This window comes from Salvia splendens, chromosome 11, assembly GCF_004379255.2.
Source record: "Salvia splendens isolate huo1 chromosome 11, SspV2, whole genome shotgun sequence".
Classification (NCBI taxonomy): Eukaryota; Viridiplantae; Streptophyta; class Magnoliopsida; order Lamiales; family Lamiaceae; genus Salvia; species Salvia splendens.
Genome location: NC_056042.1, coordinates 30,727,846 through 30,975,382, shown reverse-complemented (window position 1 = coordinate 30,975,382; position 247,537 = coordinate 30,727,846). Strand labels below are relative to the sequence as shown.

Genomic DNA, 247,537 nt, shown 5'->3' with positions numbered 1-247,537 from the left:
CATTTACTAACATCAACAATTCGCGGACTCATCAGTTAGTTAGATAGTTGAGTAGTTTAATTTATTTTGTTTATTATTTCTTTCCTATGTTTGGGCCGAGCAAATCTATAAGCTCATTTTCATGTTTTCATTGTTTATTCTTTCTTGAATCGTAGGTCGAATCAACCCTAAGGTCCTTAGATATAAAAAAAAGGAGATATCGTTATTTTATTCCCTATCAATGAAATAACATATTCTCTCTACTTGTCGTACTTTTATTTTACAGCAAAAACCTAGTTCAAGGTGTGATCGACGGGGCAAGCCTGCGACTGCCATCTCTGTCTTGCCGGCGAATTCGTGGTTGCCCTCGAGTGTGCGTTAAAGAAAGAAATCCTTTAACACATATGCACCTTTACGAATTACGACCAATAATATTTAAAACTGTATTGAAATGAAGAACAACTATTGAGCTAGAAGTAGAAAGGCTATGGTATTGACTATAACTATTGAGCTAGAAGTAGAAAGTCTATGGTATTGAATATTGATAGTAGGTATGAGTTATTACCTTAGCGAAATTAAAATATCCAAATTAAACCTTATAATCAACTTTAAATATTTATTTAGTATCTTTGATCTATTATCTATAACTTTTTCCTTACTATATGTCTTTTACAAGTCAACAATACAACTCTGTTAATGATAATGTCCTTAGTACTACTATGTTTTACTCCGTATAGTAAATGCTCGTTTCCTTCGCAACATATATAATCATGTGAATCCTTGATACATCTTTAACTAAAATTTCTTGTATAATTTTAAAGTTTTAAGCAAAAGATGTCTCAAGGTCCTTGTATTAGTATATTTTATTTCATTAGTTAATTAGTGCTTGTATCAATATATTTTATTTCATTAGATCCAATTACATTTTTTATATTTCATATAGTCCATATACTAATACATTTTGATTTAAGAGTTTTTTATACTTATTTTTTAATTTAAATAATTTTTTTTATTAATGAATATAAAATTTAATTAACTTTGTCCTGTTAAATAAATTTATTTTCATTATTGCTTCTATTTATTTTGAAATTAATTGAGCTACAATATCGACTTAAGAATCATCAGAAAAATAAAAAACTTATTGATATTTCTCACTATCAACTTAGTTTTTTTTTTTTCATTTTATCAATGATTTTGAGCGGCTATTGCAACTTAATTAAATAAATAATTAAAAATAAAAAATACTAAAAAATTTAATTAACATAAAGAAAATTTATTAAATTCTGATCATCGTTAGGTTAAGATCTTTCCAAAAAACCTTAAACCAAGTAAGGATCTAATGAAACAAAAAATTATTAAATAACATAATGAACAAAAATTTATAAAAACCCCAATGAAATAAAATATACTATTACAAAGAGTTTTAGATATGTTTTGCCAAAATTTTATGTTAATTTATACTCCATCCGTCCCATAAAAACAGTGACATTTTATCATCTTGGTACGTCCCATAAAATTAATCTACTTCTCCATTTACATATTCGAATAATTTTTTTTCTGTATCATATTTTACCAATTTATACATTAAAATTCATGTAGTTTTAAATGTGTCGATTTTTACGGGAGATAGTGAATAAAATTTTGAACTATGTGAAAACAGTCATTACACGTTATCACAATTCAGACAAATAATCTTGTCAACATCTCATGGTATAGGAGAGATAGCTAGCTAGCTACATATGTAGAATGGGCATTAGTCAGCAACTCATAATTTAGTTAGGCAGATAATTTAATCACCATTACTAATCCACAATTGATCCATAAATACGACTATTCAACTGAAAAGTATACCTAAGAAATGGATGAAACTAAGCTGCATCCCTTCATACTCACCATTCTCATATCATTACCTCTTCTATGGCTCGTTTCAAAACGCCTCTCTAAATCTTCTGTAACCCTAAACCTCCCACCATCGCCGCGAAAGCTCCCAATACTCGGAAACCTACATCAGGTGGGCTTACTTCCCCACCGGAATCTCCACTCACTAGCTACTAAACACGGCCCCCTCATGCTTCTTCACTTCGGCTCTATTCCCGTCTTGATAGTCTCCACCGCAGAGACAGCCCATGCTGTCCTCAAAACTCATGATCTTACTTTCTCAAGCAGGCCTCATCACTTTAGGGCTGTGAAGAAATTCATTCGCGATGGAAGGAACGTAGGGTTCGCCCCTTATGGCGAGTACTGGAGGCGGATGAGGGACATTTCTGTCCACCACCTGCTGAGCAGCAAAAGGGTTCAATCTACAGCTTTCCGATTTATAAGGGAAGAAGAAACTGCTTTTTTTTATGAAGAGGGTTAGAGAGTCTTCTTCGGGGGTTGTTGATTTGAGTAAGATGTTTGCTGAGTTCACAAACGATGTGATTTGTAGGTCATGTTTTGGAAGGAAATATAGTGACACGGAGAATGGGCAGAAGTTTGTGGTGTTGCTGAGAAAAGCTATGGAGGTGTTGGGAACTGTTTGTGTTGGAGATTTTGTTCCGTGGCTTGGTTGGGTTAGTGGAGTTAATGGTTTTTGTTGGACGGAGAAGATCTTGGAGAATCAAGATGTTGGACGGAGAAGATCTTGGAGGATCGAGAGGCTAATTTTCCTACAATCACAATTAATAGGAAGATTATGTTTTTATATTTTCCATGTATATGAATTAGGTTTAGGGCAAGAGGACTTACCTTATGTGTTGTACTCTTGAGAGCCTATAAGAGGGCATGTATATTTGCATCATAGTGAATAAGAACGACCAAAATCATTCCCCGAAACATAGCTTTAATCCTATTTTAACATGGCTTCAGAGCAGTGTTAGAACTAGGGCTGAGATTGTGATATCATCACCGCCCATACCAATCCCGGCCAATCAACAAAAACCAGTGAGCAAACAATTCAAATCATACCAAAAACATGTCAGACGACGACAAAAAACCAGCAACAGAGTCAGAATCATCAAGCAACAAGATACGAGCGAGTAAGAACGTAACAGTAGCGTTCAAACTCAACGGGGGAAATTACCCACTATGGTCGCGGCTGATGAAAGTCGCAATTGGGACTAGAGGAGGCTACTCCCATATAACCGGAAAACCAGCTCCGCCGTTACCAGGGAGCAAGGAATATGACGATTGGGAGGAAACCGATTTAATCGTTTTCTCCTGGATCGTGGATAATATCGAAAACGATATTATTGCCGACTTCGCGCATCATCAATCGGCCAAGGCAATTTGGGATAGCCTAGCCACCACATACGAGAGTGAGGCCGATCTCTACCTCGTATAAGACCTGGAAGACAAGGCGAATACAATCAAACAGGGGAATATGGATCTGGAGACATATTACCACAAAATCCACAGAATGTGGATCAATATTGATCGGTGCCAAAAGCAACCGGTCGATTGCTGTAAGAAAGGAGTGAATCAGTTCAAGGTCTACACCAACACCAAGAGATTACTCCGATTTCTGGCGGGACTGAACGACAAACACGAGGGAGTCCGGCGAGACATCCTCAAAGAAGTATCGCCCCCCCGCTGGAGACCGCCTATGGGTGGGTTAAAAAGGAGGCGGCCCGAAGTCGACTAGGGCCACTTGATCCCCCAAACTCTGTCACCCACGACCATGGAGGAGGGGACGAACATGGAATTGGGCATGGGCTGGCGGCACAAGGACAACGACAGGGTCAACGAAGCGGAACCCCGCGTCAATCCACCGCCGCGCATCGCCCGGGGATCAAATCGGTGGACAAGTCGAGATTGTGGTGTCCCCACTGCGGGGTGCAAAAACACACCCGCGAGACGTGCTTTCAACTGCACGGCTATCCCGAATGGTGGGAAGAGAGGCAGATGGCGAAGGCCAAGATGACGGTTGGAGTGACCGCCGGAGATGAAGCATTTAAAATGACGGCTGGGAATCGAGATACTATAACCGGACGGGGAAAGTAAAGGGAGGAACCAGAAACTTCCGACGGAGGCTGGAACGGCGGTGGAGTGATTGGCGCCAGCAATTTCACCGGGAAGACGAGGAACAGACAAGGGGAAAACGGCGCCAGCATAGGAGGTAACGGGTTAGGGGGAGTGAACCCTAACCCTAATTTTCGCCATATACCCTCATTATTTGTTAAATCACAGAAGGCCCCCCTAAATTTCCTGAAATTACATAATATATCCCGTGTTTTGCATACAAGTCCCCGAATTCATGATATGTTACACCATGAACCCCAGACTATTGATTATTGTGAAAACCCCCCAGATTGTTTGAGAAATATACAATTTAACCCCATCCCACTTAAAAACTGATTTGAGCCCTTGGACCATATTTCCGCTACATTTACGGTAAAACGTGATAGTTTGGATGAAAAAAAAGGATGGATATTTGATTGTGGGGCAACCGACACCATGACTCCCAATAAAAATGATTTCATTAATTTTAGTAGTATTACTAAAACTTACATCCAGACAGCCAGTGGGGAATTGATTACTGTGGCTGGGGCGGGTATCATTGAAATATCTCCAACTTTGAGATTATCAAACTGTCTCTATGTTTCTACTTTATCCCAGAGATTGATGTCCATAAGCCACGTAACAAAGGAATTGAATTGTACATTACTGATGCACCCCGATTTCTGTATTCTGTAGGATATTCGGACGAGGAAGATACTTGGGCGCACTACTAGAAAATTGGCTTGTAATGACACTTAAAATTGTCACTAGAAAATTACTGTGCTGACACTTCATCTATAATGGCACTTATGCAAGTGCAGCACCGGGTACCTGTAGTAAGAGGTAGTGTGTAGATAGTACATCTATGATGGCACTTTTTATGTTGAAGTGCAGTAACAATATATTATAAAGTGCAGTGAAAAGCTAGTGTGTAGATAGTACATCTATGCTGGCACTTTTTATAAAGTGTGATAAAAAAAGTGTAGTGAGAAGCAATTTTTCTAGTAGTGGCGTGGCATTGAGAGCCAAGGACTCTACTACGTGGATGAGATAGCTCAACACGGTGGTGCGATGCTGGCTCACGGGTCCACAAAAAGGGAGATTTGGCTTTGGCACCAACAACTGGGACACCCTTCCCCTGGTTACTTTAGTTTGCTTTTTCCTAAACTCTCTATTCCGAAAGATTTTGCTTGTGAGACTTGTGTTTTGGCCAATAGCCATAGACAATCTTTTAAACCTACAAATACTCGTATGAATTCTGTTTTTTCCCTTGTTCATGCTGATGTTTGGGGACCTGCACCTGTTGTTGGGGGTAATAATTTGAGATATTTTGTGATTTTCGTAGATGATTGCACTAGGATGACATGGATATATTTTTTGAAACACAAATCTGAGGTGATTGATAAATTTATCCTTTTCTTCAATCTAGTCCAAACCACAATAAAAACCCTTCGATCTGACAATGGGAAGGAATTTGTGAACCAAAAAAATGACAGATTTCTTTACCGAAAAAGGCCTGATCCACCAAACCTCTTGTCCTTACACACCAGAACAAAATGGGGTAGCCGAACGAAAAAACAGAACTATTCTCGAAATAACCCGAGCCTTGATGTTTGAGTCCAAAGTTCCTACCCACTTCTGGCCCGAGGCAGTTGCCACTTCCATCTATCTCATAAACCGACTTCCCACTAAAATCTTAAACAAAAAGACACCCCTTGACACCCTCTCCAAAATGAACAAAATTCCCAAACACCTTAACCTTCAACCAAGAGTCTTTGGATGCACTGTTTATGTCCATATTCTGAAACATGAGAGAACAAAATTATCACCTTGTGCTACCAAATGTGTTTTTGTAGGCTACAGGATTAACCAAAAGGGGTATCGATGCTATGACCCCACCACAAAACGGGTAGTAACCACCATGAATTGCAATTACCTTGAAACAGAGTTCTATTACCACACCCACCTTAGTAGTCAGGGGGAGAGTGAGTCATATAACACAGTAGACTACCTAAGTTGGTTTGTGCCCGAGTCAAATTACTCCAACAACGACTCAACAGAACCAATTAGCACTATCGTCGAGCGAATCTCGAACATTCCGGGGTATTCTCAACCACGGCCTAAGATCTCGCCTCAACCGATATCCGAAATACCTGAGGTAATTCCTAATCCACCTCAAGAAGATAGTACTACTGCTGATCATATTAATACAGAAACTGTTGATGAAAGCACAACCCTTGATGAGAGTACAGGTCGATACATCCTCCCACCGAGAAGTACTCGCGGAATCCCACCAAAGAGGTTCTTCCCAGAAAAAACCGACAGGAAAAGCCAGTATGATGTGGCTAACTTTGTAAAAGGAAACTTGGCCAAAATAGCTAGGGCATTTGAGGCTGCACTGTACGAGGAAGAAGAAATCTCCTATACAGCCGAAGAAGCATGGAAAATCAAACATTGGAGGGATGCTATGTTTGTAGAGATGGATGCATTGCTGAAGAACAAGACTTGGGAAGTCGGTCCACTGCCCGAAGGGGCTACTACAATGGGATGTAGATGGGTATTTACGATAAAAAGAATGCCTGACGGATCCATCGACCGATATAAGGTGAGACTAGTAGCAAGGGGTACACCCGGACTTATGGAGTCGATTATGCAGAAACCTTCTCGCCAGTTGCCAAGATCAATACAGTAAGAGTATTATTTTCGATAGCCGCTAACAGGGACTGGCCCCTACACCAGTTTGATGTGACAAATGCCTTTCTACATGGAGAATTGACCAAACCTGTTTATATGATTCCCTCACTCGGATTCACGGGAGACTTCAAAGATGGGGACGTGTGCAAGCTCAAGAAGACATTATATGGCCTCAAGCAATCTCCTAGGGCATGGTTTGGGAGATTCACTGAAGTAATGAAGAAGTATGAATATTGCCAAAGCAATTCAGATCACACCTTGTTCATCAAGAAGAAAAACGGTAAGATTACATGTCTTATTATTTACGTTGATGATATGATTATTACTGGTGATGATGAGGAGGAAATAGAGCAACTTAGAAAGAACTTGTCCAAGGAGTTTGAGATGAAAGACCTTGGCCACTTGAAGTATTTTCTGGGGATAGAGGTGCTGAGATCAAAGCATGGGATCTTCATCAACCAAAGGGAATATGTACTCGATATCTTGGCAGAGACCGGAATGATGGATTGCAAACCAGTGGACACTCCAATGGTCCAGAATCATGGACTGCAGATTCGAGAAGGAGCTAAACTCGCTGACCGAGGGAAGTATCAACGGTTGGTTGGGAAACTCATCTATTTATCCCACACCAGACCAGATCTTGCGTATGCTTTTGGAGTAGTAAGTCAGTTTATGCATGCTCCACAAGAAGAACATTGGGAGGCGGTAATAAGAATAGTAAGATACTTGAAGGGTACCCCGGGTCATGGAGTATTGTTCAAAAACCATGGGCATTTGGAAATACACGGCTATACTGATGCAGATTGGGCAGGAAATCCTAACGACAGGAAGTCAACGGCGGGATACTTCACCTTTGTAGGGGGAAACTTGGTGACGTGGAGAAGCAAGAAACAAAAGGTAGTAGCATTGTCGAGTGCAGAGGCAGAATTCCGAGGGATTAAGAGTGGATTGACAGAAGTACTATGGCTCAGGAAATTGATGACCGAACTCGAACTCAAGTCTACACAACCATGTCGATTGTTGTGCGATAACAAGGCTGCCATTAGTATTTCAGAAAATCCAGTCCAACATGATCGGACTAAGCATGTGGAAGTAGACCGACACTTCATAAAAGATACAATTGATGCAAAGATAGTGGAATTACCCTATGTCAAGTCCGAGGATCAACTGGCGGACATTCTAACGAAGGCAGTAAACTCGAACTCTTTTCGAGGTGTATTGAACAAGTTAAGCATTGGGGATCCCATCACTTAACTTGAGGGGGAGTGTTGGACGGAGAAGATCTTGGAGAATCAAGATGTTGGACGGAGAAGATCTTGGAGGATCGAGAGGCTGATTTTCCTACAATCACAATTAATAGGAAGATTATGTTTTTATATTTTCCATGTATATGAATTAGGTTTAGGGCAAGAGGACTTACCTTATGTGTTGTACTCTTGAGAGCCTATAAGAGGGCATGTATATTTGCATCATAGTGAATAAGAACGACCAAAATCATTCCCCGAAACATAGCTTTAATCCTATTTTAACAGTTTTGACAAGAAGGTTGATAGGGTTTCGAAAGAGATGGATGAGTTTTTGGAGGGTGTGATTGTGGAACACATGGAGACTTCAAAGAGAGAGGGTGGAATTGGAGAAAGCTTTGTTGGTATATTGCTTGATCTTCATAATGAAAAAGATGGTGATATCTTCATTGACAGAGAGAGCTTCGAAGCATTACTTGTGGTAACTACTTAACTCATGTTATTCATTATGAATCTACTATGACAATATTTAACTTGATTTGGACAACCTATAATTCTAGTTTGACTTGTTATGCAGGATCTACTTGGAGCTGGGACCGATACCTTAACCACACTATTAATATGGACAATGGCTGAGCTTCTACAACACCCTATAGTGATGCATGACAAACACGGATTTTGCATGTTTTTAAGGACTAGATTTGACTTGTTTTAAATGTCAATCATGCAAATTATGTTCTTAAATTGCATATGTTATACATTTGCTATTTTTGACGTGTTTGTTGATAAATGATAGAAAAAGATAGAAAAAGGTGAAAAAAGGCCAAAGTGCAGCAGCCCCTGTTCGAGCCCATTCTGCCAGCGATTTTGAAGTCCAGTCAGTTCTTACTACATGCCATTCTCTTCGTCTTCGAAAGAGCTTCGCGTGGATATCTTGCATGTCTCAATCGGAGTTCTGTGGAGAAAGTTATGATAATTCTACGAACATTGCGCAGTGCAGTCAAGGCTGGCGGAAATTAGGCGAAAATTCAAAGAATGAAGAAATTATTGCCCAAATCCCTCCTTTTAATTGCAGATTCGAAAATATTATATTTTCAATTAATTGGAGGATACTTTTTACCATTCTAAATCTTTTTCTAGCTTATAAATACCCATAACCTAAATTGTAATCTTCATCCCAGAGCCTCCAATCCTCCCCCTCTACACATTCTTCCATTCCATCTTCCACACATAATTCATCCATCTTCCATTGGAGCAGAGCTCTGCAGATCCAGGCAAGAAAAGACTGAAGATTGAAGATTCAACCTTGGGTTTTATCAATTTCTTTCATGTCTTATACTTTTATTTTTATTTTTACTACTTGTCTATGAGTAGTTAAACATCATTTGTAGTTTTTTGGTGAAAACTATTATGAATATGTTTTGATTTATTGAATTGAACCATTTTTCTAGTTCTTGTGATTGTTTTGCTTGTTCTTGTGCTTTTATTGTTCTTTTGTCTGGCTAACTTTAGAACTATGTCCGTCTAACTAGATTAATCGAGAGATAGCTAGTTTCACGTGGTAAAAGGAACGAGTACAACACATAGGTTTATCTGCACTCGAGAGAGGGGACCCTTTGTGAGGGCTTGAGTCTTAGGAACTTAAGGAGTTAGAATCTAATCTATTGGAAGGAGACTTTGATAGTTAGAGTCTAATCTACTAGATAAGTGCACTCGAGAGAGGGCTTATCTGAAAATCACGACTTTCCTAATAATCCTGGAGATACATAAAGGTAAAGGTTCTATGAGATTAATCGTAGTAGTTGGATCCTAAAACTCTAATTTCTTTAGCCTGCTTTGTATTATTTTGTTTTTATATTTGTTTATATTTATGTCTAGTTTATAAAATCAAAACCCAAAACTCCGTGTCTCTAGATAGTATATGACGCTTAGTATATGATAGCCAGTTGCAATCTTATTCCCTGAGTTCGATATCCCGGTACTGACTTTTAGCTATACTAGTTCTACCCTGTAAAGTTGCAGATATTTTTAGTGATAATAAATAGTGCATCAATGCAAAAGCTACAATTGGAAGTAAGAGAAGTTGTTAAACACAAACAAGACATATCAGATAATGACTTAGTAAAAATGCATTATCTGAAAGCTGTGATAAAATAAGCATTGCGGCGCCACCCTCCTGTCCCATTACTAATACCTAGAGTAGCAAGCAGCGATGTGAAGATAAAAGGATATGACGTTCCGGCAGGAACAGTGCTGATGACTAATGCTTGGGCTATGACCCCACGTCTTGGGATGAACCAGACAAGTTTGAACCGGCCAAATTCTTGAACTCTTCGGTAGACTATAAGGGCCTCGATTTTGAGTTTATCCCGTTTGGAGAAGGGAGAAGGGGATGCCCGGGAATCGGGTTTTCTGCTGCTACTGTTGAGTTTGTGTTAGCAAATCTTGTGTGGAAGTTTGATTGGGAGCTGCCTAATGGAGGGAAGAGTGTGGACATGGCTGAAACTCCTGCTGCTACACTCCATAAAGCTGTTCCTCTTCTTGCAGTTGCTAATAAATACTCATGATTATTTGGTGCACAATTTGTGAAGAAATTGTATATTAGTACAAGTTACGACTATATGGGTTTCGCCTTAAATGAAAATAAGTGTTGCAATGCTACTTGTAAAACTTTTTTTCCTTCATGCAAGTTTAACATACAGGGCGTATTTTAAATAAAAAATCAAACCTTTAATTTGGACCAGTCCAATTAATGATAGCTAGTACTAATTTCAAACTCAACCAATACAACGCCTTCTTTAAATATTGGTGAAAATTAAGCATGTTCAAAATTTTCGAGGATCATATTTTGATGTGATGGCTTGCTTTAAACTTAACTCATGTATTGAAGCTCTAACGAGATGATGCATGATATACTAACTTATGATGTTTTCGAGATGATGCTCTTAAAGTCAGTTTCAATTATTTAATGTCTACATAAGATGATTCTCACATGTATGATCTTACATATGATATCATAAGTAAATTCTGATGTTTCTCAAACTCCAGTCTCCAGATAAGATGATCGATACCGATGTTGAGATGTCAGTTGTGATCTTTCAAACTTCATATGAAGATATTCAGAAGTAAAATGCGAAATTTCAGAATCCAAACAAGATTATATACGCTCATAAATTCAAAGTACAAAAGATATGATTTTTTTCTTCTTTGCGTGATGAAGAAATAAAAATGATTATATCAATTACAACAGACCATAATAAAAAACTCTTGTTTAGTTTGCCTGACATGATATGACAAGTTAAGATATTGTATACTAGTAGTATATTTTATGTAGATTGACTATAAATGATCAATAATGTGAGGTTGGTGGCAGGGGCGGATCAAAAAAAAAATTAAAATTGCTCCACTAGGGCTTGAGGTGCAGTCGAGCAGAGGAGCGTTGCCGCGTTGGTGTCGCCGTGTCTCCGTGCAGCAGGCAGCAACGCTGGTGTCGCCGTGTAGAACAGAGAAGCGGCGTTCCGGGCTTTCGGATGGCGCAGGCGGCGGCTGTCCGCAGCGTCGTGCCTCGCCTCGATAGAGCGATGCGGCACCGCCGGCGAAGAGACGTTTCAGAGATATTTTGGAATTGGGGATTTTTAGTTTTGCTGCTTTTCTCGTTTTTTTATTTACTTTTTGTTACTGAGTTATTTTTAATTAGTTATTTTGAGTAGTATTTTTTATTTTGGGCTGAAATCAAATTTTATTTTGGACCTTTTTATGGGCTGAAGTTTATTTATACTCACTTGTCTAACACTTCTTGGGCTGAATTTTATTTATTTCCTGTGATGGGCTTAATTTTCTGTAACTATATATGTATTATTTAACTTTAAAGTCATCTTCTTCCTCACAATAATCATCCACCATTGTTAATGCTCTGCAAATTTTTACTTCATTCATTAATCTCAACCCTTTCTATTAATTATTTCAAGATAATTTGTTCTACATTAGCATCACCTTAATAAGGGCTTAACATGATTTTTTAAAATTTTTAAAAATTTATAAATACAAAATAAAAAAATAAAAAAAGGGTAAGGGCTTAAGCCCTACCCTCTTATAGTGTAGATCCGCCCCTGGTTGGTGGAACGCCGTGAACATATACGGTGGGGGCCGTACAAATATCGACTTATTCAACTGTTGACAACTTAATCGTTTTCCAAAATGAACTCAAATAATGGATATACTTTATTACAAAATCATGAAGATTGAAGTAAGGGAATACAATCACAATGAAAACATACTACTCCCTCCGTCTCCAAAATTTTGTCACAGTTTGACAAGACACGAGTTTTAAGAAATGTAATGAAAATTGAGTTGAAAAAGTTGGTAGGTTGTGGGTCCTACTTTTAAATTATTAATTTTATAATAAAATGTGAGTGGAAATAAGTAATTGGAATGCGGGGTCCACTAAAAATGGTAAAAAGTGAAATGTGACAAATTTTGTGGGACGGACGAAAATGGTAAAAATAAAATGTGACAAAATTTTAGGGACGGAGTATATTATTTATTACATAATCATGAAGACTGAAGTAAGGGAATAAATCACAATGAAAACATACTGTATTATTTATTCAGAAGTATTATTTATTCAGAAAGTATGAACTTCCAATATAGTAATATCATCGGCAAATAACAAGAGCAGAATGGTGCTAAATCCCATACATGAACCCAACATAATGAAATCTCTCTTTCGTAAGTGCGTCAATACGTTGGATAGACTCATCACTAAGATAGTTTTTATAATCTCCAATTTTTCCTTTTCTAAAGAATGAATTGTATGGTGATGATGGAAACCATGTTGGAGATTTCTCAGACTTGTTGACATCATGGCTACTTAGTACCTCGATGCTACAATTTTTAACAATCTCATCCACTTCACCTTCTTCTTCGAATGGACATCCTAAGAAATCACCCAATTTTTGGACATAGCCATTAGGATCTTCTAGTAACTCCTCGTAAGTCACAAACATCACGTTCTCCGGCTTTTTAAGACTCAACTCTCTATACCCAAGCACATGATCATAGTAAGGCCCGTATGGGCTAACCCCACGACAAAACATGCACGTTGCCTCATCGAGAGACAATGATTGATCGAGCTTCTCCATGTTCCACTTATTCACAAAATGCCACAAAGAGACGGGGGTGTTCTTGGGGTTATGCGTCAAGTAAACAACCTTACAAACACTAGAATCTAGGGTTTTGGTTAGGAGATGATAAGGTATGTGTGTGGCAAATAATCGTGGCTCATTTGATGGGGCAACTAGAACTAACGACTCATCAGCCTCTGCAAACACTTGCAACTCCAAGAAGGGAACGAGTTCGTGGGGGTGTTCGACAACCAACTTATGTTTGGATGACCGATTGAGGATGGAGTAGAGGAGAGATTTGAGCCATGTGGTGCCTGTTTTAGGGACAGTAACCAAGATCACATCACTAGGAAGAAGATTGTAATGATTGATCACTCTTTTGATTGGCTTCACGGTTTGTGGAAAAGACCAAAAGCCTCCAAGTTGGATGAGACAATCATCTCCCAACCATTTTTCTCTATTTGGGAGGGATGATAAATCCATGTTGGAATCCATGAAAGAAGGAATAAATGTTTAAAAATAGAGAATTAGAGAGGGTGGATGATGACGATCCGTGTCTGATCCAGGATTTTTGATTCGGGGGTACGAAAAAATAGTGAAATGGATTTTTAAAATTTCCACCAATCTTGTATATTCTCTTTAAAACATTTTCATAATCATAATATATAGTAGGAGTATCATTTTAGAATTAAGAAATTTTATTATAGAAATAAATGAGTTGGTTTTAGTATTATTATTTGGATAGCTTTCACTAACTAAAACGAATCGTCTGAAATTTATGTATGATAAATAGGATATAATTTTTTAATGAATTAGGAACTGAAAATATAAAACTTTATATTAAATTAAAATAATGTACAAAGAAGTGAAAGAAAAGAACATTGAGAAATAGAAACGTAATCAATAAAATTTAAAATCAATGCTTAAAACTAAAAGAGTTACAAAAACAAATCCATTAAATGATAAATAAATGCTAATAATAGCTAAAAAGCATAATCCGTTACAGATTAAACAAATGCTCAAAATCCAAGATCAAAATTAAAAGACAAAATTGCTTCCGCTAGCAATCGAACCCCGTGTTCTCCACATTGAATAAATGTAATTTCACCACTGCGCTACTAATCAGATTGAAATTTGGGGGTACAATTGCACCATTTGTATTGAGTCATTGTATGCACTACTTATATTGGTGAATGAGCAGTGAGCTATGGTCAGGAAACCGCTCCGTTCTCCAAAAGTAAGTCAATTAAAATAACATATTATAAATGATCAGTTTATGACATTATACCATTAATAAAATTTGCTCTTTTTAAGAACATAAAAATAGATATCCAATTATTTGCATTGAAAATTTTGAAAAAGTAACCACATTTTAGGACATAATAGCGCCGTATCCAATAAGAAATAAGGGTACAACTATACCCAAAATTCTATAACTAGTATATTGAAATCAAAATGGTGTAGCGGTTGGAATCTCCAATGTTATGGCTGAAAGCATGGGTTCAATTCCCATCACCATATTTTTGCATGTTAGCTGTGTTATTAGTCCTCTTTCTTACTCTCTTACATGACTATGTTTTAATTATTAATATCATTAGATTTAAATCAACTTTCTTTCAATTTTCATATTTTAATCACTTGATTTTTATTTTCTGCACACTTCTTTTATAATACACTTTTCTTTCTTACACTCATTTGTAGCTCTCTTATGGCTTTGTTTTCTTCAACTTTTACTTTTTGTTGAAGAATATATATTTTAAAATCAAACTTTTCCTCGATGCTCGTTTATGATCATACATAAAATATGAAAAATATATTTGACGTAAAACATGAGAAATAAATTATATAGAAAATGGTAAGGATGCATTATGTCGTTTTTTAAGTAATTGAAGTTTTTGCCTAAAATAAGAGTCAAAAGATGATTTCTAATTAAAAAATACATTCTGCAAAATTTAAAATAAATTTTTCATTAATCCATTTTTTATATGTGATGAACTTTCTTAAGCAAAAAATTAAAAACAAAGATTTTGTTCAAAATCAAAATAAAGAGAAGAAAATTGATCTTTCGGATTTTGAAGTTCTATATTGTGGTGATAATTTTTCGCACCCCCAAACCAAAAATCCTGGATTCGCCACTGGGACACAAGTGAAAACGTCACTAAGTTGATGACATATTATCTTAATCTTTTGTTTTTTAGGATGCTTCAATTTACACTCTCTAATTTTAATTAAGACATTAAGAATGATGGCATTTTTTGGAGCGTCTGTTGCATAGTTAAAATTACAAATTAGCGTGTTTAATTGTATTTAAAATGTTTTTTTTCGTCCTTTTATATGCATGTAACGAGAAGTACAGCTAGCATGACATGAGTATTTTAAAGAGAATGGAATTTAAACCACCATTATTTACAACGAAATCAAATATATCAAGGTGTTTTCCAGACAAATTTGAGAAAGTATGTTTATAATTTGTGATTATTGTAATTTATAATGATACACAATTCTACTATATATAGCATGCGTTAATTTCGAAGTATGAGAGGTTGCCTAGCAAGAGGCATTATTATTTAAAAGCTCTATATATGGCAATTGGCATGGTAGAGAATTGGGTAATAGGATCATTCTATTCAATATGTTTCATGTGTAGAGATTGTACAACTTATATATGCTACAAAATACACAAATAAGGTAAATCTAATTACATTGATTGCATTCTATCTTTGGTAAATATTCTTGCATATCAATACCGTATATCCTCTTGATTTCTTCCTGATTTCTTGCTAATACTCCCCCTCAAGTTAAATAACGGGATTCCCAATACTCAACTTGCATAATACGTCTCAGAACGACTTTGAGTTCACTGCCTTCGTCAGAATGTCTGCCAACTGATCTTCAGATTTGACAAAGGGCATTTCCACCACCTTAGCTTCAATGTTCTCCTTGATGAAGTGTCTATCAACTTCCACATGTTTGGTTCGATCATGTTGGACCGAGTTTTCGGATATACTGATTGCCGCCTTGTTATCACAAAATAGCCTACACGGCTGTATCGGGAGCATGTCCAATTCTGTCATAAGTCTTCTCAGCCACAATATCTCTGTCAACCCACTTTTGATTCCTCGGAACTTTGCCTCTGCACTGGACAGTGCCACTACCTTCTGCTTCTTACTTCTCCATGTCACAAGATTTCCTCCTACAAATGTAAAATAGCCTGCAGTCGATTTTCTGTCGTTTGGATTCCCTGCCCAATCAGCATCAGTGAAACCATGGACCTCCATGTGACCATGTTTCTCGAACATAATCCCGTGCTCCGCTGTCCCCTTCAAGTATTGAACTATTCGGAGCACTGCCTCCCAATGCTCTTCTTGGGGCGCATGCATGAATTGACTTACCACTCCTACTGCATAGGCTATATCTGGCCTTGTGTGTGAAAGATAGATCAGTTTTCCGACTAACCTCTGATATCTCCCCCTGTCCGTCTGTCTCGCTCCTTCCTTTAACTCTAGCCCGTGATTCTGAATTATGGGGGTATCTGCTGGCTTGCAATCTATCATCCCAATTTCCGCCAATAGGTCTAATATGTACTTCCTTTGGTTGATGAAGATTCCCTTCTTCGATCGTAGCACCTCTATTCCCAAGAAGTACTTGAGCAATCCCAAATCTTTCATCTCAAACTCTTTGAACAAGTTCTTCCTCAGCTCACCAATTTCTTCTTCATCATTTCCTGTAATGATCATGTCATCTATATATATAATCAGACATGTGATCTTACCTTCTTTCTTCATGAGAAATAAAGTGTGGTCCGAATTGCTCTGCTTGTACCCATATTTCTTCATTACTTCTGTGAATCTTCCAAACCAAGCCTGTGGAGACTGTTTCAATCCGTAGAGTATTTTCTTCAACCGACAAACTTCACCATTCTGGAATTCTTGAGCAAATCCTAGAGGAGGTTCCATGAATACAGGCTTCGGCAATTCTCCATGGAGGAATGCATTAGTTACATCGAACTGATGGAGTGGCCAGTCCTTGTTAGCGGCAATGAAAAACAGGACTCTCACGGTGTTGATTTTGGCTACGGGAGAGAACGTTTCAGCATAATCTACACCATACGTCTGAGTATACCCCTTTGCCACGAGTCGAGCTTTGTACCTCTCTATCGTGCCGTCCGGCCTTCGCTTGATTGTGAACACCCATCTGCACGTGTTATTCTTCATCAAAGCCTTCATTTCGGTTAACATTGCTTCTCTCCAATGTTTATGTTCCATTGCTTCTTCGGCCGTTCTAGGGATCTCTTCCTCTTCATATAATGCAGCGGAAAAAGCCCTTGCCATTTTAGACAGATTTCCCTATATGAAATTCACCATTCCGTATCGGCTTTTCTTCCCTATCTTCTCGGGGGAATATCTTTTCGGCGGTATCCCCCTTGTACTCCGTTGGGGAAGTATATATCGTCCAGTGTCCCCGTCGATTACATTCTCCTCCACTTGGGTTTCTGTGTCAACTTGGTCAGTGGAAATAGGTATAGAAGACTGATCTGAGTCGGGTGTTACCTCGGATATCGTCGGAGGAGGATCTTGAGTTAGTGGTTGAGATGACTCTTGCGATGAAACCTACTCGGCGGTAGTGTCAACTGGTTTTGTTGGATCCTCAATCGAAGAGCTTGACAATGGCACAACCCAACGTAGGTAGTCACTGCCACCTGGATCACTCTCCCCCTGGCTACTAAGGTGGGTTTGGTAAAAGAATTCGGTCTCCGAGAAGTTACAATTCATAGAAGTGATGACCTTTTTGGTGTGGGGATCAAAACATCGGTACCCCTTTTGGTTTATCCCATATCCCACGAAGACACATTTAGTTGCACACGGGGACAATTTAGTTCTTTCATGTTTTGGAATATGCACGTAAACGCTACAACCGAAGACTTTGGGTGTGAGGTTTAGGTGTTCTGGGATATTGGCAACTTTGGACAAGGTATCAAGAGGTGTTTTCATTCGGAGGATTTTTGTAGGGAGTCGGTTCATGAGGTAAACAGAAGTGGAGACTGCTTTGGGCCAGAAAGAGGTCGGGACTTTGGATTCTATCATCAGGGCTCGGGTCATTTCAAGGATTGTTCTGTTTTTTCTTTCGGCTACTCCATTTTGTTCGGGTGTATAGGGACAGGAGGTTTGGTGGATAATGCCTTTTTCTGTGCAGAATTGGGTCATAGCACTATTTACGAATTCCCTCCCATTGTCAGATCTAAGAGTTTTAATAGTAGTGTGGAACTGTGTTTGGAAAAGTTTAAAAATGGATGTGAACCTATCGAATACTTCAGACTTATGTTTCAGAAAATAAACCCACGTCATTCTAGTGCAATCATCGACAAATATCACAAAATCCTTAAAACCATTTCCACCAATAATTGGTGCTGGACCCCACACATCAGAATTCACTAAGGAAAATATGGAATTCATTCGAGTATTCGTAGGTTTAAAAGACTGTTTCTGGCTCTTAGCCAAAACACAAGTTGCACAAGAAAAATCAACAGGAATAGAGAGTTTCGGAAAAAGTAGTTTAAAATAACTCGGGGAGGTGATAAACTCGTGGTTTGGCAAGTATTTTGGATGTTTAACGTGAACATTTCAGTGTTTATGTAGCATACTACTTGAGTTTACATCCATTATCCACTACATAAGTGTTTTGACGAGTTTGTCGAGTGTTTGGAGCTAAAACAGGTGAAAATGACTTGAAAACAAGCTTGAAGGAAGAATCGCCTGACCGGGCGCGCTTCAATGCGCGACCTTCGTATAATAGCCATAACTCTCTCATCCGGACTCCGATGGGGGCGTGCAAGATACTCACGCGAAGCCCTTTCGAAGACGAAGACAATGCTTTTGGAGGATTCCAGAGAAAACGCCCTACCGGGCGATTTTTAAGGGGAAAACGCCCGACCGGGCGTTTTGGTCGCGACTCCAGAAAGTTCACCCGACCGGGCGTTTTGGCGACTTAAAATCGCCCGACCGGGCGATGTGTTCTGCGAGATTGAATATTTCCGCCCCGGGTATAAAAGGAGACCTAGGTTTTCGACCTCGGGAGACTAGACACGCCCCATAGCAGCTTTTGAAGGTTTGGAGAGTGGAATTGAGAGGAAAGGCGTCCCAATCCTCAACAAGATTGAAGACGAAGACGAATTTCCGTTCAATCCACCCTTGGGAGTATTTTCATTGGTTTTTATGTTTTATTCAATGACTATGGTTTATTCTTATGTTTTTGAGTTGAATATGAGTAGCTAAATCGTTTGTAGAGTTTTGGTGAAGACTACAATGAATACTTGTGATTGATTCAATAGCTTTTGATTACCTATGCTCTTGTGATTATTTTGTTTCATTCTTGTGCCTTTCAATTCAATTGCCTAGCTACCAATTTGATATATTGACCTAGTTTTGAGTAATCGAGAGATACCTAATTAGGATTGATAAAAGAATGAACAACGCCTAGATAATTTGCATTCGAGAGAAGGAATTCTAGAGTGAGGACTTGAATCTTTTGAGTATAGGAGTTAATTGTGAAGTATAGAAGGAGACTTCAATATTAATAGTTAATCAACGGGTTGAGTGCACTCGAGAGGGGGCTTAGCCTAGAATAGCGATTGTCCTTCTAATCCTAGAGACTTCAACGGGTAATCAAAGTTGTTGAGTTGTTTACATTGTGGGTATTGTAGTCGGATCCAAAGCTCTACCTCGTTCTCTTATTTGAAACCTATCCTTTGTTGCGTGCTTTTAACTTGTTTATGTTTAATTGTTTTTCCAAGAATCAACCAAACCTTTGAATCGTCTAGATAGTAGTTAAAATCGGTCCGTGGTACTTGAGTTTATACATTTTGTCTCTGTGGGATACGATACTCTTGCTTGCTTTGTGCTACACTAGCCCCGTACACTTGCGGGATTTTCTTGTGTTAAAATAAGTTGAGTCAAGTTTTTGGCGCCATTGCCGGGGACAATTTGTGTTAATTTAGCCTAATATCGTGGTAAAGATAGAGATTACTAGTTTAGACTTTATTGCTTTAATTTTTATTTTATTTTTGAGCTCTCACATTGAGTTTTCTTGTTTCAGGTTGTATGCACACACGCTCTAGGGGTCTACCTTTAGAGCCTATCGATCTTGAGATCGAAGCATCCAACAGAAGGAGAAACGCTTTGAGAAGGCTAAATCAAAGGATCCGAGTCTCTTCTCCGGTCCATAGACGATCACCTTCATCGGTTCAAGAATCACAGTCACCTACTCCGTCACCAGTTCACTCCCCTATTCAGTTTGAGCCACATTCTCCTATTCTTATGGAGAACGGAGACGAGAATAATGTTCCACCATCGCCTCCTCCAACGAATGCTCAACTTCAACAACAGCTCGAAGACTTGCAGAGGCAGTTAAATCAAAGGCAGAATGTGGTACCTGTTCAAAACATGTATGCCTATCATGGGGTGGCAAACCCAACTGTTGGCAACAATGTCAATGCCAACACATTTGAACTCAGAAGAGGACTACTTCAGATGGCTGAGAACAATGCTTTCAGAGGCCGACCCACCGAGGATCCTGACAAGCATCTCACTAAATTCATCCAGATCTGCAACACAACGAAGATAAATGGAGTCACAGATGAGCAGATCAGATTAAGGGTGTTCCCTTTTTCTCTGGAGGATGATGCCAAGGATTGGCTGGACAGTATGGAGCCCAACTCCATTCGCACGTGGGAGGCCATGGTTGAGAAGTTCTTAGAAAAATACTACCCACCGAGTGAGGCATTGAAGAGGCAGTCAGAAATCATTTCGTTTGAGATGACTCCCCAAGAGAGTATCCGAGGAGCTTGGGAAAGATTCAAGGGGCTGATGAAGAGGTGCCCCAATCATGGGCCGAATCCGACGCATCAAGTCCTAGCATTCTATAGGGGGTGTCTGCCTGAAGCAAAGCGCGAACTGAACTTGAGCGCAGGGGGGTCATTGCTAAAGAAGGGAGAATCAGAGGCCATGGAGGTGATTGAGAGAGTGACCTCTAATGATGAAGGCTGGAACAACGAGAGGAGCAACATACACAGGGTAGCCTCTGCCGCAGAGAGCAGCCATATGGACAACATGTATAAACAGATGAAGCTCCTCCACAAGAAGATAGATCTCATGGGGATGGGACCAGCTGTGCAGGAGCGACAAGAGGGTGTAGATGATGTTAACTACATACACCAAGGGGGCAACAACTATTATAACAACTCCCGCCCCACTCTAGTGGATGGGGGTTACAATCATTTTGGGGACAAGGCGCATCCTAATCTGTCGTATGGGAACCCCAACAATTCCCTCCAGCCACCATCGGGGTTCACAGTTTCCCAAGGGATGATCACTGAGCCGCAAAAGAAAAGTACAGAAGATATACTGAGTGCATTCATGTTACAGTCACACAAGAACATGGAGCATACCAATCAAAGGCTGGAGAAGGTTGAGAATGATGTCCACAGCATGACAGTACATATGAAGGGCATAGAGACGCAGATGAGTCAGATTGCTCAAGCTGTGAGCAGTCAGCATAAGCTAGGGCAGTTTCCAGGACAGCCAAATGTGAACCCCAAGGATTGCAAGGCAATCTACTTAAGGAGTGGGACAAGCTATGAGAATCCTCTTATGCCCGAAATGGAAGCTAAGGAAGTACCCGGCGAGAAAGAAGAAGAGGAGATTGAGGTGGAATCGCCTCTTATACAATCTGAGGTTCAACCCGAGGCAATTGTTTCCCACACGCCAAAAGAGGTTAAAATTCCTTTTCCTCAAGTGGTGCAAAAGAAGAAGTTGGATGAGAAGCTTGTTAAGTTCATTGAGATCTTCAAGAGATTGCACCTCAATATTCCTCTTATTGAGGCTCTCCAACAAATGCCCGGCTACCTCAAGTTTTTGAAAGAGATTGTGTCCAAGAAGAAGAGGTTGGTTGATTATGAAACCGTAAACTTGACCGAGAATTGTAGTGCAATCATCCAAGAAAAGATGCCGGCAAAGATGAAAGATCCGGGGAGCTTTAACATTTCTTGTGTGTTCGGGAATGATAGGCAAACTAAGGCCTTGTGTGACTTAGGGGCAAGCATAAATCTCATGACTTTAAGCTTCTTCCGAAAGTTGAAATTTGGTGTCTTGAAGCCAACTACATTTACCCTTCAAATGGCGGATAAATCCGTCAAATACCCAAATGGACTCCTTGAGAATGTATTAGTAAGGGTAAATGATTTTATCTTCCCCGTGGATTTTGTTGTTTTGGACATGAAGGAGGATCCAAATGTCCCTCTCATCCTTGGAAGACCATTCCTAGCAACTGGAAAAGCTCTAATTGACGTCACTAAGGGAGAACTCACCCTTAGGCATGGAAACAAGACGGTCATTCTCTCCTTGTTGGACAAGATGAAACGTCATGAAGTGGAAGAGTCCAAGAGAGTGAAAGAGGTGCCCTTAAAAGTTGAAGAGTGCAAGATGATACAAGCGGCACATGTGAGGGCTAGGGATGATGAGGTTGAGAATCCTTTGGAGGAAATATTTATGCCTGAATGGATGTTTAAAGATGAACATGGATTGGGGGGTAAAAAGATGAAGTTTGCCAAAGTAGAAATTGGAATACCTAAAGAAGGTGTTGTTGGGGCCGATGTGAAGCCCACTTGGTGGAAGAAGCGTCTACACAAGCTCTACTTGGCCGCTAAAGTGAAGAAGGGTCCCGATGACATTATCCGAGTGAGATTGGATCATTAAGTGAAAGCTTGAAATCCGTCGGGCAAACGACGTTAAACAGTTGCGCTATGGGGGAGGCAACCCCTAGTAGGTAAATTTTTGATTTTTGTGTGTTTTGGTGTGTTTTTGTGTTTTCTTTGTGTTTTGAGTGGAACAGGGAAATAGGCTTTGATGGGTGAAAAACGACATCAATGCTCGTGGCCAGTGGCGCCTCTTCCTCGGCAGTGAAGGTACATGAGAGATCCACTATCTTTCAAACTTATCCCAGCTTTGCTTGGAATAAGTTTGGGGGGTGTCTAGTGGATTCCTTCTTTTACCTCTCTCTCTCTCTTTATTTGATGGTACCGTAATTGATTTGTTAATTAGTGAAGTTTTCCTTGTGTGCGCTTTGTTAGTTTGTGTTGTTAGTTTTTGTATACTCCCTTGGGTGAAATTGAATGGGAAGTTGGAGACATTTGGAGATGAATTAAGTAGGTTTGTTGGATGAATTGCCTATGATGAGAACTTGCGTAAAATGTTTGTGAAAACTTGTTGATTTAGCTAAGTAACTCGTATTTCCTTCTTGTGATTTGCCTAGAGTGAATTGCTCGTTGCTTTGTCATTTGCCGAAAAATACCATGTGAGAATTGAGCCAATATCTTTTTCCAAAAATGTGTGATTTTTCATCAACTATGTTATATGTTTCTAGAACTTGCTCGCGGTCTTCTTGAGTCTACATAGTGATTATAGGAATAGGAGAGGACGTTAGGCCATCCTTCTTAGCTACTTTTGATATCCAAATTGAGCCAATATCTTTATGACCTTATTCATAATATTTTTCCCTAGCTAGCCACTTTGAGCCTTTAAAGCCTTTTTCTTTGGAAGCTAAATAAAAGGGAATATCCATACACTCTTGGTGAATTTTAGTTTATATTTTGTGAAAAGAGTTGGAGAGATAAGGTAGAAAGAAAAGTAGCACGTTTACTTGTGAAAAGTGCATAGACATCTTTGTTTGAATGAAAGAATTGGTTGGGCATAAGAAAAAAAGGAAATGATGCACAAAAAAAAAGATCTTGAAAAGAAAAAAAATTAAAGGAATTGGGAAGTGAGAAGAAATCTTGACAAAGTCTAGAATTTACTGAGATTCGAATGGTTGGTGGGGTACTAAGTTTGATGTAGTGAAATTGATCACTTTGCTATAATTGGGTTTAGTCACTTTTTAGCCAAATATTTCCTCACCTTACCAAAGAGCCTTACATTACAACCTCTAGTAAAGACCTTTCGGATCCTAAATCTGTAGTCACAACACAGTAGAGGAGAGTCTAGACTTCGAGCAAGCTTATGGTAAGCTATACATTTTTGATTGATTTGAGAGGTCCGTTTTATACACATACACTTTGAGAGTGAGAGAAAGAAGAAAAAATTTTATCACACTATATACTTCCGGTGAGGGCAAATTGACAAAGTGGAATACGTGCTAGTAGCATGAAGCAATGTTCATTTTGGTGTACTAGTATGCGAAGTTATTGATGCATGATAATTCTGTTTTCTTTTACTGAGGCAGTGATGACAATCCAACATACTTACACGAGTTCGCATTCTATGTTTTCTACTTCTTATTTGAGGACAAATAAGTGTTTAAGTTTGGGGGAGTTGATAAACTCGTGGTTTGGCAAGTATTTTGGATGTTTAACGTGAACATTTCAGTGTTTATGTAGCATACTACTTGAGTTTACATCCATTATCCACTACATAAGTGTTTTGACGAGTTTGTCGAGTGTTTGGAGCTAAAACAGGTGAAAATGACTTGAAAACAAGCTTGAAGGAAGAATCGCCTGACCGGGCGCGCTTCAATGCGCGACCTTCGTATAATAGCCATAACTCTCTCATCCGGACTCCGATGGGGGCGTGCAAGATACTCACGCGAAGCCCTTTCGAAGACGAAGACAATGCTTTTGGAGGATTCCAGAGAAAACGCCCGACCGGGCGTTTTGGTCCCGACTCCAGAAAGTTCGCCCGACCGGGCGTTTTGGCGACTTAAAATCGCCCGACCGGGCGATGTGTTCTGCGAGATTGAATATTTCCGCCCCGGGTATAAAAGGAGACCTAGGTTTTCGACCTCGGGAGACTAGACACGCCCCATAGCAGCTTTTGAAGGTTTGGAGAGTGGAATTGAGAGGAAAGGCGTCCCAATCCTCAACAAGATTGAAGACGAAGACGAATTTCCGTTCAATCCACCCCTGGGAGTATTTTCATTGGTTTTCATGTTTTATTCAATGACTATGGTTTATTCTTATGTTTTTGAGTTGAATATGAGTAGCTAAATCGTTTGTAGAGTTTTGGTGAAGACTACAATGAATACTTGTGATTGATTCAATAGCTTTTGATTACCTATGCTCTTGTGATTATTTTGTTTCATTCTTGTGCCTTTCAATTCAATTGCCTAGCTACCAATTGGATATATTGACCTAGTTTTGAGTAATCGAGAGATACCTAATTAGGATTGATAAAAGAATGAACAACGCCTAGATAATTTGCATTCGAGAGAAGGAATTCTAGAGTGAGGACTTGAATCTTTTGAGTATAGGAGTTAATTGTGAAGTATAGAAGGAGACTTCAATATTAATAGTTAATCAACGGGTTGAGTGCACTCGAGAGGGGGCTTAGCCTAGAATAGCGATTGTCCTTCTAATCCTAGAGACTTCAACGGGTAATCAAAGTTGTTGAGTTGTTTACATTGTGGGTATTGTAGTCGGATCCAAAGCTCTACCTCATTCTCTTATTTGAAACCTATCCTTTGTTGCGTGCTTTTAACTTGTTTATGTTTAATTGTTTTTCCAAGAATCAACCAAACCTTTGAATCGTCTAGATAGTAGTTAAAATCGGTCCGTGGTACTTGAGTTTATACATTTTGTCTCTGTGGGATACGATACTCTTGCTTGCTTTGTGCTACACTAGCCCCGTACACTTGCGGGATTTTCTTGTGTTAAAATAAGTTGAGTCAGGAGGGGTGTCCTAGTCTTCGGTGCCAAAGCCAAGTTTCTTGTTTCGTGGACCCGTGAGCCAGCATTGCACTACCATGTTGAGCTATCTCATTCACGTAGTAGAGTCCTTGCTTCTCAGTGCCACGCCCAAGAATCCTCCTCGTCTGAATATCCCGCAAGATACAAAAATCGGGGAACATCAGGAGAGTGCAATTCAATTCCTTAGTAACATGACTAATTGACATCAGCCTCTGAGACAGTGTAGGAACATATAAGCAGTTCTTTAGACGAAGAGTAGGGGAAATCTCAATAGTTCCAGATCCCACTACAGTAATCAATTCCCCATTAGCCGTTCCGATATAAGATTTACCCACTTCACAACTTAGATCAACAAAATCATTTTTCTCGAGGGTCATTGTATTAGTTGCCCCACAATAAAAAATCCACCCTTTCGCATGTGTATCAATCATATTATCAACATGAAATGCAGCGGGAATTTTTTCAAGTGGTGAGAACGGGTTTTCAGAAATATAGTCACACAAAACAGGGGTTGACTTGCAATTTCCGAGACTGGAGCGGCCCATATAATATTTAGAACTACAGCTGGGGTCAAATTCGGATTTATACGGATCAGGGGGGTCAATGTAAATTTCTCGGGGTCTATTTTGCAAAATCAGTGACTTATGTGGGTGAAAACGAAAATTTGGTAAATAACTAGGGTTTGGCTTGACGCCAAACCCTTTACCTCCATTCGCGATTCCGCCTCCCTTTCCGTCTGATCCACCCATTGATTCTGTTCGTCCGGCGAAATTACCGCTCCCCCGCACGTTGCCGCCGCCGGGTTGAGCCCCTGAGCTCACGGTCTGTCCTTGTCCACCGTTTTCTCCATGGTTGTTGGGACCGCTTTGCTTCGGTATTCTTTCCTCGTTCACTCCGACGGCCAATTTGGCCTGAAATTGAGGGGTTCTTGCCTTCTGTCGTTCTTCCCACCACTCTGGGTATCCCAATCTTTTGAAGCACGTCTCATACGTGTGCTTCTGCTTGCCACAATGTGAGCACCACAGTTTCGACGTGTCTTGTCGGTGGCTCCCTGGTGGGCTGGTAGCTGCGGGTCTCGGTGGTGGTCCTTGTCGCAGACGTTGATTTTGGGCAGCGAACCCACTTCCAATTCCCCTAGATGATGTATCCCCGACGTAATTGCCGATGGCTTCGGGAGAAGAAGGCGATGCCGGTGGCATGAGGTTTCGTCGAGCCGCCTCCGTCTTCACCCACCCGTAAGCAGCTTCGACTGATGGGTAAGGGTCCTCTTTGAGGATTTCCCGTTTGATTGAGTCGTATTCCAGGTTCAGTCCAGTCAGAAATTTGATCAGCCTCTTCTCGTTCGAATGGACTCTGTATTGGTTTACGCCCTTATCGCAGCAAGTGATGGGTTGTTTCTGGCATCGGTCAATGTTGATCCATAGCCCGTTGATTCTCCGGTAATATGTTTCTAAACCAAGGTCTCCCTGTCTGATGGTTATTGCTTTTTCCTCCAAATCATATATTAGATACTTATCTGCTTTATTCTCGAACGTGATTGCGAGGCTGTCCCATAATGCTTTGGCTGTCAAGTGGTGTGCGAAGTCGGCAATTATCCCGTCTTCAATGTTGTCGACGATCCACGAAAACACCACCAAGTCGTCTTCCTCCCAATCGTCATAACCCTTGCTCCCGGGTTCTGGGGGTTCGTTTCGGATATGTGAGTAGGCCCCTCGGCCTCCGTTCTTGACTTTCATAAGTCGAGACCACAACGGGTAGTTCTTTCCATTGAGCTTGAATGCCACGGTGACATTCTTGCAGTTCTTCAATTTTCCCGGCTGATCTGGTTCAGGATTGTTTTTCACTTCCTCTGTTTCTGACATGATTTGTTTGTAGATTTCTGGTTCGGTTTCTTCTGGTTCGGGTAAGTTCGGTCTATGCCGGGGTCGAGTTTGGTATATTGGCTATGATGAGAGTATTTCTGAGCTGCTTAAGAACTTTCTTCATGCTCTGGTACCATGTAGAGAATTGGGTAATAGGATCATTCTATTCAATATGTTTCATGTGCAGAGATTGTACAACTTATATAGGCTACAAAATACATAAATAAGGTAAACCTAATTACATTGATTGCATTCTATCTTTGATAAATATTCTTGCATATCAATACCGTATATCCTCTTGATTTCTTCCTGATTTCTTGCCAACAGGCATTATCATTAATTGTATAGGAACGTAGAAATGTGTTCAATCTCTTTGAATTTATTTTGCTCTTTAACTCTGCCAAAAGCAACCTGTTTAATATGATCGAAACAAATTTCTTGACCAATGTGTTAGGTGTGTTTCAAGACAAATTTTTCAGAATATGTTTATTTTATTTATCATTATAATTGATAACAACACACTATATATTTGTAATATATACGATATGTAATTTCATATTCTCCGCATTCTAAGTTACTTTGACACATAATCTATTTCGAGCTGTACCACGATAGTTATTTGTCTTTATGATACTTAATAATAAATCTCTCATTCATACTTTACTTTCTCTTCTCTCTTCGACATTATTTATTCTTTATTATATTAATTTATTTAACCATTAAACATTATATACTTTCCTATATCCCCTGTGAAGGGGTTGGCAGCGGAAACGTGCATTCAGTTGATCACATAATATCTTGATCTATTTAGCACATTATTTAGACAAAATCTATTCGCGTAATTCTCACATGTATCATGCTCATAACTTGAATTAATTATGCTTTAGCGTAATTGAAACCTAAAACATGCTTACTACGGAATTAGCCAATTTACCTCGTTGATTCTCCAAAGAATCGAAGTTGGCTAGCGCCTTATCCACGTGAAGATCTTGAGTACTAAACCACGAATCTTCTGACTGGTTCCCGGACTGTAAACTGATATCAGTGTGGGCTGATCTCACCAGAATACCAGGACTTGAATAAAGAAGACGGAAACTGCTCACAGAGGGAGCTGAAAATCGTGCCTCTTCCAGAGAGAGAGGGGGACAAAAATTATGATTGTAATTAAGTCTATTTTCTGTCTCCTTTATTCTCCTATTTATATTAAGTCACATATTGGGCATAGTCAAGGATCTATGGAAGAATTTGGATATGACCTCCCCCAATTAGCTTCTTACTAATTAAATTGAACCCACAATTTAATATAAGCTTATATTGGAATATTACGAGCAGCCACTACAGAAGTAATATTGCACTGCCCATCCAAATCCGAAATTACAAGTATTCCGGGTTTCCATTTGTTTGTCGTTCATTTCTCGTGCTTAAGATAGAAACGTCCATTAATTAATTAATGTCTACTATGAACTTAATTAATTAACATATTATTAACTCCAAGAGTGGACTTAGCAAGAAACACTTATTTATTATTTATGGAGTAATCAAACTCCAACTAGCTAGGTTCCGAATAATAAAACCAGGTTTCGAGCTCCTCTTGTGGACGTTATCAAACGAGACTCACTTCGCGCACGATTCAATATAATAGTAATCCTAGCACCGCTAGATATTAATCACCACTACCCAATATACCAGGATTCTTGGGTTGCGAAAACCCCGCACCATTTGGTAAGTCAAAGTAGTGCATAATCAATACCGTATGCTCAATGCTAACGTACATTGATTAAGAAATTAATTATCAAGACCTCATCTTTCAGTAGATAGCATAAAGACTCGTCTTGCTGTTAGATCCAATTCAGTGCTATACCACACCAATGTCATCTTATTTCAGTAAGGCTTAGAAATATTCGGACTGACATTGCAACCTTTCACGATAGGTAGTTTAGGCCTATCAAGGTTGTGAAATTCTTATTTTTCTTTGTTCAGAACTGACCGTGTTACCTTAAAGTGGACGGCGCCCACAACCGGTCTACTAAAATAAAGACTTAGACTTTGTTACGTTGCTTATACATTTAAATATGTAATAAACATTCATTAAATGTAAAACATAACAACATTATGATAAAAATAATCAGTTGCATCCATTGGAAAATAAAATATAGAGTTTTACAGTATTCAATCACTCGAAAGGTGATTTCTAGTATAAAAACTCTAACAATCTCCCACTTATACTCAAAACAACTTTCGAGTATACAAAATTAATGTGCATTACGTCTAATTCTCCCACTTATACTGAAAGCGAGTTGAGGTCTTGAATGAGTCGAACTCCTATCCCTTCAACATGGCGTTCGAACGGTTTCACCGCCAATGCCTTTGTAAAAGGATCTGTCAGGTTGTTCTCTGACGCAATCTTAACTACTTGCATGTCTCATCTGTGCACTATATCTCTAATGATATGATACTTCCTCTCTGTGTTTGCTCGCTTTGTGAGCCTGTGGTTCTTTTGAGTTTGCCACAGCACCAGAATTGTCACAATAAATGGTGATGCTCTTGGGCAGATTCGTAACCACACCTAAGTCCATAAGGAAGTTCTTGAACCATACAACCTCCTTTGCAGCCTCCGAAGCGGCCACATACTCGGCTTCCATGGTAGAGTCCGCGATGCATTTCTGCTTCACACTCTTCCAAATTACGGCTCCACCTCCTAAGGTGAACACATATACAGAAGTAGATTTTCTTGAGTCCTAATCAGCTTGAAAATCTGAGTCAATATATCCCAAAGGACAGAGCTCGGCTGCATTGTAAACTAGAGCATAGTCCTTAGTCCGTTTAAGGTACTTGAGTATATTCTTTACGGCAGTTCAATGTCCTTGGCCCGGATTCGACTGATATCTTGTCACCATGCCAACAACAAAGCAAATATCAGGCCTTGTACAAAGCATAACATACATGAGACTTCCAACTGCCGAAGCATATGATATCCTTCTCATCTCTTCTATCTCAGATGGCGTTTTGGGGCACATCTCTTAAGATAGATGGATGCCATGTCTAAAAGGTAAGAAACCTTTCTTGACATCTTGCATGCTAAAGCGACTAAGTACAGTGTCGATGTAAGGTTCTTGAGATAAGCACAACGTCCTCTTCTCACGATTCCGAAGAACCTTGATTCCGAGGAAGTGTCCCGCGTCTCCCATATCCTTCATCTCGAACTGGTTCGACAACCAAGTTCGTACTGATGACAACATCTTTTTATTGTTTTCAATTAGAAGAATGTCATCTACATATAAAACTAAGAACACAACATTCCCCTTTTCAACCTTCTTGTAAACGCAACTTTCATTTGGTCACTTTTCGAATCCAAACTTATTAACAGTCTGATCGAAACACTGGTTCCATGATTTAGATGCTTGCTTGAGGCCATAAATGGCCTTCTTAAGCTTCCAAACCATGTGTTCCTTGCCCTACTTTAACCACCATTTTCCTCCTTTCTCTTATGTTACCATATCATTCTCATCCTCTCTCTTATTTTACCAATTTTGTCTTAATTCTCGTGCCATACACACTGCCCATATTTTTATGGGACAGAGGGAGTAAAAAATAAATACTCCCTCCGTTCCCTAGTAGTGGAGTCATTTTGTCATTTTGGTACGTTACATAGTTGAGTCATTTCACTTTTTGGTAAAAATCAACATATTTCTTCTCAGTTACTTAATTTACTCTCTTTCTTATTTTATTCTCTCTTCATCTTTCTACCTTTTTCACTTCCTACGTTATTCTTCTTTTACTTAACTCACTTAACATAATTTTTCTTAAATTGCGTGCTGGAAAAAAACGCCTCCATCACCATGGAACGGAGGGAGTAATAGTTATCATTTTGATCATGTGTTAAATGTTTATTGTAAATTAGGAACATGTTAACTCGAGATAGAGAGTGATGGCCTATCCATGCTTATTTATTGATTGGGCTATTTATAGTATTGGGCAACTATTGACTGAGTTAAGCTATAACCTACTAAGCCCAAACTTAGTGTGATTTAAGCTATAACTATTAAACCCTACTATAGAGTGACTTATGCTATAGCTATTAAGCCAAACTATAGAGTGATTTAATCTAGGCTAGACAATTTTTTGCTGTACACGAAAATCTACACACGCACGCATAATGTTAATGGGTTTGGGTCAAACCCATTAATAATGAGTTAACTTGTTTATGTGAATAATGCGTAAAATTAGGCCTGTCAAAATGGATATTGGATAGATATCCGATATCCAAACCCGAAAAAGTCGGATAATTGGATACTCAAAACCTGATTTTTCGGATATCAGATCGGGATCGGGTAGTGAGAATTTTGGATTATCGGGTATCGGGTTACCCGATATCCAATCGGGTATACCTAAAATTATCTGATTTGTTTTCTAAAATTAATAAATTATGATTTTTTATTATAATTAAATGTAATTTAATTTCTTAACAATATTTTAATTAATACTTAATAGTTAGCGTATAAGATATTTAATTACATTCTAATTTCATTGACTTGTGATCTTTTGAATTTTGAATCTTTGATGATGTTATTATTAAATCTTGATTCTTATGAATTATTGAATTGTGATGTTTATAAGGGATGGATGTTTGAACTTAATGAATTTGATGGTTATTGACTTATTCTGGATGGATGAAAGAAGATAATATGTATAATTTATAAAATTTGTATTTTTAAAAGTTTAGGTTATTTTCTTTTCAATTCGAACTACTACAAGAATTTTGTATTCCTAAAAGTTTCTAGTTATTTTCTCTTAAATTCGAATTAATACAAGAATTTTGTATTCCTAAAAGTTTCTAGTTATTTCCTCTTAAATTCGAACCACTACAAGAATTTTGTATTTCTAAAAGTTTGTAGTTATTTTCTCTTGAATACTGCTCCCTACATCCCTCATTAGTAGAGGCATTTCTTTTCAGCACGAGATTTAAGAAAAATTATTTTAAACGAGTTAGGTAAAAGGAGAATAAAGTAGAAAGGAAAAATGTAGAAAGATGAATGGAGAGTAAAGTATGAGATATTAAAGTACATTTTGCCAAAAGAATAAATGACTCAACTACAGTGGGACAACCCAAAAAGAAATACGAATCCAAGCCCCTTAGCTCAAGTGGTTGAGAAGGGGGGCAGGGATACCGCGCCATCCTAGAGGTCACGTGTTCGACCCCTGGGAGGCGCATCTTGGGGATTTATTTCCCCTGGGGGTGATGAGTTCACTGGCCTAAACCCAGGAGCAGGGGGAGATAGATTAACTGGTCATGCCCATAATTGGGAAGATAGGTTAACTGGTCTGGACCCGTTACTGGAGGGAAGGTAGGTGGACCCGTTGGTCCCCTCCAAGACAACGAAGCGCAGCTCGGTGGTAAGACGCTTCACCTCCGACCGTTAGGCCGGGGGTCCGAGTCACTTCGGGGGTAGATGGAGAACCATCGTTGATCCTCCTTTAAAAAAAAAACCCAAAAAGAAATACGACTCAGCTACAGAGGGACGGATGAAGTACTTCAACTTTGTATTTAATTTGAATTAAATAATATTAAATAAATTCTAAAAGTTTGTAGTTAATTTCCAAAAAAAAAATCAAAATCACAATAGGGATTGGGTACTCGATTTTTCGAGACTGGATACCCGAAATCAAATTCGGGTTGGGTATCGGGGTATTAGATTTTGGGATTTTCGGGATTGGGTACCTGAAAATTTCGGATCGGATATCCGTGGGTACCCAATTTGACAGGCCTACGTAAAATAATTCTTAAATAGATGAGACAACATCAAATGCTTGCAACTTAATCAAATTAATAATTTTGTCGAAATGTATAACGATGATAAGTTGTTTGCAAAATGATCTCAAAGAATGAATGGACCAATTACATAATCAAGCGAAGTATGTTATATAGAATGGAATAACAATGACAACAAATTACATATTCAGAAACATGAACTTTCATAGGAATACAATAAAAGCAAGAGGTAGCTAAATCCCATACATGAACCCTAATGAATGAAATCTCTCTTTTGTAAGTGTGTCGATACGCTGAACAGACTCATTACTAAGATAGTTTTTATAATCTCCAATTTTCCCTTTTCTAAAGAATGAATTGTATGGCGATGGAAACCATGTTGTAGATTCTTTAGACTTATTGACATCATAACTGCTTAGCACCTCAATGCTGCAATTCTTCACAATATCATCAACTTCTTCCTCCTCCTCAAATGGACATCCTAAGAAATCACCCAATTTTTTGACATAGCCATGGGGATCTTCTAACATCTCCTCGAAAGTCACGAACATCACGTTCTTCGGCCTTTTCAAACTCAACTCTTTATAACCAAGCACATGATCATAGTAAGGCCCACACAGGCTAACCCCATCACAAAACTTGTCAGTTGCCTCATCGAGAGACCATGACCTATCTGGGTTCTCCATGTTCCACTTATTCACGAAATGCCACAAAGAGACGAGGACATCCTTGGGGTTCCGTGTCAAGTAAATAACCTTACATTCACTGGAATCAAGTGTTTTGGTTAGGAGTTGATAAGGTAAGTGTGTGGCAAATAATCGAGGGCGGTCATCCGATGGGGCTGCTAGAGCTAGCGGCTCATCAGCCTCTGCAAACACTTGTGCCTCCAAGAAGGGAACGAGGTCGTGGGGATGTTCGACTGCCAACTTATGTCTGGATGATCGGTTTAGGATGGAGTAGAGGATGGATTTGAGCCATGTGGTGCCTGATTTAGGAAAAGTAACCAAGATCACATCATTAGGAAGTGGCTTATAATTATTAATCACTCTTTTGTTTTTCTTCACGAATTGAGGTAAAAACCAAAAGCCTCCAAGTTGGACAAGATAATCATCTCCCAACCATTTTTCTCTTGGGAGAGATGATAAATCCATGTTTGAATCCATGAAAAGAGAATAGGCGATTAGAAAGAGAGAATTAGAGAGGGTGTTTGATGATGATCTATTTTTGCAACCATTGTATGCACTACTTATATTGGAGGGTGAACATGGAGATAGTATAATCAAATACGCTTTCTTGTGAAACTAAGTCAAAATAATTTATGAACCACCACTTCATGACATTATCTATTACTAGAAGTAAAGCTACTACCATCATAATACTACTAGCTATATTCAATGACATTAGTGTTATATAGAGAACGCAATTCTAATCCGCCATTATTTATAACGAAATCAAATATTTTGATCACGAAATTGTGTTTATTTTGTAATTATTGTAATTTTTAATGGCACACAATATTTCTACTATAGTCAATGCGATAATTTCGAAGTATATAAGAACAAGTAGGTTCTAATTTGGAGCCGTAATTATTTATAAGCTCTATGACAATTGACATTATCGTTGATTGTAGAAACGTTGAAATGTGTTCAATCTATTTGCATTTATTTGCTATGTCATCCCTAACAATTTACACCAACTCGAACTCATTTATTTTGAGTATATGGCACACCAAAGTAATTTTATGCCAACCATTCCATTTTTATCAAATTCAAAATTTACACCATTTTTAATATATTAATATATGTCATTTTTTTGCATTAGACCCATATGTGATGTTGTAATGTGTTTTTGCAGTATGGATGGAAAAGTTTTATAGCAAGATTATATAGTGGTATCCAACGAATTACACACACAACACTACTATGGTAATGGATTACCTTTGAATATAATGTTGTTGAAAGATCCATTTTCTTGTGGAATAGTAATAGTATTCTGATCACATTTCATACATTGATCAATAAATTATGAGCCAATTCTGCTTGCAACCTAATTAAGCTAACCTTTTTCACAAAATGAATAGTGATGATAAGTTATTTGCAAAATGAACTTAAAAAATTATATAACCAAGAAGACAGAAGTATATAATATAGAATACAATAAGCCAATAACAGTGAGAAGTGAGAACAAATTACAGTAGTATTTAGAAACTTTGGAATTCCATAGGTAAAAAACAAGTGCATGAGGGTGCTAAATCCCATACATGAAGCCCAATGAATGAAATCTTTCCTTCGTAAGTGTGTCAATACGCTGAACAGACTCATCACTGAGATAATTTTTATAATCTCCCGTTTTTCCTTTTCTAAAGAATGAATTATATGGCAATGGAAACCATGTTGGAGATTCTTCAGACTTATTAATATCATGGCTACTTAGCACCTCGATGCTGCAATTCTTCACAATCTCATCCACTTCATCTTCTTCTTCAAATGGACATCCTAAGAAATCACCCAATTTTTTGACATAATCATGAGGATCTTTTAGCATATCTTCGAACGTCACGAACATCACATTCTCTGGCCTTTTCAGACTCAGCTCTTTATAACCAATCACATGGTCATAGTAAGGCCCGTATAGACTAACCCCACGACAAAACCTGTCCGTTGCCTCATCGAGAGACCATGACTGATCTGGATTCTCCTTGTTCCACTTATTCACAAAATGCCACAAAGAGACCAGGGTGTCCTTGGGGTTCCGCGTCAAGTAAACAACTTTACATGGACTAGAATCTAGGGTTTTTGCCAGGAGCTGATAAGGTATGTGTGTGGCGAATAATCGAGGCGCATCTGATGGGGCCGCGAGAACTGGCGGCTCATCAGCCTCTGCAAACACTTGTATCTCCAAGAAGGGAACGAGTTCGTGGGGGTGTTCGACAACCAACTTATTTTTGGATGGTCGATTGAGGATGGAGTAGAGGAGAGATTTGAGCCACGTGGTGCCTGTTTTAGGAAAAGTAACCAAGATCACGTCGCTAGGAAGTGGATCGTAATGGTTGATTACTCTTTTGATTGAGTTAACGAATTGAGGTAATAACCAAAAGCCTCCAAGTTGGACGAGATAATCATCTCCCAACCATTTTTCTCTTGGGAGAGATGATAAATCCATATTTGAATCCATGGAAAGAGAATATAAGTTAGGAAAGAGAGAATTAGAGAGGGTGGATGATGATCAAATGCAGCCATTGTATGTACTAATTATATTGGAGGATGGCATTGCCACCAACATATGTTTCATGTACAAAACTTAGCTATTAGACATCCCATTATCTACAAGTTTGCACATAATCGAATCCCAACCACTAAAATGTGCATCACGATTTCAATCATTTATCATTTTGTGTGTAATGTTAAACGAAATCATAATATATAAAATAAAATTATTGCACTAATTACTGTTCTTTTAGCACTATTTAAAAAAAATATTTTAGTTAAACCACTTATACACTAAATGATCTCCTCGTTAATTACAAGTTTGCACATAATCGAATCCCAACCACTAAAATTATTTAGAAGACACTTGCAAGTTACTACAAAGTAGTACTCCATTATAGAATTGTGCAGTGCTAGCTAGTTAATAATCTATAATTAAGTTTTAAAGTTTAAATTACCGAGTACCTATAATAAGCTCGTTATACTTTATTGAACATTATTTCATTAATACTACTAACGAATGAGTGAGCTCAATAAATTCTTTGCCCAAAAGTTAAATGGTAACTTACCAACGTTGTGCTGGGGAAATTTAAAATTTTAAAATACAGTTCGTTATTAAGCACTTTAATTTGTGCTCTGTAAAATTATTAACATTAATTAAAATAATAGCAAGTTGTGCTTGGTAAAGTTATTTACTTTAATTAAAATTATTTAATTTGATTAAAATAAAACTTACCTTGCAAATACATTTTGTTTTGAATTTATTTTACAAAATTTATGGTATATACGTCCACAATTATTTCTCTGAAATACATTAATTTATTCTTTCTCAAATCTCGCGCGCAAAATCGAGTCATGCCGGAAAACCTCTATCCGATGAGAAGCCCGCCGACGTCGTCGTCCAAGATGCCGGCGACGGCGACCGTCTCCTTTGTTGTCATTCAGACATCACATCCCTTCTATTTATCCTCCCTCGTTCGATTCAATTTGGGAGTGGAAATTTTAAGCTTGTAAGCTTAATAAATTCGAATCTTTTCGAAATGAAGGTATGTATTCGATTGCTTCTTCTTAGCTGGAATTTAGAGACTGGATTGAATAAATCTCAACGCAAACTACAGGAATTAAAATCACTGAAAATTCCTTCCCTCTTAAATTTAATGGGTTTTGCCTGATTGCTTAAATCGAATCGTTTTGTTTGATTTGTTTAGTTGCTTGAGAATGTGAAAGCTATAGGTTGAGACCTTGGTTTAATTACTTGAATTAAAGCTTTAGTCTTGTTTTATTCGATTAACTTGAGAATTATGTTTTGTTGGCTTTGATTATTATTAATTTAGAACTTTAAATTATGTTAGAAACTTAACTAAGGTCCAAAAATGCCAAGAACCGAAAGTTTTTGGAAAATGGGGAAAATGGAATATAATTCTTGTATATTCATGCTATAATAGTAATTGATTTGCATTGAATATTTATATGCAATGCTATAAGGTGATTAAGCCCCAAGTAGTAGCAGAGGAAAGGATTAAGTGCAGTACTGAAAAGACCATTGTAGTGAGGTTTTTGGACATAAATATTTTCAACTAAAATCATGGCATCATGTAGATCACTGCATAATATCTATTGCTTGTAATCGTTTCAAAAGAAAAGAGAACTATATTTTTATTGGATGCTTGATGCATCAACTGGTACTAGTAAGTAGTACTAACCGATAAAATTATTGTGCATCTCTATAGATCAATTCTATATAAATGTATTTTCCTAAATATGCAGCCATCAGGGTGATTCCTTTCTTGCTTGCCTTTGGATCAAGACAAGGTTCATCTTAAGTTGATGATCTTCCTCGTCTTCTGATCTTTTTTTTGAGTTGCAAACGGCCTTCATGATATTGGAAATCTGGTAAAAATGCATAACCGAGTGCAAGTCCAGCAACTATTCCACTTGCATAACCTGATCCAGCAAATCTCCAATCAAATAAGCTCTCATTTCTTGAGTCGTCACCCTGTGATGGAGGTTGTAGCGCGGATCCAGTAGGCTGCGAGCAACTTCTTGACAGTGGCTCTCCACACAATCCAGCGTTCCCGAGATAGGAGTCATTTGTGTAGGTATTGAACTGGTATCCTTTTGGTATAAGCCCTGTCAAATTGTTGTTCGACACATTAAAAAAGGAAAGGAAAGTCAGGCTGGTAAGCTGCTGAGGAATTACTCCGGAGAGTTTATTGGTCGAGAGGTCTAAGGATTCAAGCTCGACCAAGTCCCCAAGCGATGGAGGGATTCTTCCATCAAAACCATTTCTTGACAAGTTGAGGACAACCAGTGATTTCAGGTTCCCAATCTCACTGGGGATCTTGCCATGGAACCTGTTGTTGGACAAATCAAGAGATACGAAAATGGTCAGTATCCTCACAAGCACCATCTCATATCCTTTACTCATGATTGTCACTGAATCTTGATAGTACTCATACTGCCCAATAGTTTTCAGGTTTGCAGACTTGATTTCGTTGTTCATCAGCATCTCATCCAGGCTGCTGAGGAATTCTCCTGGCAAATCTCCAGTGAACTGGTTGGAAGATAAGTCGATTATTCCCAGTTTCGGGAGCGAGAAGTTTCTCCTTGGAAGTTGTATTTGACCGTGTAGATTGTTGTTCCTCAAGACCAGAACTCTCAAGTTGGGAAGTTTCTCTAGCCAGAAGGGAAACACATCTGTGATCATGTTTTTCCCAAGATCCAACACCTCGAGCATTTTGCAGTTTTCTAATGACCGCGGCAGTTTCCCTTCCAAGAGATTGTTGTTGATATTCAGAGACTTCAGGCTGCTGGCTAATGCAAACTCCGTTGGGATTTGCCGGTATTTGTTCCCCTGCAGGTTTAAGACAGTTAGATTGGACATCAAGCCTAGACATTCGGGGATCAATCCACTTAGGTTATTCTGAGAAGCATCGAGAATGGAGAGGCTGCTCATATTGCAGATCCCAGTCGGAAGTGATCCCTGAAGCAGATTGCTTCGAAGATCAAGGGTTGTCAACGAAGTCAAGGAGACATTGGGGAGGAACTCTTCCATAGATTCAAGATTGTTGTGTGAAAGGATGACGTATTGAAGTGTGCTCTTCCAAATCCAGTTGGGTACTTGTCCCTTTATTTTGTTTCCGGAGAGGTCAAGGTACCATAGGCCGTCTAGCAGCTGCAGAAACTTCGGAAACTTGAAAACAGAGCAGGATCGCATCGCCAGTATACCTAATGATAGAGAAAATGTGGTGTTTACTTGACTAGATTCCTTCGGAAAGTCAACCTCGTTGTCTGAAAGATCCAGCTCATTTAGATAGCTAGTCCACAACCAGTCAGGAACATGCCCTTGGATTTCATTGTTTGAAAGATTCAAAGTCCTCAGCTGTTCTTGGTTCTTGAGGAAAGTCGGGAACTCTGTCAAGTTGCATCTGCTCAACTTTAGTTCATCCAGGCTTGGAAACATCAAATTTGGATCATCGTTTTTGATGTTTAAGCTATTGAATGAAAGGTCGAGGCTCGTCAAGTTGCTGAGATGCTTGAAAGCCTCCAGCTTCATGTAGCCAGTGAATCTGTTACTGGCAAGTGAAAGATAAGTGAGACTTGTTATCTCACTCATCGACGTTGGTATTCCACCACTCAGATTGTTCCCATTTAGATACACCTTCTCCAGTACTGAAGAGGAGGATGAAAATTCCCCGAGTTCTCCGCTCAAACGGTTATCGTTCAAGTACAGAACTTTCAGGGATGGAAGTGTGAAAATATGGGGATCTATGGAGCCTGTGAGGCGATTGAAAGATAAACGGAGGTCTTGAAGTTTTGGGAGACTGCTAGACCTGAAACTTGGGATTGAGCCCTCGATGCTATTATAGCTCATGTCTACTTCAGTTGCACTGGTTAGGTTTGCAAATGATGGTGGGATCAGACCGGAAAAGTTGCAGGTGTAGAGAAGCAAATTTGTCACAGACTCCAAATTCCCAATCGAATCTGGCAATTTTCCACGGAAGCTTGTCTCGTACAGAGAAACCAATTTCAATGAACTCTTCAAAGGAAACTCAGGTAGTTTGCCTGAAAGGGAAGGATTTCTGCTCACATCAATGGCTTCTAATCTTGGCAGCAGGAAAACGTTTGGAGAAAAGTTCCCATAAAGTTGGTTTGAAGCGAGATTCAACACTCGCAAATCCCGAAAATTGACTAGAAAATGGGGCACCTCTGAGGAGAGATTGTTGCTATTAAGCTTGAGAGTGTTTAAAGACTTGAGATTTTGAAAAGAAGTGTGGATGGGACCCGAGAGCTTGCAGTTTGACAAACTCAAGAATTTAAGGTTAGGAAGCACAGACAGCGCTCGAGACCAGCTCGAGCCTTGAGCTGAAAGATCAACATAATCAAGGTTGAGCTCTGTTAGTGCACTCAAGTTTCTAACAAAGGACTCAAGATTTGGTTTCTCGAGCCTCAGCCTATGTTTCTCCTCAATAGCAAATATGCGGTTGTAGTCCGGATCATTGAAAGTCGGGGGCAGCTCACAGAAGAAGACGGTGGAGAGATCAAGGGATTCAAGCCTCACTAAACTGGAAATCCCGGCTGGAACTTGATCAGAGAAGCAGGAAAAGGAGAGATTCAGGTGAGTTAAGTTCGAGAGCCTCTCGAAACCTGAAGGAATTGGAGTGAGCTGGAAGTTGTTGCCAGCCAGATTCAGATGCTGGAGGTGGTGAAGGTTGAATATGGCATCGATGTCGCCTGCGAGGCTGCTGTAGCTGAGGTTGAGGCCAACGACGTAGCCAGAGTGGTCGCATGTGACCCCATCCCACGAGCAGCAGTCGGTTTCGTTGTCCCATTTTGCCACCTTCATCGATGAGTTATCATCAAACGTGACAGTGGAGGAGTTGCGGCTGAGGACATCCTTCTGCAGCTGCAGCAGTGATGCTGCCTGATCGTTGAGGCACTGGTGCGAGCTGCTGCTGCGTCCGTGTGAATATTTTGAGGCAAAGGCTAGAAAGATGAGGAAGAGCAAAGAATTATACTTGCATGTGAGACCCATTGTTTCTGGTTATTTTGGGTATGGTTTATGGTTGGCACCTTGGTAGATTTATAGAGAATGCATATCAAGTCAATTTGTTTAAGATAAAGGTAGATATTTCTTTTCTCTTCTCTTGTTTAAAATGCGTGTTGTCTTGGTCCACAAACGGTTAGGGCAAGCTTAGTCCATCAAAATATGACCTATTGTGACTCTAAATCAGGATGGAGCATGTTTGAAAAGTCATATGTTAATATTTACATGGGAGTCCTTCACATTTGCTAATATCGGAACAAGATCACACATGCCTCGTCACTCCTTACCGTACATTTGGTTCAACACCGGCCAACTCCGTGTTGATATCTGAACATGATCACACATGCTTCATCGCGCACATCTAGCTCAAACATTGGTATGCTTTGATACAATTTTTTATTTTTACGGGAGCGAAGTGTGAACTCATTTATTGAAGCATAGTTGATACGTGAAGTGGAGATCAACCAAATCTTAGTAAGTTGATTTCATCCCAACTTGTAAGTTTGATGTGGTAGGTACCGTTCACATTCTAAATATCAGTGTTTATTTACATTTTTATAATAATTCAGAAAATGTTAGTAGAATTCCAACTCTTAATTTTGGAAGACAGAAATCAATCAACCAACAAGCCTTCCATGACAGCTTGATAGTATTTTTTGTCATGTACTTGTAGACTCCACTAAAGATTGAATTATGATTTATGAGTGTTGTTCACTCCTTTTGGAGAAATAACTTTCATGCTTCAACGAGAGTATTTAGTGGAGGGGATTTGGATGGGAATCGCACTTTGAAATTTCTTTGATATGAAACAATGTGTATTTTCATCTATCCATTGTTAGTCGATTGAGTAAGATGTAAAGTAGCTTTATGAGTGGGCTATTCATTTGCAAACCAATTTCTCATATTTTCTACTCAAATCTTGGCATCTTGCAAATTGCGATAAACAGTAACGTCCAAATTTGAATAATTTTCTCATCTTAGTCAAGCTGAAGTCTTCCTCTATCACATCTCTAAGGAAATTGACGTTAACTCTTCACGCAAGTGAAACCCGTGTGGGTCCAATTCAATCAATAATAGTTCAAATGTTGCAAATACTATTAAATTTATATATTATCTTCCTCCATAAAAATAGTTTTGATTGTGGACAATACGAGTTTTAATGCAAAATTTGTAAAGTAAAGATGCACGAAGAAACATATTTGAAGTATTGTTAGTAAAAAATAAAATTCATCTCATTGGCGAGAGGAAAAATTGAAATAGTAGGAGACTAGGAGGTAATTTTGATGGACGACCGAAAGTGGAATATAAAACTACTTTTTGAAGATTATAAGATTGTCTATTGTAATAGAAGAATCATTAACTTACAAAAATATTAATGTAATAAAATACTATTTTCAATTAACACAAAAGGCACGATTATTATGGAATATAGTAGTACTATATGGTAACTAAATTATATTATTATAAGTAAAGGGATATAGGATGTCAACAGAAGACATACCAACGTCAACTACATTTAGTAACATATAAATATTTCGTGTTGATATCTATAATGTAGCTTGTTGATATAGTTATTAATTATCAATTTAAAAAAGTTATCAACTTAACGGGACTTATAGGTATATATACTTATACATATACGACGTGTAGTATCCCCATGGAAATAGTAATCCTACCGAAATTTAATACTATTAGCTAAGTATGATTTGATGGTCAATGAAAAGGAAAGATTCGGAAGAGTTAAATGTTTTCATTGAAGAATATGGAAAATATATCTTTGAATGTTAATGAATGTGGAAAAAGAAAACAATGTGAAAAAGAATAGTCCTCTAATCTCGCATATGAATTTCCAAAGCAATTAGTTTTGTGGAAATCAGAGATCTTTGAGATTTGAAGAACTCCAGAGAACTATATATGAAAATCAGTATTATCAAAATGTAATATTAAATCATTTTATTTAATTTTTGTTTTTCCATAGTATGGATCATCAATTATATAGCTCAATTAGTCGTCCAACTAACAAAACGGAAGTGGATTTATAGTATAATGCTTATAAAAATAAAAGTTCATGTACGATTTTTAAAAAAATTCTGAAAAAGTAAAGGCCATCTAAAGTCTCAACTTTCACATTTTACAAAATAAAAAGTACTTCAATGCTTGCTTGGGCTTCTGTTTTTAGAGCCCACACCAACCTTGGGGTTGACCCAATGGACCCAAGGCAATATCTAGATTTCAAATATCAACCCAGTTCCATTGTGGTATTCACTCTCTATTTTTTTGTACCAATCCTAGTCCTAAATCGACTTGATTTGATCATGTAATTTCTATTTTTTTTCATACACTTATTAAATTGATAAAATCATAAAACCTTTTATTGTGTTAATTTTCCATGACATGTTTTTTAACCATGAATCAATACGCCATTCTGTGAGCACTAGCCGGGGCGTAATTTGTCTTGCGGAAAGAGGGCTTTCCTCGACTCGACTTATAAATTTGGTTTGCTTTATTTTAGTTGTAATTCTCATTCCTCTTTTGTTGCAAGTTTCCTTTCGATTGTAATAGTTAGAGTACCGCCTATACACGGCTTGAGAAGTTTTATCTCACTATTTCTAACAAGATATGATAAGATAAGAATGCAATAATCATTTGATCTTTTGTTTCTTGAAACGATCAGTCGTTGACGAGCCAGTTCTAGAGCAAGAAGAGTCAGGGGAGGGGGGACTGGACGACCTAACACGCTTGGCCTTTTTTGGGTTGATGGGTTGTGTTACTGATTGCGAAGAGGTCAGCGAGGCGTCGGGCGAAGAGTTGTCGAAGCTCGTGGGCATGGTGAATTCGGTGAATTCATTGCTTGCGGAGGGTTGGTTTACTGATGGTGAAGAGTCCGCCGAATAAAAGAGTGATGCTGGCACGGTTATTGTCCGCTCGCTCTGGGACGTGTTACCTACAATGTCAATGGGCACGAAGGTAGACTCGGTGTCCGTGGTAGAGTCACTGCCCGTGGAGCTAGAGTCAGCGGTGTTGTCTGACATGTTGGAGTGTTACTGGTGGGATAGCATAGTGACAAAGAAGCCGAGTAAGAGAAAAAATTTAGTGGTCAAACATATTGACACGTGTTGTGTCGAATCAATTATTATTATATTTGAAAAAAAAACATACACTTAAATTTCACATTTCTTATTAACTGGGTATACAACTCCACTTTTTCATTCATTATTCAACGCTCACAAAAGAAGGCCAATCTTCCTTAGTATCAATTCATAATTCTTACTACCATCATTTAGTATATTTTTATATACATAGCATATAATTTTAGTTACTTATATATCTTAAATTCATACGTGAATATTCATAAGTGGATAACATGCCTTAATTTTACGCTCCGTTTCACATCCTTTCTCACATACTACTCTTTTTTGGCAATACAAGCTCTTTTGGACGTAGGTGTAAGAACAACAAATTGTGCGAGTTGAGTTGTTATCACGTCAACCTGATATCAGTCCAACTAATAAGTTCAAACCTGAACCTGACTCGTCAAGCACAGTCTCAATTTGAAAACAAACACCAACCCCATACAAACTAATTCATTAGCGACATGGTTCTGTTCGGGTTGACATGACATGATAACAACATGATATCGTCACGAACTTGACATGACACAACAATAACAAAATAACAACACGAAAACGCTTGAAACACGATTTCCATGATTAAAATTTAAACTTACAACCGAAGCAGTGGGAATGGGAGGTTGCTTGACTAGAGATGGCGTTGGTTAAGGAAGACTCCGACGGTATAGACTATGGTTTCCGACTTTTCCTTTCAGGATCATATATGGTGTACGAGTCCATTCAGTACACATTTATATAATATCATTATCACTTTTACATAATATACACAATATCCTTCGTAATATCGTTTTCTCTTACATAAATATCACTTTCTTTTTTTTAAACCATCATTATCTTTCTTAACATCGCAGAAAATAATATTTTGATGTTAAGAAAATATTATTGTGATGTAATGAAGAATATTGTGAATGATATTTTGATTGACCAATTAATGACTAGAATTTGTCATCTAAGATGGTGTTTTTAATCAAATAATAACTAGAATTTAGATAATAAAATTACCAATAGAATAAATGAAGATTTTGTGCGTTTAATCAAATAATAACTAGAATTTGTCATCTCCAATATCCAAATTATTCTCATTTTATAACTACATTATCAATTTTGTGCGTTTTTCTTTTGTTAATTTGAGAGTGAAGGAATGATGAAGATTGAATTCTACCTCTAGCGTCTCCAAAAAGGCCATTGTTTTCCTATTTCAAAATTTTATCTTCTCATTTTGATGTACTATAGTTTTTCCACATCGACTAAATTACTTTCTTCATGTGCCAAACTAAAATTTTTTACTTCTGTTTGCTGATATACTTCCGAAATTGTAGAACTCTTATGGAAGGAAAAATTTTGGAGTATGACATATAAAAAAATTGTCTGACCTCTTTGGGCTTACTCAAACCGGCCCAACTCATAAAGAATAAAAAAAATATGCAAATACTCCCTCCGTCCCGGATAATTTGTCCCATTTTTTCATTTCGGTCCACCCCACATAATTTGTTCCGATCAAAGTGAGACGAATTATCCGGGACGGAGGGAGTATCAAAGTCCATTTTTATAGTTCAATCAATAAATGGACTAAGTTGACTTTGTTAGGATCGTCGACTGCAACATTAGTTTGATATTGTCCGCTTTGGGTCAAGCCCGCACGGATTTGTTTTTGGGTCACTCCCAAAAGGCGCCCTGAAGGACTCGAGGTAGAGTCGGGCAAGTAGACCTAGGGGCCAGGGCTGGAACGACCCATGTTCGTGTTGATTGCATTCCCGATGTGGTCTCGGTTTGAGGGGAGGTTTGTTGGGTTACAAACCCATCCTACATCGGATGAGGGAGGGAAGTTGGAAGGTGTATATAATCCTGTCCAACCCCAATTAGTTTGAGGCCTTTTGAGAGTGACCCAAAAACAAATCCTTGCGGGCTTGACCCAAAGCGGAGAATATCAAACTAATGTTGCAGTCAACGGTCCTAACAGACTTTCCCGATATTATTAAACAAGATTATTTAGTGCTAATTCTTTATTACATGTATGCGTCACATATTACAGACATAGTGTAAGCAAACAAATCAAAACACACTATCATATAGTCTACTAATTTATTTACTGAGAGAAGCAACTGCAATAAGAGGAATATCTCTATGGACAGTAATCCCCGGTCTCTGACTCATGTCCAGAATTTCCCCTTCACCTCCATCGCCCAATTTCCAGTCAAATTTTTGCACTAGAGATGCTAGCACAAACTCAATTGTAGCAACAGCAAATGCAGCTCCAGGGCAGGCCCTTCTACCTGCCCCAAACGGGACGAGCTCGAAATTCAACCCCTTGAAGTCTATTGAAGAGTTCAAGAATCTCTCAGGCTTAAACTCCTCTGGTTCGTTCCACGAGACACCGTCTCTCCCTATAGCCCACGCGTTGATCATCACCACAGTTCCGGCTTCCACGTCGTATCCTTTGATCTTCACATCTTTGCTTGCTACTCTTGGTACTAGCAACGGGACTGGCGGGTGATACCGAAGTGTTTCTTTGATCACGGCTTTCAGATAATGCATTCTTTCTGAGTCATACTCTGTTATGTTTGAGCTGTCTTTGGCTATCTCTCTTACTTCATTTTGAAGGTTTTGCATAACGGTAGGGTTTCGCAAGAGTTCTGTCATGGCCCATTCTAGAAACACCGAGGTAGTATCTGTTCCGGCTGCAAATACATCCTGTAAAATCAACACAATTTTTTAAAAAGACTATTACAGTTAAAATGAGTATTTGCTTGTATATTTTGAAAATTTTAGTTTTTCATAGCAACTTTAAATGCCGCGTATAATTTAGCGAACTGTTGATTTGACGTGATTTTGTAAGATTTCGTCGTATTTTCGTGTAAATTCTTAAAATTTTGCTAGATTTTAGTCTTGTAGTGTAAATTATTGAATTATTCAAAAATTTGATCTGATTTAAACCACTGAATTAATTTTGATTTTGCAACCAATCTAGATTCCAAAGCTAGTTTACATAAGTAGGTTTTATCATTGGTTCACAAAGGAGAAACGAAAAAGACTGAGTAAGAAAAAACTCACCAAAAGTATTGCTTTGATGCTCTCTCTGTCATCAACCGAGACTTCACCACTGCTATCACTGTAAATTCCAAGCAAAATATCAAGAAAATTATCTCCTTTCTTCCCCTCCAAAAGCCCCTCTCTATCATCCAACCGCTCACGCATCACTCCCTCCAGAAACTCATCCATCTCCCGAGCAATCCTATCAACCTTCTCATCAAAACCACCAACACGATCCATCCAACTCAGCCAAGGCACGAATTGCCCGGCTCGAACCGCCCCGATCACCTCCGACACCTCCCCCACAAGCTCAAGAAACTTCCTCCCACTCTCCGAGTCACTGTATTTCCTCCCAAAGGCCGACCTACAAATACCATCGTTAGTGAACTCCGAAAACATCTCACTCAAATTCACTGGCCCCGAACATTCTAGAATCCTCTTCACCAAAATGGCCGTTTCTTCTTCTCTGATCAAGCGGTAAGACTGGACCCTTTTGCCGCTCAGCAGCTGCAGCATGAGCACGCTCTTCGCTCTCCGCCAGTACTCACCGTATGGCGCGAAAACGACGTCTCTTCCGTTGTAGGAGAGTTTCTTGCTTACCTTGTTGAGGGGGCGGCTGGAGAAGATGAGGTCGTGGGTTTTTGTGATCTCTCGGGCTGCGTCGGCTGAGGAGGCGACGAGGACGGGGACGGGGCCGAAGTGGAGGAGCATGATCGGGCCGTGTTTTCGGGCTAAGGATTCGAGGTTTTTGTGGGGTAAGGAGCCGAGTTGGTGGAGGTTTCCGATGATTGGAAGTTTAGGGGGTGATGGCGGTGGATTCTTGTTTGTGTGTGGCTTTGGGGATAGATTCTTGATGGTTATCCATAGCAAGAATAGGAAGATGAGAGATGGGAGTATGAGTTGGATTTGAGTTTCATCCATTTTGTAGTTGCATGAGAAGTTGATGAGCATAATTTTGGATTTTCAATGTAGTGAGGTTATATATAGTAGTAGCTTGGAATTCTAATTTAGGGCTATTGATCATTGAGGAGGTGAACAAACAGTATAGATGGCGCAATATCCTTATAGCTTTTACAATAATTATCAGAAGAATTTTAAATTTAATAACGAAATTGTATGAAATTCTATAAAAAGAAATTCGTTAGATGGAATAACTTTTATCTCTATTTATAATAATGGAAAGAGCCTTCTTTTATAACATTTGGTCTCTATTATGTCATTATTTTAAAAAATAAGGTAAGAGTCCTATTATTTTGTGCTTCTTGTTTTATTGAAAATTGGTCCTCATCCTACATAATTCTAAAGAGTCCTATTATTTTGTGCTTCTTGTTTTATTGAAAATTGGTCCTCATCCTACATAATTCTAGAAATAGATATTTATTTTTTTACCATATGTATAAATCTAGAATTATGTACTAGATTAGAGATAAGGATGAATTATAGATAAGGTATGTACTAGATTAGAGATAAGGATAAAGATGAATTATATATAAGCATGGTATTAGTGATGATGAGATAAGGATTACCTTGTCCATTATCAACTATATATATGTATGTAACATGTAGTTTCAATGTGTGAAATAAGAGAAGCCATATATTCCTATCAAACAAGAAAGTCTCCATTCTCTCGTATACTTCTACAAATCAACAGTGGCATCAGAGCTCGGTTGGATCATTAAACTGGGCGTAGCTGGTTTTACTCTACACCTTCCAAGCTTCAGAACTTGTAGATGTTGAAGGTAAAGGAACTATAGCAGTCAACATCTACAAGTTCTCCATTCCCAAGCTTAACTTGAGATTTGATTGTTCTGTGGATGTCTCTGAATTGCTTCTCATCTCCGGTCATATGATTGCTGCATCCGCTATCTATAAACCAAGCTTCATTCTTCACTTCTGATGCAACGTGGCAGGCGTAAAATATATTCTCTTCGCACTCATTTTCTTCTGAAAAACTAGCTTGATATTTTTTGTGAAGGCGACAATCTTTTACTTCATGGCCGAACTTCTCGCAGTTTTTGCATTGTGGTTTGTTTTTAAACCAACAATCTTTTTCTAGATGGCTCGTCTTTTTGCAGATCCCGCAGGGTGAATATTTTTTCTTTCCACCATCACATGATTCATTTTTCTTTTTCTTTTCTTCAAAAATTTTCCTCCGAATATGAGAATTTTGAGACCGTACGTTTAGCTTAGACTGAAATGCATTTTCAGCAGGTTCATCTTGGCGCATACTCAATCTTTTCTCATAAGCTTCAAGTGAGCCTATTAATTCAGTTACCGACAACTTACTTAGGTCTTTAGTTTCTTCTGTTGTCGTAACAATTGGATCAAATTTGCCTGGGAGAGTGATTAGAATTTTTTCAACAACTCTTGTGTCAGTAATAGGTTCTCCATAGGCTTTTAATTGATTTACTATCTCTCTTAGCCGAGTATAGTAATCCTTTAAGGTCTCAGATTCTTTCATTGTCATATTCTCTAAATCTCTTCTAAGAGTTTGTAATTTGAGATGACGTACCTTCTCACTCCCATGATATTCTTCCTTAAGAATATCCCAAGCCTCCTTTGATGTTTGAGCTCCACTGATTCTTGGAAATATGGACTCTGCCATAGCCATCTGTAGTGAGTAGAGGGCCAAGTTATCCTTCTCCATCTCTTTGTTGAACTTTGCTCTGTCAGTTGTAGACAAAGCCGATAGGTCTTCGGGAATAGTATATCCCTTGTCGACAATATCCCATAGGCTTTGGGACATAAAATACGTCCTCATTTTAATAGCCCAATAGTTATAGTTTTCTCCTGAAAAGGTAGGGATTGGTGTTTGATGGTTACTTGAAGGTGTGGCCATAGTGGGAAATTAGATACGGGATTGGAAGGTGTAGAGTAAAACTAGCTACGCCCAGTTTAATGATCCAACCGAGCTCGATGCCACTGTTGATTTGTTGATTTGTAGACGTATATGAGAGAAGGGAGACTTTCTTGTTTGATATGAATATATGGCTTCTCTTATTTCACACACTGAAACTACATGTTACATACATATATATAGTTGATAATGGATAAGGTAATCTATTAAGTGTGGGTCAAATGATGTAGAAAGGATATTCACTGATCTTTAAAGAGAATTCATGCACAATATATGATAACAAAAATAAAGATCTAGTAGCAGAGGTAAAGATGCAGAAACAGAGGAACTTTCCACTCTGCTGGCAATACATAGAAGCCGCACTAAAAGCTCAGGAAGATCCACCATGGCTATGGCACCAAAGGTTCGGGCATTTCAATCTACACGGGTTGAATATACTTCACCAGAAAAATATGATGAGAGATCTTCCACCCATCCAAACAAATGATGCAGTTTGTGGAAAGTGCATGGAAGGCAAACAACACAGGAAGCCATTTCCTTCAGGCAAAACATGGAGAGCTAAGAAGGTTCTGGAACTGATACACACTGACGTGTGTGGTCCGATGAGGACTCCGACATTTGAAAATAACAGGTATTTCATCCTCTTCATTGATGACTTTACAAGAATGACTTGGGTCTATTTTATGAAAGAAAAATCAGAAGTCTTGACTATCTTTAAGAGATTCAAGAGTCTAGTGGAGAATCAAAGCGGACGGAAAATTAAAGTTCTACGAAGTGATAGAGGAACAGAATATACCTCCAATAAGTTTAACAAGTTTTGTGAGAATGAAGGAATTCATCATCAACTCACTGTCGGATATGCACCTGAGCAAAATGGCGTCTCGACAATTATGGAGATTGCAAGGACAATGCTAGCAGAAAAATATATGCCGAAAGAATTCTAGGCGGAAGTTGTTTATATTGCAGTTTATCTGCTCAACAGATGCCCAACAAAAGCTGTGCTAAATAAAACTCCAATTGAAGTATAGAGCGGACGAAAGCCATCGGCACAACATCTAAGAGTTTTCGGGAGTATCTGCTATGCTCACATCCCAAAAGAGAAAAGACACAAACTGGAGGAAAGAACACAGAAATGTATATTTCTCGGCTATAGCACTCAATCAAAAGGATACAAGATCTATCACCTTGAAACAGGAAACAATGAAGAAATGACCAAAGAGTTCAAAGAGGCTATGATGAAAAGTTTCGAAATGACCGACCTTGGGCAAATGCACTACTTCCTCGGCATTGAGGTAAATCAAGATGAGAAGGGAATATTTATCACACAGGAGAAATATACAAAAAATTTGCTTAGACGCTTCAAGATGGAGGGTTGTAAACCCGTGGCTACTCCCCTTGTCACAAATGAGAAATTCAGCAAAGAAGATGGCACTCCGAAAGCCAATGCAGCTATCTATAGAAGTATCATTGGGAGTCTACTATATCTAACAGCTTCAAGACCAGATATTATGTATTCGACAAGTCTACTATCAAGATTTATGCAAGATCCAAGCCAAGTTCACTATGGAGCTGCAAAAAGAATATTGAGATATTTACAGGGCACACGAGATTATGGAATCTGGTACACACCAGAGTCTTTTTCAAAACTGATCGGCTACACAGATAGTGATTGGGGAGGATCAACAGATGATATGAAAAGTACATCTGGTTATACATTCTCACTTGGATCGGACATATTCTCATGGTCATCAAAAAAGCAAGATTGTGTAGCACAATCCTCGGCAGAAGCTGAATATGTCGCAGCAGCATTAACAACAAGCCAAGCTATTTGGCTAAGACGTATTCTAGGATACATGGGTGAACATCAAGAAAATCCTACTGATATATTGCGACAATAAGTCTGCAATAGCTATGGCAAAGAATCCCGTGCATCATAACAGAACTAAACACATTGCCATCAAATATCACTTTCTAAGGGAGGCAACTACTAACAAGCAAATAGAGCTGAAATATATTGGAACCGGAGACCAATTGACATATATCTTTACAAAGCCACTTCCAAGATCAAGGTTCGAGATACTACGCGAAAAGCTCGGAGTTATTCGAATGAGCACCAAAGGGGAGTATTGAAAATTGGTCCTCATCCTACATAATTCTAGAAATAGATATTTATTTTTTTGCCATATGTATAAATCTAGAATTATGTTGACTAGATTAGAGATAAGGATGAATTATAGATAAGGATAAGAATAGAATTATAGATAAGCATGGTATTAGTGATGATGAGATAAGGATTACCTTGTCCATTATCAACTATATATATGTATGTAACATGTAGTGTCAGTGTGTGAAATAAGAGAAGCCATATATTCCTATCAAACAAGAAAGTTTCCCTTCTCTCATATACTTCTACAAATCAACATGTTTATATTCTTCATGTCTAGAATTATACAGTAGTGTCATAATTTTGTTGCAATCACAATTGCTTTCAAGAAATCATCATACTCCCTCCGTCCCTCTATAGTAGAGGCGTTTCTTTTCAGCCCGGGATTTAAGAAAAGTTGTATTAAGTGAGTTAAGTAAATGAATAATAAAGTAGAGAAGGAAAACTGTAGGGAGAATAAAGTAAGAGAGAGTAAAGTAAGAGAGAAGAAAAGTTGTTACTTTTTGCTAAAAAAAGAAACGACTCAGCTACAGTGGAACAAAAGACTCAGCTACAGAGGGACGGAGGGAGTATCATTTTCTTCTAGGGTCTTGATTCTATAAAATTCCATTTGCTATCATGGAATTGAGCTATGGAATCACAATTGAAGCCTTTAACACCAAATCCAATATTTGGCACCATAAAATATTTAGATTTGGAATTAAATTACAATTCTAGTTCCTATCAATTCCACGATTTGAATTCCAAATTAAATATAGATAATTGAAATTCCAATTAGTTATATAATTAGTCACTTTCATACACTACACCTCTACCACACAAACGCACAAAACATACAATATTGCACACACACAATTGGTGGTTCACTATGATAATCAGTTCATTTTTCACTTGAAAAAAATTGCATGCTATTAGCATTATGGATAGCACGAGAATGCCCTTTCTTTCCAAAATATTTGCCTTCCCATTAACTATTCACGTGTGAGCTTAACTATTAATTAGTCTCCAAAAAAGCATCAAAGAGGAGCCAAGACAAAAAAAACAAAGGTTGTAGAGCGCTGAGTGTATCAACAGCAGAGCTAGTTTTTGCATAACTTAACTAAGAATGGATGGAAGTGCAGTTTTCCTAGACATGATGAAGGATTTCCCACACATGAATGGTCGAAGAGCCTCTGGTATCTCAACCTCGTCCTCCTTCTGGTTGTTCTCAAGGATGGCGCACATGGTCCGCTGAATTGCTGTCGAGGTCGAGTTTAACATGTGGACGTACTCTTCAGACTTGCCCTGTAACATGTGGACGTACACAAATGACAGTGATCTTATGTAATTGAATAAATCTGAAGTTAAGACTTAGATAAAAAAAAAGTACCAAGCTACTACACATACTTTTCAGAATTATACTTCGTTTCTAGACAATATTAACTATATGATTCACCTTCTTTAAATATCTTCTACTGATTTTTACAATAATTTGAAAAGTAACCATCACTATTGCATGGTGTGCCTGAATGAATTTAGTTAACCAGTATTACAGACTTATTATGGTAATGTGGTATCTTCTCTCTAAAGTTAAAGACTGCATTAAGGTACAAACTCTGAACAATCATTTTAAGCTATTCGAAAATTAGAAAATGTTACCTTGTAAAGCTGATCATCAAATTCGGCCAACTGGGCAGACTTTTCCATAATACCTTTCCGCATGAAGAAAGGAGGCTCCAACAAAGGGTATCCCCTATTCTCCAAAAAATAAAGACCAAAGTTGAAGTTTAAGCCATACAAATGGCCCGCAACATTTGCACCTACAAATGTTGAAACCCACTTTATATCAACAAACTAGTTAATGCTATGAGTATAATAATTGGAACTAAGCCAAAGCTAGTAAAATTGAACTCCACATTTGACAAATTTAGGCCTGGACACCAAAGCTATTGACAAACATACGAACAAAGTTTATGGCTTGTCCTGCTATGCCAAGCACAAAGCAGCTGCCAATTTACTTGCACAATTTCTTAAATATTAATAGTACTTTTTAATGTAAAGTGAGCACCTTTCTCCAAATCTGCAATTCCAAGAAGTTTAACAAGCTCGACATGATTCTTCAGCTTTGGCTCCATCCTCTTCTCTCCTATAACAACATTATTGACCTGAAAAATGTCCCGATTCGTTGAAAAGATTATCCAGCACATGGACATCCAAGAAGGCAAGAAGACCTCGAACTCACCTCATTATTGTCAACCAGAACAGAATCATGCACTATGTTCCCAATGCTTCCTAATTTAAGCCGTAATGCTGCTTCGGCCTCCTTCACCTCGGCCACCTTCTGTGCTGTCAGTTCTTTGTTTTCATCTAGACTGCCTTTAAATTCATTTGCATCTCCCCCGGACTTGCAATAAAACAAAAAACGAAACTGACGCCAATCTTTGTGGGAGTATAAAATTAGTTAGGTAATATAAAATTAAAATGAGATAAACAAAGACTAGAAACTGACGCTTTTGTCAAGCTCAATAACCTCATCAACAATTCCAACGTCGGCGCTGAGACTCCCTTATTTTCTCAGGATCCCCGCCCTTCTCATCGCGAAATAGATTAATGTCCAACATCTTATAGTCTTCCCTGATCTGCAATTTCCACGCCGAAGCGTGAAGAGGTGGTATACCAAATTCTATGGAATAATTTTAATACTACTGAGCGACGGCGGGCGGCGAGCTCTAGAAGCGGCGGGAGGTGAAGAGAGGAGAGAGAGGCGTGACTCGTGATCGTGGTCGTGATATTTTGAATTTGAGGTCAATTGTTTTTATTATATAAGTATATAAATAAAGGAATAAATTTGTGAAATTCACGCTATAATCTTAATCAAATCACGTAAATCTTTTTATTATGTTCATATCTCCCAACTAGTCACAGATTAGAGATTACTTATATGGAGTATGTGAAAATGCCTCAGAATGCGTAGTATCCATATGTAGAATAAAAAAAACTGCAGGCTCATTTATGGAATTGATTTTCTATATCAACCTATTTTCAAAACATTGCCCTCAAGTCAAAATTCCAAAAATAGAAATATCAAACGTATTGATCGGTCAAATATTCGTTTATATGTCACGTGCGTCAAATACATATCAAGTATTGGATTCAATAATGATTTTATTTAAAAAATATACCATATTAATCACATTATACCTGAAATTATTGGTTTTAGTCAATAAGGTTTGAGGGTAAACAGAGCCATCGTTGGGGATGTAGCTCAGATGGTAGAGCGCTCGCTTAGCATGCGAGAGGTACGGGGATCGATACCCCGCATCTCCATATTATATTGTTAATACTGCGTATATTTTTTCTAAGTTCAATTTTGCATGAATACAAATTTTTCTAAGTTCAATTTTGCATGAATACAAATTAAGGGTACATGTAACGTAGATATCTTACAGAGAAACTCAAACGTTGAATTTATTGTATAAAAAATCAAGATACACAATATAAAAGTTTCGGTTTGATAGATGAATATTTCCAGGAGGCTAGCTTTGTATGAGTTTCCCTCAGCCAAAATTCCATTCCTATTTTAAAGCGGGATTTCACCATGCACCATCATAATCCTCTTGCGCCACGAACATTGCATGATCCGAATATTTCCCACTATATAACTCCCCCCACCATCAAATTATAAAGTAAAAAAGCCTAATTCATCATGGAAGAATTATACAAAGCAGCATTAGCCATTGCCTATCTGCTGCTCCACAGTTCCTACATCGCCGGAGCAGCGTTACTCGCCGCCTCGCCCTCGCCCTCACCCTCCCCCACCGCCTTGTCCTCAGCCTCCGTGGCCAGCCCGCCTGGCCAATGGAAGCTTCTTCGAAACAACACCGGAGTGGTGGCCATGCACATGGCCCTCACCCACCTCAACACCGTCCTCATGTTCGACCAGACCAGCTCCGGCCCCTCCAACTACCACCTCCGCCACCGCTACGACGGCCGCCGCTGCCAGAGGGACCGACAGGATTTACTCGACCCCTCGTGCTACGCTCACTCGGTCGAGTATAGCATTTCCACCAATACCATCAGGCCCCTCTTCATCCAGCCCGACCCCTGGGCCTCCTCCGGCTCGTTCTTGAGCAACGGCACGTTGCTCGAGACCGGCGGATTCGGGCTTGGCGCGAAGCGGGTGCGCTACTTCAGGCCGTGTAAAAACGGCAACTGCGATTGGACCCAGGGCAGGAAGCATCTCTCTGCACAGAGATGGTATGCTTCCAGCCTCAGGCTACCAGACCACGACGACCGGGTGGTCCTCGTGGGCGGGTACAACCTCACCTCCTATGAATTCGTGCCCAAGAGATTCCCAAATGAGGAATGTTTCAACCTACCATTCTTGAAAAAGACTTATGATAGTAGTGAAAGAGGCAACAACATGTACCCAATTCTACACCTGTCTCCAGATGGCCATTTGTTCATCTTCGCCAACACCGACTCGATTCTCTTCAACTACAAACGCAACCAAGTAGTGAAATCATTCCCTCGAATCCCGGGGAAAGGCTCCCGAACTTACCCGAGCTCGGGTTCGTCAGTGCTCCTCCCGATCGACCTCAACGACCACTTTTTAAAAGCAGAGGTCATGATATGCGGGGGAGCAGCCGCAGGGGCGGTCAACGCGGCCGCAAGAGGCCAGTTTCTGAGAGGTCTGGACTCGTGCGGCCGGATGACCATCACCGGCAACAACCACAGGTGGAAGATGGAAACAATGCCCACCGCCAGGCTGATGCACAACATGATCATCCTCCCAAACGGCAACGTTTTGATCATCAACGGCGTCGAGAGCGGCAGCGCAGGCACGAACTGCGCCGCGCGCCCGGCGCTCCAGCCGTACCTGTACAAGCCGAAGAAGCAGCTCGGCCTCCGTTTCTCTCTCCTAAAGCCGACGAAGATCTCGAGGATGTATCACTCCTCGGCGGTTCTCTTACCCAACGGGAAGGTTCTCGTGGGCGGCAGCAACCCGAACAGCCGCTACGCCTTCCGGAACGTGGCGCACCCGACGGAGCTCCGGCTGCAGGCGTTCACGCCGCCGAACATGATGGCGCCGTTCGACGACAGGAGGCCGAGAAATGTGACGGTGGAACAGGAAGGCGGAGTGGTGTACGGCGGGACGTTTACGGTGAGGTTTGTGATGAGGAAGAAGGCGTGGCACTCGGCGCACGACGTCGTTTTCACGGCCTATGCATCGCCGTTCAACACGCATTCTCTCTCCATGGATCAGAGGCTGCTGGTGTTGAGGGCGGAGAAGGTTACGGTGGAGACGGCTAAGGGAGCGGTGGGGAAGCGGTTGTTGAGTGCGGTGGTGGAAGCTCCGCCTTCGGCGATGGTGGCGCCGGCTGGTTATTATATGATCAGTGTTATTTATAATGGGATTCCGAGCGAATCTCAGTGGGTTAGGTTCATGCACAAGTGAGAGAAGAAGAGCAACAACACGAACTAAAATCCTCATAATCGATGTTTTTTCCTTTTTTTCTCTTCTTTTTGTTGCGATTATCACATGTCCAACTTTGCTCAGTTAGTTGGACCTTATCTATGTAGTATTGTTTTTCTATTAATACTAAAGTGGATCAAAATTGACAAATTGTAATGCTTTAATATTTTGCATCGGGGGTTTTGTTGAGTTATTAAACTCAATTATTTCGCTATTAAGAAATATATTGGTGGAAGTGATGAAGTAGGTGCATCACCTAGTTATTATACGTGGATGAAATTTTGTTTCCTCATGGCTACATGAAAGCCACGTACCATATTGATCATTAGGAGGTGGATTTAGTGGCTAACATTTGTTATCTTCTATATTAATGATGCACTATTTATTAGCACTAAAAATACCTGCAAGCATACAAGGTAGATCTAGTATAGCTAAAGGTCAGTACCGGATATCGAACACAGGGAATAAGATTGCAACTGACTACCATATACTAAGCGTCATATACTATCTAGAGACACGTGATTTTTGGGGTTGATTAATTAAACTAGACTGAAAGAAATAAACAAAAAAATGGAAAACATAAAAAGAAATAATACAAAGCAGGCTTAAGAATGTAGAATTTTAGGATCCAAAAACACAATCGACTTCCTTGAATTACGGTCTCCAGAGCTATTAAGTCGATCACAATTATAGATTAAACCCCCTCCCGAGGTGAGAAACCTGTAGATTAGGTGATAGGATTGAAGTCCCCTTCTAACCCTTAAACCCCTAACTCCTAAAAGCATATAAGATCAAAGACCTCACTCAAAACCTCAACTCTCCCGAGTTCTATTGAATTAAGGTGTGAATTATCCCTTTTTCCAAGTCAATTATTTCGTCACCCGAGTACTCTAATCAACTCTAACATGTATTCAAGAGTTAGCTAATCAATTGAACATAGAAAGCACCAGATAAATCAAATAACTGCAAGAGCTAACAAGGAAAATCAATCGAATATCTATACCAAAAATTCTACAAAAGATGTTCTACTCATAGACAAGTAAAAACTCCAATTAAAGTACGAGACATGAAAGAAATTGATAAAAACCCAAGGTTGAATCTTCAATCTTCAGTCTTCTCTTGCCTGGATCTGCAGAGCTCCGCTCCAATGGAATATGGATGAATTTAAGGGTGGAATATGGAATGGAAGAAGTGTAGAGAGGGAGAAGGATTGGAGGCTATGAGATCAAGATTATGAATTAGGTTCAAAGGTATTTATAGGCTAGAAAAAGGTTTATTTTTGATAAATTTTGTTCCCTACAAGAAATACGAGAGATTTGGCTTCACAATATAATAATTTCTTTTCTTCCGTTAATTTCCGCCTAATTTCCGCCAGATTTTGACTGTACTGCGCGATGTTTTAAAATGGCCATAACTTTCTCCACAGAACTCCGATTTAGATATTTAAGGTATCCACGCGAAGGTCTTTCGAAGACGAAGAGACTGGTATCTAGTAGGCACTGATTGGACTTCAAAATCGCTTCCAGAATGGGCTCGAACAGAGGCTGCAGCACTTTGGCCTTTTTTTCACCTTTTTCTATCTTTTTCTATCGTTTATCAACAAACACGTCAAAAATACCAAATATATAACATATGCAATTTAAGAACATAATTTGCATGATTGATATTTAAATTAAGTCAAATCTAGTCCTTCAAAACATGCAAAATCTGTGTTTGTCAATTAAGTAAATAGGTGACGTAGTGTATATGTATATCATAGGTAGTAGATATTTCCCTATAAATAGCCTAGTTGTGTTCATTGTAAAATAATCAATCAAGAAAGAAAAAGAAATGAGTGAGTTGGAGAGGAAAAGAGCCGTAGCTCAAATGAGGAAAATTGAGAGAGTTGTGTTGTGTTGTGCTGTGCTGAAGCACTTTTGTGTATTTTGTAATCCCTTTGTGAGAAGCTTATTAATACTTATCTTCCATATTTCCTCCTTGTTGAGTGTTCTTATATTTTGTGTGTCAAACATCTAAGAGGTTTTACTCGAAGTGTCTCAAGTCATATTATAGCTAGTTTTTTTTTTCTAATTTCCAATTTGCATTGACGGATATCTAAAAAATAAATCACGGGACCGGATACAATGAAGGTCATTGTCGCCGGTCGAAGAAGCCTTTTTTTCCACCTTTTCAGTTACATTAAGTCTGATTCGAAATTTTTATCAGTCCCAGATGGCCCGAAGGACCTCCGAAAAATAAAAGAGGTAATGCCAAATATGGTGCTGCAGGCGACCTCTACGTCCTGATGGTCGGAGAAGAGGAATATGGATATGACTGATGTCAGCCATGCACTGTAAAAATACAAATCATATTTTCAAGTGATTGAATACTGTAAAACTCAAATTATTATTTTCCAATGAATGCAACAGATTATTTTTGTCATGATGTTGTTATGATTTACATATAATGGATGTTTATTGCATATTTAAATGTATTAGCGAACATAACAAAGTCGAAGTCTTTGTTTTGTAAACCGGTTGTGGGCTGCGCTCAATTTAAGGTACGCGGTCAGTCCTGAACAAAGAAAAATAACAATTTCACAACCTAGATAGGCCTAGACTACCTATCGAGAAAGGTTGCAATGTCAGTCCGATTATTTCTAAGCTTTATTGAAATAAGATGACGTTGGTGTGGTATAGCACTGAATGGATCTAACAGCAAGACGAGTCTTTATGCTATCTACTGAAAGACGAGGTCTTGATAATTAATTTCTTAATCAATGTACATTAGCATTGAGCATACGATATTGAGTATCTATTACTTTGACTTATCAAAGGTGCGGGTTTTTCGTCACCCAACGATCCAGGTATATTGGGTAGTGGTGATCATTATCTGGCGGTGCTAGGATTGCTATTATGTTGAATCGTGCGCGAGGAAAGTCTCCTTTGATAACATCCACAAGAGGAGCTCGAAACAAGGTTTTATTATTCGGAACCTAGCTAGTTGGAGTTTGATTACTCTATGAATAATAAATAAGTGGTTCTTGCTAAGTCCACTCTTGGAGATTAAAATATGTTAATTAATTAAGTCCATAGCAGGCATTGATTAATTAATGGATGTTTCTATCTTAAGCAAGGGAAATTAATTACACACACAAAAGGAAACCCGGAATACTTGTAATTTCGGATTTGGAAAGGCAGTGCAATATTACTTCTGTAGTGGTTGCTTGTAATATTCCAATATAAACTTGTATTAAATTGTTGGTTCAATTTAATTAGTAAAAAACTAATTGGGTGAGGTCATGTCCAAATTCTTCCTTACATCCCTAACTGGGCCCAATGTGTGACTTAATATAAATAGGAGCATAAAGGAGACAGGAAACACACTTTTTTCTAATCATAATTTTCGTCCCTCTCCATCTAGAGAGAGAATAAAAAATTGCTCTCCTTCCGTGCGCAGTTTTCTGTCTTCGTTATTTAAGTCCTAGTACACTGGTGAGATTTGCCCACACAAATATCCGTCTACAGTCAAGGACACCAGTCAGAAGATCTGAGGTCGAGTTCTCAAGATCTTCACGTGGAGAAGGCGCAAGCCATCTTCGATTCTTAAGTGAATCAACAAAGGTAAATTGGCTAACTCCGCAGTAAGCATGTTTTAGGAATTGTTTGTGCTAAAGCATGTTTAAAATTCAAGTTATGAGCATGATACATGTGATAATTACGCGAATAGAATTTATCTAAATAATCTGCTAAATAGATCAGTATTATGTGATCCGTTAGAAACGCACACTTCCGCTGCCAACACCTTCAATTGGTATCAGAGCCAGTCTTTGGCTTTGATTATTTGGATTTAAATTTCGTGAAATTCATGTATGCATGTGTTATTTGATTATGAAGCATGTTCTTGTTGGTTTTTGTTTAATTTTATGCATGTTCAACTCAAGAACAATCGAATCAAAGAACTTGAATTTTTCGATCGGACGAGACGTGCGATCCGTCGGTGCTCGCGCCGAGATGGATCGCACCACGCACGATCGGGATAGGGTTGTAGATTGAGTGGGAGTCGAGGGATCGCGATCACGGGGTGACGCGCAGACGAGCGTGGGCTCGTGCGTGCCGCCGGCCGAGACCGCACGCCCAAGCGGAACCCGCGATGTGTTCGATGCGACGGTGGCTGACGCGGAGTGGTGGTTCGTCCGAGCACCACCGAGACACCACGAGCCACTAGGTCAGGAACCCTAGGCGGAAGAACCAGCGCCCCGACGAGACGCCAGGCCGAGAGCGTCGCACCAATATGCGTGTCGCTGGCTTGGGCAGTGGGAGCCGCTGGGGCGAGACGGCCAAGATACGTGGTCGGGCTGGCCGAGAGCGGGGGCGCCACCGAGCGCACCGCTGGCCGAGAGCTCGCACCACCCAACGGGTCACGGTGCCGCGACGGGTAGCGAGACGCTGGCCGAGAGCCAGCACCATCCGTCGAGACGGCTGGCCGAGACGCGTCGACACCCGACGGTCGAGATGGCCGAGACAGGTGGTCGCCGCTGGCTGAGAAGCACGCCGAGTGCAGGGGCCACCCGAAGGCGCGCTGCTGGCCGAGACGCCGTGTGCGTCATTATCCGGCGATGAACTCGTCGGATTTTTGTCGTTCATCGTTCGTGCAAACCTCGTGCGATGAGATAACGATGAAAGATTATTTTAAAGATTATTTAATTTTTTAATTAAAAGATATCATTAAAATATCATTATTTAATGGAAATAAAATCTTTTTGAAAGATTTCCCTATATTCTAGGAATATTTTTTTATTATCTATATCTATGGAAATAAATAATATTATTTTATTCTTAGATGATATAGACAAGAATAATTTAATAGTTTCCTAATATTTATATGTCTAGAATCCTAATTATGATAGATATATATGAATACATTAAATAATTAAACTTCTCTTCCTAATCTTGAACATGAAAATAATTTGAATTTAATTTTTCATGTCTTATTAAGAATTAAATAACTTAATTATTTTAGATATATCTTATAGTAGACATGAATAAGAATTAGACTCTAGAACATTATTTTCCTAAAGGAAGATACCAATAATGAATAAAAGATTTAATTATCCAGCATATTAAATACCAACATAATCTAATTAAGCCTTAATCTGCCTCAAGGCTAAGGATAATTAAAGAAAAACCATAACCAAAATATCTAAGCTATAATTACGAACTCAACATTTGTATATGGTCTTCATCAATTGGTCTGCAATTTATGAAGCTTTTTCTAATATTATCGCCACCTGCTATGTGGGGACAATAATCCTAAGAAATAGCGAGTTCATGAGGGCGGACTTCTAAAAAATAAACAGTATGAACTAGAATGTGGTTTCCAATATTATCGCCACCTGCTCTGTGGGGACAATAATCCTAAGAAACTGCGAGATTCAGAAGTTCACACAGGGTTTATGGGATAGCTTGATCTTGTTAGCAGCACATGAGCATTGATATGGGAGTGTGTTGTAGGAATGAGACTATGTAATGCTAAATTCGGTGGTCTTGCTTAGGCAACATTAGGCGGCCATGCCACTCTGTGGTCTCTGGACTATTCGTCGGTGTTGTGACCAGTAAAATTGTAAGATTTTAATGCATATTGACTTCCTCTGGAGGGTACAAAATTTTAATTTCACAGTTGTAAGATTTTGAAAAGTTTTATGGTTAATCTGATCAAACATCTTACATAAGTTTATGATAAATAGTAAATACTCTGTTTTGCAGTGCAAATCAAATCGTCAAAGATGTCGTTCAATCCTCTTTCTGCAATTCTTAAAGAAAACAAACTCGATGGCCAAAATTACATAAAATGGAAATAAAACTTGGACATCGTTCTTACAGCAGAAGAGTACAACTTTGTACTCACAACCCCGCGACCTCCAGTGCCGCCGGCCAACGCAGCGGTAGGAGTCAGAGATGCACACAGACGGTGGCATAAGGCGAATGAGATGGCTAAGTGCTATATGTTGGCATCTATGCCATCAGTGCTCAAGCATCAGCATTCAGCCATGGAAACAGCCGCCGAGATCATGCAGAATCTCAAGAATCTCTTTGGTACTCAGAATCAAACCGCAAAGTCTCAAGCCTTTCGGAGTATCATGTCGAAGACAATGAAGGACGGCTCGTCTGTGAGGGACCATGTCCTCGAGATGATGGGCCACCTCAACCAGATTGAGGTCTTGGGAGGGACGATCGACCCCGAGTCCCAAGTGACTATTATCCTTCAAAGTCTTCCCCTTAGCTTCCAACAGTTCAAGCTCAATTTCGAGATGAACAAAAGGAACTACTACTTGGCAGAGCTGTTGACTGAACTTTAGTCGGCAGAGGACCTTATGGTCGAAGCTAAGGCGGCCATGATGACTCCGGTGCCTCGTTTCTCTGGCTTCAAGCCTAGCAAAGGAAAAAGGCAGACACTGAACTCAGAATCGGGCAAAGTGGCTAAGGGAAAGAAGAAAAAAGAGGGCAAACAAGAAGCCCACATGGAAGTGTTTCAAGTGTGGAGAAAAGGGGCATTGGAAGCCAGACTGTCCTAAAAAGGGCAAGGCTACAAGTATGCACCAAGCTTTAGTCATCGAGTCACGTTTGGCTTCGACATCTACTTGCACTTGGGTAATTGACACGGGAGCCACTGATCATATTTGTTTTGATCCTGACTTAATGCAGGTGACAAGACGGCTACATGATCGTGAGATCGAAGTCCAGCGGGGCGACGCTACAAAAATGGCGGCCGTTGTAGTGGGAGACGTTTATTTGCATTTTAGTAGTGATAGATTTTTTATTTTGAAGAATGTTTTGTTGATACCTTCTTTTAGAAGAAATTTAATTTCAGTTTCTAAATTAGTTTTTTATGGATATTCGATTTCTTTTAATGACAACTGCGTTATTAAGAAAGATTGTTATTATATCTGTCGTGGTATCATGGAAAACGATCTGTACACAATCACATCTACACAGTTTAATAATCGCAAATCAGAACTCAATACAACATCGAAAATTTCAAAGAAACGAAAGGAACCTTCAAGTTCAATGAACGAAACGTACTTATGGCACCTTAGACTTGGTCATGCTAATGAAAGGAGGATCCATTCTCTTGTTCAACAAGATCTTATTAAAGGTCATGCTTAGAAGGCAAGATGACCAAGAGGCCTTTTCAGGCTTAGGGCAATAGGGCTAAGGAAGTACTTGAGCAAGTTCATTCCAATGTATGTGGACCAATGTCTACTGAAGCAAGAGGTGGTTTTCGATACTTCATCACATTCATTGATGACTTCTCGAAAATTGGATATCTCTATTTGATGACCCACGAGTCAGAGTCTTTTGACAAGTTCAAGAACTTTAAGGCTCAAGTGGAAAAGTATCATGGTAAGAATATCAAATGCTTGCAATCTGATCGTGGAGGCGAATACCTCAGTGCCGAGTTTTTGAACTACTTATCGGAGTCGAGAATTGAATCCCAACTGACTGCGCCGGGCACGCCCCAGTAGAACGGCGTGGCTGAAAGAAGGAACATGACCTTGTTAAACATGGTCCGATCGATGATGAGTTATGCACGGTTACCTATTTCGTTTTGGGGACATACCTTGCTTTCTGCAAGCCATATATTAGACAATTTACCGTCAAAATCCGTACCTACTACTCCTTATGAGTTGTGGACTGGGCGCAAGCCCAATCTAGCACATCTCAAGATTTGGGGTTGCCCTGCTCATGTATTGGAAAAGGATCCAACTAAGCTAGGATCAAGGACGGAGGTATGTTTGTTTATAGGGTACCCTAGAGGGACAAAAGGTTATGAATTCTTTAGTCTCCGTGATAAGAAAGTCATTGTGAGCACTCACGCCACATTCTTAGAGGAAGACTATGTAATGAATCATAAACCCAGCAGTGAAGTGGCTCTTGAAGAGCCAACTTCTGTCATAAGTTCCATTAACCAAGAACAAGTACCAAGTGTACAAACAATTCCCGAAATTTCAACTTCTACTCCAAGTATTGTAGTGCCGCGCCGCAGTGGGAGGGTCTCTCATGAGCCCGATAGATACATTGGTTTGGGGAAATCTATGGATCGCTCCCCGGACAGCAATGTATTAGATCCCTGGAACTTTGCGCAGGCGCTGGCAGATGTTGATCATTGCTAATAGGTGAAAGCAAGGGATTCGGAACTACAATCTATGATAGACAAAGACGTCTACGATTTGTCCGTCCTACCCGAAGGCTGTACTGCCATTGGGAGTAAGTGAATATATAAACGTAAACGTGGACCCGATGGACGAGTTAAAGTCTTCAAGGCAAGACTAGTGGCCAAGGGTATACCCAAAAGGAAGGTGTCGATTACGACGAGACCTTCTCCCCGGTGGCCATGCTCAAATCGATCTGGATACTATTGTCTATTGCAGCTTATATGGATTAGGATGTATGGCAGATGGACGTTAAGACTGTGTTTCTAAACGGCGGTCTTGAGGAGACCATCTACATGGAACAACCCGAAGGATATGCCATAAAGGGCAAAGAACACATGGTTTTGAAGCTTAAAAAGGCTATTTATGGTCTTAAGCATGCATCTAGATCATGGAACCAGTGTTTCGATCAAACTGTTCGAAAGTTTGGATTCGAAAAGTGTCCAAATGAAAGCTGCGTGTATAAGAAGGTTGAAAAAGGGGAATGTAGTGTTCTTAGTTTTATATGTAGATGACATTCTTCTAATTGGAAACAGTAAAAAGATGTTGTCATCAGTACGAACATGGTTGTCAAACCAGTTCGAGATGAAAGATATGGGAGACGCGGGACACATCCTCGGAATCAAGGTTCTTCGGAATCGAGATAAGAAGATGTTGTGCTTATCTCAAGAACCTTACATCAACACAATACTTAGTCATTTTAGCATGCAGGACGCCAAGAAAGGTTTCTTACCTTTTAGACATGTCATCCATCTATCTCAAGAGATGTGCCCCAAAACGCCATCTGAGATACAAGCAATGAGAAGGATTCCATATGCTTCGACAGTTGGAAGTCTCATGTATGCTATGCTTTGTACGAGACCTAATATTTGTTTTGCTGTTGGCATGGTGGCAAGATATCAGTCTAATCCGGGCCAAGGACATTGGACTGCCATAAAGAACATACTCAAGTACCTTAAACGGACTAAGGACTATGCTCTTGTTTACAATGCAGTCGAGCTCTGTCCTTTGGGATATACTGACTCAGACTTTCAAGCTGATCAGGACTCGAGAAAATCTACTTCAGGATATATGTTCACCTTAGGAGGTGGAGCCGTAATTTGGAAGAGTGTGAAGCAGAAATGCATCGCGGACTCGACCATGGAAGCCGAGTATGTGGACGCTTCGGAGGCTGCAAAAGAGGCAGTATGGTTCAAGAACTTCCTTATGGATTTAGGTGTGGTTACGAATCTGCCCAAGAGCATCACCGTTTATTGTGACAATTCTGGTGCTGTGGCGAATTCGAAGGAACCAAGAGCTCACAAAGCGAGCAAACACATAGAGCGGAAGTATCATATCATCAGGGATATAGTGCAGAGAAGAGACATACAAGTGGTCAAGATTACGTCAAAGAACAACCTGGCAGATCCTTTTACAAAGGCATTGGCGGTGAAACCGTTCGAGGGCGACGTTGAAGGGATAGGAGTTCGACTCATTCAAGACCTCAACTCGCTTTCAGAATAAGTGGGAGAAATTTAGACGTGTGCACTACTGTCTTGTATACTCGAAAGCTGTTTTGAGTATAAGTGGGAGATTGTTAGGGTTTGTATACTAGAAATCACCTTTTCGCGTGATTGAATACTGTAAAACTCTAATTATTATTTTCCAATGAATGCAATAGATTATTTTCCAATGAATGCAACAGATTATTTAATGGATATTTATTGCATATTTAAATGTATTAGCGAACATAACAAAGTCTAAGTCTTTGTTTAGTAAACCGGTTGTGGGTTGCGCTCAATTTAAGGTACGCGGTCAGTCCTGAACAAAGAAAAATAAAATTTTCACAACCTAGATAGGCCTAGACTACCTATCATGAAAGGTTGCAATGTCAGTACGATTATTTCTAAGCCTTATTGAAATAAGATGACGTTGGTGTGGTATAGCACTGAATGGATCTAACAGCAAGACGAGTCTTTATGCTATCTACTGAAAGACGAGATCTTGATTATTAATTTCTTAATCAATGTACCTTAGCATTGAGCATACGATATTGAGTATCTACTACATTGACTTACCAAAGGTGCGGGTTTTTCGTCACCCAACGATCCAGGTATATTGAGTAGTGGTAATCATTATCTGGCGGTGCTAGGATTGCTATTATGTTGAATCGTGCGCGATGAGAGTCTCGTTTGATAACATCCACAAGAGGAGCTTGAAACAAGGTTTTATTATTCAGAACCTAGCTAGTTGGAGTTTGATTACTCTATGAATAATAAATAAGAGGTTCTTGCTAAGTCCACTCTTGGAGATTAAAATATGTTAATTAATTAAGTCCATAGCAGACATTGATTAATTAATGGATATTTCTATCTTAAGCACGGAAAATGAATTACACACACAAAAGGAAACCCGGAATACTTGTAATTTCGGATTTGGAAAGGCAGTGCAATATTACTTCTGTAGTGGCTGCTTGTAATATTCTAATATAAGCTTGTATTAAATTGTGGGTTCAATTTAATTAGTAAAAAGCTAATTGGGTGAGGTCATGTCCAAATTCTTCCTTACATCCCTGACTGGGCTCAATATGTCACTTAATATAAATAGGAGAATAAAGGAGACATAAAATACACTTTTTTCTAATCATAATTTTCGACCCTCTCCATCTAGAGAGAGAATCAAAAATTGCTCTTCTTCCGTGAGCAGTTTTCTGTCTTCGTTATTTAAGTCCTAGTACACTAGTGAGATTTGCCCACACAAATATCAGTCTACAGTCCGGGACACCAGTCAAAAGATCTGAGGTCGAGTTCTCAAGATCTTCACGTGGAGAAGGCGCAAGCCATCTTCGATTCTTAAGTGAATCAACAAAGGTAAATTGGCTAACTCCGCAGTAAGCATGTTTTAGGAATTGTTTGTGCTAAAGCATGTTTAAAATTTAAGTTATGAGCATGATACATGTGATAATTACGCGAATAGAATTTATCTAAATAATCTGCTAAATAGATCAGTATTATGTGATCCGTTCGAAACGCACTCTTCCGTTGCCAACCCCTTCACATAATCCCCTGGTCTTCCACACATGCACTCCCATACTCCCTCCTCATGCACGAGTTCGGACGAGACACATGGATCCTTATTCCCATCCGCTATGATCCTTATTTAATTAGCTACTCATACGCCTTGTTGCATGTCATGCATGAGTGTACATGCAACAATACTCCCCTCTTAAGGTTCCTTGTCCTCAAGGAACCAAGGAAACCATGCCTTAATCTCATCAGCATACTCCCAAGAAGCGTCTCCAGGTGACCGACCCTCCCAATGAATCAACCATTGCGTGACCGCTTTATTATGCCTTTTAACCATCCTACGTTCAAGTATGGCTCGGGGCACGACATCACTGATATGAGTGACTGAGGGTACTTCAGTTATCGGCCCAACCGGTGGAGTAAATGGCCAAAGGAGTGAGACGTGGAACACGTTGTGAATAGTTGCTGTTACAGGCAGATTTAGTCGATAGGCCACATTCCCAATATTTTCCAAAACCTAATAAGGTCCATAGAACTTTGGCTCGAACTTGTGATGAGCTCCTCGAATTGATTTCTGGCGATAAGTTTGCAACTTAAGCCACACCCAATCTCCAATCTCAAAGTTCCGGTCTGTACGATGTTTATTGGCTTGCTTTTACATCCTATCAGCAGCCCTTTGCAAGTTCTTTTTCAGCAAATTGATCATTTCTTCTCTGTTTCTCAGGGTAATGTCGACAGCTTCCGCTCTTGAATCCCCCGGAAGATAAGGCATGTGAATAGGTGGGGCATACCCAAACAAGGCCTCAAATGGTTCATCTTAATACTTGAATGGTAGGTCGTATTATACCAATATTCAGCCAACCCAGCCATTGATGCCAAGAATGTGGTTTCTCCCCACTGTGCACCTTAGATAACATTTCAAACATCGATTGACTACCTCTGATTGACCGTCGGTCTCGGGGTGATAGGCTGTGGAATGCAATAGCTCTACTCCCAACAAGGCTAAGAAATCCACCCAGAAATCACTCATGAATGTAGCTCCCCGATCACTAACTACCTTAGCAGGCATTCCATGGAGTTTAAACACAGAATTCATAAAGCCCTCAGCCACTTGTTTAGCCGTGAAAGGATGAGTAAGGACCATAAAATGAACGTATTTGCTCAGTCTATCCACCACCACAAATATTACATTCTTCCCTTGAGACATAGGTAGAGCTTCCACAAAGTCCACAGTGAGATCACTAAACAGAAAAGCTGGTAGGGGTAGAGGCTGAAGAAGGCCGGCTGGTGGGGAATTCTCTGCTTTAAACTGCTGGCAAGACACACACAACCTCACAAACTCCCGCACCACCCTCATCATACCGGGCCAATACAACAAAGACGATATTCTTTTGTAGGTGTCCATAGCACCCGAATGCCCAGCCAAGGATGACTCATGGAACAAGGATAATATTTGAGCCTTCAACTGCAAATCATTTCCTACTACAAGCTTCCCACACCGCCTTAGCTCCCCATTCTGCCAGATAAATCGAGGATGTGAAGTTGGCTCTTGTTGCTTCTCTTGAATAACTTTTTGAACTTGTTGATCTTTCTCCCACGAAGACCTGATCTTAGCAATGAGCTCCAGTGTAATAATGTATGATGTGAGGGCGTGGATCATCATCTCAGAAGCCCTCGAAAGTGCATCAGCTGCAAAATTTTCAGAACCTCTTCTATACTTGATCTCATAATCGAAGTGCATCAGCTTAGACATCCAAGCCTGTTGCGTAGGTGTTGTTAACTTCTGATCCATAAGATACTTCAAGCTTTGATGGTTAGTAATAATAACAAACTTCTTGCATTGTAAATAATGATATCATTTCTTGACAGCTAGCAAGATAGCCAGTAGTTCCTTTTCATACACCGAGAGAGATTGGTATTTTGGTGATAGAGTCTTACTGATATAAGCAATGGGGTGGTCTTCCTGCATCAGTACCGCTCTTATGCCGACGCCTGAAGCATCAGTTTCCACCACAAATTCCTTAGTGAAGTCAGGTAAGGCAAGAACCGGGGTTGAGCTCATAGCTGATTTCAATTTTTCAAATGCTGCCTGAGTTGCTTCTGTCCATTCAAAGGTAGATTTCTTAATAATTTCTATAAGAGGCTTTGATATTGCTCCATATCCTTGCACAAATCTCCTGTAATAGTCGGTTAGCCCCAAGAAACTCCTCACATGCTTGATGTTTTAGGTTGTGGCCAATTCTTAACTGCCTCAATCTTGCCACTGTCTGTAGTTACCCCATTTTCATATATAACATGTCCCAAATACTCCACTTCTCTTCCCCCAAAAAGACATTTGGACCTCTTGGCCAGTAAGGAATTCTTCCTCATCAGTTCTAACACCACCATCAAATGATCCAGGTGTTCCTCTTGGCTCTTGCTATAAACTAATATGTCATTAAAGAAGACCAAGATGAATTTTCTCAAATAATCTCTGAATATAGTGTTCATCAAATTCTGAAATGTAGCGGGTGCATTGGTTAAGCCGAAGGGCATGACTAAAAACTCATAGTGTCCCTCATGACTCTTAAAAGCAGTTTTATGCACATCTCCGGGTGTCATTCTCACTTGCCAGTAGCCTGATCTCAAGTCGATCTTGGTGAACCAATTGGTTGTTCCCAACTCATCCAATAACTCCTCTATAACCGGTATGGGGTACTTGTCCTTCACAGTGATAGCGTTGAGAGCCTGGTAATCTACACACATCCTCCATGTGTTGTCTTTTTTCTTCACTAACACTATTGGACTTGTATAAGGGCTTTTGCTATTTCTGATAACTCCACTTTCTAGCATCTCCTTGATCATTTCCTCAATAGCATTCTTCTGATGAGCTGCGTATTTATAGGGTCGAATATTGACAGGTTCTATCTTGTGGTTATGATTAATTTACAATTAATTTAATATTTTATTTAATAAAATCTTTTATATATATTTTTTTTATTTTATTTTTTTATATGTTTTTATATTTTTTTATATTTTTATATTTTTTTAAAAAAATTTAATTTTTTTTATATATTCAATAAAAACTTGCTGGAGTAAATAATGAACTATATTCACTATTTAATGAACTAAATAAACGTATGTTATGAAGTAATTTTTCGCATTAATTACATACTGAATTTACTTCAACTGAAAGATAATTATGTCATAACACATTATGAAGTAATAAAATAATGGAATGAAGTAATAAACAAATGGAACGATGTAATAGCATGACTGAATGAAGTAATAAACTAACGAAATGAAGGAATAAACTAATGGAATGAAGTAATAGCATGACTGAATGAAGTAATAAGTTCATTACTACTGCTTGACATTTAACACAGTTAACATTGTATTTCAATAAAATGTCATATTTATTTCATTACTAACGTTCATTTGGTTCATTATTTATTGAATATAGTTCATTACTACCGCTTAACGTTTAACACTAAAATTTGTTGTATCATTAACGTATTTCAATGACATGTCAAACTTACTTCATAACATACTTCATTTAGTTCATTATTTAGTGAATATAGTTCATTATTTACTCCGACAAGTTTATATTGAATTAAAAAAAATTTTTAAAAATTTTAAAAAAATAAAAAAATTTAAAAATTAAAATTAAAAATATATATATTTATTGAATAAAATATTAAATTAATTGTAAATTAATCCTAACCACAATATTAAAAAAATGGATGGCCCAAATTTAGTCTCTAGTTCAGTCTTAAGAAGGGTTCGACATTGATCATAACTCTGTAGTTGACATTATATGTGTGTAGTTTACATAAATTGTATATGTAGATGACAAAATAAAATTAAAAAAATAAAAATTAAAATTAAAATAAATAAAAAATTATTGAATAAAATGTACCATGAAAACCATTCTGCCCTTTCATAATTAATTAATCTAAAAATATTTTCCATGTGGCAATTTCTGGACCACTCATTTAATAAAAATGCGTGGCTGATAATGCATCTCAATTCTCAATTAGGCTAAAAAATCTCAATTGGTCACAACCTATATAAAAATATGTATATGGTGTCTGTGTGATCAAATACTAACTAATTTCCAGTAATAATTAATAATTAATATTAATTTTGTAGGTTAAAAATATCAACACAAAGACATAAATTTATCAATCTTCTTGTGTTGATAAACTTATGTCTTTGTGTTGATATTTAAATTTACATTTTGTATTGATATAATTATGTCTTTGTATTGATAATTTTAATACATAGAATTGAAAGTTATTAGCTATTACTGTAAATTAGTATTACCCTAACGCGACCAGCATCTAATCTCTAGTTAATTGGATAAAAGATAAAAATGTCAGAAATCTAGATAATTGGTTTAAAGATAATCTCTAGTTAATTGGATAAAAGATAATAATGTCAGAAATCTAGATAATTGGTTTAAAGATAATGTACTCCGTATAATGTCTAAAATTTAGATAATGTCAGAAATCAAGACAATTGGATAAAAATATGTGTCTGAAATCTATAGAATTGGAACAAATATAATAGTATATGCCTGAATGTAGTAAATGCAAAATAGAAGCGAGTATTATTCATTGTACCTAACGCTAAACCAAAAGGCAAGGCTACAAAATCTCAATTTCAGTGACACGCCTCCATAATTGATCCTGTTCTCATTCATATCTAATAATACCATTGGAATGTTCACCACAGTATTTTGGATCTGGTTGTCCAAAACATCTTCATGAATATATAGATGCGCTACACTTATTATTGAAATCATACATATATTTCCAACTTTACATACATTAAGGAGGTAGCTTTGGAGTAAAAAAGCTCCAATGTCTAGGTATGAAATTTAATCTTCGCATACAAAATTGTAGAAGCACTATTTTTTATTGTGGACAAACTTTTCTATATAGAGAAAATTCCATTCCATCCACCAATATATCTGTTACAGACCAAACAGGAGAATTCATCCCAAACAGGAGAACTCATCCCAAAAGAGTAGCCTGTTAGAAGAGAGCCCATTTAGTCTATATACCCTACATCAGTTGTTCTCACAACCGATGTGGGAATTGAGTCCGTAACATCTCACAACCGATGTGGGAATTGAGTCTGTAACATTCGACCCTCTTTTAAGGGCCAACGTCCTCGTTGGTCACGGCCACGTTCTTTGCCAGACCACCACTCCTTGGGCCACCACTCTGAGTTCTCGTTGGTCACGGCCACGTTGGTCACGGTGGATTCTTTGCCCGGCCACCACTCCGTGGGTCACCACTCCGAGCGGCCCCAAATGCACTCGTTGGTCACGGCGAGTTCGTTGCCCGGCCACCACTCCGAGCCGTTTGGGCTCTCAATGGAAGCACCAATTGTTACAGACCAAACAGGAGAACTCATCCCAAAAGACTAGCCTGTTAGGAGAGAGAGTCCATTTAGTCTATATACCCTACATCAGTTGTTCTCACAACCGATGTGGGAATTGAGTCCGTAACAATCTCTCCTTCCAAATTTGTACTAGCAATTTTCACTACAATGGATCCACACATTGATATTGATATTGATATTGATATTGATATTGATATTGATATTGATATATGCTCTCTCCCAAAAGAAAACTGGCAGAGAGATGTGCATGCCGTCCAACTTGGAGGCTTTTGGTTTATGCCTGAATCCATCAAGCCAATTCTAAGAGTCATTAACAATTTCAAGCCACTCCCTACCGATGTAATCGTAGCTACTTTTCCGAAAACCGGCACTACATGGCTCAAATCTCTCCTCTACTCCATCCTCAACCGATCCTCCAAACATAACTTGGCCGTCCAACACCCACACAACCTTGTCCCCTTCTTGGAGGTGCAAGTGTTCGCAGAGTCTGATGAGCCACTGCTTCTAGCAGCCCCCTCGGATGAGCCTCGAATATTCTCCACACACATCCCTTGTCAGCTCCTAGCCAAAACCCTAGATTCTTCGGAATGTAAGGTTGTTTACTTGACACGAAACCCTAAGGACACCCTTATCTCCATGTGGCATTTTGTGAATAAGTATAAGCCGGATCAGTCATGGTCTCTCGATGAGGCAACAGACTCATTTTGTCGCGGGGTTGGCCTATATGCGCCTTACTATGATCATGTGATTGGGTATAGAGAGCAGAGCCTCAAAAGGCCGGAGAACGTTATGTTTGTGACTTTCGAGGAGATGATGGAAGATCCACGTGGTTATGTCAAGAAATTGGACGATTTCCTAGGATGTCCATTTGAGGATGAAGATGAAGTGGAAGAGATTGTGAAGAATTGTAGTATTGAGGTACTAAGTAACCATGATGTCAAAAAGTCCAAGGAATCACCATCGCGGATTCCATTGCCGTATAATGCTTTCTTTAGAAAAGGGAAAATTGGAGATCATAATAATTATCTTAGTGATGAGTCTATTGAACGTATTGACACGCTTACTCGAGAGAGATTTCATTCCTTAGGGTTTATGTATGGGATTTAGCTCAGCCTTGCTTTTGTTGTTTTCAAATTATGTATGCTATTTTGTACTTCACCTTTGGGTCATGTCGCTGTTAATGCATCCTATCTACCCCATGTTTCTTATATGTTTGAGTGTTGTGTCTTTCATATATGGTTTTATTTCTTAGTGAATTACCAAGCCAATATAAATTTCTTTATTTTATGTACTATAGTATTTTATAGATAGTTCGTCAATCATGATTAATAAATTGATTGTATTCCTTTCTGAGACCTTCTAAGTTATATGAGCCATTTTTTAGTAATAGTTTTTCTTCTCCTTTATTTTCTTATATTTTATAATTTTTTACTTATTTATTTTATTCTTTCTGATAATTTACTTTATATATTTAAAGTATTAAACATCATTATAAACTTGGAAATAAGGGAGTGTGTGTTTATAAATTAAATGGACCAATAAGAGTTGGATTCCAAGTTTCCAACAAGCGTGTTACAATCCCATATTTCCATTTAAGACTAAAACGAAATCAAGAAATATTCTTCATAATTAAACTGAAACGAATTCTATTCGAAACGTATTTTAAATTATTGATTGCATACAACTATTGTAAAATTAAATTTCAGGACCTTTATCTTGGCAATCAAAGTCTACATTGTTTAATAAACTATGATAAACCAATATATTTATTCAAAATTCCAAACCTAGTTCAGCTATAAAACATCGGCGAAGTAAAAACTATAATTAATTAATTTAATTGGATATAATTGTCAGTTGACAACCGTTTTTTCCGAGAAAACATGTCATCATAAGTTCGGCCATTACCAAGCCAATATAATACTGTACTAACTAATTACTCATTATCCATAAAATATATGATTAACAAACACTATATTACATCAATGATTTTCTACCTTTGTTTGTATGATTTTGAATTTACATGAGTGTCCAAAAAGTAAAAGTTTGCGAATTGTATGTCATTCCAGCGACAGTAGTGCTATTTATGGTGTCATTGTGAATTTGTGATAACTTCTCCAAGTAAATAAGGAAACATATCAATTATAAAAAAATATTTCATTGAAATATATTTGCATATGAGAAATAAGTAGGTAGGAAAGACCAACACTACCAAGTAGATTAGGTGAGGCATATAAAATGAGACACTAAACTATTACTTCCATTAACTAACATAATATCTACGCAGAAAAAACAGTTATAATATCACTTTCTAATCCAAAGTTTATTTATTTTTCAGAAATAGACCATATTTGTATACCAATAAACACGTTTATTGGTCTGAGAAGTTATATTTAACTCTTACACATATTACATATTGTTTTAACTTTCAGCAAATTAATAAAATGAAGTAGCTAGTATTAAAATAATTCCACCAAATTAACTATACTCCATTATTTGGTATTTCAAAGCTCATCCAATAATTTTAAAATACATTGATTTTATCAAAGTTCATCACAGAGACATCATTGCCCACGAGCGATGCATTAATGACTGGACTTTAAGTCAGAACTAACAATTAACGCAATAAGGGTGTCCACTATAAGGTGGACACGCCCAATAGCCCCGCCCCAGTTTTTTGTCCATAGCCCCGGATTTTTGTCCATAGCCCCAAAATTCTATTTCCGCCACTATAGTGGACACCTCCAATAGCCCCCAAATTTTATAATCAATTTTCATTTTATTAATGTTTCAAGTAATTACGAACAAATTTATCGGGATATACGTACGTAGAAGAAGTCGACTATACGAATTAAAAATAAAAATAAAATTTCACTTTAAATTAAAATACAAATTAAAATAAAAATTTGTATTTAAACACACTAATTTCAAAATTAAAATTAAAATTACACACTACATTGAATCTAATACAAATCACTACCAAGTTTACACAACGCCACCACCTCCCCTACGTGCCCACACTTCTTCAATCAAATCCGCCTGCAGTGTGTTATGTGATGTGGTCCTGCGCATATCCGCGAAGCGTTGGATCAAATATTCATTGCTCCGTGGTACGCCCATCTGGATGGGCGCGGAGGCGACACCGTGACTTGTACTTGCGCCCTCTTCCGGTGCCCATCGCTCTGCCGCAAATCCTTCATCTTCTATTATCATATTATGCAATATGATACAAGCTAACATAATATTGGCGACATCATCTTCGTGCCAAACTCGTGCCGGACACCGTATAATAGCCCACCGCGATTGGAGGACACCAAAAGCCCGCTCAACGTCCTTCCTAGCACTCTCTTGTTTGTGCGCGAAATATTGTTTCTTCGGTCCTACTGGCTGGCGGACAGTCTTCACGAATACGGGCCACCGAGGATATATTCCATCTGCCAAATAGTAGCCCCTACTGTACTGCGTATCGTTGGCTACGAAGCTGATATCTGGTCCCTCACCCCGGCACTCCTCGTTGAAGAGCGGCGACGACTGAAGAACATTGATGTCGTTGTTCGAACCCGCCACGCCGAAATACGCATGCCAGATCTTCATACGGTAGTCCGCAATGGCTTCCAGTATCATCGTTGGATGTTTGCTTTTGAATCCAGTAGTGAACTGGCCTTTCCATGCCACGGGGCAGTTCCTCCACTCCCAATGCATGCAATCGATACTTCCTAACATTCCTGGGAAGCCGTGCACCGCCCCGTGCATATCCAGTAGGCGCTGACACTCATCCGGTTTGGGCTTCCGTAGAAACTCCCCACCGAAAATTTCCCGGATCCCCTTACAGAACTGCCTAAGCACTGTGAGGCTAGTCGTCTCACCCATCTGTAGGTATTCATCGAACATGTCCGCTGGTCCGGCGTAGGCAAGCTGTCGGATTGCAGCGGTGCACTTCTGTTGTGTGGACAGCCCGATCCGGCCAGCCGCATCACGCCGGAGAGTGAAGCATCGGTAATGCTCAGCCAAATTCGTCGCTATATAGTTGAACAGCCGCTGTGACATCCTGAATCTCCGGCGGAATATCTCGGGTGGATAACGGGGGTTATCCACAAAGTAATCATCCATTAAACGTTGGTGAGCACCGACGTGGTCTCGTGGGATTGTCCGCCGCTGAGTAATGGTGCGAGGGATCGGATCCTCCGCAGCCTCCGCCTCGTCTGAAAAATCGGCCGCTACCTGCTGGGCGGCCTGGTGTTGCATCTGTTGAAGCAGAGCATTCCAGTTGTCTCTCCACATATTGTTCATTTCCGTCCCAAATTTGTAGTGAGAGAAATTTGTATAGATGTTGTATTGGAATGGTGTGAAAATAATGAATGGAGTGGGGTGTATTTATAGGTGAATTGAAGTGTAAAAAAAAAAAAATTAAAAAATCGGAAAATCGCCAGCCGCGGCGGTTGTCCTTCGCTATAGGAGGCGCGCCTATAGGCGCGGCTATAGGGACGCCCGCCGCGTCCTCGCCCCGCACGCGGCTATCCCGCATCCGCCGCCTCCCTCCCCCCTCGCCGCGTCCACCTCCGAGGCGGACACCCCCTTCACTATGATAGCCGCGCCTTCCTTCTCCCTCCGCCCTCCTTCACGCCGACCGCCCCGCCTTACCCATAGTGGACACCCTAACAATAATAATTAGAGTTAAGCATGTGATTAATGACCACATCTACCAAATCCTAATTTGGTGGCTAGTCAACTTTATAATTTTCCGATTATGACCCCACGGAACCAGTAGTATATTTGTCATTGAGTGATGCTAAATGGCCATAATGTGGCCGGCCATAAAGAGTTAATTTAGTCCATTTACATGTATAAAAAAATTAGAATTACCGATATAAACTTATATGTGTGTGAATGGACTTGTGAGTTGATACTTATCTTTGAATTCCATTACGTAAAACACATTAATATCACGAATTACTGTATACGTTGAGCAACAATCAAGAAATGACAGTAGTAATAAGTTGAGCAAAAACTTCGAAAGAGCAACACTAACATGTTGAGTAGTAACATATAATGAAGATGATATAAAAGTAAAATCAAGTAGTATTAAACAAAAAATTTAAAAAAATTTAATTTTTTTGTTATTTAATTAATTTATGGCTGGCCATAATGTGGCCGCATAGCTTTATTCTTTATCATTATACTAACATTAAAAGACATGTTTTTTGTATTTTTTAATAATAAACACCTATATATGTCACCAATAAAAATGACGTTAATGTGACTTTTTATTCGTTATAGCATTCAAATTCACATCAGTTTTTTTTGTTTGCAAGGAAGAAAGTTCATGATACGCGATTCTATCGGAACCAAAAAATATTGGTTTAAATATATCTATAATCAAAATTTAGGTGAAAGTTGGTGATTTTTAAACAATTTTAACCCAAAATTAAATATATACAGTAAAATTATTAATCACAAATGGGGTCTAGATTTGCTCTTAGATAGAACCAGCTATTAGATGAACTCATGGGGTGAAAATTCCATGCATGTTTTGCTAGTAGATTTGTTCAAGTTCAAATTGCATAAACATTGTATGTTGAATTAGATTATTATCGTAAAATTTTCAAATCTAGAAATTATTTTTTGGTCGTATATATGATCATAACAAAAATATAATACTAGAAAAAGAAAATACTATATTACCATAAAATTTTGACATAAAGTCTCAATATCTAACCATAATTTATAATGATACGACGACTTCACAAAAATTTAGTCAAAGGAAATATAAAAATGTAGCTTTCAGAATCCCAAAACCATAACAGGCCAGTAGGTAATTAAATACCTTGTGATTAAATGTTTCCACAAAGAATAACATGGGACATATATATAACCATTTTGAGTGTTTCAAACTGCTTTTATAGCATATCTATTTTTTTTTATTTTTTTTTTTCTGATATGGTAAGATGCCATGTTTCAAAGAATCTTGTAAAATCAACTTATTCGGAGAGCTCGTATTTACTTTTACTCTTATCTTTCTTTTTTGTTGATGGGGCTGTTTCAAAATGAGAGTAGGGAAGTATGGAGTCAATTGTGTGCACTTGGGGTTTGGCTCCATAAACTGTGGAAAGGTTGAATGTGGCTTATAAAATATGCTCTATTAATATGAAATACAGATATTACAAATGCTGACTCATCTCCATGTCAGTCATGCTTGGACTGGCCCCAGGTATCATCAACAAAAATCTTTTTCATCTCTACACTTCCACATTAAAATAATTTCTATTGGTCGTCGATGCCTATGGTATTATTCTTAAAGTATGTTTTGGATGCTTATGCCTAGATTTTGCTATAAATTTGGGTCTTTCTCTCTCACTCCTCTTACATCTTGTGTGTTTGTTACAAAAGTTAGGTAACATTTTGACATCCCATTGACTTATTTTCGTGCATTGTGTATACATTTCATGGCGTTTTTCTTGTTTTCTTGCAGTTAGAAGAGAAAAACAACGCAGAATCTTCTGTGAAAAATGACGATCACAGCAGTTCCAGTCGTTAAGAATGGCTGCCTCATGGTGAGAGGCAAGGTTGTCCTAACTGGAGTGCCAGACAATGTTGTCGTCTCACCAGCAAGCTCGGGTGCAGCCTACGTTGGGGCCAAGGCCCCCACCTCAAGCTCTTGCCATGTCATCAATCTTGGGATTCTTGAGTGAGTTCTTGATCTCAGAGGTTCAAGATATGGTCAACATTTCTAGGATATGATTGGGATTAAATTCTTGTTCTTTTGTTGTTTTTTATGAATAGGGATTACAAGTTTATGTGCTTGTTATAGCCAAGATTTGGTGGATGATACTGCGAGTTGGGAGATCAGCGAGTGAGATTCCAATGGAGACTCAGATGCTTATGTTGGAGGGTAGGGGAGGATTCAGTGCTACACGTGGCAGAAGAAGAAGCTCCTGCAACGGGGCAGAGATTCTACGTGCTCATGCTGGCTGTGCTGGACGGACCCTTCAGGACTACATTGCAGGGGACTGCATTGAATGAGCTTCAATTCTGCTACCAAAGTGGTTGGTTTCATCTCAAGATAGAGCATTATTTATACTGCTCCATTCGAGTAGTGGCTGATGTTATGTTCTGATTTTCTTTTTCCGATTTTGAAGGTGATGCTGGTGTTGAGACTGCACAAGCAATGGAGGGAGTGTTTGTTAACTCAGGGGATAATCCTTTTGAATTGATCAAGGATTCAATCAGGTATGTTTTGCTTCTTTTTCAAGATTTTAGTTTTAGATGTCTGGCATCAATTTCCTTGACTCTGTGAAACCATTCATCTCTTTTTAGGATTCTGTCCAAACACAAGGGTACATTCACTCATCTACAAAACAAGAAGGTATGTTATATATTATCCCTTCGTCTAGACAAACACACACAGTATGATTTGAGATTGAACTGGATTTCGAATTTAGGCTCCCGCACATTTAGATTGGTTTGGCTGGTGCACTTGGGATGCATTCTATACAGAAGTCAGCCCAAAAGGGATCAAAGATGGCCTTGAGAGGTTCGATCACTTAATCACGATGCCTTATTTCACACTTGGTGTATGACTGGGATCCCTTTTTACTGAATAAACTGTATGAAACTTTTGTGTTTTTACATAGTTTCAAAGAAGGGGGGATTTCTCCGAAGTTCTTGATCATAGACGATGGGTGGCAGGAAACAGTCAACGAGTTCCACAAAGAAGGAGAACCTCGGATTGAAGGAACACAGTAAGTCCCATGACCAGAACTTAGTCCACTTTGATGAGATTATAGCTCAGTAGTGGTGTTTTTGTTTGTGTAGGTTTGCAACAAGATTGATAGATATAAAAGAGAACAACAAATTCTGTTCAGAATCTCCAGGTTCGAGCAAGAACTTGAAAGAACTGATTCAATACATCAAAGAGAACTATGGACTAAAGTAAGCTCCAAGATCATCAAATTCTTGTCTGAAACAAGCCAAAAGTACAACCTCAAAATCCTCAAATTGTTTTTTTTCTTGATTTAGGTATGTGTACATGTGGCACGCCTTAGCCGGTTACTGGGGTGGAGTTCTTGAATCATCTGAGGCTATGAAAAAGTACAAAAATAAGCTCGAATACCCAATTCTGTCTCAAGGTAACATCGGTAACATAAGGGACATAGCCCTTGACAGCTTGGAGAAGTATGGTGTGGGAGTGATCGATCCTCACAAGGTTTTCGACTTCTACAACGATATGCACAGCTACCTTGCCAGCAGTGGTGTGGATGGTGTCAAGGTTGATGTTCAGAATCTGTTGGAGACATTAGGATCCGGATATGGTGGTCGGGTCTCAATCACTAAACGATATCATGAAGCTCTCGATGAGTCCATAGACAGAAACTTTACAGAGAATAATCTGATCTGTTGTATGTGCCACAATTCAGACTCCATTTTCAGGTATATTTCTTGATTGCACCCTATTTGGCCCTGCATTGTCTTTTGTTCTGTTTAGAAGTAATGAACACCATGTGCTTGGATCGATGTTTTAGCTCGAAGAGGAGTGCCACAGCTAGAGCATCTGAAGATTACATGCCTAATGAGCCAACTTTTCAGACATTGCACATCGCATCAGTCTCTTTCAACAGCCTTCTACTTGGAGAGATTGTGGTTCCTGATTGGGATATGTTTCATGTGAGCATTTCTTGCATCATTTTAGGCTAACATATTTCAAGAAAACAATCTTGTTTAGATGTTAAGTTTTTCTAAATATGTTGGATGCAGAGCAACCATAGCACAGCTGAGTTCCACGGTGGAGCAAGGGCAATAGGGGGTTGTCCAGTCTATGTTAGGTAAGAACCTCATCTCATGTGATCAATAAACTCATGAAAAATCCATTACAAACTCGATATTTTGGAGGTCACTGATTTGATCGAATGATGCAGTGACCAGCCGGGAAAGCACAATTTCAAGATCCTGAGGAAGCTCGTTCTGCCTGATGGATCAGTGCTTCGGGCTAGATATGCAGGCAGGCCTACCCGGGACAGCCTGTTTATTGACCCGGTCATGGATGGGAAGAGGTAATAAAACAATCTTGGTGTTTTTTTTTAACTTAGATGGATAATATGAAAATCTAATGATATTCCTAAAACTCATCACAGCCTTCTCAAGATATGGAACTTGAACAAGGTGACTGGAGTAGTTGGCGCTTTCAACTGCCAAGGAGCTGGATCTTGGCCTATGAAAGAGTCTGAACCGGTCAAAAAATCTTCCCCCACGGACACTTCTATCTCCGGCCGTGTGAGTCCAAACGATGTAGAGTTTCTTGAAGAAATTGCAGGGGAAAACTGGTTAGGAGACTCGGCTGTGTATGCATTCAACTCGGGAACAATTTCTAGAGTGGCAAAGGGTGAAATTATTGATGTGTCATTAGGCCTATTACAATGTGAAATCTTCACCATCTCACCAATAAAGGTAAGTAATAAAATAAGCTTGTTTAGGCTCACCAAAGTTTAATATTTCACATTCAAAAGCACTAACACAGACTTTACATTGTATACAGACACTCAAAGGTAGCATTGAGTTTGCTCCCATTGGCTTGATTATCATGTACAACTCCGGTGGAGCAGTTGAAGAATGTGCGGTCATCGGTGCCAGCGACAGAATCATGATCAAAGCAAGAGGGTGTGGAGTATTTGGAGGGTATTGCAGTATCAAACCAAGTTCTTGCAAGGTTGACAAGAGAAATGAGGAGTTCACATACAACTCTGAGAATGAACTATTCACAGTCTATCTTCAGAGTGATGGTAGTTTCAAGGAGATTGAAATTGTATTTTGACACAATCATATGTGATCCAATTTTTCACTAATTTACATTTTTATACAAGTATCAGCAAGGCTCTTTTTTTTCTTTTTTAAATAACAAATTAAAAACAAAGTTTCGAAGAGCCAACGAGTTACTACCAAGTAATTGAGTTAACCTAGAAAGTCTCAAAATTTTGTGCATATAACGGTACCCAATAAGAATATTGGTCCAATAAAGTATGACCGAAACTTATTGATTTCGTGCATATTCGTTTATTTAGTCGATGTAAACATCTCGTTTGATACTACTTTCATTTTAGTAACTCTGAAATTTTTTATTGGGCAATTAAATTTACAAATTCATTAAAATTCAAAATAAATAAGGCACAAAACTATGGGTTATTATTTCTAGAAAAGAATATTTTGGGAGACTATTGACTTCGTTTACTGCTATGATAACACAAGTGAATCCATATTCTAACTAATTAAACATTGCCTCAAATAGATACTTTTACTAAAAATAAAATCAAATTGTAATAATCTACTCCAGAAAATTAGTTAAAACTGTTATTTTCATCTGTTTGATTGTAATAAAAGAAAGAAGCAAGAAGATAATTAAATATCTGGATTAAACAAAGAGGAATAATGGCACCTTATCCTCGACTTGAAAGCCATACGAGCGCCAACATTTTCACCACAACCCCTTCTAAACCCCTTTCCTTCTCTTCACCACTCTATCCCTTGAAATTCTGCAAATACAATGGCTTTTGCAGCTACTACAGCGTTGATATCAAGCCCTACGCCCTTCACTCCATCCAAAATCTCTTCTTCTCGCCCCTGTCTCTCAGTTCCGTACAAACCAGCGAATTCCCAGCTTTGCTCCAAGCCCTTATCCTCGCTTTCACTCACTTCTTTATTCTGTCTCACAAGGAAGGAGAAAAGCTTTTTGTCAGCTCTAGGTGAGGATGCTCCGGCAGTTCTTGAAGAAATTGATGGGAAATTGGACTGGGATGAGGCTGCCGATGATGAAAGTGGGGCCGAAGGAGAAGAGGGCGAGGGGGTTATCTTCGTCGAGCCGCCGGAGGGGGCCAAAGTGTATGTAGGGAATTTGCCTTTTGATGTTGATGGTGACAGATTGGGTGAGCTCTTTCAGCAGGCTGGAGTTGTTGAGGTTTCTGAGGTATAATTGGTTTTCTTTTTTTTCTGTGATTTTGATGGAATGGGCTGTAAATTAATGAATAAAGGTTGAATCTTGATGGGTTGAGTTTGTTGTTTTATGATTTTTGTGGTTGTTTATTTTGGATATGAAGATTTTTTTTAATTCCATAATTTTGTTGGGTGTGGATTGTGATGCAGAATGGATGAATTTGACACATAGAATGTGTTTTTGATGTGAAATAGGATGAGTTTACTCTGATATGCTTGGAAGATTTTCTTTAGTCATGTTTGATGAGTTTTCTATGTATAACGATGAGGTGAGTGAGTTTATTGTGTTTCTGTTGTGTTGATTATGTAGTTGCTTTGTGCAGGTTATCTACGATAGGATGTCTGGTAACAGCCGCGGATTTGGTTTCGTGACAATGAGCACTGTGGAAGAGGCCGAAAAGGCCGTGGAGTTGTTCAGCCGTTATGTAAGTTTCATAGACTGCATTACATTATGCCGTTGGCATAGATTTTGCGAATCAGTATCTCTGTTTCTTTGTGCCGGTTTCTTGATTTATTGGTCGTTTCGAAGTTTCTAGACAGCAATTAGCGATCAATATCATTCACGCATCTACTACTTGTATCTTTAAATATGCAACGCGTGTAAATACCATCTATGATTAGTTTATACCTTGATGGTTTTCCGTTAGGATTTACCTTTCGTTCCTTCCCCTTCTTGAACAGGATTTGGACGGCCGGTTCTTGACTGTCAACATTGCTGCACCCAAAGGATCACGGCCAGAGCGTGCTCCTAGAGAAGTCGGTCATAGAATATACATTGGCAACCTTCCATGGAGTGTGGATAGCGGCCGCCTTGAGGAGATTTTCAGTGAGCACGGTGCGGTTGTTAGTGCCCGGGTAGTCTCTGACAGGGAAACTGGAAGGTCGCGTGGTTTTGGCTTTGTAGAGATGTCGACCGAGTCTGAGATGAACGATGTCATTTCCAGCCTTGATGGAGAGGTAAATCCTTTTGCTCCCTCTCAATTAATGTAGTCTGTGTATCCAAATGGGAAATAATGTATTTGTTGGTGCAGACTTTGGATGGGAGACCGATCAGAGTGAATGCTGCCTTGGAAAGACAAACCCGCGGCCGATTTTGATTGCTAAGCAACTAGTTATTGTTGTATTATTACATGTCTTGTTTTGTGGTGGAATTTTGAGTTCATTAATAGGTTCCAATCTTGTTGGATGTTACTTTGGATTTGAACATTAACAATAGAGTCCTATATCTATGGTAATATTGTTATGCATTTTTCAACACATTTAATGGCCTGAATTTCAATGACACAATTTACATATACCAAATCAAATGTGCGATGAAATAAACACTACTACTCCATCTATCCCAGTTAAGATGACCCTTTCCTTTTTTTCGCAATTGTATTGAAAAAATGACAATAAATAATTAAGGTGGAGAGAGAATAATATAGAATCTCCTCTATATTATTTTCTTTATTACTTTACTTTCTCTTCATTTTAACTAATTATTATATTTTTCCAAAAATACTTGCAAAAAAAATGGGTAATCTTTACTGGGACGGAGGGAGTATTAAAATATTGAAAGCTAGTCTCTTAGTTCATAGACCCTAAACCCTAAACATAACGATGGATTACTTACAGCGCAACATAACTCTATACCTAATATTGTGGACCCTGGATCTGAGCTTCTCGGCTTGTCAATGGAACGTAACGCACAGAGGCTTCGCTCCGGACACTTAGGCTGCCATCCTCATTCTTGTCAACGACTTGCAGATCCTGGAAGACATTCCCCACGGGGATCACCAATCTGCCACCTGGCTTCAGTTGCTCGATGAGTGCTGGAGGAATTTCTACTGCAGCAGCTCCAACGTGAATAGCATCATAGGGCGCGTGCTCCAGCCAGCCCTGCCTGCCGTCTGTTATTACGTAGTGGCACGAGTGATTATTGTAGATGTATGTCATGATGATTTGAAAATGTACAAAGAAATGAAGAAATACCTGCAGCATGAATTGAGAGGGACCCTTCTTTAAGTAGGGGAGCTGCAGCACTCTTTTTGATACTTTCGATAGAAGACTCGACTAGTTCTGGAATATGTTCGACTCCAACTGCATGCCCTTCTGGTCCAACCATGACAGCAAGGCAAGCGGTCAAATACCCAGTCCCTACAATATGAGGCTCGACGAATTACTAAATTTCGAAAAATAAGCAAAATCTCACATTAAAGATACAAGCTTCTCACCAACATTGAGTTACCATAACTAACAAAGTGGCCAAAATGACCTCCACTGTAGTATAAGAAACCTTTAAGCGAATGCAACAATATAAATTTACCCGAACCAACATCCAGTGCGCACATGCCGGGCTTCAAATGGTTCTCCAACAATTCAAGGCACATTGCATGCATATGAGGAGCAGAAATCGTAGCATTGTGGCCTATTGGCATAGGACTATCAAGATAGGGCTGTGCACCCGGCGGCACAAACAAAGCCCTGTCGATTGTTTCCATTACTTCTGCTACTTTCTTCGATCTTATCACGCCTGAGCTCTGCAAATGAGACACCATATCTTGGTTCCTACCAATACCACTTCCAGCCCAGAACTGCTGTTGGGAAACATAAAACAATATTGAGGTCAGACTTAACACACAGATCTGTCTCAAAACCTGTCACAAAATCATCATGAAAAGAGAAAGAACAAAAAGAGCAATATCATTTATCAAATAAAGTAAAATTTGATTTTCTAGTAAATCCACATTGTTCTGCAGCTACTTTCTTATCGGGAAGGTTTACGCATAAACATCTGAAACGTCTCGGCTTATTGCAGAACAGGCATCTTTACCTACCAAGTACCAACAGCAACACGAAGCACTTCTTTTAAATGCATTTATATCATCTAAATCTTTGCAGATTGAACAGATTATCTCTTAGTCTGGTTAAACTAGCAGCACAATCTAAATCAACACAGTGATAACCATAAATTCATAGCCTTGAATATATGCCTTATTTCATTCTTTAACTAAACATGCTCTAAATCGAACGATATACTCTAAAGAGCTTCAAATTGTATTTTATCCAAAACAATCACATGTTTTTATCATCATATCGTATTCATACAGAACTTAGACATCTTCACAACCAAAGAAACCTCAACACAATCATTTCATGAACAGTAATCACTTACAAGTCAACACAATTCTGCCACTTAGTTACATAACTCGTTAAAAGAAAAACATAATTCTCAAATTTCATCCATCAGAATCCGCTCTCTCTAATAAGTATATCAAATAGGAATACACAGAGAGAAAGAAGAGAGTTTGCGTACCTCCATGCGGGAAAAGAGAGCGTTCCCCGTGAGGAGATAGGGGTAGGCGCGGCAGCGGCGGTAGGAGAAGGCGGCCAGCTTCGGCGGGGGGCGGGGAGTGAGATGTAAATAGGATGAGTGAAGAGGAATACGATGTCCCCAGCGGGTCACAATTGCTGAAAGTGAAGAATGATTGGAGGAGGAATGCATTTTTTTAATATAATCCTCGAAATTTCTGCATTGTTCTGTTCCTCTGCTTCGTGTCCCTCTCCTGTCTTCCCCCTTGTCGACACCTCCACAACCTTCCTCCCTATCCAACCCAATTTGGGCTGGGCTTTTTATGCCTATTTTAGATCCGGCCCATATATATGCTATAGTATACTAATTAGCTTGGGCCTAGTTTCAATTACACTACGATTTCAAAGGGGTGCACCGGTTGTGGCCTTCGCTATTGTATATTAATAAACTAAAGTGGAGATAATCAAAATTGCGAGTAGAGTTGTCAATTGGGTCGACATGGGTTGAAATAGGTTCTAATTGTCCATTTCAAACTTAGACCTATCCACTTTTATGGTGGGCCTGAGCTAGTTTGAGCCCCAAGTTGCATGGCATGTGGTAAGTTTAACGTGAAGTTAAATGTAATAATAGTCTCGGTTTAACTTCGTACAAATGTAAAAAAAAAATGTGAAAGTAGATGATAAAAGTTTATAAAATAAAAGACCTACATCCATATACTTCTTCTGGTCCGGGCAAGACTTCTATTTTAACAAATGAATTTGGAAAATACTCCCTCCGTCTTATAAACATAAGGATACTTTCTTTTTTCATCCATCACATAAAAATATCTCATTCCATTTATAGAAAATTCTTACAAACTCATTACCCATATATACATCAATTTATTTTATAAATATATTTATTACTAATATTATTTTATAGTATATAATTGTGTTATCATTATAATAATTATATTATTTACAAAATAAAGAAGATTAAGTAGTTCAATTGTGAAGTAGTGGTACTGAATTCTAAATTTTAATTAAACAAAAATTGGAACTAAGCATTGTTGAATTTTTTTTTTTTTTACCCAATTAGCCCGACGGATTAGCTAGAAACCCGAAATATTAGGGTTAGGGTCGAAAAATTATAACCCGAAATAAACCACAAGTCAAATAGTGTACACTAATAACCCGATAACCTGAGCGGGTCTGATTGACATTCCTAATTAGTATGTTTTGATGTTATAATTGATTGTAAATTTTGAAATTTATGCGTGGTACAACAACTGATATTTGAAATTTATGCATCGACAATTCCTCCTCGTCGTCCAATTTGGATTCGGGTTTTAGGGCAAGGATTTTGGAGATATCGCGCCAGAGATCGAGGAAGTAATTAAATCTTTCTTCGACATTTCGCTCTGCAATGTCGCTTCAGACATTATTATCGCTCAGAATTGGGGAAACAAGATCCCATTGAATTACCAAATTTGTGAGTTACACTCACATAACACTAAACAGTTTTCTATCACTACTTCTCCAGAATGAATATTGTCTTCCTACTTATTTTATTCAATAAATTGTATAAAATCTCCTCTCCCTGGTCCCCTCATTCCTCACCTCCCAAACAAGCATGCATACCACTCTATTCAACTTACTTATATTTTATTTATGGTCTCCAATGATCCGCACACGAACACCACCTCAGAAAAGCTAAAACATGTACTTGGAGGAAAAACAGCCTATAAATAGATATTCCATGTTTCCCAACTCACTTCATCATAACCAAATAGGAATTACTACAAAGATCAATCCATCTCAAAATGTCTAGCGTTTCAATGCAAATGGCGAGTCTCAGTGAATCATCTCCACAGCTCTAACAAGACTTCAAACTTCTTTAGTAGCAGAATCAGTACTAATGCTGCTTCTGCTGCTCGCCTCCTCCTTCGTTGCTCCTCTCAACTCAGTGCCGATCACCTCCAAATACAACGAAGATCCGGAAACTACAGCCCTTCCCGTTGGGATGCCGACTTCATTCAATCGCTCCAGAGTGATTATAAGGTATGATCACATCATAACATCGACCGACTATATATACATGTATTCTAAATTTCTAATAAGTACTGATTTATATATGTAGGAAGAAAGGCACATGAGAAGGGCTGGTGAGCTAATTATGCAAGTGAAGATGATGCTGAAGAAAGAAACGGATCCGATTCGACAGCTTGAGTTGATTGATGAGTTGCAGAGGTTGGGTCTCTCAGATCATTTCCAAAAGGAATTTAAAGAAATCTTGAACTCTGTATATCTCGATAATAAGATTCACGAGAGGAAGGAGGAAAATGATCTTTACTCGACCGCCCTTGCATTCAGACTCCTTCGCGAGCATGGCTTTCATGTTGCCCAAGGTACGTTTTATTAAAAATGGTCACTCACCCTCTTAAAACGCCTTATAGAGGAGTCAGTATCACCATTTTATGTTTTACTTTGCCTTTTTTGGTTTGAGTCTTTTTTGATATATAAAAAATAAACCATTTCGTTTTGCAGAGGTGTTGGAGTGTTTCAAGAATGAGAAGGGTGAGTTCAAGGCGAACCTTGTGGACGACACCAGAGGACTGCTGCAGCTCTACGAAGCCTTGTGACCGAAGGCGAAAACACACTAGAGTCAGCTAGAGAATTTTCCGATATTTGCAGGAAAAACTCGATGGTGAAATTGATGACAACCTTTCAACATGGATACGATATTCTTTGGACATCCCAATTCACTGGAGGATCCAAAGGGCGAACGCAAGCATGTGGATCTACGCGTATAAGAAGAGACCCGACATGAATCCAATAGTGTTGGAGCTTGCCATGTTGGACCTAAATGTTGTCCAAGCACAATTCCAAGATGAACTCAAACAAGACTTAAGGTAAACTACAGTGATTTTGCAATCCAATATTTATCTCCAAGTAATACTTATCTTGAGCTAATTTCAGTTTTGATACAAATATATGTGGTGGAGAAATACAAGCATGGTTGAAAAGCTTCCATTCGCGAGGGACAGGCTCGTGGAATGCTACTTTTGGACGACTGGGATCGTGCAGCCGCGTCAACATGCGGATGTGTTAGAAAATATAATGCAGAAAATAAAATATTATTGCAGAAAGTAAAAGATGGGAAGAACTTTAAAGACTACATTGTGAATGACTTGAATTGATTATCTCAATGGTTACACAACCTTTTACAGGCTCTAATTCTAGCTATACATGGAAAATATATTCTAATTATACTAATATCCTTTTTATTTGATTTTTCATAATCTTTAATTGATTTCCTTCTTTATTTTTGTCATAACTTCATCTATTTCCTTCTTGTTCCCCAATTAATTGATTTCATCATTCCAACAGGATGCAAGGGTCACAGTCGGTAAAGTTAATGCTCTTATAACAACTATAGATGATGTTTATGATGTCTATGGCACCTTAGAAGAACTTGAGCAATTCACAGAGGCCATTCGAAGGTTCGTATATTGTGTAAATATTTTTACTTTTTCGTTCTGTCTCTCACACAGTCAATGACACGATATACGCTGTAAAATCACAGATGGGATATTAGTGCAATCGACCATCTTCCTAGCTATATGCAACTGTGCTTTCTTGCACTCGACAACTTCGTCGATGACACTGCCTACGACGTTCTCAAGGAGCAAGGCTTCAACGCCATCCCCTATCTACGCAAATCGGTAATTTTACCCTCAATTTGCTTTAGGGTTTGAGGTTGTCAGTGGAGACCTGCTCTGATACCATGATAGAAGTCATAGGGTCTCATCCTAAATTGTGGCACATGAGACTTTATGTATTATTAGTTGCAGTTTTCTCTTTATTACTGATGTGTGATATTATTAATTTATTATAGTTATTTTTGTTTCATTTACCAACGACTTTAACACACAATTTTTCAGCAGTGGAGGGATTTGGTGGAGGCATACCTGATAGAGGCAAAATGGTACCACAGTGGACACATTCACACAAACCAAATCTAGAAGAATATCTCAACACCTCATGGATCTCCATCGGAGCCGCGGTCATCCTAACCCACGCATTCTTCCGAGTAACGCCTACTCTCACAAAAGAGGCTTGCGACAGTTTGTACGGATACCACGACATAGTCCGTTGGTCGTCCATCATTCTGCGGCTCGCTGACGACCTAGGAACCTCGGTGGACGAGGTGAACAGAGGGGACGTGCCGAAGTCAATCCAGTGCTACATGAACGACAACAATGCCTCGGAAGAGGAGGCGCGGGAGCACGTGAAGTGGATGATCGGGGAGACGTGGAAGAAGATGAATGGGGATAGAGTGGCGAAGGACTCTCTGTTTTGCAAGGATTTTGTGGGATGTGCGGCGGATTTGGGGAGAATGGCGCAGTATATGTATCACTATGGGAATGGGCATGGCATACAACATCCCATCATACATCAGCAGATGACAGATTGTTTGTTCCACCATTTTCTCTGATGTCTCCATAGAAACCTTAAGTAATTTTCAGGTTTGAACCAATTAAGAAAGCTATACTCCTCAGTTGTAAAATATTTTACTCCATTTTGTGGTTAGATTTACATTATAATTAGTGTACAATGTGCATTTTAAGGTACACTTTGCATATTTCGTTTTCACTACAAAAAATGTATTGCAAGACGGCATATCTATATTAACAATATCAAGTGGTTTTCGTTTCTTTTTTTTTTCTTGAAAAAGATGCTGTGGTGGAGTTTGTATCCTAAATATTTCTATTTTCTAACTATAGTTTGATTTTTGAACCGTTTAATTATATCACTTGGTAACAAAAAGAAAATAGACCTTTCAAGAAAATATAGTACTCCTACTCCCCGGGTTAGGTGACACTTGATATCAGATTATTATTGAAACTTTTAATTCTAGTAATAGCTACGAAGAGTTCTAATTTAAATAATTTTAGGGATATAAAATAAGGCAAATTGCCAAATAGATCGCAAAAGATGCCAAATTATGGTCATTCTAATACTTTTTGAAATCTGAGAAATGAATAAAAGATGATTTTTTCTCAAATATCTAGCTCACCCTTCCGTTTTTCAGGCAAATTAATTAAGCATTGATATGACAGTCAGTTTAAAACATAGGTGGACAAAACATTGTTTCGAACTTAATTAGATGTTGTCATTTTGTCCATGTATTTTAAAATGGTTGGCACATCAATGCATAATTCACCAAAAAATGGAAGGATGTGATAATTGAAAACAAAAAAACTTTCGCGATATATTTTTCAAATTTTAAAAAGTATAGGACAAGCTAAAATTTGACCATCTTTCATAATTTATTTGGCAATTTTCTCATAAAATAGTCCATTTAATATATATTAAGAAAAACTTAGCTCGTGCAAGGCGGGCCAATCCTTTATACCCCCCCACAGAACAATTTTCTCTCATCGTCGTCTTAATCCATAGTAAAGCTTTGCATTTGCTCTTCTTTTTTTCTCTCAAGAGGAGCTACGATTTTTCCAAATTCCAATGGATGGACGAAATTATATGGAGTAGGGGTATTAGTTTTATACTAAAATGTGAATAAGTGAGCATGTGTTATGGAATGTAAGGGTTCATTACTAAAAATATTTAAAAATAAGTGTGGCGAATATTAGCCGACAGAATAAAAAAAACTAGTAATAAGTAATGGCGGAACGTAGGGAGTAGCAATAATAAAATTTTCAGCAACCGTCTAGACATGTCCAGACTTGAATTAGGCATTGTACTATATATACCCATCAGTATAACGTGGCTATCACTGCTATTAGAGGATATTTAAAAAGCCAATGAAATTTGATTATTTGTTCAGATATTGTAATATATTTTTTAAGGTGTAATTTGTTCTTTTTTATGTTTAAAAAAAATTATGGATCATATACATGGACTTTTAAAAATATATATAATTATGTCGAATTTATTTGGCAAAAAACTTATTTGAACGAGTTTGTTCTTAATTAAGTTTGATTACCTTTTAGAGTAGTAGTAGTAGTAGTTTAAAAGTGAGTCAAGCTGGACAACTGTTAACTATACAGTTATTAATTCAATTTATTGTAAGTTTGTCACTCATCCACCCAATCACTAATCTCATATTCTTAATCAAGAAATTGACTGACTTTGTTGTCATTAAATGTTGACTTGGACAAATCACAAATTTAAAAGGGAAGACTTATGTGGGCCAACATATTAATTGAAATAGTAATAAGTGGGAAAATAATGGTAAATTCTGAACAAAAAAATAGTCAAGTGTAATCAAAATTATTAACGTAAAATACTCGGAATTAATCTTAATTTCTAGTCATAAAATACACTAATAAACAGTCGGCCACTACTTAAAAATTAAAGTGCAGTTCGGTTGCCATGAGAGCACCTCCAAGGGAGAGGGTAAATTGAGAGGTAAAGAGAAATAACTACCATATTTACCTCTTCTTCATAAAATTTCACTTCAAAGGAAAGGGGATTTGAGGAAGTATTATACATTCTTTCATTTTGAGAAGTTATTTTTACCTCTTCTTGATAGAAAAGGTAAAAAGTTAGTTATTTTGTTTACCTTTTTAATTTACCTTCTTTATTTGGAGTTCATTACTTTTCAATGAGGTATAATAACATTTTTGAGAAGGTAAATGAGAAATATACCTTCTCAATATATCTTTCCCCCTTGGAGATGCTCTGATTAGTTATGATTAAAGATCATAACTAATTTCGTTTTTTGTTCGATTGTAATTTTTGAAAAGCTCGACCCGTGACAATGTATCTTGATCCGCCTTCATAATGTCAAGATTATATTGTATCTCATGATTCAATCCTATTACTAATTTAATCTTAAGGTGTCGTTTGATTACTATGACTCATTATTATACTCCATCCATCCCTCAAGAATATGCACTATTTCCTTTTTAGTATGTCCCATAAGAATATGCATTTTCTAATTTTAGAAAATATTTTCTTTCTAATGAGGTGAGACTCATTCTCCACTAACAATGCTTTATTTACCTATTCTCTCTACTTCTCTTTTACTTCTCCAATTTTATATTAAAGCTCATGCCGACCCCAAAGTGCATATTCTTTGGGGACGGAGGGAGTATAATTATTCATCTAAGATTAAGATGTGAGATTATTTTAGTTGGAGAGAGTAACTATGACTTATTATCATATAATTAACCATGTAGGGGTGTGTGTGATCAATTGCTAACTTTCTTAAGTTGCTAACTCATCAACACAGTGTATTAAAAATATCAACACAATGACATTAAAATGTCAACACATAATTTTGTTGAACTTCAATATAATGTGTTGACATTTTAATGTAATCGTGTTAACATTTTTAATACGCTACATTGATGAGTTAGCATAGTTAGCAATTTAAATAGTTAGCAATATAATGCATCCATATCCATGTAAAATTAAGTTGTAAGATTCAAATGACCATATAATCTTTGAATCCGAACGGACTCTAATTAGAAAATTATGTCTTATTCTATTAAAGGTATATAATAAATCAAGTAAAGATGGTTATATAAACAATTTTGAAGAAAACAAGAGAAAAAATTAAATACTAGTAAATGCCAGTCAAGGATATAACTAGGCATGCACAAACCGACCCGGCCCGGCGGTTAACCGCCGGTTCGGGCCCGCCGGTTCATGAACCGGAACCGGGCCCGGAACCGGCGGGTTGAACCGGCAGAAGGGTTGAAGGGTCGGAAGGGCCGGTTCAGGTTCGGCAATATATTGAACCTGAATCGGCGGTTCAAAACCGGCGGTTCGGCGGTTCGAACCGCCGGTTCAAAGGGTTAAATAGTGTTTCGTAGGTTAGGGGTTCGTAGGGTTCGCGTAGGGGTTTAGTATAGCCGTTGGAACCGGCGGTTCGCGGGGTAAACCGCCGGTTCGGGAGCCGGTTTCTGACGGTTCCGGCAACTTTTCAGAGGCTAGGCCGTAGGGTCAGTGTGTAGGCCTGCAAAACCGGTCAGGAACCGCCGGTTTTCGGTCAGAAACCGGCGGTTTTCTGACGGAAACCGTGGACAACCCGCCAGTTTAGGGTTGAACCGCCATATGTTTTTGTATATGCAAAAACAATTACATAATTGTATTTGTATATACTCTAGTCGATGAAGTATATTTCTCTATACGGCTAAATGAGGGAAACTTTTGACAATTCTACTATATTTGTTGATTGTTAGACGAAACTCAACATTTAAAGTTGAATTGCTAAAGGTGTCCTTAATTTAGTTATGTAGAAAGATCTTCTTCGCCGGTTAAGAGTATATATATAATACACTTATACATTTAAGAACTTCAACATCGTTTCTTGTCATTTGTAATTAGTTCTTCACTAGTAGTCTCATTTGTATTTAAATTTTGTTTAAGACTTAAAGACCGCCATATGTTTTCAATTTGTAATTGTTGTAACTTGTAACGTGTAATTTGTAAACATGCAATTTCAATAAAATTGCAACTTTATCCGTATTTTTTTCAATTTTATTTACTCACATTTCATACAAAAAACAAACTTGAAAAGTGTAATGTAAGTTGATTAAAATTGAAAAGTTGAAAAATGCAAAAAAAAAAAAAAACAATTCGTCAAACCGTCGAACCGGCCCGGAACCGGCGGTTCAAGCCGAAAACTGGCGGTTTTGAACCGCCCCGTAACCCGCCGGTTTTTTTAACCGGAACCGGAACCGCCGGGAGCTAGGCGGGCCGGTTCAGGTTCATACATTCCCCGACCCTTGAACCGGCGGTTTTCGACCCTTGTGCATGCCTAGATATAACTAATAAACCACATAGTCAGTTAAACAACTTTATTCCTTGACTCGTGAATGTCAGAGTCAATATGTCTTTCGTTTTTCAATTAGATTCTTTTCGTTTTTCAATTAGATTCTTTTCGTTTTTGTTCTTTTGTTTGTTTTGATCTTTGGCTCGTCATATGATCAAGTATACAGTAAACAAGTCGAAAGCTTTTTTCTTTCCTCTTCAAATTTGGTTAGTTCATTTTCGAGTCGCAGCTTCATCTAGCCATGACAAACTTACTAACTTCACCTGCCAATATATTTTTTAAGTTGATTTGCTTAGGTTTTAACAAATGTAAAGGAAAATTAATGAAAAATAATTAATAAAATGTGAGTCTTATTTTAATAATTGTAAAAAATTTCATTTCATTACACTAATAATGATATGTATCTTACATTGTTTTTCTTTCTTATAATTTGCTAGTTTCAGTATTAAAATTCATGTCATTAATTCTAAAATTTATTTTTAAGAGTTGGAAAAATATCAAAGTAAGGATAATAACTCAAATAGAAGCACGCCAACACATGAGGTCGCAAAGTTTCATACATTTTGATAATATTACAACAATATCTTAGGATTTTAGAATGTCTCTAGTCTACAATAAGTTGAGGCTATTTTAGGTAATTTCCAAGTCAACTAATGACAAAGAAATGATGGCCAAAGATTGGCCCATCTTCACAAAATTTTCCACACGGCAAAAATGAAGCTTCATATAAAGTCAACATAAGTAGGGGCGAGCAAAAAAAACCGGAAACCGAATATCCGAACCGAACCAAATCGAAATTTTAAAATTCGGTTCGGTTTTTTCAGTTTTTCGGTTCGGTTCGGTTCGGTTCGGGCGAAGAAAAAACCGAAAAACCGAATTATATATATATTCTATTAATTTAATATATTATATTATATATAATATATATATATATATATATTCTTTTAATATATTCTACTATATAATACTCCCTCCGTCCCCCAATTTGAGTCACTCTTTTCCATTTCGGGTCGTCCCCGAATAAGAGTCACTCTTCCAACTTACCATTTTTGGACATCAAAATTATCCCTGATGTTTAGCAATATTTACAAAAACTGCCATTACTGTAAATTTAAAAAAATGGAAATTGAAATCCATTAGGGTTTGGTCAACCCGTCTCTCACTCTCGATTCACTCTATCTACTTCACTCTCTCATTCACTCTCCGCCGTCACTCACTCTCCCCCTCTGCCTCCCTCCGAATATGGACAGTATCCTCCCTGAAACACCGATGGACTGGGTAGAGAACGACGAAATCGGTAGTCGTTCCGTCATTCACGGTGTTCCACCGTTCGTAGGCGACGACGGGGCTGAAGGCCCGACACCCCCCGACTGGTTCTTTTATGGCTCTGAAACCGAAGATTCGTCCGACCCTCTCGATGGTGAAACCGAAGATCCGTCCGACGCTCTCAACGGATCTGAAACTGAAGCTCCGGCTAAGGATTTCGACGGATCTGAAACTCAGGCTTCGTCCGAGGGCGTCTATGGTTCTGAAATTCTACCTCCGTCCCCATTAATGGACGGATCTGAAACTCAGGCTCCGTCACAGCCGTTTGATTGGTCGGAGCCGAAGCCGCCTTCATGTCCTGTTCTTTGGGGGGAAAGCGAAACACCTTCAATTGGTTTGGATGAAATTGAGAAACGCATGGCCGCGGTTGAGCCAAAGAGAGAGTACTCCGACAATGAAAAAGCAATGCTACTGATCATGTTTCCTTGCCTCAAGGATGTCCTCTAATTTGTGAGTATCTTTCTGATTGAAAGCCACCCCCTTTGTTAGGGTTTGAAGGCTTCTGATTTCTGATGCCACCAACTGTATTTCTGATGTACTCGATGTTTATGTGTTATTGCTCCATATTTATGTGATATTGTTGGCAGTGGTAATTGATGATGAATGTTTATGTGAAATGATGGCAGTGGGAATTGATTATGAATGTTTATGTGAAATTGTATCAGTGGGAATTGATTATGAATGTTTATGTGAAATTGTATCAGTGGGAATTGATGATGAATGTTTATCTGATACTGAGGCATTACTATAGCTGTTGTAAGTGTCCTCTGACTTCCCTGTGATGAAGCTTTTCTGAGGGAAAGCTCAGCCACCCATGTGTATGGTGTGGAGGCCGTTGTAAGTGTAATGTGTTGTCCTTATGTCCCTGTGATGAAGCTTTTCTGAGTACTCTTAATGAAGCCACCCCCTTGTAGGGTTTGGAGGCTGATTTCAAGTGATAATACAACCTATAATCACTGATTACTGAATTACATTTACAGTGATGATGTTTACACAAAATGCAACCTATCTAGCTTAGTAAGCCACCCCCTATGAAGGGTTTGGAGGCTGATGCCATTTGATGAAATTTTTCTGATGGCAATAACAAAAAATGCAACATATGCACAAAAAAAGAGTTTACATCTTAAACACAAACATATGTTTGTGCTTATAATGTAAACTCCATCCCCTACTATTATGTCTAGTACCCTAAAACATGGTTAAGATGCCCTATGTCGTAGGTGTCTCCAGTGTTGTTTTCAGACAGCTTTAGGTACTCCAAACTCTCTCTTACCATACCCTCTTCAACTTGAAGTTGTAAGGGCAGCCCTCCTGTTCTTTGCAATTTGTCCTTGTTTAAGTGAGGGATGTTGTAGTCATTCTTCCCATGCACTTGTAGTATTGCTGTCAGACAGCTTTGTAGTGTGATAAATACTCTATTGAGTGTTTGTGGTGAGAGTTCTTCAAATGAGGTAAACACATTCCTCAGCAAGTCATCTACATTGGTGGCAATTTTGTCATCTTGAAGTGATTGTATTGCCCTAAAATACCCTAGATCTAACACATTTGTGTCTGGGGAGTTGGGTGGTTGGCTAATTAGATGGAATTCAAAACCATCAGTACTAGCAAGTGATTCAAACTGTTGATCAGCAGGTCTTAGGTGAGGTTTGGCATTATCTTGCTGGATGAAAATCTTCTTGCTTGTATTAGCTGGCCATTTGGCCTTGATTGTTGGTATAATCTGTGAGGGATATGTGTATGAGACTAAATGATGACATTAATCATGTTTGATAGCTTTAATAACAACAAAAAATTGGCCTACCTGGTTTAGAAGACAGGCTGTCATGACTTCCTTGTTGATGGATTGAATAGGCTTGGTCTCAATTGTCCCCTTTGGCATGTTCTTAGAACTTCTTTGGGCTGGTACTTCCTCTGTGAACGGGAATAAGCCTATTTTACCATCAAATATGGTTTTCCCCATCACTACCAAACAGTGGCCTACTGACAGCAGCCATGAACATCACTTTAGTGATGAATCTCTTGGACTTACAGGACCTATACGGCACATCCTCATCCGGCAAAAGGTAATATCGGTCTGATGTCTTTGTCATGTAGAACCATTTCTCATCAATATGAACTATGTTGTGCATTGAATGGTAAAGAAGTTTACCTTCTTCTAATGTTAGCTGAATATGAGAAAGACACCATTTCATCCTTGCAAGTTTGTTGGCTTCAGTCAATGTAGGCTTGATAGCACTTGTATGCGGTTTTAACTGTCTACTCTTAATGAATCTACCAATTGTTGACTTGCTTACTTCCATCTTAGAAGCAACCTTCCTTATGGTTGATCTCTCAAGCATAGACAGGTTTCTAAACTTTTCTTCATCTAGCATAAGTTTATCTTTATGTTGATAACCTGATGCTCTGCTCCTCATTATAACAGGTTCCCCTCTGTCCATTTGCTGCTTGCTGACCTTCCAAATTCTTAATGATGTCCTTTTATGGATGCCAAATCTCTTGGCTGCCTCAGTAAATGAACCTCTTGGCAGCACTCCAGCCTTACTTCGCTGTAGAAGAAACTGCGCAATGAGGTTTTTTTCTTGGGCGGTCAAGGTTAATGAAACCCGCTGCCATCCACTCTGCCCTTGCTCTTGCTGCTCCTGATCATGGTCCAACTCTCTGGCCTGCTGACATTCCATTGCCCAGTGATGAAGATTTTCTGAGGGTTTTCAACAGTAAATAACTTTATGTTTTTTGTTTTGGTTGTTGAAAGTAGGAGGAGTAGAAATGAATGTATTTATAGGAGTTGGTGGACTTTGTACAAATTCCCTCCATGCAATGAAATTTGGTGCTTGAAATTCCCTCCTATAATTTTTGCCTCCAACTTGTGAATTTGAGGTTCTGTGCAATCTGCTTCAGTTAGCTGTTGTAAATGGATGTTTAATTTTTTGCAGTAACAACAAGTTTAATTAATCAAGAGTATTAAATGGAATTTATTTAATCACTATACTAACATTAATTAATCAAGTTTAATTATGTAATCCTCCAACATTTATTTGGCCATTTAATACTTCAAACAAATTTATTACACAAAAAGTCAAAGGGGCCTCACATTACACTACCTACCTCCATTTATTACACTACACATTCAAACTCTTTCTTAAAACCCGTGCTGAGTCAAAGAGTGACTGGAATTGGGGGACGGAGGGAGTATATATTATATGTATTATTAATTTTATATTATATATAAATATTCTATTAGTATATATAAAATAAAATACACATATATAAATATATATTTATATTATATTTATTTTTTTCAGGTTTTTCGGTTTTTTAAGTTCGGTTTTCGGTTTTTCGGTTTCGGTTTTTCGGGTTCGGTTTGGATTTTGAACTAAATTCGGTTTTTTGGTTTTGGTTCGGTTTTGGCAAAAAACCGAACCGAAACCCGAATGCACACCCCTAAACATAAGCATGCTAGACTATACCAAAACGGCAACACCAGCCACCATTCACACTACCCACCTCCTCCTCCTCCGCCGCCACCACCACCACCTCCTCCTTCCGGCCTGCCGCGGCCGCCATATGGCGCCACCCCGGCATGAATCCTCTCTGTTTCTCCTCTGTTTCTTCACATTAACCATCATTGCTCAATCAAAACTCAGTCTTCTCCCCTATGACCATGATGCCCTCTTGCACATCCACAATGACTTAGGCATCAAGCCTACTCCGGCTGTCGATCTCTGCGACTCTGGCAGAGTTCTCTGCGAACGACGAATCATGAACGATTCCTACGTTCTTAGAGTTGTTGGGATTGTCATCGAATCCCAACAGCTCCAAGGAAAAATATCTACAGCCATTGACCAGCTCTCTGAGCTAAAAGAACTTTCATTACCAAACAACCAGATTTCTAACCAAATCCCACCTCAAATCATCCACTGCCAGAAACTCCAGGTGCTGAACCTCGGTAACAATCTGTTATCCGGAAACGTCCCGGCCGGATTCTCTTCGTTGATTCGACTCCGAATCCTGGATCTATCCTCGAACAAGTTTGCAGGGGACTTGAAATTCTTGAAGCACTTCCCCAATCTGGAAAAGCTCAACCTTGCAAACAACAAGTTTGCAGGGAAAGTATCGGTTTCGATGAGAGGGTTTCGGTACCTGAGGTTCATAAACGTCTCTGGAAACAGCTTGCTCGAGGACCCAATTCAATCGACGAATATTGAGCTTGATCAGTACTTGTCCGTTGATTTGGCTGAGGAGGAGAGAATCCCGAAGCGGTATATGTTTGCGGAGAGCTCGGAGAGAAACCAATCCAATCTGGCCATGGCGCCTTCTTCTTCGAGCGTGGCTAATGCTCAAGCCCCATCACCATCAGCACAACTGCAAATAATAAGCGAAAGAACAAGAAGAAGAAGAAAGTGACAGACTGGGTTATTGGTTTCATGGCTGGGATTCTTGCAGGCTGCGTGTCTGGATTGGTATTCTCCACGGTTTTCAAGCTGTTGATGCGCTTAATCCGAGCAAATAGAAAAGACACAAGCTTGAAGATATACAGCTCAATGATCAAGAAGCCCGAGGAGTTGGCATTTCTGGAAAAAGAAGATGGACTGCAATCACTAGAAGTTATAGGGAGAGGTGGCTGTGGGGAAGTTTATAGAGCTGCTTTACCAGGAAGCGACGGGAAAGAAATCGCGGTCAAGAAGATAATTCAACTGCCTACAGATGCAGAAGGGGGCGTGAATGAAGAAGACAGCAAGCTGTTAACCAAAAAGATCCGACAGATTAGGTCTGAGATTCAAACCATGGGCCAAATCAGGCACCGCAATTTGCTCTCCCTGCTAGCTTATCTGCCACGGCCCAATTGGCATTACCCGGTGTATGAATATATGAAGAATGGCAGCCTGCAAGATTACATGAAATTAGTATCAGAAGGAAAAAGAGAATTAGATTGGGCAGCACGATATAGGATCGCAGTAGGGGTGGCAGCAGGGCTGGAGTACCTTCATCTGCATCAAAACCCTCGTATAATCCACAGAGACTTGAAACCTGCTAACGTGCTGCTGGACGATGAGATGGAAGCCCGAATTGCAGATTTCGGTCTGGCAAAAGCTGTCCCTGAAGCTCACACTCATGTCTCAACCTCAAATGTAGCAGGAACAGTGGGGTATATAGCTCCTGAGTATTACCAAACTTTCAAGTTCACGGAGAAGTGTGACATTTACAGCTTCGGCGTGCTGCTTGGTGGCCTGGTCATTGGAAAGATGCCATCTGATGAGTTCTTCCAGCACACGGACGAGACGGGACTGGTGCAATGGATGAGGAACGTGATGGCCTCTCAAGACCCCAAGACGGCCATTGATCCAAACCTCCTAGGAAATGGCTTTGAGGAGCAGATGCTCTTAGTTCTCAAGGTTGCCTGCTTCTGCACTCTGGATGATCCTAAGGAGAGGCCAGACAGTAAGAATGCTCGATGCATGTTATCACAGATTAAGAGTGCTTGATGTGAGACAAACCAAATTATTTGCCTCAATATATACAGATGCATACTAAGAAGATTTCAATTTTTGTCCAGTGTAAGAGGTGTGAAAGTCTTTTCTAGGTTCAGTTGAAGCCTGCAGCGGAAGCAGGGCTAAGCCTGCTGGGGCGAAACACACGTGAAACATATAAAGTTAAACCATATTTGGCTCACAATTTGTACATCCCTTTGCGGCTTTGCAAATAAGTATTGTTGCTTTCATTAAAAAGAAAATTCTTCTTTAACAACCTAAATTTTGAAAATAAATTTAAATATATATAAAAGAAAGTGAACGTGGTCCAGGAATATTCACCGATCCTATAACATCACATGTCCATCTGTTATTTATGCCTCACATAGAATCGAAAATCTTGATAGGTTGCCATCAAGATTTATCTTCCTTCTTTATTGTTACATTGTCTTGTTTTTTTAGTTATCGACAGTCATTGATCAATTCGTTCGACCCACAAAGTGTTAGTTGAATTATTACATAACCATTCACAATACACATTGAACAATTACTTCTTCATTCCTCAAATTTGAGTAATATTTAATTAGGGTTTAGAAAAAAAGGTTAATATTCATAATTTTTTACTAGGAAAAATGAAAATGAAATCAAGCTACCAAGAATGAATATACTACTACAAAATGACATCCCATCCCAAGTGAAGATTCAATATTACAAAGCTAGGGAACTTTGGGATTGGGCATATTGGAAATGGGCAACGAAAACAGCTCATTCATAGTGTTTCCAACTCAAATCAACAAGATACGAAGCTTCCAATTCTACTATAATTCCCATCTTAAAACAAATCAACAATTAAAATTTGTTAACTTGTAGTATTAAAATAAAGAGGAAATCCAGCAGGAGACATGTGGGGTATTTTTCTTCATATGAGGGGAGTGTCTTCAATTTGAGAAGCACATTCTCCCACTTTTGGTACTCTTAAAATACAAAAGTTGGTTCGTGGAAACATAAATTTATACACATGTGAAGTTGGCATCCCCACAAAGGGGTGATGGTTTTATTCATAATTTATTTTTGTTGGTGTATATTTGTGGGTTTGCTTATTTAATTTAACAAGTTTTAAGAAGGATTAGTAGTTAACAAACCAGGTGGAATAAATATATTCGTCTTTCGGCGTCGACATTTATTGTTGAGTTTGAATTACTGTACCTAAATTCCATTAATTCTTGATTACCTAAACAAAGTCATAATAATCAAAATGTATCCAAATTTTATTTTATTAACTAAAAATAAAGTTATTTGCTTTAATAGTTCAGCCAAACTATCCGTTGGTGTTATCCTATATCAAATTACTTTTAAATTTAAAAAACAGGCCATAAATCTTTATGAACACAATCGATAGTACTCGTATAACTTTTTTCATATAGTATTAATTAACTTTCTAAGTCAAAACTAGACAATTATGAATTACTCCACTATCTAAGAATCTATACAAATACTTAGTTTGTAAAAATTATTATACTTATTCAAGATATAGTTTGGAGCATTATCCAAATATTTTCACCATTGTGCATGAGACCTAATTCAAAGGTATTAGAGAAAACATAAATGCCAGCAAAAGAATGGTTATGTATAATAAATTAGGGTGGGGTGGCCAATGTAAAATCATTAGGGTCACTTTGTGGGGTCCAAATATTATGTGCATGGTTTTATTAATCTTGAATACACATTCATTGAGAGTTGAGCTTTTAGTAGATGTGTGTAATATTCATCTTATTTTGATAAAAACAAGAACAAACATGTGAAGCCCGCAAATCCCACAACTGGAAACCAGCTCATTAATCTTGAATTATATAGTGATTTTGACCATTTTAAGGAGTTAAAATCTTAATAATTACCCTATCTTTCTGGTGTAAAGTGTCATAATTTAATCATTCTTTGGGAATATGATCATGGATTAGTAAATCCCTATTTAACAACGCCAGGGCATGTTTAGGACCGAAACAAAACTAAGACGCATAGTAATTATTATATTTGAGATATCAACTATATATAGGCACTTTTATTTTTTCTTTACTAAGTTGTGAATTTTATTTATTACTAAACTCATTGAAATTTCAAATATATTTGAAAAATTATTACTGCACATTGCGAAAAGATAAGCAATATAAGTATATAGCTAATATTTAAGAAACTTGAATATTGGAGCTTAACTAGTTTTGCTTTATTTCTGAGACAAAGTATAGTACTGTATTTTTTAAAACTATAGAAACCCCTAATAATTAAATGTGAGCGTGATCTATTTGAATATACCCATTCCCACATCTATATGAAAATTTTACTTTATATACTCATTCCCACATCTATATCAAATTTTAGTAATGTTGTTCTTATAATTAAGTTTATTCGTTTAAAGGAATTAAATTTTAGTAATGTTGTTCTTATAAGTTTCTTTGTTTAAAGGAATTAAAGTTAACATTAGGTTAATTTACCATTAAAAGCCAAAGATGAATATCATACAAGTAACCAACTTCATGAATACCGGTCATTTAAGGTAAATGTCATCTACCAAGTAGTATCCTATTTGGTACTCTCGTCTATTGGGCAGTGAGTTTGATGTATGAGGCCCCACTAGCACAAACGACGTTTAAGATAGGGAGTTCGTTGAGGATGTTGATGTCATTGCTTGACTCGCCCACAGCGAAGAATGCATGTCAGAGTCGTTGGTCAACAGCAACTTCGAGGATGATGATCAGGTGATGGTCCTTGTACCCGCTTGTGTACGCACATCTCCACACAATCGGACAATTTTTTCAAACCCAGTGCATACAGTTGATGCTTCTAAAACAGTCTGGACGCTCCTGGAAATAATAATTGTGTCATGCCAACGTGTGTGCAATCCGTTGGAAAAATACAACGTTCCACCGTGACTTGTCGATAAAATAATCTAAGGCTAATCGTTAAATGGCAAAATGTGCTCCCAGTACACACATGTGCCTGAGAGATGAAAGCAACTACACGACAGCAGTGAGATTCGAACCCAGGCTCATTGCAGCAAGATCTGCCCCTCCGTTGCCAACTGCGCTACGCCCCTGTGGGCCTGATATATTGTTCCATGAATTTATCCTCCGCTTTTGAAGTCGAAATAGGAAAAAGTTGGTCTCGTGGTATCTCATTTGGAAGAGAAAGTAAGAGACAAAATAAGAGAAAATGGAATGAGAAATGATAAAATGAGGTGAAGAATGAAGGTGTATACATATCTATAATGATGTTTTCAATTTAAGAATATTTACTCCCCCGTCCCATAAAAATATAGGCATATAGCATGGGAGTTAAGACAAAATTGGCAAGAGAGATGAAAAAAATAGTAGTTAAAGTAGTGTTAATGGATAGTGTGACCTAAATTGTTATTAGTATTTCATGATTTATAATATTGGGTCATAGTGGTATAAGTTGTAAATAAATTAATGTATATGGATAAAGAGTTAGAACAACTTTTCATAAATGAAAATGTCTGTATTTTTATAGGACGGATGAAAATAAAAAGTGCGCATATTTTTATAAGACTAAGGGAGATATATTAAAAAAATAAATAAAAAAATTGAAAAAGATGCAACTGCCTAAGCAAACGGCAATAAGGTTAAAAAATCAGCTACTCCACATAACCCACTGCCTAAGTCACGACCTTTTTCAACTGCCACGATTTGCGACCTTATCTCACTCAATGCATAGTACTATGTGACTTGTAGAAATGTACCCCTGCTCTGCCTTTCCAACATAATCGAGTGATCTTTCTTTTGGATGTTCCAATTTATTGAGTCATTTAATTTCCCTTTATGCTAATAAATAAAATATTTAATTACTTTTACTTTAATTATTTTTATCCCTCTTATTTTATTATATTTCTTATCTCTCATATTCTATTCTTTCTTCTATTTTATTTTATCTTCATTTATTTTATTTTTCATTTCTTAAATCTTTGTAGTAATATTCAATAAATGCTGCAACTAAGTTAAATCTGAGAGAGTACTACTCCCTCCGTCCATGAAAAATAAAGTACATTTGTCATTTTTTATTGTCCACGGAAAATAGAGCACATTTAAAAAATAAAAGTTTTCAATAACTTCTCTCTCATTTTTTGCCTTTTCTCTTACTAATAATATGGACCCCACATTTCACTAACACTACTTCTCTCTTACTACTTCCGTCCCCCAAATATTGTTCCACTTTGACTCGACACGGGTTTTAAGAAATGTAATGGAAAGTGAGTTGAAAAAGTTAGTAGATTATGAGTCATACTTTTGTATATTAGTTTTATAATAAAATGTGAGTAGTAATGAGTTAGTGGAATACGAGGTCCACTACAAAAAATGGTAAAAAGTGAAATGAGACAAATTTTGGGGGACGGATGGAAATGGAAAATTGGGACAAACTTTCAGGGACGGAGGTAGTACTTTTTTTTCCCTTTTCTCTTACTAATTATATGGACCATACATTCCACTAACACTATTTCTCTCTTAATTTTTTTCTTTTTCTCTTACTTTACCAATTCACATTAAAACTGTGTGATTTACAATGTGTCGTATTTTTCGTGAACGGAGGGTGTATAATTTTATCTCATTTCACTAATAAAATTACGCAGTACTGCTCTCTCAAAGTAGTGTAGCCGTAGCCATGTAATTTACTCAGAGAATCTCGTTTACACTTTTATAAATCAAGAAAAAGCCAAAAATTAGGTCAATAGGAAATTCAAAATACATTAAAAAAATAAGAAAAAGTTCCTCCAAAAAATAGGAAAAAGCAAAAAAAAAATTATATATGTGGCCATGCTTTGATGAATAGTAAACATCACAGCTGATCACAGTATCATAATCACTCTCTTCAATCCCAACTCCAAATTAGGGCACCGGCGACGCTGTGCCGCCCCCGTTCCTATGCCGTTCCGGCGGAACGGTTCCGCGGCGGCACGCGTTGCAGCGTGCGTTCCGTCGCCATTCCGTGCCGCCCCCGTTCCTATGCCGTGCCGCGTTCCGTTCCGAAGGAACGCGGAACGAAACGTTCCGCCACGCGCCTAGGCGACGTGGCGGCCTCCCATTCGACGCGTGAAGCCCACTCGCTGCCCCGCGAGTGGGCTTCGTCCCGGTGACGCAATAATTCAATTTTTTTTAAATACGAATTTAATAAATAATTATTTTTTTTTTTGCAACGGTAATGTGACCGTTTTTTTATATCCGTTTTATATATTTTTTTATTTTTTATTTATTTATTTACTCTATAAATACTCCTATTTCATACTCATTTCAATCACAAACACACATCTATTCCTCTCTATTTCAACCCCAATTTTCATCTCAAATCAACTTTCGTTTCCTTCTCCCAAATTTAATCAAACTAATGGATACTTTTGAACAAATGCGTCAAATATTGCAACAATCACTTGAAGAAGATCGACGTCGGGAGGCCGAAGAAGCCGCACCGCCCCAACGACGCTCCCGTACGTACATCCATCGTAACCGGGAGGAAGCCGCTGCAAGGTTAGTACGCGACTACTTCTGCGATAACCCGATTTGGGGAGATACGTACTTCCGTCGCCGTTTCCGCATGGGGAAACCTTTATTTCTCCACATCGCGAATACTTTGGCAGCCCGGGAAGAGTTCTTCCAGGAAGGGTACGACGCGGTCGGCCGTCCCAGCCACACGGAGGGTTGTAATTTTTTTTAATGTTGTGTGTTTTTTAATAAAATGTGTTTGTTTTTTAATAAAGTGTGTTTTTTTAATTGAATTTAGTTGTAAATAAAAAAAATGAAATTGAATGAATAGTAATTTAAGGAACGGTTAAGGAACGGAAGGCTGCAAGTTCCGTTCCTTAGTTAAGGAATGGAGTAAAAAAGTACAGTGTGATGGAGTACGTACTAAACAAGGTACTAAACAAGCCCAACAGCAGTAAAGCCCATCAGCCTAAAGCCCAAGAAAGAGTATCAGTTCGGCATGACTAAAGAGTATCAGAGTTCAGTTCGGCACAACCAAAGAGTTCGGCCCCAGCCTACAGCTCGGTAAAAGCCAACCGATCAAACTCTGCTCTCAGGTCGGCATCAAGCTCTACTCTCAGATCGGCAACAGCTGCTCGGCAATAATTCAGCAGTTCGGTCTCAGTATTCGACCGAACTGGGAGATAGTGGACTCATGCAGAACCTCCACGACCTCCACTACACCCATGATCTATTTAGTGGTGTCAAGCAGTCATTAACTCATGCAGGATAGTGGACCCATGCAAGATCGCCACGATCTCCACGACATCCACTACCTAGTAAATAGCTGCATGCCACGATCTTGGTCCTTGGTATAAATAAGAACCTAGATCAAATAGATAGGGTTAGCTTCTAGACATTCTCTCGATCTCTAGAGATAAAATACAAAATAGCAAGTCTGTATTGTAAGCTGTAGAAAACAGATCAAGCAATACAATTCTGCTCTCTTTTCTTCCCGTGGACGTAGATTTACCTCAGTAAATCGAACCACGTAAATTCTCTGTGTCGTGATCTGCGTTTTTCCTGCATTCACTAACATCAAATTTTCGCTGACTCATCACTGGCGCCGTCTGTGGGAAACAGAGAACCAAATTTGTGATAAAGCGAATTTTTGACCCTTTTTCCACCCTAAAAAAAAAATGCATACCAGATCACATAACACCCGTAATACCGTTCGTGACCACCGTGAGGAAGCTAGTCCAGCTCGCAGGTCTGAAAAACGGCCTCGGGAGACATCTACCTCCGGTTCTCACGAAGGAGGAACAAGCCACTCCAGGAGTCATCGCACCGAGTCTTCCCAGCAGCCCGATTTAAATGAAGCTGTCAAGCTGTTCTTGGCCGAGAAGCAGGAGGAGTTCTTGACCTTCCTGCAGAAGAGCCAACAGCCGGAGAAGACAACGGCGGATTCTCCCTCCTCATCCAGACATGAAAGTCACTACCGCAGTAGTGACGTGTCTTCCAGGAGAAAGAATCCTCAACCCCGACATGTTCCTGTTCCTCCTCGGTACCGGAACCACAGGAGAACTTCATCTCCTCCGTACCGAAGAGATGTCGGGTTCGCCATGTACGGAGCATTAAAGACTCCGTTCTCAGACGACATCATCCGAACTCCTTTGCCGCGGAACTACCGGACACCGTCAATGACTTATGACGGGCTAGAGGATCCTCATGACTTCTTGGGACGCTATCAATATAATATGGCGAACCAGGGTCTCAATGAGGTCCATATGTGCAAGCTGTTCCCCGAGCTGCTCATTGGGAACGCCAGAAGGTGGTTCGACAGCCTTCCTCAAGGCAGCATTAGATCCTACCGAGATCTAATGGATGCTTTCCACCGGAGGTTCTTTCAGAAAGCGGAAGCCCGGATCACTTCGGCTCAGCTGCTTTCCATTCGTCAAGGTCGCGATGAAAAAATCAGCGACTTTATGACAAGATTCCACAAGGAATGCCTGCAAGTAGACGATCTCAACGATCTGCTTATCATCTCGGCATTCCAAAATGGAATCCTGCCCGGAGCTCTCTACAGGAAGCTCGTTGAGTGCGGTCCGCAGACAGCTCAGGAAATGTGGGACATTGCGGACCAGTACTCCCGGGCCGATGAGGCAGACCGTCGCAAACGGTCGTTAGACAGCTCATCGTCCCGAGAAGACAGAAGGAAGCCCGATCATAGCGATCGGGGGCATCCTCGCCGGACTCCATTTGAAAGAATTCAAAAGGCTCCGGTGCAAGACAGATTGGGACCCCGTCTCAATCCCGAGAAGCCGCCCGCTCAGTTCGTACCGCTGAACAAGTCAAGAGCGGAAATTTTCGAACTACATTCCGATATGTTCGAAAAACCAAGGCGGATGACGAAATCGGCCGCGCGGCGACCTCAGGATCAATATTGCTCCTTCCATCAAGCCCACGGACACGATACCGAGGAGTGCCGAGATTTGGCTGCAGGTATTGATGTTCTTGTGAAAACAGGAACGTTAAAAAAATACCAAAGCAAGCAGCCGAAAAAGAACAAAAGGCAGAGAGGTGCGAACTGCAATCCTCAGGATCCGAAAAGGCATGAGGATCCCGAAGACGACGACGAGCCGCAATACGATGGAGTAATCCTGACTATTGATGCTCTCCCTGCCGGGAAGACTAAGTCGTCCCTAAAAGCAGAACGCAGAGGTTCCAATCAAGAGGAGCCAACACATAAAAGGCTGAAGAAAGACGAAGTGATTACATTTTCAGATGCCGATCCCGTCCCAGCCATCTCTCCTCACCAAGACGCTATTGTCATTCAAGCCGGAGTGGCAAACAAACTGATCCACAGAGTATTTGTGGATACAGGAGCGTCAGTCAGCATTCTTTTTAAAGAATGTTTCGATAAAATGGAAGTGGATCCAGCTCGGCTCAATCCGGCTCCACTTCCTCTGAAAAGTTTCGCCCAGGAGGACACCCGCCCTGAAGGTATTATCAGCCTTCCGATCACGGTGGGAAAAGCGCCTACAAGCTCCAATACGATGATCGAGTTCTTTGTGGTGAAAGCTCGGTCCCCGTACAACATCATCCTGGGGAGAGACTGGCTCAACACAGTTCGGGCCGTTTGCTCTACTTATCACCTCACCATCAAGATCCCCACTAAAGGTGGGATAGCGGTCATCCGAGGTGATCAAAAGAGAGCAAAAGAATGTCTGCAGATTGCGCTTAAAAGTGCCGAGCAATCAGTTCGGCACCATCAAGCATAGCAATCACAGCAACCGGAGTCAGAGGCAAACGAGATGACCGAAGTCACTTCAGAGCCGAACTCAATGACCGTTCAGTTATACGAAGATGATCCATCCAGAGCAGTCAAGATCGGCTTCGCAGGAACGCCTCTACTCCGGGAAAAAACCATCCAGCTCCTCAAGGAGTATAAAGACGTCTTTGCATGGTCTCCGTTGGACATGACCGGAGTGCCCCCCGAGGTAATCACTCATCGGTTAAATATTGATCCTTCGGTCCGGCCGATAAAACAGAAGCAAAGACTCTATGCGGCAGAAAGAAGCCAAGTCATCCATGACGAAGTCCGCCAATTACTAAAAGCGGATGTACTATTCGAGGTGAAATATCCTTCCTGGGTGGCCAATCCTGTGATGATCAAGAAAAAAGAAGGAGGATGGCGGATGTGCATAGATTTTACCGATCTAAACAAGCACTGTCCTAAAGATTGCTATCCCCTTCCGAATATAGATAAAAAAGTAGAAGCTTTGATCGGCTTCGAAATTTTCTGTTTTCTTGATTTATACAAAGGATATCACCAAGTATTGATGGATGAGAGTGACGCTCCGAAAACAGCTTTCATTACCGATTTCGGCATTTTCGCTTATAAAAAGATGCCATTCGGTTTAAAGAATGCCGGAGCCACTTATCAAAGGATGGTAGACAAGCTTTTTCGGCACCTAATCGGAAAACAGGTTGAAGTGTATGTTGACGACATAGTTGTCAAAAGCAAAAGCACTTCGGAGTACGAAGACAACCTCAAATCCACTCTCGACGTGCTCCGAAAAGCCAACCTCAAACTTAATCCCCAAAAGTGTACCTTTTTGGTAGATTCGGGAAAGTTTCTGGGTTGTTGGGTTTCAAAGGACGGACTCAAGGCAAATCCCTCAAAAGTTCAAGTCGTTCAGAACATGGCAATGCCGAAGTCCATACATGACGTGCAAAGGCTAACCGGATGTCTAGCCGCACTGAATCGATTCCTTTCCCAAGCAGCCGAAAAGCAACTGCCGTTCTTCAAGGTGTTGAAAAAGGCACCTAAGTTCGAGTGGGGAGCCGAGCAGAAAAAGGCCTTTGACGAGCTCAAAAGTTATCTAGCCGAGCTTCCTATTCTCTCTGCTCCAACCGAAGCCGAAGTAATTTTCCTATACTTAGCGGCTTCAGATCAAACCATCAGCGCGGTGCTTGTACGAGAAGAAGGCCTAAAGCAGTTTCCCATCTACTTTACAAGCCGAGCATTAAGAGATCCAGAAACAAGGTATCAACCTCTGGAAAAAATTGCTCTGGCGCTAGTAAATGCAGCAAGGAGACTGCGGCCATACTTCTATGCTCACAAGGTATGCGTCTTAACCGATCTGCCTCTTCGGCAAGTTTTGACCAAGCCAGAAGCATCAGGCAGAATCGCCAAATGGGACATAGAGCTGGGAGAACACTCAATTGAGTACCTACCTCGGAAAGCCATCAAGGGACAAGCCTTGGCAGATTTTCTTACAGAGGCCAAGTTCGATCAAGCAATCCCTGTCATTGCCGAACAGAAAAATTCTGCCAATGCCGAACTAGCACAGCCCTTGGAATCCGAAGTAGAGCCGCCAGACTGCTGGAGCGGATTCGTAGATGGAGCTTCAAACAAGATGGGAAGTGGAGCTGGTATTTTACTCGTCGCTCCCGACGGACACGAGGTAACCTACTCACTTCGGTTCCTATTCCCCACTACTAATAATGAAGCCGAGTACGAAGCCCTCCTGGCCGGACTCCAATTAGCGCAAAGTCTGCTCGTCAAATCTCTCAAAGTCCATTGTGATTCACAAGTCATAGTAAATCACATGTTGGGTACAAGTGAAGCCCGTGACGAGAGAATGAAGAAGTATTTGGACAAAGCGCAAAGCATCAGCCGAAGTTTCTCCTATTTTCGGATAATCCGCGTTCCCAGAGCGGAAAATAGCCGAGCAGATACCTTAAGTAAGTTGGCCTCAGATCCGAGCTCAAAGGCGGAAGAATTAATGCATCGAAGCATTGATGAAGCCGAGGTACATTCAGTATCCAGCTCGCCGAACTGGATGACGCCGATCTTGCAGTATCTGGATCAAGGACAATTGCCCGAGGATAAGAGAGAAGCTCGGAAGATCACGTGCCGAGCACTTCGGTATGAACTTCATGAAGGAGTCCTCTTTAGAAAGTCTTACCTCCAGCCGTTATTGCGGTGCGTAGGACCAGAAGAGACGGACTACATCCTCAGAGAAGTTCATGAAGGATCGTGCGGCAGCCACATCGGAGCTAAAGCTTTAGCTAAAAAAGTTCTAAGATGGGGATATTATTGGCCAACCTTGGTACAAGAAGCAGTGCAGCTCGTCAAGACATGCCCAAAGTGCCAAATCCATGCAAATATCCCAAGGATGCCGCAGACCGATCTATCCACTATGCAAAGCCCTTGGCCTTTCATGCAATGGGGCATAGACATAGTGGGACCACTTCCTCAAGCTCCTCGGCAAATGAAATTCCTAATCGTTGCCGTGGACTACTTTACGAAGTGGGTGGAAGCTGAACCATTAGCTACGATAACGAGCTCGAAGGCATTGGATTTCGTCTGGAAGAACATAGTGTGCCGATTTGGCATACCCCACATCCTCATCTCGGATAACGGGACTCAGTTCACCGACAAGACGTTCAAAAATTGGTGCCAAGAGCTGAATATTCAACAGCGGTTCACTTCGGTCTCTCATCCACAAGCAAACGGACAAACGGAGGTAACAAATCGTATCCTGGTGAAAGGGTTAAAAGCTCGGTTAGAACGAGCCAAAGGACAATGGGTAGAAAATCTCCCTCAAGTCCTATGGTCCTACCGAACTACACCCACAACCTCCAACGGTGAAACTCCGTACAGTCTGGTGTACGGCACTGAAGCCGTAATTCCGGTGGAGATCGGTGTACCCAGTCCCCGAACTCTAAATTTCTCCTCAGAAATGAATGACGACGGACTGAGAGCCGAGCTAGATCTTACCGAAGAAAGAAGAGAATTGGCATGCATAAAAGCAGCCAAGTACAAGGAGCAAGTAGCCCGGTATTACAACCAAAGGGTGAAGAAGCTGCAATTTCAAGTGGGAGATCTCGTCCTGAGAAACAACGAAGTAAGCCGAGCAGAAAAGCTGGGCAAGCTCGAACCCACATGAGAAGGTCCGTATCGGGTGTCAGGAGTCCTCGGCAAAGGATCTTACAAATTAGCTCACATGTCAGGAGAACCGGTACCCCGAACATGGCACATTTCCAACCTCAAAAAGTTCCATTTGTAAGAGACAGTCCGGTCAGTCAGTCTTGAGTCCTGTTTGCTCAATGTGTTTTATTTGGTTTACTTGGTCTTTATTTGTCTCTGTGCGTTTTGTTTGTGTGTTTTGTCTGTCTTTGTGTGTGTCGTCTCTTACAAATGTTACTGAGGTATCTTGTTCTTCGAAGGCTGATCCCCTTCTTAGAACATATACAAGCCAACGATTGCGAGTCAAAGCTTCTACAGAAGATACAAGACCACAATTCAGCTTAAACAAGCAGTTCGTCTGAAACGAGCTGCAACAAGCCAACGATTGCGAGTCAAAGCTTCTACAGAAGATACAAGACCACAATTCAGCTTAAACAAGCAGTTCGTCTGAAACGAACTGCAATAAGCCAACGATTGTGAAGTCAAAGCTTCTAAAGAGGATACAAGACCACAATTCGGCTTAAAAATCAAGCACTTCGTCTGAAACGAACTGCAACGAAAGTCCGATTCTCGCGATAAAACTTGCCTGAATTAGGACAAGGGAAAGTCCGATCCACGCGATAAAACTCGCCGAATTAGGACAAGGGAAAGTCCGATCCCCAAATTAGGACAACGGAAAGTCCGATCCGAGCGATAAAACTCGCCAAATTAGGACACAAGCTTAGTCCGGTCAAAGATGTTTATTTCATCAGACCAAAAGACGAGTCCGGTCAAAGATGTTTATTTCATCAGACCAAAGACGAGTCCGGTCAAAGAAGAGTTCACTTCATCAGACCAAGGACAAACATCAACTTACCCCGTACCATTATCCAGAATGCCGAAGTGATTCACTTCGCTTTCCGGGGGGGGGGTAGTGATGGAGTACGTACTAAACAAGGTACTAAACAAGCCCAACAGCAGTAAAGCCCATCAGCCTAAAGCCCAAGAAAGAGTATCAGTTCGGCATGACTAAAGAGTATCAGAGTTCAGTTCGGCACAACCAAAGAGTTCGGCCCCAGCCTACAGCTCGGTAAAAGCCAACCGATCAAACTCTGCTCTCAGGTCGGCATCAAGCTCTACTCTCAGATCGGCAACAGCTGCTCGGCAATAATTCAGCAGTTCGGTCTCAGTATTCGACCGAACTGGGAGATAGTGGACTCATGCAGAACCTCCACGACCTCCACTACACCCATGATCTATTTAGTGGTGTCAAGCAGTCATTAACTCATGCAGGATAGTGGACCCATGCAAGATCGCCACGATCTCCACGACATCCACTACCTAGTAAATAGCTGCATGCCACGATCTTGGTCCTTGGTATAAATAAGAACCTAGATCAAATAGATAGGGTTAGCTTCTAGACATTCTCTCGATCTCTAGAGATAAAATACAAAATAGCAAGTCTGTATTGTAAGCTGTAGAAAACAGATCAAGCAATACAATTCTGCTCTCTTTTCTTCCCGTGGACGTAGATTTACCTCAGTAAATCGAACCACGTAAATTCTCTGTGTCGTGATCTGCGTTTTTCCTGCATTCACTAACATCAAATTTTCGCTGACTCATCACAGTGGAGCCCTCAAATAGTGGTTTAAGGAACGGTATAGGAACGTTATAGGAACAACGTCGTGGATGGTCTTATCTTTCCTTTTCTCTCTCTATCTCTCTTTTCTCTACGGTTCCGTTCAGTTTCTATATTTTTCATTCAATTCTCCCTCTCATTCTCCTCTCCTCTCCTCTCCTCTCCTCACAGTCATACACTTGCAGACTGTTCTGACAACAGGGAATAGATTTTAGACTTGCAAAAGGGGATGGGAGGGGTGACGTCTTCTATGGCAGCAAAGCTGGCGTTTTTCCCACCGACGCCGCCGAGTTACAAGCTGGTGACCGACCAGGCCACGGGGCTGCAGCTGCTGCATCCCTTCCCGCACCGCGAAAACGTCGACGTATCGAGGCTCCCGACGCGTCGCGGCACGGAAATCGTTGCGGTCTACGTGCGGTATCCCATGGCTAGCTCCACTCTACTCTACTCGCACGGTAACGCGGCTGATATCGGGCAGATGTACGAACTTTTTATTGAGCTGAGCATTCATCTCAGAGTCAATATTTTGGGGTAATTTTTCCAATTCAATTTCTGCTTTCATGCCTTTTGAGTATTTCCGTTTTTTCTGGTGGTGAATTGTTAGGGTTTTGTTGGGGATTGATGCGTGCCATCGTGTTTTCGCAGATAAATTTCATTTGATTGCTCTTCTAGGTGTTGATTTTGGTGAATTTTGATTCTTTGAGGTTATTGATGTGAAAATGTTGCTCTTTTGATTTCGATGTTCGTATGAGAATTATTTACCTTTTTTGCTATTTTTTCTTTTAGAATTCATATAAATTAAATTTGCTATTTTAAATCAGATGATTACAAGTGCTCTGAGTGGGTGAGTTGTTAGGTTAGTTGGATCAGATGGGTTTTTTGATGTATTTTTGTGACTTTTTAGGTTAGTTAGAAATTGTGTTTGCTGTGGAAAAATAGGCCAGTTTGGGAAACAAAATATTTTGTTGTCTTAAAATATTTATTTAGCTATTGAGATGAACTTCGGAGTGAGCTTGTGAGTGAGTGAGTGAGTGAGTGCTAAATGTCGACTCTTAAAAAGTGGTTGGAGATTTTCTTTCCCTATTGAAAATTTGGGAAGTGATTCATAACTTATTATGCAGTTGGTGCTGTTGAAGACTTGAAGTCATTTACTGTTTTAGATGTTTATCTCACTAGCTGCCATAGGCCATTTAGATGAGGGAGGAAGAGAGAGATTTGATAATGGTGGTGGTTGGCTTGACTAAATCTTATTGGATCAATTTTGTAAAATTGAACAGCCATTGACTACCAACAACTATGATGAATATTCCATTTTAATTTTCTTTATAAAAACCATTCTAGTTGGAATGTCTAGAATTTGGTATGAAGTGGGATGTTGATGGATGTAACCTTTAAGTGATACTTAGGAGGATGACAAGTTTATTTGGTTGACCGGGCAGAGTGACTTATCGACTTTGGTCTGTTGGCTAAAAATATCTATTTGGGCTTTGCATGTTTGGCCTGATGTTCATTTGTAGAGCAGTGAAGAAACTTTGTTGACAACCTTCTTTTGAGAAGTCAATCACATTTTCATTACAATCTAGTAAGTTGGTGTAATCTCCTTAAAAAGATTTCAGATAACTAACATATTGTTATTTGTTAGACTATAGTAGTTAACACTTAACAATTACCATACTATGCATGGATCCTTAGATGTTATCTGGTTCTGTGAATCAAGTGAAGCAACTCATTTGACTAATTGATATTTTTTCAATTTCGATGTAGCAAATTTAATAATTAAATTGAAGTAATATGTTTGTTAGGTACATAGATAGATATACTAATATGTGTTTGATCTGAAAACTGGATTGACCTTACGAATGCACCAATTTCCAAACTAATGCTAAAAGGTGAGATTGCATGATAAAAAAATACTCTAAAAATTATTAGTGAATATTTGATATTCCTCATGGATGGTTGTTGACGGTTTTGCTTTAGATTATAATCAGACACAAGCTGTCCTTTTATTTTGAGGCCATCATGGATTTGCCACGTACTTGTGGAGGAGCTTTTTCTCATTAGCTTCTTTTGTGCATTATGTCTGCAGCTATGATTACTCAGGCTATGGGCAGTCAACTGGGAAGGTATAAGCCAGTTACTTCTTTTACACGATTCTGTATCTCGTATTAGTAGGTGAGTATCGCCTATTAAACTTTGCGTCACGTCTATGTTGCAGCCGAGCGAGCATAACACTTATGCAGATATTGAAGCTGCATACAAGTGTCTTGAAGAGAGCTATGGGGTTAAGCAAGAAGACGTTATCCTATATGGCCAATCTGTTGGTAGTGGCCCCACTGTAGATCTTGCTGCTCGTTTGCCTCGCCTGAAAGCTGTTATTTTGCATAGTCCTATTTCATCAGGCTTAAGAGTTATGTACCCAGTGAAACGCACATATTGGTTTGACATCTACAAGGTTAGTACTAGCCTCTTGGTCACATATCTTCTTAATTCGGTCATGCTTTTGATATAATCGCATGAATATAATCAAGACCATATGTTGATTTTTGCAGAACATTGACAAAATTACCTTGGTGAAGTGCCCTGTTCTAGTCATACATGTAAGTGAACACAGTTGTGCAATTTCCTTTATACATGTTTCTGCTCATGTTATTAGAAGGAGTAGATGAGATTCTGCGTCAAATAAGCTGGAAAATGGTGTGTTCCCAATGTGTGAAAACAATTTCCATACATGAATTTTGATCCGGACCAACCATGTGTTGCTGAACTTTGTCAAGAAGCCCAAAACTGATTAAGATTTGCATAGATTCATTCAAGTATTTGTTGTCAGTCATACCCTTTACTGATCTTGCTAAAACTTTGATGCATGCTGTCAAAAACTTGTAGTAGTTAGGAGCACATGAATCTAGCTTCTTCTGAGGTATGTAGTGTAGTTGACATGCTTTTCTTTGTTATGCAGGGAACTGCTGACGATGTTGTCGACTGCTCTCACGGAAAACAGCTCTATGAACTATGTCAAGAGAAGTACGAACCGTTGTGGATCAAAGGGGGCAACCACTGTGATCTGGAGCTATATCCCGAGTATATTAAGCACCTGAAGAAGTTTGTATCCTATGTAGAAAAACCTCTCTCCCAAAGGCACTCGTCGAGGAGGAGTATTGACCGGCCTGAACATTCCCGGAAGAGTACCGACTATATCGATGCTCCGAGGAAGAGCACTGACCGGAGGGAGAAACCTAGGCAGAGCACTGACCGACATGAGAAACTAAAGCCGTTCGAATACAAGTTCCACAACGATGAGAGGCTGTCAAAGTTGAAAGTCACTTTCGACCAAATGGAAAGATCTAGAAGAAGCGTTGAATACCATGAGAAGTCTAGGAGGAGTATTGACGTACAGCTGGAGAAAGGTCGGAAGAGTGTGGACTGGCTGGACAGGATCCGGGCGACTTGACTACGTCGAGCGCGGTGCTGTAAATTTGTGCTTGGTTGAAGGCAAGTAAAAGAGTGATAGGAAAAGAAGATTTGTTTAAATTATGGTGAAATGGGGTGTGTGAAATTTGTGAGATGATACTCTTCCAATTTTATTCTGTTATGAAAAAAAATGATATGTGGGGGGTATAGTTCCATAAAAATCTTTCCTCATTTGGAAATGTTTCAAATAGTGCTGTGTAAGGGAATTGCTTCTCACACTAAACTTTTTTTACTTGCCCCTTTTTTTACTCTCTCAAACTCTTTATCTTCCTCCAGCATATCTAGGATTTGTTTTAGACACCCTCCCCCTCCTTTGTTAATTGTAGTGGGCCGATTATTCATCCTTTGTTTAAGACAACCTATTATCCATCTTACTTTATTCATTTCTCCTACTTTTAAGTTTTAACATTAAAAATTTTTCTCACTCTCTTGTGCCGTCCCATTAAGAATGGGTCATCTTCCTTGGGAATCATGGATTTTTTCTTTTTTGGTGACCTGATTGGTAATACCTGAAAATCCAATTTTTTTTATATCAATATTCTACTATTTGAGGAGTAAAGTTTAAACTAAATAATAAAAAAAGGTGAATGAAATGTGAAAAAAATTAAACCTTGAAGTCAGTAATCAAACTTTGCAGCTATAAATAAATCACGAACGATCCCAATTGTTTTTTATGTTTTCCGAATCCTTCGTCATCGAAACCCCTGAAATTTGATTTCTGGTTCCCGTAGACGAAACCCTAAATCCGCAGTTACTCAATGTAATTCTTCGAATTATCTGCTGCAATAGTCTTCAGCACATTTATGTTTCTGATTATTTGCTTCTTTCTAGGTTTTTTGTGTTTCATTATTTTTCGTTTTAGTTGATGACGATTCGTCTCTAATTTTTTTTCAAAATCAGGGCACAAGGAGATGCTGCAATGGATGCAATAAAGCATGCTCTAAAAGCTCTGAGAAAGCGGCATTTAGTGGAAGAGGGGGCACATTCACCTGCTTTTATTGCGCTATCTCGCCCAATTGTGTCTCAGGTTGTTTGAACTTGATTCTTTGGTTTCAATTTAGTGTTTTTATAGTTGACTTTAGTATGACAAAGTTACTGTAGCCCTTGGGAAATATTGTTGAATTAGTAATTGCTAGTTCTGTTGTGGAAATGTTTTTGAATATGTGAATGTGGTTGATCTTGAGCTTACAGTGTGTTTAAGCAGTCTTTTTGCTTAAAAAGTTATCACCTTGTGCGAAAATAGGAGATTGCAAATTTAGTATTCTACTGGTGGCTATGTAGTAGTATGCGAATTTGCTAGCTGATACTGAGATACAAAGCAAAAGTACAAAAACTATGGACATACTTCAACAATTGATTAGTTTTCGTGGTGCATATTGACATCTTAAGATCCATTGTCATGATTAAGCACTAGAAAACTAAGCTAGTTATAGCCTAGGGCGAGATTTGGTTGGAGCTGATGCTAGGGTGGTGTTGTAACAAGTCGTTGGTTCCACTAACTAATTAGGGAAAGAATCTTGCTTATAATGGTCGGATTGAAGGAGTTGCAGACTTGTAGTATCAACTACATCAGGAAACATTGAAGCATCAAGCATGCCAGTCTTGATTGGATCGTTCAACATGTGTAGCTTCTTGTAAGTTCGTCTGAGGAAGAGAGGAAATGACATATGGATAACCTGATACTTGCTAGCTAGCATGGTACCTTTTATGCTTGATATAAATAATTTCTTGAATAAAGGAGTATGATGATTTTAGCTGGTTACGGGGATAGAGACCATTCAGTTCTTTGAATGAAGGAAATGTTTAAGATTTGGTTAGACAATGTATGGCCATCACTTTTCCTATTTCCTTTTGGTGAATGTTTTAATTATTCGACTATTGCTCAACTTCGTTAATTTCTTTTTTCCCTCTTTGAGCTGTTTTGGTTGGTTTCACCTATGTAACCATTTCTTTAATTTTTGTCTCTTGACTTAACCGTATTAACAATGCTATCTGTAAAAGGGGTCGGAGTGGAAAGAGAAAGCTGAAAATCTTGAATTGGAGCTCCAACAATGTTACAAAGCTCAGTCTAGATTATCTGAACAACTTGTGGTGGAAGTGGCTGAATCCAGAACTTCAAAAGCATTAATGCAAGAGAAAGAAACTATGATATCCGAGTTGCAAAATGAGCTTAGTCAAGCAAGGTGTCATCTTTGAATCTGTCTCCTCTCCTACATCAGTAGAGCCTCTACCGTGTAGAGATGGATCATGATAGTCCTTTCATCAGTGAACTTAACTCTAGTGCACTAATTTGCAGGGATGAATGCTCCCGTTTAGCTTCACTGTTGGAGGAAAAGACTAAGGCTCTGGACTTGTTGATAAGTGAGCATCAAGAAGTTAAAGGACAACTTGAGGCGACCATTCTGAGAGCTGACAATGCAGAAGCAGAAAACAAGATGCTAATTGACCGTTGGATGTTGGAAAAAATGAAGGATGCTGAGCGTCTAAATGAGGTAGCTTAATAATTAATGAAGTTCTCTTTTGTATATGAATTAATGGAGCTCTCACCTTTTATTTTAATTGTCACTCATTTTGTAAAATTATATATTTATTTTTCATGTATGAGCGTTTATACCTGTTATTGTTGATAATGAATGCTTCCTTATTAGGCAAACGCTCTTTATGAAGATATGGTGAATCGTCTCAAGGGAAGCAGCATGGAAAATCTCGCCCACCAACAAGTTGATGGCGTAGTCCGCCGATGTGAAGATGGTGCGGAGTATTACGTCGAGTCAACCGTCCCCTCTACATGTAAGCAAAGGATCCCTGCTCATGATGGTGGCTGCGCCTCCATATTGTTCGAGCATAACTCCTCTAGATTGGTCAGTGGAGGACAAGACAAAGCAGTTAAACTGTGGGATACAAACACTGGATCATCGACTCGCACACTTTATGGTTGTCTGGGCACAGTTTTCGATCTCTGCATCACCCACGACAACAAATCGATTATTGCAGCCAGCAGTTCAAATACTTTGTATGTTTGGGACGTAAGCTCAGGCCGTGTACGACATACTCTTACTGGTCACACGGACAAGGTCAGTGCTGTGGATGTCAGCAAGGTGTCTAACCGCAATGTTGTCAGTGCGGCTTATGATCGAACCATAAAAGTTTGGGATCTTCAGAAAGGCTACTGCGTCAACACTCTTCTGTGCTACAGCAACTGCAATGCCCTCTGCTTTAGTATGGATGGGCAGACCATTTGCTCCGGCCATGTAAATGGGAATCTCCGACTATGGGATATTCAGACAGGGAAAGTTCTCAGTGAGATCGCAGCACATTCCTCTTCTGCAGTAACATCGTTATCACTGTCCAGAAACGGGAATATGTTGCTGTCGAGTGGAAGGGACAACTTGCACAATCTATTCGACACGCGCACTCTCGAAATCTGTGCAAATTTGAGAGGGAATGGGAGAGTGGCGTCTAACTGGAGTAGGTCTTGTTTGAGTCCTGACGACGGTTATGTCGCTGCTGGATCTGATGATGGGTCCGTGGAAATCTGGTCTGTTGGGAATGCCAAAATAGTGAGCACGCTGAAGGAGCATACATCTCCTGTGTTGAGCTGCGCGTGGAGTGAGCTTGGTAAGCCTTTAGCAACTTGTGATAAGAATGGAAACATTTGCATTTGGTCTTGATGTGGTAGCGGCTATAGGTTTCTCTTGATCACACAGTATAGAAAAAAAAGAAACAAAAAATGACACCAAAAAAGTAAAATTATAGAATTTCCGCTGAGAATCTGGTTATTATTTGTTCATTTAGGAAGTAAGTTTGGTTTTAAGATTAGTCCATGCCAGCTACAGGGAGATGTACATATTACTTGTTGATATTTTGTGAATGCTTATGTTTCATTGATCAATGTTTGAAGTTCAGTATGAAGAAAAAAAATCACACCATATACTAGATTTCTCATTGTCAACAAAAAAAAATGAAACAAACTTATTGACAAAATGAAATTTGAATCTGGGAATCATTCACTCCACTTTGCCTCGACTGCTATCTTATTGACAAAGCTAGATATATGACAGCCAAGAAGTTAGAAGACTTAAACAGTAATTTGTGTCCCAAACATTTAGGGTTTTCCACAACTGTGAGCCATGTTGAAAATCACCCTAGCTTGTTCTTGTCGTCATTTCCATGAATAATTGGCCTTAACCCTTTCGGGACCATACTTTTGCTTTGTGCAAGTCTCAACTAAGGGGTTGCAGTCTATAAGTTCAATAACTATATAAGGCGATAGTAGAGCTTCCATATCAGAATCAAATAGGGGGATCTCTTCTATATTGTGGCAGTGTTTCATAGTCAGGCACCTAAGCCTTGGGAAGCTTCCATCACCTGCTGTCCATTCCACAAGATCTGTATCTTCAATGAAAAGATATTTAAGATTTGAAAATCCTCTTTCTTTCGCTTCCCACTTCTCCCCTTGAAAGGTATAGTTCCGTAATTTGAGCACTGCAAGAAGCGGCAATCCACCAATCTTGCTCATCTCTGCCCACGGATATCCAGCCGCTCAGACTCAACTTCTTAAGACTCCCTATGGTAACTGGGAGAGGTGGAGGCAGGCCTATAGGTTCACACAACACTTCGGGGGTCACGATGACACACTGGATCGATTTTAGTTTTTGGAGACGCGAGATATGATCAAACAAGCTCCAGTTTTGAGTATAGTCAGAATCTAACTCAATTAGAAGCCTCAGTTTTCTCAAATCTGGAATAAGTTAACTGAATTAGCTTCACTACTGCATGCGGGAACGCATAGAAACGGATTGTAAGAGCATCGAGCACACTAAGCAGCTTCCAGTCTAAGCATATTGGCACTTGATATTTATGATACGGACCCATACATAGAACAGAACGCACAGTTGATACTGATGCCAACAAGTCATGGACCTCTTTGATGGCGAACAAGACATTGTTGTGGATGGAAAAACGACGTTGTTTTTCGACACATTCAATCGAACAATCTGCATAACTACTCTAGACACAGAAGAACTCGTTGCTCTCAGCTTCTCTTCTACACATATACCAATAGGCAGGATGGAGGCGGAAAGCATGAGCTCGGGCTCTGACCAAGCATATTTGGCAAACCAAAACAAGATTATAGGAAGCAAATTTGTCAATCGCGTAACCACCAGAATGCTCTAGAATCCCCTCCGCTCCCCACAGTGTGACAATCCTAGAGCGCCGAACTACATGATTCTGAGTAAAAGCTGCTATATAAAGAAAGCACAGTTTCAAATATTGACGCATGAACTCATAACTTTGCAGCAATATATCTGATAACTGATCACAAACATCCTCAAAAACCGAATTCTTCTTCTCCGCTATCTCGTTCCAGAACTCTAGATTGTTCTACTCTCCGGACAAGAGTTTAGCAGTTACTACGAGGATCAAAAGAGGAAGACCTTCACAATTCTTAGCAATCTTCTTCCCAGCTTTCATAAACCGATATGGAAACTCTTCCTCACCAAACACCTTCGTCTTTAGAAGATCCCAACTCTCCTTTTCATCAAGAAAAGGCATTGTGAAAGAATAGCCATTTCTTACACCGGGTTCAATGGTTCGAGTTTTCCTGCTAATGACCAAGATTCGACTTCCATTATCCTCATTTGGCAGTGCACATTTAAGATCAAGGAAGAAACTGAGGTCCCAAGTATCATCTAGCATGATAAGATATCTTCTACCACTCAAAATTCTCTTCAAATACTCTTCAAAATCCACACTTTCTCCCATGATCATTTCATCGCCATCAAGATGTACTTGAGCTATAATAGCTCGCAAGATTTCCTCTAATTTATACTTTCTTCCCACAATAACAAATGCCAGACATTCAAAGTTTTCTTTGATTATAGGATCGTGAAAAAGCTTTTTAGCAAGCGTAGTCTTACCAATACCCGCCATGCCACTGATGCATACGGTAGTTCGTTTACTCGCATTTACAATAAGCAGGTTTCTGATTTTGAGAAAGAAATCAGATAATCCAACCATTTCGCACTCGTTTCCACTGGAATCAATCCCTAGGGAAGCAACAAAAGCAGCGGCAGAAGCAGAATCTTCTTCTCCTTCTTCAGTTGATGGCTTGTGTAATTCCTCAACGTATTCCTCTTCCATTTTGTCAGCTGTTTCAGCAAAGCAGTTGATTTGTTCTTTCAACTCTTCGATGGTGAGAGGGAGAGAGTGGGCGGGAAGCGGTCATGGCCTTGAGATTGCGAATGAATCTGAGCTGAAATGTGGAATTCAATGGCATCTTCTAATCCGCGCGCTACGTCTCTGATTCGCGCTTCCGAAGCCTTGACTCCTCTGCTGTTGTTTCTGATTTCGTCGAATTTTCTGAGTGTTGCTTGTAGCGATTTGACACGATCCAATGAAGTCTAGGGTTTGTGAAGTGGAAGAGGCGAATGAAATGCGATTAGAATTTAGGAGGTGGACGATTGTGTAGAGAAGAGAATTCACGGCAGCGTAAGCCATGTCAGCTGCCGGAAATGGATTAATTAAGAGAAGTTAAACCAAAACCAGAGATTGTCTTCTTCAGCTGCACCAGTCAAGAATCTGAAGAAGAGGAGAGAGAGAGAGAGAGAGAGAGAGAGAGAGAGAGTGGTGATCAAGTGAAAGAGAAACAGAGCAGGCGGAGTGGAAACGCCAAAGCAGAAAGAAAAAGTAGTCAAACAACGTGGACTCTACACTTCACCCTCATGTGTGAAAAGAATTTGTGTACATTTCCGTCCGAGTCATGTCCGGGTCGTGTTCAGGTAACAAATCGGATTTGTTTTTTAACGAGATTTTTTAACAGATCGGGTTTAGATTGAATATTATCCGATTAAATCATTATCAGATTGATCTTCAACTCGTACAGTTTGCTAGTCCTGAATGGACGCATATATAAAAATTGCTAGTATTATTAAATTTATATATATAAACCATTAATGACCATGGAGTAGTACAAACAAAATACATAATACATCAACTGGCAATGCAACAAGATTATTGTATCTACTAACTTCTTAGGCATATTATGTCTCAAACAACAGATTAATTAGCTTTCCTGAATAATCCTTGGCTTGGCAAGCAGATGCAGTTTGCTATTTATATGGTTCAAACAACAAGCTTCTAAGCTGTCTGTTAACCAATGAGTGTTGCATTCCGAATCCATCAGATTCCTTCTGGTATATAAACTGTGCCATTCTGCCGAGATTAGCACAAACTTCTGCAAAATATATTGAAAATGGAGAATCCATCATTTCCTTATTCATCGTCTTCCATGTCTGCTCTATCAGTGATCGAACATGCTTCCGCGCCTCTTCTTCCGAAGCATTGTTCTCATTCATGTAACACTGAACTGATTTTGGCACGTCGCCTCTCTCCACCTCATCCTAATTCCTATATTAACAAAGCCTCGGATAATTAGTTGGAATAATTGATCACCAGTGAACCCTAACAAATTAAATTGCATAGAACCTAGAAGTAAATAATTCACAGTTCAAAATTTATGTATAACGTGTAACGTCATATACCAGTGATGTTCCCATATCATCAGCGAGTCTTAAAATTGTACATGATGCGCGAACAATATCATGGTATTTATGAATGCTCTCGGCAGCCTCCTCATCTATCGAATCCGTTAGCAGGAAAAAAAGATGGGATAGAATGGGAACACCTCCAATTGATATCCAAGCATTGTTTATGTATTCTTCCAAGCTAGGTTTATGCCCCTAGTGGTACCAATTTGCCTCTATCAAATATGTCTCAACCAAATCAACCCACTGCAAAAAATTTCATCAATATTTTCCTATATAATTAATAAATTTACATCTATAAATGTAGTAAGAATATACAAAAGGCTATTATTGTTACCGTTTTCCGCAAAAAGGGGATGGAGTTGAAGCCTTTATCCTTGAGAGTATAGTAACCCATGTCATTCACAAAGATGTATAGTGCAAGATAACATACTTTCATGTAAGGGGGCAGTTGGTCAATTGATTCAATGTCCCATCTGATCAAAATACATACACAATTATTATATAATCAATAAACTTGTATGATTATTTTTGTAATTAAACTAACCTTCGAATAGCCTCTGTGAATAGTTCGAGCTCTAGTCTTCAAGAGTGCCGTAAATATCATAGATGTCATCTATAGTTGTAACAAGAGCATTTATTTTGGTGAGCATTATCCTCTCAAATCCATGTTAACGACGTTCAACCACTCCGGTCGTCCAATAGTAGCATTCCACTATTCTATCTCTGATGAATGGAAGTTCTTGAACAAGCCCAGTATTCTCCCACCATCTGTTCAGAATTAACATAGATGAAGAATAAGTATTATTTCAATCTAGAAATGAATTGATTATGAATATATTATGTTTACCTAGAGGTCTCTTTGAGTTCTTGCAGAAATTGTGCTTGAACATTGTTGATGTCCAATATGGCTAGCTCTAGCACATTCGGATTCATGTTTTGTCTCTTCTTGTAAGCATCGATGAAAGATTTTGCATTTGGCATTTGAACCATCTAACGAGAAGGGAACTCCAACGCAGATGATAAGAGATTAATGTCATCATCAATTTCATGATCAACCAGAGATTTAGTAGCGAATTCTCTTGCCAGTTGGAGTGTCTCTTCGCCATGTTGTGATAGGAACGAAGCTTTGTAGAGCTGTAACAGTCCTTTGGTATCGTCACACAGGCTTGGCTCAAAATCAGTACCCTTGTCATTTTTGAAACAATCAAACACTTCTTCTGCATTCATATTTCATTTAATTATTTTCATCATCAACATTAATATTTAAATTCTTGCAAGCATGGATTGTGTAAGAAGGTAGACCTTGAGAGAGGAGAAAGCCGTGTTGTCTGAGGTTGTGGCGGATCCAGGACCCGAAAATGGCGGGGGCGGAACTTATATTTAAATATTAAATATTTAATTTAATATTATTTTTAATAATAAAATAAATAAATATTATATTAATATTTAAGTAGCACTAGCTTCATTAATAAAATATAAACATACTTCAGCTTGCAAATATGTATTATTCATTTTAAAATAAAAAATTATATAAATATAAGCATGCTCTAGCTTGCAAATATGTATTATTCATTTTAAAATATAAAATTATTGTAAATATATGTACATTTAAAATCACTGTAAATATTATATACAAAAATGATATAAGTAGAGCACTAAGTATTTATATTTCGAAAATATTTAAAATGTTTATTTTGTTACATAGAGAATAATTAAGATGCATGGATCAAATTATAAGTACTTTAGGATAAAAAAGACTTTAACACAAGATTAAAAATGATTTTAACTAAAGAATAAATATAACAACATAATATATGCAACTTAGTAGTATTTAAAGGTATTATTTTGATAATAAGAAGAAATATGAATTGATAAAATAAAAAATGAAAAATGAAAATAAATATGTTTTTGTTGAGGATTGAACCCTAGACATCTTAGTTAAAAATTCAACAACCAAACCATCGGACTACTACATTTTATATGACATTTATTGAAAACAAAAATATTTCTACACTCTACGGAGGGGGCGGATATGCTATTTTCGGCTTGATTCAATGAAAAATTTAGGCTCTCCGGACGGTCGGGTAGGGGCGACCGCCCCCTCCTGCCCCCTGGATCCGCCACTGGTCTGAGGAGTCTGAATCTAAGAGCTGTTGTTAGAGTGAAAGAAGATGAACTGACTTCCTGCTTGATTGTAGCCGAAACTGAGGATGATTATAAGAAATAAGCACGCTAAGTGTATGATGAAAATTGTAAAAGATAAATTGATAAATCTCCTTCAAAGAAGGCCACGGTATTCCCGTACACTCAAAATAAATCTCCTCCCCTATCCTCTTCTAACCTCCAAGGATTTATACTCAATACATGACAATAATTAAAGACAATAATTAAAGACAATAAAATGCAATAACATGTAATTGTTGCCCATTGATGGATCCGCGAATTTCTGATGTTAGTAAATGCTGGTAGAGAATGAAGATTATGACACAAAGAATTTACGTGGTTCGATTTACTGAAGTAAATCTACGTCCACGGGAAAAAGGGAGGGCAAGATTGTATTGCTTGATCTGTTTTCTACAGCTTACAAATACAAACTTGCTATTTGCTATATGGTGTTTTATCTCTAGAGAGCTTAACCCTCTTCTATCTGATCTAAGTTCTATTTATATCTTGAACTAAGATCGTGGCTTGCATCACCACCCTAAGTCGTGGATGTCGTGTAGGTCATGGCCTAAGATCGTGGATGTAGCGTAGGTCATGGCCTACGATCGTGGCCTGAGTTGACACCACGTGGTAGTGGGTGTGTTGGACATCCTGTATGGGTCCACTAACTCCTTGTTCGGTCGAATACTGAGACCGAACTGCTTTGGTTGCCGATCTGAGAGTAGAGCTTGATGCCGACCTGAGAGCAGAGCTTGATTGGTTGGCTTTTACCGAGCTGTAGGCTGAGGCCGAACTCTTTGGTAATGCCGAACTCATACTCCTGCTTTGGTTGCCGATCTGAGAGCAGAGCTTGATAGGTTGGCTTTTACCGAGCTGTAGGCTGAGGCCGAACTCTTTGGTAATGCCGAACTCATACTCCTGCTTGGGCTTTGGGCTGATGGGCCGTCCTTGCTGTTGGGCTTGTTTAGTACGCACCCCATCACTACCCCCCCCGAAAAGCGAAGTGAATCACTTCGGCGAAGCGAGTCACTTCGGCATTCTGGAAAAGGGTACGGGGGAGGCTGAAGTCAGGGGACGTGCCCTGCGCGTGACTGCATTAAATGCGGCATTAAATGCGACAGTAAAATCCGGCCGTCGAATCCTGAAAAGGTGGGATATGAAACGGTGCGATGATTTGAAATCTTTTCCAAATCTGATAAATACCGCCTTTCTTCATCATTTGAACACCTTTGCTATTGGCTTCTTCTGCACTCTCTATCTTTTGCGTGAAAAATTTCCTTCCGCTTTCAAAAATTTCCTCAGGATTTCTTCAAACTTTCAAAGAGTAAGAACCATGTCTGCTTCTTCTTCGTCTGAGTCTGGTAGCGGTAGAGTAGGGGGTAAGGGGTCTTCTAGCCGGAAAGAATCCGGGGAGAAGACCGTAGAGTATTTTCACAGTATCTTGAGTAAGGATACTGTGATATCCCTTTACGAAAAATACTCTTTTCCTGGGGGGAAGGCGGTGGTTCCCGACGATGATCATAGGGCTAACGACCCGCCGGAGGGTTATGCCACCGTTTACGAAGCCTGCTTAGAATGCGGGCTTCGTTTCCCTCTTCCCCCACCTTTTGTAGAGCTTCTTGATTTTTTTCAACTCCCTTTAGGTCAGGTGACTCCGAATTCTTGGAGGCACTTGTCGGCTTTTGCTGCCGAACTCCGTAGGTTAGATAAGGATCTGTCTCTGCGGGCAATCCTTAATTTTTTCCAATTTAAAAGGAAGGGATCTTGGTTTTACTTGATCCCCTTACAGCCTTTTAGGGCATTCTGCAAAACCAAGTGGCCGAAATGGCAAAACCGCTTCTTTTTTTATAATAGGACAGCGGCTCCGGGCTTCCCCTGGAGAGGGCCGAAGTCCGTGATTCCTCACCCTCGGTTAGAACCATTGGCCGAGCTCGATGACGAGCTCAACAAGATTCCCATAGTTAGGAAACAATACACGGAGTCTGAGCTCGTCAAGGGCGACGTCGTGTTCGACATCTCGTCTTCGGACGAAGAGGCCGAGGGTGAGGATTTCTCTTTACCTTTATGTTATACTGCTTTAACGAAGAAAACTAACCTTGCTTTCTTGCTTTTTGGCAGTGTTCATGCTGAACAAGGCTACCCGAAAATCTTCGGAGCCCAAGGAGCCGGAGAGGCCGAAAACCACCAGCTCGGCGTCTGATGCCGAGAGGACTCCGAAAAGGCAAAAAACCTCTTCGGATCCGAAGAAGCCGGAGTCAACTTCGGCAAAGGGGAGGGGGAAGGCCCAGAAGCCCCCGAGAGCGCCAGAGAAAGACGTGGTCTTGGCGCCTCCTTCGGAACATATTTGTGAGCCGTTTTTATGGCCCACGGACTTCGCCGAGGTGAATTCTCTTCTTGATTTTCTGGCCTTGCTTTTTTCCTGTATTTTTTGTGGTCCCTTTGTTGACTTTTTTCTTTATTCATTTTCAGAGGAACGATATGCTCTCCAAGCTCGTTGCCGTCGAACTCTCCAAAGCGTCCAATGACTATGCTGAGATGCAGAGGAAGTTGGCGGCTGCTTGTCATCGGGCCGAACAGGCTGAGGCTAACTTTGAGAAGGCCAGAGCTGCTAGGATTTCGGCCCAGGATGAGGCTCAGTTTGCCAAAAACCAGCTCGTCATCCAGCGGGAGCAGACGAAACGGAGGGACGCTGCTGCCGTGGTTGCCCAAGGGGAGGCTCTCCGTGTTTACACGGAGAAACTCTTTTTGACCAGCCAGTTCTCGGCCTTTGTCGGTAGCCTGGTAAGGCTAATTGCCGATAAGGGCGAGCAGGGGGCCGACGTCGTGCTGCCTCTGTACAGCCGAGAGATAGCAGCTCGGCTTCAGAATCTGCCGCTCCTTGAGGAGCTCGCTTCATCCTCGGTCCTGCTTTCTGCAGACCGAGTCCGGAGTTGTCGAGCTGATCGGGACGAGAACCTGGAGGCTATCTTTGCCTCCGTGGGACCCGTTTCACCCGCTTCGACTTACAACGGAGAGGGTGAGGCTGAGCCGCTGGAGCTGGAGGCCGAAGTCGAGCGGGCCGGGCATCCGGAGAAGGAGGCCGATCAGGAGGCGGAGGCGAGGCCGGCAGGATGCGAGGCCGAGGCTGAGGTAATTCAGGAGAAAGAAGCTGAACCAGACCAAGGAGCCGGAGACGAAGCTGGCGGAGTATGATTTCGTCTCCCTTCTCTTAGTCTAGTTTCTTCCTTGTAAAATGGCCTTGATGCCCTCCTAGTGTAAAATTTTCCTTGTGAATGAAAAATTCTCTACACTTGTCTTCGTATAGCTTTTCGTACTCGCCTTTATTCCTGTTGTATTTTACTATCTGCTCGGTACAGCTGCCGAACTAATATAGCTGCTTTGTACCCAAGGAGATGGAGATACTTCACTGGAAACGGCTGTACTCTTCGGCTTTGGACGAAGCTGAGAGAAGAGCTATAGCCGATCAGACGAAGAATGACGAGCTTCTGGCTCGTTTAGTGAAGCTGGAGGCCGATATCAAGGACTTAGAGTCCGATAAGAAAGATCTGGAGGCCGAGCTGAACACGACCGTTGCTGAGAGGACTGCGTACGAGGATTACATCCGTGTGCGCGGGGGATTGACCATATCAGATGTTCAGAGTCGAGTTGACGAACTGTGGGAGGAATATCATGTACTCCGGAGGAACAATGCGCTGGAGAGCTCGGCTTGCCAACAAGTTGTGAAATCATTACGGCGCTGGGCTTCTCGGTACGACATTGTTCTTTCTCGGCGCCCCTCCATAGAAAGATTCCTTCGGCATGTCGTGCCAACAGATGCTCGCACTCCAGATCAAGCCTCTGGTTCCCTTGTTCAAAATCCTACTTCCAGTCAACAACGAACTCCGGAACAGCCGGAAACGTCAAGACGAGAACGGGCTCAGGAGCAACCGGAATCGTCAAGACAGGGACGGACTGAAATTCGCCGAGGAGTTGTGACTATGAGCGAGCAAGATCAGCAGATGATTATTGCAGAGACTCTTCATCGCCGAGGTGTTAGGACTTCTCGGGCTCGGGGAAGAGGCGTTGGGTCGAGGATAGCATCTCGTCGACCTGCTTATTCTTCATCTGCTCGGAACAACCGAACTCGGCTTCCAGAGGATTTTGCAGATAGGTGGCTTAACTTCAGCAACCCTGGACAGTAGAATAGTCCTTTGTAATAGCGTAACGCCATTTTGTAGGGTAGCTAAGTTGTATGCCGAACAAGATTTGAAAAATGAAATTTTGTTTTCGCTTCTAACACCGTATTTACAGCTTAGCGAAAAAATTTCATCGTACTTGTCCTCGGTCTTATGAAGTAAACTTCTTTGACCGGACTCGTCTTTGGTCTGATGAAATAAACATCTTTGACCGGACTCGTCTTTGGTCTGATGAAATAAACATCTTTGACCCGACTTGGTTTGTGTTCTAATTTGGCGATTTTTGTCTCCGGGATCGAACTTTCCCTTGTCCTAATTCGGCGAGTTTTATCGCGTGGATCGGACTTTCCCAGTTAACCGAAGTGGTCTTATGCAGTAAACCTCTTTGACCAGACATGGTCGTCCCCGGTCTTATGAGGTAAACTTCTTTGACCGAACTTGGTCGTCCTAATTCGGCGAGGTTTATCGCGTGGATCGGACTTTCCCTTATTGCAGTTCGTTTCAGACGAAGTGCTTGTTAAGCTGAATTGCGGTCTTGTATCCTCCTTGGAAGCTTGGACTCACAATCGTTGGCTTATTGCAGTTCGTTTCAGACGGACTGCTTGTTAAGCTGACTTGTGGTCTTATATCCTCCTTAGAAGCTTGGACTCACAATAGTCTTTAATAATCGATCTAAAAAGGGGATCAGTCTTTAAAGAACGATATACCTTGGTACCATTTAAGAGACGACAAGCACATAGAGACAAAACACATAGAGAAAAAATGAAAAAGACGAAGGAAAAAAACTTTAAACCTTTTTTTAAAACGACAAGTAAAAGGTACAAGTAAAAAACAAACAAATAAAAACACATACCCCTATGACCGAACTAGACACGAGACGGACTGACCGGACTTTTGTCTCTTACAAGTGGTACTTCTTGAGGTTGGAGACGTGCCATGTTCGGGGTACTTGTTCTCCTGACATGTGAGTCAATTTATAAGACCCTTTGCCGAGGACTTCGGACACCCGATATGGACCCTCCCATGTGGGTTCGAGTTTGCCCAGCTTTTCTGCTCGGCTTACTTCGTTGTTTCTCAAGACGAGATCTCCCACTTGAAATTGAAGCTTTTTCACCCTTTGGTTATAATACCGGGCTACTTGCTCCTTATACTTGGCTGCTTTTATGCACGCCAATTCTCTTCTTTCTTCGGCGAGATCTAGTTCTGCTCTCAGTCCGTCGTCATTCATTTCTGAGGAGAAATTTAGAGTTCGGGGACAGGGTACGCCGATCTCCACTGGAATTACGGCTTCAGTGCCGTACACCAGGCTATACGGAGTTTCACCGTTGGAGGTTTTGGGTGTAGTTCGGTAGGACCATAGGACTTGAGGGAGATTTTCTACCCATTGTCCTTTGGCTTGTTCTAACCGAGCTTTTAACCCTTTCACCAGAATCCGGTTCGTTACTTCCGTTTGTCCGTTTGCTTGGGGATGGGAGACCGAAGTGAACCGCTGTTGAATGTTCAGCTCTTGGCACCAATTCTTGAACGTCTTGTCGGTGAACTGAGTCCCATTATCCGAGATGAGGATGTGGGGTATGCCAAATCGGCACACTATGTTCTTCCAGACGAAGTCCAATGCCTTTGAGCTCGTTATCGTAGCTAATGGTTCAGCCTCCACCCACTTCGTGAAGTAGTCCACGGCAACGATAAGGAATTTCATTTGCCGAGGAGCTTGAGGAAGTGGTCCCACTATGTCTACGCCCCATTGCATGAAAGGCCAAGGGCTTTGCATAGTGTATAGATCGGTCTGCGGCATCCTTGGGACATTTGCATGAATTTGGCACTTCGTACACTTCTTGACGAGCTGCACTGCCTCTTGTACCATGGTTGGCCAATAATATCCCCATCTCAGAACTTTTTTAGCTAAAGCTCTGGCTCCGATGTGGCTACCGCACGATCCTTCATGAACTTCTCTGAGGATGTAGTCCGTCTCTTCTGGTCCTACGCACCGCAATAACGGCTGGAGGTAAGACTTTCTAAAGAGGACTCCTTCATGAAGTTCGTACCGAAGTGCTCGGCACGTGATTTTCCGAGCTTCTCTCTTATCCTCGGGCAATTGTCCTTGATCCAGATACTGCAAGATCGGCGTCATCCAGTTCGGCGAGCTGGATACTGAATGTACCTCGGCTTCATCAATGCTTCGATGCATTAATTCTTCCGCCTTTGAGCTCGGATCTGAGGCCAATTTACTTAAGGCATCTGCTCGGCTATTTTCCGCTCTGGGAATGCGGATTATCCGAAAATAGGAGAAACTTCGGCTGATGCTTTGCGCTTTGTCCAAATACTTCTTCATTCTCTCGTCACGAGCTTCACTTGTACCCAACATGTGATTTACTATGACTTGTGAATCACAATGGACTTTGAGAGATTTGACGAGCAGACTTTGCGCTAACTGGAGTCCGGCCAGGAGGGCTTCGTACTCGGCTTCATTATTAGTAGTGGGGAATAGGAAACGAAGTGAGTAGGTTACCTCGTGTCCGTCGGGAGCGACAAGTAAAATACCAGCTCCACTTCCCATCTTGTTTGAAGCTCCATCTACGAATCCGCTCCAGCAGTCCGGCGGCTCTACTTCGGATTCCAAGGGCTGTGCTAGTTCGGCATTGGCAGAATTCTTCTGTTCGGCAATAACGGGAATTGCTTGATCGAACTTCGCTTTTGCAAGAAAATCTGCCAAGGCTTGTCCCTTGATGGCTTTCCGAGGTAGATATTCAATTGTGTGCTCTCCCAACTCTATAGCCCACTTGGCGATTCTGCCTGATGCTTCTGGTTTGGTCAACACTTGCCGAAGTGGCAGATCAGTTAAGACGCATACCTTGTGAGCATAGAAGTATGGCCGCAGTCTCCTTGCTGCATTTACTAATGCCAGAGCAATCTTTTCCAGTGGTTGATACCTGGTTTCTGGACCTCTTAATGCTCGGCTTGTAAAGTAGATGGGAAGCTGCTTTAGGCCTTCTTCTCGAACAAGTACCGCGCTGATGGTTTGATCCGATGCCGCTAAGTATAAGAATATTACTTCGGCTTCGGTTGGAGCAGAGAGAATAGGAAGCTCGGCTAGATAACTTTTGAGCTTGTCAAAGGCCTTTTTCTGCTCGGCTCCCCACTCGAACTTTGGTGCCTTTTTCAACACCTTGAAGAACGGCAGTTGCTTTTCGGCTGCTTGGGAAAGGAATCGACTCAGTGCGGCTAGACATCCGGTTAGCCTTTGCACGTCATGTATGGACTTCGGCATTGCCATGTTCTGAACGACTTGAACTTTTGAGGGGTTTGCCTTGAGTCCGTCTTTTGAAACCCAACAACCCAGAAACTTTCCCGAATCTACCAAAAAGGTACACTTTTGGGGATTAAGTTTGAGGTTGGCTTTCTTGAGCACGTTGAGAGTGGACTTGAGGTTGTGCTCGTACTCCGAGGTGCTTTTGCTCTTGACGACTATATCGTCAACATACACTTCGACCTCCTTTCCAATCAGGTGCCGAAAAAGCTTGTCTACCATCCTTTGATAAGTGGCTCCGGCATTCTTTAAACCGAATGGCATCTTTTTATAAGCGAAAATGCCGAAATCAGTAATGAAGGCCGTTTTTGAAGCGTCAATCTCATCCATTAAAACCTGATGGTATCCTTTGTATAGATCAAGAAAACAAAAAATTTCAAAGCCTATCAGAGCTTCTACTTTTTTATCTATGTTCGGAAGGGGATAGCAATCTTTGGGACAGTGCTTATTTAGATCGGTGAAATCTATGCACATCCGCCATCCTCCTTCCTTTTTCTTGATCATGACAGGATTGGCCACCCACGAAGGATACTTCACTTCGAATAACACATCCGCCTTCAATAATTGACGGACTTCGTCATGGATGATTTGACTTCGTTCTGCCGCAAAGAGTCTTTGCTTCTGTTTTATCGGCCGGACCGAAGGATCAATATTTAAACGATGAGAGATTACCTCGGGGGGCACTCCGGTCATGTCCAACGGAGACCATGCAAAGACGTCTTTGTACTCCTTGAGGAGCTGGATGGTTTTTTCCCGAAGTAGAGGCGTTCCCGCGAAGCCGATCTTAACCGTTCTGGATGGATCGTCTTCGTACAGCTGAACTGTCATCGAATTCGGCTCCGGTATGACTTCGGTCATTGCCTCTGACTCCGGCTGCTGTGATTGCTATGCTTGGTGGTGCCGATCTGACTGCTCGGCACTTCTAAGCGCAATTTGCAGACATTCCTTTGCTCTCTTTTGGTCACCTCGGATGACCGCTATCCCTCCTTTAGTAGGGATCTTGATGGTGAGGTGATAAGTGGAGCAAATGGCCCGAACTGTGTTGAGCCAGTCTCTTCCCAGGATGACGTTGTACGGGGACCGAGCTTTCACCACGAAAAACTCAATCATCGTACTGGAGCTAGTAGGCGCTTTCCCCACCGTGATCGGAAGGCTGATAATACCTTCAGGGCGGGTGTCCTCCTGGGCGAAGCTCTTCAGGGGAAGCGGAGCCGGGCTGAGCCGAGCTGGGTCCACTTCTAGTTTGTCGAAGCACTCTTTAAAAAGAATGCTGACTGACGCTCCTGTATCCACAAACACCCTGTGGATCAGTTTGTTTGCCACTCCGGCTTGGATGACAATGGCGTCTTGGTGAGGAGAGATGGCCGGGACGGGATCAGCATCCGAGAACGTAATCACTTCGTCCTGCTTCAGCCTTTTATGCGTTGGCTCCTCTCGATTGGAGCCCCTGCGCTCTGACTTCAGGGACGACTTGGTCTTCCCGGCAGGGAGAGCGTCAATAGTCAGGATTACTCCATCATATTGCGGCTCGTCATCGTCTTCGGGATCCGGCTGCCTTTTCGGATCCTGAGGAGCGCAGTTCGCACCTCTCTGCTTCTTATTCTTCTTTGACTGCTTGCTTTGGTATTTTTTCAATGTCCCTGCCCTCACAAGAACATCGATACCTGCAGCCAGGTTTCTGCACTCCTCGGTATCGTGACCGTGGTCTTGATGGTAGGAGCAGTAGTTATCCTGGGGTCGGCGCGCGGCAGATTTCGTCATCCGCTTTGGCTTTTCGAACAGGTCGGAGTGTAGTTCGAAAATTTCCGCTCTCGGCTTGTTCAGCGGTACGAACTGAGCGGGCGGCTTCTCGGGATTGAGACGGGGTCCCAATCTGTCTTGCACCGGAGTCCTTTGAATCCTTTCAAAAGGAGTTCGGCGAGGATGTCCCTGATCGCCAAAAGGAGTTCGGCGAGGATGTCCCTGATCGCTATGATCGGGCTTCCTCCTGTCTCCTCGGGACGATGAGCTGTCTAACGACCGTTTGCGACGGTCTGCCTCATCGGCCCGGGAGTACTGGTCCGCAATGTCCCACATTTCCTGAGCTGTCTGCGGACCGCACTCAACGAGCTTCCTGTAGAGAGCTCCGGGCAGGATTCCATTTTGGAATGCCGAGATGACAAGCAGATCGTTGAGATCGTCTACTTGCAGGCATTCCTTGTGGAATCTTGTCATAAAGTCGCTGATTTTTTCGTCGCGACCTTGACGAATGGAAAGCAGCTGAGCCGAAGTGATTCGGGCTTCCGCTTTCTGAAAGAACCTCCTGTGGAAGGCATCCATTAGATCTCGGTAAGATCTAATGCTGCCTTGGGGGAGGCTATCGAACCACCTTCTTGCGTTCCCGATGAGCAGCTCGGGAAACAACTTGCACATGTGGACCTCGTTGAGACCCTGGTTCGCCATGTTATACTGATAGCGCCCCAAGAAATCGTGAGGGTCCACGAGCCCGTCGTAAGTCATCGACGGAGTTCGGTAGTTCTGTGGTAGGGGAGTTCGGGTGATGTCGTCCGAGAACGGAGTCTTCAGTGCTCCGTACACGGCGAATCCGATATCTCGTCGGTATGGAGGAGATTGAGTTCTCCTGTGATTCCGGTACCGAGGAAGAACAGGAATATGTCGGGGTTGAGGATTCTTCTTCCTGGAAGACACGGCACTACTGCGGTAGTGACTTTCATGTCTGGATGAGGAAGGAGAATCCTCCGCTTTCGTCTTCGGCTCTTGGCTCTTCTGCAGGAAGGCTAAGAACTCATCCTGCTTCTCAGCCAAGAACAGCTTGACAGCCTCATTCAAATCAGGCTGCTGGGAAGACTCAGTGGGACGATTTTTGGAGCGGCCTGTTCCTTCGCCATGAGAACTGGTGGTGGATTTATCCCTAGGCTGTTTTCCAGACCTATGGGATGGATTGGCTTCCTCCTGGTTCTCACGGGCAGGAATACGGGTACTCTGCGATCTGGTATGCATTTTTTGGGTGGAAAAAATGGATCAAAAATTCGCTTTATCACAAATTTTGTTCTCTGTTTCCCACAGACGGCGCCAGTGATGGATTCGCGAATTTCTGATGTTAGTAAATGCTGGTAGAGAATGAAGATTATGACACAAAGAATTTACGTGGTTCGATTTACTGAAGTAAATCTACGTCCACGGGAAAAAGGGAGGGCAAGATTGTATTGCTTGATCTGTTTTCTACAGCTTACAAATACAAACTTGCTATTTGCTATATGGTGTTTTATCTCTAGAGAGCTTAACCCTCTTCTATCTGATCTAAGTTCTATTTATATCTTGAACTAAGATCGTGGCTTGCATCACCACCCTAAGTCGTGGATGTCGTGTAGGTCATGGCCTAAGATCGTGGATGTAGCGTAGGTCATGGCCTACGATCGTGGCCTGAGTTGACACCACGTGGTAGTGGGTGTGTTGGACATCCTGTATGGGTCCACTAACTCCTTGTTCGGTCGAATACTGAGACCGAACTGCTTTGGTTGCCGATCTGAGAGTAGAGCTTGATGCCGACCTGAGAGCAGAGCTTGATTGGTTGGCTTTTACCGAGCTGTAGGCTGAGGCCGAACTCTTTGGTAATGCCGAACTCATACTCCTGCTTTGGTTGCCGATCTGAGAGCAGAGCTTGATAGGTTGGCTTTTACCGAGCTGTAGGCTGAGGCCGAACTCTTTGGTAATGCCGAACTCATACTCCTGCTTGGGCTTTGGGCTGATGGGCCGTCCTTGCTGTTGGGCTTGTTTAGTACGCACCCCATCACCCATCATCTCAGAATTTATTCTCCACTACTAGCCGTTATTCCCCTTCCCATCATGGCCTGTAATTTCATTCAATGCCTTCTCCATAACTGATGCCTCATCCATGTAACTGCAATCCCCCATTTTTCTACTTCTTCGATGGTACACCTTCCAAGGATAATCATGACCTGTATCAGCTGTGGAGTACAAATCCTTCTCATCTTTCTCATTCGTGTTCAAATAAAATGACAAGAAAAACCCAATTTTTGCAAGTCATCAATCAGCTCCAAACGCTGTTCCCGTTGAAGCAACATCTTCACTTGTTCAATCAGAGTCGCCGCCATTTCTAGCTGCATTTCTTCCTACAAGAATTTATACAATGAGATGTAATTAATATAAGATGTCGTACTTATATGTATAATGAGAATCAATCGTATGTTCAATTACCTTGTTATACGCAAAGTCGAACGATTGAATAGAGTTGAAGTCCCAAAGACTAGGCTGGTAGCCTCCTGTCCGTCATTCAGTTTGGATCACAGTACCCAATTGCAATGAGCAATGAGTTAATTTTGTGAAATAAAATTTGAAACTATATTTTTAATTATTTATAATAATTATCAAAAATTGCGCAGTACAGTCAAAGCTGGCGAAAATTTAGGCGGAAATTCAAGTAAGAAAATAAATTGTTGCCCAAATCTCTCTCATTTCTTGTAGGGCACGAAAATCATTAAAAATAAACCTTTCTCCATCCTATAAATATCCAAACCTAATTCATAATCTCGATCTCAGAGCCTCCAATCCTTCTCCCTTTCTACATCTTCTTCCATCCCACAATCCACACATAGTTCATCCACCTTCCATTGGAGCGGAGCTCTGCAGATCCAGACAAGAGAAGACTGGAGATTGAAGATTCAACCTTGGGTTTTATCAATTTCTTTCATGTCTCTGTACTTTAATTGGTTGTATTTACTTGTCTATGAGTAGAACATCTTTTGTGGAATTTTTGGTAAAGATATTCAATTGATTTTCCTTGTTAGCTCTTGCAGTTATTTGATTTATCCATATGCTTTCTATGTTCAATTCATTAGCTACCTCTTGGATACATGTTAGAGTTGATTAGAGTACTCCGGAGACGAAATAATTGTCTTGGAAAAGGGATAATTCACACTTTAATTCAATAGAACTCCGGAGAGTTGAGATTTCATGTGAGGCATTGGTCTTAACGATCTTTTGGGAGTTAGATGTTAGAGATTTAGAGGGGACTTTGATTTCAACACTTAATCTACGGATTTCTCACCTCGGGAGGAGGTTTAATCTAGTTAAGTGACCGACTTAATAGCTCTGGAGACCGTAATTCAAGGAAGTCGATTGTGTTTTTGGATCCTAAAATTCTACATTCTTAAGCGTGCTTTGTATTATTTCTTTTTATGTTTTTATTTTTTTGTTTAATTTTCAGTCTAGTTTATATAATCAAACCCAAAAACATCAGTGTGTCTAAATAGTATATAACACTTAGTATATGGTAGTCAATTGCAATCTTATTCACTGTGTTCGATATCCCGATACTGACCTTTAGCTATACTAGGTCTACCATGTATGCTTCCAGGTATTTTTAGTGTTAATAAATAGTGCATCAGCCATGTACTGATAGGAACGAAGCTTCGTAGAGCTGTAACAGTCTGATACGAACCTCTATTATTATTATTTAGTTTAGATATTATAGGGATTTAGCATATCTTTTTCTATATCTTTGTTTTCTTGTTCATTAAGTCAGTAGCATTAAAAATAGGATAGACTGTTATCTTTTTTATTCATTCAATATATGAAATTATCATTCTTTTGGCTCAATTGAGTAGCAAACAAGAAACATCTCCTAAGGTTGCCGACGAGGCTGATCTCGCGCTCAACCGCCCCTTTTTGCCGTCCAAGTCACGACCCAACGTTGGGCGCTCGACAACGACGACATCTCGTTTCTTGATTTTGTGTGGAAATCGACGTTAAGGATTTAGGTCCTTAACAGTTGTTAAGGGTGTTTCCCTTAACAAGCACCGGCGGCGAGTTCGCTCGGCGGTGGAGATAAATTTCCGGCGACCAACAGGCTCGGCGGACGATTGCAGAGTTTCTGTGCGCGGGAGACGCTCCCGTCGAGCAGATAACTCGGCGATTGATAGAATACTCCGGCGTCCAATTAGGATCGGCGGAGGGAATCCAAAATTAGGATTGGAAAACACACGTTATCTTTGGGGAGGAAATATTTCATTAATTGATTGAATGAATAAAAAAGATAACAGTCTATCCTATTTATAATGCTACTGACTTAATGAACAAGAAAACAAAGATATAGAAAAAGATATGCTAAATCCCTATAATATCTAAACTAAATAATAATAATAGAGGTTGATATCAACTCCCCCACGGTTTAAAATCCACCTTGTCCTCAAGGTGGGAACCACGAAGCAAAAAGGAGAGTTGAAAGCAGAAGCTTCGGCGAGGCAACTCCTCCTGGATCAAATACACACCGAACAGAGGAACGTCTCCCTACTTCACTTTCATAAAAAATCAACAAAGGAGACCCAACTTTGTCGGAAAAATTCCTTGCCAAATCGAAAAGCTTGTCCATGCCTCCCAGAATGCCCAAGCATGGCATGTCATTACTCGGGGGGATCAACCTTGCATCTTTGTCGAGCGATGTTGATCGATGATTCATACTTGGAACATCACCGACATTCAAATCCACATAGACACAAGCAACTACGGGTAAATCGGTGTAAGCACCATCTCCTTTCTTGCCCCAACAATTTCCAACAACATTTTTGGATGACACTTGAACAACATTGAGTGAGGCGATTATCTTCTCCACTTCACCAATAGAACCATCCTCCTCTTTATCTTCTAGAAATGTCTCCTCCTTTTCACCAATCTTCTCATCATATACCCCAACGAGCACTTGCGGTGGCTCACTGTCGTTCTTGACAATCCCTTTGTTCTTGAGGAACTCTCCAGGGGACTCGTTGTTTTGAACATCAAGAGGAGCGCCATCATTGTGAACATCGGTAATGTCATGAGGAACATCATCACCGAATACGATCGTGGGAGTATTATCAGTTTTCTCTTCGGCTAAATTCTCATCTTGAATGTTCTCCTCAAACTCCTCCCCATCATCCGCATAACAGAGAATGCGTTGTTTACACACATGTCCCATCACCCATTTCTCGGGGTAGTGCCAGCAGAGACCCAACCTGGACCGTTCTGACTTCTCCGCCTGGGAGACTCGTATTAGCGGCAGGCGTGGCTGCTTCGGAGTTTGACTGGTCACACGCGCGGGCTGACTGTACAGGTCCCGCGTTGACTTTTCGGTGGAGTAGCGTGGCTGGTGGGAGGTAGGCTGGACTCGCGCTCTCACCTCCTCCCGAGGGCGAGGTCAGTCCCAGCACGTCTCCGAGCGTCGGGGACGGTCAACGGTCAGGTAGTCGCGGTCCTGCTGTTGTGCCGGTGGGGTCCCAGCACGTTGGGCGGTGTCGCTGCGTTGCGGTTGTCGGCGGGTGTCGCTGCGTTGCGGTTGTCGGGTAGCGATCAAACCCTAATTGGGTCTGATGATCTCCGCGATCAGATAGGTGGCCACCCCTCTCGATGTAGCCACCGCGGTGTCGGGGCCAAGCGTCTTGCGCGCGATCGCGGGTACCCGATGGGCTGGTATCTCGGCCGTGGGCGACGATCAGGTGGATCCAAGTGGTGTGAGACGTAGGGTGATTCTGGATCAGGCCACGACGGCGGACGAAGTACTTCCTCCCGGCTGCTCGGAGGGTCCCAACTGGTTACACGGCGAGGTTGGGCCGGCTGGTAGGGACGGAATGGCTGTGTGGCCTGAGGGAAGTCGTATTGACGAAGGCGATAGCCGGCGTAGTCGTATGACATGTTGACGGACTGAAGCGTGGCTGTGGTGGTTGATGATCGTTTGACTTCGACGCGGCACACGGGAATCCTTCCCGTCGGGCGTTGCAGAAGTAGTGTTGTTCTGCGGCTAGAGCTCGGCGGACAGGCGGGACTCGACAACCAAAGCAGTTACTGTGCGCGGAATGTTTTCCGTCGGGCAGCGGTGTAGCTTCGGTTCGAGATGGTGGGAGGGTCAACTCTCAATGAAAGCACCAGTTGTTAAGGGTGTTTCCCTTAACAAGCACCGGCGGCGAGTTCGCTCGGCGGTGGAGATAAATTTCCGGCGACCAACAGGCTCGGCGGACGATTGCAGAGTTTCTGTGCGCGGGAGTCGCTCCCGTCGGGCAGATAACTCGGCGATTGATAGAATACTCCGGCGTCCAATTAGGATCGGTGGAGGGATTGGAAAACACATGTTATCTTTGGGGGAGGAAATATTTCATTAATTGATTGAATGAATAAAAAAGATAACAGTCTATCCTATTTATAATGCTACTGACTTAATGAACAAGAAAACAAAGATATAGAAAAAGATATGCTAAATCCCTATAATATCTAAACTAAATAATAATAATAGAGGTTCGTATCACAGTCCTTTGGTATCCTCACAGAGGCTTGACTCAAAATTAGTACCATTGTCATTCTTGAAGCAATCAAACACTTCTGCATTCATTTTTCATTTACTTAGTTTCACTATCAATGAAATACGATATTAATAAATTCTTGCAAGCATGGATTAGGTAAGAAGGTAGACCTTGAGAGACGGTGAAGCCGTGTTGTCTGAGGAGCCTGAATCTGAGAGCTGTTGAGTACAAATCCCTTTCATGATCGTTGTTCAAATACTCGGAGTTTAATATTTGAGCAATTTCTTGACAGAAATGGCAAGATATACTGAGTCTTCGCAGGTCATCAATCATCTCCAAACGTTGTTCTTGCAGAAGCAACATCTTCACTTGTTCAATAAGAGTTGCCTCCCTTGCTAAGTGCCTCTCCTCCTACAAGAATTATAGTACTATGTAAATTATCCATATAGTATAGGATTAATTTAACACTAGTATTGTTGGGTCGTGATACCGCCGATCTCACACACGCACGAACGAGGAAATAAAGCACGCAAACGATATAACGTGGTTCGGTGATAATCCACCTACGTCCACGGAGAAGATGATCGGAATCTTATTGATGGAACTCTCAATACAAGAACTTCACACTCACAATCTATCACTCTAAGCAAACGCTAGCTAGTGCAAGAATTCTCTTCTAATTGTGTGTGTAATCTGTGTTCTGCGTCTCTCACTACTGAGCTCTATCGAGCTATTTATACAAGATGCAATCAAGAAATAAAATCCAACTAACTCTATTTCCCAAGTTAGTTATAACCGCTGCTCGGCTAAAACCGAACTGCCATTCTTGGTTAGCAACCGAACTGCATTTCTCGGCTATCAACCGAACCTGCCTTTCTCGGTTATCAACCGAACTGCCTTTCTCGGCTAGCTCAAAGCCGAGCTTTATTTCTTGATCTCTTCTCGGAGCTGCCGAGGCTCCACCACTCGATCACAACCGGACTCAAAACCGAGCTTCATTTCCGAGCTCAGAAGCCGAGCTCCAGTAGTTTGCATGGACACACTTTCACAAATCTCCACCTTGTCCTTGCAAAACTCCATCAATATCTGGATTCCCTTCTCAATCCTTGTTACAAGCTTCAACACTCCACAATCTCAACCAACTTCAAACAATGTTTGAATTTCGAAGTTGGCAGAGACTTTGTCAACATGTCTGATGCATTTCTTCGGTAGGAACTTTCACCACATTGATCTTTCCACTTTGAATCTCATCTCTGATGAAGTGTCTCCTCACATCTATATGCTTCGACCTCTCATGGAACATTTGATGTTTTGCTAAACATATAGCCGAGTTGCTGTCACAGTTAATCTTCACTGCTCCCAGCTTCATTCCTAAATCTTCCAAGATTCCTTGCAACCATTTTCCTTCCTTTGCAGCCTCAGTCAGAGAAATATACTCAGCTTCGGTTGTGGACAGTGCAACCACAGACTGCAAATTTGATTTCCAGCTGATTGCTGTGCCATATAGTGTGAAGATGTAACCACTCTGAGACTTTCTGTTGTCTAAGTTAGCCGCATAATCCGAGTCACAGAATCCTTCTAGGACTTCCCTCTCCTCAGACCAAACTCCACCACCAAACTTCAAGCCAACCATGACAGACCCTTTCAGGTATTTCAGAATCCACTTTAGTGCTGCCCAGTGATCCCTACCTGGATCAGCCATATATCTGCTTGCAACGCTTATGGCATGAGCCACATCCGGCCTTGTACATATCATCAAGTACATCACACTTCCCACTATATTTGCATAGGGTATCCTGCTCATCTCTTCTCTATCTTCAGCTGTCTTTGGCATCTGTTCTTTACTGAGTTTGAAGCAGCTAGCCAATGGAGTGGATACTGACTTTTCACTCCTTACCTGGTATTTTTCTACCACCTTTCTGATATAATCAGCCTGAACCAATTTCAGTTCTTTCTTCTTTCTGTTCCTGACAATATCCATACCCAAGATTCTCTTGGCTTCCCCAAGATCTTTCATATCAAATCTCTGCTTCAACTTCTCCTTGACAGACAGCAGCTCACTCTTGCTTGATCCTGCCAGCAGAATATCATCCACATACAGCAGTAGATAGGCCAGTATTAGATTTCCACTTCTCTTGACATACACGCAGCTATCAAAACTGGATCTCTCAAATGCCATCAATTCCATCTGCTCATGAAACTTCTTGTTCCACTGCCGGCTGCTTTGCTTGAGCCCATATAGGCTTTTCTTTAACAAGCAAACTTTCTTTTCTTCTCCCGGCTTCTCAAAACCCTTAGGCTGCATCATATAGATCGTTTTCCTCTAGATCTCCATGCAAAATGCTGTCTTCACATCAAGTTGATGCAGCTCCCAGTTGAAATGAGCAGTCATGGCCAATAAGATCCGAATGGAAGTGTGCTTCACCACTGGAGAGAACACCTCTGTGTAGTCAATACCCTCTACTTGTGTGAATCCTCTAGCAACCAGCCTCGCCTTAAACCGTATGCTTTCAACTTCCCCCACCTCTACTTTCTTCTTAAACAGCCATTTGCAACTGATCAGCTTCTGAGTCCCTGGATCAGTCACCAAAATCCAAGTCCCATTTTTCAGCAAGGACTCTATTTCTTCTTCCATGGCCTTGATCCATTTCTGACTTTCCTTGCAACTCATGGCTTCTTCATAGGTTGAGGGTTCTGAAAACATGAGTACTTCTGCTACACATAGAGCAAAGAAGCTCATGTCATAATCTGAGAATCTGCTAGGTAGGCCTGCATTTCTTCTTGGATTTCTTCTGGCCCCTTGAGCTGCAGCAGCTTGCTGCACTGGTGACTCCTGCCTCACCTGTGTTCTGAGTATGTTGAGAGCTAGTTGCTCCACCTTCTTCTTGATTTCCTGTGATCATAACATCCTCATCAGTGTCTGTCCAGCAGATTCTCCACCAAACTCAAGGTTTTGCATTTCAGAGCTACTGCCACCACCAGAGGGCTTCCCATCATCTTTAAATGGCATCTCCTCTTCATTGAATGTCACATCTCTGCTCACAATGATATTTCTGCCTTCTCTATCCAAATTCCACAATCTGTATCCTTTTACCCCATCTTGGTATCCCAACAACACACATTTCTTTGCCCTTGGCTCCAATTTACTCTGCTTAATGTGTGCATAAGCCAGCACACCCAAACACCTTCAAGGCTGAGTAATCACCTAGGCTTCCATACCATCTTTGATCTGGGGTCTCATTGGATATAGCAGATGATGGACACTTATTGATCAGATTAGCTGCAGTAGAGACAGCCTCTGCCCAGAATCTCTTTGGCATTCCAGAGTAGAATAGCATGCACCTCACCCTTTCTAGCAATGTCCTATTCATTCTTTCTGCCAGCCCGTTCTGTTGAGGATTTCTTGGCACGGTCCTATGCCTTCTTATCCCTTTCACCTTACAGAAAACTATCAAACTCCGCAGACAGAAACTCCATGCCATTATCAGTCCTTAGATATTTAAGCACTGAGCCCTTTTCATTCTCATATCTAGCATGCCATTCTCTAAATTTTTCAAAAGCTTGGGACTTCTCTCTTAGAATGTAAATCCACACTTTTCTTGAGTAATCATCTATGATGGAGATGAAATACTTACCTCCACCTATGGATTCAGTTTGGGATGGCCCCCACAAGTCACTGTGGGCATACACAAATGGGGCTGATGAAGTGTGTTTCCCACCAGAAAATGGCAGCTTCTTTGCCTTTCCTAGAATGCAAGATTCACATTTCTTTAGGCTGTCTGATGCACTTAACTTCATCACTCCTTGTTTAGCCAGCTCTCTTATGCCTTTCTCACCCACATGTCCAAGCCTGGCATGCCATAGATGCAGGTCTTCTGTCTGGGCAAGATTCACAGCATCAACCACGGTTTCACCCAGCAAATAGTATAGGCTGTTCTTTCTCTGGGCCTCCATCACAATTCTGGTGCCTTTTGTTACTGTGAGGATCCCATCACCAGAGTTGAATCTGCACCCTTTGACTCTAGCATTCCAAGAGATATTAAATTTTCTCTTGATTTGAGGAATGAATCTGACTTTCTGTGAGAGTCTTCATACTCCCATCCTTCATCCTCAATCTGATGTTCCCAATGCCCTTGACATTGCACACCTTGATCATTTCCTAGCATTACTGATCCTTCCCAAGCTGATAATTCTTGAACCAAGATTTGTGTGAGCAAATGTGGAAGGAGCACCCTGAATCCATGATCCAGCATTCTTCAATCTTGGCCCCTGAGTGGATATTCAAAGCTTCATTATCTTCAACATCCTGAGCCAGATCAGCAGTCTCTATGTTCCAGCCTTTTCTTGCTCTTGTTTCCTCTTCCAAGCAAACAATGCTTCTTTAAATGGCCCGGTTTCTTACAGTAGTGACAGCTTCTCTTCTCCTTCCATACTCCACCTTCTTCCTTCTTCTGGAACTTCTTCTTGGAACCCCTTTATTCTGATTATTTTTCACATGCAGACTCTCAGCTACTGGATCAGTTTGTTTGTTATTAGCCTTCTGCGATTCCTTCATCTTCAATGCAGAATGAATCTCTTCATAGGTGACCTTGGTTTCTCTTCCAAGAAGCACTGCATCCTTGAAGTGCTCATAACTTTTAGGCAGGGAATTGAGCAACATCAATGCCTTATCCTCATCTTTAATGACCTCATCGATATTCTCAAGATCATCTATGCATTTCCCAAACTCTCGAGCTGTTCAGAAATGCTCTTCCCATCTGAAAACTTGAAAGCGAAGAAGCCTTTGCTTCAAATGTAACCGGTTCGCCAGAGACTTGGTCATGTACAATGACTCAAGTTTCCCCCATACTCCTGCAGCCGTCTCCTCCTTGAAACTTCCCTTAGCACCCTGTCCGTGAGGTTCAAGATCAGGGTGCTATAAGCCTTATACTGCATATCTGAAGCCTTGCTTCTCCTTTTCATCAGCATCAGGTTTGCCTCTTTAGCGTCACCTTCATTCTTCAAGATATCCATAGGCCTTGCTGCATCAAGATGGCCTTCATCTTCAGCCTCCACAGCCCCAAAATCGTTTCTCCGGTGAACTTTTCCACCTCGAACTTGGCTGTAGACATTTCTCAAAACGAGCGGTGGGCAATCGCCAAGATCAGCTTATACAACGGAACCTCTAGACACGAACTCACCCAGAAACCAATCAATCGGCAAATCGTGGAAGTCTTCCCACAGACGGCGCCACTTGTTGGGTCGTGATACCGCCGATCTCACACACGCACGACGAGGAAATAAGCACGCAAACGATATAACGTGGTTCGGTGATAATCCACCTACGTCCACGGAGAAGATGAACGGAATCTTATTGATGGAACTCTCAATACAATGAACTCACACTCACAATCTATCACTCTAAGCAAACGCTAGCTAGTGCAAGAATTCTCTTCTAATTGTGTGTGTAATCTGTGTTCTGCGTCTCTCACTACTGAGCTCTATCGAGCTATTATACAAGATGCAATCAAGAAATAAAATCCAACTAACTCTATTTCCCAAAGTTAGTTATAACCGCTGCTCGGCTAAAACCGAACTGCCATTCTTGGTTAGCAACCGAACTGCATTTCTCGGCTATCAACCGAACTGCCTTTCTCGGTTATCAACCGAACTGCCTTTCTCGGCTAGCTCAAAGCCGAGCTTTATTTCTTGATCTCTTCTCGGAGCTGCCGAGGCTCCACCACTCGATCACAACCGGACTCAAAACCGAGCTTCATTTCCGAGCTCAGAAGCCGAGCTCCAGTAGTTTGCATGGACACACTTTCACAAGTTGTTTAATTACCTTAGTGTGCTCAAATTTGAACGACTGAATAGAGTTGAAATCCCAAAGACTAGGATGGTAACCTCCCGTTCGTCGTTCAATTTGGATCTCACTATCCACTAGCAATGAGCAACGACAAGCTGGCTGGCACGAGAAGTGGGCAGTGGTTTAGCAGTACTGAAACAACGTCGTTTTGAAGATACGATAAAATGAGTGTGCCTAGAATCACAGATTGCATTTTGATACTCGACATCTTCTCGCCTAGTGATTGGTATTCACTTTGTTGCTTTATTTTGTGTTGTGTTATCATGCACGTATTTATAGGTCTCAACATCTCAAGGGACAAGGTGCATGTTATTGCTTTTCTTAATTAACACACAGTAACTAAATTATGGTTAATGTCAACTTCAACTCCTCAATTTGCATTAAATTATGAGCGGGTTTTGAAGCCCGCGTCAAAAGGTCCTACTCAGTCATTGTTTGTCTTATTTCGACGTCAATTCCTTGATTTTTGCATGTTTTAAACGCCCACATGAAAACGTCCACGTGACACCATTTTTCATACACTAGTAAAAAACAAGTGATGTCAAAAATTATACTACTATCATGATTGCCCATAATCATTGCCCATAGTTCCTTGTTAAATTATAAATCAATTATCAAAATAGTTAGTTTAGTTTTTCCTTTAAGAATGATGAAAAGTAAATTGAGTCAGAGTAGACCTGATGTGAAAGATAATTACGTAAAAAGTTACAATATTAATTAAAATTATTAATTTATTATTATTATTATACTACTTATTACAACTAATATTTATTCAAATAAGCTTGCACTCAACTGTAGGTAAAGCCATAAGTTCCTTTAGCATATACTTGGAAAATATTATATTAAGTCAATAATTGCATAGTTTGAACTACTAACCACTCACATTGTCGTGGTTATTGCCAATTCGAAGAGGAATTAGTCATCGATCTTGTTTTCACTAATGCTTTCTATGGATGAAGGAGTTATGCAAAATAACTGTGTACATCATCAAATTGATGAACTTTTTAGCCACTAATTGAAAAAAGACTAGATAAGTTTTTGTAAATGTTAATTATGGAGCCTAAAATATCTCCTACCATGTTTAGGATTTGTTTTCTTGAAGTATATTTCCTTGTGATAGATTTATTCCTTAAAAGATATTTCCTTATGGAATATGTTTCCTAGTTTGACTAGAATTAGGGCTCTCTAGTTACTTATAAATAGAGGTACTCCCTCATTGTTAAATCATCCTGAAATTATATAGGGAAATCCCTGGCTTGGCATCGCCCCCAGACGTAGATACACATTGTATCGAACTGGGTAAACAACTTCTTGTGTTCATTCTCTTTCATATTCGTGATTGCCTGTGTTTATTTCCCAACAACTGGTATCAAGAGCCTAGGGTTTAAGAGGCAGAAATCACGATGGGGATCGACGAGAAAATTGTTGTAGAGAAGTTCGATGGATCTGATTTCGGATTTTGGAAGATGCAGATTGAGGATTACCTGTACGGTAAAGATCTCTGGAAGCCTTTAAAACCAAACCCGAAAAGATGGAACATGAGGAGTGGGAGCTGCTGGAGAGAAAAGCGATGAGCGCGATTAGGCTATCGTTGTCCAAGGATGTGGCTTATCACACGACTGCAGCAAAGTCGACAAAGGAGATGATAAAGATCTTGGAGGACATGTATCAGAAACCATCAACGGCAAACAAGGTACATCTGATTAGACGATTGTTTAATTTTAGAATGCAAGATGGAAAGCTGGTGCAACAACATCTCAACGAGTTCAACATGATTACTTCGCAACTGAACTCGGTTAATATAAAATTCGATGATGAAATTCGTGCCCTGATTTTGCTATCGTCTCTGCCTGAGAGTTGGGCTAGCATAGTGACAGCAGTTACTGCTGCAGAGACAAAACTAACAGTTGACAGAGTAAGAGATCTGATGATTGGTGAGGAAGTTCGCCGAGAGAATCAGGATCTTCTACTTTGGGATTAGCACTGAATACAGAACAGAGAGGCAGATCGAATGGAAAGCAAAATCGTGGAAGATCAAATTCCAGAGGAAGGAGTCAATCCAAGAAGGATTTGGATAAAGTTAAATGCTGGAATTGTGATGAGTTTGGGCATTTTAGAAATCAATGTGAGGCACTGAAGAAGTATAAGAATAAGGATCAGAAGGACAAGAAGACAGCAAACGCTACCATGTCTGATGACGATGGCGAGGCGTTGGTCTTGAGCGTCAGTAGTCCGATGGAATCGTGGGTATTGGATTCTGGGGCGTCGTTTCACTCCTGCAGCAATGTGGAGATAATGGAAGACTACGTTTCTGGCGATTTTGGGAAGGTACATCTGGCTGATGACGAGCCCTTAGATATCGTGGGAAAGGGAAACGTGAAGGTAGTGACGTCCAATGGATCCGTAATAAAACTGAATGGAGTCAGACACATTCCTGGATTGCAGAGAAGTTTGATTTCGATTGGGCAGCTTGATGCAGAAGGGTACACCGTGACGTTTGGCTGCAACAATTGGAAGATTACCAAGGGAGCTATGATAGTAGCTCGAGGTAAGAAGGAGGGTACGTTGTATACCACAACTAACTCCAAAGATTGCATTGATATTGCAAGTGAGGCAAATAATGCAGATTTGTGGTACTGTCGACTTGGCCACATGAGCGAGAAAGGGATGAAGATAATGTGCTCAAGAGGTTTACGGCCTGGCTTGAAAACTGTTGAAGTTGGCCTGTGCGAGGATTGCGTGTTTGGGAAACAGAAAATGGTGAGTTTCTCAAGAAGAGGCAGAAAATTGAAGACACAGAAGTTGGAGATGGTCCACACTGATCTATGGGGACCAGCACCTGTGAAGTCCCTAGGAGGCTCTGAATATTATATGACTTTCATCGACGACTCTACTCGAAAGCTATGGGTTTATTTTCTGAAGAGTAAATCCGATGCGTTTGACGCTTTCAGGAAATGGAAAGCCCTTGTTGAAACTGAAACCGGGATGAAGGTGAAGTGTCTAAGATCCGATAATGGAGGAGAATATGAACTTGCAAAGTTCAAGGAATTCTGCGCCGAGAATGGAATCCGCATGGAGAAAACTGTGAAAGGAACTCCACAGCAGAATGGAATCGCAGAGCGCATGAACAGAACGTTGAATGAGCGAGCAAGATGCATGAGGTTGAAAAGTGGATTGCCAAAGAGTTTTTGGGCAGATGCAGTCAACACAGCTGCATTCCTAATTAATAGAGGTCCATCAGTTCCCTTGGAGTTTCGGATACCCGAGGAGGTTTGGACAGGAAAATATATAAATCTATCTTTCCTACGCATCTTTGGTTGTGTTGCTTATGCTCATGTTAGTTCCGTTGAGAGAAGTAAGTTGGATGCTAAATCTATTAAGTGTACGTTCATTGGTTATGGAGGCGATGAGTTCGGTTATAGACTCTGGGATGAGCAGAACCGTAAGGTTATTCGCAGTAGAGATGTCATCTTCAATGAACAGGTATTGTACAAGGATAGATTGGAGGCGTCAAGTCCCAGCAGTTCTGAGCCACAAGTGGTCGAGCTAGACATCTCAAACTCGAGTGGGAGCAAGGAGAGTCAGAATGCTGAAGAGGTGCTTGAAGAAGAACCAAGCACTCCACCACCGACTATTCCGCTGCCTAAATCGACTAGAGAGCGACGTGCACCTGATAGGTACTCGCCCTCTAATTTCTATTTGTTACTTACTGATGGTGGTGAGCCCGAGTGTTATGCAGAGGTAGGAGAAGGCCCTGATAAACGAAGGTGGAAAATTGCCATGGATGACGAGTTTGCCTCTCTTCTCCTAAATGGCACATGGGAGCTTGTGGAACTTCCTAAACGGAAAAAGGCATTGCATTGCAAGTGGGTCTATCGAATCAAAGGTGAAGCTGATGGTAGCAAGCGCTACAAGGCTAGGCTGGTTGTCAAGGGATTTGAGCAACGATACGGTATTGATTATACAGATGTGTTCACTCCTGTTGTGAAACTAACTACTATTCGTTTAGTGTTGAGTATGGTAGTTGCAGAAAATCTATTGTTACATCAGATGGATGTAAAGACGGCATTCCTTCATGGTGATTTGGAGGATGAGTTGTACATGACACAGCCTGAAGGATTCTTAGTAAAAGGAATGGAAAACCTTGTATGCAAGTTGAAGAAGAGCTTGTATGGTTTAAAGCAAGCTCCAAAGCAGTGGTACAAGAAGTTTGATGGATTCATGATGGAGATTGGCTATAAAAGATGCTACGCTGACCATTGTTGTTACTACAAGAGTTTGACAAGAGCTATCTTATTCTGTTATTATATGTTGATGATATGTTGATCGCAGGAGGTGATCAAAAGGAGATGGATAAGTTGAAAAGGCAATTGTCTGAACGATTCTCCATGAAAGATCTTGGAGAGGCTAATCAAATTTTGGGCATGAGAATCGAGCGTGACAAGGCGGCAGGAAAATTGTATCTTTCGCAAGCTGCTTACATTGGTAAGGTTTTGGAAAGATTCAACATGGATAATTCGAAGCCAGTAAGTGTGCCTTTGGGCAGTCACTTTAAGCTGTCGAAGAAGGAGTCGCCGAGTACAAAAGAAGAACGTGCTGAAATGAAGAAAATTCCTTATGCTTCAGCAATTGGCAGTATTATGTATGCAATGGTGTGTACGAGGCCTGATATTGCACAAGCAGTGGGAGTAGTGAGCCGGTTCATGGGTGATCCGGGCAAGCAACATTGGGAAGCAGTTAAATGGATCCTTCGATACTTGAGAGGTACTACAGAAAGCGTCTTTTGTTTCAATGGCAAGAATGTCGAGCTGGCAGGTTATGTGGATGCAGACTTGGCGTCCAATGATCTTGATGGGAGAAGAAGCACAACCGGGTATGTATTTACTTATGGTGGTACTGCTATTTCATGGACTTCTAAGTTGCAGAAGACTGTTGCTTTGTCTACTACGGATAGGCAAGATAGGCGGGACGCCCTTCCTTACCATCGTACTAGCTTGGAGCGGAGGTGATAGATGTTCGTCGGTTCATCGAGATTCCATAGTATGTGGTGGGTTCCTTCCCTGAGGCTTGTAGAGATATCTGTCTCTCCTTGCAACGAATCGTCGCAAAATTCATGGTCAACCAATCCATTCCTAGAATTATTTCGATGTCCCTCATCGCCATAACTTGCAAATTGTGAGCGACTAAATTAAGTTCTCCCATGAAACTTTCTCTTAACTCTCCTCGTTTTGTCTTCCAACCCCCACACATTTTCTAATATTCATGGTATTACCACAAATTTTTTTCTCGATCTTCTCGTCGTCCCGTGGCTCTTTCTCGTCGCCTTTCATATGTTCTCTCTTGTTGACGATATTTATTTTGTGCAATAAACTCTACGAAGGGGCTTGTACTCCCTCTATAATTTCCTCGCACGATGGTGACTGTAGATACATCTTCTCATATTCATTATTCGCTTATCGTTCGATCGATCGTTCACTCATATATGTATCTCGTTGGTTATATCGACGCTTCTGGTTGGTGTGCCATTTTTGAGCATGTCTGACTACAGAAACTTATTCCTTGTGTAAATCCGAGTCAACTACTGCATTTCCCCACCGTCTAGTATCAAGGATTCGAAATTTGACCCAACAGTCTTACTTGGATATGAACAGATTTCAAATTGTTGCAACATTGCTAAGGATGTCTTTAGTCGGGGAAGGCTCCAAAATTTATCAAGTAAACAAGAACAACAATGCAATGATTGAGTTCCATTGGACTCAACCCGTCCATTCTAAGAAGTAAATGGTTTTAGAGGTATCAAATAAAACCCATAGAGATTTGAGAATTTACTTCCGATAAGAGCTCGGAAGAACATGAGATGGGTCATGGAAACAGGATGAAACTGCAAAAATTTTCAAATTCCATATAGCCGACTGCTAGATCACAATTTGCAAAAATTCCGGACAGCAATGAATGATATAGTTCAACATATCAAGGCCAAAAATAATCAGTCGCGGTAGGATTTTAGAAACATAGAAAATGTCATGAAGTAGTACAAATGATGGTTCAACAACATCATGTTATTGGAAAAAGACGAAATCACATCAATGGGTTCGCGGGTTTGTTAAAGACAACTTAAAGTGAATGGAATTTTTTTTTGAAATTTAACACGATCAACCCGTTAAGGAAGAAGAGAATGGGATAGCCTTAACTTGGTGTTGCAGAAAGAAAAATTATTGAGTATGAAACAATATATGTAGTGAAACCGAGCTAAAAAGAATTTCACTTTCTGCAAGAAAGATCTTGCGACATACATGGTTACAAAATAAAGAGGTGAACCAGTAGTTCCAAGAAGAATATTCCATCATTTGAAGAAAATAGGTCTGGAGGTGTGATTATACTAAAGGTCACAACTGCGACAATCTTGGGAATGAAGTTCAATGACGGAAGTTCATAAGGTCAAATATTGTCCTCATGAATAATGAATCAAAGAATACTACTCAATCAAGTTATCCAACGTTACAAAAGGCAAACACAGACTTTCGAGACAAGTGAGTCATGACCCGATATAGGGAAAAAAAAATACTTGCAAAATGGGAGTCAAACAAGGTGTTTAAATAGACAAGGCTCACGTTTATTCAAAACGTCAAACGTCCCGAAATGAACTTAGAATCCAAGTAAGTACTGTCGATTTAAAAAAATTATTCATTTTAGCTACGAGGGTCGCACTCCCTTGCACATTTTTCGCGAGCCGGAACATAGTAACGCCGTTCTATGAAATCGTGAATTCCACGTTGAGATTCATCGTATCGTCTAAATTAATAACATTTTTTTATGGTCGCATCTTCAAAGTCTTCTTGCCATGCCACATAGTTTTCGAAAAGCATTGCCCGTGGCACCCTGTCTAAAGGTTCATAAACGTCATCGATTTTGTTGTCGCATCGCCCACTTTGGCATGGTATGAGATTGCATGATTTTATTAGATCTTGTATGCTCTCGCCACTGTGAGGATACTCCAAAGTTCGAAAGATATATTTTCGTGGTTTTTACACTTCAGAAAGGATATTGCAGTTGTCAACGTAGTTCTATCAAGTTCAATCTNATAGAATATAGTAATTAATACCAAGAATTTTACACACTATTCCTCTCCCTCTCAACCCTTCACTGTACAAGTCTTTGAAAAAGAACTCACTCTTATGTCAAGACACTACAATAAAAAATCAAAAAAAAAACAAGATTTTGAATACAGTTTCACATGATTATAGAATTTTGATTGATGCCATTTATAATAGTAAAACAAACTCTTTTTTTAGTTTAATAGTAGTACAAACAAAATTTCAACAATCTTCGCTTTGTTAAAAGAGAATAAACTAATCGACAAAATGAGTAGAACACTCTGAACTAACAATTCTAATAGTAATTTCTTTGGCACGTCTAAAATAAATGAGTAGAAGTCATTTTGACTTTTCTGTACTCGTTTTATTAAAATGATAATAACTAAATTAATTAAATAATAAAAACCTGCGATACCTGCAGTTTGTAAGATCGAAACTAACATTAAACTGAAAAAAACAGCATTGATGTGTAATCATTATCAATTTATCATGATTAAGAGACCAATATACCTTAGCTTGAGACTGGCATATTAATTCATTTTTAATTCAACTCTATTTCAATTCTACTTAAAAAATTCGTCTAAAAAAGTCAACTCAAGCTCATATTTATTTGTTGCGTGTTATACAAATTTAATTTTTGATCATACATTTTTATCCATTTGCTGAATCCTTCTATCCACCATTAACTATGGCTTCCATGTAATGTCCAAACTAAGCAATCGTAAATATTTCCAAAATTCATTACAAAACAAAAGAAACGAATTGGAACTCCCTTATACGGCAACATAAATTTTCAATTACATTACTTACAAGTTACAAACAAGTATTTGTAGTATCATCACCTTTGACAAAGGGAGCGATCATGTGATGTTGCTACTTTTGCATTTATCAGTTTTTATTGGTTCCATAAATATGATATAGTTGTACTTATAATTAGATGAAGGTGGATAGTATGATATCAATAAAAGAATTGGATCCAGAATAAAAGCTACTTCGAAAGAGAGAGCATCAATATTAATCTTATCATCCATAAATATATGTCTCATAACTATTTTTTTTTAAACGTCGGTCATTCTTTGTCTCTTATATTTTTTTTGCATATTTAGTAAGTCTAACATTCCATTATTTTACATATATTTTATTATAAAATTAATATAAAAATAATACTTACATTCTCCTATATTTTTTTAAATCAGAGCAGTGTTAAAATGTGATACATATTCGGACACAAATGAAGTATTACCGCATTCGATTTCTAAGCATGCACAACAACAAATTTTGATTTTTCAGTCGATTTGATACATCGATTACATATATAAATGTTATAACTCCATTACAATTAACATTTAAATATGATCATAAGCATGTGTAAACAACGTTGCTTGAACATCACCAAAAGACATTGTTTCATATACAGATGAAACAATTAAGAGTCTATAGACAAAACATTAATCTCTCATGTAAAACAGGCCCACCCCTCATAGCCCCCTTCCTCCCCCTTTCCTCCTCTCCCATCATTTATATATAACCAACCAACCAACCAACCTCCATCCATTCAAATCAAACAAGAAAATGGAGATGGAGGTGATGATGCCTTCCCCCACCCCCGACTTCAACTTCGACAGCGCCTCCACCACCCCTTACATGAGCACCTCCACCACCCCCTACATGAGCGCCCCTCCAGCCCCTCCATCCCCTTCCTCTGGGAATCCTCCCCCGGCACACCCAAATCCACCTACGACGACGCCGACTTCGCCTTCGACTTCAGCGGCCACCTCTCCTCCGCCCCCTCCCTCCCCGCCGACGAGCTCTTCCACGCCGGCAAAATCAAGCCCCTCAAACCCCTCCCCGCAACCTCTACTCCCCCTCCAACTCCCCACGCAAGAACATCTTCTCCCCCCGCCACAAATCCAGGGACCACGACGTCGACCCCTTCGCCGCCGCAATCAATCACACCACAAAAGAAGCCAGCACCGACAGAAGAGGAAGAGACAGAACCACCAGAAACAAAGGCTCCTCCTCGCGATCGCTCTCCCCCTTCCGCGTCTCCGACCTCTTATTCGAGCCCGAAAACGAAACCACGCATCATAATCAATCGAAACCGAACACCACCTCAGTGTTCTCCTCGTCGTTCTGGTACAAGAAGTGGAAGATCAAAGACCTCCTGCTATTCAGAAGCGCGTCGGAGAGCCGCGCCAAGGATAAGGACAATATGAAGCAGTACTCGAAGCTGAAGAAGCCGGAGACGACGCTGAATCGAAACGACGACGTAAAGAACTCCAGCTTCAGATCGACGGAGAGCGTCGGGTCCGTCTCGAGCCGGAGAAGGACGGGGCCGCCGATCTCCGCGCATGAGCTGCATTACACCGTCAACAGAGCCTTTTCCGAGGAGATGAGGCGGCGGACGTCGCTGCCCTACAAGCAGGGATTGCTCGGCTGCTTAGGCTTTAATCCGGCGCCGCCGGAGATCTCCAAAGGCGCCGCTTCTATGCCGCGCGTTTGAGAACACACCATTTTCTTTTTTATTTATTTTTTGGGTTTATTTTGATAGTAGAAAATTGTGTTGTATGTAGAGGAATAATAATTTTTTTTTTTTATTTTTATACGTATGATGAAATGAAACAATTCAATTTGTACACGTAATGTTTTGAAATTGAAAGCCATCTTTCGGGACTATATGTTTGTCGATGACTTTAAAAAAATATAGTTTGTTTATTATGATTAGAGATAGAATAATAAATCTTGAATCGTCAAATTAGTTTTTGAGCATTTTAATAAAATGGACGTGCGGTATACTATAGTTAGAGATTTTAATAGTGAACTAAAAGTCAAGTATATAGATGTAGCGTGGCGTAGTTGGAGAAGTTTAATACTCCTAGTACGGTTTAGTTTTTTAAGATCGAAATATCCCCTACTGGTTGTGGAATTGTAGTATATATTTGAAAAGAATAAGAAAAAATTAAAGGAAATTTATTTGTTCCATAATGATCGTTGATACTGATTTATTCATTTAGAACTTGCAGAATTTTAGCTTCTAATATGTTTTTTTATTAATAATTTAGAGGATGATATATTCATTTCAATCTAAATGTATACTGATTGATGTAATTTTAATTATTGAAAGGAATAGTTGAGTTTTTCTTGAGTTGGGGAGGGAAGCATAGTGAGTATTTCTTGCATGGAAAGATGGTCTCACTATTTGGATGTCTATACATGGAAACAATAACAATTTAGTATAGTTTCTATGAGTTAGCTTAGTGTTAATGTTTGAGATCAAAGGTTGGATTTGAGTCGACGGCCGATCTTTAAACTTATAATAATCACTTGCCTACAAAAAAATAACAATTAAGAATTGTAAATATATTTACCGTTACATAAGTAGTAGTAGTAGTAGAATATAAATTCAACATAAATATATGTAGGGAAGACTTAGCGTAAAAACTTAAACGATTTACTTATCCAGCAAGAATCATAGTAAATTTTCACGATGGAAACTCTCTCCGTGTAACAAATACTATGGTATAAGTGTTGATACAGAATTATTATTATTATTATTATTATTATTATTATTATTATTATTATTATTATTATTATAAGAGGAAGATATGATTGGCTCTTGGCAATCGAATCTGATATATGCCTATCATGGTAGCTCTTTTGTACACTATTTTCTTCTATTCTAATATTTCTGCGTCATCAACAGGACATATAATAAAAGTACAATAAAAACTATGGTCACTAATCTGTCGAAATGATTACGGTTAGAAGATTAATATGTGTGCCCCAATCAACGACTTTGTGTCATGTTTCATAAATTGCAAATTTAGTAGTTAATTAGTGCAGCCTCAAATAGTATATTCTGTACATATTTTACACCAAAACCACATTTATTATTAATAGCATAAATCTGAATAATTTCTACGTACACTTATTGATTACGACACATAATTAAATCTGTATGTGCAAAAATGGACATTATACTCCATTAATTAACTGCTTAGAGTGTGCATCTCAGTACAATGTTACATGGTCCTGTCGGAATGTAAGTACTTCAGATTGTGATGTCGAAATTGCACTTCGACTAAAAAAATAATGATTTGTTTGTTAATTATACAAACATAATAAATTGGATTTTAATCTTTTTCTTAATAATTACTGACTTTGTTCTATTTAAATGAACCAAAATGGAGAGACATCATTCCAAGGTGTCACATTAATTTGATTAGGCATAGTTATTGTGGCAATAAAAAGTGGTGCCACCAAACTTTTCACGATTAGTTTTCTTCTTTTTTGACGAAAGGTGAATTATGTTACATAATGCGAGGAAAATAATGCAAATTAAACCCTGTATTTGTGCTACTTTTTCCAACTAAACTTTCTCTTGCTTTGATTTTTTATTTTCCTTTGAGCATATTCTGTCACAGGTGAGGAGGATGCATGAATTTAGTGAGGATAGTGGTGGGTGTAATCATTATCCACAGGTGTTTTGCTTTTGTTTTTTCTATTTTTTTTTCTTTGCTCGACTAGAAGAGATCCATTGATTATCTTTTTCGTTGCTCGAATAAAAAAGGTCCATTGATTTTCTTTAATGATGACAGCTACTTGACAATACTTTAGATGACTATCCTATACGTGGCCTCTGTTCTAACTTCTAACAAATGGTTTTTTTATTTTTCTATTTTAACAATGTTAATAACGTAAATTCCATTTTTTGATATAATAGTGTAATAATATAAAAATATTAATCACAATATAATTTAATTAAAGTTAATAGAAACATGACAATATATTGAAGTAAATATATAAAGTGGTCAAGGATTGAGTACTATTGGATCCTGACAAACCAACGTTGAATTTTGAACGATTGGAAAGTCTAAGATGTTGACCAATGGAAATTTTATGAATTTATAAATAAATTATGCAATCACATGATAAATAGGAAAATGCAAATATTTCCCAATGATGAGTAACGAAAATAAGACGCCACATTGGTAGATCTATTGTTTAATTTCGCGTGGGTTTCTCGGAAAACTAGGGGTGGTCTTCATGCTTTTAGACATAATTCACCAAAAACATGTTTGGTTGAGTAAGTAATATTGTTTCACAGAAGAAGTACAGTCATGTGTGGCGCGGACGTCCCGTCCAGCACACACGAGCATTGACAGGTACGGGAAACGGAACTCGTGGGGTCGAAATTCGCCAACTGAAGAAGGTCCTTGACTCCTTGTCGACTCGCCAACATCGTTTGACGCTTCTCAATAAATTTTCTTTCTCCCCTTTCCCTTTTTTCACTCTTTCAATTTTTATAGAAACTACTCCCTCCGTCCGCCATTAGGAGTCTCATTCCTTGGCGGCACGGGTTTTAAGAAATGTTAAGAAAAGTGAGTAGAAAAAAATTAGTGGAATATGGATTCCACTTATATATATTAGTTTTAAATGGAATGTGAGTGGAATAAGTTAATAATATGTGAAACCCTATTACCACGCATCCAAGTTCTTTGTTAAACTTAAAAAAAAAGAAAGTAGGAGTTTGAGTATATTGGGAAAAGATTTAGGATTGATATACTCTTTATTTGGACTTTAATAAAGAAACAAATAAGAAGAAAAATTTACAAGCCTCACGTAAAAGAGTGGACGGTGGAGTACTATTTATTGGGTACACAATTTGCACGTCGTTTCTCACGTTGATTTTTATTTTGTGACTGTTTTAAGTATGAAAATTCATGTGGAGCTAAACTCATATCGTGGCATATCTGTACCTTTACCTATGCTTAAATCCGGATTTGGACTAATCTTAGGAACTTTAAATCTTTGACGAAGGACATCGCACAAAATTTCCCTCACTAAATAAAACTAAAAATTATTATCCCTCACTAAATATAACAAAAGCATATGGAAAGGTCAGACCATGCCTTTAGCATTTAATTATATGAAATTTGGTGAGATAATTACCACTCTATGATATCAATGAAAACAACATTTACCGACCACCCCACGTTAATATATGTATTTATTACATTACATCAAGTAATTGGTTAATCACATGTGATCTATCCGAGCAAGTCACAAATTTGATATATCAACTAATGCAAAACTTTATAACTAACGTGACACTCACACTGTCAAATCAAATAGGAAATCACATTAGAGAAAAACTAACTAATCTAATTATTAGTATTATACTATCACAAAATATACCCAGACAAATATATCCGAAATAGACCGCAGACACATACATCACCCTTATATAGAAAGTTTATAGTTAAAACATGGGAGCAAAATCAAGTGGAGAAAACAAATAATCATCACATAACTACCACACAATCATATGAAATGATGAAAACAATCACAACAATAATTTAAGAAAATGATGTTTCTCAACTCCAAAAAAATGTGTACAAAATAAATCTGAAATTTTTAATTGATTTGATCATTTATGGTGTGGGGGGCGGAATTATTCTAGTCGAGAAGAATAAATGAAGAAAATGTGGGTGGCAAAGCAAAATAATAAATGGAGTGTTGACTAAATTGACTAGGAAGTAAATGCAGTGCGAGTGTGTGAACATTGAGAAGAAGAAAATCAAACTCATGACTACCCACCAACCACCATGTGCCGTCGTCATCCACTCAGGGAACCACCGCCGATTTTCTTGAACACACCCATTGTTGGGTCGTGATACCGCCGATCTCACACACGCACGAACGAGGAAATAAAGCACGCAAACGATATAACGTGGTTCGGTGATAATCCACCTACGTCCACGGAGAAGATGACCGGAATCTTATTGATGGAACTCTCAATACAAGAACTTCACACTCACAATCTATCACTCTAAGCAAACGCTAGCTAGTGCAAGAATTCTCTTCTAATTGTGTGTGTAATCTGTGTTCTGCGTCTGTCACTACTGAGCTCTATCGAGCTATTTATACAAGATGCAATCAAGAAATAAAATCCAACTAACTCTATTTCCCAAAGTTAGTTATAACCGCTGCTCGGCTAAAACCGAACTGCCATTCTTGGTTAGCAACCGAACTGCATTTCTCGGCTATCAACCGAACTGCCTTTCTCGGTTATCAACCGAACTGCCTTTCTCGGCTAGCTCAAAGCCGAGCTTTATTTCTTGATCTCTTCTCGGAGCTGCCGAGGCTCCACCACTCGATCACAACCGGACTCAAAGCCGAGCTTCATTTCCGAGCTCAGAAGCCGAGCTCCAGTAGTTTGCATGGACACACTTTCACAAATCTCCACCTTGTCCTTGCAAAACTCCATCAATATCTGGATTCCCTTCTCAATCCTTGTTACAAGCTTCAACACTCCACAATCTCAACCAACTTCAAACAATGTTTGAATTTCGAAGTTGGCAGAGATTTTGTCAACATGTCTGATGCATTTTCTTCGGTAGGAACTTTCACCACATTGATCTTTCCACTTTGAATCTCATCTCTGATGAAGTGTCTCCTCACATCTATATGCTTCGACCTCTCATGGAACATTTGATGTTTTGCTAAACATATAGCCGAGTTGCTGTCACAGTTAATCTTCACTGCTCCCAGCTTCATTCCTAAATCTTCCAAGATTCCTTGCAACCATTTTCCTTCCTTTGCAGCCTCAGTCAGAGAAATATACTCAGCTTCGGTTGTGGACAGTGCAACCACAGACTGCAAATTTGATTTCCAGCTGATTGCTGTGCCATATAGTGTGAAGATGTAACCACTCTGAGACTTTCTGTTGTCTAAGTTAGCCGCATAATCCGAGTCACAGAATCCTTCTAGGACTTCCCTCTCCTCAGACCAAACTCCACCACCAAACTTCAAGCCAACCATGACAGACCCTTTCAGATATTTCAGAATCCACTTTAGTGCTGCCCAGTGATCCCTACCTGGATCAGCCATATATCTGCTTGCAACGCTTATGGCATGAGCCACATCCGGCCTTGTACATATCATCAAGTACATCACACTTCCCACTATATTTGCATAGGGTATCCTGCTCATCTCTTCTCTATCTTCAGCTGTCTTTGGCATCTGTTCTTTACTGAGTTTGAAGCAGCTAGCCAATGGAGTGGATACTGACTTTTCACTCCTTACCTGGTATTTTTCTACCACCTTTCTGATATAATCAGCCTGAACCAATTTCAGTTCTTTCTTCTTTCTGTTCCTGACAATATCCATACCCAAGATTCTCTTGGCTTCCCCAAGATCTTTCATATCAAATCTCTGCTTCAACTCCTCCTTGACAGACAGCAGCTCACTCTTGCTTGATCCTGCCAGCAGAATATCATCCACATACAGCAGTAGATAGGCCAGTATTAGATTTCCACTTCTCTTGACATACACGCAGCTATCAAAACTGGATCTCTCAAATGCCATCAATTCCATCTGCTCATGAAACTTCTTGTTCCACTGCCGGCTGCTTTGCTTGAGCCCATATAGGCTTTTCTTTAACAAGCAAACTTTCTTTTCTTCTCCCGGCTTCTCAAAACCCTTAGGCTGCATCATATAGATCGTTTCCTCTAGATCTCCATGCAAAAATGCTGTCTTCACATCAAGTTGATGCAGCTCCCAGTTGAAATGAGCAGTCATGGCCAATAAGATCCGAATGGAAGTGTGCTTCACCACTGGAGAGAACACCTCTGTGTAGTCAATACCCTCTACTTGTGTGAATCCTCTAGCAACCAGCCTTGCCTTAAACCGTATGCTTTCAACTTCCCCCACCTCTACTTTCTTCTTAAACAGCCATTTGCAACTGATCAGCTTCTGAGTCCCTGGATCAGTCACCAAAATCCAAGTCCCATTTTTCAGCAAGGACTCTATTTCTTCTTCCATGGCCTTGATCCATTTCTGACTTTCCTTGCAACTCATGGCTTCTTCATAGGTTGAGGGTTCTGAAAACATGAGTACTTCTGCTACACATAGAGCAAAGAAGCTCATGTCATAATCTGAGAATCTGCTAGGTAGGCCTGCATTTCTTCTTGGATTTCTTCTGGCCCCTTGAGCTGCAGCAGCTTGCTGCACTGGTGACTCCTGCTCACCTGTGTTCTGAGTATGTTGAGAGCTAGTTGCTCCACCTTCTTCTTGATTTCCTGTGATCACAACATCCTCATCAGTGTCTGTTCCAGCAGATTCTCCACCAAACTCAAGGTTTTGCATTTCAGAGCTACTGCCACCACCAGAGGGCTTCCCATCATCTTTAAATGGCATCTCCTCTTCATTGAATGTCACATCTCTGCTCACAATGATATTTCTGCCTTCTCTATCCAAATTCCACAATCTGTATCCTTTTACCCCATCTTGGTATCCCAACAACACACATTTCTTTGCCCTTGGCTCCAATTTACTCTGCTTAATGTGTGCATAAGCAGCACACCCAAACACCTTCAAGGCTGAGTAATCACCTAGGCTTCCATACCATCTTTGATCTGGGGTCTCATTGGATATAGCAGATGATGGACACTTATTGATCAGATTAGCTGCAGTAGAGACAGCCTCTGCCCAGAATCTCTTTGGCATTCCAGAGTAGAATAGCATGCACCTCACCCTTTCTAGCAATGTCCTATTCATTCTTTCTGCCAGCCCGTTCTGTTGAGGATTTCTTGGCACGGTCCTATGCCTTCTTATCCCTTTCACCTTACAGAAACTATCAAACTCCGCAGACAGAAACTCCATGCCATTATCAGTCCTTAGATATTTAAGCACTGAGCCCTTTTCATTCTCATATCTAGCATGCCATTCTCTAAATTTTTCAAAAGCTTGGGACTTCTCTCTTAGAATGTAAATCCACACTTTTCTTGAGTAATCATCTATGATGGAGATGAAATACTTACCTCCACCTATGGATTCAGTTTGGGATGGCCCCCACAAGTCACTGTGGGCATACACAAATGGGGCTGATGAAGTGTGTTTCCCACCAGAAAATGGCAGCTTCTTTGCCTTTCCTAGAATGCAAGATTCACATTTCTTTAGGCTGTCTGATGCACTTAACTTCATCACTCCTTGTTTAGCCAGCTCTCTTATGCCTTTCTCACCCACATGTCCAAGCCTGGCATGCCATAGATGCAGGTCTTCTGTCTGGGCAAGATTCACAGCATCAACCACGGTTTCACCCAGCAAATAGTATAGGCTGTTCTTTCTCTGGGCCTCCATCACAATTCTGGTGCCTTTTGTTACTGTGAGGATCCCATCACCAGAGTTGAATCTGCACCCTTTTGACTCTAGCATTCCAAGAGATATTAAATTTCTCTTGATTTGAGGAATGAATCTGACTTCTGTGAGAGTCTTCATACTCCCATCCTTCATCCTCAATCTGATGTTCCCAATGCCCTTGACATTGCACACTTGATCATTTCCTAGCATCACTGATCCTTCCCAAGCTGATAATTCTTGGAACCAAGATTTGTGTGAGCAAATGTGGAAGGAGCACCCTGAATCCATGATCCAGCATTCTTCAATCTTGGCCCCTGAGTGGATATTCAAAGCTTCATTATCTTCAACATCCTGAGCCAGATCAGCAGTCTCTATGTTCCCAGCCTTTTCTTGCTCTTGTTTCCTCTTCCAAGCAAAACAATGCTTCTTTAAATGGCCCGGTTTCTTACAGTAGTGACAGCTTCTCTTCTCCTTCCATACTCCACCTTCTTCCTTCTTCTGGAACTTCTTCTTGGAACCCCTTTTATTCTGATTATTTTTCACATGCAGACTCTCAGCTACTGGATCAGTTTGTTTGTTATTAGCCTTCTGCGATTCCTTCATCTTCAATGCAGAATGAATCTCTTCATAGGTGACCTTGGTTTCTCTTCCAAGAAGCACTGCATCCTTGAAGTGCTCATAACTTTTAGGCAGGGAATTGAGCAACATCAATGCCTTATCCTCATCTTTAATGACCTCATCGATATTCTCAAGATCATCTATGCATTTCCCAAACTCCTCGAGCTGTTCAGAAATGCTCTTCCCATCTGAAAACTTGAAAGCAAGAAGCCTTTGCTTCAAATGTAACCGGTTCGCCAGAGACTTGGTCATGTACAATGACTCAAGTTTCCCCCATACTCCTGCAGCCGTCTCCTCCTTGGAAACTTCCCTTAGCACCCTGTCCGTGAGGTTCAAGATCAGGGTGCTATAAGCCTTATACTGCATATCTTGAAGCCTTTGCTTCTCCTTTTCATCAGCATCAGGTTTGCCTTCTTTAGCGTCACCTTCATTCTTCAAGATATCCCATAGGCCTTGCTGCATCAAGATGGCCTTCATCTTCAGCCTCCACAGCCCAAAATCGTTTCTCCCGGTGAACTTTTCCACCTCGAACTTGGCTGTAGACATTTCTCAAAACGAGCGGTGGGCAATCGCCAAGATCAGCTTATACAACGGAACCTCTAGACACGAACTCACCCAGAAACCAATCAATCGGCAAATCGTGGAAGTCTTCCCACAGACGGCGCCACTTGTTGGGTCGTGATACCGCCGATCTCACACACGCACGAACGAGGAAATAAAGCACGCAAACGATATAACGTGGTTCGGTGATAATCCACCTACGTCCACGGAGAAGATGACCGGAATCTTATTGATGGAACTCTCAATACAAGAACTTCACACTCACAATCTATCACTCTAAGCAAACGCTAGCTAGTGCAAGAATTCTCTTCTAATTGTGTGTGTAATCTGTGTTCTGCGTCTGTCACTACTGAGCTCTATCGAGCTATTTATACAAGATGCAATCAAGAAATAAAATCCAACTAACTCTATTTCCCAAAGTTAGTTATAACCGCTGCTCGGCTAAAACCGAACTGCCATTCTTGGTTAGCAACCGAACTGCATTTCTCGGCTATCAACCGAACTGCCTTTCTCGGTTATCAACCGAACTGCCTTTCTCGGCTAGCTCAAAGCCGAGCTTTATTTCTTGATCTCTTCTCGGAGCTGCCGAGGCTCCACCACTCGATCACAACCGGACTCAAAGCCGAGCTTCATTTCCGAGCTCAGAAGCCGAGCTCCAGTAGTTTGCATGGACACACTTTCACACCCATCCCCACTGGGTCGACACAGAAGGCATTAGCGGATTCAAAGTGACTATCTCTAACCATAGCAAGACCACTCCCTCCCTAATGCATCAAAATAGAAAGATAGAGAGCAGTTTTGTGGGAACGATAAAGAACTATCGGAACGTATATAACATAAACCATTTAGTTTCAAGTGTTTCTGGTAAAAGGGGAGCAGAAAGAAATGGGACCGTTTTTCGCTTCAAGAATATTCAGAAATTTTAAAGAATTACCCATGTAAAGCTATAATCTTTGGAAGATACATCTAAGGTCATCGTCCCTCGACCTACAAACAGAAACGCAGGTCTATCAATACATGGTACAAGTCGGTGCACAAACATTGCCGTATTCACCTTTTCCTGCATTGAAAGATAGCACATGCCGAAACATCCGAGTGCATCAATCAGTTGCCACTTTAAGCTTTGGACTCCTGCATGCACATCAAGTTTGGACAATCAGATGATGAGCTACTTTAGGAAACACAGATTCATATTCTATCCAAGCAATTCTACAGGGGCATCTTCTTAACACACAAAATTGATGGATGGATTTGTGGAGCATCATTTAGAGGTAAATGTTTACAACAAAGCAAACTTCCTTAATATGTCTAGTAGTATAAACAATTATGGTTTTGAAATTCACCTCTTGCAACAAACATGGAAGGGTTTCTGGAAGCAAACACATATATATCAGGGCCTGTATAGACCAAGCAATGGTTTCTCCCTCTGTTCAACTCTCTTCCTCGCAGCCTCCCTAGCCTTCAGTGCAGCTGCTTCCTCTTTAGAAACAGCTTTGGGCTTCTCATCTGGTTGCTTTCTCTTGACAGCAACAGCAACAGCAACAGCAACCGAGGATTTAGCACCTTTTGTAGTTCTCATCGGATTGAGTGGCGTGGAAACCAAACGTCCGGGTGGAGGCCCACTTTCAGAGGTTGACCCACTTTTGCTCTCCGATGCTGATGGTGGCTTTCCCAAACTAGGTCTCTTCTTGACAGACATTGTAGAAGCTTGAAATGCTGCCAGGGCATCTTCTTGAGGCACCCATTTACCTATTGTATTGGCATATTATTAGATTAGCACCTAACAGAAAAAAAAAATATTTAAAACAGAAATTACTAAAGAGAATGTGCATACCTAGAGAATCACTGTAGTAGAAGCCAGAATTGGGATCATAGTGAAAACCAGTTGTTTGGTTATAGTAGTAGCCTGATGAAGTGTCATGCTCCCATTCTGTCCATTGAAAGACGAAAGTGATTAGAACTAATTGAAAAGTTCAGCCAAGAATGGCAAGAGAATGTGGTTGTTCAGAGAAACTCAATTAGATCAAATATACAGAATGTGAGGGAGCTTTAGAAATGCAAGTTTTTCAAATGATCTGACAGCTATATAAAATTATTGGTTAAATGAAAGCATTATTCTATCGTTTACAAACTCTGAACAGATTGAGCACATGGCAGTCTCACTGTTGGTCCGGAAACACAAATGATGGTACTCCTGATGAATCATATAAACACCATTGATTATACTTAAGAGTTCAAGTAACTTGTAAATCCATGCGACAGGAGATGTACCACATTATACAAAAAAAATTTGATATATCATTTTCTCTTGCAAAATTTAGATAAAACTTAGGACATCAACAAAATGTGATTATAACAAGGATATCCACTAGTCATGGTGCTATCAGTGGGGTTGATACGCATTTTATAACTCAGACTCAGATTTATAGGCAACTAAATAACAAATTGCAAAACCAATTTCTATCACCTCCAGGCATATCAGCTTCTAGATCATCAACAAGTGCTTGGGCATTAGACTCCCTTGCCTCTTGAAAAGATGCTAAATCCTTCTGGTAGCTGCGATTGGCTTTCTGACATGCGTAAATCATAAGAGAACCAGAGTAATTACCAAATAAGTAAAAGCATAAACATGGGAGGTATAATATATCAAGCATTAGCAATGAAAAAATTACAGCTATAATGAGATTAGACAGAATTGTGTTTATCCTCATTCACATATGGGTTCAACTATACTAAAATAATATCAGGCACCTACAAGGAAAGGGTAAAACAAATAATATTGGAGAAAACAAGAAAAAATGAAGAAGGCCTAGTACAAGAGAAAAAGTGAGTAAATGTCTGAAATGACTACAAGCTAAAACACAATTCATGAACAAAATGGATGACATGTGATAAGGAACATGCCCTTCAGGCTTTCACTATAATAGACTAGAAATGTCTACAAACATCAAACTTAAGTATGCTTCACAGGTACACTTCACATAAAGAATTGTTCCAAGACAGGTAAACAAAAAATATCATCAGCATTCCAAATAACATTATTCCAGTGTTTCCCCCTTTTTACTAAAGTAAGGTGGTCCTTTTCTTGAATAAATAACAATAGAACACATACAAAACAGTATGATAAGTTGATAACTCACAGCTTCTATCTGTTCCAGGACTTTAGCTGCTTGCTTTAGTTCCTTATCTTTTTTCGCCTTGTCTTCCCGCATAGTATTAAGCCTCTTGGCAACACTGTCCTTGTGCCGCTGTCCAATCTCATGATTCTAATGCTGGCTGGATTGTTGGAAATGTAAATCTTACAGGTGTCACACCACTTGTTACCCTGACTGACCCAGTACTGGAGAGCAAAAGGAAGGGATTTTCAGACAGCATTAACTATATATCAATCAAAAACAAAAACACGAAAATAATTGAATAAATATGATTATGATGCATAGAGACAGACAGATTGTCAAGTTTTTTGCGGATATAAGAGGGCGAGGCAAGCAACCACATATCATAACCCCTTCATCTTCTTACTGATTGAAATATATACTTGTAAACGTATTTTCAAGTTGGACAAGCAACAAAAATATGCGTAAGCTAAATCCACTTAGTCAGTCATATATTTAAGAATTCTGCCAAGCAAAAGCCACGAGCAACAGGTGGATCTAACACTTCTTCTCCCCTAAATCAATGCTAGGAAATAACATTCAAAATAATCAATCTGATCTACGGATGCATCATCTTTCAGAACTTAAGTTATAAAATTCACAAAACCCAACTAAACTTTTATATCCTTGAATTCAGATTCTTCTAGTTCTACTAGGGGGGCATGTTTCGATTTTGTCAAACGCAGCTTGGATCAAAGTTCCGTTCTTCAATAACGATGCAAGTATATGATTAATATTACACCTACCACACGACATCAATACTCAAAACATATTCACGTATTCTATATGCTTTAAACACGCATTTGGAGATTGAAATTAGGAATTTTGAGCGATAAAAAAATCGAAATACATCGAAAGACTTCTGATCGTACCTCTGTCATGGCTGGAAATGATTTGGATCAGCTTCCGTTCCCGCAGAAGAGATACAAGTTTTCGAACGAGCTTAATCAATAAACCCTAACAAAAAAAATTTATCCACTTTCTTGGTTCTTCCCTCTTTCCTATTGTGCCCAACGACAGCGTTTCGGTTTTAAAAGTGCCCGGCACCAAGCAAATGTTATGGTTTTATACCGGGTATTAGGTTTATGGTTTACCTGTACCCACCCGTGTCCGATCCAATATCCGTGGGACATTGAATACTCGATATCCAATTTTATGCGATTGAACATAGGGCTGGCAAATCGTGCGGATTGGGTCGTTATCGGGTCAACCTGATAATGACCCAACCCAATAAGGTTTAACCTGAACCCGACCTGTTAAGGAAACTATAAATCCGAACACGAACCCGACCTGCTACCTTCAAATCCGAACACGACCCGCATCCGACACGAACCCGTTATCGACACGATATAATATGGGTTGACACGACACGATAACAACCCGAACCTGATATTACACGATTAAAACCTAATATTACACGATTAAGCCTTAATTTTTAACCTAATTTACATAATTAAAATTCATTTTATACTATTTAAACCTAATTTATAAGAAATTAAAAAATTAAAGTAATATATATATTTTTAAATAATAAAAAATAATAATATTATTTCTAATGGGTTACCCGTATCCGACCCGCATCCGACCCGAACCCAACCCGAAATTATCGGGTTCTTAATGGGTCAACCCGATAAGGACACGGATCCAATAAGACTTGACCCCAACCCAATAATTTCGTGCGGATTCGTGTCGGATTATCGTGTCGTGTCGAAAATTGTCAGCCCTAATTGAACATGAGATCGGATGATAAAATTTAAAATAATTCAGGTATCAGGTAACCCGATTTATACGAATACCTCATTTATTGTTTATAAATTAGATTTAGTTGTTTAGGGTTATTGAAACTGGACTAAGTATTTTACTCCTACTTAATTAGAATTAATTAGGTTAACTTTCTTTAACTTTTATAAACAAGTCAATACTCCGATTCTTCGTCAAAGTGACCCCATTCTCACTACATTCCGTATCTTTCTTTTAAGTCTTTGTATCTATTGCACTTCTGCCTACACATATTCTCTCCAATCGCCTCTCGGTTAGTTACTGATCTCCTTGATAATACAGTTCGCAATTTTTAAGTTCATAAACATACATAATTGCCATACACACCAAAAGAATTTAATATATTACTATATTCTAATTGAATAAACTAAATTTTAGATTTAGAAATTTTAATATAGATTTTCATTCTTAATTTCTTTAATTACTTATTAATATATGTAAAGATTCGAGTGTTAGAGTACTCGATTTGTCAAGTTGGGATACTCGTGATAGGTATTCGACTATTCGAAAAACATATGGATCGAGTATTCGATAATCTTGTAGCTGTAACACATAATGTATCAACGAATCTCACTATTTTGTGGTAAATTTGTCTGGGTATCATGAACTAAATATATACTCCTATCAATTAATTATCTAAAACTCAGAAATTATTTTAAATAGAAATGGGGGTGACGCAATAACTAAAATGACGTGGCACCAATACAAATACGTCTACCTCTTTCATCAGAGCATCTACGAAGGTAATAAGCAAGCCATAAGCTAGCCACAACTCCTCCTGCCACATCATTCGCACTAAAAACTCATCATGTCGCATCATCAGGACAAGCAACTGGATAAGCAATAGCCTAGCCACAATAAACAAAAGTATAAAAAACAAATAATTAACAATCACACAGAAATACGGAATTAATTTACGACACAGATACGGAAAAATTCAATAATAATAGTAAAATTACATTAATATAAAAAAAACTACATTAATTTTTAAAAAAAACCCTCTTCCACACACGAGCCCGCGCCTCCGCCTCATTCCTCGTAGCCGTCACCGTCGTCGCCGCCGCTATCCGGACCCCCACCTCTTCGTATATATAGTATTTCGAAAATTAAAAAAAAAGTATGGCCGATCGCCCGCCTACAATGACGGTAAGCCGATCGGCGAGCGCATCGGCCAGCGCCCGAGAATCGGCGTCCGCTCGCCGATTTGGCGCTAGCCGACTCCAATGGTTCGGCGAGCGAACCGGCTAGCGCCGGGAATCGGCTAGCCGGCCGCTAGCCACCATTGGAGATGCTCTCTCACAACCTTTGCCACTGTTCCAAAACGGCGTCGTAACCGTCGCCGCTGCAACCCCAATTCTCAGCAAAAACTCCAACGCTTCTCTCTCTCTCTCTAGGGTTTCTGCAACCATGGATCAATACTTCCTCCTGATGCTATCAAACCTCCTCCACTTCCACAATTACCTGGACCCCACCACCTCCCCCCTCTCTCCTCCTCTCCTCCCGACGCCGCCTCCACCTCCGCTGCTCCCCTCCTCTTCTTCACCCTCTCCTCCGTCCTCTCCTACCTCGCCTCCAACCCCCCCTCCAAAAAGAAGCCCAAAACCTCCTCCTCCGCCGCCGCCACCAAACCCCCCTCCGAATTCTCCGTCGCCGCCTTCCGAGCCCTCTCCACCGAGCGCATCTGGCAATGGAGGCCCCCCTCCGCGACGCCCAATGGCGATCCTCTACGGCCTGTCCTACCCCGTCTTCACCACCGTCGTCGAGAAGCTCAAACCTACATCACCCAATCCCAGCTTTCCCTCCCCTCGATTACGCCGTCCGCTATGGTCCTCTCGCTTCGCCACGGCCTCACCCTCAAAACCCTAGCCTCCCGCTACGCCCTCGAGCCCTACCTAATTTCCAAAATCACAAACATGGTCACCCGCCTCCTCGCCACCAAGCTCTACCCCGAATTCATCAAAATCCCCGTCGCCCCGCCGCCGCCTCGTCGAAACGACGCAGGATTTCAGAAAATCACGCCCCTCCCGAACGTCTGCGGCGCAATTGATACAACCCCGTCAAGCTCCACAAACTCAGCCCGATGCCGTCAACGGCTCCATGTACTATTGCAAATACGGATTCCATCCTTCTATGCAGTCGTGGCCGATCACAAGAAGATATTTTGGGATGTCTGCGTGAAAGCCCCCGGAGCCATGAAGATGCTGATCATTTTAGGGATAGCTTGCTGTATAACAAGCTGATTTCAAGCGACATTGTTTGGGATAAGGCTTAGCGTCAAGGGGCAGCCTGTGAGGCCGTATATAGTCGGGGACTGGAGCTTCCCCTTGCTCTCGTTCCTGATGACGCCTTTCAGCTACGACAGGACGGGCAGCCCCGCCCAGAATGCATTTGATGAGGCGCTGATGAAGGGGCGGAAGGCAGTGGGGAGGCGATTGGATTGCTAAAAGGAAGGTGGAAGATTATGCAGGACTTGAATGTGGACTGAATCACGCCTCAAACAATCGTTGCTTGCTGTGTGTTGCACAATCTGTGTCAGGTTGCAAGGGAGCCTGAGCCGGAGCTGTGGAAGGAGCCGAGAGGAAAGTGGGCAGACACCGGGATGCTGGAGAACGAGAAGTCGTGCTATTACTATGGGGGGAACTTGAGGCAGCTTTTGCCGATGATCTCTTCAACGACTGTCATCAAGATGAGGGGCATTGCTACGCGGTAATTGTAAGATTATCAATCTTTGTATTACTATCAGACCGTAGCATAATATATCCTATAGTTCGTGAGATGAATTAGTCCGAGTTTAGTCCCAAACTCACATTGGAAGATATGAATTAGGTAATGCTCTTTTGTAAGTTGTTGCGTTATACTATTCTATTGCTCAACTGTGGTGCAGAATGAATTGCTTTTTGGTATAGCCTTTTCACTTAGTGTGCATGTTTTTTTGGTGTTTACTAGTCTACTACCTCCATTTCCATGGAACACTGTTGATATTTCTTGAAAATTTTGATGACCTTCTTGGAATATTAATTGTGCTAGATTGACCGGAATTCTGATACCCGGTTCATTCATTTCTTCTTATTATTCTTCCTCCCATCACAAAAGAAACAAAAGAAAACATAATTGAATTAAGCTCGATTAATTACTTGGGATACTTAGGATCCTTTCCTTGTTATATCCAGATGTGGCTAACTGTCTTATGTTGTTTTCTTTGTTCGTTACCGAAAAAGAACATAGAGTATATGATGCAGTTCCGAAATTTAACCAAATGGTAGATTTTGAATGCCCTTTGCATCAGAATTCAGAACATCAGGATGTACATATAGTCATATACCGTACATATGTACGGTCATGAAACAATAATGATAGAATGTGGCATCACTTAGCTCTTCACATCTATCTCGAAATCACTTCTATACAGTTTTTGTGTAGTTATGTTTGCTTTCTCTCAAAGAACAGAGAGCTTTACTGATAAAAGGGACCATATTATAACGAGGGAGGACTCGGACCAAACATGTGATGGTTGGTTCCGGGCTGCAGTTCAAATTTAATACTAACCATAGTTATCCGAAACTCTATTGTAGCTCTTACGGTGTCTTTTGCAGGCGAGCATGGCTGCAGGGTGTGCAATAGTCTAAGGAAACCTTGCAAGGTGAGCTTCCCATCACTGTGTCTTATATGCTCTTGCAGAACTGCATGGATTGGTACTGTAGGGCTAAGCCCGAGTTCCTAGTAAAATCGCATGAGTTAAAACTCAGAGGAAAAGATGGCTTCTTGAAAACTGTAAGATAAAAAACCCGGCTTACTGATGCTAGTTCTTGAATTAGGATAGCTCTGTTTCCATCCCTCTCAAATATAGCATATGCAGATCGCGCTCGTTCTTCCCAGCCATCGACTATCTCCATCTGGTGGACACTTAATGCAGCTGCACAGAACTCGTCACGATGCATCTTTCTATACCCGAGCGTGTTTAGCTGCAATTCAGAAGCATCTGTCAGTAAGTTGTTGGCCTATCACAAAAAACACGGTAAATAGGTGAAAACAGTACTATTATATTGTTACCGGATCGAGGAAATCCAGGATCCGGGATTCCTTCATCGCATCTGTTGCGCTTTTCATCAACGCCTGCAATAAACCGGAAAAAACCCTGCGTTCGTCTTATGAATGAGAAAAGCAAGCAATACTGTTGGTTTATGATATGAGACCAGACCATTTTTATGGTCTCTAAAGTTATGCCTGCATTTGCATCTGGACTCAGCAATCCAAATTGTTTCTCGAGGTAATATAGCTCGTCTGCCCTCAATACTTTCGACAAAGCCTGCAAGAATCGGAGGAATACCATCATCAATTGAACAAGTTCAAAAGCACCTTCTCCAAACCTGACAAACCCATAACCTTTTGAACGCGCCACTATTGCATCAGCCACAACTTAGCGCCTTTTTACAGATGATATCACTAGCAAATGTGTCGGTTCAACATTGCCATCAGTCATCAGAAGCAAATCTCCGACGAATATTGATACGATCAGAACCAACATCACACCATTACCACCAGTATTAGGTCGCCTATCACCAGTGCTAAAGGCTGCCCAGTTTAAGCGAAATGGTTGCTCGGTATTCAGCATGGTGGTCCCATTGAGACTCTGCAGAACTTTCTCTGCTGCTTCATGCGAATTGAACTCAATGAATCCATATCTCTCAGAGTGACCTGTCTGCTTATGCGGATTATCTTGACTGAGACAACCTGCATGTTTGATAAAAGAAGTTATTAATATAAAGAGCAAATTAAAATCTTGTACTCAAATACATTTCAGGAGGATCATGAGAGGAAATGATCATCTTATGGATCGCCATGCATTCACATCGTTAGCTTAGGTCTTCACATAGAGCTATAACGACATCAATCCTCAGGGAAAGAACTGGGTTACGTCGATGGGTATCAGATAATACCTATCAAGGGACACATCAAATCTACTAAATAAAATTCAAGTTCGATCAGTTTGTGCAAGTAAGCATTCCGAGAAGGCAACACACCAGTTACCATGTGGATCCATTGTAATATAATGCATTGGTGATTCTTCATTGCAAGTTAAATTCCAACTAATTAGCAGACACCTTTTCAAAACCTTAGTAAGATTAATGGACTAATGTTGTTGAAGCATTAGTATATGTATGTTACATATACTGTCACTCCGTCGGCCAGACAGAACCAAGTCAAGAAGAGGGGACATTGTAATGCAGGACAACAAAAAATTTTCTATCTTCTATTACATAGTATCTTCTATTTAAGTCAATTTTAATGATTAATTTCATAATTAATGGACTAATGTTGTTGAAACACAAGTAAAAAAACCGATTGACATCGGACATGGTCATAAAATACATCTGCAATATTTATTTCCATCAGATATCATACGCTAAAAAAACTACAAGTAGTAGTATTAGTCTGTACAACCAAAATCTAAGTCGTAGTCTTAAGTACAAAAGAAAACCACATTCCTCTCTTTCCCCAATAAGGCAATAACTGTTAGCCTGTACAATACACAGTGCACTATGAAGGACCAAAGTTTTGGAAACTTGCGTTCTCAATGAACTCAAAAAAGCCTTCAGTCTAGCATTGAGTTTTCTTTCAGCTTATTTTAACCTTTTTTTTTCTTTTTCTAATTTGTCACAGACAGTTTTCACGTGAGGCAAGCTAATACAATTGGAAAGGGTTTCATCTCTCAATTCTCAAACGCAATCAATAAGCTTCGCTAAAGGAATCCAACAAAAACGTACTGTATAATTATATCAACATAACTGCTACTTTAAGCATACATCAATCACATCCATCGAATAAGTAATACCATTAAAACTTTCATTACCTCTCCAGATTGAGAAAAGCACGACTGGATATAACTTTCGTCCATCCACGGCTGGAGATCTCCAATCCAGATCGTTTATTATCCTCGGCGCCGTTCTGAATCTGATTGCCGTGCTTCTGCCCCTGCGTCGGCTGCGGCTGCTGCTGCGGGTGGTAGTACGGGACGTAATGTTGATTGTACATCATGTGCTGCTGCATCGCCATAGCCGGATACTGCATCGCCATCCACTGCTGCTGGTACTGCTGCATCGCCATCCACTGCTGGTGCTGTTGCATCTGCTGCTGCTGCTGCTGATTGTTGTTCTGGCTCTGGTTCATATCCCCGCCGTTCATATTAGCTCCGCAGCAAAAATTCACCTCTCCGCTCGAGTTCAAATCAACTCCTCCGCAAGAGATTAGGTTACCTTACCTGGTTGAAGAAACCAGGTATTGGAGAGAGAGAGAGGGGTTTGCGAAGTAGGCTGGCGAGATAGATAAAAGTGTGTGAGGGATCTAGGGTGGATTGAATTCAGCGTGTGGCATTGTATTTGACGATACGGAATCTCAGCCGTTGGTGGGGAGTGGTGATGGATGGTAGCCGTTGATTGGGGAGAGCAGCTACGGGTGGGCCCAGCAGATACGCGGTGGTGGAGGTGGGACCCGCGTCGTGGTTTAGATCTAACGGCTGGATTTGATTTGGGGGAGAACAGCTAAGATCGACTGGATCTGAATTGACGGCTGGAAGATGCTGTTTGGATATATCAAAATCTAGTTTTAGGGTAAAGCTCTACTGGCACACCAGATTTGTGGGATTCCTCGCACATAGAATTTCCTCTTTATCGTAGTATTGCTTATCAATTTATCATTAAGAGAAGATACTTGAATTTTAATGCGCTCCTCGCATTCAATAATTCCAAATTTTTTATATTATAGATAAATGGAGAATCATTATCGAGTCAATGCAGTTATAATGTTAGATTTCGATATTGTGGGATCTAAAGTTTAGTGGTAGGATAGTCTTTAAAAGTCAAAAGAGCCGACATCGTCGAAAAATGACAATTGTGTCGTTATAACCACTATTAATGAGGGACCTAAAGCAATGGTAGGAAAACTCGAAAAATGACAATTGTGTCAATATTGAGGGACCTAAAGCTTAGTGGTAGGAAAATTCGAAATAGCCCGTAAAAGTCAAAAGAGCCGACATCGTCGAAAAATGACAATTGTATTGTCATAACCACTTTTAACGATACTCTTCTTTATGAATAAGCATCGTAATATAAAATAAACTACAATAGATAGTAGTAGGAGTAGTATATTTTTTTTCCATATATTCACTGTAATAGTAAACTATAGATATTATATTAACATATTTACACATTGAATATCATCAAAGTTCATAAAAACTTAGTTTAGGAGTATAACAATTAGTTGAATGTTTTCTTAAATGCAAAAAGATACCGTAGTATTACAAAGTGAACAATCATGACTAATGATTAATTTGAAAATAAATTAATTAGGGTGCAGGTGTTAAAAGCACTATTTTTTATGAACAAATAAAATAAAATGATAAGCAGAACTAACAAGTTTATTTAGCAAAATTTGTATGAAAAGCGTGCTTAATAGAAAATAAAAAAATCTTTGTTAATTTTTATTAATCATGTTAGAAAACATGTATGTGAAAATGAAAAATAAAGAGATTTTTGTAATTAAGTGATATAGAAAGTAACAAGTTTATTTTGCACAATCACTGAAGTTAGAGGGCTGAGCATTCATTTTTTATTTAAATTAAATCGGAGTTATGATATATACAAACTAGATTTTAATATAAAAACGCAAAACAAAATCATAAGAAAGTGCATTTTTAGGTTATTGTTATTGTTTTTAAGGTCATTTTAATAAAGGATAACCTAAAATGACCTAAAAATGACATCAAACCTAGATTTATAACTGACTAAACCTGATTAATAATAACCTTCCATATTTTTAGTTAATTATTGACTATCAGATCAAATTAGATCATGATTTGGACTGCATTTCTATATTAAGATGGATTTTATTTTGATCATTTTCCTATCATAATATCCACTAATAAAAACCAATACAGATGTCCATGGATAGATCTAGTTTAATACTATATAACTACATTTATATATGTTTAACTTGCTATAGAATTTTTTATATTAATCTTCCACTAATTATCCCTTCTTAAATTTTTAGATTATCTTTATGTATATTTTTGTCCCTCGTATTAAGAGTTTCTGGCTCCGTCCCTGCAGATATCGTTTGTTTTAGGTATTTCCCAAAAATTAAACAGCGCAGAATTTAGTTGGTCCTTTCTTCTTTTATCAGTCTTCAAAATAGAACATTAAATTATTTATAAATATGTAATCACCCGAGATATTATCATGTCATATAGATTTATTGACCTTTTTATGGGCAATGTAAATATCACGCACTACAGATGTAGTTTAAGGAAATGTATAGTTACCAACTATACTTTAGAATGTATGTCGTAAAATAGTTTTCTATTTATAAATTTGTGTATGTACATATAATAAAAACAATATAAACATATGTATGACAACATTGGGCAGCGCTTTTTGAAACAGAATTTTATTTAACTTGGCGTTTATGCATTTCGATTTTTCAAATGAAACAACACCAATTTAAGGATTATTGATTTTTATTAGTGGAACATATACATTTATTTTACGGGTTTTGATCTATGAAAAACTAGATTTAAATACAGAAATGCAGAACAAAATCATACGTATGATATTTTGTAGGTCATTGTTAGTGTATTTTTAGGTCATTTTAATAAGGGATGACCTAAAATGATCTAAAAATGACATCAAACCCAAATTTTATAATATGATCTAAAACTGATTAATAATGATCTTCCGTATTTTTGGTCAATTATTGACCATTAGATCATCTCATCTTGAAGCCAAAATTTGGACTGCATTTCTAAATTTAAATACACACTTGTTTGGATCATCTCGCTTTACTCTTTATCTTTCTTTTGGAATCAAGATATATTAGTTATGGCTAACAGATAATCTGTATAAAATATCTCTTGAAATCAAGAAGGACTAATTATTAATAAGTCAAGCATTTTGGATTTCAATCACATTAAAATAGTACTACTACCAGTGTAAGTTCATTTAGAAGGTCAAACTCGGGCCACTAAATAATGTATTAAGGTGGTGTTCGGTTTTCAAAATAAAATAATACCAAAATATTATCTAGGATTGAGTTGTGAAATTATTTTAGTCATAGATAGTTAGCTATAACTAATTATCCCATGAATATACATCTATGATTGAGTTGTGGGATTGAATCTCATAAACCAAACACACTACAAATTTAATCTCGGGATACAATCATGCAAACCGACATTTATAAATTGATGATATGTTACACATTTTATATTGTAATGAAGGTTTTCGTAAAATAATAGTACTCCATATATATTGTTCGTAGAAGCCTGTTGCTAATTTATGACACATTTAAAATGGTCGACGGATGCATTTAGAGCTTGATTTAATTATTGTTTTTCTCATGGAATTTGTGTTTTTTTTTCATTAGAGCTTTGATTTAATTATTGTTTTTCTAATGGATTTTGTGTTTTTTTTGGGTTATCAGACCCCTATCGATTGTTTAGTTTAAGCTTTGAGGAGATTTTGATGCCTATTGTGGTTTAATGTTTAGATATGTCATATATGTGGTCTACATTTTTGTATATTGTTGTTGTCTTTTGTTATTTGTTAATTTGTTTATACTATGTTTTATATATTGAATCGACTTTGTTGTTGTATGGATTGTCTTTATCTAAATAGACCTTTATCTATTTTAATAAGGGGTATATATTCGAAAATATTGAGTTTAAAATTTCGAGGTAACAATTTTCTAATGCTTTTATTGTGATAATATGGTCTTTTGCAAACAATTTCCACATAATATAAGAAATTTGTTAATGTTACATGAATAAAAGAAAGAACCTTTTTAAGGCATGGGAGTATAATCACAATTCTTGGTGGACTGCTCTGTCCACCAATTATCCCCTAGCTTTAAGCATTTTTGTATATCCATCGAAAAAAAAACTTGGTCGCTCTTTCTCAAATTTAACTTTGAACGCATGTTGAATCTTGTCCTATCAGGGATGTAATTAAGGCTGGCAATTTTTGACACGACACGATAACACGACACGAACCGGCACGAAAATAATGGGTTTGGGTCAGAGCTTATTGGGTTCGTGTCCTTATCGGGTCGACCCGTTAAGGACACGAAAATTTCGTGTCGTGTTCGTGTCGTGTTCGTGTTATCCGTTAACAATACGTGTTCGTGTCGTGTTCGTGTTATCCGTTAACAAATAATATTTTAATATTATTAATTCTTATTATTTTCATTTTTAATAGGTTTAACCGTTATCAGGTCGTGTTGTTATCGAGTCGTTATCGTGTCATCTCGTGTACGTGTTGTTATCGTGTTGTGTTGACCCGAATTGGTTCGTGTCGTTAATGGGTTCGTGTCGTGATCGTGTCGTGTTCGTGTCTGAGGATTTCGTGTCGTGTTCGTGTCCGTGTTTGAGGTTTTCTTAACGGGTCGTGTTCGTGTCGTTATCGTGTCGACACGATAACGACCCGACACGCACGATCTGCCACCCCTAGATGTAATCAATTGCTAACCTTTTAAATTGTTGACTCTGCTAATTCATCAACGCAGTGTATTAAAAATATCAACACGATGACATTAAAATATCAATACATAAGTATTGACATATTTAATACATTATTGATGAGTTTGTAGAGTTATCAATTTAAAAGATTAACAATTTAACGCACCCATGTCCTACCATTTTCCAAACATGAAATTGTCTGAAATTTTAAGGCACCCAATCCAAACACGCCTATATATGAAGTAATTAAGATTGGATGGAAAACTGTAGTAAGGTAGACTTGCACTTGGTCAATACGAAGAAATCTTTGTGGCCCCCACCATATTCCATGTTTAGTTGGTCAAAATGTTCTAAATTTTGTTGGGGGGTGCTACAGCTTTGGTCAACAAAGTTGGATGGTTTACATAGTTGGACTAGAGTTAGGTGCTTGACACAGAACTTTCAAATATTCCAACATTTGGTGAGAGGTTACTTAGATGGAATCATTTGTCTTTATGGTGTTACTTTATTGAGGTTTAGTAACATAGCTCATTCATCTCATTTAAATAATTAAATACATATACATTGATTGGTTTGAAAGAAATAAAATGATTAATACAGAAAAGATCAATACATACCTCGTTAATTTTCCTCTCTTTTCGATTTTTTGTTTTAATTTTGAAATCGTTATCCAACCTTGTTTATCAATAAGATTATATTTGTACGTGAACCAACAACTCAATATATACAATAAAATTTGGTGGGGAGCCCACCGACAATACAATTTGACTTGGTGATTTTCAACAAGAATGGAATATAGTTTTTTACTAGTACAATTCGACATATGGCTATAATGAGGTAAGTAAAGTGACGACTCTCCATTTTAATTTATAAGCATTAATGTTTCAACTCATATTAATTACTATTTCACAAACTCACAATTATTAATGTGAAATACTCCACAAAATTAAAGTATGAGACAAAGTGGAGAACCGGAATAGCATTGTGTGCCGTTGGATACGTGCAGTGCAATTTTGATTCTGAAATACCGTCGTCCATATTTGAAATGTAAGACTTTTCTCGTATGGAAATCATCACATAGTCGGAAGTGACTTTTTCAAATTAGGGAGAATTCATTTTTATAAATTTAGTTTTGAAATATTTGAGATTTGCAGAGGCAATACTTAATTTATTTTATTGGAAGCTCTTCATAGGCCAATAATTAAGATTATCAGATTTTCAGGATTTAATTTGTACCTAATGTATTATACATGTTACGATAATACGAGGGGTTGAAGGTTCATAGCGGCTGCTTCTAATATTTCTTCCGTCTCATTATTTATGTCATGCTAGTAGTATTTTTTAGGTATGAGTAAGTATTAAGAGAGTTAAAATGATGTAAAATAGTAGTCGCGAATATTTATTATTTAAATCGGATTATTATTATTATCATTATTAATTTATTACTATAACTATTGTTGTAGCCAAATAAGAAATTATAGTTTATCTCGTTATTGTTGTTTATATAAAATGTGCACATATATTATGAAAGTTGTGTTTCATGGTTAGTTTCATTAAACTTTTGCTGATATTTTATGTAAAATTTAAATATATTTGCCCCAAGCCACTTATATATATTGAGACAATTCACATCGGAAAAAAGGCAATATAATTTTTTATTGACTTAATGAACATGTTATATACTCCGCTTTGAATGACACGGTGGAGTAATTAATGTTCATTTTTGTTGTTATTAAATCAAGAGTAATTATTGGTGGATGTGATAGGTGAAATAATTGATCCAAAGATTCTAAGGTGCTTTAGGTTTGATTGCCGGATCCAATTACTATTATCCATGGTGATTTGTAGACACCTTGAATGGTAGAACAACTGGCCAAAATGTTTTTTTTAATTAAAGAGGATCAATAATGATTTCCCATTTACCTCCGCTGTGACTCGAACCCCGACCTATTAGTTTGAGGGATAACGTCTTACAAACGGAGTTCTAAACAAAAAAGTAATTGGCCAAAACATTGAAATTGCTTCATAGTGAAAAGACACGAGTTTTAATACACATTTAGTAAAGTAAAAGAGAATAATAGAAAATTGATAAAGTAAGAGAGATGAAAAGAAAAATAGTAAAGATTGTGGGGTCATACTTCACAAAATAAAAAGTTTACAAATTTTTTATTTTTTTAGGGATGGAGTAGTATTGTGAGTTTTCATTATGATATTTTTTTTGATATTTTTCTCATGAAAGTGTAATAAAAAGTACTCACACGTAAGTTTATGAGATCACGAACAATAAATACCCAAAATGTTCTTTAAAAAAATGTGCTCCCAAACTATTGCAGAGTGGTGAAAATTAGTCTTGGACGTTTGAAACAATATTCCACCTTGCTTACCAAAAATAAAAATAAACACACACACATTCATAAGGTGTCTTGTAAAACTCTGTCATCAAAATTCCAACAGGAGCAACAACTGCCTGTTAGCTTATACTGTTGAAAGAATTAATGAATAAATAAGGTAACCCTAAATTTTCTATATATACAGCAGCAGCATGATCCAGATTCCTACAACTTGTAATCTTCATGTAAATAACTTTGATAATGCGTTCCCTCAAGCGCCTTCTCGATGTCTCCCCAGTTCTCGACCTGTGAAGACAGCGATCCTTTGTGTATCTTCACCTGTCTGCTACTCAGGTCTCGAAGAGGAACCCTCAGAAAATTCTGAACGTCGACTAATTTCTGCGTTAAAAGGAGATAACAACTTGATCTTGAAGATGGAAATGCAACATAGATTCTTTTGAAATTGAAATTTTTTTTGATGTCTCTTACTGTTCGATTATTTATTATGTCCTCGTAGTAGAGGATAATATGGCGGGTGCTCTTGAAATATTCCATGGATTTGTTAACGAGATCTTCCACTTGCCTCAAGTTCGGTATAAGCAAACTTGCATTAACAACTGGCTTGTAACTGGCAAGTATCTTAGCCTGCAGCAGTTATATACTTTGTTATGACCTGCATTAAGTAGAAAAAGAGAGAGGGAGAGAGAGGAACGGACGTCATGGGTTGAGTGCACATGAGATTTGTGAGTCCCGTTTAGTAGCTTGGCGTTCTGGTCGAAAGAATTTGCTAGGATGGAAATCATACGACGCAGCAGATTCCTTCTGAAAAGAAAAATTGCAGAAACTCCTTTAGCGTTGAAGTATTCCACTATTTCTTCATGATGTTGCATTAATCCCTGCAACGAGATAGCATAAGAATATCATCTAGAATTGAAGATGTTGCTTTTTAAAACTAAGAATTCACTTAAACTCATTACTTAAAGGAATTCAATCTTTATTTTTTCTTGATTACTCTGTTGTAATCAGCTGCACATAGTTAGATGAGTTCCCATTGTTAATTTCTAGGTTGGCTAGTCACAAAACAGCTTCGAGAGAAGACGAATCATATTGCATCCCACCAAATAGCACAAGAAACTCAGGCTAAAATAAACGAAAAAAATCATTACTGCAGCAAGGTGGTGTGTAAACAAATCGATTTCAACATATACAAAGAAGCAAATCAAGACATTGCTACATTTTATTTCACAAGATCAGGAGTTCACCTGGTTAAGCATCCATTTCAATCCAACTGCAGCTGTGCACTCATTTTTCGAAGCACTTGTGAACCAATCTAGATTATAAATCTTATCCAATGTTTCCACAATTGTGGATATGTTACTTCTTCGAACTTTAACCGAGAAAATCTCCCCGTTGGAGCTAATGTTCATATGACTGTTCAACAACGTCTCAAACCATCCACTGCCAGACCTCTGTGTGGACAATATTGCAAAGTAACGTACGGGATTACATGCACATTCTTCCCTAATTATCAACCAAACAACAATCAGCGAATTCAGCAGCAATTCAAATCCAATTATCAGAGACAGTGCAGCTGCACACAAAGTCTAACCTGTTGAAACTCTCTGGTTTGGGGAAATGTACATAGGGCTTCTTAGAAGGCTCGATATCCGCCACATCACAAGCTCTCTCAGCCACCGGATAACTCAACAACCGCACGGTTGGGTGCCCGCCAATTTGCTTTAGACAGACTGAACATATGTAAACTCCACACACCATCACAAACATCAAAACCAGCATCCTCAATACCAGAGGATTTTTCTTTGGATGTTTCACAATCAAGCTGTCCTGAAACTCAAGAAAACATTATAGCAATAAGAAAAAGAGCACCTTTTGATCCAACGCCACAAACCCAAATATATATTAAACAAATCTCTCAAACTCCCAGTATATGACATATAATAACTTTGATTAAATGGTGAAGGAAAAGGGCATTCTATTTTCTAAATAAAAGGCATAATGTTCATATTACCAGAAAGAGAGATCAGCACACAAATCTCTGAAAATCCCAGTAAATGACAGAAAATCTTGAATTAAGCTCCAAAGAAGAAGCCATTAGCAACAAAACCTTAGGTAGACTAAGGATTTGAATGGTGAACACAAAAGGCATTTTAATTTCTTTAAAAAAGTAAAATCAAAAGGCATGAAATTCAAATTAACAGAAAGAAATATCAGCTGAAACACGATAAAGTTCACTAATTTAAACAAAATCTCGAAATGCCCTTTACACAGATAACTATAAAAAACATAATCAAGAGCTTCCATTAACAATTACTGTAGAAATTCACTGAACTTTCAAAATCCTGACATCAAGAAGAAGAAGAAGAAGTGCCTTTGCCCAGAAACAGAGATCGTCCGCCATTTCTGTTTAATGCCCAAAATGGAGAGCTCAGATTCACGGCTGCTTTACTCTTTTCCTCTTCAGTGTTTCCATCGTTTTTCAAGTGAGAAAAAAAATTGCATGCAAATGCAACAATACGTGTATAGACAGATAGATATCTATCCACCGAGGAAAAATAAACACGAAAACATTGATCTTTTATTGCGGTGAAGACCAATATGATGAATGACCGTTGTCAGGCTCTTCTTTCTATATTGATCTCATGGATTAGAGATTGATTTTCAATCTGATTTGCGCACTGACACACACACACACTCTTTCTGTATACTATTTCTCTTTCGTGGTTTAATATGGTAAAATAACCTTGAAACGACGTCGTGCGACTCGCTTTGAATTTCTATCAATCATTATGTTGGTATTTAATCATTGTCAATCGATAATTACTACTAAACATGACGTCGATTGGATTGTTAATTAGTAGTACTAACCTTCTTTAATTTCATAAAGTTTATAAAAGAATCGAAATTTCGAGCACTATTGAAAAATTAATCTAAATTTAATGATTCGGATTAAAAATCATTCATATACGTGCCTAAAGCTATTTTTTATTTGAGTTTGAAAATACTTTGTTTATACAACTGGAATTCTCTATTGCGGAATTAACAAAGTAGTATTTCGATTCCTGCGGCCGGCGAGCCACGAAAACAATGTAAAAAATGCATTTAGAATTAAAAAAAATCATGTAAAATACAAAATCAAAGCGAAATCTGTATATTTCAATTCAACTAATAGGATATTTGCTCAATCTGAATATTTATTTAGTACCTAAATTCATGTTCTCGCACACGACCTTTTAAAGGGAAATAAACAAAACTTTATATTGTTATATCAGTATTTTGGATATTGTATTTCGAAATTAAAAGTGTCTCTATCCAATAATGTTGAAAATTCTGGCCCCAATTAAATATTGGAAATGGGAACGCAAGACCAGAATACAGGTAGGTGAGCTTATTTGTATTAGATGTATGAATTGTTTATATGGAGTATTAAATTTTCATGTTCAAATATTATTTTATTATGCTACACACAGAACACCATTTTCATTTAGTTCACATTAGATAATTTGTTTCACATGGATTAAATTAGATTCATAAGGTCCTCCTTATCAATGATGCTAACACAAATTGTGTGTATAATAATAGTAGTATTTCATTATATATACTACTCTTATTAATTTGATAAGAAGACTTTTTAAAGATAAAATAGAGAAAGCAGGCACACATGGAGTGATAATTGGAAAATGGCAAAAAAGCGGTCAGTAGTGGGCAGTGACAATGCAGATTCACTTCATCCAAATAATTTACTTAGGCAACCACAATAGCACGCCCGATGGCGGTCATCATCTTCGGGCACGGACGATGCCTCCATTGTGGGTGCCCGCCATCGTCCGCGCCCTACGCCCACGCCCGATGCATCGTCTGCGGAAGAAGCGCGGACGATGGCCTATCATCCGCGCCATCGGGCGCCCCATTGTGGGCTAGGCAGACGATGGGCGCAGACGATGGCTGGCACCCCCAATAGAGGCATCGTCCGCGCCCGAGGATGATGGCCGCCATCGGGCGCCCCATTGTGGGTATCGCCCGCGCCATCGGGCGCCCCATTGTGGGCTAGGCGGACGATGGCACGCGTTTTTTATTTTTTTTCGAATTTTGTCTATTTAAACATCGTTTCTCAATTCACTTGTTCATACGAACATCTCGCCTCTCTCATTTCGCTCATCTCTCACATTTCTACCTCTCTCGCATACCAAAATGAACCACGACGACGACACCACTAGTCTTATTTCCTCGGAGTCAGGTAGTTCGACCTCGGAAGCCTTAGATGCAGCCGTTGAAGAGGCCATGTCGGAAAGCTTAGTCGAAATGCAGCGCGAGGAGGCGGCGGCGGAGCAGATCCATAGGCCGATTCGACGTCGGACATCTGTCCGACGTGACCACGCTGCAGCTCACCAACGTCTGGTTGCAGACTATTTTGCCTATCAACCACGGTGGGGACCGACTGTTTTCCGCCGCCGGTTTAGAATGCCGCGTTACCTTTTTCTCAGCATTGTTCGGACGTTGTCGTCACGTGATGAATACATGACGTATCAGGAAGATGGCATTGGCAGACCCGACCTTACACCGTTGCAAAAGTGCACGGCTGCAATCCGTCAGTTGGCCTACGGCACCAAGGCGGACATCTTCAACGAGTACCTTCACATCGGGGATACAACAGGTCGGGAGTGCCTGATGAGATTTTCTAGGGGAATTGTGGAGGCCTACGACGACACATATTTACGCAACCGACTACCACTGATTACCAGGGCCTGATGAAGATGCACGAGGCGGCACACGGCTTTCCTAGGATGCTAGGGAGCATCGACTGTATGCACTGGCAGTGGAAGAATTGTCCGGCGGCGTGGAGATGCCAATTCACTAGTGGATACAAGGGCAACCACCTGACGATGATCCTCGAAGTCGTCGCTGACCATTGGTTCTGGATCTGGCATGCTTACTTCGGCGTAGCCGGGTCGAACAACGACATTAACGTCCTCATCTCATCCACCCTCTTCACCGAGCAATACAATGGCAACGGCCCGACCATCGAGTTCACTGCCAACATGCGCCAATACCACATGGGGTACTACTAGGCCGATGGCATATACCCACGGTGGCCTGTTTTTGTGAAGACGATCAGCTGCCCAATTGGTGAGAAGATGGTTTTATTTGCGCAAAAGTAGGAATCGGCGCAGAAGGATGTCGAGCGGGCATTTGGTGTGCTCCAAGCACGGTGGGCAATTGTGAAAGGGCTGGCTCGTCTCTGGTTCAAGGAAGTCATCGCCGATGTCATGTATGCGTGCATAATCATGCACAACATGATAGTCGAGCATGAAGGTGAGAGCATCACCGAGTGGAACGATGATGACGGTGTATCTAGTTCGTCCAGCACGGTGACCGAGCCCCCCGCTAGAGGATTACCACGGGCTTCAATGAGGTTCTATCTAGACAGACCTCAATGCGCAACCAACAAGACCATTCTCAGCTCATGAACGACATGATTGAAGAAGCGTGGACCCGTAACCGTCGTCGCTGAGTTTGCGTATTTTTTTTAATTCGTATTGTAATGTATTACTTTTTATAAATGAAATTAAGTTTTTTCTCAATTTTTGTAGTTATTTAAATATTTAATTAAAAAAAATCATAGTACGCGCCTTAGGCGGCTTAGTCGTTAACATAGTACTAGTATTTCTTTTCCTAATTGCATAGTTGCCTATGTTTCTTTCAATAAATTGACATCCTTAATGGACACAGGAATATTTACTTCTGTTAATTATAGTTTTTAGAATTACATGCTATTTGTGCATAACATATTAATTAAGATACTATAGTGCACACCAATGAGGTAACTACAATATCACATTGTATTAGCAAAGCACACAAATTAAATTAAGTCTGATCCACTCTTGCTAAATATAGTTACTACAATTATTTACCCTTCTTGCAAGAAGAATTTTATGGTACTTCCGATTTTGTCACTTAAATTACCTATTTATTCCTATTAACTATTTATGTCAAAAAAGTTATATAGACTGCGTTTGGCCCATTCCTCATTCTATTTTTAATTTTTTATCACACAAGAATTTAATGCCCTGTTGCTGTATTTGCATTGAATCCTCTTCCCCCAAAATAAAAGTATATGCATTTAATTGTTTGATTCTCGAAATTAATATTTTGTTTTTTCAAATTCGAATTTCTTAAATATGCTCACGTATCAGATGTCATTTTGCTGTGCTGTTTTAGGGATTAAGAAAAATTATTGATGAACTTTAAGTTAAACCTTAAACATCATAAGCACTCATCACATTTCTTAATACGACCATTAAAATGATGAAATTGTAGTGACCTCACCCTACATAATACCGATTAGAGTCTTCAATAGCAAGACTCGACAACCACCAAAATCATGCACAAGAAATCAGGAGACAAAGTCACAAAATGAAAAAATGAGTTCCACATAAAAATTTAATAAGCCATGTCATCCATTCGCATGAAATTAAATGCTAGATCGGTTCATGACATGTAATCTTATGTATAGATGCATCATGGTATATCATTTTGAGTGCCAAATCGAACAATTTTAATCACTTTCTGCATAAGAGATAATGGTGTCGAATTTACTTTTACAAATCAAGGAAAGACGTCTTATTAATTAAGAATAAGCCACGCTTCATCCTCTTATCAATCCATGTGGCTTAATAGAATAAGTGAATATTATACATATGTTATATTTAGAGTGGGAATGGATTATATTACCTTTTTAGAGCTATAATTTCAACGATTCAGTATCAAACATGTATTGAATTGAACCACCAATTGTGGATTTCCTTGGCAGTAGGAGCTTCAATATTTTATTTTCTACAACACAAAGTAATTTTAAGAATTTTGATGGACGACACTCATAGCGGGCCGGGCCCATTACTATTAATTTTGTTGGAAGAAATGGACATGCAGAACTTAGCGGGCTATACTACTCCCTCCGTCCCGGCTAAGATGACACATTTCTTGACCGACACGAGATTTTAAGAGTTATTGATTAAAGTGTTTAATTGGAGACAGGAAAGGTGGGTAAAAGTATTAAAATAGAGATAGAAAGAAAGATGAATATTTTAATAGGAATGAAAAAAAGTTGTTGGATGTATTAATTGGAGAGAAAAAGTTTTCAAAAATGGAAATGTGTCATCTTAGTTGGGACAAACTAAAAAGTAAAACGTTTCATCTTAAGCGGGACGGGGGGAGTAGTTATGTGGCTAGCTATATAAATTAGACTGAACTATGCAAATGGTCCTTAAATTATGCGTCTTGCATGTAAATGATACCTAAATTTTAAAAATATCATGGGTAGTCCATGAATCAAGGTATAATCATATTTTTTATACTGTTTCACTATTCATCACAATTTTGCACCAAAAATGCCTCCCAAGGCATGAAGGGCATTTTTGAACTTTCATATCTAGGTACTAGATTTGATATTTTCTTTATCTTTCTCTCTAGTATTAAACATGATATTTTCTTATAGTTTGAGTATCTAAAATAATATTATTCACTTCACTTTTTTAATCACTTTATGTCATATCTTCTTTGTCTCTCTTTCTCCAAAAATTTTAGAAAGTAAAAAATTAAAATAAAAAATAGTATGAAATTCTTAATATATTAATTATAAAAATCAAAATTATAAATTTAATTATAAAAATAATTTCTAGTAAAATTCCATTTTGATTGTGATTTTAATATTAAAAATAAATTTTTTTTAATTAAAACTAAATTCTTAATTTTCAATTAATCATAATATTTAATATTAAAAAAATTATTGAACCAGAATCAAATTAAATTTAGCTAAAATTTATTCTGATAATTAAATTTATAATTATAAATTTTATTTCATAATTTCATAGTGTATTTTTTTATTTTAATTTTCTTTTTCCTAAAATTTTTAGAGAAAGAGAGAGAAAGAAGATATGAAAAAAGAGTAAAAGAATAGATAATAGGAAAAGTTCATACTCTAAAAATAAAGATCAGAAAGTTTAATAGTATGAAATTAATAAACTAATAAAAATATTTAAATAAAAAGTAATTGGAATATTAATAATGTGTTCACTTCAAAAGAGAGAAGAATTTGTTAAAATAGAAGTGGGATGATTTTGACTGGCCGGTTCCGGTTCATGCATTTTTGGACTTTCATATAAATACATTTTAATATTTAAAATATTCAAATTAGATGTTGCAATTTACATTATATGGTAATAATTCTTATGTAGGTGGAGTATATGATACTTCGTTTCATTAAATTAAAGTAAAAGTATGCCAACTCTCAAAATTACTAGTACTAATATAACGGAGCTATAAAACAATAGCAAAGTGAACAAGCATTCGATGGAGTATCATAGCAAAGTGAACAAGCAAAGTGAACTTTGATTTCTCGTACAGCAACCAATAAAACAGCCGCCAAAGCACAGCACTCCACTTAGGCGCATGCACACAGTTCAAAAACCGCCGGTTCCGGCACACGGTTCAAAAACCACTGGTTCCGGTTTGGAACCGGCGGTTCACGGTTCAACATTTTCATGAACCGGAATCGGCCCGCCAAGGATTCCGGCGGTTCCGGTTCCGATTCAAAAAACCGTCGGTTCATGGGGCGGTTCAAAACCGCCTGTTTTTGGCCGAAACCGCCGGTTTGGCGGTTCGTATTTTTTTTTGCATTTTCTTATTTATTTATATATGAAATGTGCGTAAATAAAATTCAAAAAATCACGATGAAAATTGCAATTTTATTGAGATTACAAGTTACAACAATTACAAATCACAAAAAACTTGAAGCATTAAACAAAAAAATTAAATACAACGACACTACTAGTCTACAACGAATCTAATTACAAATTACAAAAAAGACTTGAAGTTCTGAAAAATAAATTTATAAGTATATATACTCTTAGTCAGCGAAGGAAATATTTCTACATAACTAAATTGAGAACATCTTTAGCAATTCAACCTTAAATGTTGAGTTTAGTCTAACAATCAACAATTATAGTAGAATTGTCAAAAGTTTTCCGGATTTAGCCTTATAGAGAAATCTACTTAACCGACTAGAGTATATACAAATACAATTATTTAATTGTATTTGCATATTTTTAAAGTAGAAACAAATGAAAAAAAGAAATAAAGGAAAAAGGACTTGAGCTCAACTTAAATTTAAAATTTAAGTTGTGGTGCCTACATATCTCCAATTGGAAAACGAACACTTCACTTTCTAGTTTTCAGATTTAGTCTCGTATTCTTATTTACAGTCCAACAACCTTTTTTCTATAGACCATAGTTACAAATAAAACTTGTTTCTTTAGCTAGTTAATTACTCCATACAAAGCGTATATTTAAAATCGAATCCCATTACTATATATTTTCTTAACTTAATTATCTGGCCATCATATTTTTAGTCCCTATTTGTCCCGCTATAAACGAGTCGGCTTCTTGTGGACATTAAATTTAAGAAATTGTTTCTTAAAAAGTTATATGGGTAAAGTATGAAAGAAAAAAAGTACGATAGGACTGAAGAAAAAAATAAAATTAGTGAGAGATAAAGTAAGAAAGAGAAAATATAGTACTCCCTTGAAGAAAAAAATAAAATCAGTGGGAGATAAAGTAAGAAAGAGAAAATATAGTACTCCCTTTGTCCACATTTATGTATCCTAGTTTTTCATTTTATTCTCTCTCGTAGGAGTATTAATTATCTCACTTCATTTTTAACACTTTTGATAGTGGATCTCGAAATCGACTAATTCATTCATACTCACATTTTAAGAGTATAAAATTAATACTCCCTCCGTCCCGCACTACTCGCACTTATTTCCTTTTTGGGCGTCTCAAGTTACTTGCACTCTTTCCATTTTTAGTAAAAAATTTTACCTACAGCCGTCATTTTTGACTTTCCTATACACTCATTCCTTAATCTCCGAGCCGAAAAGGAAATGAGCGAGTAGCCCGGGACGGAGGGAGTATATAAAAGTAGAACTCACATTCCAATAATTTTTTTTAAAATATTTTATTACATTTCTTAAAACTCGTGACAGGTCAAAGTAAGACACACATTAAGAATGGAGGGAGTATTATTATTTGTTAAAAATGAAAATGACTCATGTGGATATCCTAAAAAAGAGAATCAAAAAGAGAATCATTATGGTACGAAGGAAATGGTACTCCCCTAGTTTGTAAATACTCCCGTAGTGTATAATTTGGTTTGTTGTGTCAATATTTCAATAATTTTCTGTTATACTAATAAAAAATTTGTAGGGCACGAAAGTCTAATATATTCAAAATGATTAGAGATATGTACTAATTTTTTTTAGAACATGAAAGTCTAATTTACTCAAAGGGATTAGATAGATACAATATTATTACACAAAATGTCAACACAAGTCATATTTTTTTTCGAATGAAAATATTTTTTACAGCCTGTCGTGAAATCTTTTTGATTAGCAAATGACAAATGCAGTTAAAGATGTAAGAAAATTTTATGAGTTAGTGACTATATGACAAATGCAGTTAGGAAGATTGATCCAATGAGTCATCGCCAATAAGAGTGATATTTTACTGATTAGCAAATGACAAATGCAGTTAAAGATGTAATAAAACTTTAAGGAGATGTTCGGTTGGCCGAATTAGCCAAGATTATATCACTAATACTATGTTCGGTTGCTGAGATTCAAGAAATTCTCGGCCCAAAAGGCCCGCGTCAGCCCATCTCGGCCGCTGTATTTGCATTGTTTAAGCGAGACTATGAATCAGACCACTACCCCTCCGTCTATTTTAATCGCACTTCTCACTTTACCCCCGCTTTCTATCTTTCTCTACAATCTACAATTTTTTTACTAATAAAAGAATAATTGATTATAATTTTTTTGGTGAGATTGTTGATGCTGGTTTTTTGGGAGAATTAGATGTTTAAGATATTGTTTTTATTTTATTTTTTGGAATTTGGCTTATTAATAAACCATTAGTGGAAATATGCATATTTGGGCGGAGTTTTTGAAGAAAAATTGGGAATGAAACGGATGAGTTGTGTTGGGAACTGGGATGGGATGGGTGAGAATATTAATTAATTAGTCAATTTGATAGTTAACTAAAATTAATATAATCTTAGATAAAGCCTATCCGATCATATCCTATATTGTATCCATTATTATTTTATATGCTAAACCGAACGGGCACTAAGAGTTAGTGACTATATGACAAATGGAGTTAGGAAGATTGACGCAATAAGTCATAGCCAATAAGAGTGAGAAAATAACGACATGATTTAAATAAGGCAATACCCGAATATTGGCTTAGTCATGTCGCCGATGAGTTATTGCCAATATAATAAGATAATAAGGGTGTGTTTGAATTGGTAGATAGGCATATTTAGAGTGTATTTAATCTAGTATTTGATTTGTTGTTTAAATTTGTTGCGTGGCCCGTTCAAGCTAAAAATGGTTGTATTATTATCATAAAAAATTCAGTGATAATAATATGTGTAACACTATTTCAATCTTAAATTACCTTGAATTACAACTATAGGCATAGCACTCAGTCTTTGAAACATAGGAAGTACATTAAATTACATAAGATTTTTTTATAAGCATAATATTTGATAGTACTTATTTATTAATTGAGAAATTCCAAGATATCATTTAATCATTTTTTAAATTATCAAAAATATATAATTAATTATTTATTTATATTGACTCGAACTTCTTATCTACTATTTAGAAGAATTATCTCTCCGATTAAGATTTCCTTTATAGGCAAATTGTCATTAATATTTTTTGATAAGAAAATACAAATGCATTTACAAAAGAGTGATCCATGAGTAAATGCGGATAAGAGAAGAAAATTAAGAAAGAAATCTTAAATAGTTAACAAAATATTATTTCCTCCGTCTCTGAAAATTTGTCACATATTTCTATTTTCATCCGTCACAAAATTTGTCATATTTCACTTTTGACTATTTTTTGTAGTGGACCTCACATTCCACTAATTCTATCTCTCACATTTTATAATTATACTAGTACTCACTCCATCCCAGATAGTTTGTCCCACTTCCTTTTTTCGCACTCGTTTTGCAAAAATAATAATAATAATAAATAGGTAAAGTTGAGATAAAGTAAAATAATAGAAAGAATAATGTATGTAAAACTATTCTCTACATTATTTTATCTTTTACTTAACTTTCTCTCCACTTTAACTATTTATTACTCCCCCCGTCCCATAAAAGATGTCACACTTGTGGGACGACACGAGATTTTAGGAGGTTTTGTTTTGTGTGTTAAATATAGAGAGAAAATATAATTTTTATATTAATGTGAGAGTGAACTTTTTCCAAAAATGGAAATGTGACATGTTTTGTGGGACAAACTAAAAAGAAAAGTGTGACATCTTTTATGGGACGGATAAAGTATTATTTTTACAAAACGAGTGCGAGAAAGGAAGTGAGACAAACTATTTGGGATGCATGGAGTATGATCCAAATTCTACTAACCTTTATCAATACAATTTCCATTACAGTTTTTAAAATCCGTGTCCGATCAAAATGAACAAAATTTAAGGGACGAAGGGAGTATATCTTTCTATGTCAGTTGTTCTACTCTATCCGCCCCAAAGAATATGTACTTTGGGTTCGGCACAGATTTTAATGTAAAATTGGTAAATTGATAGAGATGTAGAGAGAAAAAGTAATTAAAGTATTGTTAGTGGATAATGTGTCTCACCTCTTGTGTGACGGAGGGAGTATTATTTATTAATCCCTCCGCCGTGAAATATTGCCACTTTTACCATTTCGGTCTGTCAGCAAAATGTTGTCCACTTTGCTTCTTTTTTTTTTCATTTTTGGTAAATGGAGTCAATTATCCACCAACTCATTACACTCACATTTCATTGTAAAACTTATATATAAATGTGGAATTCACATTTCACAAACTTTTTCCATTCTTAAAACATGCTTCAGTCAAATGTGGACAACATTTAACAAACGGAGGGAGTAGTTTTTTTTTCTTTTTTTTATACAAGATGTTAGAAAGTTATTTATAAGTAAGTGTAGATAAAAGTGATACTCCCTCCGTCTCATGTTCCATTTTGATTTGACATGAATTTTAAGAATTGTTAAAAAATTAAGTTTAAAACATTAGTGAAACATGAATCCTATGTTTATATATTAGTATTACTACTACTATGTTGTAAAATGTGAACAAAATAAATTAATCAATTAATATAAATATGAGGCGAGACATACCAAATAAAAATTTAAACATGAGGAATGGAGGGAATAATTTACTCTAAAAACAATTAAAGCTTAAACAGATGATGATCCTATTAGGAATATATAAAAATGTACATGCAATAGTAGTATATAATACTCCTATTATTTCTTAAAATGAAAAATATGCATCATATTATATAAAAATAGTAGTATATAATACTCCTATTAAACCAACGTTTTACCGGCTGTGATGAGAGAATTTTGATTTTTGATGAGTAGATGACAAATGCAGTTCGGAATAATGATCCCTTTGCGTGTATAAAAAAACTGAATAACTAATCATCCTTTCTCACTCATCAATGGCCGACGAAGTACTCAACTCTCTCCCTGAATTCTTCCCTTCCATCGCAGTCGGAAAAAACGGCCAAATCGAGAGGCTAAATTCCCATGACGTCGTTCCCCCATCTCTAGATCCAGCCACGGGAGTCCAATCCAAAGACGTCGAGATCGCGGCGGAGATCATCCTCTCCGCCCGGATTTACCTCCCGCCCAACGCCGATCCCACCAAAAAGCTCCCGCTTCTGTTCTACTACCACGGCGGCTGCTTCATCATCGGATCCGCCTTCTCCCCGCGCTATCACAAGCACCTCAATCAGTTAGTCGCACAAGCCAACGCCGTCGCCGTCTCGTTGAATTACCGATTAGCCCCCGAATTCCCGATCCCAGCCGCGTTCGAGGATTCATGGCGCGCTCTCAAATGGAGCGCCGAGGGAAATGAGGTGTGGATCAATGAATTCGCCGATCTGACACGTGTGTATTTAGGCGGGGACAGTGCGGGAGCGAATATAGCACACAACATGGCAATGCGGGTCGGGTCGGAGAATCCGGTGGGCATCAACTTGGAAGGGATATTCCTAAATTGCCCCTACTTCGGGGGCGTGGATCCGATTGGGTGCGAAACGGCGGAGGAGTACCTGAAGTGGACCAAGTTTATTGAGAAGCTTTGGGGATTTGTTTGCCCGAGCATGAGGGATCGCGACGAGGGATGGGTGAACCCGGGTAAGGATCCGAAGATTTCGGGTTTGGGTTGTGGGAAAGTGCTGGTTTACGTTGCGGAGAAGGATTTTCTCAAGGATAGAGGGTGGTATTACAATGAGGTGTTGAGCAATTGTGGGTGGAAGGGAGAAATTGAGTGTGTTGAGGTTGCAGGTGAAGCCCATATTTTCAGTGTGATTGCTCCAGATACTCAGGTTGGCATTGACATGATCAAAAGAGTGGCTTCCTTTATTAATCACTAAATTGCAAGTCAAGCCCTAATAAATGTATAATCTTTGAAGTTCATAAGGATCTTCAAGATTTAATATTGTGTTAATTTTCGATTTTCAAGCACCTTACTTGATTTATTATTTTTTGGTTATTAACAATACTCTATCCGTCCCATAAAAATGTGGGCATTTCAAATAGCACGCGAATTACAGAGATGAGGGATAACATAACCCACATTATAATTAGTTTTTAATGAGTTGTAATGGTGGTCATAGTGGAATGTAAAACCCATTTTTAATACTCTATCTGTCCCAACTAAGTTGAGTCGTATTCATTTTAGAGGTGTCCAACTAAGTTGAGTTATTTCCTTTTTTGACTAAAAACAAAACATCAAATCACTATTACTTTATTCCATCTCATACTTTACTATCTCTTCATCTTTTCTAATTTATTCATCTCTCATACTGTTTAACACAATTTTTTAATCCATGTGTCCAAAAATTATGACTCAACTTAGTTGTGATGAAGGAAGTACTATTATTAGTTTTTTTTGGCAATTGAAACTAATTAAATACTACTAATTATCCCACATCGGTGTTCATAAAGAACCGAAATCACAATATAAATTTCATGAGTGTCTTCTCCATCATCAATTGATTTTAGGATGAAACTCGTGGATTTTTATCAATGCTATAATAGTACTCCGTAATAGATTGAGTGTAAAAAGTAAGTGGAATTTGCTTAAAATTAAATGGTGGATAGAGGGAGTATCATTTATACTAATAATTGGAAGTTTCTTCGATATATTATCATTGTTTTAAAAATACGACCAAACAAATCAGTGGAAAGTTCCACTGGTTCTCAAGCATGAACCACGGCAATTTCGTCTAGTCTAATTTGCACATTGTAAAATTTGAAAATCACTCGCATTCATTGTCTATGTGTATATCTGTTGTGACGTTATGATGAGTAATTACTAATCTACTATTAATATAATGATAAGACAATACGAGTAATTAAACTGCAATAATTTTATGACTAATTTCTATCAATAAGATGTTAAAACTATTAATGTTTTGATGAGTAAATTGAATGACAGAACGTAGGGTAAGAGGGGGACGTGGACCCAAGAACATTTTTACCAATGAAGACTCGTTTTATAGGTTAGTAGTTTTTTTTCCACTTAAAAGTTTATAGTTAAGCTGTCATGAATTTGATGAGGAAATGACCAATACAGGAAGAATGATTCCATTAGTAATTAGGGATAAGAGAGTTAATTTACTCTAAAACGAAACATAGATATTTTTTTATCAAAGTAGTACACAAATATATACAATAAAATATTTTTTAATGGAAAATAGACAAGATATTAGTATTTATTAATTACAAAAGATTTCTTCTAGTAAAATGTATTTATTTTTTGAGAAATTACAAAGATGTTAAAAAATCTTTCTTTAAAATGATTAATACTAAAGTTTTTCAACCACTTTTTTGTTGTCCAAAAACTGTCATATTTTTTCTTTAAAAAAAATCAATATTAATACATTTAATCACTGTTTCTCTTACTTCATCATTGCTCCAATAAAAATGATTCATGGGATCACAGTTTTACCAATAAAAATTCACTTCATACTTCGTAAGTGATAAGTTACTCTTTAAGTCCATGAATAAATGTTCTCTAAATTACCATGACACAATTAAAAAATTAACAGAAAAATGAGTGAAAAAAATTAATGAAATATGATACTCCTATCTACTTTTATATACAAAATATTATATTTTTTTTATAATAAAATGTGAATTAAATGTGAGACACACACTCTAATTATTTATTTATATGATGATTCAAATCTTCTATCTTTGACGAGCTGCAGAATAAGAATCCAGTTAGAGTGATCCCATGAATAATTGTGGACAAGGATGAAAGAAATGTCAATAGAAGATGACAAATGCAGTTAGAAAGAGTGATTCCATGAGTAATTATGAACTGTCACCAACAAATGTTTATCATCCCATCAATATATAAGAGTGTGATAATCCGAGTGAAGAAATATACACTAATCACCCTTTCCTTCCCTTCATCCCTCTCATCAATGGCCGACCAATTACTCCACACTCTCCTCGACCTCTTCCCTACGCTCAAGACGCTACCCACCGAAGATTTCGTCCCCCCGTCTCTTGATCCAGCCACGGGCGTCCAATCCAAGGACGTCGAAATCGCGGCGGAGATCAACCTCTCCGCCCGGATTTACCTCCCGCCCAACGCCGACCCCACCAAAAAGCTCCCGCTCCTCGTCTACTACCACGGCGGAGGCTTCGTCTTCGAATCCGCCTTCTCCCCGCTCTACTACAAGCACCTCAATCTCTTAGTCGCCCAATCCAACGTCGTCGCTGTCTCGGTAAATTACCGATTAGCCCCCGACTTTCCCATCCCGATCGCATTCGAGGATTCATGGCGCGCTCTCAAGTGGACCGCCGAGGGCGAGGACGAATGGATCAACGAATTCGCCGATCTGAAGCGTGTGTATTTAGGCGGGGACAGCGCGGGCGGGAATATAGCACACAACATCGCCATGCGGGTCGGGTCGGAGAATCCGGAGGGTTTCAACCTGCAAGGGATGTTCCTGAACTGCCCCTACTTCGGGGGAGTGGATCCGATTGGGTGCGAAACGGCGGAGGAGCTGAAGTTGAAGAAGAGGACAGAGTTTTTCCAAAATCTGTGGGGATTTGTTTGCCCGAGCTTGAGGGATCGGGACGAGGGATGGGTGAACCCGGGTAAGGATCCGAAGATATCGGGTTTGGGTTGTGCAAAAGTGCTGGTTTATGTTGCGGGGAATGATTCGCTCAAGGCTAGAGGGTGGTATTACAAGGAGGTGCTGAGTAATTGTGGATGGAAGGGAGAAATCGAGTGTATTGAGGTTGCAGGTGAAGACCATGTTTTCAGTGTGTTTGCTCCAGATAATCAGCCTGGTATTGACATGATTAAGAAAGTGGCTTCTTTTATTAATCACTGAATCCTAAGTCGATCCTTAATTAATCATGGAGTATCATCCTCTGCTAATTATAGCCCCAATAAATGTATTATCTTTGATGTTCGTCTTCAAGATTTAGATATCTTTTCGCTATTTTTGGTTGTGTTAACTTTCGATTTTCAACCACATTACTTGATTTTGTTTTTGTTTTTAAAAAAATTTGTGAATTATGTAAGTACTAGTATGATATTTTACATGTAATGAATCGTTTCATATCACTTACCAACTGATGTTAATGTTCATGCATGGACTATAAATGTATATTAATTATAATTGTTTGGGTAAACTAGGTTTCAATAAAGGGACATATCATTGACCATTGTTGTGGATTATGGCGAGTCACATAATTATTAAACACTAAACTTAAATTAAGAAATTTCAATTTCTCAATTATCTTATTTATATTTCATTTAAATGAATATTTTTTCTCTTCCAATTTTTTGCTTTTTTTACTATATTAATTATTAATAAAACAACGTAACTGAGAGCATCACTAAAATACTTGTTTGTAAAACGATTTTGATAAGCATGCACAAATTTTCATCTAATATTCCATTTTCAACTTTTATGGAATTCACGAGAAATTTAATTAAATTTAAAGTCGAAAAATGAACAACATTACAACAACATATCAAGTGCATTATCTACATTGCACTAGGATATTATTCAGACGAATCTATAGCATCATGGATAATCCCATAACTACAAAAAGATTAATTCCTTAATTTACCCTTACTACATAAAATAAATCATATAAATATGACACATGGCATTATCTAGATGGTTGATCATCCTAATCTTATGGCTCTAGTTTGCCTTGGTTTAAATATGAATAGATTTTGATTTGATCCATTATCTCTCTCTATATATATGATTGATTTAAAATTAATCCAACTTTATATCATATCAGATCCCTTTTTAAACTTAGTACATATTACTTCCTTCGTTTATGAACAAATTTCTCACTTTTATTCAGCATGACAATAAATAGATTTAAAGGAAAATTAGTAGGAAAAGTCAACAAAATAGGAGTTTTACTTTTCTAGATTTATTTTATACTAAAAAATGTAAATGAAATACGTTATTAAAATGTCATGTACATCTACCCAAACTAGTACTCCACAATTAAAAAGATCTTTAATAATGAACGAATCGACACTCTTTGATAGAATTTAATTGTAATCGCTTGAATTATTATTTATTAATTGAGAAAATTACAAGCTCATATTATTTACTTCTACTTGCTATATATTTCCATTTTCATTTGTCAAACAAAGTTTCATATTTCAATTAGTGATCTTATATTCTACTAACTTATTTATATTCATATTTTAATTATAAAGTTAATAATATAATATAGGGTTCTTGGATATTGAATTGAATCTTCCCACCAAATGATGCTAATGTTCATGCATGGACGTTGAAAAGATGTGACGTAAACTAACAATGTGGCATTTCTTCACATCACTGACTATAAGATTGATATCTACTTCTTTGGTTATATAGTTATCGATTTTATCCACCCCAATTTCACGCATTTAATAAGTAAATGGTTGGGAAACTGGGTTTCGATGACGGGACATATAAACAACATCATTTGAACAATAGTAAAAAACGTTGTTTGTACATAAGATTTTAAAGTTAAAAAAATTGTAATTTAATTTTATATTTTATAATTTATAATTTTGTGAGATTCGACAAATTAAAGTTAATTAAAACTGATGATTTAAATTACTATTATCTTATAAAAACATAAGAATCCCTAAATAAATGTTGAAAATTCGACAACATTATAAAAAAGCATCAAGTGCATAATCTACACTATACTAGGGTATTATTCAAATGCATCTATAGTACAAAAAAATTGATTCTCTAATTTAATCTTACTACATAAAATAAATTATATAAATCTATCAAATGGTGTAATCTCGGAAGTTGGTCATCCTATATTAATGAATATAGTTGGATTTTTTTTATATGAATGAGTTTAATTTGATCCATTCCTTCCGTCTCCATTAAGTTGGGTCAAAATTTTTGGCCAAGAAATTAAGAAATTGTGTTGAATATATAAAAAGAAAATAAAATAGAATAGTAGAGAGGAAAAAAGTAAGAGATAATAAAATAAGTGATAGAAATAAAATAAGAGCGAGTAAATGTTTTATTTTCTATCAAACAAGGAAATGACTCAACTTTGTTAGGTCATCTTAAAAAAGAAAAAGATTCAACTTATTTGGGACCATTGGCGGACACAGTAAGGCTGTGGGAGGGGCTTAAACCCCTACCCAATTTTTTTTAACTTTATAATTTTTTGAAATTTTTGAAGACTACCTTGTTCAGCTCTCACAAAATCAATATCTGGGAAGACTAAAGTATTGAAATTTAAATGATAGGAGGGGCTGAATCTAAAATACTGAAACAAATGAAGAAAACAACAATGGCAGATTGGAGGTAATAGATTAAGAAAGAAGACGACAGTTAATACTATATAATAATAATATTATTATAAAAAGATACTCCCTCCGTTCCATGTTAATAGAGTCATTTTACCATTTTTGGAAGTTCCAAGTTAATTGAGTCATTTCTATATTTGGTAAAAAGTAACCCCCTCTCTTATTTTATTCTCTCTACATCTTTCTTACTTTATTCTCTCTTACTTTATTCACCAACCACTTAACACATTATTCTTAAACTCCGTGCCGAAAAGAAACGCCTCTATTAACAAGGAACGGAGGGAGTACTATTATGGAATCTAGCCTCCTTTGATGAGCTAAATGCGTTGGTGTAGGTATTTTGGTTTTTGAAAATTACTAAAAATGATATACTTACGAGTAATATACTCCCTACGTCCCTAAAATACATGCACTCTTTCCATTTTTAGTACGTCCCACAAAAATATGCACTTTCTAATTTTGGAAATTTTTTTCTCTTTAATGAGGTGAGACTCATTCTCTACTAATAATACTTTATTTACTTTTTCTCTCTACCTTTTTCCTACTTCACTAATTTTACATTAAAACTCGTGCCGACCCCAAAGTGCATATTCTTTGGGGACGGAGGGAGTAGCTAGTAGCTATAATCCATACGAATTCTCTTTCATATATACATATGTAGGAAAACATGTGAAACATGTGGAATTTCCAAAAGTCTAGGCTTTTGGCCTTTCACTTACTTTTGGTTTATGGTGTCCCTTAATGCAAGACCTTCGAGGTGGCCTCCCCTATCCTATAAATAGGTGGAGCTTAGGAGAGTAGAAGACACCAACAACAACAAGCATTCTCTATCTCTAGCTCTCTACATCCTAGTTCACATATAGGAGCATTGCATAGCTCGATTCTCGGAACTCCATCAAGTTCGCCGGTGCCTAGCGGGTTTGAGGTGCTTCTACACGTTAGGAGGAAGTCGTTTTATCTTTGGGGGCAATACGCCATTCCGTGAGCACTAGCCGGGGCGTAATTTGTCTTGCGGAAATAGGGCTTTCCTCGACTCGACTTATAAATTTGGTTTGCTTTATTTTCGTTGTAATTTTCATTCCTCTATTTGCTGCAAGTTTCCTTTCGATTGTAATAGTTAGAGTACCGTCTGTACACGGCTTGGGAATTTCTTCCCATTATTTCTAACAATCGCAAGACAAATTAGTGTACTCTTCTAAGACAGGATTATACCAATTGAAGTTGGAGGAAACATGAGCACCAAAGCTGGAATGAAGAAACGAACAGTACCAATGTTCATGAGCTACGAAATGGTTAATTCCTTGAGATCTATTCTCTTGAGAATTGTGTTTATCGTTTGTCAGTTGACAAGCAAGACCAATTTTGACTTGGTACTAATAATTGGGATGCATGGGTTGTTGAATATACCAATGCACATATGGTTCAATATAATTGTGTACTTATTGTTGGAGACAATATTGTGCAAATTATTTGAACGTGTTGTTATAAACAACAAAGATCACGAGGTGATCGCAATGGTCTCCGATGTGAACCATGGTAACAATCCAATGAATGGTTGTTGATACAGGTGCCACATGTCATGTGTGCTCCGAAAGAAGCGTTTTTTCTACCTACAAATCTGTTGGAGGTAGAAAAGTACGTATGGGAAACCAAGCCTCTTCTAAGGTGGTTGGTGTGGGTAATGTGTTCCTAAAATTAGGATCTGGAAAAGTTCTTACCCTTAGGGATGTACTGCATGTCCCAGACATCCGAAATAATTTGGTGTCAGGCTCACTTCTAGTAAATCATGGATTTTCACTAGAATTTGAGTGTGATAAGTGTGTTTACATTAAGAACACAGATAACGGTTTTGTTATTGTGTGTCTTTATGTAGATGATATGTTGATTATGGGCAGCAATAGTGCCATTATCAATGAAACCAAAAATATGTTGAAGAGAAATTTCGACATGAAAGATATGGGTTTAGCTGATGTGATTCTCGGAATCAAAATTAAAAGGAATAATGAGGGAATTGCTCTGATACAATCTCATTATATTGAGAAAGTGCTAAAGAAATTTCACTCGTTCGATTGTGAGCCAGCTAAGACTCCATTGGAACCCAACGTGCATTTGAGTAAGCACACGGGTGAGCCTGTAGCTCAAGAAGAATATGCAAGGATCATAGGGAGTTTGATGTTTATCACAAACTGCACCCGACCAGATCTTGCGTGTACGGTGAATAAGCTGAGCCGATTTACGAGCAACCCAAGCAAGGAACATTGGAAAGCTCTGCGTAGGGTTTTGAGATACTTGAAGTATACTCTTAACTTTGAGCTGCAGTACACAAGATGTCCCCAAGTACTTGAAGGGTACTGTGATGCAAATTGGATCTCTGATTCAAAAGACTCGTTCTCGACGAGTGGTTATGTGTTCACTGTGGGGGGTGGTGCCGTTTCGTGGAAATCAACGAAACCGACGTGTATTGCTCGTTCCACCATGGAATCTGAGTTTATCGCATTGGATAAAGTAGGGGAAGCAGCCGAGTGGCTCAGAAATTTCCTAGAATGTATTCCATGTTGGAAGAAGCCAGTGCCGACAGTAGTGATATACTGTGATAGCCAAGCAGCTATAGGGAGAGCACATAGTGGCTTATACAATGGTAAGTCTCGACATATTCGTCGGCGACATAATACCGTCAGGCAATTGATCACAAGTGGTGTTATCACAGTTGACTATGTAAGGTCAGTGGATAACTTAGCGGATCCGTTAACAAAAGGTTTAAACCGTGATCAAATGCATAAATTGCTAAAAGGAATGGGACTGAAAACCACATCTTAAAAGATGATTATAGTGGTAACCCAACCATACGATGGGAGATCCCATGGGCTTGGTTCAATGGGAAAACGAAGCTATATGAATCTAGTTGTAACACTCGGAAGATTTTTAATCTTCGCCCATTCTTTAGAAAGCATTGAGTGTTGTTACCTGCATGTGGTAAGAGGCTAAGTTTTGACTTTAATGATTCTGAGAGAAACCTCGAGAGGTGGGTATTGCAGGATACCTGGAAAAGAATCACCTATGTAAGTGAAGAAGTGTGGGGCCGCTTCAACATGTGAATCACTTATGAATCCAAAGTGGTGTTCCATGGCCAGTAAAGGACACAAACGTGAGAACTGATGAGTTTGTAAATAATATTGTGTCAATATTATTGTCTTGGTATACACTAAGGAGGAATGGTTCAAGGCATCACGTCCACCAGGCCGCCGGTATGCCCGATAGTGTTGACTATGGAAAGTTCAAAGCCCCAAGCTACTATTCCAAATGCAATATTGTTTCTCGAGAATTGAGCAAGGGTCTGCATACATGCATTCATGTCTTGTGTTGGTTTGAGCTGGCAGAACTCTAACCAATGTGGGGGATTGTAGGAAAACATGTGAAACATGTGGAATTTCCAAAAGTCTAGGCTTTTGGCCTTTCACTTACTTTTGGTTTATGATGTCCCTTAATGCAAGACCTTTGAGGTGGCCTCCCCTATCCTATAAATAGGTGGAGCTTAGGAGAGTAGAAGACACCAACAACAACAAGCATTCTCTATCTCTAACTCTCTACATCCTAGTTCACATATAGGAGCATTGCATAGCTCATTCTCGGAACTCCATCAAGTTCGCCGGTGCCTAGCGGGTTTAGGTGCTTCTACACGTTAGGAGGAAGTCGTTTTATCTTTGGAAATCCAATTGCGATTGGCGGTGGTCCAGGCAAAGCTTAGGGAAAAAAGAAAACGTCCGGGAAATTCCATTTTTCCTTTCTCCTTTCTACTTTCCTTGTAGAAGGGCAAGATAGGCGGGACGCCCTTTCTTACCATCGTACGAGCGTGGAGCGGAGGTGATAGATGTTCGTCGGTTCATCGAGCTTCCATAGTATGTGGGGGATCCTTCCCTGAGGCTTTGTAGAAGATATAGTGCATCTCCTTTGCAACGAATCTAGCAACATTCATGGTCAAACCAATCAATCTCCTAGAATATTTCGATGTCCCTCATCGCCATAAACTTGCAAATGGTGAGCGACTAAATTAAGTTCTCCAATGAAACTTTCTCTTAACTCTCATCGTTGTTGTCTTCCAACCCGGCCACACAAATTTTCAATATTCATGGTATTCCACACTTCACCTTTTTCGATCTTCTCGGTCGTCCGTGGATCTGTCTCGTCGCCTTTCATTAGTTCTCTTTGTTGACGATATATTTTTGTGCAATAAAGAACTCTACGAAGGGGCTTGTAGCTCCATCTATAATTTCCTCGCACGATGGTGGATTGTAGATAATCTTATCATATCATTATCGATTATAGTTCGACTTCGATAGTTACTCAATATGTATCCGTTGGTATATCGACGCTTCTGGTTGGTGTGCCATTTTTGAGCATGTCTGACTACAGAAACTTATTCCTTGTGTAAATCCGAGTCAACTACTGCATTTCCCCACCGTCTAGTATCAAGGATTCACCAACAGTCTTACTTGGATATGAACAGATTTCAAATTGTTGCAACATTGCTAAGGATGTCTTTAGTCGGGGAAGGCTCCAAAATTTATCAAGTAAACAAGAACAACAATGCAATGATTGAGTTCCATTGGACTCAACCCGTCCATTCTAAGAAGTAAATGGTTTTAGAGGTATCAAATAAAACCCATAGAGATTTGAGAATTTACTTCCGATAAGAGCTCGGAAGAACATGAGATGGGTCATGGAAACAGGATGAAACTGCAAAAATTTTCAAATTCCATAGCCGACTGCTAGATCACAATTTGCAAAAATTCCGGACAGCAATGAATGATATAGTTCAACATATCAAGGCCAAAAATAATCAGTCGCGGTAGGATTTAGAAACATAGACAAATGTCATGAAGTAGTACAAATGATGGTTCAACAACATCATGTTATTGGAAAAAGACGAAATCACATCAATGGGTTCGTGGGTTTGTTAAAGACAACTTAAAGTGAATGGAATTTTTTTTGAAATTTAACACGATCAACCCGTTAAGGAAGAAGAGAATGGGATAGCCTTAACTTGGTGTTGCAGAAAGAAAAATTATTGAGTATGAAACAATATATGTAGTGAAACCGAGCTAAAAAGAATTTCACTTCTGCAAGAAAGATCTTGCGACATACATGGTTACAAAATAAAGAGGTGAACCAGTAGTTCCAAGAAGAATATTCCATCATTTGAAGAAAATAGGTCTGGAGGTGTGATTATACTAAAGGTCACAACTGCGAACAATCTTGGGAATGAAGTTCAATGACGGAAGTTCATAAGGTCAAAATATTGTCCTCATGAATAATGAATCAAAGAAGACTACTCAATCAAGTTATCCAACGTTACAAAGGCAAACACAGACTTTCGAGACAAGTGAGTCATGACCCGATATAGGGAAAAAAATAATTACTTGCAAAATGGGAGTCAAACAAGGTGTTTAAATAGACAAGGCTCACGTTTATTCAAAACGTCAAACGTCCCGAAATGAACTTAGAATCCAAGTAAGTACTGTCGATTTAAAAAAATTATTCATTTTAGCTACGAGGGTCGCACTCCCTTGCACATTTTTCGCGAGCCGGAACATGGTAACGCCGTTCTATGAAATCGTGAATTCCACGTTGAGATTCATCGTATCGTCTAAATTAATAACATTTTTTTTATGGTCGCATCTTCAAAGTCTTCTTGCCATGCCACATAGTTTTCGAAAAGCATTGCCGTGGCACCCGTGGTCTTAAGGTGTCATAAACGTCATCGTATTTGTGTCGCATCGCCACTTTGGCATGGTATGCAAGATTGCATGATTTTATTAGATCTTAGGTATGATCTCGCCACTGTGAGGATACACCAAAGTTCGAAATATATATTTTTGTTGGTTTTATCACTCAGGAAAGTGATATTGCAGTTGTCAACTAAGTTCTAGCAAGTTCAATCTGGCCTACCTCTTAGGCACTCTATAATTTCAAGCATAGCTTGAAGCCTCGTACTTCAACGTATATTTGATCATTACCTAACTCAAGCTTCATATGGCTCCTACGTTTGCAACAAAGTTCAAAAGTTCCACATTTCACTGTAATAGTGGTTCTATACAATACCTCGTACTTCATCGGTCATGAATTTTCACCACATAAACACCATCCATATATTGCACAATCAACACATTTATTCGTATAAATCATTTGGTGTTCCATAGCAAACATCGTACATTAATATATGTGAATAGCAACACTCGGTCAATCAATCATCCATGGAATCACATTTCATAAATCATGCAGTTCATGCTCATCTGTATCACAATCACAACTCGCAACTACACGCGTATCATGCTTTGCATTTCACAGTTTCATAGTAATGAAATTTTAATCACAACTCGCAACTACACGCGTATCATGGTTTGCATTTCACAGTTTCATAGTAATGAAATTTTAACCGCCTAGGCATAAAATTTTATTGTTCATGGAAGCAACATGTATTTTCTTCAAGTAAATCTTGCAGTTTCGTGGACGTAACAGCAATTCTCAATATCAACCAATACAAGTTCACAATCATGCTTCAATATCCAGCACACTCAACGCCATAGTATAATCAAGTTTTCACAATACATGTAATTTTCAATCATTTAGAATTTCATCTATCCAAACTCATAGAAGTCCAATCACATATTCGCCGATTTTCCTTATCGGGGTGTGCACAATAATATTCATCATTTTTGGCATAGTCGTATTAAGCAAATTTCATATCCATGTATTTTCATCATCCCATACTTCCAAGCAACATTTTCAAAGACTTAATATTATCTTTGATTCCCATCGAAGTACTTTTATTCACACACGAGTAATATTCCCATCGATATTTCCAACATTTCATAGTTCGTATCAAAATCCATCGAAATACTTGTTACCTCATTCTTTGTGGTTGGGCAGGGACGAGTTGTGGTGTTGAGCTTCCGATGTTTATCATTTAGCTAAATTACACATGCATAGATTTTGACTCAAACAAGACTCTTGGGTCCAGAGCGGAAAGAACTGAGGCTCTGATACCAAACTGTCACGTCCGCCCCCTAGGGTTAATAAAAGCGGGCGATCGTGACTTAAAGGGGCTTAATGAACGGGCATAGAAGACTAGGGTTTCAATAAAAGTTTGACCAAAATTACAGTTCAATAATTAAAAAAACTAAAGGTAGTTATGTTTAATAAATGAAAGACCAAAGGTTTGACATTATTCAAAAGATAACGAGTTTTCAACATTTCATCAAAAAGTTTCAGGAAAAATAAATATAAGTAGAGAAAATAAAACATCACAGCGGAAGCATCCAAGAGAATAGTGACGTCATGTGTGAAGACACAACGACACTCGGAGTTTAAGAACAACCATAGTTTGTTATTAATTCCTGCTCAACACCACCAACCGCTCGTCGCTGCTCAACCTGCACATAGAGAAAACATATGCAGGGCTGAGTACTTTTGAAAATACTCAGTGGCTCATGCCGAAAACATTTTAATTAAGAAATATATATTATCATGCCATACGTAAGTAACCATCGGGGTTTGAGCTTTAAAAAGGCCCGAGGCACTCAAAATATTTTCCATTATTCAAAATAGCGACTGCGCAGTCATTTTTCCCCATCGTCGTCAACCATATCTGCCAATACATGACTTGGAATGTGGCCACAAACCAAGCCACTAGACCGGCCAGCCCGTATGCTAGCACACGATCTACCATAGGTGTACACTAATCCATGTAGGGTTTGCGGCCCTACGAGGACCCGAATTCGATTTATATAACAGTGGCCACAGCCACATCAGATAGGCACGTTAAAACAAATCACGGCATGATAATCGCTTAAAACCACCCTTATAGCTCCACAGTCATACTTAAAAGAGTTTAGTAAAATAAAACCCACAAATAATGTAGGGTAGAAAAGAAGCCCACCTCGACCGTTTAGATTTCAAGTATCGCTTTCCCTTTGATATCACGTTTAGCGCACGAATTTTCACCTTTAGATAAGGTATTCCCAATTAGTCACCAACATGGACTTAATATTATGCATGTCCCTAACTTTTCCCGTTTTCCCATCAACATATGGAAATCACATCATAGCATAACATCTTTGCATATCACATCATCTCGTCACATGTATAATTCATGTATGCCATTCAAAACATAAAAATATAGTTATTTTGCAAAGGTAGAAATCTGGCAGCACTGCGCAACCATTTTATAAAAATCATTTAAAAATCATCCAACTTCCGTTGGGGCTAAAACTTTACGACAAGGCAGTAGACTCATCAAATAACTTTCAGTTTAAATTTCATATCAAAATACCCCTTTTAAGTCGGTCAAATCAAAGACGTAACCCACTGGTCGAGAAAACATGTTTCTGGCAGAATTGCGCAGTCAACTTTAAAAATTCACCAAACGTCCATCTTTTATCCAACAGAGTTGAAATTCACACACAACACAGAAGACATCATGAAGTTTACTCAGGAAAAAGAATCAATCAAATCGGAGTTCATTTGGTTAGTCAAAGATGAGTCGGAACTTACTGTTCGGAAATCACAGTTTCTCATGTTTTTAGGAATTCGAATTAGGGTTTACCCCTACTTATTCAAAATCAACCTTTTCATGGTTTTAACATACAAGCATGCTCAAAAGGGTCCTTAGACACATATTTTCATGAAATCACATATCATTCACCGAGGATTCATTAAATCATCAACCAATTGAAATCAAAATGCATTCACACATACGATTACACATTCCCACCGATTAAACCCTTAGATCTGCATTCCCTACACTCTCTACATGCATGAGAGAACAAAAGAAGAGTTGGGATGGAGAGGATGAAGAATAGAGGCTTGATTGTACCTTTCTTGAACAAAACAATCGGTAGAGACGATTAAAACTCTTGGTTCTTCGACAAACTCTTGGCGAATCGAAAGGATTTTGAGTGGAGTGGATGAACAAGTGGGAGAGGAGATGAAAAGTGGGAGGGGCGTGTGATTTGTGGTGGGAGGCGTGTGATTTGAGGTGGGGTTTAGGGTTAGGAGTTGTTCCTTTATTTATAGGATTAATGAATAGAATAATTTACCATTAATTGAAGATTTGGGAGATTAATGGCATGAATATTTGATAGAGATTAGGGGAGGAAGTGGCGTGAATTTGAGGGAGGAATTAAGGTGAGATTTTCAAAAATCATGGCTAATTAATTAGCCTATGATTTTATTTGGTATTTTTACGGAGCAGAATAAAATAATATGGAGCAAGAAAATTAATAAAAATCCTCCCATATTAAATGGAAATAGGCGTGTGAAATATTCCTTCCACAAGGAATAATTTCCAAATCTTGAATAAAATAAGATAATGCAAGATTTGCTAGGATATTCCAATTAGACATGGAAAGAAATAATTAAGGGATCAAAATAAATAATGAATAATTTCTTCTCCCACAAGCTAGGAGATTTTGAAATCCCCTTAGGAATAATAATGGGGGCCGATTTTTCTCAAGAGAGAAATAAAGAATAATTGGCTTTGGATTTAATTGGATAATTATCCCAAATAAATAATTAAATCCAAGAAAATAGAATTGCTCTCCTTAAAATAATAGTGGTCGAAATTTCCACAATGAAAGGGGCAAGGTAATTATTTATGATTCTATTTAAATCTCACTCCCCAAAGATAATATAATTCACCGCAATATATTTCATTCCACATCAATTAATTTCAGCCACGTCATAACAACGTAAATGACTCGGTCAAATCAAAATTAGGTCACCACTAACCAAAGCAATAAATACAAATCACCTTAGGGTTCAAAAATTAGGGTTCGAAAAGTGGGGCGTTACAAATATACACTTATAACATGTACCGGATATCCTACAAATTACGAGACAACAACACATCAACCCTAACCAAAACAACCCGATCAAATTCTATACAAAAAACCATAACATCTTCTCATCAAACCAAACACGATATCGATGAAACTCCCTTCCTCAAAACAATCAAGACATCCGACATCGAAGGCCGATGAGCGGGGGAATCACTAAGAGCACCCGCAACGCGGTGCCGTCGCCGTTCCTATGCCGTTCCGGAGGAACGGTTTCGCGGCGGCACGCGTTGCAGCGTGCGTTCCGTCGCCATTCCGTGCCGCCACCGTTCCCATGCCGTGCCGCGTTTCGTTCCTCCGGAACGCGGAACGAAACGTTCCGCCACGCGCCGAGGCGACGTGGCGGACTCCCATTCGACGCGTGAAGCCCACTCGCTGCCCCGCGAGTGGGCTTCGTCCCGATGACGCAATAATTCATTTTTTTTAAAAAAAAATTCGAATTTAATAAAAAAAAAATAAAATTTTTTTTTATTAACGGTAATGAGACCGTTAATTTTATAGCCGTTTTTTTTTATTTTATTTTATTTATTTACTCTATAAATACTCCTATTTCATATTCATTTCAATCACAAACACACATCTATTTCTCTCTATTTCCACCCCAATTTTCATCTCAAATCAACTCTATTTTCCTTCTCCCAAATTTAATCAAACTAATGGATCCTTATGAACAAATGCGTCAAATATTGGAACAATCACTTGAAGAAGATCGACGACGGGAGGCGGAAGAAGCCGCTCCGCCCCAACGTCGCTCCCGTACGTACATCCATCGTAACCGGGAGGAAGCCGCCGCAAGGTTAGTACGCGACTACTTCTGCGATAACCCGGTTTGGGGAGATACGTACTTCCGTCGCCGTTTCCGCATGGGGAAACCGTTATTTCTCCACATCGCGAATACTTTGGCAGCCCGGGAAGAGTTCTTCCAGGAAGGGTTCGACGCGGTCGGACGTCCCAGCCACACGACGCTGCAGAAATGTACTGCAGCAATCCGCCAGCTTGCGACTGGACAAACGGCCGACATGTTCGACGAATACCTCCACATCGGAGATAGCACTGGGCGAATGTGCTTGCTCAAATTCTGCAAAGGCGTCCGGGCAGCCTTCACCGACGAATTTCTCCGGAGGCCAAGCACGGCCGATTGTCAGTTCCTTCTCGACCTTCACGAAACAGTGCACGGATTCCCAGGGATGCTCGGCAGCGTCGATTGCATGCACTGGCAATGGAAGAATTGCCCGGTGGCGTGGAAGGGGTCCTACACGAGCGGCCACAAAGGTACCCACCCAACCGTTATACTCGAGGCCGTTGCCGACTACCGCCTTTGGATCTGGCACGCGTACTTCGGGGTCCCCGGGTCGAACAACGACGTAAACGTGCTCAACCAGTGCGACCTCTTGACCGAAGTTTTGGATGGTAAAGCGCCGGCCATCAACTTCGTCGCCAACAATCGGCTTTATAAAATGGGGTACTATCTCGCCGATGGCATCTACCCGAAGTGGCCTACCTTCGTGAAGACGTGCAGTGGGTCTGCGAACCCAAAGCAGGCTCTTTTTGCGCAGAAGCAGGAGGCTGCTCGCAAGGATGTGGAGAGGGCGTTCGGGGTTCTCCAAGCGCGCTTCAACATCATCAAAGCCCCGGCTCGTACGTGGTTCATGGAGAACATGGTCGACATCATGTATACGTGCATAATCTTGCACAACATGATTGTCCAAGACGAAGGACCCGAGGCGGGAAATTGGTTCGACCCCGAATCCCCCGGAAGCTCAACCGCAAGTAGTCCGCCTCGAAGTGGAGTGCATCCGTCTATACAAGAACGGTTATCTATTCGTGCAAGGACACGCGACTCTAGCGCCCACACCCAACTCCAACATGATCTAATTGAGCACATTTGGGCAAACTTTGGCGGATGAAATTATTAAAATTGTGTACTTTTATTTTTTTATGATTTTAATTGTGTGCTTTTTATTTTTTTAAGTTTAAGTTGTAACTTTGTTTTAATGTTGTGTGTTTTTTAATAAAATGTGTTTGTTTTTTTAATTGAATTGAGTTGAAATTAAAAAAAAATGAAATTGAATGAATAGTAATTTAAGGAACGGTTAAGGAACGGTTAAGGAACGAGGGTTGCAGGTTCCGTTCCTTAGTTAAGGAATGGAGTAAAAAAGTACAGTGGGGCCCTCAAATAGTGGTTTAAGAAACGGTTTAGGAACGGTATAGGAACAGCGTTGTGGATGGCCTAAGGCACGTGGCCGCCACCTCGCCCACTGCCTTAGCTTCCTCCCAATCAAAATCCCCGCGGCTTTTCAGCCGCGGGTCAACCATCTCAACAACCTTCTCCACATCTCGAAGAGCGGGGCCCACCCTCGCGGTCAGCCTCTCCCCACTCAATGGGTCGAGGGCTTCCATCCCGGACACGAGCTCCAACAGGATCACTCCAAAGCTGTACACGTCGCTCTTCTTGGAGGTGAGTCCCGTCCTCATGTAGTGAGGATCGGTGTAGCCAGGTGAGCCGAGCATCGCTGCTCGGCTCCTCGAGCTGGAAGAGGCTACTAGTGAAGCGAAGCCCATTTTCGATGAGCCGAAATCGCAGAGCTTGCAGTTGAGCTTGTCGTCGAGTAAGATGTTGGAAGATTTGATGTCGCAGTGGATGATGCAGTTTTGGTGGAGATAATCTACGGCGGTGGCGAGCTGGAAGGCTATGGCCATCCTTCTCCGCCATGAGAGGCTTGAGATTGAATTATGCAGCTTTTCATGAAGATTGCCGTTCACTGCGTGCTCCAATATTAATGTGCCTTGTTCTGCAAATTTATTAAACATAAATCAATACCATTTTGAAATAAAAATGAAGCACTATACATGTTGAGGTTATTGGAATTTAATTTTTTTTTCTCTATCCAATAGTATCCTAGCTAGGTTATATGATGTTATACCAAATAATAATGCTCCCTTTATTTTATAAAAATATTTTTTTGAAAACGATACAAATTTTAATGATTCCCATCTTTAAAAAAAGTTTTTAAATATAAATTTTCTATTTTTAAGAGACATATCAAAATAAAATAATTTATAATTTTAAAGGTGAGTAAGTAGTTTTTCAGTTTTGTTATGTGCCTTAAAATTTTAAATATAAGTATATTTTAAGTCTGCATTTTTTTTTTGTCCTCCTATAGTTGGATTTCTTTGCTCTTTTTGATAAATTGAATAAAATATTTTCATTTTTTCAAAATAATGTATTTTGAATTTCTTTACCTCTATTATCTTCACCACAATAGCCAAGCAACTTGACAATATAAGGGTGGTTGATTCGAAGCAAAATCTCCAATTCCTGCTTGTAAGCTTCATTCAAACGCTGTGTGCAGCGAAACTGGATCTTCACCGCCGCCGTCAACGAATCGGAGAGTTGAGCAAGATAAACAGTACTAAAACCTCCATATCCGATCACAGTTGCAAAATCCATCGTAAATTTCCTAATCTCTTCCCACGCATACACAATCGCTCCTTCACCCATGGACTTGCAGAAAATCGCATCTCCGACATCTCCTTCTCCGCCAATATCAACGGCTGCAACCCTCTCCGCCGCCCTCCTCCCTCTCAGCTTCAGACGGAGAAACTTCACAAAGCCCATAATTTACTATCACTTTGCTTAGTAGCAATATTAATAAATACTCCTAAATGGGTTTGGTTTAGGAAATTTCTAGGAAATTGTTAAAGACAAACGAGGAAGGGGGCTAATGATCCCACAGACAAGAAATTGTGTGTGGATTCCTGCAAATCATGGTTGCTTAAATTAGTGTTGGAAGGTGAGGCACTCATGAATCCTACATTTATCTTTATTATATATTTATTTTAGTTTTAGTTGCTAACAACCACTGATTTTGACCGATTGAGCATGTCAGAGAAATAGAGCTGAAAAGGAGTTATTATAATGAGGTGTGGGATTAATTTATGTGTGAACATTGGTGTGTTCAAAGAATATGAGTGGATCTGTTGGTTTAAGTTATTGTGGGAAAATTGATGCTTAGTTTTAAAAATGAGGATTATTGATATAATTAATGAGAGCCGGCGAAGTTGCGGTTGGAATGTCTCTACCCAAAGACATTGTATTAACACTCCTTCATTAATTAAACTAGATTCGCTCTCTAATTAAATAGCTCTTCGTGCACGGTGAAACTATTGACTTAATTAAGTTAATATAATAAATATATTAAATAGCATCATAATTGTATATAAAGGTTTTAAAATATATAATATGTGTGCCACACAAAATGACATGTTATCCTCTTTGTGTTATGTCTCATTTAAAGTGACATATATTCTAAAAGTAGAAACAAGATTCTCTCTAATTTATCCTGAACACATTATAGAACACTGCATAATTCTGATGCTGATAAAAATAATATTTCTCTTTAAATAAGACTGATGTAATACGGAGTATATCATAAGAAAGCTAATGCTAATATTAGGAAATAAAACATATACTGTAAATAGTTAAAAGCAATTTCAGAATGAAATTAATATTCTCTACATCATAAAAATAATCATATTTGAGAGAGTTATACTATTTATTAAGATATTATATAATATTATGATTGGGGAATGAGCCGTCTAATAAAAAATTAGTAATTACAAGAACAAATTAGAGTGAAGTAGGTGAGTGGAGAATAGTTTCCACCATAAAATAGTTAATTAAATGTGAATAATTTTGATGTATGAATGGAAATAAAAACAGGATAACAAAGTGCATATTCCAATTGCATATAAATAATTAATTTTGATGTATGAACGAAAATAAAAGCATTGGAAATTTTTCAAAGATAATCCGTTCGATTCTTTTATATATTTAGCAAAAATATTTTTAATTAAAATTATTTAATTATTAAAATAATTATTTGAAAGTAAATGACGTTATTGAAACTGAAGATACGAAAACAAAAAAAATATCATTCGAAAGAAAAAAAAAAGATTAAAGGGGAAAGGGAAAACGAAATTAACATGCATTTCAGTAATTCGTAGTGCTGTACAAATCATATTACATAAAGTTCAAAGCCTTTGTCGTAATTTAATACGGTATGTTTTTTTCAAATATTTTGTCATATACTATTAAATTATGCGATTTTTTTAAACTATAAAAAGATAGAGTTTAAGATAACAAACAAAATATGCAAATATATAAATAGATAAATTTAAAAGTTTTCCCTACCCCATTTCCAAGTCCCAATCAGCCAATTCTTTTGGCATAAAACATGTCCAATAATTTCGCTTTTATTTATAAAATTATCATGCAAATAAATTTATAGTTAATTATAAATTGAAAATTCTATTTTAAATTATAGTATTACTATATTGAGTAATCCATGTTTTGTACTTCATCACATTTTTTATTGGAGTTGCTCCGTTTGTGCTTTACGGCAAGGGGATTAGTGTGTATTTAGAGGTTTTGACTATTTATTTACCCCAATGTTTTGCTAACTATTGCATTTGTTTTATGTATTTAGCATTATTAATTACTGAAATTTAAGTTGGTATTTTAAGAAATGACAGCGGAGATTTGGGACAAGACATCCAATCTGGTCGAGTAGACCACATACCGAATGTTGGTAGAAGAGTTGGTACCAAAGCCACTGGACTATGTTTACTAATTTACACTATTTATTAGTATTATCCAAATTAAATGGCTACTTATTATTTATTAATCATTATTAATATTGTTATCCAGTTTTGGCTACTTTTCCATAAATGAGAGGAGACATGAACCAAAAAAATTAAAGTAAGGGCATCCATCATGGGGAGCTCTAAGGCGCGCCACGTCATCAGTTTTATCATCCTACCCTCCCACCTGCAATGGGGCGCCCTATGCATCTTATTTTATTTGAATATTTAAATAACACAAAATTGGGAAAAAACTTCATTTCATATATAAAAATTAATACATTACAATACGAATTTTAAAAAAACGCAAACTCAACGACGGCGGTTACGGGCCCACACTTCTTCAACCATGTCGTTCATGAGTTGTGCATGGTCCTGTTGGTTGCGCATTGAGGCCTGTCTGGCTAGAACCTCGTCGAAGCCCGACGGCAATCCTCTAGCGGGGGGCTCGGCCGCTGTGCTGGACGAGCTAGATGCACCTTCATCATCGTTCCACTCGGTTGAAGCGCGGACGATGGTATATCGTCCGCGACCATCGTCCGCCGAGCCCACAATGGGGCGGACGATGGCGCGGACGATACGCCATCGTCCACGCTTCAACCGCTGACGATGCATCGGCCGTGGTCTTAGGGCGCGGAGGATAAATGACACCCACGCGGACGATCGACGCCGCGGACGATGGCACGCATCGGGCGTGCCATCAGGCGCCCCATAGTGGATGCTCTAATCCACTTTTGGTGTGCAGTCAAAAAATACTTTGGTGGACATAGAGATTAATTAAATAATCAATGCGAAGATTATATCAAACAAAATCTGATTTATTGATTGTAATCTTTTATCGTAGCTAAAGGACAAATGAATTATTTAAGCTCTAAGTTTATAATTTTAAAATTTGATCATTCTAATCACACTTTATGATATATAGGGAAAAACTATTTCTTTTTATCACCTCGAAATGTCACATCTGTTTTAAGCAAGAGGTGTTAATTTATTAATGAATAGGAGCATGTTACTAGAGCATCTCTAATAAGAAAAAATAAATAAATAAAATATATCATTTATTTATTTTTTAAAAATTAAAATATATCTTCAAAAAGTAACATTTCTATAGAAAATGGATATAGAAAGGAAATTTATTTTTTAAAATACTATAATAGTACAAAATGCATTCCAAAACATAAAATATAGTAATACTTCCTTTGTCCCACTAAAAATGACTACTTTTCTTTTTAGTCCATCACAATCAAGATGACTCATTACTTTAAATGAAAATATCTTTATCTCTATTTTATTTCATCTCTCTACTTTACTTTCTCCACTTAACACACAAAATAGAATTGCATAAAACTTCGTGCTGCCCAAGCAAGAGGTCATTTTCCTTGGGACGGAGGGAGTACCTTTTTAAATACTTTCCATTTAGAGAATGACTTTTCACGAAAAGAAGACAAATTAAATATGGTAGTTACGATTTTACCCCTTCATTAATAGAGAGGTAAAAAAATGTACCTCTTTAAAATGAGAAAATGTATAATACCTTTTCAAAACCTTTCTCCTAAAAGAATGATTTTTCATGAAAAAAAGATAAATATGGTAGTAATATGACTTTAACTTTCAATTTATCTCTCTCAATAGAGATATATTAGAGCGTAAAGTGTATTAGCCCAAATGTAGTTTTAAAGAGATACAAAAGTTAGAGGCAATTAAAAGCTCTTATTAGTTTTTAAGTATAAATTATACACTGGGATACTAAAAATGGGACAACTCAATTAGAAAATAGGCATGAGACAGATAAAGAATGAAATAAGAAATTTCTAAAATAGACTACACATCAACGATATTCATGATATAAGGGAGATATCCAAATAAGAATGCATTCTGCACAACTAAAAATGCAGCTCAAATCTTGGCCCTAGGATTAAGTGATCTAATGATCAATAATTAATCAAAAATACGGAGGGTCATTATCAAACAGTTTTAGGTTATATTATAAAATTTGAGTTTGATGTCATGTTAAGATCATTTTAGGTCATTCTTGATTAGAATGACCTAAAAATAAACTAATCATGACCCAAAATTCCCTACGTATGATTTTGTTCATCGTTTCTATATTTAAATATAGTTTTGCTGTGCTCGTAAATTCAAATGTAGGGACCATATGCGTTGCTCGCAAATTTAGTGAGCACAGTTTGCTCGCCAAATATTTTGCTCAAAAATTACTTCAACATGTCTTTGTAAACTGGTCGTTTAGTTGTCGAGTACTTGCTTTTTCTCGTCAATTTTGCTCGGTAAGTTAGTGACAAATGGACTACCAAGCTTAAAGGTAAATTTATTATTATTATCGAAACTTTGTTGCTTGCTATTTGACTTTTTTGTAGTGTACAATTAATTATAAAAGAATATGGAAAGAATGCTAATTGATGGCCTTATTATCTAAAGCATATGATTATGTTGATATTCGATTTATGTGACGATGTGTCCTTGACATCAATTAAATTTAATTGTTAATTAGTTCTAGATGACGTGGTCTCTTCGTTAATGAATTATGTGATTGTACAATCGTATAGATTTTTAAACACATATAAACAAATTGAGAAGAATAAATAAAACGAAATTCTCATAGCTGCTTCGATGTTGATGTTTGAATTAAAGATTAATAAGGCGAGTATCTTTTATTTGTTAATTTTGAATAAATCCTTCTCTCCTTCTTGTTTGAATAAAAGATTAATAAAGTGTGTATCTTTCAGTTGGTAACATACATATTATTTTGAATAATTCCATTTCTTCCTCCTTAACTACTCTGATGCATGACTTTTATCAATAACTATTTAAAATATTTCGTACATATTATTTTGAATAATTCCATTTCTTCCTCCTTAACTACTCTGCTGCATGACTTTTATCAATAACTATTTAAAATATTTTGGGTAAAAATAATACAGCTGATAAAATAACACTCTTTATTTGCAGGCCAAGTTATATTTCTACTACTATCACCTAATCTATTGACATATGTAGTAGGTCTATTTAACTCTACATCATCTTTTAATGTAATCATTCTTTTGTGATTCATCATACAGTATTGATCTGATATATTTAAACACATCTACCTAAAGTTGGCAAATTATTGAAATTAGAGTGTATCGCAAAAGTTTCTTGGACAAAGGATTTGTGTTTCTCCGGTAAAAAGGTAGTAGTAGTACTAATAATGATAGTAATTTTGCACTAGTTTTAGACTTTTTTTCCCTTCACCTTTTATGTCATAAATAAGGTTTAAGTGTTTATATTTGGTTTTATTGGTGAAACTAGTAATCACAATAAATCTGAAAGGAAATTAATTAGAAAATAGAGAATTTAATTAAGGGAGGGGATCCTCTGCTGTGCTGAAAAGCACAGCAGCCCCTGCTGCCTCACACAAAACATTAAAATAATATATATTTATTTAATTAAATTTATTTTTATTTATTTGATTATTTTATTTTTTGGGTGAGGCAGCAGGGGCTGCTGTGCTTTTCAGCACAGCAGAGGATCCCCACCCTTTAATTAATGTCTTTTATAACTCTTTTTGTGCTCTTTTGTGTGTTAGTTTTACATTTAATAGATTGACTAAGATTAGAAAATAACTACACGTATGAATATAACTATTGTTTTATATTAGTGATAAAATGCAAACTCATATATTGTACAAACTCCAAACATGATTTGGCCCAATAAAAAATTATCAACAGATGACAAAATAGTAGCAACAGAAAATATCAACACAGTGTTAACACAATATCAAAACAGCATCAACTGTTGACACTGTGTTAACATTTTCTGTTGCTATTATTTTGTCATCTGTTGACCGTTTTTAATAGTCTAGATCATAATTTGAAGTTTGTACAATATTTAGAATTTGCATTTGATTATCTTCTATTGTTTTATACTATTATCTTTATTTGGATAGTTATAGGAAAATAAATAATTAAAGAAATACTGCTACAAAAGGGGTAACAATATAAAAAATGAGAATAAAGGGTATATTACTTTGTTCTCTTTTACAACCCTAAACCCTCTCCGGTTATCCCTCTCCAGCAACCACTCTCCGTCTGTCCGCCGCCGGCAGCCACTCCGGCGGCGAGTATAGCTGCCAGCAGCTCATCTTCCCCTCTTTGCTCAAAGCTTATTCCTCCCCATCTTCTCCGAACTCCATTGAGAGACTAAAGGTTAAAGCTTTGTTTACCCAAACTAATTTCTTGCAATTTAAGATAGAAATTGAAATCTTCTTTGATTATCACTTCCTAAGTTAATGTTTGTGGTTTTGAATTCAAGATTTGTCTTTTGGTTGTGTGTGTGAAAGTGAGAATTTTTAGCACTCAATCTAAAATTGGGGATTTCATATTATTATGCTTGTTGTGGCTATTAATTAGTTGTTGGGAGTGAATTTGTGTAAGTGGTTGTGGCTATGAAACTAATTGCAAACATGAATATCTGAAATGAGTTGTTACTGTACTGATCTGTTTCGGCCACCTTAACATGCTGGAATATATGTTCTAAAATTTTTATGCATACTATCAGGTCTTGGGAAGATCTCTTCAAAATTTCAAGCCATCACATTAACATTTGCTATTTTAAAAAATTCTTAGAAAACATTCGCCAGAAACTGTCATGAACTGGCAGCCTGTTTTGAAACAGTCATAACTCCCTAATCTCTTGGAATTTTGAAGATCACCTTTTTTATTATTAAACTATGTACCTAGAGGTTTCATTTGGTGTAAGGCCTGACCCCTAGTTACCTCCGAGCTTATTCAGTTTATTACGTGAAGATGATGTAATGCAGTCGAATTTTTTAAGCTTAAAAAGTTGAGAATAGAGGTTTTAAGCTAAAAGGGGATTTATCTCTTTTCTTTTTTCTACATCATGAAATGATTATCATACAATCTGTTATATATTTTTATTTATTTATTTATGTTGATATATGCTTTGTTTGAGGTTTGCTTGTTAATTTGACTAGTGGGTTGTAAGTTAATGGAATTGGATAGATTCTATTGATGATAGAGATTATGGTTGTAAGTAATGATTAAAGAAGATTATGGTTTCTAGTTTGTTTGGGTTCCTTGTTATGTTTTTTTAGTTTACGTTAAAATGAAAGCTTTAAGTTTCTAAAGTTAGAATTAGTTCAACTTTTCAAGTTTTAAAACTAAGTTAAAGTGCTTAACTGCTAGGAGTGGCGCATCTGAGGTTCGAAGACGGACAACCAAACCAAGCGTGAAGAGGTTATTTTGGATTGCTTTTTGAGGTGGGGTTACTTTATCTGTAAGCGTAGTTGCTACATGGTTATAATCATTGTTGTGACGTTCGTTTTTTTGCTTCTTATGGTTCTTGAATCTTTTTTTCTCCTATTTACGTTTCTAGTTTGGTTGAGGGCTATTTATAGAGATATTGTTGATTCATTTTAGCTCCATTATAGAGATGAATGTTCAATTTGGCTTTCAGAACCTTTTCATTTCTAAAATCTTTTCACTTCCACTTCTCTGATTATTTAGAACTACAAAAATGTCTTCACTTTCCTATATTACCCTAATTTAACCAATAAATAATGTAACATAGTTCTTATTAGAAATGGGCCACTCACCCCTTAAAAGGCCTTATAAGGAGGAGGGTTATCCACACTTATATAGATTAGATGGGATCTTCACCAAGTCGATGTGGGACAGAATTTTTAGAGAATTTAACAGATCTAATTCTTCATATAAATTCATTTAACATGGCAGGTATGCTCTTCACTATGTGTTTTGTTAAATTGATCAGATATTGCATTAGGAAACTGAATCTGCATAAATGTATGGAAAACTGAATCTGTACAGAAACTGGATAGATCAGTTGCTTCGGAACAAATTTGCCTGAAGTATTTGATGCGATTTTTCCCAAGAAAACTTGTTTTGCATAGTTAATGTAGAAATCCAGAATCAGACTTCAATAACGATTGATAATGGGCGCCCACTTTTACACTAACCAGACTCATTCTTCAAAACGCTGCGGCGACCAGAAAATACATGTCATTCAGAGGAAGAGGGGGCGGCCGCGGCCGTGGCCATGGAGGGCCTCCTAGAGCCAAGCAAATGCCCTTCGATCTCTTTCCGGTAACGCCACATATCCTACTTTCTTTTTATACACGCAGTTTAGTTATCTGGCGTAGTTTTGATCTGGAGGCGAATTTGATTGATTGATTGATTGATTAATAGGAAATTGCAATAGGCTTTGTGAAGTATTATGTGGAAGAAGTAAAGAAGTATTCTCAGTTTGTGTCCTGGTCACAGAGTCTGCAGACCTTTTTTGAGACATCTCCTTACCATTACCAAGATAGAAAGCTAACCCTACAGAGTACGTTTCCCCCTTTCTAATTTCTGATCATTTTTGCCACTTTGCTCTCTGCTGATGGACAGTTCTGCCATGATCCGATTTCAAATTAGGGGAGTTTGTATGATACTTTGAAAGGCAGGTATAGCTGGGATGTGAATTTGTTTTCATCCCATTTTTTTCTAATGTGATTTACATAACTAATGTTTATTAATCATGTATTATGAGACCTGATTTGAGAATCTATTTGTTTAAACTTTACCAAAAGATATAATCAATTCAATGGAAACTTATTGTTTAGTGTAACCGTGTTCTTAGAAATTACATACAAAATTTCATCTGTTTTGACCGAGCATCCTACTGTTTGGGTATGTTGTGGCAGATATTATGTATGATGCTTTAGGCTTTATGGAGAAAAGCGTGCTATAAAAATTGAAAATGACAATTGGAAAAGCTATATCTCATCTGAATATGTCGTCCTGCTTTGTTGTTAATGAACTTGCAATGCAGTCAACGTGCTACTAATAATTGTGTCTTTTGAGTTTTTATTTCATGCAGTTGCTTGCATTCAGTTGGTCTGATATGTCTCTATAAATTATTGCAGAAACGCAAAAACTAGACATAGAGAGGTACTCGGATAAGAAATTGCAGGCAACAACTGTTAAGCAACCACTCCATCACTTAATAATGATGGACAAAGATCATATGCCTGCAGAACTAGTCAGAGGTCGATGTTCTGTTTGTATATTAAACAGCTGTCTTAGTTAGTAGCATCAATTTTCAGATTGCCCCGTGAATTTTCTTCGTCTCATGTATCTCATATATTCTTTCACGTAAACAGGTGGACAGCAGACTTTCAAGAGAGTCAAGTGGGACAATGAAATAGGTAATAAGTTCACAAGAATTAATATTGTTATTTGTTGACGATCATCATAATCATGGATGTCGCTTAAATCTGCCCTATTTGTGAGCACTTTTTTCCATTTGAATTTTATTTTCAAAAATGCGCTGGTGAGTAATGAAAATTTGAATTGATTATAACAGACTTGAACAAACTTGATCAGTTTGAGAAGCTTGAGGAAAAGCGAAAGGTAAATTTTCATATCTCAACTGAATTATTTTTACCGTTTACTTCATCTGAGTTACTCGAAGTATGTCTTACTTCTTGTGCTTTTACTATGTCATTTTGATCATTGTTTTCATCTTTTTTTTGTCTATGGAATATGTACTTTTAGGGAACTGAAGAAGAAAACGAAGAGGAGGAAAATGAAGAAGATGAAGAATTTAGTGATGACAATGATTATACGAAGGTATATTGCTGACCTCGTGCATCTCACTCAACTTACATAATTTTCACCATAAACCTTATTTTTCTGCTAATTCAACATCTGACAATCTTGTGAATGCTTGTTTTTCAAATTATTCACTCAGTTAAGTTTCTGTTGATTTGTTTGAGATATATTCCCCTGGATTAGAATTATATGAACTGTAGCTAATACATATGCAATTTACAGGGTGAATACGTTGATGACGATGAAGATGACTTTAACATGGAGGACGAGGCAAACGAGGATGGTATACTTGATCTTGCTTATGGCTTTTGCTTTTCAACTTATGTTTCCTTTGATCTCCACTTATGAATTTCTGATGTTTGCAGATGCAGGGATTTTTTGAGTTAGCATTACATTGATCAACAACTAGGCTACTTGTGGTATATTTTTCCTTGCAACATAAGCTCTAATTTTGACGGTGTTATAGTATGGTATATATATATTTTTTTGTTTCTTAAAGAAAGAAAAAAACATCAACCGTTGGTAGGATTTAGGCCTTGTTTACTAGGAGTTATGTTATCAATTTTTTAGTGGTGTTCCAGATAGTAGTGTTTACTTATTATAAGCTGCACAACGAAATAAACTTTTTGGTCTTTGGTTTACTCTTTATGTGGTATTGAGCTTTTATTGAAAATTTACAAGAATAACTGAGCAAATATTTTGGGTCGCAAAGAATAATATCACATGGCTGATTGTTGATAAAAAATGATGTATACTCTCAACTTTGAGGCAACAGCCAGAGGCTTGAAACTAGATTGCCAGTAGTTAAAAAAGATATCTATATAAAAATAATCAACATAAAATTTGTTTCTGTAACCCTTCTAGATCCATGCTTACTTTATACAGAAAAAAACTTTGGAACGTCCTAACATACAAAACTGTCCTACACAAAATGGCTCCTACAGAGTGGAAGAGCAGATCGATCATCGAGTAAAGTATACTCAAACGTGCTATCAAACAAGGCCGAGAGGATAAGAAAGCCATGAGCCAAGCAGATCGTGCAACTCTCGGTCGGCCAGAAGCTCCTTTCAATTGGCTAGAATCCGTTACAAGAACATGAATCTATCTTGTAGAACCTAGAGTATGTCTAATATTTACGCTTGCTTCTAGTCCGATATGACAAGTTGTGCGGTGACCTTGAGGAACCTACTTGACTTGAATCAACTCGATTTGTTTGCTTCCTTTTGTGTCTCCATGCTAGTTGGATTCGTCTAGCTGCAATTCCACGCCAATGCGGTGATTCATACCTGCAACAAGAGAATCAACGACGGGAGATGTCAAAGGAGGCAACAAGAAGCACTATATGATGTGTCTTTAAACTGTATTTCATTTAGTTCTGTTTCAACAAGGCAGCAAGACGAGGCGTGTATTGAACTTGAAATGACTTCATATTTAAATAACAATGGAGTCCCCCGAATTTCTTTCTTCATATATCCGCTACTCATATATATGAGCTCGAGCTTTGGTCATTTAGAGTTTCCACGACCTTATGCTTGAGCTTCTATAGCAGTTGAGCTGAAGCTAGACTTGAAAAAGGAAATAACCTTTTGAAAGTAGCATTGAAATTGCAAAATGGGTCATAGTTACCTTATGGCGCCCTGAACGAGTGGAATCTTCAAAAATCTTGTGAAGAGACCCGCCACTTCTTCAAAATCAGCAGCTCGTAATACAAAGGCTTCGACGTTTGTTAAGCAAGTTACCTGCCTGTCGCTCAACAGCCCGTGTCGTGGAAGTCTAATACTCGTTCCATCTGAAGATTATGAATAAACGAAAACGACGTCGACGTATTATGAGTGAAATATAAGATGTGACGTAAAAATACGAGAGATAAAAGCTAGCTGACTAAAAAGAAGTGGAAAATGGAAAGTGGGAGGCTTGAGATTTTACCTTTACTGACGGAAGAATGTTCGAGGCACCAGGTAAGTAGTTCTTCTCCGCAAACATCGCCTTCAGACAGGATAGAATCGTTGCCATCTTCTCCCGTGCTTTTCATCTTTCCACGAATTATAAATACTATTTTATCAACTAGACCACCCGGATATAGTATCTTAGTGTTTTTGATGTAGGATCTTGTCTTCAGCTTCTCTTGTATAGCATCAATGACAGGTTCATCGAGAAGTTGAAAAATCCGTACCTGTTAATGGCGTTTGATATTACTGCTAACTAAGAAATCTCTGATAAATATGTTTGAGAATTTACTTTCTTGACGAACTTAAAGAGATGGCGCCTAATTTCTCGTTGAAGGTCCTCTGGCAAGTTCTCTATCAGCGAGTCTTCGTTTACACCCCTAGTTGCTGCCCAGTTGAAGCGTTCTGCAGCTCGGACTTGCCTGCAAGGGAACAAACACATACACATCTGCTCAATTAGGTCATACATATAGTTTCTAGCTCCAATTGTGATTTTACAATTGGAATATTTTGAAGCTATTTAAGAGACTACTGCAGTTTGTTGTCAAGTTGTTCAAGACACACGTAAGAACCCGGATGTAACCTATTGCGAATGCAACTTGGAAAATACGACGTTCACTACTTGCAATAAACATGAGGCTAAAAGGTAAATTACGAAGGGTAAAAAAAAAAAAAAAAATGAAACAATCAGCAATGATCATAAGAAAGAAAGATAAAGAATATGGAACCTTCGAAGATGTTTAGGTAAGCGACGATGGCTCATCCATTGTTCAACATCGCGGCCTCTTAAAGACTTTTCTAACCTCCTGAAGGAAAAAAAATGTCATTACTTAGTCCCAAAGAATTTTCTTCTACGAGCACTTGAATGATTAACTCCACTTAAGCACAAAGTGACTGGGAAACTAGAGAATAAAGATACGAAATCCGTATATTATACAATTATCATGTCATTTCAGTCGAGTGTGCACCTGCGTCCAAGTGCCTGCAGAAAGTTCTGCATATTCCCAATCAGAAGAGCGAAAAGCAGCAGACCAATCCCTATTATGAACATGGTGAAAACAACTTCGAGAGGCATGTAGCTCGGCTCCTGATTCCCAGCTAGCGTACTAATTTGCTTCATAAACAATCACAACACGGATTTTTTATAGGCCGTGAAGGCAGATTATTAAGGAAACGACATAAACAAAAAACACGTGTAGAACTAAGTTACCTGGAACCCCCAAAAGAGTGAATACAAGTATCTATCGAAAATGTCCTTGTGGGTGGTCAGATTGACAGCAGCTTCACATATCCCGAAGTCAAAACCGTCTTTCGTAAAACAAGCACTTGCATTTTCATTATTTTTCCAGTCATTCCAGTCCGGAATGTCTGCAAACCTCTTCTCATAATTATGATTACAGCTGAGGTATTTCATACAGTTACTGGTTTTGTTCCTGTCACATACATCTTGAAGGCACTTATTGACTCTCTGCACGAGTAAATCGACAGAAATCAGGTGAGAAATGTTTCCAAAATGAGGGATAGCGCTCTGAAATGAAAGATCGAACCTGTATGCTAAGAAGATACCAGCATGAGCCAACCACATGGCTCGCCAAAATGTACGTGAGAAGATTCATGAGGAAATTCGCCCAGGCTGACTCAAAAATGAAGCCAGTTGGGGAAAAACCAGCAACCAAAGGTAAGAATCTGCTCAGCCTTGGTATATACTGAACGAGAATTGCCGATGGAAGGACATATTTTATAATTTCGTTTCCAGGTGACGAGGCAGAGTGTGGTAAGAAAAATATTAAAATAATCTACAGGAACACAGAGGAGTCGATTTTAGTAGACATCAAGCTTGAGAGGTGCTTGCAAAGTAGTACATGTAATTCATGGAATACGAGAACAATAGAAGAGACTCTCTGTTGCATAATGGTACTCCATAGTAGAGCTGGTTGAAAGTAAAATTATGGAAGAAAAGGTAAAAATCCAACACAGATGGCAAAGGCACACCTGTGGCATGGGAAGTACAACAACTAGATCAACAGGAAAGTATGTCGTGAAATAATTCCAGGCAATTTTCTTAGGATCGTCAACTAAATCGCCAGACCCTGCAACTCTTGTTTCAGGAGCAACATAAGCTAGCCTGAACTGCAAAATGACAACGCACCTTCACTTGTAAAACATGCTCAGAAAAAAGTACCAGAAATCACATTGAAGTGCGATTTCGATCATACGTGCCCATTTTTGTAACAGTTGATGTGATTGTTCAAATACCAACCCTACTTCTGCTAGTCAGCATTAGACGGACAACTGGCTTATTCTAAAATGAGGGAAAGATAAAAATCATCACATGCATTATATAAGTACCACTCAAAATGAAAGACACCTTTTTCTGCATTTAAAAAATAAATAAAAATTGGTATACATTTGAAAAGGCAAGAGGAAATGCTTCAAAGCAGGGTGATATTGAGCCTTATACCTGAAGGAGGATATGCATTATATAAACGCAGTCGGTAATGGTCCTTAAGATGAGAAATTCTCGTGTCTTAGGCTTAAGTAATGCGACGCAGTTGTAATCCTGCAGGATGATGGTCAAATTAAGTCAATTGTAACTGAGTTTGTTCACATTCTTTATTGATACATAAAACATTCAATAAGAATTGTATTATGTAAAACATATAGGGGTGATAGTATTGACAAGGAGATCACAGCCACAAAAAAATGGAAACATGAACAACAAACTCTAAGAAGCATACCTTGCGCATAAACAATAGGAAAAAGAAAAATGGGTCGAGAAATGACGCGACAATGCAAAAGATAACGAAGAACTTGTTCCACCACTGAACGAGTTTTGCATGAGGATTAATAACCCCAGGAATATAAGAAAGAAAACGCGAACGCATTCTCTTTGCCCAACTTTGTGCATCGCCATAGAACATATTGCGATACTGCAAAAGAGGGTCACACACTATGAGGGCAATGCCTGAACTTGTTAGCAGAAAAAGATAAAGCACATAGAAAATACCAACAAATTTGCCACGAAAACACCAAAAACTCATAAATGAGACTTTTTTACCATTATGGAGAACTCCAAATTTATAAGACTTAGTAGTCCACTACCGAAAGAAATGCCAAGAAAACCATTTTACAAAAATAAATCTACGCCAAACAAAAGTATTATAATTGGCATAATCTCAGTACCAATCCAGTCTCTGAAATCGCACTGAAGAACCATAACTGAAGGGGATGTGAGCAAACACAGCAGCACAAGACATATCTCTTTGTTTTAGTTATTTCAAAGCTAAAAGTATTCATTTCCATTGATGTCATGTAAGCAAAGAAATCATTGACCTCAATACCACAATTCAATGCAAGAATTGTTAAAAACTAAAATTGCACAAGCCAGGATACAAAAATGACACTATTTTAAAATATTTGGCATCTAATTTGAATATTCAATACAATTTCCCCATCTATTCTGAGGCAGACCTCTCACTGAATTCATCAGTAACCACTCAATCATTGCTAACACCCTCATAAACCAAGCACTCACATATACTCTCCACAAACTGATAAGTACAAAAAGGCCATGAATGCAACAAACAGTAATACCTTAGCATCAATCATCGCTGTTGTCCTTGACGGCTTCTGCTGCCCCTTAGCATCATAGAACATGGGGCAAGCTGTGCAGTAGGGGTCACTGCACTTTCCGAGCTGCCCAGACCTCCAGAGGTGCTCATTCTTCCCCACGTAGTCCCCATCTCCATTCCTGGCCCGATTCTCAGCCTCAGCAGCTGTCTGAGGAGGCCTAAAGACTAGCTCGTTGTTCCGGTTAGGATTTAACGGACCACTCATCTGTACTTGAGAATTTTGCTTCACAGCCCTCAAAGGGCCAGTGAAGCCAACTAGATTTTGCTGGTATTCAGATGGATGTGGAGACTCCGTAGCGAAAGACATTGACACACTCCTCGTCCTACCAGAAATCCCTCTTCTTGTAGAGGAGCCGCCATTATCAGACTGTAAATATGTAGCTGGCAGCATAGGTGCTTCATCTCTCGATGAAGCATCCATTGCTTCAAATACACCTGCAAACAGAAATTACTCTTATTCTTTCCTTTCTGTTTTCTAATTCTCCATCAATCTTTCCCAAAATCAACAAATTCCATCCACAAATAGCAACATGAGAGAGAGAAGAATATATTACCTTTCCTAGAGATTTTTCAAAGAAATAGACCTCTCAACCAAAATTGACACACAATAGTAAAACAACAACAACAACAACAACAAATGCTGTAAGTTTTCAGTTAATCAAAAAATCTATGAGCAAGAATTCAACAACCAGCCTCTAAAAAATTACTTTTCAGAGGCCATAGTTTCATCCACATATATAAGCTAAATACACAAAATCCACTCACAAATCGCAACATAAGAGAGAGGGGAGCATAGATTACCTTTGTCGGATACTATCCAAAGCAATACACTTCCCCACCAATTAAAATTCACACAAACAAACAAAGAGCCAACAAATGAAGTAACTTTTCAGTTAATGAAAAATGATGCGAGCAAGAATTCAATTTCACACACACATGTCAAGAAGCTAAATCAACCCCACTTTCCAAAATACAATCTTAGAATAAGACATGCGAGGAAAAAGCAGAGAAAGACCAGCCTTTTTCCCACGTCCATCAAAGGAAATTGAAAGGAAACAACAACGAAAGATAAAACCTTACTTTACCACTTTCAGCTCAGTGATCTTGAAAGGTGACTAATAAAATAATCCATGTTCAAATTCAACATGGCAATTGTTTAGTAATTGCAAGCAAATGGGAAAGCCGGGACTGAATGTAGCACTAGAAAATACTAGTTGTATTTATGCGAAGAAGAAGAAGAAGAAATTAATATGCTCAAGAAAGTTTCAAAAAATTGACTCAACCAACCGACTTAGTCGTGTTTCATTTTCATGTTGTCGCCTGCCTGCCACATAGTGCTACTTTCCAACAAAGATGCTCTCTTCACTAACATGAAACTTATCAAATGTTTGAAATCTTTATTTACGCTTAATAATAGATTAACTGCCCACAGCTATGATTACGTTTGATTAAAGTAATAATTAAAAGCGTGTAACAGTGAATCCTACTTTCTTTTTATGGTCAGTCGTACTCCTTCTACCCGCCATTAAAAGTTTCATTTTTTGGTGATACAAATTTTAAGAAATGTTAAGAAAAGTGAGTGGGAAAAAGTTATTAGAATATGAATCTTACTTATATATTAGTTTTAAATAAAATATGAGTAGAATGAGTTAGTGGAATGTGAGACCTTATTATCATTCATGGTAAAGTGAACTGAGACTTCTATTCGCGGACGGATTAAAATGAAAAAACGGGACTCCTATTCACATACGGATGAAGTATTTTTTAAGTAGGAGTTTAAGTCTGGTCGTATATAATTAGTGTTGAATTCATAAAATTAATGAGACATATGTCCAATTTTTATGTATACAAGTTTTACAATAGAATATTAATAATTTAATGGAGTATGAGATTCATTTATTTTATGAAAAATATAAATAAAACTTTAAATTGTGATATTTCTCAATAACAAAATTGAACATTATTCTGCTCACAAAGGCAGTATATCTATTTTCTTTAGAAGTCATAATAGCTACATCATCTTTACATTATCAAAATGGCCATCTTGAGATATGAACTCAAACAATAATTTGGTTATTGTAAGCTCGAACCCTAATAAAGGATAAGGAGTACTACTTTACCAGTACTTGTTAAATTGTTGTTATCGCTCGTCAAGTGTAATTAAGAAATATATCATAATCTTCTAGTAATTTAATTATTACCATATGGGTCTCGACTATTAACTATAAGTTACTACATTACATCTACAAGATCGGACTTTGAGACTCGTGAAACACTCAATCCATGATTATGTCCACTTCCATTTGTATACAAGATTCCTGCAATATTTAATAAGAAAATAAAATGAAGACTATGAGTGGATTTTGTCATTTTCTTCTTTGTCTTTGATGACGCAAGAGTTTATTACTTGGCTTTTAATCATTGGGATCCTTGTTTCTAACCGTCTTTAAATTTTTATACGCTAATTATTTGTAAATTGAAGTTCACTATCACCGAAACTAAATGAACGCTCAAATTTAGTTATATGATATTTGAAACATGAAATGGTGCTTATATAAAGAGTTCATGTAAGATATGTAGTATATCATTCCTCCATTAATACAGGACAGCATCAAAATTTTGATAACATGTCAACTTCTATTTTATGCAATAGCTTATAGATATGATTTGAGTAGATAAAATACAATATTAAAGCTCCCTCTGTATAAAGGAAATGTAGTTTTTTGGTAAATTAAATTTGTTTGAAAGGTTAATATAATGCAGAATATGGATCATGTTCTTGAATTAATGAACTGTATTAAACTTTTTGGGACATCAAATATATTAACTTGAGAGACATAAAGAGTTCCAACTTTTAATTGTAGATTTCAAAATTTTAAGCCACTCAATTTTTGATAGTTCATCACTTCTCTTGGCTCCTCTTCTCGTTTCCTCTTTGGGAGAGACATTATAGCTTTAGCCAATGCTACCTTCCTCACAAGCAATCTCCATAGCTCATCACTTTCTCTCCCATCCCGCACCTCCTTCGACTTGAACTTTCTGTGAAAACACGCATTAAGCCCGGTCGAATATTTACCAAGAATATATCAAGAACAAAGACAAATTATTGGCAATCAACAAACAAACATAAAATTGAAGTTTAATCCACATTCTATGTATGATGTGAGAGAACTGGTCCTAATAAATTCCCACATGAACAACCTCAATTTGGTCAAGTCATGAAACGATCTCGGATGAGCATCAACATCCGAAGGATGACCCAGCGCGACCCTAACGTCTTTCCTAGGGTAAAAAGTCATACGCTAGTTGGTACGTCGCTGGTCAAGGATAAAAACATCGAGCTAAGCCATCACGAATCAAAAAATGACTCGTCGCTACCATTACTTTGGAAGAAAGGCACACTTTAGGAGACAAATGTGACAATGACCATACATGTATGTCTTTATTCATCATAGCTTTTGTGATTGAGAAGAAAGGTAATGACTATAAGTTTTTGAGGGGCAAATGGCAACAGTTAAGAATATGGGACCGGGGCTAGTTGTGGTACCAAATACAAGTAATAAATCTAACAAGATTTCACAATATACACATAAATTTCTACAGGTGAAAGAAAAAGCTCAACGATAATAAATTGGACACTGAGTGTGTCTATTGAAGATAACAAATATTACCTGCATAGAGGAACTCTGCATTCATCATGATGGTCACAAATGGAGGAATGCAGCCTAAAGAGCTGCCACATCCGTTTACAGCGCAAACACCCTCCGTTAACCCTTTTCTTGCAGCCACCAACGTGCTTGATCAGAAGCTGGAGGCCGTGGCAAGTCGAGAACTTGCTACAAGGCCCCTTTTCTTTGCTCGTATCCATATCACGTGGGCCAACACCAGTGCAACCCTCGGAGCATATATGTTCGAGGCAGGACATAGCCTCACTTAGCTCTATATACAAACTGCGCTCCTTTCTACGCCTCCTTGTCCTCTTCTTCATCTATTCCATGAGACAGAAAACATATTTATACCAGTTTTTTATAAAGAGATGTATTGATAGGGTAGGGTGTGTACCGACTCAGATTCATCGATGGATTGCAAGATCTGGAGCTCGAGAAAGGGGTCGTGATTCTGTATGAACTTCCAGCCTTCGGTCTTCTCAAGTGCCTTGAAGTTTTTCGACAGCATGTTCATGCACTTGAGGTGAAGATCGGGGGCATCGCATAGTCTTGCTAGCTGAAGCACATCCACCACATTCTCAATGGTGAGATGCTCAACCAACGCCCTTGTACATCTCTGCTTTAGCTGTGGCACCAAGTATACATGTGACAATGCAAGCAAATGAATTGCATACTTCTTCAGCTGTTCTTCATCGCATCTGGAAATTGTTTTAATTAACATATAATAAAAAATGACTACAACGAAATTCAGTTTCGGATTTGATTCTAAAATTTCATGCAATTCGTCTTGATCATTTTTTATATTTAGAAAGCAAATCCAATAGAAAATTAAAGCGAAATTGAAGTCTGTATCAAAATATAATAAAGTAGACGAGCATGTGATTGATGATCAACTAACAATGTAGGTAATCGAACGAAAATTAATTATGTCTTAATTAGTCAAACCCAATAGTGCCAGTAAATTATAAAAATTAAATAGTACTAGTACTAGTAGTTATATTATTCAAGTTGTTCCAAGACTATTGGGATTTCAATCATGAGAAATGTCAATACTATAAATAATTAAGATTGAGTATCTCAATTAAATAATAACTGGCCACGTTTTGCGTGACCGAAACTAACCTGTACGAATAAAGAAACTGAATGAACACGGAAACGGCGTTGTCTGGCACGCCAAGTATGGGAATTTTCCGTTCGGAGCTCCGCCGCTTCTGTGGCCGATTAATCATGCTCTCCAGCACCGGCGACGCAGCAGCCTTCAAAATTTCGTAGAAACTACCAATCATTAGCATATTTTATCAATCCTTTTATTCAGAATCCAAATGCATCCAGATTTAGGAGATCAACTATTGTGAAATACTCTACAAATTTGGACGATTTACGAGTCTAGCTAGAGAAGGAGAGAGAGAGTACCAGAAATTTAGAGTGTGCGGAAATGAGTAAACCAGTGGAGGTGACGACATGGACATCGGGTTGCGGCATTTCGGTAGCGCCACCGTGAATCGGAGGAGTTGAATGCAGCTCCATTTTTCAGGAAATATGAGTTTAATTCAATCGTATTTGTTGAAGATCGTGTAAATTTGTAGTGCGATGGTTCGATTCGAGCTTCCAAACTTGAAGGCTTGAAATTTGAAGGATTTGTTTTTTGTTGGAGAAAAGAGAAAAAAGAGCTGTGAAATGAACAATTGAAATGAAGCATGTATTTATAGACATGTAGGAAAAGAGAAAAATGGAATATGTAAATTAATAGTAGTACAAGTTATACAAGCAAATTACCGAATTAAATTACATAGATTGATTGCTCTATCGATTGGAAAAATATCGATTGTGATTTTATTTATATAAGGTGGATTTCAGAAATTAGTAATTTGGTAGCAAGAAAAAATAAAGTTGTTCATCCCAGCTTAAAGAAAAAGAAACTTTGTTATAAAAAGGAACCATAAATTAACCTTTTTAAAACCGAGCTATTGTAAAATTCTTGAATTAACTTTAAATGTCTACCATTGATTTTATGTGTCACAAATCCACGAGATGCACGATCGATTTTATTGTATTCACACTAATTTTAAATTATTAATAAAAAAAATTAACTAAATTTTTTCACTTCTCCAAATTTATCAAAAAATATATAATGATATTCTTGTTAATATCAAAAAAATCTCAATTCCACTTCCCCTTATTATCACAAAAATAAATAAAACATTTTCACTTTCTTAATTTTATTAAAAAAGTATATAATGATACTCTTATTATTTTTTTCTAAAACTCCCATTTAATATATACAGATATAGTCATATAGATTTGGCGAAATCATATGTTGCATGACATATTACTCCATATTTCCTAAGTTATTAATTTAAAGTAAAAATTATAAAGTTTTATTTTACCTTTTACAATTATTTTCAATCACTCTAAATTTAAATAGCACATTGTAGACTTGAACTTAAGTTTGACTTTTTGTCTCGAACATTAATCACTTTATCCCTAGATCACTAACTAGATTCATAGACCTCATTGTTTTTATATGAATTTTCTTTTTATTTTTTGTTTTCTAAAATCTAAACGAGTCTTTATCGACTAGATTAACTAGAGTCCACATAATTTGCGACAGTATTATATCATATTGTATTGTCACATGACTCACATTTTCAGGATCTTTACAATGAACCAATAAAATATCAACTAAAATAATATTGATGTGACTTATAGCTAACTCGTAAGCTACCTTTCTTATTAAGTTTTTTTGTAATAGAGGACGCAATATTATTGAGGCTGACAATTTGAGCCCATGAATTATTTACCCAACAAATAGGCTGAAAAAATATGGGTAGGTAAAGGATTTTCATTTGAAAAGGTGCAGACCTTTTTTGTAGGCCGCAGCTATTTATCAACTTGCTATGTGCTTTTCAATTTAATTTTCTCTTTAAGTATGTGGTAATATCTGACCTACTGTATACAAAAATCGGAACCATCTTTTAATATTTCATGCGTGTATAATAGTATATTATTAGTATAAAGTATACTATGAGAATCAAATCATATTAGTTAGCTTACTCTAGCATCGAACCATAATGCCTAATCTACGAATTTCTCATATCGGAAGGAGGGAAGGAGGTTTAACTAGCTAAGCGATTGACTTAATAATCCTATAAACATCTAAAGGTAATAAGAATTAATTGGATGAGAGCTTAGAATTGTGCATTGGATACTCAAGTTCTGCATTTCTCCGCATCATCACATCTCATCATTGTTTATTTATTTTGATCTAGTTACATTGTGCTTGTGTTTCGTAGAAATAGAACCAAAAACTCATTTTTGATTGTCTAGATAGTATCAATTGAAATTGGTTTATGGCAGTTAAGTTGATACATTTAGTCTCCGTGGGATACAATACTCTTACTCATCACCGCAATAATATCATACACTTAATTGTGGATAGTTGTCGGAGTAGTAAAATAAAAGCGAGTCACCGAGATGGCAAGTTGTGCGGTCACCTTGAGGAACCTACTTGATTTGTTTGCTTCCTTCTGTGTCTCCACGCTAGTTGGATTCGTCTAGCTGCGATTCCACGCCAATGAGGTGATTCATACCTGCAACAAGAGAATCAACAATTGAATTTATGGGAGATATCGAAGGAGGAAACAAGAAGCACTATGTGATGTGCCTTTAAAGTGTATCTCCGTTCGACTCCAATAGGTTATCGACTCCCGGACAACTTGCGTACAGCCCCCTTGAATGCAAGACGAGAACTATAGAACTTATATATAAAAAAGGCTCAAGCTAGAGGAATAACCTTTTGAAAGTAGCGTTGGAATTGCAAAATGGGTTATAGTTGGGTGATTTCTTTGTCAGTCTCACTTTCAAAAAAGAAATCTCTGTTCATACTGAGATCAGAATCAGAGGCTTTTTTATTCCTCCATTCATTTATAGACCCACTTTTAGGCTTTTTCTTGGAAGGGCTACAAATAAAAGTTACCTTATGACGCTCTGAATGAGTGGATTATTCAAGAATCTTATCAAGAGACCCGCGACTTCTTCAAAATCAGCAGCTCTTAATACAAAGGCTTCGACGTTTGTTAAGCAAGTTACCTGCCTGTCGCTCAACAGCCTGTGTTGTGGAAATCTGATACTCGTTCTATCTGAAGATTATGAATAAACAAACACAACGTATTATGAGTGAAATATAAGTGGAAAATGGGTGCTACAAAAAACAAGCGGTGATTTGGGTTTTTACCTTTACTAAAAGAAGAATGTTCGAGGCACCAGGTAAGTAGTTCTTCTCCGCAAACATCGCCTTCAGACAGGATAGAATCGTATCCCTCTTTTCCTGTGCTCTTCATCTTTCCACGAATTATAAATACTGTTTTATCAACTAGACCACCTGGATATAATATCTCACTGCCTCAGTCAAGAGTATGGGATCGGCGCTAGTTGTGGTACCAAATGGTAAATCTGACAAGATTTCAAAATATACGCAAAAGTTTCTACACATGAAAGAAAAAGCTCAATGATAATAAAATGAACAATGAGTGTGTCTATTGAAGATAACAAATATTACCTGCATAGAGGAACTCTGCATTCATCATAATGGTCACAAATGGAGGAATGCAGCCTAAAGAGTTGCCACATCCGTTTACAGCGCAAACACCCTCTGTTAACCCGCTTCTTGCAGCCACCAACGTGCTTGATCAGAAGCTGGGGGCCGTGGCAAGTCGAGAACTTGCTGCAAGGCCCCTTTTCTCCGCTCAGATCCATATCGCATATATTTTCAAGGCAGGACATAGCCTCACTTAGCTCTATATATACAAACTCCGCTCCTCTCTATGCCTCCTTGTCCTCTTCTTCATCTATTCCATGTAAGAAACCAATGAGAAAAAAACATATCTAGAGCAGTTTTTGATGAAGAAATGTATTCATAGGGTAGGGTGTGTACCGACTCAGATTTATCGATGGATTGCCAGATCTGGAGCTCGAGAAAGGGGTCGTGATTTTGTATGAACTTCCAGCCTTCGGTTTCCTGAAGCGCCTTGAAATTTGTCGAGAGCATGTTCATGCATTTGAGGTGAAGATCATCTACAGTGTTGCAAGCTGAAGCACATCTGCAGAAGTTTCGTGCAATTCTTATCGATTCTTTTTTTTTCAAAAATCAATTCGAATAGAAAATCAAAGCGATATTTAAATCTGTATCAAATCTGTACTAACCCGTACGAATAAAGAAACTGAATGAACAAGGAAACGGCGTCGTCTGGCACGTCAAGTATGGGAATTTTCCGTTCGGAGCTCCGCCGCTTCTGCGACCGATTAATCATGCTCTACAGCGCCGGCGACGCAGCGGCCTGCAAAATTTCGTACTAGAAACTACCAATCATTAGCAAATTTTATCAATCCTTTTGTAGCTCCGGCATTTCGGTAGCGCCGCCGTGGACCGGAGGAGTTGAATGCAGCTTCATTTTGCCGGAAAGAATGAGTTCAATCCAATCGTAGTTGTTGAAGGTCGTGTAAATTTGTAGGTTTAAATTAATCAATTGATAGCAGCTATGGATCCTTTGTTTAATTAAACAATTATAGATTCAAATTAATCATATATTCAATTAAGAATGTCATTGTCTTATTTATTAAATTAATTACTGATAATTTTAACTAATTTTTTTAGACTACAATTACTACATAAGAGTAGATAAAATAAAACTTAGCTCTTTGAATTATTTAACATTCCATGTATGTTAATAAATTTTAATTTATTTTTAATCATCAATTTTGTATTGCACTTAAAAATAACATATTTTATGTATAGCTTTAAGATTGAAAAATTAATATTTCATCTAATAAATTAAACTACTTTTATATACAAATATTGTATAAGTATAATGTTTACGCATATTTATATCTAAGTTATTTCACTATTAATA

The 247,537-nt window shown here is 38.8% G+C and overlaps 26 protein-coding genes, 1 non-coding gene and 8 pseudogenes across 37 annotated transcripts; 17 read left to right on the top strand and 18 right to left on the bottom strand.

Moving 5' to 3' along the window:
• Positions 1-1,837: 1,837 nt before the first annotated feature.
• LOC121754796 lies at positions 1,838-15,486 on the top strand (annotated as a pseudogene).
• Positions 15,487-20,115: 4,629 nt separating this feature from the next.
• LOC121754795 lies at positions 20,116-22,767 on the top strand. The gene has a single exon (XM_042150100.1). The coding sequence runs from the start codon at positions 20,116-20,118 to the stop codon at positions 22,765-22,767; it is 2,652 nt and encodes an 883-aa protein (XP_042006034.1).
• A 10,846-nt stretch (positions 22,768-33,613) lies between these two features.
• On the bottom strand, positions 33,614-34,531 carry LOC121754793 (cytosolic sulfotransferase 5-like). The gene has a single exon (XM_042150099.1). It carries the CDS (start codon positions 34,529-34,531, stop codon positions 33,614-33,616), a length of 918 nt encoding a protein of 305 aa, XP_042006033.1.
• Positions 34,532-35,627: 1,096 nt separating this feature from the next.
• On the bottom strand, positions 35,628-36,542 carry LOC121754792 (cytosolic sulfotransferase 17-like). Its single transcript, XM_042150098.1, has one exon. The coding sequence runs from the start codon at positions 36,540-36,542 to the stop codon at positions 35,628-35,630; it is 915 nt and encodes a 304-aa protein (XP_042006032.1).
• Positions 36,543-38,405: 1,863 nt separating this feature from the next.
• Positions 38,406-41,621, bottom strand: LOC121754791 (receptor-like protein 7). The gene has a single exon (XM_042150097.1). It carries the CDS (start codon positions 41,619-41,621, stop codon positions 38,406-38,408), a length of 3,216 nt encoding a protein of 1,071 aa, XP_042006031.1.
• Positions 41,622-46,671: 5,050 nt separating this feature from the next.
• Positions 46,672-48,830, bottom strand: LOC121755230 (cytochrome P450 71A8-like). Its single transcript, XM_042150509.1, has 2 exons — positions 47,816-48,830; positions 46,672-47,455 (listed from the first exon to the last, which is right to left on the bottom strand). Exons 1-2 carry the CDS (start codon positions 48,743-48,745, stop codon positions 46,847-46,849), a joined length of 1,539 nt encoding a protein of 512 aa, XP_042006443.1. The 5' UTR covers positions 48,746-48,830; the 3' UTR covers positions 46,672-46,846.
• Positions 48,831-49,511: 681 nt separating this feature from the next.
• On the bottom strand, positions 49,512-50,555 carry LOC121754790. The gene has a single exon (XM_042150096.1). It carries the CDS (start codon positions 50,553-50,555, stop codon positions 49,512-49,514), a length of 1,044 nt encoding a protein of 347 aa, XP_042006030.1.
• A 1,304-nt stretch (positions 50,556-51,859) lies between these two features.
• LOC121754789 (secreted RxLR effector protein 161-like) lies at positions 51,860-52,549 on the top strand. The gene has a single exon (XM_042150095.1). The coding sequence runs from the start codon at positions 51,860-51,862 to the stop codon at positions 52,547-52,549; it is 690 nt and encodes a 229-aa protein (XP_042006029.1).
• Positions 52,550-53,759: 1,210 nt separating this feature from the next.
• LOC121754788 (serine--tRNA ligase-like) lies at positions 53,760-55,240 on the bottom strand (the record flags this gene model as incomplete). The annotated part of the gene is made up of 4 exons (XM_042150094.1): positions 53,760-54,099; positions 54,454-54,614; positions 54,863-54,959; positions 55,037-55,240. Coding segments are annotated over 4 exons (651 nt in total), but the record flags the coding sequence as incomplete, so codon positions are not given.
• An 808-nt stretch (positions 55,241-56,048) lies between these two features.
• On the top strand, positions 56,049-56,121 carry TRNAA-AGC. Its single transcript has one exon. It is a non-coding gene; the product is annotated as a tRNA-Ala (tRNA).
• Positions 56,122-56,488: 367 nt separating this feature from the next.
• Positions 56,489-58,420, top strand: LOC121754251 (aldehyde oxidase GLOX-like). Its single transcript, XM_042149624.1, has one exon. The coding sequence runs from the start codon at positions 56,501-56,503 to the stop codon at positions 58,250-58,252; it is 1,752 nt and encodes a 583-aa protein (XP_042005558.1). The 5' UTR covers positions 56,489-56,500; the 3' UTR covers positions 58,253-58,420.
• A 16,713-nt stretch (positions 58,421-75,133) lies between these two features.
• LOC121754787 (cytosolic sulfotransferase 5-like) lies at positions 75,134-75,964 on the top strand. The gene has a single exon (XM_042150093.1). It carries the CDS (start codon positions 75,134-75,136, stop codon positions 75,962-75,964), a length of 831 nt encoding a protein of 276 aa, XP_042006027.1.
• Positions 75,965-81,226: 5,262 nt separating this feature from the next.
• On the top strand, positions 81,227-84,710 carry LOC121753690 (annotated as a pseudogene).
• A 563-nt stretch (positions 84,711-85,273) lies between these two features.
• On the top strand, positions 85,274-87,088 carry LOC121755878 (28 kDa ribonucleoprotein, chloroplastic-like). Its single transcript, XM_042151300.1, has 4 exons — positions 85,274-85,805; positions 86,155-86,256; positions 86,513-86,788; positions 86,863-87,088. Exons 1-4 carry the CDS (start codon positions 85,386-85,388, stop codon positions 86,926-86,928), a joined length of 864 nt encoding a protein of 287 aa, XP_042007234.1. The 5' UTR covers positions 85,274-85,385; the 3' UTR covers positions 86,929-87,088.
• A 7-nt stretch (positions 87,089-87,095) lies between these two features.
• On the bottom strand, positions 87,096-89,385 carry LOC121755877 (protein-L-isoaspartate O-methyltransferase 1-like). 2 transcript variants are annotated; one of them, XM_042151297.1, is made up of 4 exons: positions 89,130-89,385; positions 88,140-88,410; positions 87,806-87,970; positions 87,096-87,723 (listed from the first exon to the last, which is right to left on the bottom strand). In XM_042151297.1, exons 1-4 carry the CDS (start codon positions 89,316-89,318, stop codon positions 87,467-87,469), a joined length of 882 nt encoding a protein of 293 aa, XP_042007231.1. In that variant the 5' UTR covers positions 89,319-89,385; the 3' UTR covers positions 87,096-87,466. The 2 variants fall into 2 exon arrangements, with proteins under 2 accessions (XP_042007231.1, XP_042007233.1); XM_042151299.1 differs by having other exon boundaries at positions 88,140-88,407; positions 89,130-89,384.
• Positions 89,386-91,015: 1,630 nt separating this feature from the next.
• Positions 91,016-93,602, top strand: LOC121755876 (annotated as a pseudogene).
• A 6,814-nt stretch (positions 93,603-100,416) lies between these two features.
• LOC121754786 lies at positions 100,417-101,914 on the bottom strand. The gene is made up of 3 exons (XM_042150091.1): positions 101,266-101,914; positions 101,038-101,213; positions 100,417-100,956 (listed from the first exon to the last, which is right to left on the bottom strand). Exons 1-3 carry the CDS (start codon positions 101,912-101,914, stop codon positions 100,417-100,419), a joined length of 1,365 nt encoding a protein of 454 aa, XP_042006025.1.
• An 821-nt stretch (positions 101,915-102,735) lies between these two features.
• LOC121754203 lies at positions 102,736-104,962 on the top strand (annotated as a pseudogene).
• A 13,408-nt stretch (positions 104,963-118,370) lies between these two features.
• LOC121755008 (alpha/beta hydrolase domain-containing protein 17B-like) lies at positions 118,371-121,991 on the top strand. The gene is made up of 5 exons (XM_042150294.1): positions 118,371-118,796; positions 120,352-120,388; positions 120,481-120,717; positions 120,815-120,862; positions 121,222-121,991. Exons 1-5 carry the CDS (start codon positions 118,495-118,497, stop codon positions 121,711-121,713), a joined length of 1,116 nt encoding a protein of 371 aa, XP_042006228.1. The 5' UTR covers positions 118,371-118,494; the 3' UTR covers positions 121,714-121,991.
• LOC121755007 (autophagy-related protein 16-like) lies at positions 121,621-125,625 on the top strand. Of its 2 annotated transcripts, none has more exons than XM_042150293.1 (5): positions 121,621-121,754; positions 122,634-122,760; positions 123,735-123,916; positions 124,030-124,225; positions 124,382-125,625. In XM_042150293.1, the coding sequence occupies exons 2-5, from the start codon at positions 122,653-122,655 to the stop codon at positions 125,402-125,404; spliced, it is 1,509 nt and encodes a 502-aa protein (XP_042006227.1). In that variant the 5' UTR covers positions 121,621-121,754; positions 122,634-122,652; the 3' UTR covers positions 125,405-125,625. The 2 variants fall into 2 exon arrangements, with proteins under 2 accessions (XP_042006227.1, XP_042006226.1); XM_042150292.1 differs by lacking the exon at positions 121,621-121,754 and adding an exon at positions 122,307-122,493.
• Positions 125,626-127,118: 1,493 nt separating this feature from the next.
• Positions 127,119-127,877, bottom strand: LOC121754785 (putative disease resistance RPP13-like protein 3). The gene has a single exon (XM_042150090.1). It carries the CDS (start codon positions 127,875-127,877, stop codon positions 127,119-127,121), a length of 759 nt encoding a protein of 252 aa, XP_042006024.1.
• A 968-nt stretch (positions 127,878-128,845) lies between these two features.
• Positions 128,846-153,269, bottom strand: LOC121753574 (annotated as a pseudogene).
• Positions 153,270-161,727: 8,458 nt separating this feature from the next.
• On the top strand, positions 161,728-162,780 carry LOC121754784 (formin-like protein 10). The gene is made up of 2 exons (XM_042150089.1): positions 161,728-161,874; positions 161,924-162,780. The coding sequence occupies exons 1-2, from the start codon at positions 161,728-161,730 to the stop codon at positions 162,656-162,658; spliced, it is 882 nt and encodes a 293-aa protein (XP_042006023.1). The 3' UTR covers positions 162,659-162,780.
• Positions 162,781-172,354: 9,574 nt separating this feature from the next.
• On the bottom strand, positions 172,355-175,667 carry LOC121753896 (annotated as a pseudogene).
• Positions 175,668-177,709: 2,042 nt separating this feature from the next.
• LOC121754782 lies at positions 177,710-179,121 on the top strand (annotated as a pseudogene).
• A 538-nt stretch (positions 179,122-179,659) lies between these two features.
• LOC121754781 (CDPK-related protein kinase-like) lies at positions 179,660-181,023 on the bottom strand. The gene is made up of 6 exons (XM_042150088.1): positions 180,844-181,023; positions 180,610-180,717; positions 180,462-180,524; positions 180,206-180,373; positions 179,958-180,128; positions 179,660-179,686 (listed from the first exon to the last, which is right to left on the bottom strand). The coding sequence occupies exons 1-6, from the start codon at positions 181,021-181,023 to the stop codon at positions 179,660-179,662; spliced, it is 717 nt and encodes a 238-aa protein (XP_042006022.1).
• LOC121754287 (polyadenylate-binding protein RBP47-like) lies at positions 180,945-182,739 on the bottom strand. The gene is made up of 2 exons (XM_042149661.1): positions 182,263-182,739; positions 180,945-181,142 (listed from the first exon to the last, which is right to left on the bottom strand). The coding sequence occupies exons 1-2, from the start codon at positions 182,592-182,594 to the stop codon at positions 181,124-181,126; spliced, it is 351 nt and encodes a 116-aa protein (XP_042005595.1). The 5' UTR covers positions 182,595-182,739; the 3' UTR covers positions 180,945-181,123.
• A 6,467-nt stretch (positions 182,740-189,206) lies between these two features.
• LOC121754188 lies at positions 189,207-191,936 on the bottom strand. Its single transcript, XM_042149545.1, has 6 exons — positions 191,638-191,936; positions 190,858-191,093; positions 190,511-190,769; positions 189,965-190,144; positions 189,738-189,893; positions 189,207-189,647 (listed from the first exon to the last, which is right to left on the bottom strand). The coding sequence occupies exons 1-6, from the start codon at positions 191,665-191,667 to the stop codon at positions 189,474-189,476; spliced, it is 1,035 nt and encodes a 344-aa protein (XP_042005479.1). The 5' UTR covers positions 191,668-191,936; the 3' UTR covers positions 189,207-189,473.
• Positions 191,937-202,829: 10,893 nt separating this feature from the next.
• On the top strand, positions 202,830-203,768 carry LOC121754780 (probable carboxylesterase 2). Its single transcript, XM_042150087.1, has one exon. It carries the CDS (start codon positions 202,830-202,832, stop codon positions 203,766-203,768), a length of 939 nt encoding a protein of 312 aa, XP_042006021.1.
• Positions 203,769-205,779: 2,011 nt separating this feature from the next.
• On the top strand, positions 205,780-206,750 carry LOC121755224 (probable carboxylesterase 2). Its single transcript, XM_042150507.1, has one exon. The coding sequence runs from the start codon at positions 205,830-205,832 to the stop codon at positions 206,748-206,750; it is 921 nt and encodes a 306-aa protein (XP_042006441.1). The 5' UTR covers positions 205,780-205,829.
• Positions 206,751-221,269: 14,519 nt separating this feature from the next.
• On the bottom strand, positions 221,270-222,887 carry LOC121755129 (probable receptor-like protein kinase At1g33260). Its single transcript, XM_042150414.1, has 2 exons — positions 222,355-222,887; positions 221,270-221,903 (listed from the first exon to the last, which is right to left on the bottom strand). The coding sequence occupies exons 1-2, from the start codon at positions 222,728-222,730 to the stop codon at positions 221,308-221,310; spliced, it is 972 nt and encodes a 323-aa protein (XP_042006348.1). The 5' UTR covers positions 222,731-222,887; the 3' UTR covers positions 221,270-221,307.
• A 5,890-nt stretch (positions 222,888-228,777) lies between these two features.
• LOC121755161 (mitotic apparatus protein p62-like) lies at positions 228,778-233,458 on the top strand. Of its 3 annotated transcripts, XM_042150451.1 has the most exons (11): positions 228,778-228,956; positions 229,956-230,029; positions 230,750-230,873; positions 230,976-231,114; positions 231,695-231,817; positions 231,932-231,976; positions 232,135-232,181; positions 232,326-232,400; positions 232,605-232,665; positions 232,748-232,801; positions 233,327-233,458. In XM_042150451.1, exons 3-10 carry the CDS (start codon positions 230,787-230,789, stop codon positions 232,762-232,764), a joined length of 594 nt encoding a protein of 197 aa, XP_042006385.1. In that variant the 5' UTR covers positions 228,778-228,956; positions 229,956-230,029; positions 230,750-230,786; the 3' UTR covers positions 232,765-232,801; positions 233,327-233,458. The 3 variants fall into 3 exon arrangements, with proteins under 3 accessions (XP_042006385.1, XP_042006384.1, XP_042006383.1); XM_042150450.1 differs by lacking the exon at positions 233,327-233,458 and having other exon boundaries at positions 230,780-230,873; positions 232,748-233,023; XM_042150449.1 differs by lacking the exon at positions 233,327-233,458 and having other exon boundaries at positions 232,748-233,023.
• On the bottom strand, positions 233,177-239,351 carry LOC121755160 (probable cyclic nucleotide-gated ion channel 20, chloroplastic). Of its 6 annotated transcripts, none has more exons than XM_042150447.1 (13): positions 239,248-239,351; positions 237,923-238,395; positions 237,067-237,258; positions 236,790-236,888; positions 236,321-236,458; positions 235,876-236,124; positions 235,539-235,796; positions 235,297-235,442; positions 235,057-235,134; positions 234,621-234,750; positions 234,309-234,555; positions 234,009-234,171; positions 233,177-233,668 (listed from the first exon to the last, which is right to left on the bottom strand). In XM_042150447.1, the coding sequence occupies exons 2-13, from the start codon at positions 238,379-238,381 to the stop codon at positions 233,509-233,511; spliced, it is 2,319 nt and encodes a 772-aa protein (XP_042006381.1). In that variant the 5' UTR covers positions 238,382-238,395; positions 239,248-239,351; the 3' UTR covers positions 233,177-233,508. The 6 variants fall into 6 exon arrangements, with proteins under 6 accessions (XP_042006381.1, XP_042006376.1, XP_042006378.1 ...); XM_042150442.1 differs by lacking the exon at positions 239,248-239,351 and adding an exon at positions 239,041-239,227; XM_042150444.1 differs by lacking the exon at positions 239,248-239,351 and adding an exon at positions 239,046-239,227.
• Positions 239,352-240,715: 1,364 nt separating this feature from the next.
• Positions 240,716-243,322, bottom strand: LOC121753559 (BTB/POZ and TAZ domain-containing protein 1-like). 2 transcript variants are annotated; one of them, XM_042148769.1, is made up of 5 exons: positions 243,042-243,322; positions 242,751-242,903; positions 242,023-242,326; positions 241,632-241,948; positions 240,716-240,999 (listed from the first exon to the last, which is right to left on the bottom strand). In XM_042148769.1, exons 1-5 carry the CDS (start codon positions 243,095-243,097, stop codon positions 240,828-240,830), a joined length of 1,002 nt encoding a protein of 333 aa, XP_042004703.1. In that variant the 5' UTR covers positions 243,098-243,322; the 3' UTR covers positions 240,716-240,827. The 2 variants fall into 2 exon arrangements, with proteins under 2 accessions (XP_042004703.1, XP_042004702.1); XM_042148768.1 differs by having other exon boundaries at positions 242,751-242,884; positions 243,042-243,315.
• Positions 243,323-244,924: 1,602 nt separating this feature from the next.
• On the bottom strand, positions 244,925-247,150 carry LOC121753826 (annotated as a pseudogene).
• Between the last annotated feature and the right edge of the window lie 387 nt (positions 247,151-247,537).

What these genes read in the sequence shown, in the direction of transcription:
- LOC121754795 (XM_042150100.1), top strand. Translation starts at nt 20,116, where the DNA reads ATGCACACACGCTCTAGGGGTCTACCTTTAGAGCCTATCGATCTTGAG.
- LOC121754793 (XM_042150099.1), bottom strand. Translation starts at nt 34,531, where the DNA reads ATGGATTTATCATCTCTCCCAAGAGAAAAATGGTTGGGAGATGATTAT.
- LOC121754792 (XM_042150098.1), bottom strand. Translation starts at nt 36,542, where the DNA reads ATGGATTTATCATCTCTCCCAAGAGAAAAATGGTTGGGAGATGATTAT.
- LOC121754791 (XM_042150097.1), bottom strand. Translation starts at nt 41,621, where the DNA reads ATGGGTCTCACATGCAAGTATAATTCTTTGCTCTTCCTCATCTTTCTA.
- LOC121755230 (XM_042150509.1), bottom strand. Translation starts at nt 48,745, where the DNA reads ATGCTCATCAACTTCTCATGCAACTACAAAATGGATGAAACTCAAATC. An exon ending in GCATCAAAGCAATACTTTTG is followed by an intron (nt 47,456 to 47,815) that starts GTGAGTTTTTTC and finishes TTGATTTTACAG; the next exon opens with GATGTATTTGCAGCCGGAAC.
- LOC121754790 (XM_042150096.1), bottom strand. Translation starts at nt 50,555, where the DNA reads ATGAGGACGTATTTTATGTCCCAAAGCCTATGGGATATTGTCGACAAG.
- LOC121754789 (XM_042150095.1), top strand. Translation starts at nt 51,860, where the DNA reads ATGACCAAAGAGTTCAAAGAGGCTATGATGAAAAGTTTCGAAATGACC.
- LOC121754251 (XM_042149624.1), top strand. Translation starts at nt 56,501, where the DNA reads ATGGAAGAATTATACAAAGCAGCATTAGCCATTGCCTATCTGCTGCTC.
- LOC121754787 (XM_042150093.1), top strand. Translation starts at nt 75,134, where the DNA reads ATGCCTGAATCCATCAAGCCAATTCTAAGAGTCATTAACAATTTCAAG.
- LOC121755878 (XM_042151300.1), top strand. Translation starts at nt 85,386, where the DNA reads ATGGCTTTTGCAGCTACTACAGCGTTGATATCAAGCCCTACGCCCTTC. An exon ending in GAGTTGTTGAGGTTTCTGAG is followed by an intron (nt 85,806 to 86,154) that starts GTATAATTGGTT and finishes TGCTTTGTGCAG; the next exon opens with GTTATCTACGATAGGATGTC. An exon ending in TGGAGTTGTTCAGCCGTTAT is followed by an intron (nt 86,257 to 86,512) that starts GTAAGTTTCATA and finishes CTTCTTGAACAG; the next exon opens with GATTTGGACGGCCGGTTCTT.
- LOC121755877 (XM_042151297.1), bottom strand. Translation starts at nt 89,318, where the DNA reads ATGCATTCCTCCTCCAATCATTCTTCACTTTCAGCAATTGTGACCCGC. An exon ending in CTCTCTTTTCCCGCATGGAG is followed by an intron (nt 88,411 to 89,129) that starts GTACGCAAACTC and finishes GTTTCCCAACAG; the next exon opens with CAGTTCTGGGCTGGAAGTGG. An exon ending in CGCACTGGATGTTGGTTCGG is followed by an intron (nt 87,971 to 88,139) that starts GTAAATTTATAT and finishes CTCATATTGTAG; the next exon opens with GGACTGGGTATTTGACCGCT.
- LOC121754786 (XM_042150091.1), bottom strand. Translation starts at nt 101,914, where the DNA reads ATGGAATGTCAGCAGGCCAGAGAGTTGGACCATGATCAGGAGCAGCAA. An exon ending in GGATGTGCCGTATAGGTCCT is followed by an intron (nt 101,214 to 101,265) that starts GTAAGTCCAAGA and finishes TGCTGTCAGTAG; the next exon opens with GCCACTGTTTGGTAGTGATG. An exon ending in CAGCCTGTCTTCTAAACCAG is followed by an intron (nt 100,957 to 101,037) that starts GTAGGCCAATTT and finishes TATCCCTCACAG; the next exon opens with ATTATACCAACAATCAAGGC.
- LOC121755008 (XM_042150294.1), top strand. Translation starts at nt 118,495, where the DNA reads ATGGGAGGGGTGACGTCTTCTATGGCAGCAAAGCTGGCGTTTTTCCCA. An exon ending in CTCAGAGTCAATATTTTGGG is followed by an intron (nt 118,797 to 120,351) that starts GTAATTTTTCCA and finishes TTATGTCTGCAG; the next exon opens with CTATGATTACTCAGGCTATG. An exon ending in ATTGGTTTGACATCTACAAG is followed by an intron (nt 120,718 to 120,814) that starts GTTAGTACTAGC and finishes TGATTTTTGCAG; the next exon opens with AACATTGACAAAATTACCTT.
- LOC121755007 (XM_042150292.1), top strand. An exon ending in CTCGCCCAATTGTGTCTCAG is followed by an intron (nt 122,761 to 123,734) that starts GTTGTTTGAACT and finishes TATCTGTAAAAG; the next exon opens with GGGTCGGAGTGGAAAGAGAA. An exon ending in AATGAGCTTAGTCAAGCAAG is followed by an intron (nt 123,917 to 124,029) that starts GTGTCATCTTTG and finishes ACTAATTTGCAG; the next exon opens with GGATGAATGCTCCCGTTTAG.
- LOC121754785 (XM_042150090.1), bottom strand. Translation starts at nt 127,877, where the DNA reads ATGGAAGAGGAATACGTTGAGGAATTACACAAGCCATCAACTGAAGAA.
- LOC121754784 (XM_042150089.1), top strand. Translation starts at nt 161,728, where the DNA reads ATGGAGATGGAGGTGATGATGCCTTCCCCCACCCCCGACTTCAACTTC. An exon ending in CCTCTGGGAATCCTCCCCCG is followed by an intron (nt 161,875 to 161,923) that starts GCACACCCAAAT and finishes CTTCGACTTCAG; the next exon opens with CGGCCACCTCTCCTCCGCCC.
- LOC121754781 (XM_042150088.1), bottom strand. Translation starts at nt 181,023, where the DNA reads ATGCTGAATACCGAGCAACCATTTCGCTTAAACTGGGCAGCCTTTAGC. An exon ending in ATTTGCTAGTGATATCATCT is followed by an intron (nt 180,718 to 180,843) that starts GTAAAAAGGCGC and finishes CGATTCTTGCAG; the next exon opens with GCTTTGTCGAAAGTATTGAG. An exon ending in TCCTGGATTTCCTCGATCCG is followed by an intron (nt 180,374 to 180,461) that starts GTAACAATATAA and finishes TCTGAATTGCAG; the next exon opens with CTAAACACGCTCGGGTATAG.
- LOC121754287 (XM_042149661.1), bottom strand. Translation starts at nt 182,594, where the DNA reads ATGAACGGCGGGGATATGAACCAGAGCCAGAACAACAATCAGCAGCAG.
- LOC121754188 (XM_042149545.1), bottom strand. Translation starts at nt 191,667, where the DNA reads ATGGCGGACGATCTCTGTTTCTGGGCAAAG. An exon ending in AAACCAGAGAGTTTCAACAG is followed by an intron (nt 190,770 to 190,857) that starts GTTAGACTTTGT and finishes GTTGATAATTAG; the next exon opens with GGAAGAATGTGCATGTAATC. An exon ending in TGAAATGGATGCTTAACCAG is followed by an intron (nt 190,145 to 190,510) that starts GTGAACTCCTGA and finishes ATCTCGTTGCAG; the next exon opens with GGATTAATGCAACATCATGA.
- LOC121754780 (XM_042150087.1), top strand. Translation starts at nt 202,830, where the DNA reads ATGGCCGACGAAGTACTCAACTCTCTCCCTGAATTCTTCCCTTCCATC.
- LOC121755224 (XM_042150507.1), top strand. Translation starts at nt 205,830, where the DNA reads ATGGCCGACCAATTACTCCACACTCTCCTCGACCTCTTCCCTACGCTC.
- LOC121755129 (XM_042150414.1), bottom strand. Translation starts at nt 222,730, where the DNA reads ATGGGCTTTGTGAAGTTTCTCCGTCTGAAGCTGAGAGGGAGGAGGGCG. An exon ending in TTGTGGTGAAGATAATAGAG is followed by an intron (nt 221,904 to 222,354) that starts GTAAAGAAATTC and finishes ATAAATTTGCAG; the next exon opens with AACAAGGCACATTAATATTG.
- LOC121755161 (XM_042150451.1), top strand. Translation starts at nt 230,787, where the DNA reads ATGTCATTCAGAGGAAGAGGGGGCGGCCGCGGCCGTGGCCATGGAGGG. An exon ending in TGCCCTTCGATCTCTTTCCG is followed by an intron (nt 230,874 to 230,975) that starts GTAACGCCACAT and finishes ATTGATTAATAG; the next exon opens with GAAATTGCAATAGGCTTTGT. An exon ending in GCCTGCAGAACTAGTCAGAG is followed by an intron (nt 231,818 to 231,931) that starts GTCGATGTTCTG and finishes TCACGTAAACAG; the next exon opens with GTGGACAGCAGACTTTCAAG.
- LOC121755160 (XM_042150447.1), bottom strand. Translation starts at nt 238,381, where the DNA reads ATGGATGCTTCATCGAGAGATGAAGCACCTATGCTGCCAGCTACATAT. An exon ending in TAATGCATATCCTCCTTCAG is followed by an intron (nt 236,459 to 236,789) that starts GTATAAGGCTCA and finishes GTCATTTTGCAG; the next exon opens with TTCAGGCTAGCTTATGTTGC. An exon ending in CTGCAGGCACTTGGACGCAG is followed by an intron (nt 235,135 to 235,296) that starts GTGCACACTCGA and finishes TTTTTCCTTCAG; the next exon opens with GAGGTTAGAAAAGTCTTTAA.
- LOC121753559 (XM_042148768.1), bottom strand. Translation starts at nt 243,155, where the DNA reads ATGGAGCTGCATTCAACTCCTCCGATTCACGGTGGCGCTACCGAAATG. An exon ending in CAGTTTCTTTATTCGTACAG is followed by an intron (nt 242,327 to 242,750) that starts GTTAGTTTCGGT and finishes AACAATTTCCAG; the next exon opens with ATGCGATGAAGAACAGCTGA. An exon ending in CCATCGATGAATCTGAGTCG is followed by an intron (nt 241,949 to 242,022) that starts GTACACACCCTA and finishes CTCATGGAATAG; the next exon opens with ATGAAGAAGAGGACAAGGAG.